A 288,358-nucleotide genomic window follows, 5' to 3' on the forward strand; every position below is an offset into this window, starting at 1 on the left:
TATAGGGAGCTATGTGGCAGGGCTCTGTTTCTCAGGTTCTGCTTGTGAGTGCCCCAGATTCCAAAAGCCTCTTAAAGCCACACAATACTACCGCTTTTGATCATCCCATTCTCTTCCCAAGCACCAATATATATCACTATCCAATTTAATTTCTACCAGCCATGTTCTAGTTTTCATTGATTAAAGCATAAATCATACATTCAAATCTGCCAGTTCATTTCTGTCATCTGAACAAGATGTCAAGATCACTCTCTACCCTTAAATGTAACAGAAGGAAAAAACAAAAAACAAGAAACAAAAAACAAACAAAAAACAAAAAACCACGTTTTTATGGACACATCAAAAGCATTCCTACAAAGCATACTGACTGGATTTGGTGGTATACACACGGAGTCCTCAGGGATACAAAAGTCTGAAATTCTTTCTACAGGCAAATCTTTCCTTCAAGTTATTCCTTCCCTGATGTGATTCAAGAAAGCACCAAAAAACCACAACAGTGGTTTAGCAACACACCTATCTTTGTATATGCCACTGGCGATGGTACCAATGAGCTTCTCTCTGTTTCAGTCCACAGGCATTTATTGGTTCCGACATTCCAGACAGAGCATTGTTTGAGGTATAGTGAGGAGATACACAGAAACGGTCATGGTCCCTGCCTCATGAAGTTTACAATCTAGAGAGAAAAGACATTCTCCCACAGCGATTCCAAAAGGCTGTGGAATGACCAACAGCCAACAAGAGCAGTAGATCCTTCTGGTTGTGGTATCTGGTAGAGCTGAGGGAAGAGGTATTTCAAGTATCAAGGAGAGGAACGAACTGACAGATGTTAAGGTCCTCTAGGTAGATACTCTGTGGCTCTAACGTGCAAGAGTGGGGCAAACACCCACACCCAAACCCAACCCCAAAACCAAAAACCGGGTAAGGATTGCAATATCCCACGAGAAGGGAAAGGAAGAGCTGTCTATACAAGGTCTGATAAAAATGACCAACTGAACACAATTCTTTACGGAATACTGAGCCTCTCGAGGCATGAAGCCAGGGTACAAGGAGGCAGCGCTGTCCCACCCTCTCTGTCTTACGGGCTGTTCAGGGTGGCAGGTCTCACCTCTTGTATACCCCTTCCTCCAGAGGCAGCACGGGGATCTGCGACGTAGGCTGGGCCTGCTCCCACCAAACCCTGCCACTCACTGCAGGCCCACACCTTGGCAGCACGTGGTTTCGAAGGATGGGGGGGGGGGCAGTGGGAGGAGCTCGAACTAGCAATGGAGGACTTTGGAATCCCCGGCAGTGTGTGCGCAGGGTCGTTACAAGGAAGCCACGGTAACCACTGCCTCATCTTCAGAAAGATTCTGAATTGAGAGGTCTCCTGAGGGGGTTGACCACCATCAGTTTGGCAACCGGATGCTTAGTAGGCAGTCAGGAATTTGCTATTAACCAAACTACCAACCAAATTAAAAAAAAAAAAACAAAAAACAGCCCTAGATGCTTATTAAAGGTAATTTGTCTAATATACGTGTTTTGTCTTTCTCCTCCCAATTCCAGTTTGTTGACATAACTTTGAGGATTCGTTATTGCAGGGGAAAAAAAAATAGGATGGATGCTGAAAATAATAAGCATTGGTCACAGGCCAGCCGATCGACAGTAAAGCAATCAGTGATGTCCAGAACATCTCCATTGTTGCACTAAGATACCCGGTTTGGGTTTGTAACTAAGACGACCTTTCCCACATCTCTGACGCTGACTGATGTTCATAAAGAAGGAGCGCCTCTTGTAGTACTGATACCACACGAAATCCAATTCCAGTGTCCTTGCATGTACTTGCGTAAGAACAGAGAGCTACGACGCCCAGACTCAAAAGCAGGAAAAAAAATGCTTCTAGATAACAGTGGTTGGACTTGAAGATCATTGAAGAACAGTTTGGTGGGAAAACATTCAGGGAGTGCCTCCCAGGAGCCAGGGTTAGCCCTTGGGTGGTGGCGGGGGGAGAGAGGGACAGTGCACAAAGACAAGACACAGTCCCTGTCCCTGAGCCATGAACAGTTCACGCTCCCTGGGCAGAAGGCACACTTTTGTGTACTGGTGCACAAACAGTGACAGGGCAGGACATGGGTGCTCTCAAAGAATGGCCCTTCCAATGTGTCGGAAGAATGGGAGTCAAATCCGTGGAGTTTAGGAGCGAGAGAAATGACACTTAACTTGAACATTTTAACATGTTTAAGGCTACCAGACTCAGAAACACAACGCACGTTATAAACACGGTGCAAGCAGATGCACAGGGGTTATAAAGGAACCCGTGGAGCCCAGGCACCCTCATGGAGGTCAGGATACCCCCAGGACCTGGGGCTTCTCTTAGCTTAGGGCCTTTCCCAGATCAATCTGGAAAAGGAAACAGATACAAAACCACAGGGCTGTTATGCTCCAAGTTTATCAAACGTGTACAAAGAAAAACTGAGAAAGCCGTGCCCCCAAACTGTTACTCTTGGGTACGTATAAGTGGTGACAGTATGGCTGATTTTAACACTGCACGTGTATTTATTTGTATTTTTATATTGTGAATTTTCTCAGTGGAGACATAGTACTTATGAAGTGTATTTTCCCGATTATATAGTTCTTGCTTTATTATCACATAAATCAGTCTTCCTGATTCCAAAAGCAGTACACATACACACAAATACACACATTTGAAAAAACTGCAATAAAAACCATAAAGCAAAATCCTATGTGCTCTAACCCCAAAGATAACCTCTGTTAACATATGGGCGTATCTGTTTGCTTTGTGCACACAGAGGCATATATATTACTTCTGTTATCACAAAACTATATATAAATGCTAGGCGTATAAATGAAAGTAGGAGGATCCTTTTCTCTTTCCAACGCTCTTTAAACACAAATATCTCAGCGACAGTAAGACATCAGAGGTATCTTTGTCCTTTTATTCATGGAATACAAGCACCAGGAGTAACATGGGCGGCCCATGGTCTCTGATGCTGCAGTGGTCCTGGGCCCGGACAGGACACATGGCTGTTACCAGGGCCGTTTAAAAGGCACCTTTTAGGAGAAAGAAATACCTCCTCCGGAGGGACTTCTCCATGACCAGCCCAGCAGACAACTTTGCCTCCCTCTGCCTATAGCTCCTGCTGCTTCATAACACAGGTCAGAGCTCTGGGAACCTACCCTGTCCTCAGCTGGTGGGCGGGGCTGCTGCAAGCCCAGAATGCTGATGCCACCTGACATCGAGCAGAGTGTGTGGCTGGTTTCCCCACCTGAGGTCTTACCCAAGCTTTTCTAGCCAAACATTCTATAAAGGCAGAGTCACGTAAGAGCCAAGGGGGGACGAGGTCAATGCCATCCAGGCATAAGGGCACAAGGAACTGAGGCGCCTGGGTGGGGGGTGACCAGAACAACATCCCCTTACGGTGGCCACCTCTGTTCCCAGGAGGTCACCATGGCAGCGTGTCAGGAGGCCCAGGGATGGCTTCGCGCTTCCTGCCAGGTCGAGCGTGGGGCATGCTGGCCTTGATGGGGGGCCCGATCTTCCAGGCCGGTGAAAGTCACGGTCTTTAGGGACCGAACGAGGCTGAGGCACCATTGTGTGAGCAGCCCGAGAGAGAGAGAGAGAGAGAGAGAGAGAGAGAGAGGCGTGTGGAGGTGGGTCGCTGCGAGGTGGAACTGCGCTTCTACCTGTCGGGGAGCAGGAGCCAGGAGAAGGGCCGCTCCCCGGACAGCTGGGAGCTGTACCCAGAAGGCTGCTCTCCAGACAAGTCAACATGGCTGTGCGCGGAGACCCACGGGGTCCCCGGGATGGCGGAGTGAGGCCCATGGCAGAGGAGGCTGCACTGGGCTTCGGTGCAGAGGCAGGCTCGGGGAAAGAACCACACGGGTCGTAATCCCGCAAGCGGGCCCCTCACTGGTGGTCAAATCTGCGAAGCCGCTGCCTTCTCATTTCTTCTTCTGCTGAGAGACGGAACCCGTAGGGCGGGGGGCTTGGCCTGCTGGTCCCTGTTGGGAGAAAGCACAAGGGAAAAATCAAAGACTGCCCATCCATCCTTCTGACATTTACAGGGCATTGTTTCCAAGGATTTCAAGAGGGAAGAAAGACTGATGGCTTGGGTGTCATCTTTATTTTAGCACGAAGCAGAAATATAACAAACATATTTCAACCTCAGCTGTCAATACTTAATTTCAACATCAAGTAAATACTTTTAGTGTGGTCCAGTCTACAAATCTAATCCACTCATTTTGAAGATTCTTGACAAAAATCCTCACTCCCCCTCCCCCATCATTCTTTGTAATTTACATCATCTCATGTCTACAAGGTCCCCAGGGCTGATTTATTATTTTACGCCCAGAACTTGCTGTTTCTAACTTCCCCTCCAAGTATGTGGTTTGGGGTTTCTTCATCAGCCTTCGGTCCTCCCTCCTCTTTCTCCCTCTGCCCAGTGGCCTCCTGCAGCCCCTGACACCCACCCCAGCCAGAAGGAATCAAGTCTGCTTGAGACACACACGTGCCACTGAGCACCAGGGGCCACAGAACAGGGGCCCAGTTACCACAATGACCATTAACTGGGAAGGCAGAAAAAATGCAGGTGTAACATCTAAAAATTATATGAAGGACCATGGACATCGTTCCTGAAAAGGGTTTCTGTTCATTCTCCAAGAGCGGTGCCTTTTCCAAGATGTTCCCAGGTCATGGGAATGGATAGAATGATTGTTAAGAAACACTACAGTGAAAAAATGTTAGAGAAAGCCCAGGAAACTAAGCAGCCTTCTCACAAGGGAGGACGAACAGTGCAGGACATCACCTCCCCGTGGAACTGGAGAAACCGAGCCTGGGAAAGCAGAGAGTGGAATGGCATTTCCCCAGGGCCAGGGAAGGAGGGGCTGGGGAGCTGCTGTTGAAGGGCGCAAGTAAGTAAGACCTGGAGATCGAATGCACATCGTGACTATAGTCAAGAATACGATATTACAAACTTCAAGGTTGCTAGGAGACCCAATCAACTGTTTTCAACACAAAAAAGGAGCTGATAAGTGTGTGCCATGTACAAGGGCTCACTGACGCCCCTGAGGCAATCATACCACAATATACAAATGTAATAAAGCAGCACGTACATGCCTTAGGTTTACACAATGTTGTATGTTGGTTACGATGGATTAAAAAAAAAAAAATTGATGAAAAAAAAAAAAACCAGTCTGCTCAGTCCACCACTAGAACTTCAGTGGTAATATGACGAGCAATTTCAAAAGGCAGGCAAAAGGTAACTCCTCTTTCATTTTGTTTCTTCCCCAACACGTACCCCTGTTTGGTTCTTTCTTTTTGAGACCATGGGAGAAGTACACCCCCCACTGCAGCCATTCCTGCCTAGGAACCCACACGTGGGCTGGGCAGGCCTGGCCCCGTGCTCACTCCTGCTGGATACACTCCGCTCCAAGGGTTTTTGGAACAGCATAACCTACATTGATTCATCAACCTTCGTTAAGGATGGCACTCAAACATAGATCGGGCTTGTTAAGACTTTCACCGTAAGGAGTTTATGAATACTATTAAGACTGAAGTTTAACTGGATATGGTTTGGGCTTATGTATCTGAAAAGGAATTTTTTACAAAGAGGCAAATGCCTTGAAATTACATAAAGTGGTGCCTGGGTTGCTCAGTCAGTTAAGTGTCCGACTCTTGACTTTGGCTCAAGTCATGATCTCAGGGTCATGAGGTCGACTCTGCTTCTGGCTCTGTGCTTAGTGGGCAGTCTGCTTCTTTCTCCTTCCCCCTCTGCCCTTCCCCTTCTCTTGCTCTCTAAAAGAAATAAATCTTTTTTAAAAAAAGAAGTTACAGTGAAACTCATGAATCCAATTACCATTAGTTATTGCTTAAATCTGTTGTATATGATGAGCTCCAAACCCAGCTTTCCCTTTGACAGTTGTTTTCACAATAAGACGGTTCTTCACTGCACTGGTGAGTGCAGGCTAGTACGTGACACCCGTCCCAGCAGGCAGGGAGCCTTGAGGGAGAGCTGTGGGCAGAGTCGGAGGCAGGCTCGACGTGGCATGTTGAGTGCGGGCCACGGGCCATGAGCCCATGGAAGCTGCAAGAGTGCTCAGAATCCCAAAGGGAGTCACCGTGTCTACAAGAGAAAGCCTGAGAATGAACATTCCCATGGAGGGAGGGACATAAAGCTGCAGACCAAAGGCTCATGGGGTCCAGTTTTTGAAATGAGCAGCCCACACGCATGTACTCTAGACTTGCTCACAGGGCATCCGGGGAGAACGGGGCTGAGCCGAAGGAAGCGCCACGTACTGAAGCCGACAGCTCACATCAAGGAGCAACGATCACTCTCGGGCTCAGAGAGTCCTTTTAAGGTGGCGTAGGTCAGTCAGCCCACTCTCACTGCCAATTTTGTGACCCCAAGTTTACAGATGAGTGAGCTAATGGTCAGAGAGCATTAGGGACACACATAAGGTCATGAAGCCAGCCCATGGGGCAGCAAATCTTGCACTTGGGGCTCCCACCCTCTGTCCCCACACCCCCCATCACTGTCATCCCCTCTAGCATCTGGCCAGCCCGTGTGCTCCTGCCCAAACCCAGACAGGTATGTGCAGAGCTCGTGCGATCCGCAAAGAAAAAAGAAGAGGATCTGGCCCAAACTCGTCAACTCTACAGGACTCTGCTGTCACCACAGACATGACTACAAAGTTCTCACACGGGTCCCCTTAATTTCTGGCTTTCCAGGACCAGCAGAGGGCCCTGGTTCTAACCGTACCACAATAGCACCCAATTTGTAATCAGGCCTAATGTGGGTATTTAAAATCCTTCAACCTCAGTGTTTCTGGTATCACCAAAGCCGTCCCACTCTCTGAAGAAGGCCTTAAATTGCTTCATTTCAGGCTCTGAACACTCTACTGTCCTTAATCCCAGGGGTTAATTTCTTTGGAAAGTTCTCAAGTGTGAATTAATCTGTGCTGTTCTGGAGACAGTAACCTATTTGGTGTCAGTCACAAACGACACCATTTGTCACGTCTGGGCTTTCAGTCAGTGCCACCCTGGGGACAAGGCCTCTGCAGGGTGGCACTGACTGACTCTGCAGTCCTTGTCCCCAGGGTGGCACCGACGAAGCTCTGTCTTCCAATCCCCTGCTATTGACTACTTTTAAATTCGCTTCTAGGTTTCTGTAGTTTTTGATTGTGTCACGTGATCTATTACTTCTCTCTGCAGCCCCCAGGATCCTCCGCAGGCATTCCTCAAAGGGTCTTAGAAGTGGTTTCAGTCTGTAGTTATATTTATTAAGTCCTTGGAGAAGATGTAGACAGGCTTCTGCTGGGTGGTAGGAGACGCAGTCCACTCCCCAGGATGTCCGGGGATGTCAGGGCAAAGGTGTTGGGAGGGCATCAGGAGAAGCTTCCAGGCCTACCTGGAACCAGAGTGTAGTGCACAGGCAAGTCTCTGTTTCACAGCTTCTGGGGGGCTCATGTATGAGGAGGGGCTACCCGGCAAGGTGACTGCAGGGTCCTTCCCACCACAGTGCAGTCTGACTGCTCGGGACTAAATTCCAACCCCTCTATTTTTAACTAGACGTCCTGGAGCAATCTGGTTACCTTCACTTGGTCTTAGTTTCCCTATCTATAAAAAGGGACAAAAGAGAAATTCACTCCCTGGATTGTTGAGAGGCAAGGAGAGAAATGTTGCACATAAAATGCATAGCGGAGTACTAAGCATGCAGTGAGTACCTGCTGAGGGCTGGATGTTATCATTTTTCATCTCTAACATCATCATGAATCATGTGTCAGATGTCTACTTGTTAGCATTGTGAACTAACTTGGTAGAAGATACACAACAAAGTGACAAAAACAGTGACTGCTCAGAAGACCCCAATTCTGTCTGAAGCCGACTTGGCAGCATTTTGTACAAAATGCAGAGATTTGCCTTCTAAGAAACAGACACGGACAAACGGTAATCAACAACCTCCAGTGTTCCACAGCTTTTGTAACACAGAGGAGGCTTGTGGTCACTGGGAAAGCTGGCGGGCCCAGCCAAGAGCTCCTTTTCTCTTTGAGTTAAATCATGCACTGAGCATCTACAGGCCTGGGTGAGACAGCCCTGCTCTGGTGAACTCGGTACAGATATTAGTATTTATGAGTCCTGCCTCTGTGTCCCTGTAAATGGAGGTCAGTCCCCAATGTTACTCAAAGAAACAATGAGCATGCTTCAAAGAACCTGAGGAACAGTGCCCATTTTAAGACGATTTAGCTCAATTATAAGCACCAGTAGTGAGATCATAAGATTTATTGATTCGTGGTTTTTGATGGAAAAATTTTCAGTTCTCTACCCTTATGTATAATGCAGTAACCTCTGCATTTTACATCTAAGGGAGGAGAAGCAATTTCATCCAGATAAGAATTGCTAAAAAGAGCACCATGAGTTGATGGCCATTTCCCCTCCTGTTCGCCATCCCTGCAAGCAGAGATGTTTAATTTGCTGGTATTCACAGATCTTGCCCATGATCTGATCAGCACTCTACACCATTCAGTGAAATTATACTGATGTGAGTCACAGGATGGCATATCATTCCCTTATATTAGGAAGCTGAAGAGGCAATCACTTTTTTTTTAACCAGGAAACCTCTAAATAAATCACTAGTGTTCTCAGGGATTTCTACTGTCCAATGAGGGCAGAGCAGGGGATCCGCATTCTCTCCTTTAAGAAGGTTACTTATTAGAATTCCATGAATTACAAAGCTCCCAAAATGCCTTCTGAAAGGATGGTTGCTAAGTCATCTATGGACAAAGACCAAAAAGGCTAGAAGAAACTCCAAGTCCAGCAATTTGGCAAGACAATCTTTGAAAGGGGGAGATACTGGGGCACCTGGGTGGCTCAGTGGGTTAATCCTCTGCCTTCAGTTCAGGTCATGATCTCAGGGTCCTGGGATTGAGCCCCACATCGGGCTCTCTGCTCGGTTGGGGGCCTGCTTCCTTCTCTCTGCCTGTGTCTCTGCCTACTTATGATCCCTGTCTGTCAAATAAATAAATAAAAATCTTAAAAAAAAAAAAAAAAAGAAAGAAAGAAAAGGGGAGATACTTAAGGACATAAGACCACTTTGCTTTTTGTGTCACTGACTATAACCTCTATCTATCCATCTATCTATCCTTTAAAAAGAGTCTGAAATTCACCTAAAACTTTAGAACTCCATACAAATGGAAGTTTTGTTGGGGTTTATAGGAAAGGTAACGTTTAGAAGTGACTTGAGAGAGGGAATAATCCCATTTTGACTCCTCAACCATTCAAGTCAGCCACTGTGGGGATATTTCTTTGTTCTGAAATAGTATCTGGACCCTCAAAATGAGAAGCTTTGAAACAGAGACCCATGGGGCGCCTGGGTTAAGCCTCAGTGGGTTAAGCCTCTGCCTTTGGCTCAGGTCATGATCTCAGGGTCCTGGGATTGAGCCCCACATCGGGCTCTCTGCTTGGTGGGGAGCCTGCTTTCCCCTCTCTCTCTCTCTGCCTGCCTCTCTGCCTACCTGTGACCTCTCTCTGTCAAATAAAGGAATAAAAAATCTTTGGGAAAAAAAAAAAAAAAGAAACGGAGACCAACTCAGCAGCTACATTACCTGTTGTCCTTTTCTCTCTGATCTCCAGTTAATTTGGGAAATCTTTATGGCTACAACGAACTTGACATAAGTGAGAGTATAATCCAGTTAGCAATTCAAGTAATGCAAAATATTGGGTCTAGCATGTCGGGTCCAGTATTTCTTGCAATATAGACAAAAAAGTATGGTGTGACCTCTAGAACAGAAAGAGGAACTTCTGGAGATAAGGAACATCTGAACCACTGCTACAGGCTTGCCCTACTTATTCTCCCTCTTTTTAAACAAGTGATTAATTTTTATGAATTAAACATGTGAGACCAAAACCCAGATCAAAACCCAGAACACTTCCAGCATTCATAAACCTCTAAGTGTACCCTTCCAGTCCCGGCTCCCATACTCGACAGTGCCCGTCATCCTGATTTCCAACAGTGTAGACTCCTTTGTCTATTTTCGTGCATATATGCATTCATATAATATGCAAGCTTTGTGCGTGGCTTCATTTAATGTTATGGTTGTGATCCATATTGCTATATGTGGTTTTTATTCTACTTACCCCTCCGAGTAAGAACGTCTTCATCTATTTATAGACAGAGGAACTGAGGCTTCAAGATTTCAAGTAACTTGCCAAGGCCCCATAGCCAGGGAGATGCTGAGTCAAGACTCAAACCCTGATGGATTCCTTTCTACTCTGCTCCAGATTTGAGGTCTATGATTTGTCTTCCTCAATCCCAAACCAGACTCTGTAAACTTAAACAATACTATTGCTTTAATCCATGACTTAGAGGCAGGATCTGAAGTTCACCTTCTGCCATAGGTAGGGCTCACTGCAAACAGGAGCCTTTCTTGGGTAACTGAAGGGAGCTGGGATCAGGCTCTCATCTGATGAGGTACGTAGTTTTAGCAACAGGCCCAGCTCTAAAGGGCAGCCTTGGTTGTTCACTATCAAGTATTTTTTAGACAGAGAATGGTTTATAACTTCTTGCAGAAATAGTTTTTGATGCACCTTCTCCCTCACTATGCTGGAGGAGCAGCAGGGGAGAAAGGAGAAGCTGAGTGTCCCCCAGTCATCAGCAATCACCGTGACACGTGGCTTTTCTTCTTAAATGGAGTCCAGTGGACACAGGATGTTAACCTGGTTTCAAGCACACCACACACCGATTCAGCAATGCTGTGCCCGATGCAGGGCTCACCACAGTGCCGCTGCCAGCTGCCACCACACTAGGATAACACCAGTGACTATATGCCTTGGGTGGTGCCTTTCATCTCCATGACCGGTTCCTTCCCGAAGGGGGAGCCTGGATCCCCCAGTCCCATTTACCCATTTTGCCCATCCCGATCTCCTCCTCCCCCTGGCAACCTTCCATTTGTTCTCTGTATTTATGGGTCTGTTTCTGCTTTTTGCCTGTTTATTCATTTGTTTTATTTTTTTTAGATTCCACATGTAAGTAAAAATCATATGGTATTTGTTGTTCTCTGACTTATTTCACTGAGCATCATGCCTGCCAGGTCCATCCATGTGGTTGCATATGGCAGGGTCCCGACTTTTCTTTTATGGCTGAGGAATGCCCCACTGTATATCAGACCACATCTTCTTTATCTATTCATCTATGGACAGACACTTGGATTGCTTATGAAATGTTTTTTTAACGAATGAATATGAATTTTAATATTAAAAGACTTGCCTCTTTTTAAAATCAATCTCTTAAATCCTTTGAAAATTCCATTACCACCTTCACACTTTATCAAGATGGGTTTTTATGACACTAGAAAGGATTTTCAAACACCTTTTACATACATTTAATGACACTTTAGAATGTTTCAAATTTCCCTTGATCTAAAACAAAATGCTGTTTGGTCAGCAGTGTTGAGAGGTCTCAGTTTACCCAATCTGCTGATTTTGGAAACTGAAGAGGTTGACTATCTCTGAAAATATCCATGGGCTTTGGGACTGATTTTTTTTTTTTTTTTCAATTCAAAATCATCTAGGAATATTTGCTAGACAAATACATGCAAACCTTGGAAAACTGGACACAGCGCTCCCTGGGGCAGAGCTGGCTCTGACTTCCGTATTCTCCTTGTCTAGTACATACTAGGGACCCTAGGTTTCTGGCTGGGATGACAGAAGCTAAACATGGGCCTCATCTTGAGACCCAGATTTGAGAACACACTTTACAATAGAGAAAAGGAAACTGAAGGCAGAACTTCCCATGTGCAAGGGAGAAGGGGGTTCTGATCAAGCACCTACATCCATGAGTGTGGACAATGCTAGAAAAAGGAGGACAACCCTCTGGGAGGTGAGGATTCCACAGGCCTCTCAGAAGCTTCAGGGTCCATGCTGACTGGTCTTGGGAGGGCAGCTGCGATGCCCTGTGTCCCAACATTTCGGACGGACAGCCCACACCGGCCTACAGGCAGGAATGCAGCGGGCTGTGCACAGTGGGGAGCTGTGGAGCACGACCACCCAGCCCACCCGTCTGCCGGACTCCTCTCTGGAAGCCCTCAGAGGCAGGAAAGGTCCACGCGGCTGTCTGCACTAGTCTCCGGACTCCTCAGCCCTCGCTCAGCTCTGACCCTGTGGCCTTGTATCCCTCAGGCAGAAGCTCGCCGGTATAGGAGGAAGGACAGGCAGGAAACCCAGGCAGGAAACCCAGGAAGCTGCATTTTAAGGAGCACCCCAGGGACTGTGTTGCAGGCGGCGTATCAAATCACTGAGAACTGCTGTGTTAAAAGAACACACCTCACCAGACATGGGTTTAGGACCCTGGACAAGTCTCCTTGTCCAGAGGAGGAGTCTTCTCCTCCCCGGGCTTGGGGCTCGTCTGGGCCTCATGGTGCTGGACTAGACGTTTTACCCTCTGCACAGAGATTCCACGACTTGTGTGGGACCCAGTGAGACAGTGGGTTGGCTGGTCTAAGCTGGGAGAGTGCGACAGCCCACCCCAGCCTCCTCCTCTACAGTCTCCAGCCTGGGCCGCTGAGCTGGAGGACCCGCCCGGCCCCCGCTAGCCAGCCTGGCTGTGACTACCCGAAGATGGGCACGAACTGGCCACGCTGTGCCCCAACTCAGCTTGTCTATTTCGGTGCCCCTCGGCTCTGACATTTTAACTTTTAGTCCACTTTTTATTTTGGAATAATTTCAGACTCACCGGAAAGTGACAGAGAGAATACAGACGATTCAATTCCACACATGTTAACATCGAACACCATGACGTGGACTAAGGACTCATTTCCAGGGACGGATGCATTACTAGTAACCAAATTCTAGACTTCATTTCAATGTTACCAGTTTTTCCACGAATTTTCTTTCTGTGTACTAGGGTCCAATGGCATACCTGGTCGACCATGTCTTCTTAGCCTCTTCTGGTCTGTGGCAGCTTCTCCCATCTTTTCTGGCTTCCTACCTTGATGACCTGGAGGAGTGCTGGCCAGGAAGCCTGTAGAAATGACCTCCAGTTTGGTTTGTCTGATGTTTTGAAGTGGGGTTATGGGTCTGAGGCAGAAGGCCACAGAGCTAAGGTGCCCCTTCCGTGATCGTATCCGGGGTTCCTGTGATCAGCACGACTAATTACGTGCCATGTAACCTTGAACACTTGGTTCAGTAGTGTTTGCCCGGTTCCTACACTTTTTCGATGAGTTCTAAGGGAATGAAGCCACAGACAGTTACCAGGATAAAATGGGAGAAGCAGGAGTGGGGACGTCAAGGTGTCCGCGGGCACCAGGTCCCTGAATTGCTGTGCTTCTCTCATGCTGACATGAATGTGCGAATCGCCATGACGGTTGTTCTGAGAGTTTCCAATCCTGTAGGCTTGGCCTGGAGCCCAGGCCACCGTATTTTCAGTGAGCCCCCCGGGTGATCCTGACCCACACCAGCTCTGGGGAACCACAGAGCTCCAGCTTGTTCTTCCAAACCAGGTTTCGTTCCAGTTTTCACACTTGCCAGCAGGTGGACCCAGAGGCCTGTGACACGGAGTCGGCTGATGAAAACTAGGGCAAATTCCAGGCAACAAAGCATTCCGCATAGTAAGCAGAATTGGGGTTATTTTGAAACAGATGGGCTCTACAGAAGCTGCCGCCCTGAATATGATGGGGCTGTTTATTGTCTCGATGGTCTGAAACCCGGGGACTACTTGCCAGCATCTAGCAGTTTCTAGGTCCTATCAGAGTTCTTCAAAAGCAGAAGAGACTGACGGGGCACTCAAGAGGGTTAGACGTGGCTATGGACGTGGATGTGGAGACAGATATTTTCACCAGCTCCTAAACTCAGAATCTACTCTTGCTACAGCGCTTGCTGCCTTGCATCCCAGAGCGCTTTTTACTGCAATGATCTGTTTCACTCCAACTCCAAATTAGAAAAGATAAACAGATACAATCTGTGCTAATAAGACAGTCTTTGGTGCGGTGATACTAGAAACGATTTATTTTAAAATCTAATCAAAGCGGTTCTGCTTATGGTCCACATTTTCACCCAAGTCCCCACTTCTACCTGACCCCGGTCCTCTTTCCTTCTGCCCCTTCCCCTTGTCCTGCCCCAGCAGAATATCAGGAGGGAGGAAGCGAGGCCGAGAAGGGCCTTCTTGGGGGCACCTGGGTGGCTCAGTGGGGTGAGCCTCTGCCTTCGGCTCAGGTCATGATCTCAGGTTCCTGGGATCGAGCCCCGCATGGGGCTCTCTGCTCAGCAGGGATCCTGCTCCCCCCATCACCTCGCCTGCTTCTCTACCTACTTGTGATCTTTGACAAATAAATAAATAAAGTCTTTAAAAAAAAAAAAAAAAAAAAAAAAGAAGGGCCTTCTGGCTCCTAGCTGTGCCTGATGCAGCGGCTGAGAGTGTGCAGGGCCAGGCTTCATAAACGGAATATTCTGTGAGTTCTAGAAATCCGCAAAGAACTCCAGCATCGATGGTTGCTCCCCAGACACTTAGCTGCTGTCCTGGCCAGCCCCGCCCCAGAGGGGCTAGGAAGGGGGTCTGAGAGATGGGTGGCTTGGTACTTGGTGGTCTGGCTTTCTTGGCTGCTGGCCCCTCCTCCACCCCCGTCAGCTGAGGGAGGAGGAGATGCGCTTCCTGGTGGCTGAGGCCCAGCTTGAGGTGGTGGGTCCACAAGTGCCTGGGCCAGCAGCTTCCCTGCTCCAAAGGGATAAAATGCCAGGTGTGTAGTCCACCCCCTTCCACGCTTGGGGAGTGGTGGTTCACTCAGAAACAACAAAATCCCCGATGCTACTGTTTTTTGTTCTGGCTTTCAAAGCCCCTGTTCAGACAGAGGTACAGAGAAGCATTTTGGATGACATTTAGACCTATTTCATTTCTTTTCTCACTCCTTCTGCCTTGAGTTCCAAATCAGAGATGGCTCCCATTTCAGCTCTTCAAGCAAAGGCCCCCAATAATGTTTTCATGGACTTTTGAAATCACAGGCTATTTAAAATTAGACAATATTTCACTCAAAAAACCCTCAGTCTTCTGAAAAGCACCGTTTAGCCTTTGGGCATGAAAATAAAAATAAACGTCCTTCCAAGAAATCAAGGGATAAGGAAAATATGGAGAGCCAGTGTGAGAACTTGGAAAGGGAAAGGGAACCTAGGTTGGAAACCTCTGCTGACAGTGACCACCTGGGGATCAAAGCCAGGTCGCCCTGGATGATGAGGGCAAGTAACCATGGGTAAGGAGCAATGAGGCTATGGGGCCTTGAGAGGCGCAGGGGTTGGGAGAGCTGGCTCCTAGGCTCAGTGGCCACAGGTACTAGGCCCCACAGCTACCCAATGCTTCCCTGTCACCCTGTCCTGCAAGAAACGTGGTGTGCGAGGGACTGAAGGCCAAATAATGGATCTAGAATAGGAAGCACCAAAACTGGATGTGGGGGAGCTAGGTGAGAGGCACGTTCTAGCTTGTAACTTGGGAAATCCCACACCAATGTCTGTGGTGGGGCCCAGGAATCTGCATTTTTTCCTTCAAGAACCTACAGTGAGCTGCTGGCCCCACCTGGAGAAACTTGGGATCAAAAGCATGCCACAAATGTATTCTGGAGGGTCGTTTGGCCTTGGCCATTGGTACCAGCATGGTGACCGGTTTTGTACAAGTAGGTCTTTGGACACATTTTTCATGAGCCAGAGACACTGGTAGTTTCTACGGTTGTTTGTGTTCAAACACCTCTGGGTCCCTGAAACCCGGTACATGGTGGGTGCATCACACATGTTTGGAGAATGGACTGGGCAGAGAGGGGGTCAGGATGACCCCCCCCCCCAATAACAGTGGGGCCAGAGGGCACTGAAAGAAATGAAGATAAATGGTGGCAGGTAGGGAATTTCAAGGTCTGGGGATCTGGATTGCTGGCCTGGGCCACTAACCAGCAACCAAGCCAGTTCATGGATGAGGAACAGGTGAGGGGAGGCTACACACGCCCAGGCTTCAGAACACAATTCAGTCCATCTGTTTCCTCTGTAGAATTCCTGAAGTTTTCCTGGGTTCTGGGGTTCACCGTACTTTAGAGAATGTTCAGGAGCCAGAAGCAGGCCAAAATAGGAGGTGGATTACGTACATCCCAGCGAAATGCATCTTAAACACTTGAAAAATTCAAATTATTTCTGTTTTTCAAATACCATAGCCCTGATTAGTACATAACCGCATGTCCAGAGATACTGATATCAACACAGAACTGAAAAACAATCCCTGACCTAGGAAACTGTCCCTGACATTGTTGATGGCCAAGGGGAACACTGTGGTTCCGAGCTCTCAGGGAGGCTGAACGCTGCGGCCTGCTGCCTCCTCTCACAGGCAGGAGGAAGGGAAGACAGAGCGCTCGGAGAAACCCCATGGCCGAGTGGGCCACGGCGAGTGTCCACGGGGTGCAGGCCAACGGGGGTAGGCGGAGGGCCTCCCCGGGAAACAAACTCTGCACCCCGTCACAAGCATATAAAACAACGTGAGCACTATGCCCGGATGGTTTAAAGAAAAAAAAAAAAGAAAAAAAGAAAGAAAGAAAGGCACGAGAGAGAGGAGGTGGGAATAAGGGAAAGGATAAGACACCCTTGTCAAAAATATGACAGTTGGGAATTCTGAGTGGTGACGGTGGTGGCCCAGAACCCGGAGTAGGCCCCTATGGCAAGGTGTCCGTACCAGGGAAAGGGCACCACCTCTGCGCCATTCCTAGCAGATCAGTCCTGGGAGAGAAGCCGCGCAGAGAGGCCTTCAGGAGTAAATAAACAAGCCAGCAGGAGCCTTGCTCTCTGCCCCCTGAGAGCTGATAAACTCTCTACCTTGAGCTGTGCCGCTCGTGGATTTCTGGCATGTGATCACTATCCCACAAGTATGAGGGTCATTTTAAAAACACGCTTGCTTCTGTAGCTGATGGTATTTAGCCCAACCCTGAGCCTATCTGCTACTTTTTTTTTTTTTTTTTAAGATTTTATTTATTTATTTGACAGAGAGAAAGAGAGATCCCAAGTAGGCAGAGAGAGGCAGGCAGAGAGAGAGGGGGAAGCAGGCTCCCTGCTGAGCAGAGAGCCCGATGCGGGGCTCAATCCCAGGACCCTGAGATCAGGACCTGGGCCAAAGGCAGAGGCTTAACCCACTGAGCCACCCAGGCGCTCCTACCTGCCACTTTTTGTGTGTTCTTTGAGGTCTGCTTAACTCACGGCCACTCACCTGCCATTCTGATCTTTTGTCCCCTTAGTGTGTGTGTGTGTATGTATGTATGTATGTATGTGTGTATGTGCGCGCGCGTGCACATGCTCCTGCTTCTGCGTGGGCACATGCCCACACAGACACACACACACACCCTGTGACAGGAATGTCTCTCACACACAAGCCCTCCTCTCCCAGCCTCGGGAAGGCCTGGGGGCTTTCTCAGACTGTTCTCACACCCCTGAGGGGGCCTCGAACAGACCCAGGACAGCGCAGAAAGGATTTTAAAACGGCCTCTGCTCTGGAGAGATAATCAGTAACCACAAACAGTCACCTATTCTTACAGGTCTGTTAATGATTTCTAGTAAAATAAAACTTACTTTACCAACGTTAAAGGAGACCTCGGGACTAAATTTTTGGAATCTGAAGTGCCGAGTTCGGAGTCTAAACTTTGCCTTCTCTTGGAAAACAGATGATTTCGACGAAGGGAGGGATTATGTTGCTTTCCGAGCCCCCTTTGGAAAGATCTCCATGTGTGCTACGGCCAGAGTAAAAGCTCCTCCTGGGAGGCCTGTCTCTGGCTTCAAGACGGAAGCTCTGAAGATGCGATCAAGTGTGGGTAGGGATTCTATGTCAGATGTGTCCAGTCCCTCTGAAAAATCCGGGTTTTCAGAACAGGGAGGGGTACGTTATGACTGTTTTCTCTTCCAGGCATTTCATCCTGCATAACCCACAGCTCCCTTGTCATACCTGGAGTGGACGTCGGTGGTTTACAAAAGTGCCCTTCTGGTACCTGGCTCTGGCAGGGGACAGTGGGAGAGAGCGACTTCTGGAACCAGACAAACTTGGGTTTGGATACCACCTCTGGTCCCTGTTCTGTGTTTTTGGACAAGTTACTCTCTTCCCTGACCCTTGATTTTCTTATCTGGGCAGCACAGATGCGCTCCGAAATGAATGAAATCAAAGGAGGTCAGTGCCTGGCCCCAAACACTCATGGGTAGGGGGTACCTATTATTTTACTATTTACCCCCTTCCAGACTGCTGCATCCCAGGAATGTCCCTACCCCACAGCCAGTGAGTCAGACACACCCAGACCCTAGTCATTCTGGACACTTCCCTCTTCCTCATCTGCCCCTCTGGGACACATCACCAAATCCTGGCATTTTAACCTGAACATTTCTGGAACTCATCCATTTCTCCCATCTGCCCCATCACCAGCCCCCACCTGAGCCACCTGTTTTGTGAACCTGGACTGGCTTCTGAGCCCCTAAATGATTCCCCCCACATTCTCTCTGGTCTTCTGACCAGCAATTCCCCACACAGTTGTGGGAGAGCTTTTGGAAAACACACACCTTGTCAAGTTCATCCTCTGCCTGCCAAGGGATTCCTTTTATTTCAGCATAAACATCAAAATTTGTACCCAGCCCAGGACGCCTGCCTTCCATCACCTGCCACTCACTACTTCTCCCTTCTCCAGCAATCAGCTCAAACACTGGATCCTCAGGGAAGGGACTGCGTTCCCCCGAACTCTCAGCAAGGGTCCTCTGCTCTCAGCTCTGCCTGGAGCTTGTCCCTTTCCTTTGAAGCTCATGAGGCCACCATTAGTAATTTGACAAGACTCATTATTTTGGTAAAGTGTGTCCTCACTGGGCTGTGAGCTCTGCAGGGTAAGAGGAGTGAGGGGCTATGTTCACGTTCTCCCTCTAGGAGTGAATAAATGAACGAATGGACGTGTGAATGAGAGAGAGAGAGAGGGAGGGACGGGTGGGTAGATGTCCTCATTTTATAAATGGCCAAACTGTGACTCCAGGAGGTGTGTGATTCCTGAGGTCTCAAAGCCAGCAAATAATGCGGCTGGGGTTGGTTAGATCCAATCCAGGGGTTGGATCTAAGCTCAGTGTTCTCTGTACACCACCAGGCTGCTCTGGAAACCAGCACCCACAGCTCTCCCTTTAACATGGAACTTTCTTCACTTCAATCAGCGGCTCAGCAAAAAATGGGTGTTTTGTGTTTTTTGTTTTTTTAAATAGGAGGCTATGAGGGCATGGGAGGGGCCATAATTGGTACATGAAGAAAGAAGAAATTGCAAGTTGATACACTGGATATTTTGAGTTAAGGAAAAAAAAAAAAAAAAAGACGACCATGAAAAGGCATAGAATTCATTGCAATTTAGGCCAAGTAGAACCACATTTCCAGAATTGTTTCTATGGGTCTGAAGATAGTAGATTAAGGGCAATTGACTTGGCAAAAGACCGAGACATGTTTTCAGACACTCTTACGTTAGAAAAAATGACAGTAAAAAGCCCTGATGAGGACACTGACATGACTGATATAAATGGACTAATATAATGGACTGATATAAACGGAACATACTTCTATGAGTCATTTGTAGCTTTAAATACTATAGAAAAAAATTTTTTTATAAAACATGCCCAAACAGCCTCCCTTTGATGTGGTGAACCCTTTTAAAACCACATTGTTCAAATTTATGTTAAAATGCAAACCCTTCATGTTTACAATGGTACTCTTGGAGGAATGCAATATAAAAAAGTACAACTGTTAAATTTCAAAGACAAGACTTATAACCTCAGAACAATAGGGCATTCCCAGTGCAAATTTATGAGCTGTTAAACCTCAAAAGGTTTCTTCAATTAGCGGGGAAGGCTTGTGACATATCTGCAGCCTGATATAGGGGCTGCTCTTTATCTAATTTGGGGTGTACTGCTTTTATCAGAACTTTTCCTTACTTTTATTGACCTCGGCCGACAACTATTGTGCTTCTCCCTGCAGAGCGTTTGATCCTGCTAATTATGCTGTGGGGCGGGGATGGCGTTTCACGGTTTACCATCGCTCCCGGGGCGCGCTACAAATTATACATAATGCATTGCATTGTAATTGCTGCACTGTGAACTTGGCTCGCCTTTCCAACATAAAATACCAACATCCAAGTAGTTTTATTATTTAAAAACAAAAAACAACAACAACAGAAACAAAACCATAAGGGATTCTTTTGGATTATAAACATCTGAAGACACAATATTCTTATGAATTCCAGCTGGCTATTCTGGACCCACGGAGGGCAGGCAAGGCTGAAAAGCAAAGCAAATACACTTCATACGAATGTTTACAGAGAAAAAGAGGAGGCAGTCCTACAGGCGAGACCCTACTGAATGCAAACTGAAACGGAGGGGGCCCAAGCTGAAGGGCGGACAGAAGTCCAAACTGAGAAACCCGAGACACAAGTTCTCCTGATGGTCCCTCCGCCTCACTAGGCCTCAGTGCCTCATTGTGAAAACAAAGGCTCAGACCCAAATGACCACAAAAGTGCCCTTTCCCCAAGGACAGGAGCCTGAGAAGAGCAGTGGCTTGTTTTCCAAGTCCAGTTTGTAGGAACCCGAGTCTTGTACCAAATGTAAGGCCTTTCGCTCTGTTGGTTTGGGGCCCCTTAGAAGAAGATAATGGCTCTTTCAAGGGCAACAGCGGAGGGTAGGGGCTGAATGGAGCTGCAAGTTCTATATACGCAAAAGCCAAGTGGAAACAAAAGGACAAGAACAGCACTGGGGTCAATGAGGCTTATTGCCACGGCCTGCCTGCCCCAGGCCGGAAGTCCTTGCTCCAGACGCCCCTCAGCTGGCTGCTTGGAGTTCCGGAGCTGTGGTTCCTGTAACAAGCAACACCTAGGTACCAGGTGACTGTTCCTGATCCTCCTTTCTCTCCTTCCCCCAAAAGTGAGACAATAACTTGATCGATGACTTCAGACTGGTTTCTTTTCACTTCCTTTCAGGGAGAAGAATATTCTAGAAGAGCTTCCGTGGAGGTGGCACTCAGCCTGAGCACATTCTGCATCAGTGAGGAAGCCATGATCAAAGAATGGGAGACAGCGGTGGGGCAGGGAGGCTGGGGTGGGGTGGGTGGGGTCAGGCTCACACATTTTAGTAATTCCTAATAGTCGCTGTCTGAGGACATGGTGCTCCCTTGCTGCTGCTACTTGCCACACTGGCTGGAGTCAGGAAGTCAGTGACTTGGCGTCCTTGTTTCTCTTGTTGAATGGTGTTTCTGAGTGGAGGGTGGCGGGTGGCGGCGGGGGGGGGGGGGCGGTTTTAATGTCTGAGACCCAGGATGAGCGGCGGGTACAGGCTGCCCCCATGGGGCCCGGCTTGGAAGCTGTGTTTGGGCTGGCTCTGAAGGGACACTCCTGTCACACCTTCACAGCATCCCTCCTGCCAAAGACTTGGGAGGTTTCATCGTTGTTCCAATCCACACTGCATTTAGTCTCCAAACAAAATATCGAGACTCGTAACCAGTCAGGCCGGTCGTGCCAGTGGAGACAGAAAGGTTGACTATTTTAAACTGAGCCCACTAGTGTGACTGCTCTCGTATTTTCTCCCTTGCTCAGACCGAGAGATGGAACACAGCACCCCGGCTTCAGTCAGCTTATTCCTACAGCCAGATGCACTCAGCAGAGCCCCCAGGGGGACCTGTTCGCTGTCGCTTCCTGTCAGCAATGGCGGAACTTGGCTTATGTGTATGATCTCTTTTCAGCTATTCTCTAAATCATGTGTAGTTTCTATAAGCATCATAACTTTTAATGTGCCAGCAAAAGGCAATACCTAAGGAGGAGACTGTTTAGATCATCATCGAAAATTCCAAGCCCAACAGATTTTCAAGGGTTCCCTGTTTGTGTAGAAATAAATATACCCATTTCTATGCCCTTCTGCACTATACAACATTGGACAGTGTCTTTGCATCCAAGCAGACTTTCTGTTCTGCACCAAACCACCCCCTCTCATCAAGACCTTGGTTGGTTAAGTGTCTGCCTTCAGCTCAATGTCATGATCTCAGGGTCCTGGGATGGAGCCCCATGTTGGGCTCTCTACTCAGCAGGGATTCTGTTTGTCCCTCTCCCTCTCCTTCTGCCCCTCCCCCTGCTCATGCTCATGTTCTCTCTCTCTCTCTCTTAAATAAGTAAGTAAAATCTTTAATAAAGAGAAAGAGAAATAGAGAGAGAGACTATCCAGCAGTTTCTGTTTATCTGGGTGGGACTTCCCTGGCTTCTGAGAGCTCCAGGAGGATATGAGAAAGCGTGAGGAAAATTGAGAACTGGCTCACTACAGGAGGAAGGGCCCTTCCACGAGGGGATGACCACTCTGGGGAAGGCAAGCAAACTGTTCCTGAGTGAGGGCCTCAAGGCATCTACTTCACAGGTATGTGACATGGTCAGAGTTTCTCTTTATGCTCCCTTATCCTCCCAGTGCCATGTTAATTCTTAGGAGACCCCACAAGAGCTCAGGTCTGAAAGCTCCCATGTTAGAAATGGAACTGCTGACTAAAGGGAAGTAATATGCTGGCAGCTTTAAAAACACAATTTCCTTACTGCCATCGGGAGACCCAATTCTCCCCACACGCTCACGGGGTCACAGCACTGAATGAGCTGAGGGCAGCAGGCACTGCGGCCAGTCCCTGTGTGGACCCAGGCCTCCTCTGTGCCACGGGAGCACAGCCTAGAAGAGCTACACGGCCTCCAAATGGCAAAGGGGGCACCAGGTCAGCTACGTGTGAGGACAGGGACCTTACAGGAGCGAGATCTAATTATAGGACAACATGCTTGGCCCTGGCTGGTCACCACCTCCCTGCCCTCTGTGAGGGAACCTGTCACTAAAGAGTCACACATGCAAAGCATGTCTGGGGTAAACTCCTATTTACTTTTCAACCAACTGGAAGAATTAAATGGCCAGATTTCTCTTCGGAACATCTTCATTAACAAACAAGAGATGGGACGGAAGTCACTACATGGATTCTCGGGACTCAAAAAAGGCAACAATCACACAACCCTGTGAGGTCAGGCCTTGATTCGGCTGAAGCACGTTCAAGTTCCAGAACAGGGCCCACAGACCTGCCCCTTGGGGGACTGATGCTGAGAAGATCCTGTGAGTCAAGTGTTAAGTCTAGTAAAATTTGGTGGAAGGGGAAACATGCTCTCAAATTTCAGTTCTAGTGAATGAGGAGCCACCTCGTCTGATAATCTTTGGCTAGTGAGAAAACTCCCCTGACATTCTGTTGTGTGCCGGCCAGGTGTCAGGTACAGAGGAAGGACTGAAGGTGTATCATGTGACAGGACTCCCTCATAGTGATGGACAGAAGGGAGTGTACCTTACCAGTCAGTGACAACAGGGAGAGAACACAGCTAGTTTTCTCATTTTCATCTAACTTCCTTTATTTCGGTTTAGAGCTTGTAATTTCTAATTCCACCACAGCTTCTGAGGCAGTCTGAAATTTTAGCAACTTGCCTCTCCCCTCTTTCCTTAATTTATATGGCCAACATGAACTGAAAACACCAGCTGGGGGTCAGGCACCATTCTGGATTAATGACGAATAAGGTATAGTTTCTTCTCTTGACGAGACCATTTAAGCCTGAGATGAATATGGCTATAATGTTTAAATGAGTGCATATGTTCACATCCATGGGACCTAAAGTGCATGAAAATCGATATGAGACGTACAAAGAATTTCTAAAGCTAAGAAGGCCACCTAGACACCCCCTTGTCTTACAGATCCTGAAACGGAGTTCACAAAACCTCAGACAATTTTCCCAGGTCCCTCAGGTCCCTGCAATAATTCGGAAAATAGAACCTCGCCCTCCTCGTTCTTACCAACGGCAGACATGCCTCCGAGTGAGCGCTCAAGCAGTATGTGCTACGATCAGGTTTCCAGCAGCAGGGGTCATTCTGATGGCCCAGCCGGCCATAAGGCCTTGCCAGGCTTGCTCACATAACACATAAACCGACCCTGTTAGAGCAGTGGCTTCTCTTTGATGTCAGGCTACAAATACTCAGACATGCAGCTGGTGGGCAGTGAGCCTCCCATCAAAGGGCTCCCTGTTCCTCAATCGACTGCTCCTCCCACCTGGTTCAAGAGAGAGCCAACGGCGCAGCTCATTTCAACCCGAACTTCAGACCCGTGTTTGACAGCAAAGTATGTTTAGAACTTTTGAGTGCTGGGCATTCACGATGGTCGGAATCCTAACTATGCATTCGATCTGTTACTCCCTGTGCCGCAGAAAAGGCATCTTTGACTCTGGTCACTTGTCGAGGCCTAGGATACTGGGTACAGATGCCAGAATGTGGCAAGGCTGTGAGGAAGCCCCGCCACAGACCCTGCCAACCCTCGAGTCCAGCACATGCCCAGCAGCCAATCTCATACCTGAACAAAAAGGGGACTCTCCAGAGGGAGCAGCTAGAAGGGTCAACGGTCAGGATTATGATCGAGGACCAAAGGATCTATTGACCTTAGAGCTGTTCTAAGACTCACAGAAATTCTGGAGGGGGATACAATCAGTGGCAAGTGTGTCCATGAATGAAACAGCAGCTCCACATCCTTCTCATTTGGTTTTCACTCCTTAAGACAATAATGATGACAATCACAAAAAGACCTGGCATTTTCAAGAATGACAATCTCTAGAACTTTCAGGCTTGTTTCCTCATGGCCTAATTTATCATCTTTTCTAACAAGAAAACTCGAATATAAAATATTAGGAAAGTTCTTGCTGAAGAAGACTAGGCAGGGAGGAAAGAGTCAGTAGGAGAGGTGACATCTCAGAATTGCTTTGGGAAAGACACCCAAGGCCATGGAGCTTTACTCTAAATAAATAAATACAAATCTTCCAATGGGGAGACTTTTGGTTAAATAGCAAAGCATATGAGGAAGCAGAGTAGAAAAGGGAATATGAAAATACCACCTTCCCAACTTCCTTAGACAAGGAGGCCAGACGCCTCCCCTCAGGCACCCACTTCTTGGTCACCAACATCTTCAATTTGCAAGAAAACATTTCAAAATTTTGAGTAATCATATCCTTAAATTGATGGCAGGCAAACCTTGTTCTTTCTCTGGTGAGAATATGCTTTGGGATTCCTGTCCATATTAAATGCCCTCAATGAGTTTAGGAAAAGGTCACTTAAGAACCATACATGCATGCAAAAAAGAAGTACTGAAAATGAACAAGGGTCTCTGCGGAGAGCCCAGGGAGGAATTGGATGAGAAAGGGCAGCATCAGAGGGCACAGTACGAACTCAAGAAGGGTACTCCATCTTCTTCTCCTGTAGGTCAGGTCTACCAAGAGATTTGAAAAGAAATACAGAAACTAATTTAGCAGTGGAGAAACTGAACTTTTATATGCCCCATTTTTATGTTATAGGCTTCTTTCCCCATTCTAACTTTAGCTTATACACAGGACTCAGGAATACACAAGGTCACTTGGGCATGTACATACAATCCAACCAAAAATATGAGCAATAAAAAAGTAAGACATGTCAAATATACTTCAAAAAAGGTACCCTGAGGAGCAAGAGTTTGATCCAGTGTGGAGGGACAGAGCCCTGGATGAGTCTGTCCTGGTCACTGTGGTGTTGCTAGTGCAGGTGGCCAATGAGTATTTGCTGAATGATGGAATCCCAAAGAATTTTCAGGGTTGGAGGGCAAGTTCCACTATTTCTGCCTTGACCCAGAAACTCAGCCCATCAACCGCTTTGCAGGTTTTTGAGTTTAGTTCAAGTGCACTCCAGAGGCCTCCAAAGAGGTTGATGAGGACCGAGTACTCCCACTGTCCATCAACAGAAGTGGGGATCCTCTTTTCTAGGGTGGAATCAAGGTCTAAGGAAGAAAAGGATGGCTCTTTAGATAATCCCAGCCTCTCCCCTCCTCCCTGAGTCCCTTTGTATTTCTTTCTTTCATAAGGAAGGGGGCTTTCTCCCCTAGCTTTCCACCATGTTCAATAGGTCACCAGATCCTAGAGCCTTGACGAAAGATGAAGATTCACTTTTGGATTAAAAAAAGTCACACAGTCATATGTTTTAGTACATGTGAAATGCTATAAGGTCAGACTTCCAAGAATAAAAGCCCACAAAGGTCCTCCAACATCCCCACATGACGGCCAGGTCATCACTCCTCTCACTGAGCTTACAGTCGAGTGAGGTCAGAAGCACAAACTAACAGCTGCCCTCCTAGTGGGAAAGATCTAAGAAAGTAACTTCTCTGAACCTCAATTTTCTTATGGAAAAACAATTGACCCAAACCCAGAAACCACAGCCTTCGGGGCAGTTTCGAGGACTGAATTAAAAACAAACAAACAAACAAGATGGGAATGTATTTCACAAGCTCAGATTGCCAAGAAGTCAAAGTTTTAACTCATGAACTCCGGGGACCTCTGGGTGGTAAATGTCTCTTACAATGTCAGATGCTGCACCTGCTGCCTGTGAAGGGCTGGGGATCAGGACGGACACGTCCCTACCAGACCCTGAAAGTAAGGCCTCTCTGGTGCCCTCTGCAAGCTAAGATATTCCGGACAGACAGACACACATAAACCAGGATGCTTCACGCACAGACAAATCTCGGTCCATACCATGGGACTCCAAAGAAGCAGAAGTTTTAAAAAGAAATAAAGAAAGGAAGGAAGGAAGGAAGAAAACTTATTTTAGGAAAAAGACATGAAACCATTTTTCAATCAGCTTCAGTCCAAAGCAGGCACCACCATTTATCTGCCCTAAAAATGAAAAGCCATAGGCTGCTCCTAAATTCCATTTTACTTTTCTCTTCTGCAGACATTTTATGAAACACCTAAGTCCTCCCAGCTGGCAGTGCCAGTAGGTAAAAGGAGATATGAACTCTGTTTTGGGAAGAAAGGCTCACGTGGCACAGCTGAGAAACAGATCCTAGGAGGCAGTCTGGTTCTATTATTTTTCCTTTTTCTTTTCTTTTCCCTTTTCTCTTTCGTGGGCACCCATTCAGGGAGCAGCACAGGAGAGGGTTGGGGTGGGCTATGACCAGGTAGAAAGCAGCCCAGAAGACAACAGAAAACACTGAAGGGTAAATGATAACACTGATCAACTTGTGTGATGAGAAAACGGACTCCTAGTCTAACCGTGTTAGACTAGATGCTCCTTCTGGCTTCAAGACACCCTTTGTGTCTAACCACAGGGTGGGTGTTACGACGACGTGCGGTGTGTTTAAATAAAACAAGAAAACAAACCAAGAAAAACAGCGTTCCGAAGAAGGAAAAAATCTCCTAAAAATACTTTACTACGACTTCAAACATGAAATCACATTTACAAAATAACATTTTAATGACTTAGGCGTAAGTGACTCAGGAACATATGGATTAAATTTCCTTCAAAATGCATATGGCTTGAACAATATTGGCGGGGGGGGGGGCTCGCTTGGCAAAATTAGCTTGGTTTGTCGAGCATAGCTCTGGAAAAAGGAGAAAAAAAAAAGGAGCGTGTCAAACTGCACTCCCTGGACCGTCCCTTTCTGGAGTTCTCTCTGGTGACTGCGTCAGCTGGCTCCATCAGCCATTACCTAAGAAACTTGGAACAAAGTTTTTGGAAATAGTTTAATTCTTTTCCCCTATTTAGGCAAAGTATTCAATAAGTTTATAATAAATGACCCTCCTTCATCCCCAATATCATGTCAAAAACAGAGGTCTGCCTCTGTAAGGAAAAAAAAAAAAAAAGTTGAGTCGTCCTAGGCCTAGAGCTAATGGCGACCGTGTCTTTTAGACAACAGGGCATGGCTACGTATACACAGAGGGTTCTATTTCCTTTCAGTCCATTTGGACTTTAGAGAATACCTTTCTTCCCCCCAAATTAAAGATGCAAATTTTAGGCAAAGCCCACAATAATCAGACTGCTTTACCTGCCCAGCCGGTTTTTTTTTTGTTTTTTTTTTTTAACCAAACTTCGCATGCAAATACTGCCACCACCACCATCTCTATAAAATGCCTTAGCATTCGTAGTGTTTACTGATTGAAAAATGTACCCTCCAATATCATCTCATCCCATCCTGGGGACAGTCATGATGAGCATTCGACCCACTTTTTTAGATGAGCAAACAGAGATCAGGTTCAGAGAAAGGCTGCAGTGCATCTACTAGCCAGTGTGCCAACACCAATAGTACATTCCTGTCTTGGTATCTTTTATTGTTCATTTTAATTTTCTTTTTTGAGAGAGAGAGAGAGAAAGGGAGGGAGTGCAGGGGTGGGGAAGGGCAGAGGGGGAGAGAGAGCAAGAATCTCAAGCAGGCTCCACGCTGGGTGTGGAGCCCGATATGGGGCTCGATCTCATGACCCTAAGATTATGACCTGAGCCAAAATCAAGAGTCACATGCTTATGTGAGCCACTCAGGTACCCCTATTCATTTCTATTAATATTTAGTAGTGGTACTCTCTGGAATGCCTACTTCCTTTATCCCTACATCCTAGAATCTCCACTTCTTTAAGGACTGGAACAAATCCCACACTTCCAAGAAAGGATCCTTAAACACTCGGTCTCTAAGTGTGATGGGCTTTTTTAAATGAGTCATTTGGGCTCAGCTGCAGTCGCAGTTACTCAATCAAACCCTAACTGGGGTGTGTTGTGAAGGTATTAAATAGATATGATTAAAGTCCATTATCAGTCGACTTTAAAGGAGATTATTCTAGATAATCTGGGTAAGCCTAATCCAGAAAGGCCCTAAAACCAGAGCTGAGGTTTCCTTGAAAAAGAAGAAATTCCACATGTGGATGCCGGCCCGCCCTGCACACATGCCCTATAGGTTTCAGGCTTCCCTGCTCAGTGCCCATGACTGCATAAGCCAGTTTCTTGCAGTGAATCTTCTAATCTATGTCTCTCACTGGTTGCTTCTCCCTCTCTGTTCCTATCATTTATATAATTCTGAAGCTATTTCTCTAGCTCACTGTTAGTACTGTAAGTTCTCTGCAGGCAGGCCCAGGTCTCGGGCATCTCTGTAAGCCACATAGCACTTAGCATTCCATATGAATAAATATCCACTGGAAGAACTAAATTATATAAGAGCAGAAGAGAGAGTGCTTCATCCTCCTATGAAACAAGTAAACCTGATTACAAGATGCTCATGGGGAAACAGGACTAGCATAGGAGGGTCACAGCCTTATAGATGATATCACCAAGGAGAGATTTCTGTCACCCATGAACAGGCTACTGTTTTCTCCTCACTGGACAGAACAATCCTTTGCATGCAGGACAGTTACCATTCCTGGGCCCGAAGCACTGAATGATGATTAAGACCTATCTACTTCTACCCTGTTGAAGGGACAGCAAGAATGACACATTTCCAAATGAGCCCTCTTGTAGGGGGCATATGATGCTTACCAAAAAGTGCTTTCTTAGCATTCTAGCAACTATATTTATCAAAATACAGAGTAAAAAAATTACGCTGACAATGGCTTCTCCTAAAACAAGTTGCAGAATTATGGAACACAAAAACGGAAATATACTAGCAGATTATCATGAATGCCAAAAAGTGATCACATACAGAAAGCAGCAGGCAGGGTAAGAGATCTTAACTCTAGACACTTTACCCAGGCTAAGGATATAAATCTCTTTATTAATTCAACAAGTACTTAGGAGCCCTTCTATGATCCAGGAAGTCTTTGTTACTAGCTCATGGGAACACAGAAAGATTTTCAGGGAGTGCAGAGGGTACATTTGGGATGTCCTGACTTCAAATATTAGTTATGTGGCATTCATGGGATTCATACCTGGGGAACTGGGGGCCTTGTAAAGAACTGATCCATCTTCTATACCACCTTCTGAAGGTGATTTCCAGACAGCTTCAGAGTGTCATCTAGGAACTTGTTAGCAAAGCAAATTCTCAAATCCCCATCCCAGTCCTGCTAATTCAGGAACTCTGGGGATGGGGCATTCTGCTGAGTGGGGATCAGGCTCACCTGTGGAGCTTGCTGAAACAGACTGCCAGGTCTCACCCCCCTCCTGTTTCTGGTTCAGCAGGCCTGGGGTGGCATCCCAGAATGTGTATTTCTAACAGGTTCCCAGAACATACTTTGAGAAACTGTGTTCTAGATCTACACTAGTCCAATGGCCACAAGCCACACCTGGCTATTGACTTAAATGGATTCAAATGAAGGAAACTAAAAATTCAGTTTCTCTGTTGTACTGACTACAGTAGTCCCTGCTTGCCCATGGTTTTGCTTTCTCCTGTGAACCACCTTATCATCATGAGGTCAAGAGCACCCCAGGCTATGTCATTTCCCACACTTCACCTCATCCTGTAGTCATCTTTTCAGATCATATCATCACAGGAAGTGTGAATACAAGGTGTTTTAAGAGAGAGAGAGAGAGAGAGAGACCACATTCACTTAGCTTCTTATTACAGTCTATTGTCACAATCATTCTATTTTACTCTTGTTCATCTCTTACTGAGCCGAATTTCTAAATAAAACTTCATCATATGTATGTATGTATGTATAGGAAATGGTATGTATGTATAGGAAAAAACGTATATGCAGGGTTCAGTAGTATCTGAGGTTCCACATACCCAATGGGGGGGCCTTGGAATATACCCCTCAAAGATAAGGGGGAACTAACTACTGTCCATTCCCAGAGCTCAGCACATGTAGCTAGTGGCTACCACTACAGGACACTGAAGAGACAGACCACATCCATGACTGCAGGAAGTTCTTTGGATAGTGCTGCTTTGGAGTTACTGACAACCCCCCCAGGAAAACCCTCTGTATATAGTCAGGTACCACATGCAGAGAAAAGACCAATTTCACAAATTAACCTTGCAATGAAAAACACAAGACCAGATGGTCCAAGTCAAAGGCAAAAACTGCTTTGTGATGAAGCTGCTTCTTACATGGACAATTTACTATAGCTCTAGGAGGAGTAACATGAGGGGTTTCTTGATTAAACACCAGCTAAGGCTGGGGAATCCAGTAGTAGCAATGCAGCCTAGGTATGTTGTCAGGTTCCTTTTCATTTGTTATCAGGGGTAGGGGTGGGGGTTAAGAAACTCAAGCTTTTAAAAAGCACAGGACTCCTGTTCTAACTCTGATGGGACGAGAGACAAAAGCAGAGTCTATAGCACCAGCCACTGTTCATTTCCTGAAGAATCTCTTGTCAAGGCCATTGCTGACGTTGGCCTTGCTGAATTCAGGGCCCATTTCTCAGCCATCATTCCACAATGACTACAAGGGCCATCTGGCACAGCTGAGCACTCCTTCCTCCTGGACTTATCTCCAAGGAGCTACCCTTTCTTCTCCATTTTCTCCCCAAGTTTTTGGCCCCTTCCTCTCACTCTCCTTTGCTGGTACCTTCTTTTCTCTTCAAACTTCATGTCGGAGACCCCGGCACTTGGTGCTCGATCATCTTCTCTCTTTACACTCACTTCCTTGGAGATTCCATCCAGCTTCATGAATTTAAATCCATTTATGCCATGCTGACAACTTGCAAACATATTTTCAGACCACACCTATCATCTGGCCTCATACAAACCACATCCTCACCATCCCGACAGGGAAATCTCATAGGCCTCTTATTCTCTTCAGGTCCAAGACTGAACTTTGTTTCTTCCCCATAGATCTATTCTCTCTGCACATTCAGGTTAATGGAAATTCCAACTTTCCACTGCCCTCAGCCAAAACCTCAGTCCCCTCTCTCTCCTCCTTCCCTTACCATCACAACTATTCTGTCAAAAAATCCTTCTGCACCACCTTTAAAATGTACCCAGAAGCTGACCTCTTTGGATCTCCTCTAGGGCGGCTTTCTGATGGGAGCTGTGGTCCCCCCCCCACCTTGCCTAGACTGATGCAATGGACTGATCTGTCATTGGGTTTAGGGTCCACCATATTGAGATCATTACCTTAATTACACCTGCAAAGACTCTTCCTTCAGATACGGCCCCATTCTGATGTCTTTTCGGAGTCACTACTCAACCCACTATACTATCCTATAGACCATTGTCAACATAGCAGCCCAAGTGATCCTTTTTTTTTTTTTTTTTTAAGATTTTATTTATTTGACAGAGAGAGATCACAAGTAGGCAGAGAGGCAGACAGAGAGGGAGAGAGGAGGAAGCAGGCTCCCCACTGAGAAGAGAGCCCAATGTGGGGCTCGATCCCAGGACCCTGGGATCATGACCTGAGCTGAAGACAGAGGCTTTAACCACTGAGCCACCCAGGCGCCCCGCAAATGATCCTTTAAAAAGTTCTATTATGTTACTCTGCTGCTCAAAACCCTCACATGGTCCCATCTCAGAGAAAAACTAAAGTGTTTACACTGGCCTAAAACACCCTACATGAGCCTTCCCTTTTACCTCTCTACCTTCACTTAACCTTCTGGGCACAAACAGCACTGGCTCAGACTAGTGCATGTGGAAAGAACTGGAAGAACGTGAGCCATGTTTTGAATTAGTACCAAGAGGACTTGGTTCCTGACAATGCTTGATGAGGAATAAGTCAGGGAGGTAGAAAGGTATTGTGAATTTGGTTTCGTACCTGCTGTATTTGAGAGGTCCTTGAGTGTGTTCATGTAATTTCAGAAGCTCAAAAGAGATCTGGGCTGAGGAGATAAATGTGGACGTTGCTGGCATGCAAACAGAAACTGAAGCCTGGGAGAAGAAAAGAACAGCTAGGGGTGCCTGGGTGGCACAGTCGGTCGAGCGCCCAGCTCTTGGTTGTGACTTTCGGGGTCCTGGGATTGAGCCCCACATCGGGCTCCATGCTTAGTTTTGGGTCTGTTTGGGGTTCTCTCTCCCTCTGCCTCTCCCGCTGTGCACTCTCTCCCTCTCTCTCTCAAATAAATAAAGAAATAAATAATCTTAAAAAAAAAAAAAAAAAAAGAACATCTAGAATGAAGTCACGAGGAAAACTGGTATTCAATAGTCAAGTCAAGGGAGATGAACCTGCCATGGACGCCAAGGAAAGACTCCAGAGCAGCAGCCAGAAAGCCAGTGGAGTGGGCATCAGGCGGAAAGGGAGGCAAAAGGTAGGGTTTTAAGAAAATGTGGAGAAGAAAAATGAGCTCAGGCTTGGCAACACCGAGGTCACTGGAGAATTTGGCTAGAGCTGGGTGATTAGAGTAATGGTGGCCATAACCTGATCGAAGAAGCAGTGGCAAAATTCAGAGTTGAAGAAGTGAAGATGGGAAGCAAGTGACTGGAGGCATCAATGGGAAGAAAGAGGCAAGTGAGTGGAAGGCGGCTGTGCTACTGCCGCTCTTCCTTTTGGGAGGAGGCCTGACAGAGGCTAGAATGTGTTTCAGTGTTGACAGGAAAGATCCAGTAGAGACTGACAGGCTGAAGACAGAGGGAGAAAGGGATGATCAGTCAGTAACAAAAGATTTTTCCTGAGAAGTCAGGACGTCTGTGATAAGGAGACCTCCATACTCAGCTGTCAGAAAGGGTGAGTTAAGTACAGAAATGGGTACAGGTAAATTGTTAGTATTTTTTTTTAAGATTTATTTGAGAGAGACAGAGAGAGAGAAAGAGAGCACGTGCATGTGGGAAGAGGGGAAGAATCTCAAGCAGGTTCCCTGCAGAGCATGGAGCCTGATGCAGGGCTTGATCCCAGGACCATAATCTGAGCAGAAACCAAGAATTCGACAGACTGAGTCACCCAGGTGCCCTAAGTTTGTAGTTCTGATAGGAGACTGAAGTCTTTACCTGCAGGTGGATTCTATTTTCTTAGGGCAGTCACGGCCAGTTGGGATGTTGGTGTGCATTTCTAATAGGCTCAGTCTCCTCTGCTGGGTCACGTTCTCCAGTCAGACAGGCCTGCCCAGGGGAGGGTCTGAGAAGCCTAGTGGCTGGGTTCATCCGAACCTGTGGTCGTTTCCAGATAGGTGGAAGGAGGACCGAGCAGCAAAGGCGTGGGCAGTATTTGTAGGAGGTAACTGAAACAAAGGACCAGAAATCTAACAGAGTCGGGAGGCAAGAGAAGGAATTAATGGACTGGGAAGGGGGACAGAGAACACCTGTGGCTGGAAAGCCAAAACATTAAGGTCACCTAAAAGTGGTTGAAACTTGAAACATGGAATCCATGAATGCTCAGAGCCCAGGATATTTCACAACAAGAAGCAAAGGTATGTTTAGATACAGAGCTTCTCTACTATCGAGCGCCACTCTCCTTTCCAAGGAGAAGGGCCAGAGGGACCTTGACAGTGCAGAGGTAAGAAGGAGGTACTGCAATTCAAGAAATACCATTCCAAGTCTGGATTTCATACCACTAAGATACTTCTAAATGTGCTTTCTTGAGTTCACAGTAGCTGTTTCTAAGCAAGTGTCCTAAATCCAAGTTCTACCTGATTCCTTTTCTATAGCTTTTCTCTACTGCAGTGATTCTCAACTAGGGGTGACTGTGCCCCCCAGGAGACCATCGACAAGCTCTGGAGGTGTTTTTGGCTGTCAAAACTAGGGGGGCAGGTGCACTCAATCCAGTGGGTGGGGACCATTTGCTACTCAATATTCTAGGATGTACAGGACAGCCCCCTGCCATCCCAACAAGGGACTATCCAGCCCCAAAAGGTCAATAGTGCTAAAGAAACCCTGCCCCAGAGCAAACCTACTTGAAAATGCAGGTCATTTACAGCAGACAGAAGAGAGCTCAACTGTGGATCAAAGTAATTATCTTCAAATTTTCTGTCCCAGAAACATCCCAACAGCCTAATCAAAACCAACCGAGTTTTCAGAAAAGGCATCAAAACAAGTACAGAATAAGGTACAAGGTTTAGGTAGTAAGAAAGCCTATGGACGCACTTGACCTCTCCCTCCTTCCTTGCCTGGCTTTCCCATCCTCTTGTTTACCTCTTTCCCGAGCTGGAGAATTAAGTTCTGATGATAAATTCATCTCAACAAAATTCCTTTACCAGAAGTAAATGCAGAAGTCAGAAGAATTTAGTAAGATGGCCTTTTGCCCATATATAGACATGATGAAAGACCAGGCCACGATTAAATTCTGAGCAGAGTAACATAATTAGCAAATTTATGAATGGGTCTTCTTTTCACGGTTCCACTGTCAGGACTAATTACTTGTATTAATTAGAACTGTCAACACATGAATATGCTTGTTGAGGCTGCTTCCTATGGTAAAATACGAGGCTTGTAAATATCAAGACACTTGGAAAGATGCAAAGACTTTCATTTATTAGCAGCTCTAAATGATGTAGAGGCACCGGCTGCACAATGAGCCTTGGGAATTGACTGTAAATAGATTCCTAGTTAATGAATTTGCTGTTTGTTCTTCCTTGCTTGGGCATTAGTCTCTGTGTAGCCTCTGGATGAAGTAGCCAATACATCACTCCTTTGGAAGGACTGCTCGAGGATCAGGAGAGAGTGTGCACATTACTGGAAGCTGGAAAGTGTAGCCAGCATGGTTAAAGTGGGCAGGAGGGAGCTCCTGTCTCTTCTGTGAGTCGTCAGACCTACTGTAAAATAAGTTTTAAGAACTGGTCAAACAAGAGGGGAAAGACAGCTGGGGGACGAAGAACTGGAGTTGGAAAAGCACTTTTAACCCTGTGTGATCCTGGGTAAGCGGACAAGTTACTTAGCCTCTCTGTGCCTTGGTTTTCTCACCTGAAAAATGGGGCTAGTGACTAAGCTTGTCCAGAGTTGTGGTGAGCCTCCAACGAGGCCATACACGCACGGGGCTTCGAGCAGCCTCCAGGTGAAGCCTGTACTAGCTCTTATTGTTTTCATAACCGTCGCCATCTGGGATGGTGGCAGAGACAGAAGTGAATACTCCTAGAAGGAGATCCCTCGTGTGACCTGCAGGGGATGAAGAGCTCTGAAGTCAGATAGGTCTCGTTCATACCTTGACTCTATTACATTTAATTTCTGAGCCTCAACTGTGCCTAACTTGGAAGTTCTTGCGAATAGTGAACAGGGAAAATAAAAAATGCATGTAATAAACTTGCTCTGCATGGTCCCTAAGAGGCTGGCTAAATGTTAGTGGCTTAAGCATTCATTACCATTATTACCTTTTGGGAGAAATCTCCGAAATCGAAACGGATGCCAAAAGAAAAGGTTTCGGCAGGTGATCTAAGATAAGTGGAGAGGAGAAAGGAAAGTGAAGTGGCAGGAAGAGGCATTAGAGCGACAGCCTTCGCTGCCACGTGCCCTTCGTCCCGTCTCAGGGGGCCACCACCACAGTGCCTGGAGCATGGCTTAATTCCCTCGCCACCAAATCCCCATAAATCCCTTAATGACCCTGCTCGTCCGTGGAGAGGAGACAGCTGGGATTCCCACTGGGTGAGGCCTGAGTGACTGCAAAGCCCAGCCCCAGCCCCTGTCGAGGCGGGAAAGCAAGGCTGCAAAAGGCTTCGGTCAAAGACTGTGAGGTTGACAGATTCTAAGCCCCTTCTGCTTACTTCTTTTCCTTTCTCCCTTTACTCATAAAAAAATAGTAGTCAGGGACTACTGGGTGGCTCAGTCGTTAAGTGTATGCCTTCGGCTCAGGTCGTGAACCCAGGGTCCTGGGATCGAGCCCCACAACATCAGGCTCCCTGCTCAGCGGGAAATGTGCTTTTCCCTCTCTTTCTCTTTGAAAAATAAATACAATCTTAAGAAAATAGTAATCAAATTCTTGATAAGCAAAAGCTTGTTCTGTCTGGTTGGCTAAACTTTACCTGATAACTACCATAAAATACCATAAAATGTGAAGCTAGGGTCAGTTAATCAAGTCATTTCAACTTTAATCCCCTTAAGTACCAACTTGGCACCAGTCCACAAGAGTGAATTATTCTTTATTTTATTTGACAAGGTCCTTCCAGAGACTCCTATATCTGACAGCGTATATAGATGGCCCGTCTCACCAGCACTACAGGGAGTGTTCCAGAAATCACTGAAGAGTGAATCTGCTAAGGTGTCTCCCAGTTCAAAGATCCTCTATTTCTGAATCTAGCAAGATGTCGATACTACAACTGATTTCTGTTTTATAAACATAAAACCAGACAACTAATAAATATGGTAAGTTTGATCCCTAATCTTGTCTTAAAAGTCTTGCAATACCTTAAAACCAATCCCACCAAAAATTTATGGCATCAAAATAATAAATACGTAAAAAGAAAATCTAGATGGAGGATGTTCTGGATCATTTCACAAGGATATTTATTAAATACAAAGGAACAGAAAATCCACTGCAGTTCCTAAAGATGTATGAAAAAGCCAGCAGATCCACACTGATCACTGGAACCTGTTAAAACTTATCTGAGGGATATATCTTCCCACCTCTACTCCAGTTGCTATCACTAATTGCTTGCAAGGCAAAATGGGCACCAAAGGATCCTACTGACAAGCCTCTAAGGTAGTGGAGAAGCTTTAGTAATGCTCAAAATGCGCACTGTTGCTTGTCAAAGAACTCCATTCATTTTCTGATTGCATATTATGCTTAAAAATGAACTTGCAGGGGCGCCTGGGTGGCTTAGTGGATTAAGCCTCTGGCTTCTTCCGCTCAGGTCATGATCTCAGGTTCCTGGGATCTAGCCCCACATGGGGCTCTCTGCTCAGCAGGGAGCCTGCTTCCCTCTCTCTCTGCCTGCCTCTCTGCCTACCTGTTATCTCTGTCTGTCCAAAAAAATAAATAAATAAATAAAAATTTTAAAAAGCTATAATAGGTTTTTTTTTTTTTAAATGAACTTACATGATATGGTAGAAACAGCTCCAAGTGGGGAGTGTAATGATGTGGATTCCAGAACAAGCTCCAGGATGGATAAGCCACGAGGCTCTAGGATGGATAAGCCACAAGGTTCTAGCCAATAACAACCTTTTCCCCCAGGGTGCACGTTGCCAAGGTAGTTAGGACCAGGCCATTCCTAATACCCTTACAGATTTAGAATCCCAGGAACCACTATGTTAACAAGAACTCTGTGTGATTCTTGTAAGGCCAAATCACTGCCACAGGCCCCACAGATGAACAGTTCTGCAGATTTCCTGGAAGTGCCAGCCGAGCTCTCTTTAAATGGTACAGCTGAGCCATCAGGTTAGAATTGTCTCTAATTGGTGATCTCGTGAATTGCAAATTCCCTAACCATGAAAAAGCCTGACAATTTCATTCCTCTAAGAAGAAACATGTTAAAAGGCAAAATAATAATACATGGACGCACTATGAGCAATCATCATTAAAATTCCACTCCTCATCAGTAAAATTTAAGTTTAGAGAACAAAATAAACAAAAACCAGACATGTTATTTTATAATTTCTTAATTGCATGATTTCCAATAAGAATTGGCATGTGATGTAAGATGGGCTTAATGTTTTTGTTTTGGGGGGGTTCTTTTTGTCATGGAGACACGTTGAGAAACCAGGTACCACCTTTCGTCCCTTTCTTTCCTCCCTTTCTTCCACCCTTCATAGCCTTCAACATTGCCAACCAGCCTTCTCCCTTCTCTTTTTTTTTTTTCTTAAAGATTTTATTTATTTATTTGACAGACAGAGATCACAAGTAGACAGAGAGGCAGATAGAGAGAGAGGGGGAAGCAGGTTCCCTACTGAGCAGAGAGCCTGATGCAGGACTCGATCCCAGGACCCTGAGATCATGACCTGAGCCGAAGGCAGAGGCTTTAACCCACTGAGCCACCCAGGCGCCCTCTCCCTTCTCTTTCCTAGCGACGGTCTCACAGAAATAAGAGCTAATCTTGCTGATGCCGTATTACTTTCTTCCCTCCTTACACACTTCCTCTTTCTCCCACTGGACCAAGTTCTCTGAAGGCAGGAAATGGGGTCTTCATCTTCATTTTGGGAGAGGAAGGGAGCTACCTTGCTCCTATTTGGCACAGTATGGAATTTTCATACATTCTACAAACTATATATGCAGAATTTAGAAATCTAGGTACTATTGAAATGGGTGGTATTATCTGTACCTCCAATTAAAAAATAAAAAAAGGTGTCCATTGTCTTCTGCTAGAGATCAGTGGGAACCTCTCACCTTGGTCTTCAAGGATCACTCCACCTGAAGACGGGGGGTAGCTTACAAAGCAACCACAGTGCCTGGGCCCACACTGCCATCTCCTTACACTCCCTCACTCTAACCCCACCAGCTATGTGTCCTGGTTCATAATTTTTAAAAGGTCTCCAGGTGATCTGAAGGGATGAGCAGCTGAGCGCCACCAAAATCTCTAAACCACCTCCACTAGTTACTTAAATACTAGTCAACAGCATGTTTGGTCTTTCATGAATTACAGTCCTTGGATGCACCCATGGTCACCATTCGCTTACAGAAACACATGGGACAACAATGGTTATTCTGTTTTCAGAAACCAAGTGAGGTCATTGCAGTTAGGAATATATTCAGTTCTCCTTGCTGTTGGTGAGCTGTATCTTTCAGAAAAGTCTACTCTCTTCTATTCTTAATACTGCCTTTCCTGTCTTTCCGCTGAGTTGGAAGATTCCATCTACAGTTAGTGGACTGTGACTTGTGGGTCAGAGAACATTCTGGGATTTCATATCCCCTGGACTGTCACACAGATCCAACAGCAGGCCCTGAAAAGACTCAACCATGAAATCTGCCACACACGTTCCCATTCAGAGAGCTTCAAGTGGGCCAAGAAGACATACAGTGACCTCTCCTTGGAAAACGTAATCTGAAACTTTTTGATGAATATTTTACACAACTCTGCTTCTAAAATGTCTATAATTTCATTCCAATAGGGATGGTTATGATTACAAAGAATTCACTAAGCTAGTGAAGTACTGGCAGCATTTTGTGGAATACTAGTACTGTTACTATTAACTAAATTGTTATTTATGTATTACTAATTATTATTAATTAAAATACGGTGAGGATAACCCCACCGACACAGTATGAGAGGGTAAATAACAATGCCTGGGTCCACAGAGTCTGCAACCAAGACTGGGCTCACGTCGTGGCTCTACCGCTTCCTGGTTGTGCGACCTCGGTCGGCCTCCCTTTGGTTTTGTCTCCTCTGAAATGGGTAAATAGTAATATTCACTTCGCTGTTGTTGGATTAACACATGCACCTGCACACACATGTACATACACACACGCAGGCCACTTACAATGGTTTCTGGCATGCTAGGACTCACTGAAATTCCATCTCTTCCTCTAGAACTCCTATCCCCACACATGCGGGACAGAACACTGACCTTCAAATCTGTATTTGCTCTTGCTGCTTCCTCACTGAAGACTCCCCCTGGCTTCCACTGTCCCCAGAGTCCCCTACAAAAGCCTTAAACACTGTGTACAGGATCTTTCACAACTGAATTCCCACCCAGTTGGCCACTTGGGGCTCCACCTGAAAAACAGCTTGTAGTCCCACACAACTTCGTTTTTCCAACGGGCCACCCTCTCATCTTGGGGTTGCCACCCACTTTCTCTGCTCCTCTCTTGGTTCAAAGCCTTTACAACTCATCACTTTCAGGGGAAAAACCATAATCCTTAGGTGGGCCATGGGCTGGAACCCACTAACTGAAATTTAGGGTCAAAAACCCAGATAATCCCAAACTTGGATATTCTACACGCTTTACTATGAGAAAGGATGCTCGCTACCTAAGTGTTCTGCCTGCCGACCTTTGTGACACTTAAGTGACGGCGGATGTGATGACGTCACTCCTCAGGAGGATGATCCATGAATTCTGGGTCCCAAGTAAATGACGATGCCTCTGTCTTCTAGTTGCTGTAGGTGCAATTTTTAAGTTATCTTAATGTTAAGTAGTTGTTTCCCTGTTCATGGAACTGCAAAGAGCAAGGCATGCTTTTTAGAAAATATAAGTCTAGGTGTTTTTAAGGACAGCATTCATTTGATCTCATTATTCTGCCAGTTAATTGACAGGAAGGGATGTTCTAATTGGTCATGAACTCTGAAGATGCCCTTCTTGTATGGTGTCAAGGTCTAAGAGATGCAGGGTACACGGCATCTGTACAAACTGCTGATGCTTTGGGGAACAAAATGTTAGTTTCATGCAGCTAAAAAAAAAAACAGATGTTTTTGATTTTGGCTTCAAACAATCTTATCTATAATAGAGTAGAATTTGGTAGGGAGTTATTTTCTCCTCGGGCTAATAAGATGAACCACATTGCTGGTTAAATACTATTTTTCTGGGGTCACATAGTTTTTTACAACCATTGCTTATGGAAATCATTCTTGGTTCGATAGCAACCTGCCAAAATGGCAGGGGATTTTTAAAAGGCACTCTGAGAAAGGCTCTCCCTGAAGTTCCTTAACGTCCACCCACCCTGTCCCTATAGGCAGGACCATTAAAGACCAAAACATAACAGAAACACGCCATCAGCAGAGGCACAGCTCAAGTCCCTTTCTCAAAGCGTACGAAGAAATCCAGAATTCCACTGAACAGCTATGCCCCCATATCAAGAAGAATGGCCTACATGTTTCTATGCTATAGAAAACATTAACATGATAATTAGTGAATCACTAGGGTTACCAAGGGCTAGGAAATGTCATAACTTGACAACTGTCATCTGCCAAAATTATGCTCAAAATGGACCTTGCTGGGCCTGAGTTATCTAAGCCAGGGGCTTACTCCCCTCTGCACCCCCAAATGTCTCACCAAAAAGCATCCTCTACACAACAGCAAATTACTTGGGGTTTTAAAACTTATCTTTGTCACAGCAGTGTGTGCCAAAAGAAGGGTCCTGTGAAACCCCAGAGACACAGCTTATTTAAAGTTATAATGAAGACAGCAGGTGTTCTATACAGATGTCACTTCTTCTAGAAGACACTTATTAAACACTTTATCTCCCTTAATGTCGAAGGACTAGCTACATTTTATTTTCTTTCAGCATCACTGTAGCCAAAAGCAAACTGTTTCCTTTTAGTCTCACTGAGTTGAAAATTAAAAACTACTGGGCTCTGGGTGGTTTAGGTTGATTATGTAAAGAATTCTAAATGCAGTGATTCACGAGTCAACCCATACTGTTTTCTGGTAACTCAAAACTGTATTTTGAAATAGAAAAATCCTCTTTCAGGGAAAGTGCGCCAGACTTCTCCTTTCACTGGTGACCCAAGCCCTGCATTCCAATTACCACAAGAACAGATAGGAAAGGACCACTCTGCATAACATGTACGAAGCTTTCTACTTCATATACTGTCAGGTAGAATGGAACTGCCAGGTGCCATGGTTCGAAACCTGTGTGCTAACACAGCCTCATACTAGAAGATTTAGAACCTTAATAGGAAACCACTGCAGTAAGTGGGGAGAGCTAGCTACTGATGGCAGGAGCAGTTGGCCTTCTTGTCGGCAGGGTGTGGATAACTTTAGCCCAGAAGGTTCAGGGTGGAGAGGAGAAGGAAAAGGAAGGGATAAGCAGAAAGGAAAAGGGGAGACAGAAGCTGGAGAGATCCTAGTTCAGACCCTGGGCTCTGCCCAGTCTCCCCCATCGCTCTGACTACCCATCAGTAGTCTGCAGAGGCTGGAGGCATGAATGCATGATGTACAGGGGTCTGTGCATTTCTCTGCAGCAACTGATGCCTTCAATGGAATGCAGCTCGGAGAACATCAGAGAAGAGCATGGCTAATACTGAGTATTTTTAGCAATGCATAGATTTACTTTAATAATGTGTTTTTCCTTCTAAAGCTTCCACATGATTTTGTAGAAATTTTAGAAAATGGAATTAAGCCAAAACAACAAAATAGAAGTCACCATAATCTTATTCTTGAGAAATAAGGATAATGGATATTTTGTTAAACATTACCCCAATCTTTTTTACAGCACATTTACTGGGTCTATCAAAAATGAATGGGTTTTCACTGAGAATACCACTTGTATCCTTGCTTGTCGTTTGATATACCATGAACCTGCTTCTCTGTCTTTTTAATGGATAAGTAATATTCTACATGATGATTTATTTAATCTGTCCCTTATCATGCCACGATTAGGCCATTTGCAATTTTTCCAAAGCAGATAATTACAATGTAATTTTAATCAGCTTAATATTTATAGTAATCTTCATAACACTCCACAATTTCAGTACTGTGTTATAACAAAAAATAGATTTAAATAACACAGATGTGACATAAGAAGATTTCTGGGCCCTAATTGAGATTCATGAAGATATATAAATACATATTATGCATGACTTTCACATCTGGCTCTCCGTAACTAAGTGCAACAGAATTTATAAATAGTTCTGGACCCTTGGAGGACTGCCATGTGATGAAACTAGACCACTGTGAAAGCTATTTGTGATGCTATAATAAGTGGAAGCTGACACATGACTCTTGATTTTTCTTACTAGCAACAAAACAACAAAATGGGTGGAAGACTGCGCACAACTCTGAGCGAGAGGATTTTGAGAAGCAGAACAAAGGGCAGCAGAAATTCTCTTGGGAAAAATTCCCATTCACCAGGAGTGGGAGAAATGTGTAACAGCCTGATGTAAAATTCTGATGTATTAAGCCACACTGAATGTGAGCATATTTATTCTGGTTTTGTTCTGAATCATTTCTCTTCTAAAAGGAAAGCTACTGAACAAAAACAGAACCCTATTTAAATGAACGATACAAATATCCTTAATTAAAATGTCACTAATGTGCCCATATTAGAAATGCTTTTATGCTCATACACTATAAATTTTGGTAGAAATGAATGACATCCAGGCATATGATTTATGATTGTATACAGTAATAATTTTTTTTTCGTTTGGTGTGTGTGTTCTATAAGGTACCAGAGATGCAGGCTTCTTGTGTTAAAGGGTGTTCTTTCCCTACACAAATGATTTATCTTGCTACTATCAAGTTCTGTTAAAAAAAACAAACAAACCAGAGCCAAACAAACAAAAGAACTTAGCCAACCATTTATGGACAGGCAAGGACCACAGTAAAAGAAACGTCCTTGTTACTCTAGAAGTAATAGTCTTTCTAAACATAGCCTGACTCTTCCAGAGTTGCCACACCCATCTCAGTTCCTGGGATTCTGAATTCAGGAAGATCACAACAGCCAATCCGCTCCCAGAACGCAAACAAAACTCTGGCTCAGTTTCTGTCCTGACTCTATGGCGCAGTCGCCACAGTAACTGAATACTCAGTGGCAGCCTAGAAAGGCTTCTTCTGAACAGGCTCTGTTGGATGATACCAAAGTATCCCAACTAGGAACAGAGAAGTCTGGCCTCCTTGCCTGGTGTTCACCACTTAGAATGTGACCCTGAGCAAATCATTTGACTTCTCTGTGCCACCACTTCACAATCGGTAAGAAGATAATTACAAACGCTTCCTTTGTAGCACAGTGTAGGTATGGGAACCTTCCCAGCACCATGGACAGGCACTTAATTCCTTTCTACTTGGAAAGAATCTCACCAAATCATTTGCAGTGCTTTCTTCCCGGCACCCGTATTATGGGTAGCTGAAAGGATACAACTCAAATGTTATGTGGTTTTTCTCTGGGTGGTGGGGTTATGGATTACTTTTGTCTTCTTTTCTTATTTGTATTTTCCACAGTGAATATATATTGCTTTTTATAACTAGATTGACAAATACTGCCCAAATCGCAAAAGATGGTGATAGATGAGCTCAGGTACCCACCACCACCTCTCTCAGGTCCTCAGCACCATCTACTTTGGGACATCTGGAATTCAGGTAGAACTTCCAGAAAAGGAATGGAGTGCTGCCCCTTCCAATGTCAAAACAAAAGCAGAACCACACAGCAATGACAGCACACACCTTAATAGGTGTTAGCACACAAACATGAGAGCTGCTCCCCCTTCCCTGGAAGGCTATGTGGACTCTGCCCTTGGTGGCAAGGGAAAGCTGAAAGCCTGTCTGCAGTCAAGTCTGGGGTCTCATGCAGGGGTTCGGCTCTAGGGTGGCTCATGGGAGCCCTAGAAATGTGGGTCCAATCTAGCACCTTGTAGGGAGCTCCTGACTCCCTGATCTCACACCTGCCTACTTCATATGTGCATCCCCAGGGCAGGACATTGTTGACAGTAACTGAGGCCAAGTTCACAGACATGTGTATAGATGATGATGGGCTTCTCTGAGTCTGTTTCCTCACTGGGTGAAAGCAGGTATCAGATATGATGACCTCTAAGGTCACACTCAGGGCCAGCATATCACAGTTACATTTGAAAAATGATGTGACGTTGTCTCATTCTTCGTCACTGACTTTAAAAGTAATTTAAATAAATTAAGCACAGGATCACAATAACACATCCTGCCCCAAGATTTAAACTGAAGTCATGTGCTTAATATGTTCAATGATGTGGCTCTTTGAAGACACCGAACTCATCACTGGTGTTCAGCTCACAGATGAAGATGGAATATTACAGTACAGTCACGTAAAATGTTATATATATGCTTTTGATGTGCAATTATAATGCTTAGAATTAGAAAGGCTGAGATAAAAAGAAAATAAAATCCGACTCACTGAAAATATCAACAGCTGAGTCTGTGTAACAAAGTCTGGGCCTTTAGCTCAAAAAAAAAAATAAGACACTGTTTGGTTTTATATTTTAGTATAAATATGTAGGATTAGGAACTTCCTCATATCCTCAGTTGTCTGATTAGTAAGAATGTGAGATCCACTGTAATTTTAAAGCACTATTTGATAACTCTTTTCCAAATGAATACATTTTTGTAGACACAAAACGTTTCTGAATCAGGCCTAAAATTAACAATTTTCTGCAATTATTTGACTTTACGAAATACTGAATAAGCATGTCAATTACTTCTGAGATTAAAAATTGTATAGATAACTTGAGTATACAAATCATTGTTATAGTAAACCATAAAATTCCTATGTAATTTAGGAAATGTTGGTTGCTGAATATTTCATAGATAGGTAAGTAAGGTGATCAGTTCATTTTGAAAGTTACTAGGGGCATGTGGGTGGCTCATTTGGTTAAGTGTCCGGCTCTTGACTCTGGCTCAGGCATGATCTCAGGGTGCTGAGTCTAAGCCCTGGACAGGCTCCGTGCTGGCCATGGAGCTTGTTTAGGATTCTCTCTCTGGGGACGCTTGGGTGGCTCAGTTGGTTAAGCGGCTGTCTTCAGCTCGGGTCATGATCCCAGCGTCTTGGGATCGAGTCCCACATCGGGCTCCCTGCTCAGCAGGGAGCCTGCTTCTCCCTCTGCCTCTGCCTGCCCCTCTGTCTACCTGTGCTCACTCTCTCTGACAAATAAATAAATAAAATCTTAAAAAAAAAAAAAAAAAAGATTCTCTCTGTCCCTCCCCTGGCTTTCTCCCTACTGGCTCTCTCTCTCCGTCACGCTCTCTGAAAAAATATTTCAAAAGCTACTGTCTTTTGTGAATCTAATATATTGGTTAGTTGAAGTGAAGTGAGTCACTTAAATCTACTGTTCAGCAAAAAGAATAATATTTTTGGTTTGATAGTATGGAAAAGGAGTTATTCCTTTCTGTAGTCTACAATGCTTAACAGTATCTGACACATATGAGAGGCTCAAATGCAGATTTGCTGAGTGACAGAAGGAATGATGAGCAGAGCAGCATGAGCGTGCAAGGTAGTATTTCTGAAACTGCTAAGATTTGGTAGTCCAAAAGCAGTCTCCAAGTATGAGAGGCCGAGGGAGGGGGCGGGGGGGGGGGGAACATGGGTGGGTGGAATTAATTCATTAGTGTTTTGTTTATACTTTTATTGTTCAATCTACTCATTAGCATCTGAATAATGCTTTCAATAAATGGTGATTGTGGGGGGTGGCAGAAGAAAAATTATAAATACACGCATAATCGTTACTGTCAAGTTCCCAAATATGATTAAATTTCATGTATCTTTATTGCTATTTTATTATTCCAGTAACAGCAGGCTATGGTTAATACTTTGGGACCTCAAGAGAAGCTGGCTCCTTTACAATGGGTACCTAAACAGAACTCTGGCCATCTCATTTCATTGTTTTTCTCCCTGGCTGGGATAGTCACATGTTGTTTCACAGATTTAAGAACTCATACACTTATGTTTCTTTATGTGCACAATTTGACATCTAGACACAGTCTCGAATATCAAACTTCCCTCGCTGAAATGAGTGTCTCCAATACAGGCTAGCAAGTCAGAATCACAATCCAAAGAAAGTGTTCTGCAATGGGACTGCTTTTAGACAATCTGGCAGATGGTACTTTTTCATTACATAGAAACTTTTCCTAGGGGAAAACACACCCAATTACTTAAAAAAAAAAAAAAAAAAAAAAGTGAAGTGGTCACACAGAATTAGCTATACATCTCTGTCCTGGCCTCCAGCACCTCCGCAAGGCCGCAGGCAAGCCATGAACATTGTTAAGCCATTTGCATATGTTAAAAACACGCCCATTATGCCTGCCTCCACTGGGCCAAAGAAGGATCATATAACGGCACAACTGAGTAAGATACCACGTCCTAATCCATGTATGGATCGGGTGAGATCGGCCCTCATTAGCGGTGTGAGTTTTTATTCCTGGACCGCTCTTTTGTCCGTGAGCCCTGAGTTCTACATGTCACACGCCCAACATTCCTGACAGTTCCCAGTGCCTCCACCTCTTCCTAGCTACACCCCTCCTTCTCAGTCCCTTACCACAGGACAATGGGAAAGGAAGAGAGTACCCAATCCATCTTTCTTGTGAAGAAATAATAATATAACAAAGGTCTGGTTAGATTCAGTCTTTCACACCTCAAGTGAAGCTAGTTCATTAATAAGCCAGGACCGAACGCAGGCCACGGACATTCCCATTGTTTTCCCTTTGTACTGTGCCAGGAAAGATAAAGAGAATGAACACAGTGCATTTCATTTTTCTCAAAAATGTCCACACAATAAAGAAACAAGACAAATGCTGCTCTTACATACGCTGGTTATAGCTTCAGTAAAAGGAAAAATGTACAGAAGTTCTCTCTTTTTATTTTTTTTACCTAAAATGTGTCTCAATTGGTCCCTACAAACACATGATGCTTCTAAACAAGATTCAAAGATCCTGTCAAATCATCTGTTAACAACAAAAGCACTAGATATTAATTTGGAACCTAAATATTTTTTTTTTCCAAAATGGCTTCCCTGGTAATTTCACATCCAAAGACGGAGAGACAAAGCAGCAACCAGTTTCATTCTGAAGCCAAGACCTTCGTAATATATTCCACCATAGTTTCACATATGGCTAACCAGCAACCCCAACTGTACAGTGTGTGTGTGGGGGGGAGATGACAGATCTGCTCGATTTTCACGAGAGAGCCAAAGTGTGACTGTGGCCATTTGCCTTGCAGAAGAGTCGAAGAAAAGGAGCACAAGTTACGCCACTTGCCAGTAAGGATTTCCAGCTTTAACCAGTTCACATGCTCCAGGCTGGCAGAGAGGAGTTGAAAAGGACACAGCTTTGTACCCAGCCACCAGCTGAACTTGGTGGCAGGCTATTTAAAAAAAAAAAAAAAGGCACAAATTATACATGGAAGGATGTGGGGGAGGGGAGAGAGGAAAATGCAATGAGCTAATGTTCCTACTTGGCATCTGCCTTTTGACTCAAAGAAAGAGATGGCTCTCTTCCAAAATTTTTCTATTATTGTGGTATCAGCTGCCTCTTGGACTTGCTTATAAGAGCGGAGACTGCCAACAGAACAAGACAAGATTTCTGTTGATAGTAGTAAACATCCATGTTCCTTGAAATCATAGGGATTTTGAGACTTCTTCTACAAAGGTTACTTTGGTATTACTAGTCCCTGCATGAGCCTCTGGACCTGTACGGCCAGTTACCGTGAGGATATTGACAACAGCAAGTTCTGAACTAAAAAAGGTGCTACCTCGATTCTTTAATACACTTCTCCAATGTATTTAACTAAAGAACAGTCTGAAACTAATTGGTTCTGGAGGTTTCTTGGTGGACTGGCATTCTACCAAATGAATTTCTATTAGTGGGCCCTTGTAAATCTCAGTATAACTCTAATACGCTAACATCTTACTCTGAAAACTGAAAATCAAAGAGAAAAAATAAAGCATTTATCGAGGCTGTTTAAAAAGGGCTATCAATTCTACCTACTTCATGATGGAAAGATCTTCTTTACTTAAAAAAAAAAAAAGGTAGTAAATAAATGTACTAAGAATAACAGATTCAAACCCTGATGAAGAACAAGGAAAGTTTCCAGCTTCCCTCTGGGGTGTAGAAAGCTAGGAAGAGCATCACTCTTGTGATAAACATAAATGCAAGACAATCTGCAAATTAATGACTTTTTCTCAACCCATCACGGAGCTCAAACACCTGGACAACTAACTAGACAGAGGTCTGAAAAGGTACCAGAGCACTTGCTCACCTAGTTCAGACTCCAGTGGACACTAATACAAAGAATTTAGCCAAAACTATGAACAAATTGCTAAGGCTGAGTGTGAACTAGCAAGAGAACACAGGATGTATTCAGAGAACATATATCACAAAGTATGCTGGGACTATGATAGAGGAGAATTCACACGTACTTTTAGGCTCTTCTCAGAACCTCCTGTGGGCAGAGTCCTCCCAAAAGGGATGGGTGAGCATGCCCAGAAAGCATCCTCTGTTCTTCCTGGTTCAGTCCTAGGAGAAAGAACAGCATCCCTTGCGGGAAAGGTTTGTAAAATAGGCTGCCCAGATCCTTCTTCTCTTTCCTGGTTAACAAAAAATGTCCAGTGCCCAGAAGAAAGGCAAAAGCCACTGTTTCCTAACAGAAATGGTGAAAACCAGTGCAGCTTAGGAAAGGAGAAAGGGAAATAAACAGGGATCTCTAAACCTCGGGGAGGACCAGGAACACCTTGGAGGCCACACCTCCTCCAAGTGAGGCATCCAGTAACTAAGATCAAGGCCTAATCAGAGCATACCTCATTTGCCTCCTGCCCCTTGACTGCAAAGCCCAGAGTGAGAAGTAGCAGCAGGGTAGCCCAGGAGAGAGGCATGAAGCAGAGGGAGAGTCTACCCAAGCTGCAGCACCGTGGAAGGGCTGAAATCCAAGGTCAAGCAGACACTGAGTAAACCTCATCAGCCTATCAGCCTCCACCCCACCCTAAAAAACAAGGTAACACTGGAGGGCTCTGAAAGTGTTTGGTGTACAGAGGGTAACCACAGCAACAATATGCTTTGGTATTACTGAGAGCAGTTTGTTTAATTCAAAACGCAGTATGCAACAGAACAGTAGATAATCAGAAGGAACTGGAAGACCAGGTGCGCTAGACTAAGGCAATCTAATTAAAGTATAAGGAATATTCTACCCAACCAGAGAAGAATACAGGTCTGTTTTGGGGGCACGGGGCATTTTCACCATGGTGGGCCATAAATTGGCACAATCAGGTGGGCCTTATCCTGGGAATGCCTTTGAAAATCAAAATAATTCCATATGTCAACAGACTAAAGAAGAGGAAAAAAATAATCTCAATGTACTTTTTTTTAAATTACTATTTACAAATAGCATACTTTCCCCTCCAAAAAACATACTTAAGTATAAATCGAAGATAATACATGGAGGATCTGTATGTTCCAAACATTCAGTGGTAGGAAAATCTGATTACAACATAACACTGAATGAAACTAAGTAAGGTACAAAATAGTATGTACATATGGTCAGAATTTTATAAAATAAAACTCAAACCAAGTATTGTTCTCCATAGGGAAACAAAGGCAAAAAAGTATTAAGGCTTTTAAAACAATATCTCTTTGGTTTCTTGTTGTTAAGAAGGAAATCACAAAGTGTTTCAAAGAAAATAAAACTAAAGTTAATAATATAAACAATTTATAAAGCTAATTCCTTTGCTGCTACCTGTTACTGTATAATGCACTTCACGAAGTCTCCTCAGGTCAGTTTTCTTGGAACTAGTTCCATAGGCTCTTAGAAAACATTAATTTAATAAACTGGTCTCCTAACTGCAGAACTAATTAGAATCATCAGAATACCAGTGCCATTCTGGGTTTTTAATGGGGTATAGTTTGCTATATTCATAGTCTGGCAGTGTTTTCCAAATTTATTTGAATGCAGTACATGTGGAGGGATGGGGAGAGAGAGGACAGGGTCGTTTCGGCTGACCTTCCAAAGCAGGTTGCAGACATCACATTATTTTGCTTCTAAACACTTTAGCGTGTACGTCGCAAGAATAAGGGCCATTCTGCTACTTATCCACAATACCATTATCACATCCAAGAAGTCTGATTACTTCCCTAACAACTTCTAATATCTAGCCCAAATACAAAATTCCCGTTTTATAAAAAAAGGTTTTGTAGTCAGTTTTTCAAGCTTTTCATGTTATGTTTGTTATTTCCTTTTAATACAAAACCACACCCTGTTTTTTTTTTTTCTTTTTGACATGGACCGCCCCCCCCAACCAGGAGACCACTCTCATTGAATTGCAGAAATCCCAGGTTTTATCTGATTATTTCTCGATGGTGTTACTCAGCCTGTTCCTCTATCCCACACAGCTCCTGTATATTGATGCTTACACTGGAAGACTTGGAGTTAGGTTAAATACTTGTAGTGAGAAGATGTCACAGCAAGAACATGATACTGTGCTCCTCATACCACATCATACTGGGAGACACCCAACAGGCTGCCTCATGGATAACATCGTTGAGCTTGAGAGCGGCACTCAGGTGTTTGACTGCCCAATCTCTCCATCTCTCCATCTCTCCCTTTGTTCTTAGTATTTCCACCATGACATGATACGTCATCACTGTCCTGCCTCTCAGGAACCTTCTAAGTGATGCTTTTTGTAGTCCTTGATGGTCTTTGCAGGACCACCAGTTATTTCATTAGGTACCTTATCAATTCTTATTTACCTCTTGAAAATTTCTGGATAGGAAAATTCCATCTTTGTGATGTACAGGTATGTGGGTTCTGACAAATACAGAGTTTTGTACCCACCACAATAATAAGATTCACAATAGTCACAGCACCTCAAAATATTCTCTCCCACTGTGAGTCTGTGTTCCTAAACGATGTCTGGTACAAAGTCCATAATCAGTAGCTTCACTCCAACCTTACTTGTCCCAGATTTCCTGCCTTGCCTAATGGTGATTAAACTCCTGTGTGCATAGGAATAAAACCATGAAAATTTATTTTAGTACAGGCTCTGGGGCCCTACCCCCAACTCTAGAAAGGCTAAGGCATGCTGCTTGTGATCGAGAGGCTAAACCATCGAGTATATGCAATAAAATGATGATGAGCATGGCCCTAATTCTCTACCTTTCCTTGTATTTATGATCTTTGCAATGCGACTTTGCAACTCCTGCCATGAAGAGGTGGAGTCTGTTACTAAATCCCATGCGTCTGGGCGGTGACTTGTGGCAGTGGCAAAATATAGCGGCACTGGTGGGGCACTAGCACAAGCCTTGCTGGTTTCTACTCCCCTGGAACCCTGGGGCAGAAGCCTGGCAGATGACCCTCACCAGCCTGGTGGACCAGGTGGGGTGTGTGACCTCATTTCCACCACCGCCTCCAAAGACAGTCACTCAGGCAAGTCAGTGGGGTCACCCCAGGCAGCCAGCTCCAAGTGACCCACTGCAGACGCCTTAGCACGAGGGCCAGCCCAAGATCCCGTGAGCTTGGTCAGCTGCCAGATATGCTCAAGAGCAAGAAGAAATGTTTATTGGTTTTAGCCATGTCAGGGTGATGTGTTAGACAGTAACAGATGACTTGCACACAAGTCTGATACTCATTACCAAAGGAATACTGACTTCTCTCTTCCGCTCCATTCCCCGGCCCTCCCCCCACCCCCCTTCATTTGGACTTTGGTTTCTTGTTCAGACGGCCGCCATCATGCTACCTCCATGCACGCTGCTGGTGTTGACTGTGTTCTTCAAAGTGGGAAGCCTCGTGGTCATAATGCACTCATCCCTAGCATCTAGCGCCATGCCCGGGACCCCAGATAGGTGCCCAATCCTTGTTTGTGGAATGACCGACACCAGACTCCTAAAGCACAGCTCTGATCATGTCACAACCACACACAGGACTCCACTGGCACTTCCAGCACTTAGCGGGTCCCTTCTCCACCTGGCCTCCTTGATTCTATGACCTCTGTGATCAGGCTGTAGCCTCGCTTTCCACTCTTCTTCCCCTTCTTCTCTTAAGGCCCTGTTCCAAAATGGGGGCTGGCTGACGGCCCCCTTACTTCCCTGTCTGTGTGGTACTGACTCCTGCCCACATCTCTGTAAATCTGACACATTCCTGAAGGTCCCAGTCCTCTGTGAGAGTCTGGCAGGCCTAGTGAAGGGAGAGCTCGCCCCTCCTGCCTGCATCTAGCACTTAGCCTGAGCCTCTCTTAGCTGAGCACTCTCACCCGAGCACCTGATACTATGGTCATCTGTCCCTTGTGGCCTCTCGCAGGCATCTCCTCTACCTGAGACTGTGAACTTTTCAAGGGAGAGTACATCTTTTACCTCTCTGTATTCCCTAGGGTACCCAACGCAGACCGCAAAACATAGTCAAGACTTTCGTAAATGCTTACTGAATGAACAGATGTTTTTTTGTCACTATAATAACAGTAGCAAGTCAAACCCACACAAAAGTGGCATGATAAATGCAGTGGTTTTCATACATCAATCCATAAAAGAATCTTCTGGAAGGCCTGTTGAAAATACAAATTCTTAAGATCTGCCCCCAAAGAGATTGGTTCAGCAGGTCTGGAGTAGAACCCTAAATTTGAATTCTTACCAAGCTGTCCAAATGACTTTGGGGAAGGTCTGTGGGTGACACTTTGATATATACAGTGACATACAGCCTGCTTTGTAGATATGAAATCCAAAGTAAACCTTTTTTCACATCCCTCAGTCTTTTTTAGGTTTCTTAACTGTAACACCAAGGCACTGAGGAGCGCCGCGGGCCTATAAAAAGACCAACTTTAACAATACCTACATAGTCTGGCACCTTACTAGCTTAGGTTGCTGGGAATATGGTATCACACCCCATTCTCGGTAATCACAATCTGCACACATTTTTTTTCATCTACATATCCTTTTTATAAACTATTTCAAGTTTAATTTGCTACAAATAGTCCTTTTTTCAGACCATCTCACCATGTGAGGTATGCTTTAAATTAAGTGAAGGGCGCAACATTCCTACCTCGGTCCCAGAGGCTGGCTCTTAATGCTCTCTCCAGTTGTTCCTCCTCACTCAGTCCTGCTGTGTAGGCATCATAGTTCCTGGGTGTTTCTTCAGAGTAGGCTGCCCATCCATACTGGTAAGAATCCTGATATCTGGAGTAGCCTACAGGCACAAGAAAAAGGTTATAGTTTTGTAAGCATCATAGTTCCTGGATATTTCTTCAGAGTAGGCTGCCCATCCATACTGGTAAGAATCCTGATATCTGGAGTAGCCTACAGGCACAAGAAAAAGGTTATAGAACACGGCCACGTACCACTCTTTCCATTCTTCCTATTTGTAAGCAAAGACAATAATCTATATGATCATTTTGAGTACAGTAATAACCCTCAAACTAAGGAAAGATGACAAACTGAAAAGTCCTCCATGAGCATGGGCAGTTACAGTCTCATTACTGTTGTACCCACAGCGCCCAGCATGAAACTGCACATGCGTGTGTGAGTCCTTACATGCTGAAGAGGAACAAGATCTGAATTTACAAAGTCCGGGGGGTACCGGAGAGGGCTGGTATGAGCTATTTTCATCTGGAGTGGACTCAGAGCTATACAACACTTGGAGTGACTTCCCTGTGAAGTCCTAACTGGAGTGAAGGCAATGGTTGAAATGAGAGTTGATAAAGCCTTCCTGTCTTGCGGATGCACACAATGAAAGGCAGACTAACATTTAATGCAGAGACCACGGGATTTCTGTGCTGGGTGTGATGCTTTGGACAGTAGTAATTACATTGATATACAAGGCGATGTCTCTATAATTACAATTTTATGTCAAAGAACACAGTTTCTATTAACAGCACTTTCAAGAAATTGGTTGCTAGATAAAATGAGAGAAGAAACAACCTGCTCATTAAAGACTGCTTTAAATATCAGACTTACATATCCCATTAATGACGGTCAATTACAGAGCAGAGTTCACTTTTGCAAGGTGTTTTCATCAATCTTTTTAAGTTGGTTTGAGTTTATTCCTTATATCTTCTTTAATTGCCCACTTTAATGTAATTTGTTTGGAAGAGAATTTTCCCCCCAAAAGATTACCAATCTAATTTTCGTGTAATGAAAGAGTTGTAAGAGTCTGCTTAACTTTACTCTTTCTTTCCTTCATTATCATACCCTTTGGGGATGAGTCTGCAAATGTTTAATTAATGTGCTTTTTGTTGTTGATGAACATTCCTACCCTTTACTTTGAGTCCTGTGTCATAGGTCTCCATATCATCAACTGAGTGCACACCTGAGTTTAAATTTCTTATTTCTTTAAGACTACAGGGGGAAAAAACCACACACACACACACACACACACACACAATCAAGCCAAAAAAAAAAAGGAACACTGTAGGGCAGAATCTGGTTAGTTAAGATTTCATATTCAGAATATTTGATAATTGGTCCTGAGGCTATTTTAAAGTTTACTTTGTGCTGGTTATAAATAAATGCAAGATTAAAAAGGAAACAGTTTAACTATTTCCATTAAAAATCTTCAGGCACCCCAAAAGTATTTTCATATAAACAATGAAATGATAATAAAACACACTGATCTAGTTTCAGCTGATAATCTAATGTAACTATATACATTTACACAGTATTTGTCACGTTATATGTGTCTATTGATTATGTTTTATAGTGGCCTTAATGAGATACAACTGACATACTATTTAATCCACCATTTTAAAGTGTACAGCTCAATGGCTTTTCATATATATTTATAGAGATCTGCCATCACCACAATCAGTGTTGGAACATTTTCATCACCCCCAAAAAGAAAACGATACCATTTAGCTATCATGCCCCATCCCTCCCAGCCCTAAGTAACCACTCATCTACTTTCTGTCTCTATAGCTATGCCTATTCTGGACAATTACAGAAATGGAATCATAGAACATGTGGTGTTTTGTGTCTGGCTTATTTCATTTTGCATAATATTTTTAAGGTTGGTCCATGTTGTAGCATGAATCAGTACTTCATTCCTTTTTGTGGCCAAATAATATTCCAGGCATGATTATATCACATCCATCAATTGACAGACATTTGGGGTTATTTCGACCTTTTGACTCTTGGGAATAACACTGCTATAAACCTTCATGGACAAGTTTTTATATGGACATGTGTTTCATTTCTCTTGGGTCCATACCCATGAGTGGGTTTCCTGGGTCATAGGGAACTTCTTTGTTTAGCCATTTGGAACTGCCAGAATGTTTTCCAAAGTTGTACCATTGTACATTTCCACAAAGCTACGGTAATGGGTTCAGATTTCTCCATTTACTACCTTTGTAATTACAGCCACCTTAGTAGGTTTAAGTGGAATCTCATTATGGTTTGGATGACTAATGATATTGAGCATCTTCTCATACGTTTATTGGTCATTTGCACATCTTCTTTCAACAGCAGTCTATTCAGAGCCCAGTTTTTACTGATTATTACAACACCCTTCCTTCTTGGTAATATTTTACAATGTCCTTGACAGTCACAAAGTGAATGATTTAAATAAACATTAAATAAAATTGTTCAGGATTTGGGGGACTGATTCTGAAAAGCCTTGCTCCTAAAGTAGCAAAAACTTGGTGGGAATTTACTAAATACCTCCAATAAGCAAACTTTCACATTCTCTCTCCTGTTTCCCCCATGTTAGAATATTAACATCATGATATTTAGAACAGGTAAAGGATATAAGTAAATTTCTAAAATCCTCGCAATAGTATAGGACTGAAGTTGGATCTGGATTCAAATTTAAAAATAGACCACCTTCCTCAAATTGGTCTCTTACTCAACAAACCATGAAAAAAAAAAACATTTAGCTCCCACTGTTATGTTGGGGAACACCTACCAGCAAGTTTTATGTCCTAAGAGTAAAGAACATGACATTGCTACAAATATTGTTTTCTAGATTTCCCACCAAAACAACAACAACAATAAACCTTTCATATAAGGGCAAATGGGTAAAATACAATCATTATGTGTACTTCACAAAGAACAAAAGAAAGGGGCACCCATTCCGAAACATAACAGAATACTTACGGATAAGTCGCTAAATACCATGGTATGCTTCAGCAATCCCTGAACAGAGAGGCTGCCCAATTCCCTAAGAGTGACAATTATTTTATTGCTACACAAAAAAGCATATTGGGCACTTTCCCATATGACCCATTACCACTTTTAAACCCCCGTGGAAAGTCATCCTTCCTAGAAGGTCTAAGCAGCACTTCTACCTATCCACCCTCAAAAATGACCAGCTCATTCAAAACCCAGAATAACTGCAAAGCTCTGAATACCCATCTATACAGATACCAGAAATACTACACACCCACAGAGCTTCAACTGCCAGGTAAATTTGCTACAATTTGAGGCAATATTTTCTGGACACAGAAAAACATTTCCCTTATTAAAAAAAAAAAAACAAAACAAAAACCCAGCACAGCCTTAATGAAACAAGGTCTACAACTCTAAACATCTGAATATTATAAAACCTAATTTGGTACTTGTCAGACAAAACATAGGGGGGATAAAAGGGAAAGCTTCAGTGTGTTAAGTCCAAAAGACTAGTGTGGCTAAACATTCTATATCATCAGTCATAAATCATCAAGAAGACCAAAACTCCTACCAATATCTATTATAATAAGAGCAGGTCTCCTAGGACAAAAAAACGTCTTCAGCTGTTCTGCTGTCTCAATCAGATATTTTTAAATCTTCATAATAAACACGGCTGGAAAACCCAACAATCAAACACTTAAGATAAATAAGTTTAAATTATATCCTGTGATGAATAGCAGTTTAATATTCTTTTGTAGCTATATATTTTGGCTCTGTAGTAAAAGAAATTCTGGTTATCATTATTCTATTAACTACTCCATCTGTTCCTTATACACATACCAGGATTTCATGGCAAAAGAGATTAAGAAACACCACTAAGATTAGAAAAATTGGTAACAGCTTTTTAAACATTCATGAGGTTCTTTGACCTATAAAGACTCTTCCAGCTAAGGACGGCCATATTAAGAATAAATCATTACTTGTAAGAGATCCATAGGCTCTCATACAAGTTCCCTAGATGACCATTAGCACGGTCACCCGGCCCTTACACAGCTCTGCTTTTGAAGAAATCCAGTCACTTCGGAGGAAGGAATATCCATACTGTAATCTTACAGGGGCTAAGAGAGAAAGGTAAAAGGGGTTTTTATTTTGGCCTTTCATCCTGTGGTCTGTGTCTGGTAGGCTTATGCCTCTTCCATATGAAGCAGGAAAGGAGGTTTTCCCTTTTCCCTTTTTTTTTTTTAAATAAATGCCAAAAAAGTTGGGGGGGGGGGAGATGATAAGGGGAACTGCCCTATTTTGTAAGGATAAATCAGGAGAACGGCCATCTCCGATCCCTTAATACAGAAAAAGAAGAGGCTAGGAATCAGTGAGTTGCATTTTCAGTCCCAGTTTTATCACTATTTGTGTGACATTAGCCAAATGATTTCACATTTCCAAACTTCGGTTTCGCAGAGATCACACAAGACGTTAGGACTGGGGAATCTACGACAGGTTAAGGTATGTCTGTGCATGGGTATGTTCTTATTCTCTTTGTCCAGAGGAACATTTCTGTTACTTTCAGGGATTTAAGAAATTAACCAGGCGAGAAGTCTTTTATCCTCTACCAACTGCCAGGTGTTAGGGGCCCTATTCCATGAGGAGTGGAGAGAATCAAGTGAGTAAAAAGTGGGAAATCACAATGGGAGAGAGAACCAGTATGGTCTTCCTGTCCAACCCACCTCTTCCTAGTCACATAGATTTACACTTAAGTCAGTGTAAGCTGGTGTCCAGGACTGACAACCAAAAGGAACAGATGCTCTTCCAAATGAGTATATTTAAAGCTTCGTCAATAACTAATCATTACCCTTCTCTCTAGGTGAGCTGGCGTTGTCCAGCAACTGTTCCTCTCCTGCACCCAGATAACGTTTCTAGTGTTTTCATCATCCAAAGTAGCAGAGGCAAAAGCCTCGAAGTGCGGCTTTTCTTGAGGCATCAACAGTACTCACTTCTGTGGCCCCCAAGTCTCGTTAAACCCCATCATCTAGGCCTATGATTTTTGTTCTTGATCTCATTAAAATTACCTGGGAAGCTTTAGGGGAAAAAAAAAAAAAAAAAGCCCAAGTCCCTGTCTCTATCTTCATTCTGATTTAATTGGTCTGGGATGAATTCAAGCTATGGATATATTTAAAAAAAAAAAAAAAAAAAAAAAGAACCTCCTCATATATATAAAAACCTTCCATATATATAGCCAGGGTTAATAATCATGATCCAAGCCTTTATAACTACATCAAAAACAGAGTTTGAATGTAACTCCAGTAGTATCACTCCACTGATTAAACCCTTCAGTGGCACTCCCGCACATTCTGGATAATCTCCTACAGGCCCTTTAATAAAAGCCTGAAAAGCCCTTTCCTCCCCCACTGCTTCCCTTGACTTCTACTGATTCATTCAAGACCTTGCCCTCCACTTCCTCTGAATAACCTCCAGGAACTGCCACCCTCCTCTCCTCCCTCTCGGGCTGAACACTGCGTGTGTCGCGCTCATGCTATGCAACTGGACTTCTGCCAGAAGGAGTAACTGGGACTGGACTAGCTCTTACGCCATAGCCAGGTAGAAAACTGGAGAACAGATAGGAAACGAATGTTTTCAGACATTGTGTCACAGGCAATGCAAGATTCTGAACCTTGAGAGAAAGGAAAAGGGGTCTGGAGGTATTTTCTTGTACTTCAAGTACTTGTCCTTTCAAGTACTTTCTTGACTATGGTGTAGGCACAGGGGACACAAGCAGGTGCAACAGGCTCTGAGAGCAGAGCTGAAATTTGCAGGACAGAGAATAGCAAAGGAGAAAACTAAGACCTTCAGAAAATCTGCATGGGTCGCCTGGAGATTTTGCTGAATTATTAAGCCAAGCATGTGTGAGTGAAATGCTATGGGACCAGGGCAAAGAATGATGAAGAGCTACAAGTTGAATGATTCCAGGAGCTCAGGCAGGGCTGGGATATCTTAGCTTTAGAACCAACCAGAACAGAGAGCCCTTGCTGACCAAACACCATTCAGGAGAGATCCCAGAAAAGTAATACCTCAGTAGTAGCACAGAATTAACCCTAGAATAAAAGTTACTTTAGACCCACCTTAAAGGACTTAAAAGAAAGCACCAGAGGGCTCCAACAGTTCTCCAGTGGAATGACTATAAAAGACATCCAGACTTCCATAGCCTATGGGTTCTCTAACACGTGTCTGCTGGAACTGACCCTGGGAACTGCCAGGCAGCCTCCCCAGCATGTTAAGGGCCTTCGTCTAAAACAGGGCAGATGCTTGGACAGGAAGCCCCTTCAACATATTTTCAAGGACATCTAGAAAAAAATACGTTGTCTTCTTTAAGTCACATGGTATTAACTACCAGAGGAATGCCTATCTTAGCCTCAGAGGTTAGGCGTTGATTCTTCCTGAATGTGTAGGTGGGGTGGAATGCAGAGAATCGTAGATGAAAACCTGACTTCCAGCACTCAGCAGACAGTCTGGGCTTGCAGACTGGGAAGCAAGGGGCCTGGGTCTAGTCTGAATCTTATCATGTCTGAGAGAGCTCATTCCAATCATCAGTATTTGCAGGCCAGTGTTCCCTCCTTCCTTGGCCTCTCTACCAGGTCACCCAAATACGCTTCCTGGGCTCTGGCTCCCTCTAGCTTTCAGGCATGTTAGTGACCCAAGTACACACGTGCAGAGGACCTGAGACACCATACCTGGATTACCCCTCAGCAGTTCGATGGTGGCAAACACTCTGATTTTTGAAGATAAAATGTATTAAGCGAAACAAAGTACTTACCTGAATTATTAACGTGGTACTGCTGTCCGGGATAATGCATATTGGAAGAAAAAATGCCTACATGAAGGGAAACAAACATTTAACTGTGGCCGTAAGAAATTCCCCACTCCAGCTTTACTGAGGTCTGCCTGACAAATAAAAAATTGCATGCATTCAGGTTGTGTAACACAAATTTTCTTAAAATTCTTAAACATCTTAAAGTGTGATATAATTCTTAAATTATATCACACAATGATGTGATATACACATACATATGAAATGATTACAGCAATCAAGTTAATTAATACACTTATTACCTCACATAGTTACCATACTGTGCACATGTAAACATAAGATCTATTCCCAGTAAATTTCAAGTATACAAGACCATATTATTAACTGTAGTCACCACACTGTATATTAGAGCCCCATAATTTATTCATCTTATAACTAGAAGTTTGTACCCTTTGACCAACATCTCCCCATCTCTCCTATGTCCCCGGCCCTGGCAACCACTGTTATACTGATTCCATGAGCTCACCTTTTTTAGATTCCATATTTAAGTGAGATCATATGGTATCTGTCTTTCTATGACTTATTTCACTTAGCATGATGTTTTCTGGCTTCATCCATTTTGTCACAAACAATAGGATTTCTTTCATTTTTATAGCCGAATAAGTCCACTATACACACACACACACAAATGCACATGCACACACACACACTCTCCACATCTTCTTTATTCATTTATCTGATGGACTTTCATATCTCTGGACTATTGTGAATAATGTTATAACAAACATGAGAGTGTGAACATCTTGAGACACTGATTTCATTTCCCTTTAGATATATACTCAGAAGTGGGACTGCTGTTTCATAAGGTAATTCTAATTCTTTGAGGAACCTCCATACTATGTCCCACAAGGGCTGTATCAATTTACATTCTCACCAACAGTACACAAGGGTTTCCTTTTCTCCAAAACCTTACCAATGCTTGTTATCTCTTCTCCTGCTGATAGCAGCCACGCTAACTCTTCCCTACCTCAATCTGTATTACAAAACCTTAGTAATCCAACAGCATGGTACTGGCATAAAAACAGACCCATCAACCAATGGCCCTAAACACCAAAAGTAACTGATGATCCTTCCAACAATTAGGAGGTTCTTTAAAACAAACCCAAGGTCATTTCAAATGATTTCTAAACAACTGTTAAAATAAACTCCCTTTTGTTTGGGGCGAGCCCTATGGGAACAGAATGTGGGGAACCTTGAAACCCTTCAATTCTTTCTGCAGTGCCTAAGAGGTTCCTGTTGACTTAAGAGTGTCTTTGCCTTTCGAGGTACTGAGGGCCTTGAAGGCCCCTGTCCCAGGAGAGATGCTCTGGCTATCCAGAGGACTTGCCCCCAGCAAGACTGCTAGGGGAGCCTTGGTTCTTACTGGTCTTCCTCCATCCCTAAAAGGGCAGTAGGACCAAAGGTCAATTCAGCCCTGAAGGGAGAGACTGACAGTGGAGAGCAAGAGGCACACCCTCTTGTGTGATGCTGTTTCTCTCCAGCACCTGTCAGACAGCAGCTTCATACACTTAGCTCTTTTCCACAGGGTTCCTGTGTCACCTCAACTCTCAGGTCACTCTAGAACTTTCTCCAGCTTCCGGGGGCGGGGGGGGGGGGTGGCGGCTAGGGAAGGGGACGGCAAGCAGAGAGATTGCAAGATATTTGTAAATAGCAGTGAGTGTTTGTTTCAACTTCTCACATCTAATTTTCTATTGGATTACTTTGAAAATGACATGGTGTAAAAAGTAAGTCTCCACAGAAGACAGGCAAGGTTTTAGGAGGAAAGCTAAGAGTGTAAATGGTATAATTGTGGGGAAAAATCCTCTTTAAAATCAAAATACTTTCCTAAATTCTGGTAAAATGTCTGCAAAAGCTTTACAAACCACTTCAACTTCATACAAACATAGAAAATGAAAGAAAACATTAAACTCCCAAGAATCATTTCTTTTCCTTTATTCATACTGTGAGCATTTGGGCAACAAAGCTCATTACTAGATTTCCATAATTAAGTTGTATCAAAAATATAATGGGACTGGACATTTTCAATAAATGCAGTTCCCGCTGCCTCCTCCAAACACACACGTTGAAAACGCAGTAATAAGCAAACGCAGGAAAATGGGAATGTGTTTAGATGCAACACAGCCTGTAAAAATCATCTGAAAGTGAACACAGCCACTAATAAAGACGGCAGCACAGTGCCTAGAAAGCTTTCTAATATCATGAATATTATATGGTTCTCAAGAATACCAGTCATCGGCACAAACTGTTCAAACAAATTATTTATGGTTCAAGGAAAGGTAAAATAGTCTCAGAAGATTTCCCATGAATAAAAGATGAAATATTGGAACTCATATGGTCTATAAAACAAGTGTTTGCAAAATAGCTTTCCTATAAGTCAAAGCCAGTATAGCATTTTAAATTAAGAGGGCTAAAAAAAATTCATGTATTTCTAAATAAAGTATTTTCATTGAGCATCAGTTTGAGAGGGAAAAAAGCCAAACAAAACACCAAACAACCAACAGCAAAACTTGTAAAAGCGGGAGCCCTGCTTCAAGGACAGCAGACTCGGATATGCATCTTGCCCTCCAGGAACCTAACGCTCACTCGGACTTCTTTCAAATCCTGGCCTTGACTTCAGTTCAGATTTCCTTTTCTTTTTTACCTCTGCCTTGCACATACATTAATCCGTGGAATGCCACAGAAGAATGCATTATTTTATTTATTTATTAAAAGATTTTATTTATTTATTTGACAGAGATCACAAGTAGACAGAGAGGCAGGCAGAGAGAGTGAGAGAAGCAAGCAGGCTCCCCGCCGAGCAGAGAGCCCGATGCGGGGCTCGATCTCGGGACCCTGAGATCATGACCTGAGTGGAAGGCAGAGGCTTAACCCACTGAGCCACCCAGGTGACCCAAGAACACATTATTTTAAACCCACTTAAGTTCTCTGCATTTTCAAGAAAATCTCAGTGTTCTGTGAGTACCGTTACTGCTGAAGGGAAACATTCTGCTATGTCTCCTAAGAAAGCTTCGGGTTTACAGTTTGGGTCTGCCACCCCTTCTTTGGCGCAGTGTTAGGAACAGCACCAGCTGTTTTGCTCTTGGTTTAAAAAGAGCCTATGAGTGAATTCCTAAGAGGAACCACAGGGAAACCTGGGATTGCCCCTGTTTCCGTTAAAATTAAGATGAACTTCCAATGTGTTGTCAGGCCAAAGGTTTTTTGTTTGGTACCTGCACATTTTTTCATGATTTTCTTCAGAGGCCCATGAGTGTACATCAGTCCAACAAGAATCCCGGCCAGATGCCCAGCAAAGGAAGTCCTAGGAGAGAAGGAGACCCTTTGTGAGTGTTTGTTCTGCCTCTGAGTAGCTACAATCTGTATTCACATTAGTCCAGGGTATGTTAATTTGTCACAGTCTACAGGCTTTATTCCGCAGCACGTCCTTTATGCTGAGCAGCATTTAACTCTGTCCAAAGAACGTTTCCTACCTTAAAAAAAGAAAAAAAGAAAGAAAGGTACAACAACTAACAACCACCATGTATTTAAGATGTAATCTCCTTGCTTGACCAAGAGAAGCAGGCTGGCTCCTTCAGAGCCCTGGAAGCCTTTGGTCAAGACAACCCACTCTGGTTCTTCCAGTTTTTCTCTGTGGCTCTTATCCCAAAACATATATGAAACTAGTTTTCTCTGAATTACATCTTGAATTATCCAGCCACTGTGAGGCCCATCAGCTATCCGTGGAGCAGAGCAGACGGCTGCGTTTTTACCCACCACTGACAAGTGAGGCAAAGAGCACGAGAAACCCAGCAGAGCAGAGACACTGGGTTGTCCACACTCGTTTCCCTGAGGTTGTCTTCATGTGCACCTTTCCGTCACTCAGCGAAAAGAAACTAAACTATAAACTTCTAGCCTGAAAGATGAGCTGGGGCATTAAATTGGTTCCATTTCTCTTAAAGTAGCATCTAAACTTGGCGATTCAAGCAAGCCCCAGCTAAGTCTTTGTTAAATGAGACAAAGGATAAATGAAAGAAAATCATCTCGCCAGCTCCCTGCCCCCAACTCTTGCTATCAGTGCATCCCACACTCTGCTATCAGCTGTTCCAGAACAGTGAGGATGTCATGTCACCGCCAACCAGGGACACTTAGTGACCCGTCTGCTTATAGTCGAGGTCTCTGGGCACTTGGCCTTGCTCATCCCTTTCTCACACTCTCATGTCCTATGTAGCCCATCTCCTTGCTCCATGGCCAGACCCCCTCCATGCTCACAGGTGACCACAAGGGGAGCTGAATGGCAGGCACCCCTGCCACAAAGATATGTCCCTCTTTCCTTCCACCTTCCCCCAGTCACTGCTTCTGCATTTCCTATAGCCTGTCTGCAGCCTGCTGGGTCGGGACACGCTTACACGTTGCCAGTCTGTGTCTCTCACAAATTCCCTGAGGGTAGCAATGATGTCTTCTTACTCATCTGTTATGCTACATTAGGGACTAAAAGCAAAAACAAAAAAGGTCAAGTGCATGAATACTTCCACAGCTTTCAGAAATGACCCTCACTCCAGAAGTGGGAGCAACTGAAAGTTATTAAGGAGCTGATGTAAACTCCTGGGGCACAGTGAATTCTGCAGCTTTCACATATGTGCTGCACGCTCCTTGGGCTGCGCCTGGCACGGGACACTCGAATATGGGCTGAATGAATGATCCAAGTGTCCCAGGACTGAAGGCAAGTTAAACCCACTACATCTTCAACTTAGAGAACCTAGGGAGACAGGGCAGGGATGGAGTTTGGGGCCTGATAAAGAGGACACCACCCACCCCCCACACCCAGCCCAGGAGACCTAGAATCAGAGCCAACACCCTTCCCCTCCCCCTGCAGCAAAGGCCCTGGAGAAGCACGAGTAAGACAGCGGCAAGTCATTGTTCCTGTTGTAGAGCTAGCAAAAAGACCAGTTGGAAAAGAATAGACAACAGAACACTTCGGACAAAAGACGAGAGGCAGCTGTCTATGGACAGGAAGGCACTGCTGTTTGTTCCATCAGACAGTTCAAACCCACTGTTGCCCAGGCAAGCTCTTGCAAAAGTCCACACACGCGGCAAGTGACAGTGTGTGTGCTTCCACGCATAGGCACATACACGCTTCACATACACGGTCATTCCTTCAAGAGAGCTATTCCTTTCATCACATAGGTTTACCTCATAGTATGTATAACCTGATAATAGAAACACAGGATCAGATGCTCAGGTTCCCATTTTTCAGGGAAGGATAGCATGAACTGTGCTCTTCTTCAACTTTTCCCAAAAAATAAATAAATAAATAAAATTGTGCTTACTTTACTCTATATTTAGGTTGTAATAAACTCTTCAAATAGTTCTAGGAATGGCAAAGAAAGTGATAATTTGAGGGATACAAAAAAATCAGCCAGAATACTGCTTTTTTTTTTTTAAATAGTAACCTCGATTTAACTGAAAAGAATAAAATGGCATCAACATTTTTAAACCAATCTTTGTGGTGAATCATATAGATGTAAAATAACATGGGAGAAAATTTCAATTTAAAACTCCAGCCTATTAAACAATCATTCCTGAGCCTCATTTACAATTTAGAGTACAATACAGTGAAATGAATTTCTTATCTCTCTAAATGAGTCTGCAGAAGTTTGAGTTAGAATCTAATTGTCCTAATGTAATTGCAAATAACCAGGGATGGAAACCTGGCCGTCCAGAGACCAGACTACATTATCACCCAACGTTCCAAATTTTCACAGAAGTCCCATTTCAAAACCCTAGCTGTCCTTATCCCTATATTTAAGCTGTATATGGGTGTTCGTCTGTTAAAACAGAAGAGACTATGATCTGCTCCAAACGGAGAATTCCTCAACATGACACACAAAAAAAGGGAGATGCCACCAACGAAGTAGGAAATCCGGGCCCATCTTAAGAGGCATATTAACTTTCTCCGTGCCTTTGGTAAACATTTGACAAACCACTGCCGGGGCCCTCCAAGGGACATCCATGTCTTCAGAAAGGAAATGGAACTGCAGATGGTCTCCTTCCCAGCAGGACAGGAAGCCCCTGTCCCAGGGCTAGGGTGTTTCATCCCTGCTCCTGCAGTGCTGTGGAGGCACAAGGAGGCCCCGCCTGGGCTTCGGAGGAAGACCGTTAACGGCTTCAGAAGCAGACTGTGCTTTTAGGGTCATCACTATACACGGAAAACAAGCGTTTTGATGTTTGTGCTGTCTGAGGAGGCCCGTGCCTGAGCTACAGCCTAAATGTTTGTGTGGTTCGGGACAGTCTGCTGCTGTCCTCCAAGCATGCACACTGTTCTGAGTCACACCCGCAGCTGATCCCCATGTGGCAGACTCTCAGGAACGCGGCTTCCCCTGGACCTGACTGGGTCTTAGGCTGGCTGGGACTGAGGATTAGGCAGGCCTGCCCTCCTGATTCGAAGTAATCCTCAGGGACAGCATCACCATATTCAACCTTATACCCATGGCCTTATTCGTGCAGTAAATGGCCTGACACTGGCACTCAAAAAGTAACTACTGAAGAAGCAGAGAAGTGGAAGTAAAATTACACATAAAATGCACATTTCTAGCATACATTATGGCTGTATTACAAAAACACAAGTTATGCACGGTCACCAATTAATTGTTGTTTTAGTATCAAATCTCCTGGAGAGAGAGTGATTAAACACAACACCCCTCCCCATCCCACATACCTGGACAATGTGTTACATAAAACACGCTCTCCTTGAACAAAACAGCAGCACTAAACCTATCATTATATCCCCCAAATTGGTCACTTATAAGCTTTATTTCTTCTGAGAGCTCAATAGTGACTCCCTTCAGAAATCCTAAGAGCTATAATCAAATCCTCACTGTGATTGGTAAGATACACTGTACCCATGAACAGTCACACAGGTTGTGCACTGCGCGGATGAACGACAAGGAGAAGAAATATCATTCGTCTGGGGTCTCAAGAGTGCCACAGAGATCCAATATTCAAATTCAGATCATCGTTCCTCAACTTCGGGGCAGGTACCAATGTAATTTCATTTTGACAGGGACAATATCTTGATCCAGTAGTCCTTAAGCTTGCTCAGGTTCTAAGCCCCTTAAAATGTCTGATGAAAGCCATGAATCCTGTCTGCAGAAAAATTACACATACACAAACTATGTCACCTATAATTTTAAGATGATCATGGATGGCTTGAATTCCAGACCCTTGCCTGAAGTGAAAATCATCCATCACACAGAAGAATTCCAAACCCCCGCACAAAGTCTAAGTAGCTACACATTCAGTTGGAAAAACATCTTGTTGGTCCTCAAATCCTCAGACAGAGGCAGCCATTTTGTTTAGATGATTATTAATGAGCTCAATCTCTCTGAGGCACCACTGTTCTGTACTGGGATAACCTACTCTTGGTTCAATCTCCTTCTTGCTAAAGCCTGACTGTTAGTCATTCTTTCAGTTCGAGTCTGAGGTAGAAAATTCTGCCACTCTCTGTATGTCTGAAAAGGTCTTTACGTCAGCCTCCTCCTTGAATGATAGGTATAGGGTCGAGTGCTGCTGCTGAGACATATAAGCTGGACAGTCACTCATCTGTCTTTTCTCTTGGCTTTTAAGACTTTCTCCTTATTTTGGGTACACTGTCACTACGCTACAGTCACTCCAGTTGTAGATTTATTTTCTTTACCCTCCTTGAGATTCACCATGCTTTCTCTCCATCTGAGGTCTTGTGTTTTTTCTGCAATTCAGAAAAACCTTCAGCCGTCATTTTTTGTTCTCTGGACCACCAGAGACAGAGCATGGATAGAGAATGGGGGTTCAATTCATGTTTGTAGGGAAAAAAAAAAAAAAAGACAAAGGAAAGAAGCAAGAAGTGAAAATCAAATCAATGTTGGTACACATTACTTATAAGGGACAGTGATGGGAGAAAAGTAATTTTGGAGCAAAACTAAGATGAAGCTATTATAGGTATTACTGTGTGTTACATGTCAAATATATTGCAATAAAGCTGGAGGGAAGATGATTGTGGATTTCAGTTATGCAAACTATATGCAGATATTATTAACACCAGTACAGAGTGTTCTTTCCTATCATGCCAGCGTAAACTGCTCCTCGCTCCTTTCAGAGGCGACTTGGAAGGTTGAGCTAAGTGGTTATGCAAAATGTTCCTGCTCCCATGTGCCACTGTTAAAGAATCAAAAGCGAAAGCTATGACTGAAAGCTGTGACAAGCTATAAAGGTCCTCCTCTGCTAAATGGCAAATTCTTTCCACAGCTGAAGAAGCTGCCATCTCAGGGATAGTTCAGAAAGCAGAAAATGTATTAATCTAAGACATAATCTCATGGTGTATGCAGGGCAAATGGCCTCATTAAGGACGTAACTTGATGCAGACACAGTGTTAGATAAGGCAAGCGAACAAGGTAAGGGAAGAGGCAGTCGGCTAGAAGTGGTCTATTGAATCATATGTCACATAATTTCCTTCAGTAAAAGCAGTTTATACCAGGCAGGGACTTCACTGATCATAGGTTCTGCACTGTTTGGGGATCTTAATCAATGGTCTTAATAAACTGGCATTACAACAACAAGACATAGTAAGAAGTTTTCAGGCTTTGAACATTCATGCTACTAGGAAAGACCTTGATAGGATTTGCTTCTTCCCAAGATAAACTGTTCTTATACCATCTGGTTTCTGTCCTGGATGCGTTCTTCAACCACTATGCCACTGTGTGTCTTTGGCAATGCCAATGTGGGAGAGACTTGGTCTATATGCTCCTTCTCTTTACTGCATTCCCTAGCACACCCCGTTCATGCCACCTTTGGCTGCAGAAGTAAAAACTATCCCTCTTCCAATATTATATTGGAATATTATATTGCCTCCTTTCAAGGGAGGCACTGCAGTATTGCCATGCAACCTCTAATATCTACATTGATTTATTAAGCATGGCACCAACCTCCAGTGCAGGGCTGGGAGCTGACCACTGACTTTGCTTTGAGTCCCAGACAAACAGGATTTGGAGAAAAACAAGGGTATTGCAAAGGGAGAAAAGGCCTCTTCTGCACAAGAGCCTCCAAGAGAACAGATGACACCTAGCCACTTCTTGACTCTCAATTCCATGCTCCTCAGCCCAGCAGCAAGAGAATTTCATGAGTTGGTTCAAGAAGGTAGCATTCGTTCATTCATCAAATACTTCCTGACTGGTTATTACATAAATAAGACAAATATGGTCACTGCCTCATGGAGCTTAGAATCTGGTGGGATCACACATGTGTAAACACACACGCACGCACACACACACACAATCTCTCTCTCTCTAACTGTAAAATGTGCTGAGTATAAGTGAGTCTACTTTTCTTAGAGTGGTCTGAGATGGCTCCTTAAGTGGCATTAAAAGTGACATCCATATGGGGTGCCTGGGTGGCTCAGTGGGTTAGGTGCCTGCCTTTAGCTCAGGTCTTGATCCCAGGGTCCTGAGATCAAGCCTCACACTGGGCTCCTTGCTCAGCAGGGAGTCTGTTTCTCCTTCTCCCTCTGTCCCTTCTCCCTGCTCATGCTCGCTCGCTCTCTCTCTTTCAAATAAATCAATTAAATTAAATTAAATTAAAGTGATATCTGTGGCATTTGGAGTTTGCATGCCCAAAGGGAAGAGGGGAGCTTCCCACAGGGAAAAGCTGCAAGGCTGGGAAGAACTTTTAGCTCTTTTAGTGTCTTTTAGGTGAATGGAGCACAGTGAGGTAGTGTAAGGACATCCTATGGCCTGAGATGAATTTGGAAAGATAGGCAAAAGCCAGATCCTAAAGGCCTTATGTACCATGGAGAAGAATTTGGGTTGTTTCCTGAATACAGTAGGAGGCCACAGAGGAATTTTTAACGGGAGAATTTTTTTAAAAAAGTGATCTATTCTGTTCACTGGGAGAGCAGACTCTAGAGAAGCAAGATGGCTAGTGGAGCAGACCAGCAAGGAGGCTGACATAGCTCAGGCGGAGAATGATAGCAGTTGGAAGGAGGTGGTCGCAGCAGAGGCAGAGAGAAGTGAATGCAGACAAGTCTATTCAGGCAACAGAGATCAAAGAACTTGCAGAAGGACTCCATGTGAGGGGGTGTGGGAAGGGGAGAATCAAGGATAGACTCCACATGGCGGGTGCAGGGAAGGGGAGGAACCTAGGATGGACTCCACGTGGGGGGGTGCAGGAAGGAGAAAATCTAGGCTGCTGGCTTGTGCAACAAGATGGACAGTGGAACTCGTTACTGGGATGGGGGAGACCGGGAAGAGAGGCATGGGTGGGGAGAATACAAGGCTTGGTACTGATCTGTTTATGGAGAGATATCTTCAAGACAACTAAGTAAAGGCATCTAATATCATACTGAGTAGGTAGTTGGGTACTAAGTTAGAAATTGAGGGGAAGGATGGTTCAAAATATTGCTCTCATATCTCACTTTATTGGATTTCTGGACTATCTGTATACACTATAATATATCTTTATGTGTGTAACATAAAACACATTATACACATATGAACACACATGTATCTAAAATTAAGGATTTTTTTTAAAACATTTTAAAAAATTTATTCATTTGACAGAAAAAGTGAGAGAGGGAACACAAGCAGGGGGAGTGGAAGAGGGAGAAGCAGGCTCCCCGCTGAGCAGGGAGCCAGATGAGGGGCTCAATCCCAGGACCCTGAGATCATGACCTGAGCTCAAGCCAGATGCTTAATTCACTGAGCCACCCAGGCACCGCCAAAAATAAGATTTAAAGGAAATACATTAAAATAGCACAGATAATGTGTGTGTGTGTGGGGGGGGGGGGGACTAACACTCCCCTATTTTCCAAATTTCTTATACTAGTGTTTTAGTAACTGCATTATTATTTTTCAAATATAAAGGGCACAGAAATTGGGCAAGGCCGTCATTTAAAAACCAGTATTATGCTCATCAGTGGTGGATAAATCTAAATATTTTTGTTGTTGTTAGGGTAAATCGTGAAGAATGCTTTCCCCCACTTGGCACCGGCAAGTGTTTTTAAATAGCACTCCAGATGAAATCTGTAGCTCGGCAGGATTACTCAGTTTCTTCAGAGTCTGTTGTGGTTACTCAGATTTTCAAAACGAAATGAGAGGTGTGCCAAATACACTGAAAGCAACAGGTAAGTTTTATTTGACATGCAAAATAAATAAGCAACCCCCACCCCTCCACACACACACTTAATTGGGGCAGGGACATGAAAAGAGTCAACGCAATTCCAGAAGTGAGGCCTGGGCTCCTCTCCTTGCCGGACATGTCACATGACCTCATTTCTCATATTCACTGTTCAGGAGCTATCATGTGCCGAAACTCTCTCCATGTGGCGTGCACCTTCACGCACACCCCAGCCTCTCAGGTAATCCAGGCGAGTGTTTGAGAACACAGAACTGGGGTTAGATTACCTGGGACTGAAGCCTGGGTCTGACACAGCTTCACCTACTGTCCCAAGTGCCAGGGTCTTAGCTCAGGTCTCTCCCTGGCTCAGACCCCCTTGCCCTGCTCCAGCCCAGTTCAGGTTCATGGCTATGACAACCACTTGTTTCTAATGAGAAAGCCTCCTCCCAATCCATAAGCCTCTTGGTAGCTCTCCAGTGCTACCAATAATAAAACACAAGCAAGAATAAAACACAATAAAATAAAACACAAGCATGGCCTGTTGCATCCTCCACATGACTCTGTCTGCCCCTTAGGTTTAGCTCTCTACTCCAGCCCCCAGCCCTACTGCCCCCCAAGCTTGAGCCATTTGCAAAAGCTATGCTTTCGCCTTCTTGACTCCCTTTGCCCACCACTCCACCCAGCTAAGCCCTAGCAAAACAGCCTCCCCAGTCATACTCTTGGCCAGTACATTTGTTCCTATGGAACAGGGTAGGGGGTGATCCTCTGGCTTCTGCAAAGTCTCCTCTGCATTTGCCTAGCATCTAGGTCTTTCCTCGGCTGCTGACTTATCTACAAGTTGCCCTGCTGCATAATCTAATGGCCCTCAACCCTATGGCTCAAGCCAATGAGCCATAATGCTCCCTTGGTTTTCTTGAAATGGAATTTATAAACACATCCTTTTTAAAACACAGACACATACACAAACACAATCTCAACTCAACATAATACCCAAGCTGTAATGTAAGGAAAAATGTTCACAGGTGATCCAATGGAACAACAGGAATGATTTTACACATAATACCACCAGAAGACACAGAAAATAATCCTTTGCTTACCCTGATGTATGGAATCTGGATGTAGGTTGGGAGAATAAATTCAGACAGATACAGGTGGGCTTTCTGTGACTCAAAGACCCCATGCAGGGCTCCATCAGTGACAAGACTTTATGTGAGGGAAAATAACTTTTGATTCCAAAAAGAGCGAAGTACATTTTCCCTTAAGTTACATTTACAATTCAATTTACAATTTTCCTGGAAAAAATCATTGTATACTAAATCCATGCCAAGAAAACACACACACACACACACACACACACACACACACACACACATCTTTGTGTTTATATGAAAAGCATAATTGGGTTTTAGGCTCAGGTAGTCATAAACAGCTTGTTCACCTACATAAATGTTCTCTCGACAGATGTGGGGAGAGGGGAGTTATGTAGGATCATTCTCGTAGGCGACTGTCCTGCACAGTGTAAGGCAGTTAGGACCTCTGACCCTTCTATACCAAATGCCAGTAGCATCCCAACTAATCATTATGATAACAAAACACAACCCAGCAAATTTCCAAACTCCTTCGTAAGAACTAAGCCACCTCTCCCAGTGGAAAACCACTGGCTCAGCACAGAGCAAATGCTTATTAAATGTTTGTTGAATGGTTGACCTTAGCTCACTAGACCTCAAAAATATTTCTTTTCAAAGTACTTCTCATGTGACTATACTATGTACAAATTCCAAGGATTCCAAGTAAATCTACAACATATTGAACTGATATGCAAGAAAACTTCCCACCATGACTGAAAGGCACATGGGGAGTTAGAATATTTGAAAGGGGCCATGATCACTTCCACATTGCACTGTGGAAGAGTGAATGCAACTTGGCGCGTGAAAAATGCTCTGCCATCTGCTATTACTATAGACAAAAATATTTCTGGATACCACATGAATGATTATTTGCACATCACCTCCAGAAAGTAAATATAAAATGAAAGAGAAGTTGGATTGTTTATAGCCTGATTTTAACATGTGCTACTGTTATGAAGCAAATAGATGTTCCTGGGAGCTCAGTCTTATGGAGAGGTCTGCAGAAGCAGTGTGGATACTGGGAAATTCCATGGCCCTTTGCTAGCAGAGCTCTCTGAGTTTGCAAGAAGAGACTGGCATAAATGACCTTGGTTAACAGGGGACATCACAGGGACACACAGGAAGAAAGGGCAGCAGGGAATGATCTCAACTGTGAACCATGGAAATACTTCTACACATTCTTCTCAGCCACCATAACATGAGTAGACGGGCTGCCCTTGCTAGCAGGGAGGCTAGATCCACTGTTTCTCACCCCTTCTCAACCCGGGCTGGACATGAGAATCTCTTAAAGAGGTTTAAAAGTTAAAGCTCCTTGGACTCCACCCATGAAAAGTCTTCAAAACTGTTCTAGACATAGGACCCTGATGTTATTTTCTTTGGTTATTTTCTGGTTTTGTTAATTCCCTAGGTGATTTTAATGTGTTGAGGTCTACTCATCTCAGCCAAAGGTCAAATTCTAATGGTGAGAGTACAGTTGCCATAACAGGCCATTAAGAAAAACATTTTCAGTATAAGGAACACTCTTTACCCTACAAGTTACCCCATAGAAGTGACATCTGTTTCCCTTCTTGGTAACTTGGTCTTAATATATTCTAATGTAATGCTGCAAGAGAGTAAGTATGACTTGGAAAATTCATGCAAGGAAACATGTGAGATTACTTCAAAAGATTTACAAGTTTTTTGGACTTATAAAAACCCGATAATTCAGTTAGTGTACACACATATCCAAGAAAGTCATATACACATGGCCAAAGATGACAACAGTAAAGAGTTAAGGTAATCCCCGAATCCATAGATCTAACAGAAAGACTGGGAAACAAAACTGGATCATAAAGTTAGCCTACAATTTCAGAAAACCTAAATTCTACTTGTGGTTAAATCTGGTCTGAATCAAAATTCTGACTCGGAATGCCCCACCTAACTGCCTGACCTGGGTGTGCCATTGAGATCACATAGGCTCCTGCAGCAGGTTTGCTGGGAAGCCCAGAAGGCACAGGAACACAGTCCCACCAGCAACACAGTTTTGAAAACAGCCTAGGAGAGGAGAGTCCATGTATGCAGTGCAACCTACTAGGCTAAACATCTGTGGAAGCCACGAGACCCATATGACCTCATCTCAGAGCACTGCCATGGTCAAAGAAATAGTCCCACCTCCAACAGAGCCCCAAGGCAGGTAGATATTCCCTCGTCTCCCTTCCTTGCAGCTCATACACAGGCAGAGGGCCTCTACTTGCCCAAGGAGATACACCGTGCATTGAATCTTGAGAACCTAGTGATAAGAGACCAGTGAAGCAGTGTCTGGGGTCCATCCAGTTCTCTCAGGTGTTTCCATCCCAGTGCTTCAGTATTCTCAACAATTCTAGAAAGCAAAAGCCTTCCAATTAGTCCTTTTGTGGTTAAGTTTGCCAGAACTGATTTCTAATGTGTTCAGCCAGGAATCCCTGTTGGTAGGTTCCAGGTACATTTATGGAAGCTGAAGAGACAAGCTGCTCTACTTTCTCTAGAATTGCCACTTGCCCTAAGATTATGTAAGACAGGTGCTTGTGGTCAACTCTGCCTCCATGTGGGAGAGCTTCTGCATGTGAAGAATGAAGCTGTGGTGGGCAGATTCTAGGATGGGATCTGAGGACCCCTGATTCCTGGTATTCATTACCTTTTACAATCCTTTCTTCCTGCACATGGGTGGGACCTGCCACTTGCTTCAAAAGGGCATTCAGCATGCCACTTCTGCTCCTGTGTTATGTAAGACTGTAACTTCTGCCTTACTAATGGACTCTTTTGCTGACTTTAATGAAGGAACCTGCCATACTCTGAGCTAACCTATGAAGAGATTCCACTGGCAAGGAACTGAGTATGCCCCTGGCTGACAGGTGACAGCAAAGTTCTTAACCCAATAACCCACAAGGAACTGTGTTCTTTGATGGACAGAGCCTGGAAGCAGATCCTTCTCTGGTCGAGCCTTCAGATGAGACCTTAGTGCTGGCTGACACCCTTGTTGCAGTCTTGTGAAAAATCCTACAGCAAGACCCAGATAAACCATGCCCAGCCTCCTGCCCCACAAACACCATCAGGTAAAAAGTGTGTGTTCTTTTAAGCCACTACACTTAGCATGTATTACAAGCATTAAGTAACTAACACAGAAGCCAACACAAGAAGAGACAAAATCCTGATGCCCTTGCTTGCCCATCCAAATTCTACCATATCTCATGTCTCTAAAACGCTGACTTGCACCACTGGAAATTTTAGTTATGTAAGCCAACAGAGGTCCTTTCCTTTGATCAGGTTAGTTTGAGCTGGGCTTCTTTAAACTATAACTAGAAGAATTGCAATGGAAGTGTCCAAAGGTGACAGAGGCAATGTAGAACCAACAGATCTCCAAGTCTGAAGGGGAATTCTGTGATGCACTGTCTCAGTCCCAGTGTAAGCTAAGACTCCAGGTGGAATGGGGGACTTGATGATTCCAATAATAGAGTCAAAAGAATGTCACCACATTGAAGAATTATTAATCCAGACGTTCACATCACTGAACTAATTCTCAGAACCTACAACCTTGTATAAGATACAGCTCTATTCCTCATGTGCAGGAAATAATAATAATGACATTGCAAGGATTCAGACAGAAAATACATATAGAAGTATTCCATATAATGCCTGACATATTGTAGGTATCAAGCAAAATGTGAGAAAAAAGTTTAAACATCTCACTTTTTAACTGAGAAACACTATTTGCTCCATTAAGGAGCTCTCTGAAATTGACAGATATTTTATTCAGTAAGTTGTTAGCACGTACTTCCAAGGGGCTTATGGGACTCAAACAGCTCTTAAAGACTTTGATATGCTCTGACTAGCTTCAGTTATTCTTCTTGCACCCACAGAAGACAACTCAGGGGCACTGAAGTGGGGGTAGCTCTTTTGAGGAACAAGATACTGAGCTCAGGGCTTTCCCCAGGGTATCTTTTAAATTCTCCCAGAAAGTCCATAAGACAGGTACTATTATTAGTCCCATTTCACAGATAAGGAACTGAGATTTAGAGAAGTAAAACCAAGGGCCAAGGTTATAAAGTAGAGAGCCAGGAGAAAGTGGGAGTGGTAGTCAATAAATGTGTGCAGAAAGGTGGTCTCCAGGACGGATCCATCCCCAGGATGCCCTCGCAGATGGATACACCTTCTGCCCGTCCTTACCTTAGATGCTCAGTCTGAGAAAGTTTAACTAGGATGTATAATCTGCAGCGAGGAACAATGGGAGCAACACTCTAAAACTATGACTGAGAACCCGATACCTATTCATGTGATGTAAGTCTAGTGATACTATGGGTCACGTTTTGACCCTCAAGGCACTTCCACAAAAACCAAGCAATATTCTCTGATTTCCAAGTTGCCTTCCTCAGTGAACTTTTTCAAAAAAGAGTCTGCACCTTCTTCAAATCTACCCAAAGTTCTATTTTACCAGGTGATTTTACTCTCCTTTAACTATTTTCTAAGATCTTTTGCTGCTCATTCCCCATCTAGTTTTCTTTTTACCACTGATCCTAAGCTGGACCATAGGAAACTCAACTCAAATTAACATGCAAAAATCTATGAAACCCAGACTTTGGCCATCATTAAAGACGAAGTCCTATGAGGAAGAACTTGGAATAATACAGAGCACATGCAGAACCCCTCTCTCATCAGTTAGGCAATCTACCTCCACCCATACCGCGAACAACAGCGCTGATGAATCAGACGCAGGACAAGTCAGGCTGCCAGCACTTGAAATACGTTACAAACAATGTGTGTCAAACAGTGTATAATCAGCGTGCTCAAGATGCCTGAGAGCAATCACAGGCAGTGTACGCAGAGAAACACTGGAGTGGAATTTATGAATTTTAAATGAACTTTTACTGTTTCTTCCATCAAATCTTTAAAACGACTGCCACAATGCAAAAAGCATTCAACTTAACATTCCAAGACAGGGGCTCTCACCATCCCTGTGTCTACTGCCTAACCATAACCCTCCATTTTCTGTGGCTGTGACTCTGGTGGCTCCCAGTCCCTGCAAATGCACCTTAAATCTTTTGCCATGAAAGGGATCTAATTCCTAACTCTGAGAATATCAGATTCCAGATTTGATAACTCCTAAACATGAATAATACCACTATGATTAGTACAAAATACACAAATGAGAAAAAGAAACCAAATAACACTTGTAATGATGACGAAGAAAATTGTTCTGCTTCAGAAAAGCCACAATTCTTCATCTGCAAGAACTGTGTGTTCCATCCAGCCTTTTCACATAAACAGTTGGCTTGTCACTCCTTAGAAGAAGAAACTGGGTACAGGAAGATCAGGAGAAAAGTAAGTTTTGAGTTATGAGTCCATGAGAAAGGTGGGTAAGATTCATAATAATCTATGACCCTTACTTTCTCAATTAGACTTTTAAAGGAGGGGGCTCTTCTAAGCAAACCATCCTTCCTGTCTACTCTGCCCTCATTCCACAGCTCACAGGAGGAAAGCAGAGGGAGAGAGGCTGCCATGAATCACCATCAAGTTAGATAAACCGGACAAGGCTTGCTTTCAGAAACCTATTTCTCTCCATGAACACATGTAGCATCTATGCCGAAATGACTTTAAGGTAATTCTCTAATGGGGAAGAAAAAACCCCAAAACATTAATAACAGCAAATTTCCATCAATACTACACTGGGTATTAGTAAAAAGGTGGATTGGATAGTGTTCATTTTTAATTTATAGACTCTACTTGTACATTCAGTACAAAAGAGCATTGCAAGTTTATAAAGTCGTTTTTCTGCCACCTGGATAAGTACTGAATTATTTAAAACTCATTTGAAAAACACACACACACCTGACAGTTTTTAAAATACTGTTTGACAACAGCATTTTCAACATCTATAAAAATATGTGCTAGAAAAGCAGATTCTGCACACACTGTCTTTCGTTAGCAAGTCCTAAGATATTTTTACCCACTGGTGTATCACACTTCACAAAATCACTTGAGAGAAAAGGGAGCAATGTGACCCTCTGTTCAGAGTTCAAATCACTTGGTATATATCATCCAGTGAACCTATACCACCCTCAAAGTTAAATTAACTGGTTCATCAAAATCTGCTCAATGTCAGTTACACTGGGGAATTCTCCCTCTAAAGTTACAGGGTCAGGAGTCCTGGATAAACAGATTCTGCAAATGAGTGTTCTCTTGGTAAGAGCTCATCAACTCTGTGACTTTGGATGCAACAGTGATGCAGGAGTTGGAATACATCAGAGGAACTCAAAGACTTAAAAAACTATATATTAAATATTCCTTGGATCACAAAATATCTATGTTCTCTCTTAGGAAGAAAATTTGGGTTTAAGAATACCATTGCAAAACTTTAATGAAAACACACATAGAGAAACCGGGGGATCTCTCAAACCAGAAAAGGATATCCTCCCTCAAACACAGGTCTTTCCAGAAGTTGAGCTAGCTTTCTCCATGCCAATCCTTCCACTCCTTTTCAGATCTGCTGTTTCAAGTAATTCTAAATCTCTTACTTAAAACTGTCACAAGCTTGCCTCCTTGATTTGTCTTTTCAAAAACAAGATTCCTCGATGATCAATTCTATCATTATTTCCCTTTTTTGGTTTATTAAATTTTGCTTTCATCTTTACTTTTCTCTAACATTTTATTTGTTCCATTCATAGCTTCTTAAACGGAGGGCTTAAGTTACTTATTTCGTAAACTTTCTTGGCGTATTATAAAAAACACATCATCCAGCCATAGCCCCCAGATTTGATATGGAGTGCTCTCTCTCTGATAATTCATAAAGTTCTTTTTTTAATTTCCTCTTAAATCAGGGAGTTATTTAAATTTCCAAGTGCTTAGGATTATTGGGATTGTACATTCCTTTGGCTCCTATTTAGTTTTTTAAGTCTTTATTACTACTTTGTGATCAAAGAATATGGCCTATGAAATCTCCCTCTTTCTAGAGCTGTTTGAAGGAGCCCTGGAGGGTTCCTAGACAACCCCCGTCTATCTCACACAGGTACCTTGGTCTCTGTGTGGGATGTCACAGGGTATTTCACCTATTGACCTGCCTTTTCAGTCTTCTGAAGGCTGTTTCCCCTTTTCTCACTTGAAGCCTAGACTTTGCCTTCCAGCTCTGTACTCAGATTTCCAATCTGACTTTTCTTTCCTACCCACCCCACACTTCTAGAGATGCAGCAATAACTCGGCTATTCACACTTTGCCTTTTGTCTTTACTTGGGCCAGCCACCCCACACTTGACTCTACAAACACACATTTACTGAGTAACTATGATGGGCTGGGCATCATCTCACACACTGAGGATAAGCTGTGGATGGGACAGACAGATGATATTCTTGCCCTCCTAGAATTTACAGGAGACCAGTAAGTTAAGATTGATGACAGTATGAAGATACTCATGAAAATGAGCTACTCTACATTTATATCTTCATAACTCCTTTTCTCTACTATAAATAATGCATGCTCAGTATGGAGAATTTAGGCAAAAAAAAGATAAAGGAAAAAACTGAAATCATATTATACATAAAACATTGCATTCCATTTTCTATCTTTATCTCGAGGATTTTCAAGTATAATTCTAACGTTTCCAATATTTAATTCCATCAAAATAACCTCTGAATGTATCATTTTAATGGCTGTATAATATTCTATTGCATCATGATTTATTAAATTATTTACCTGCTGTTGGACATTTAGGTGGTTTCCAATTTTCCAATACTTCATCACAATAAGTATACTTATGTTGATCTTTTTCTGTATTCCTGGTTATTTATAATTTGGGAAGGTTCCTAGATGGACAGTTATGAAATTAAAAGGTATAAACTTTTTACAGCTCTTTATACAGACCATCAGATTACTTTTCAGGAAGTTTGTACCAATATAGCATCCCATCAGAAGTTTATATATACTTCCATTTCACCAAATCCTCAACAACAGTGATAGTTTTTAAATCTTATTAATGAGTAAAATAGGTTATTATTTTAATTTGTCTTTATTTGGTTAACAATATTCATGACATACAATTTTTGGTTTACAATGTTCATGACATACAATTCTTAGCCACTGATGTTTTTTCTGTCAACTGTCTGTAGATGAACTTTTTCAATTTGTCTGTACTTTTCTTACAGTATTATTCATCGCAAAAAAGTGACCCCCTTTTTCCTAATTTATACTTTTTATTTTGCCACATAACCTAGTAGGATCTGGAAAAAAATGTGTTGCTTTGACTTCATTTGACATTATGTTCATTGCTTCTCTGCTTAGAAATCTACTCCCGGGGCACCTGGGTGGCTCAGTCTTTAAGCATCTGCCTTCATCTCGGGTCATGATCCCAGGGTCCTGGGATGGAGTACTCCTTTGGGCTCCCTGCTCAGTGGGAAGCCTGCTTTCCTTCTCCCACTCCCCCTACTCATGTTCCTGTTCTCGCTGTCCCTCTCACTGTCAAATAAATAAATAAAATCTTAAAAAAAAAAAAATTCCTCCCAACTCAAAACCTGAAACTCTTCCTTCCCATATTCTTAGACATTTTTTTACATGTTTTTCAAAATATTCTAAACATAATCTATAAGAAATTTGTTTTGAAGTAGAGTGAAGTAAACCTCTAATTTTGGTTTCTTCTAAGTAGTTAATTCTTCAAGGACCATTTGCTCAATAACTCTATTTTCCCCACTGATTTTTGATGGTATCTTTACTATGTTTGTGATCTATTTGGTCCCAAAAAGATGTAGGGGGAAAAAAAAAGTGTGTCTTAGAATAAAGGAACTATGCTGACATAAATAATAGAGGAGACATATATTGCTAGAAATAAAATTTGTTTATTTGACCTGTGGGTTATAAATGACTACAAAATTAAAACACTCTCCTCTCAAATACAGAGGGGAACAATGTCCATTTAAAGAGAGATAAATTAGAATGAAATTATTTTATTTCTCACATAAGCTAATGAGAAGTCAACTTTAAAATGGAAGGAGGCCGCAGCCTATTCTCAGCTGGTTATCACAGAATAATTGATGCACTAATGATTTCAATACATAGCGCTGACTGTCTTCATTTTGCATAATTTGAACCGAACCTGAAAGTAAATGGAAAACAGTCCTCTTGCCTATTTAACTCCCATGACTTTTAACTAAAAATCACTTAAGACTGCAGAAGAGGAAGGAGGAAATTAGCAAATGTAAAGAACTTTCTATTTGAAAACATTCCTTCCTGTACTGAAACAGGGAAGAGTTCAGTAAACACATCAGAAATCTCCAGACATGTGATTTATCAGCTTATTAGTTGAGAGTGAATACTTAATTGTATAACATTTATCTCCAATAGTGACTCCTGAAAAAAAAAAAAAAAAATCAAACAGGCCAAAGTGCATTCTAAATACTCCAAAGGGAAATAGCTATGCTTCACAGAGTTCATTATTTTTTTAATGAAAAAAAAAAACAAACTAGTAAAATGAAAATCAAGTTGAAATAATTGCTACATCTGGTAATTAACTTCTGAGATTAAAAAACACCCTTTTTCGATAAGACATATTATACAGAGCTCTTCCATTTAATAAGATGCACACAGTGATATTACCTTTGAGCACAGAATATATAACTTTTCAATTGTTAAAAGTACCCCAGCATCATTACCGGAGACATCCAAGACCGTGAACCCACGTCTTGCACCTGTCACTAAGTCACCAGAGCTGATCATTAGCAAGCCTAGTTAGTTAAGATTAGGTAGGTGTCACCAAGTGCACACCCACAATTACATCACAGCATGATGGCCAATTAGTTTCAGCCTAGGTAGGGAGCCCTATTCCAGACAACTCTATGTCAACTAGAAAACCAGCTGCTTCCTTATTTCTACCTACTGCTCTTCTCTGTTATTCTGAGCCAGACAATTGGGTAAAGCAGGCCCCAAACAAGGTCTGACTAATTTACAGACAGCAGGCAACTTCTATGCTGGTGAGCTCTGTTTGGGATGGAAATTTCTCATACTCCCCTTTATGATGACATATACATTTTAAAATGGAAGCACAGCAAGACTGTCCAATTACAGAAAACAATATGGGTTCACACACCTAAATTAAAACTTGCTTAGAAATCATGTTAGTGGCCAGCTGAACACTGCTTCTGAATCACATGAGGGCAAATGAAAGGAAGTTAATGCTTATATACACAGACATTGAGAAATAATATTTTACAACTCTTCATTAAAAATTAAAAAATAAATAAATCAGAACTATCACCACCAAGAGGAGCTGCTACAGACTGAATTTTGCCCCCACTCAAATTCATATGTGGAAACCCTAAATCTCCACGTGATAGTATTTGGAGATAAGGCCTTTCAGAGGTAGTTTGAATGAGGTCATGAGGGTGGGGCCCTTATGCTGGCATTACTGCCCTTAGAAGATTAAATTTGTGTTCCTCTCTTGTGAGGGACACAATCTCTCCCTATCATGTGAGGACACAGTGAGAAGGTAGCCATCCACCGGCCAGGAAGAGATTCTTTACCAGAAACCGGCCATGCTAGCATCTCGATCTTGGATGTCTAGCCTCTAGAACTGTAAGAATATAAATTTCTGTTATTTACACCCCTGTCTATGGTGTTTTGTCATGACAGCTTACACTGACCCAGGGATCTAAGCAGATACGAAGACTTAATGTTATATGGCATCCCAGATGAGATTCTGGAATGTAAAAAGGACCTTAGGAGAGTATGAATAAAGTACGGACTTTGGTTAATAATGTGTCAATACTAGCTTGTTAATTGTAAGACATGCACCATACTGATGTTAAGATGTCAAAATTAGGAGAAAATGGGTGTGGATTTTATGGGAACTTCCTATAGAGCTTCACAATTTTTCTGCAAATCTAAAGCCATTCTAAAAAAAATATTTAAAATACATAAATAAATAAAACCTGTCTTCAGTATTTCCCCAAATACCCCATCGTATCATTTATTTTTGTTGTAAAAAACTTTCGGTTCTTAGCTACTGTTTAGAAAATATCTCTATCCATTAACATCAGCAAGAAAGAAATTCCCCATAAACACTGAGGCGCTTGGGTGGCTCAGTCAGTTAAATGTCCAACTCTTGATTTCGGCTCAGGTCATGATCTTGGGGTCATGCGATGGAGCACCCAGTCAGGCTCTGAGCTCAGCATGGAGTCTGCTTGAGATTCTCTCTCCCTTTACCTCTGCTCCACCCCCCAGCTCTTGCTCTCTAAAGAAACAAAGTCTTAAAAAAATAAAAAAACAAAAATAAACCACTGTCTCTGTTATTATTTATATGTTATATGTTATTATTTATAGAACATAAGATTGTAGTGGGTACTTAAGGTCTCTTAGTATATAATCTAATAAGAACCACATGATACGTAATATCACACAGCTTCTTGAAAACAATGTAAGAGACACAGACAAATTACACACAACAAAACACAACTTACTGAAAAGGAAATGACAAGTTTCCCTAGTTCCCTAATTTAAAAAAAACCAAAAAACAAAAAAAAACTGTTGTAAATAACAGCAATGGAATAATTTGTTATATCAAATTAAAAAAGAAAAAAACGGAGAGAAAATTCAGGCTGGCCAGCAAATGGGCCCCTTTGTATGCGGTCAGCGGACTATGAAGCAGAACAAACTTAACAGAAAGCAAGTTCGCAATATGTACAAAGAGCCATGAAAATAATTCAAACCCTGAGCTCACTGATTCTATTTCTGGGAATCAACTCCGAGGACGTCTTCAGGCCTGGGAGCCAAGACTTGCAAATGATGCGCTGACAGACATCCTCACTTGTAATTTGAACGATTAGGTAGTAAAATTAGTATGTAAAATTAGTGAATGAGAAAATAAACTCAAGGACCCACAACAGGAATCCTGACACAGCCATTCAAACTGAGGCTTTGGAAGAAACCGTGCTTACAAGACAGGAAGAAGTAGGGGAAAAACCTGTGTATGAGGGCGGCGGTGTGTGATAGAATGGATGCCAAGAGGAGTTTTCTCCGGGTGGGGGACCGTGGGCAATCAGTTTTCTTCAGCAAACGATGACATATTTTCAACTTTTCTACAATGAATATGCAGACAATCAGAAGATTAGCAACTGAGAAATTACGTTAGAATTCCATTTAGCTGCTGCTTTTTGTTCAGTCCAGTTATTTATGCAATTAACCAATTTTTAAAAGAAATTGTTACACAGATCTGTATTCCCCAGGGCCTCCTATGCAGCTTGAAGTTCACTCTGTCCAACTGGTCCAGGGCAGGGCTGGTTCTCCCTGCTGTCCACAGCCTTGGACTCCAGAGCGGGACAGATGATTCATACACCCCCTTTCCCTCAAAGAGCTCTAATTCTAATGGCAGAGAAAGTTCCCTGCCTCAAAATTTCTCAGTCTCTTCTCATAAAATCTAACTCCTGGGAATCAATGCTTTGCTTAAGTATTGCGCTCACCTTGAGTTCTGTTCAAATATAAGCCCTCCTGGGAGACAGACAAATTAACTGACTCTTTTACATGATTCATAGAACTTTCCTTTATGGGAGCCTGTAAAGAGGGGAGGGAGGAGTGTATAAATGGACATCTGAGGAATGCAGAAGAAAAACTTCCCCTACTTCAGAAAACTCTGCTCAGGACAGTCCTGGAATGTTGATTCAAACTGCTCTCCTTAATAGTCTGTGAAAACATGTTTCCATGAAATAAAACAGAAGGAGAGTACTAATGCTATAAACATTCGTCATCCAAGCTTATTGGAAAAATTCAACAGCCTGGTAGATACAAGCAAAAGATGTAAGTATATATTATCAACAGAACACCAACCCATCAGAAAATGGTCATCCCAGACCATGAATAAACAGATTTGTGCATGCACACATGTACACGTACACACATAAACACAAACACACATGAAACAACTTTTGCTACATTATAAGTTTATATAAGATAATGTTTTAAATAATGATACCAAAGGCAGGTCAACTGCAGACAAAAACGATATAAGAAATTGGCGTAAGTTCTTGAAAAACAACTTAACCTACCCTTGAAAAACACGAATCCCTCTCTCCTCTCAATGAGCTGCAAACGCTGCCTGAACCCTAAAGGGACCACAGTTCCTCCTCGGGCGCATCCATCAGGCCATTTTTTGAAGGTGCTTTCTCTCCCCAGCACAATTAATTTGGGTATTGCTGGAATTACTTATTTGTCCTTTGTTTGTTTATATACAACCCACCCAATGTATATTTTGACCCTGTAGCCATTTGGGTTTTCTTTTATTTTCTACTAAGCTCTTGGAAATACTTCCACATTAGAACAGTTTAGAGAGGAATGTTATGCTTTCATTTAGGAAAAAGTGTTAACTCTTCTACCTCATTTTCTGCTTTGCTCTAAAGAACCCCTTCTTCAATTATCAAAGGATTTTATTAAGAATGTTGTTTGTCACTGAACAAACATGACTAGCACGTTTGGTTTAGGTGAACTCTACATCTGTTAGCCCATATTTCCATATACAGAGAGCTATCCTGAGAGCTGGCACAGCCTTTACTAAGCCTCGTGAACAACAGTATTTGTTCTAATGAAAGACAATAAATTAATAGAAATCTGTGGTCACAGTCTGTTCTTCTCATTGCCACCAACGTCCCAGCAGTTTATTACCACTGAGGACAATGAATGACACTGTTCCTGAACATACATATTTTGCTCTGGTTTAAGCAACTAGTAGCTGCTTTGAAGCAGTACCTCTTGAAATTTGTATACGGTCCCACAATAAAAATACGTTTTAGATTTGACCCGGCTCACATACACATATAGCTAAAGTTCCTTGAGATGATATCTACCCTTGCTGTATTCAACACTAGTATCTCTAGTAATCCCCCCACCCCCACTTCCCTCTTTTCTTTCTGAATATCAGCTGCGACCAGCTACACTGATTTCAGGATCTCAGAACGTGCAGTAGACAAGCACTGCTTTAAAGCCCGGTTATTGCTGGCCAAGGCTGCTGACTCAGGGCAGCACGGCATCTGGGTGTGGATTTGCCCCACACCTCTGCCCTTTGCTTCCCCTCCAACCTCTGCCACCCCCCCAAATACCATCTTCTGTACTCCCTGCTCTTCATTCTATTTTTCCCCTTTTCATCCAACTCCTCGTTGTCATGACAACTTCTGCAGAGCGCATCTACCCAAATGCAGTGGCATAACACATGCATTTCCTTTGACTCACATTCAGGAATTTAGAAAGAGCACAGAAGGGTGAACAGTTTCTGCTTTAGAACATCGAGGTCAGGTGGATTCATGGCTGTCTCTAAAGGCCATCCACTCCCATGGCACATGCCATTTCCTCGTGATGGAATCAGGGGAGTTCAACTTCCTATATGGACCCCAAGACCAAGGAGTTCAGCTCACCAGGCAAGAAATGTGTTGCCGCAGAAGTGAGGAGGCCCTTTTTGCAGCCATCTACTGATTACATTAGGTCACCAATCCATCCAGTTCTGGGGGAGGTAAATTGGACCCCACCTCAGGATGGCAGAGCAGCAAGTTCTAGAAGAACATGGGACAGGAGGTGGTGTCATAGTCATGTTCCAAACAGTTCTTCCCAACCTCACTCCTCATTCCCACGCAATGAAACAACAGTCTACCATGGAGGTAGACCCCCATGGGCGTCAACTGGCACTTCAAATTCAAACGTAATCCAGCCCAGCCGACCACTGTCCTCTTCCTTTGTGTTCCCTATCTCAGTACTGCTGGGGGAAAAACAAAACAAAACAAAACAAAACAAAACAAAACAAAACAAAAAAACCCTGTGTTGTGTTTCAGACAAACATGCCAGAAGCGACTTCCCACAAAACGTAAGCAGATGGAAGAAGAGAACTCAATGCAGCAAGGACGTTCCATGCAGTCTAAAAAATTCTGTCCCACAGGGAACACAGGAAGATTTTATAGCCCGTCTCTGGGATAAGAGGGACAAGGAGCCATCGTTCTTGGAACAAAGAGTTCATGGCTCATGCTGACAGTTGCTACTGAGCAGTTTCAGTGGTTAGGTGTATTTTCACACACCCCACAGTGTCCCTCCCTCTCCCATCCCTGACAGCATGAAGCACCCCTGGAAAGGATTCTCCTTGTCCAGGTTCTACATCACCATCTTTCCTCATAGAGCTACAAAACCTTCGTGTGACTAGAGAGGCAGCATGAGAGCTTAGAGCAGCAGTTCTCAAAGTGTGTTCCATAGACCCTTAGCCTTTAAGAAAGTACCACTTGCCAAGTACTGATATGGTACAAAGAATATCGACAGTTATCTGAAAAGGCTATTCAAATGCTCTCTCCTAATCTTTCCAAGCATACATCTGTGTGAGGTCAAATTCTCTTTCAGCAAAATGATGTAGCTCAACAGATTAACTGGAGAAGCAAATATAGAAGTCAGATTTTTTTTTTCTATTAAGCTAACCAGCAGTGAGTTTTGCAAAAACTTCTATTGCCATTCATCTCCCTTTTTGTGGTGTATAAAATATACTTATTTTTCATAAAAAATATTATTTATGTGAATACCTATTGGATTAGGCTTACTATTATTATTTTAAATAAATTATCGTTAGTAAATGAGGTTATGATTTTAAGTGTATTATGAATATTAAAATAGTATCAGGTTTTTTTTTTAAAGATTTTATTTATTTGACAGAGATCACAAGTAGGCAAAGAGGCAGGCAGAGAGAAAGGAAGGGAAGCAGGCTCCCTGCTGAGCAGAGAGCCTAATGCGGGGCTCGATCCCTGGACCCTTGGATCATGACCTGAGCCGAAGGCAGAGGCTTTAACCCACTGAGCCACCCAGGCGTCCCAATCAGTTTTAATTTCCAGTATGATCAAAATTGATAGATATAATCCACATAAACCAAAGCCCTTTGGGGTCATCAATAATTTTTAAGACCCTAAGTTGGTCTAATAACCAAAAAGTTTAAGAACCACTGGTTTAGAGGTTGAATTCATAGACCTGATTGCTGAAGCTTAACTTCATTGACTATCCTATCCCATTTAGTAGCTGGTATTTGACTAACTTCAGTAAGATATTTTAAAACAATGTTTATGCCTCAGTTTCCTCATCTCCTGAGAGAAGTAATTACTCCTCCCTCACAAAGTAGGTGTAATGAAGACACAGAGCTTACAATGGCACTTGGCCAACAGGAAGTCCCCCATACAGGAAAGTCATTATTATTATCCCCCAAAGGCCATCAAATTGGCCTCAGCAACCTCTCCCCCATGTGTTCCCTCTCAGACCCTGCACTAGTTCCGGTCTCTGGTTTCTTCTCTAGTTTAGGTCAACATTCACGTAGACTCCAACCACTAAATCGAAAGACAATTCCTGGTCTTCTTTCCTAAGCCACAGGTCAGTTCATGGCTGTACCTCATTAGAAACTAAAGCCGTATGTGCTATGGTGAGTGCTGTGAAGTGTGTGAACCTGGCGATTCACAGACCTGTACCCCTGGGGCTAATAATACATTATATGTTTATTAAAAAAATTTAAAAATTAAAAAAAAAAGAAAGAAATTAAAGCCATCTCTCAGCAAGCAAGGTTGGAATCCATGAAACTGCCGCCCAGTTTGCCATACTAACTCTGGAGCCGGGTGTTCACAGAATGTACCTTGAAGGACACTTGTTCTGTAGAGACTGTTTCATGCGAGTGCTAAACAAACAGATGCCATCGTTGAATAAGCTGGGAAAACTAACTGGTTACCCTGATTTCTTTATTTCTGAAGTAATTTCCCAAACCTTTCAAAAGGTGTTCATGTGCCAAGTGGCCAACGGACTGGAGCACAGAAACTACACATGTGCTGTGTTTGCTGACTGGGGAATCTTGTTGCAGGAGCGTCTTAGGAACTAGTGTACCAAAGGACACATGCAGGAAACACTGCGAGCCTTAACTCTCAGTGAATGGGGGCAGATTCTTTGCTGTTTCCTAAACTTACCATGCTTCCTGGTTTTTGTTCTTTCTATTCCCATGGCATCTCCCAACACTCGATGCACATACCCTCCCCTCTGCAAAGCCTCCTGATTTCTCAAATCAGAGTTAATTATCCCCCTTTTTTGTTCCTCTGATTTTATCGAACTAAAATTTCTGCCTTCTGCTTTGTTTCAGTTAGTTGTTGGTGTTTCTTTCGCTAAATTGTGAAGTTGTGGGGGGAGGGGTAGCAAGGCACAGACATGGATTCAGGTCACTATTTAACAAGAACCCCAGGGGCGCCTGGGTGGCTCAGTGGGTTAAGCCTTTGCCTTCAGCTCAGGTCATGATCTCAGGATCCTGGGACCGAGCCCCATATTGGGCTCTCTGCTCAGTGGGGAGCCTGCTTCCCCTCATCTCTCTGCCTGCCTCTCTGCCTACTTGTGATCTCTGTCTCTCCGCCAAATAAGTAAATAAAATCTTTTTTAAAAAAATAAAAAATTAAAAAATTAAAAAAATAACAAGAACCCCAACAGCAAAGGCACAAGAAAAACTAACATTCTGTTTTCACTCAAGATTTAATTCAAAGTTGCTCAAGTTACTCCCTCCTTACAGTTGAATGAGATATCAAGTTCTAAAACAATGAGCTATTAGTCCGCCCTATCAACTGAAAAAAGCAGTAAAATTAAAACATTTGACAGGTGTCATAAAGGAATCCATCAGAACATTTCAGACCAAAAGCAAACACAGAAACTACATGTCCCTTCAATGATTATATTAGGGTTCTCCAGAGAAACCCCCCAATAGTATGGATGGATATATAACATATTTAGTTATTCTCTATATAATTTATGTATTCATATTTACATGTAATTTATATATAAATTTATTATAAGGAGTTGGCTCACATGATTATGGAAGCTTAGAAGTCCTGCCATTTGCAGGTTGGAGATGCAAGAAAGCCAATGGTGTAAATTCCAATCTGTGTCTGAAGGTCTGAGAACCAGGGACCCAATGGTGTAAGTCCCAGTGCAAGGGCAAGAGAAGGCAGATGTCTCAGATAGGCAGACAGAAAGAAAAGAGTTCAACTTCCCTCCACCTTTTTGTTCTATCCCCTTCCTCCATGGACCAGATGATGTCTGCCCACAATGAACTTAAGTTCATTCAACCATAAATATTTACTTAATTTGACTACGTGTCAAGGAGATAAGGAAGATACAAAGATGAGTCAGAAAAAGTGCTTAGTCTCAAGAAGCTCCTAGCCTAGAGAAGAAGGAAAAGAAAAGGACAAATTATAATGAAGAAAGTGCTTATGGTACAGAAATCTACAAACTCTATTGGAACAAAAATAAAGAATTAACCTGCCTGGAGGAATCCAGGAAAGCAGCACAGAACAGGTCATTATCTGATTTAGGTTTTGAAGGGCAACCAGGAATTCACAAGGAGAAAAGAATAAAGGGTATGCCAAAGAATAGGAAAGGAGATGTACTCCCAGAGGCTCAGACACACGCGGCCGGTATTTTGAGTTTGAATCTTCATCACCTTCTCTACCCATCTTTGATAATGGCTTTGACAATGACAAATAATGACTCCGTGAAATAGATCCATGTCTGAATCAAAGTTAAAGACTCTGAAATGGGGTGATTATGCTGTATTATCAGGGTCAGTCCTAAATGCAATCCCAAGTGTCTTTATATGAGGGAGGCAGAGGGAAATCTGACACAGGTAGAAGAGGAGAAGGCATTGTGATTCTGGCAGTTTTGGGGGGATGTGCCCATAAGCCAAGGAATGTGAGAAGCTACCAGAAGCTGAAAGAAGTAAGGAATGGATTTCCTCCTGAGCTCCAGAGAAAGTATAGCCCTGCTAACACCATGACTTCAGTTTAGTGTGGACTAAGTTAAGTGGACACTTAACTCCAGAAATCATGAAAGCATAAATTTCTGTTATTGTAAGTCACCACATTTGTGGAAATTTGTTACAGCAGCAATAAGAGACTAATTCAGATGTTGCCTGCTATCTGTCTCGAGTATCACTTCCTGACATCCAGGGAGGACTTTGGAATAATCTCACTATTTTCATCTCTACCCTATCTCCTGTAACTACCCTGGGTGGCATCACTCCCCAGCTAGACAATCCACCCAACACCTCAACCTTACCACCTCACCTGTTAAGCTCTTTGACTCTAATGAGCCACCATTCCTCCAGTTTCATACCTACACAGACATGCTCACCAGTAAAAACTCCAACATCCTGTCTTCTGACTACCAATTCTTATTCTCAAAGCTCTCTCCATTTCCAAACTTGACAAAAACTCCTATGCCTTAACCCTTCCATTTGCCCACCATGTATAGGCCTCTCCAGTTCCTTTCCCTTCCCCAGAGGTATCGCTAGGACAACCTTTTCAACAGAACCCACAGGGGAATTTGCCAAGAAGCTCTGAGAGCAGCAGGCCTCTCACTTGCCAGGGATCTGGCAAAAGGGAAGCTGAGTTGAACCTACATTTAGTTTGGATTCAGTGGGGTTTATTACACGGTTCATGGTCTATTTCAGGGCAGAGGAATGGCTTCAGGAAATCCACTTAATGCCCACTCTGCATCTTTAATCTGAACTGTAACAGAAGGCAGAGGAGCAGAAGTTTCACATAACTCTCAATTGTCCTGGCGCAGAGAGCACTGGCAATATAGTCATCATGCCAGTGTCAGAGTCCAGCGTCTAGAAAGTTCTCCCCATTGCCAAGCAAGGAAAACTATAAATGGGGGAATTCAGTTCCCTCTAACACACAGTGAAAAGAGCCATGAAACAGAAGCTCTCTTCTGCCAGGAATCTACTCGGTAACACAGTGTATGCAATCACAAATGAGCCACCCATTTTCTGTTTCTCTTTTGAGAATCATGCAAAACCAACTTTATCAGAATTCCTGTGTTTGTAGCTCTCAAAAATATTTTCAAATCATATCAAAAGCTATAAACAGAAGGGATAAATAGGCTTTTAGAGTTCTGGTAATCCAATTAATGAAAAGCACTAATATTTACATTTCTTGTTGATTTGGCACAAAGTATTAGTATCAATGAGGAAAATGTGAATTTCCTACCATGCCACTAAAGATCAGTGACAACACCCAAATCATTCAAAGTACACTAGATATTAATCACCGCACAAGTAATCTTGAAAAGCCCTGAAAGTTTACAGTGTGTATGAAAAAACACTTTGATAGAGATGTTCTCCAAATCAGAAAACAAAGCTAAAAATTTACATAAGCTGTAAAAGAAGTTCTCCTAAACTTCCAATAGAAAATTAATTTTGATACACCATGTTATTCTCTCTACAGAAATGCTACGCCAAATTACTGTCAGATGAAGAGATCAAAAGCACTCAGCCAAACCTGGGGCGGGGGGGGGGGGGGCACGATAAATTAAAGGCATGCCAGGGAGTTTAACAGAATATTACTTAATGGATTTGTTTAATGTTTATAGTATTTGTTAGCTCTTTAAAATTGCAAATTGTTGTGCTTTGTATTGTCATTTAAAAGTGTTACTTTTGTTTTCAATTTTGTTTTCTTTTTTCCTTAAAAAGAACCCACAAAACTGAAGAGCTTCAAGCCTTCCAAACGCAGATCTCCCCTTGACAGAACACTGCTCTTCCTCAGTCCCTTGCCTTTGGGTTTTAACCTCTAACCCTGGACTGACCCCACCTAATAAGTGTAGAAGGAATGATAGAATCAGAAAATCATTCTTCATGGCTCCCTCTGAAACAACCAGTTCAGACAAGGGCCATCACTGGCAAATACTGAACTAAAAGGCAGCAGGTTATTAACAAACTATCTGCATGATGTCCAATTACCACTCCCAGATTGTTTTTCAAGTGCAAAGGGATAGATGTAGCCTTACAATGGACACTATCCTAATGGATTAAACTTAGAATCCCTAACAGAGGGACAATCCGGCATTATGTCCTTCCTGTCATGATGTAATATGGTTATTATGTACCCTGATGGTATCACCCCATGAAGTATTCTCGCCAACAACCCAGTTTAATCTGGATGTACCCAACCTTTGTACCTAACTTCCAGTTTACACAAATGCGGGGGCTAAAGGAAGGAGCTAAGTAACCCTACAAGTAAACAAGAAATCGAGAAGTTGGAACATTCTACAAAACCTGGTCTCTTCACAACTTTTCCATGAGTTATTTCTCAATGTCATAGGAAAATAAAAAGGTAGGACTGCCTTTAAAAGGGAACAAAAAAATACAATCAAATGCATGAACTTTAACCATATCTTAGTCCTCTTATGCCTCTACCCACCCCCCAAAAAAAGCTCAACAGTTACAAAAGACATTTGGAAAATGGGGAATTTTAAATTTAAACTAATTACTAAACAACACTGGGGAATTCCCGTTAATTTTCTTCAATACGACAACAGTAATGTGTTTCTATAAAGCCATGTGTTTTTAGGAGATACACGCTGGATGTTTTTAGGGGTGAAGTTACTCTGATGTGTGCAACTTACTTTCAAATGGTCCAGCAGCTTCTCTTTACTTTGAAAATTTTTACAATTAAAAAAACTGGAATAAGTAAAAAAGGTATTAAATCTATTTTTCTCTCATTTGGTCAATCTAACCAAGAAGTTTTTCGTAGAGTCAGAGTAATTCCTCTCATCAAATATTAGCAGTGAAGCAGTATCAAAGCCTAGGGCTAATGTTTTCAGAACTGTTGTATTATACAAAAGAATCTCTTAGGGTCCAAATGCAGTCATGGCCCGCTTAATTTTGTGTTTATGAGTAGCCCAAGGGAATTTTTAAACTGCTAACTGCCATTCTGGGTGGAAAAGTCAAGCAGGATCAAGGGGCAGGGGAGAGACAGAACTGAAGCAAACAGTTTGACTTATTTTATTGATTTTAGGAAGAAAAAGAAATAAGATTCATTTCAGGGACACTACACACTTCCAGGGATTCATCTCATAATAAAAATGATGAGAGAAGTACTTTATAATTTATAAACGCCCTCATATAGATTACCTTTTGGACTCCTCAAAACTGACTTAGGAAACAGAGAAAGCAAGTAACATTCCCAATGGACAGAGGAGGAAATTGAGGCTCAGAGAAGCTGCAGGATTCCCCGGAGGTCCCACGGCTACCATATCGGCCCAGATCTTTCACACATGACCACTGTCCTCGAGTACAGTCACTGTGGGGCTGTCTCACAGTGTGCAGTGTTCATTTCCCTGAGCTTCAGTTTGGGACTAAAGAGCCTTGGGCTCATCTGAGAAACTGCAGAGGTTAGAAGTAACACTTGGCATCAGACCCCCTTTCTTCCATCTACAGGAGGGGGAGGGGGTGGGAAGGATCAAGAACCCAGTCTACTAGGAGGCAGCCTCCTGATGGGCCCTGCACACTTCCCTGTTGGGCTGCCTCTGGGGCAGGGACAGGTCTTCAGACATAGTCCCCGAGCAGGGTCCCAGGACAAGCCAGGGAATGGAAGGACCATGTAAGGCACAGCAATCACTGAAAACAAGGGACAAACAAGTACTGTGAAAAGCAAAAGCACCAACAGATGAGTGCGATTACTTCACTGCCCTGGTCAAGTCCAACCCCTCACAGTGCCTAATGGCTGGCTGTTTGGAGTGGCTTCCCTCCACTAGACGTTGTAACTGGGGGAAATTACTAATTCCGTGGCTTTCCTAAAACACAGAGGTCCACCAAATGTTTGCTTGGCAGGTTTTTTTTCTCCCCAGAGGGCAGCTCATTAAGTCTGACAATAAAGCGGGCTTTGTTCTAAAGATTTACAGTGTTTTCCCAGTGCAAATTCTAATTGACAACCACCAGGAGAATAACAATGCAAAGCAAAGAGAGCTCTGGTTTCTTCCATTCTTCCAAGATCCATCTCAAAGAAGCACTCCTCCTCGCTTCTTAGTTTCCTGGACCAGTGTTTAGCTTGGTCTTTATTTAGACACAGGCAGAAGCAGATGCTTGGGTATCAGAAGTTTATCATTCAAAGTAGTCAAATCTTAAAACACCAAAAGATTCATTCTCTCAAACTTCAAAGATAGGAAATTTCATGTAATTCCCAGGCTCAGGATATCAGGTCCCTCCATGCAGAATAAGCATATTACATAAAAATGCAACCATGCCTTTTCCATGGAAGAGGGGGACCCTAAAAAAAATAAAGTGCATGGTGAGTGAGAGTCTTCAGAAATGGTTGCGTGAGAATATTAAAGGCATGGCTATTCAAACGGACTCATCATGGAATAAAAGTTCAAGTGTCCAGGGAGGGAGTGATTTCAATATGAATGCTGGTTGCGGTCACAAACAGGAGTCTCCTCTACACAGAGAAGCAAGTCACATCAAGCAAGTCAGGGAACTGTGAGTGACAAGGTATAGAGAGGCCTGTTCAGAGAAGGGACAGACATTACTGGACCCTTTTTCAAAGAAAACTTTGAAGATTTTGTTAGGCTTTCTTCGCAGAACTGTCACAAGGTAACAATACAGTTGCAAATGAGTAGTGTTCAGTGGTCACATCACTGCCTTTTGCAGACCAGCTGCCAATGACTGCCCATGATGGGAAATTAGCATTAGAGAAGGGACTCTCTCTCGAGGTTACTGGGCTGAGGCATGGAGGAGGGAGAAAATTCTCAAATAAAGTACAACACCCAACACAGCCACAGGAACCAAAAGCAAAATAAAACTGCTGTCTGAAAGGAAAAATGGCCAAAACTTTAAAAAATTTAAAGGAAAAATAAGCAAAGCACCCTCCTTACTTCTTCCTAAATTTCCTCCTTCTCCAAAGAGTATCTATCCAGGTCCCTACAGTAAAAATAAACAAAAACCATGTGCTTCCAGTAGCCTGTACAGACTAAGGGAAGCAAAACTGGTGGGAAGCGGGAGAACAGCACAATTCACCCTCCTCTTTCTAATCAAAAGCAGAGATAGGAATCAAAGTGGGAAAGCACCCCAGCCAGGAGGACCAGTCCAGGAGTCAGGAGGTCCACACCCTTACTATGCTAGCATCTACCAAGAAGTGTTTTGAAAAGTACCTTGACCTCCAACTCTTCTTGTCCTCATCTGAAAAGGAAAGGATTCATCTAGATCAGTGGCTCCCCCACTGTATTCCTTGGAGCCCTGGGGTTGCCTCTTAAGATAACCACAGCAAGACGGGGGTAAGACGAAGGGAATGGGGTCCAAGCTTGCTCTCAACCCTAAATAGTTCATCATGGATCCATTTTACATATTGAGATTGTGAGTCAAGTCTTCTGTTTAAAGAGTTCTATCACCAAGACACCTCACAACTGAGATGGCTTAAAAGTACCAGGTCAACATGTCTTGTAATTTTTTATCTCTATGATTATGTGGTTTCTACGTGCCTCTCTGCATTACTATTATTAGAATTCAGGAACAGACAATCTCATGGATACGGATCCTCCAATCTGTGTATCAGGTTCTCTTGTTCCTACTTAAAGGGTGAGGGCACTGAAGCTCAGAGAAGGCAAAGTGACCCAAATACTAGGGCTCGGCAGTTGACAGGATTCAAACTCAGAAACGTTTGACATTCAAACGAGTAGGCTCAGTGCCGTCCTTAAAGAATAAACTTTGTTGTAACAAAACAAAACAAAACAAAAACCGGTTACCTCATTATTATTACAAGTTTTTCTCCCTGGAACATCAGGTTCTTCATTTGTCTTCTCTGGGAGTAAACACTTACCCTGGCGAGAGGAAATGAATAGCCAGAAGTTCTGCCCAACAAGCCAATCTGTTGGGTACAGGAAAGCCCAAAATGTTGGCAAAACCTCCAGGGCAATAATGGTTGTTAAGAACTTTCAAAGCAAACAAAACTCCTAGAAGAGAGTAAAAAGCACATAAATATCAACAATCCAAATATGGCAATGATCCACGTTTACAAAGAAAACTAACTGAAAATGAAAATGATTATTTGACTCTATCCCACTTCTGGTTTTGGAACACCCTTTTCTTTACAAGTCAACCCAACTTTTGGTAGAAAGACAATGTTCAAGGTAATCGGTCTTTTGATGTTTGTTAATGCAGAAGTTTATACTGACTTTCAGGATGCTGGAAAATAGACAACACATAAAATGGGAATAAAATACCAAAAATGGCACTAAATGCCACTGAACTCTTCATGTCAGAATCATTAATTTTATGCTATGTGATTTTTAACTCCATAAAAAAAAATAGCAGTATTTTTTTTTTTAAATACTTTGAAAATGTGATTTTTCTAACCTCTTTGGAAAGACATGTTGAGGGTAGGGCATGTTTCCTTTCTTCTCCCACAACTGGCACTATGAGGATGTATCTTAAAGGGAACAGGGCCAGATGGCAGGGAAAGTAGAGGGAAGAGTTAGATTTCCTTCTGTTACAGCACTATTTCCCTCCCTCTTCTTCACATTCTAATTCTTAGAACACCTCATTTTGGCCCAGATGGCCATTTCCGTCCTCTGAGATATAGGGAGAGTGACCATCATGGTTCATGAAATACAGTGAACATGCCATGGTAAGGTGTGATACACGGATTTAAGCGTTTATTGAGAGGCAAACTTATGGTTTTGGAGAATTCCTTATCACAGATACACTACTGGGTCTTTCCACCATGAAGGAGCCCAGTGTGTATTTCTAGAACTACATCTCCTACGAACTACCTTGGAGCAGACCCTGATGCAAACTGTCCAAGAGTGAATGATGCAGCATTAAAACAGAATAGCATGATCTTCTCTCCCCTGCTCCAATCATCCTTCTCTCCAAAACCCAAGCTCCAGCAATCCTTAGCCACTCAGAATTCAGTTCCTCACCAAAGAGGGACGCTCGCTTCCTAAAATGTCAACAGTAATACCTCCCTTACCATCTTCATGCATGCTCCCTTAGCGATCTGTCTGCCTTACCTGAGAAACCTACAGCACAGTTCCTTCTGAAGTCAGGTTCATCCAAAAATTCTGCAAGAGCAAATTCCAAGAACAGGTACAGCACTCCAGTGAGCAAGGAGAATGTGACGATGACATAGGCAAACCATCGACTGCCTAGTCTTCTTTCCAGATGTATTCCTTTCCAGAGCATGGATGCCATGTTGAAATACAAATGCCAGTCGTCTGCGTGGTGAATAGGAGAAAGCAGTATGCGCTGCCAGTCTTTTTGCTGGTAACACTTCTCCACGCTAAGGCAGGACTCGAACAGTGGTTTCAGAGGATTCAAGAAGAACCAGATGTTGAGAACCAAAGTTGCGAGGGTGACAGGTGGAATATTGCTGATCCCAACATGGAAGATTTGAGAGAGGAGCAGAATAAGTCCAGCGTTAATTCCCCTTGATCTCCGCTGCATAGTTGGATATCAAACCAGTGCTGAGAAAACGCGGTTGGGTTTTAGGAATTGGGAAAGATATATAGGCAGCCAAACCTGAAACATAAAAACGCACATGAAAATCCGTCAATTAAGACTTAATACACCGATAAGGCATGCTCACCTAAAGATGAGCTTATATTGTATATATCCCACATCCCATCTGAGAGAAACATTTTTTTTTCAGTGTCTTCCAGAGTAACATCAGGATGCTGTCCTTCCTCATTTTACATTCTAAAATAGAAATTTTCTCCCAAATCCTAACGGACCAGTTAATGGATACGTATGCTTTCTCTGACAAATACACCATGGAAAAAAAGAGTTGTCTTCTTATAAACAAATTTGTAACCTTGTAAAAAACCTAGAAAGACAGTGTGTAAATATTTAATAATGATTTCTACTCAGTATGCTGAACAGGATTCTTTACCACCTTAATTTTTTTAAAGAAATATTTAATTTTGATATAGTCAATACATTCCGCCCCAAAGTCTTTTGGTTTTGTTTTTTTTTTTAAGATTTTCTCTTTTATTTGACAGACAGAGATCACAGGTAGGCAGAGAGGCGGGCAGAGAGAGAGGGGGAAGCAGGCTCCCCACTGAGCAGAGAGCCAGATGCAGGGCTTGATCCCAGGAATCACCTGATTTTGAAGGCAGAGGCTTAACCCATTGAGCCACCCAGGCGCCCTGCCCCAAAGCTTTTAAACTTCCATAGGCAGATTTTAAAATGCAAGGATTTACTATCTTCTACTCCATAATGCCAGTTACCAACTGCTAGGCTGCTTTATCGTCACAAAAATTTCTGCATTCATTCATTCATTCATTCATTCATTCAAGATTTTTTTATTTTACAGAGAGAGAGAGCAAAGCAGGAGAAGGAGCAGGCAGAGGCAGAGGGAGAAGCAGGCTCTCCACCGAACCAAGAACCCGATGCAGGGCTCGATCCCAGGACTCCGGGATCATGACCTGGGCCAAAGGCAGATGCTCAACCTACTGAGCCACCCAGGCGCCACAAATTTCTGTTTTTAAAAGTCACTTGCTATGTGCCGAATCCTAGATTGAAACACAGTCACCATGTTTAAGGAACTTATTTCCTGCTAAGAAGTAAGCTAACCATTGCCACACTATGTTCTGAATGCAGTGACAGCAGAAGACCACATCTGAGATACATGGGTCGGCCTGAGGTATGTTAGTCCCTACTGTGGTCTTACAGAATAAAATAGAGTTAGTAACAAGAAAGAGTGCGAAGTTCAGCAGTATTTCTCCACCCTGCGCTCCCTCGCCACTCCCCCCCGACCCCAAACCTGGGCTGTCCTTATGACTTGCTCCAGCTGACAGTATGCAGACAAAAGGACACTAGTTCTCAGTGTGGGCCTTGAGATGACCGACAGCCTTCTGCTCTTTCTGGAAATGCTCTCAAGCAACCAAGTGGACACATCTGGGCTAGCCTACTAGATGAGGAAAGACACAAACTCCAGTCACCCTGATGGCACTGGCCACTAGCCAGCTCGTGCCCCTGAAGCAAAGCTGAGTAGCTGACCAGCAGTTGACCACAGTCACAGAAGTGAGTCTAACAGAGCCCAGTCTAATTTGCTGAGCCACAGAACAGTGAGCTAAATGAATCAGACTGTAGCTTCGCCAAGAGTTAGAGTAGTATGTTATGCAGCAATCACTAACCAGTACAGATGGTATTTGCTTTGGTGAGGGCATTGATTATCCTTATGGGAAGAAGCTAGCAAAGAGAGACAAACTAAAGATGCAAAAGATACACAGAAAGTATCAAGTCCTTAGAGAGAACAACCTTGTCTGTTGTAATAGGAAGGAAGAAGAAAAATGTCAATTGCAGATATAGGTCCAGAGGCAGATTAGGGCCGGGATGCTGGAAAAAGTTCTCATCTAGTGGTTTTTATCTATGGAGCTTCCTAGGCTCCCAACCAAATACATGACTTACTCTGATCAAAGATTCTCATTCAGACAGGACACAGGAAGGTACGTGAGCTTTGGGGCAAAAATGGGTACAGTTCTTCTTAGAAGCTCTGAGACCTAGGGCAAATTACTTGAACTCTCTGAACTTCACTTTTTTCGCTTTAAAATAGAAGTGATAATACCTCCTTTCTAGGATTATTATAACACATCTGGAACGAAGCAGATGCTAAATATACAGTGGCTACATTTTTCAATATTCTAAGGTAATCTCACCTGTGCAGAGAAAGCTTTATGCAAATGGTAGCATCCTAACAAGGCTCAAATGTACTTCCCCATCCTCTTCCCATATGCATTCTAAGAAATGACCAAGAAAAAAGTTACACATCGGGACGCCTGGGTGGCTCAGTTGGTTAAGCAGCTGCTTTCGGCTCAGGTCATGATCCCAGCGTCCTGGGATCGAGTCCCACATCGGGCTCCTTGCTTGGCAGGGAGCCTGCTTCTCCCCGTCTCTGCCTGCCATTCTGTCTGCCTGTGCTCACTTTCTCTCCCTCTCTCTGACAAATAAATAAAATCTTTAAAAAAAAAAAAAAAAAGAATTTTAAAAAGTCACACATTAATGTGTATATGTGTGTTTGCGTACACCCCTGTTATTAGCACAATCCAAGTTTTGTTTTTGTTTTTTTTTATTGCCATGATCTTATTATTATAGCTCTGTAGCATTCTCAGGAATTAGAGAACTTAACAAAATTTCAGCTGAAGAGCTCCTGGGCTATTGTAGAGAAACAGTCTATATTTTTCACATTGACATTCAAGTCTATTTTCAAATCTCCAATTACTGTGATTTTTTTGCAACATTCCCTAAATAATTTTTTTTTAAGATTTTATTTATTTATTTGAGAGAGATATCACAAGTAGGTAGAGAGGCAGACGGAGGGAGAGGCGGAAACAGGCTCCCTGCTGAGCAGAGAGCCCAATGCGGGGCTCGATCCCAGGACCCTAAGATCATGACCTGAGCCGAAGGCAGAGGCTTTAACCCACTGAGTCACCCAGGCACCCCATTCCTAAATAACTTTAGTATAAAACCTCAATACCTATAATAGGAGCAATGGAAAAATCCGGCCTTGATTTTTAAGCAATCAGCTTACAAGAAATCACAAAATGAACCCTTTGATCTCAGTACAAATAGTGTCCTATGACGCTAGGCTATGCACAGCACAAAATCAAAACTGGGTCTTTGCTTAAGAAAAATCCCCCCACACCCCAAAGGGAATCATTAGTGATGAGCAGTGTAAAAAAAAAAAAAGGCGGAACTTCCCGAATATTATTTCACACTACATCCAGGCTCGTTTTGCACTTGCTTGACTTCTGCCCAAATCCAATGGTCCCTTTCCCTGAGCATCCCTCTCGCCATGACCTCCACAGGGGCCTTCCTGGGATCCTGTGCTCTCCTGTGGTGCTATCCCCCTCTTCTAGCAATCCCCCTTCCTCTGCTTTTCCTTTTGCCTCTCTTCTTGCTCTCTTTGGCACGCATTCATGGGATTCCACTCCTGTGGTTTCTAGAATGCATTGTGTCATTTGGATTCCCAAATTTCCATTTTGCACACTTAATTTCTCAGTAGGTTCCAGAGGCATAATCTTATAGGAAGAATACCTCCTGTCCTCTTGGTTTTTGAAAACTGAGTTACCCCTTCCCTCTCACAAAATGTCTACTTAGCCATTCCTTAGGGCACTCCTCTATTTAATAAATATAAAATGCCAAGCACATGCTGGTCTCTGTGCCTAACTGCAGAGACATTGCAAAGAACAAAACCCTACAATTGCAGCCCCTAAATAACCCATTTCTATTTGTTGGGGAAAAAAATATTGGCTGTAGCAAATCAAAGGATGAATAAAATGATGTGGTTCATGTTCACAACAAATGTAAACTTAATGGGAAGACAAAGAGAATCATAGCCAATGTGAGACGTGCAGAATATATTTTGGGATCCATGTTTATAAATGAAGGCCACTAGAGTACAGTATGGCTAAAATATAAGTCTGGGATGTTCAGTAGCAAAGATAAATGGGCATACTTCATACCAACTCTATGGCCCACTTTCCTTCCAAATAAGCTATCAAGTCAGCCTTCAAAAGTGAAGAATGCAGCTTCTAACACGGTAACAGAAAATCCTTATGGTCCATGTGAAGATCAAATCTGTAACTTGACCCCACGGACCTGCCAAGCATAATTCTAAGAACACCAAAGAGAAGAAATCACAGTAAGTGAGCACTGACTTTAAATGAATGTTGTTTCATCCTGCTCATCAAATATATACAAAATTTCAGACTGCTGAGCTGGAAGAGAGACCACAGAGGCATGATCTGTTACAGCAACTCATCTATAAGCTGGAAACCAGTTCAGCCTGTTTGGTTTGGGAAGTGATTTATTTATTCTAACTTGTACCCAGACCATAAAACAGTTACCACGGCCCAAGGAAGAGCAGGCTAGTCCCTGCACTCCCCCAGCTCAGAAACACATCTTTACCTCATGCTCAACCTGCCCCCAAGCTGAGCCCTGGACCCATCCCTTCCAATTCTGTGCCTCCGCATTCAGAATCTCAGGACACAGGATCTCCCCCTCCCCTGCTGTTCAAGTCAGAGATGCTGGAAACATCCTTGACCTGCCCTTTGCCCTCATCGCCCTCCTATCCTCACATCCCATCTACCACAGTTGGTTAATTTGTCCACAGTTTGTGTCCATCTCCTTCTTTCTAGCTCTTGAGCCCTACTCCAATCTAAGGTACTATCATACCTTGCCTGCATTATAACAAACTCTCTAACTGGATTCTCTCCCACCAACCACCCAGAATAATCCCTATAAAACTGAAGTTGGATTCCCCTGCAGATAACCTGTGATGGCTTATCATTACAGTTAGAATAAAGCCCAAACTCTTCACCATAACCACACACTTGCAACAACCACTATCCTGTCCACCTCTCTGGTCTCTGCCCCAGTCACGGTGCCCCCACCACAAGGTGCTCCCAACCCAACAGCTCCCAGATTACAGCAGAAATGGCCAAGGGCAGAATCACCTTGTCTGTTTTGATCACCACTAACTACCTAGAGCCTAGTACAATGACTCGCACATAGTCAGTGCTTACAAGTTATTTGCCCAAGGACTCAAAATGAGTATTTTCTAATATATCCACATTATACAATAAATAAGACTGACTAAAAAGACTACAGTCTGTTCATCTTCTTAGTATTTCTCCTGCAACTGTAGCAACCTTCCCCATAGCACTGTGCATGTTATTCCATTTACGTTTTAGTCTCAGAAAAGCATTTATAACATTTATCTCAACTTTACAGAAATAAACCTCTGATCTATGTAAAGTGTATTAATAGGTTGTTTTACCGGAACTATTTGATTAAAAAGTGGCATTTTAATTATGTAGTAATACATACTAGATAGCACTATATCAAAGTCGCGACAGAGAGAGAGAAATGGAAGACTTCTTGAAATATTCAAAGGGAAAATAGCCATATTTACTTTTAATGAGAAATTAAAAATTAAACAGGTACGTAATAAAAGAAACTAAGTGGCTAGAACAAACAAAAGAAACTGAATTCGTAACTTGGGAAACCAATGTGTCTCAAGGGGGAGAGAAAGGCGTTTTATAAAAAGGGGAAAAATCTAATTACAGTGATTTTCAATTCTACTTACAAAGCATAAAATACTTCATCATTATCATTTACTAGGGTGGTAAATGTCTCAATTTTCAGTTAAAATGTTCTATATCCCCAGTCTGGGATCTGATAGTAACAGTGTTCATCCGTTTACCCGTTGAGGTACATTTGGGTTGTTTCTGCTTCTTGACTCAAATGAATAATGCGGCTAGGAACAGTTGTGTATAATTTTTTTGGTAGGCACACATTCTCAGTTCTCTTAGATATATAACCAGGAGTAGAATTGCAGGGTCATACGGTAACTCTTTGTTTAACTCTTTCAGGAAATGCCCAACTGTTTTCCAAATTTCAGCATCCTATTGCACTGCCTCCAGTGGTATAAGAGGAGTCCAATGTCTCCACACCCTCAACACTACTTGTCTTGATCCTCCTTTTTCATTTTAGCCATCTGAGTGGGTATGAGGTAGTACTGACTTAGATTTCCCTAATTACTAATGACACTGAGCAAATGCCTAAATTTTCATTGCTTAAAATGTAATATAAGCACGCATGCTGATAGGTCTGCAAAACCACACAAACAAGCTCGCGCCCCCTCTCTCCTGCTCTCTCTCCAAGAAACAGTTTTAACAAGCTCAGGTTGAAAGAAAGCTTCAGAAAAGAAAGACGGAACGACAAAGAAATCATTCTGCTTAGCCTCCTAGGATTTTAGCATTGTCATCCCTCTGGATGGGACATGTTACAAGTAAATGTGAGTGTACCTCACTAACAGGAGCATAAGCTAGGGCCCACTCATTTGACAATAAATACTGTAAAATCCTTGTGAAAGTAACAGAGGGTTAGTATGCTTTACCACTTCAAACAAAGCAAAAATGCTATGGAAATAGCAGATTATGTTAAACATAAAAGCATCCCCTGCTTCTTAATTTACATAAGCTGGGCGACAAATTAGCACATCATAAATACCATGTTAACTTGGTCAAAACATACACAAAAACACAATGCGCGCGTGTGTGTGTGTGTGTGTGTGTGTGTGTGTTTTCCTCTAGGAATGAACTCTCTCTAGGAATGAACTGGACTCAACCATTTCTTCTCACTCCCTAACTCTCTCAGGAAATGCTTTCATTCATGGCTTTTCTAATCCAAACACAAGAAATTGTTTTCTCTACTTCTTACTGTAAGGCCAATAGATGAGAGTATTTTAGTCTGGCACAAAATAAAATTCTTTGTTATTCCAATAAAACTTCTTAGCATACTTTTACTTTTCCTAAAAGATATTATTAGCTTCCTTAGGTCCCTAAAGAACCCAATTACAAAATGTACATTTCCAAAATGTTTTTGAAAATAAGAAAATGGTACAGTGTAATATGTATTTGCATTTAGCAAAAAACAAGAATTAACTAAATGCTTGCAAAGTAATTTGTTTCCTCTTTTTAAATATATGAATTCATTTCAAAACGCTTATGTAGCTTAGAGGCAATATAGGGTTGTTAAAAGTAACATATAGTCATATGAACAACATGTAAATTATGCTTTTAAAACTTAATATTTCAATATTAAGTGTAACAGGAAATGGTATAGTTTCACATCACTACCCCATGTTCAATCTACCAGAATGCATCATCCACCTGAGCTGATTAGTAAATGGGAGGTCCTGGGGGTCCTGGGTGAAATCTCTGTCAGAGTACCATAATTGTTAAATGGCAAGTTGTACATAAATGACAAATTCTTCTAGCCATCTGGATCTGTTAAGTGGTTTCATGAACCACAATAATGTTAAGGTCAAAGAATCAGAGTGGGACTCTGTTTTCCTATTTCATATTAAAGGCAGAGAGATCCAAAGAAATGAAAACACTCAAGCAAATGAAAATTGACTTCATGAATAAAAAATGAAAACAGGAATCAAATTATATTAAGAAGGTAATGGGGGTCTAGTCATGAACATTGTGACACTCTCAGTAATTACATCCTACTCACAGAAATATCTACAACTTGATCTCTTCCAGAAGAAACTGGGAATTGAGGTACTTTTCCCTTTTGAGGGCTTCTTAGACTTCCCTTCATTCAGTGATTCTCCAACCTCATATGCTTCATCATTAGAACCACATGAGAAATTGTCTTACCTGGCTCAGTATAACCATTAGACTACCTCCCGAATGCCAACTGGCTAAATCGTTGACTTTAAGCTACCAGCCATAGAGTTTTTAAGACACAAGACCTCTTCCTTCCTCTTTTCCCTCATCTACCATCCCTCCCAATGAAAACAAATATAAAATATATCAACCTTAATAAGATGCTGCCCAACTGCTGTTTATAGTAGCCTCCCTTGAGTATGAATATCATTCATGTGGAAGGCAGAATCCTTGCCCTCGAGGTAGAGGGGATTTAAGACCACTAAAACAATGTAAGAAGTAACAAAATGTTTCAGATAGGTAAGAAATCATTAATAAGGGCATATATTATGTGGTGACAGACCTCACCAAAAGTCAGACACTTATCACTGGACACTCTTCCCCCAAGCCACTTATATAATGCCTGGTGAAAATCCAATTTCATCATGTTATCTCCTGCCCCCAATTCATCTTGTTTCTCACGTATGATGGCATTCTCTACAACATCATCATAAGATTGAAGAGTGTCATAACTAATAGAATGGACTCCGAAGCCTAAGGGCCACATTCAAATTCTGACTCAACTGCTTTGAACTGTATGACTTGGTCAAAGACTCAGTCAGCCTGTGCCTAAGTTCCCTCATTTATAAAATATATCCTAAATAAAGTAAGACTTGCCTCAAAGTTATTGATGAGTTAATATTTGTCAACCATGCAGGACTATACTTGCAACATAATAAGCCTCTACCAATGTTAGCAGATATTAAAATGTTACCCTCCTCATCTGATCAACTTCAAGCATTTCAGCCTAGGATTCAAAGTCTTAAAAAAGTTACATACTTCCCCAATAATGACTAATATCTAACACATATATTTATAGCTTTCAAAGTAGTTATGTCTAATTTGTTTCATATAATTCTCACAAATGTCTGAACACAAACTTAGTTCCATGTTACCCACTAGCTGGTCTACCTGGCCCTTGCCAAGAGAATCACCTGACTGTCCCGCTACCTGTGCTGAAGCATCTCTTTAGAGCTACCCATATGAGGAGCAGCTCAGTGGAGCTTCTGCCCTTGAGACTTTCTGGGGATGTTCCAACTTCAGCCCTCGGCTTTCTCTGTCCAAGTTGCTTAGTTAGTGGCCATCTCCAAATGGACAGTCACGTGGGGCGCTCTCACCACCAGAGGTCACCAAAGCAAATTTCACACACATCCCATAGCTTACATTTTAAGTGTCCCCATTCCAAACACAACGGCCCAATTTAGTAGAAATCATGAGAAATTTTGGTGGGAAACCATGAGACAGAGAAAGAAATTCCGTTCTTCTTGAATAGATAAGCCAAGAGGGCAACGCTTATAAACTGGACTATTAGGACTCAAATCCAGCCCCTCCCACCAGATGGTACTGCTTATCTGGTGATCTCTCTCTCTCTCTGTTGTGACCCTTGTTGCTACTGCCTATTCCTATGAATAGGAATTCCTATGAAGCTGTCCTAAAAAGTCTGTGTGTTCACAGGCATTTGTTATATGCCTCAAATGTCTACAAGTGGTTAAATAAAAATCTTTGAAAATTCTAGACTGTGATCTAGAGGCAGGCCAGGAAATGGTTCAAAGTTCTGCTTCATAATCAATATTTTTAACTTAACTCACTACACGAGGAACTCTGAAAATGCCAGCTACTTTTCTTTCACATAAATGCTTCTTGGAGGGTAAACTCAAGGTTGGGAGGACTTTTTAGAAAGTATGAAAAGGGAATAAACAATGTTTCATGTTTAGTTCAATCCTTACTTACATGGGGTAAAATTTTATTAGAACTAATTTAAGTAGTAATGAGGAAAAAGTGATTAAAAGTGTAAAGATTTCAAGACTTAACCATCTAGCAAAGGGCTTCCTTTTATGAAAAGATCTCACCAAGAGAGATAAGGCAGAGCAATACTTTTTAAGTTAGGTATTGCTTTCAATAATAATGAGGGTCACTGAAATACATCTATTTAAAAAATATATATTACAAGGAGAGAATTACATTTTTAACACTGCAAAAGAAGTAAAATGCATCTTAAGGTAAAATTCCTAGAAAACAAACCAATGTGAAGAAATTCTGAGACTTAAACAGTAAAGTTGCTGAGGGCAAAAGGGTATGTTAGAAAAGGCTGGGGGAAAAATGGGTAAGACTTGTGTAGTTCAGAAATATACAGACAGTGTCCATTGGGGAAGAGGGTTAATCTTCATGATCATCTCCCCATACCCCAAATTAACATAAATCTAATTAAGAAGAACATGTCTGCTATGCAAACACACCTTCAAGGCATCCCCTAGCTACTAGCCCCCAATTCTGCACCCCACTTCCAACCAGATTTCTATTTCTGAGACCCTTAGATATAGAAATTCTAGAGCCATCAGAATTTCCGGAGCCACTGCATCCAAATATTTTAATAAAATATATTTTGTACATACAAAAATAACTGAGGCACAACTACAGTGGTAGCTATGAAAGATTAGTTTCAATTAAATATGGGCAAGTGATTTCAAATAATATAATCACCTACTCTGAGTCACAACAATAAATGGAATCACCAAAGGAAACTGTCAAGTGAGGACCTGATAATCTATTCTATCCTGTGGATTAACGATATGCAGGAAATGATAAGATTCAGAGTGCTTAAGGCAAAGGTTCCTGCAACTTCACCTACGAGGAAAATGGTGCAGCAGAAAGTACACGAGGTTAAACGGAAGGCATGGGGGCGCCTGGGTGGCTCAGTGGGTTAAGCCTCTGCCTTCGGCTCAGGTCATGGTCTCAGGGTCCTGGGATCGAGCCCCGCATCGGGCTCTCTGCTCAGCAGGGAGCCTGCTTCCCTTCCTCTCTCTCTCTCTCTCTGCCTGCTTATCTGCCTACTTGTGATCTCTGTCTGTCAAAGAAATAAATAAAATCTTAAAAAAAAGCCAAAGGCATGAGCTTCCATCCTGGCACCACAGAGAGGCCAAGGAAGTAAAAGATAAAACAAGAAAACAAAAAGCCACCAACACTACCACAACAAAAATCAAGTTTTTCTACTTCACTGAAGATGGGAAAAGGCTTTACCCAGGACAGAAGGTATTGGTGATCATGGATTATCTTGATGGGTTACGGGGTCTCTGTCCTGCCCTCACTGTCTACCAGAGCCTGCCCTCCTCCACTGTCCCATCTGACTCTGTGATCTTGGTCACAGAGATACTCTTGAAGTAGTACTCGGGCTGAGGCTACAGAACTGGGCCAAGCCCTTTTAGGAACCAGAAAATCAAGATTACTGTCTTCTATGGCTCTCTAATGGGGCCACATGTCCTCAAGCCTGTGGAAAAGTCTCTGGTTTAGGGAACAATGAGTTGGCTTCGCATAAAAGCAAGACTTGGGAAAGGAACTACAGGTTTAGGAAATTCTTTAAATGAGTGTCAAGAACACTAACAATAGAAGAGCTATGGGTGCCTACTTATTTACACAGAGTAGGGGAAATTAAGATCCACTGTACATTCCAAAGAACCAGGGATTTTGTCAAAGTGAAAGGAAAAGACAAAGCCTTGGTCGTGCTGAGCAATATGCTGGGGCATCCCCACAGCAATGTGAAAACTTTAGGTAAAAATCATAAAGAATATTAAAAGGAACCAGAAAAACTATTATCAGTGAGGTAGCACTTTCTCCCCTGCTTCTACTAGTGGCCCTGGTTCTACTCAGCCTAGGTCTGGCTCCTCGCTTTGGGGTCCTGAATGTCCAATAACACCAACCTCTGGAATGGTCCATCCCTTCAGGCTGATTAGGGTCAAGCTGACCCCACTAGTTTGAACCTAGTCCTAAGACTGAACTATATTCCCCCAAACACACCATCAAACACAGAGACAGATATACGGATGAAGAAAGAGATACAGAGATGCAGACACAAAGAGAAATCTATCCATTCAGACTGGCAGAAGAGAGTTTAACTTTTTGTTAGCCAGGAAGAGGCTAAATTTTAAACAAGGTCACTTATGTGATCAGTCAACAAACAGCACACTGACCATCAACCACAGGCAAGGCAGAGTTATTAGGCTCAGAGAAAAGACAGTGCAAACAACAGTTTCTTGTTTCAATCAAGTTAAGAAGTTGCTCTGGGGCACCTGGGGGGCACAGGTGATTGAGCATCAACTCTAGGTTTCGGCTCAGGTCAGGGTCTCAGGGTCATGGGATCAAGCCCCACTTCAAGCTCTATGCTCAGCACAGGCTGCTTGAGACTCTTCCTCTGCCCCTCTCTGCCCGGCTCTCAATCTCTCTCTACAATAAATAAATATATCTTAAGAAAAAAGAAGTTGAGAGAGGCAAGAGTGCTTCACCCCCATAGGGTGATAAAGGATGTAGATTTAGGGAAACACAAACTAGTTCTACAGAATTACCCGATTTTTGTTCTATCTGGTCTCAGAAGAGTCTGACTAGGTGATTCTGTAGTAAGCAGGAGTCCTTCCATGCACAGAGATACTTCCCCTCCATTACCATTGCCCACTTGCTGAGGGCTTTCAAACAATTTCACTGGAATCAGGGAGGACCGTTCAGAAAATCACACACAGACCCAGGACGTCTTAAGTCACCTTGTCTTGCATTTTGCAGGAATGAGGTCATCAGGAAAGGGGGGCAGTGGAAAGGTCCCCTCTGCTATAACCTGCCTAGAACTGCACGCATCCATGTGCCAGACCAGGACGGTGGTCCCTGAGAAGGGCAGTCAGGCCTTGTTCCCTCCCTGCACTTCCCTAACTCTGGGAAAATCACCAGCGTACAAAGTCTAGATAAGCTGGGGGCCTTCTGATTTCATAAATCCAATCCAAGCAACCATTAACAGGAAGAACCATTTGTGCAGCTTTGTAACTGCAGAACAAGAGACCCTCCCCTAAGGCCACTATAATTACTAAACTTAAAACACTGAGTACTTGACCTTATTTTCTATTACTCTTCTATGCCCACTTTCCCGAACAGGTCATGCTTGTCTCTAGGTCTTGGCTCAGCAAAAGCGGTGGTTACAATGGCTACCTTGGATCAGATAACCCAGTTGTTCTGTTTATTAGCTGCATTAGTTACCCTGAGCAAATTATCTAATTAATCCAAGCCTTGGTTTCCCCATCTGTAAAAGTGGTTGGTATGAGGATTTAATTAGCACACTCCTGATCATTATAGCAATTTGTTTTGGTATTATTATACATTGTTTGGGCTTCGCTGAGAAGCAGACACTGAAACAAGGGTCTCTGTGCAAGTAATTTATTTTGGAGGTGACACACTTAGGATTTATGTAATTTATTTAGGAGGCAACTGACTAGTAGCGGAATGGGAAAACAAAATAAGGAAAGCAAACAGCCAAAATTGTGTGCATTACCAAGCAACCATCATGATGGATGCTGGGGCTTAATCTCATTGGGAAATCCCGGAGCTAGTATAGGTATGCCCCAGTGCTAACGCCCACAGGGCTGAGGGTCTGCCTTAACTCCCTGTTACTTGTGGCTTGCCACAGCAGGCAAAGCAAGTGACAGGGGCCAGAGAAAACACTCAGGCAAAGAACTGCAGGTCTTGGAGGCTAGAAGTCCATCAGAATGCATGAAGGGGATGTGGGCAGGGCCCTGCTAGCATCACTCTTTAATCCAGGACACATCCTCCACCCCCCTTCCTCCCAATCCATTCAATTCCTCCTCAGTTGTAGAGCCCAGCTCTTGCCCAGGCTCCTCACTGACAGGCTCCCTGACCACAACACTAACATCCCACACTGCTCTCTGAATGGAGGACCTACCACTGTCAATAGGATGTCACCAGACCCTACTGTCATATCTTTCAAACCGTGTGTTCTCAGTGTGTCTTCAGGTTTGAGAGCATGTGCTCCAGAGTCCAAACAGGACCCACAGACCGGCTTTAGCATTAAGTATTGTACAAATTTATGCAAGTAAGCCTCAGCTTCCCGCTACATAAAACGGGGTAGTAATTACAATAGCTAAACATGATCCTAGGATTCTTGTAAAGATTAAATGACTGAAAACATCAAAGTGCTTAAAATAATGCCCAGCACACAGTAAACACTCATTAAATCTTAGCTATTGTTTTAATGACAAACAGAAATACTCATTTTCTACTGATTGATAGTTTTTCTAAAATACAGGTCTAAAAGAAAAGTCAAATCACTGGCTACAATTACACACACATATTACTAGTTCATCTTTGGTAGTACTGCTCTCAAACCTTACATGTGTGCTATTATCTGATAAAGTTAATGTGCAGATCTGGACCCACAGATGGAGGCCATGCCAGCGGCCCGGCCCACATCACAAACATAAACTGTAGTCAGTCTGTGCTTACAAGAAAGGCCTCACTGTCAAGGAAATCTAAACACTTATACCACCAAACCTCCATCTTTGGCTTTGGCTAACTCATCTTACTCTAGAAAACAGGACCTGCCAGCCTCATAAGGAAATCCCACACCCCCTAGCCAACCATACCTGTTTCCACACTACCTCTTCTAATACCCTATATACCATTTGCCCTTGCTCAAAATCCTCAGGAGAGAGTGATTCACTGTTTGTTGGCTATTCTATCCCCTGCCCCCAAATCCATGGACTGTTTTCCTTTGGAAAAAAATACCAAACTCATTACTAAATTGTTTTGTTATTTCAAATATCCCATTCAATCCTCTAAACTTTACTAAACAGGTATTATTATTATTATTATTTCCCCATGTTATAGATGATCAGAAATTTTAACCACAATAAAATCTGGCTCCAGAGTCTCTGTTCTTCAAATAAAGTTGTGAGTCAGGTTGTCTCTGCAAAAAAGTTGAGAGTTTTTAAGGTAGTTTACAGTTTGGCTCCAGAAAATCACTTAAATTACCATTTAAATGGCCCTATTAGTTACTACCTTCGGTGGATTCATTTCCAGGTAAGCTAATCGCAGAGTAGCAGAATATGCCACAAATATATACCACTTGGCATAAACATTTTTTTTTTTCTGAGTTGAAGGCAATTGAGAAGAAGCTCTCCCCTGTTTACCTAACAGCAGGACATGAATTTATAAATGTTCCCCTCCTTAGCTACCAAGATGGACAAAATTTAATCACCGAGGACAACCTTTGATGTGGCATCAATGGAATCTACACAAGGAACTTTACTCACTAGTCTGTATCTTCCATTCGTTCCCCCATATATCTGCTTCCCATAGAAACTCAAAGTCCTTTCAGTCTTGTTATTTCTCCAAAAATGTACTATTCTTTTGTTAAGTTGCTATATAAGCCCAAGTTCTAACCATCCCTTTGAGTTATTCATCTCTGTGTACTCCCAAACGCTAATAAAGTTGTTTTTCTCGTTGATCTGTCAGTCAGGTTCACAGGGTTCCAACTGGAGAACCCAGAAGCATAAAAGGGTATGGACAATTTTTCCTCTCCTACACGAGTCTGGCAATGAGTCTTGATGACAGCCTCTTCAGATTGCGGAGTGAGTTTGCCTTATGTGGATCTCAGTTCTTTGATGGACCAAAGAAGTCTTGATTTTCAGATGTTCAGCATTTATCTGTTGTGAGGACCAGGGTGACAATTTCTAAGCTCTACACAGGTCAGAGCTGAAACAGGAAGTCACCCCATTAGCTCTTAATAACAGATATGATACTTTAACACCAAAAAATTTTAGGAAGGACATAACCTCAACCTGAAGAATAGTCTTTCCCAAGAAAGGGCAGTTGGTGACTTCCACTAAACATGTCAAAACATACACGTATTTTGAAAATATTTCAAATATAGAAAATCTTAATAGGGGTGCCTGGGTGGCTCTGTGGGTTAGGCTGCTACCTTCGGCTCAGGTCATGATCTCAGGGTGCTGGGATCGAGTCCCGCATCGGGCTCTCTGCTCAGCGGGGAGCCTGCTTCCCTCTGTCTCTCTCTGCCTGCCTCTCCATCTGCTTGTGATTTCTCTCTGTCAAATAAATAAATAAAATCTTTAAAAAAAAAAAGAAAAAAGAAAATCTTACTAGAGAAAACTTTTACCTATCAAATCTAATGGTTTTCTTAATACAAGTCAATCTGTAGATCTATATTTAAGAGAGTAGTACAAAGCAACATTCAAACACCCACTTCTTTTGGTTAATTATCATTGTCATAGTCATAGCCAATGGAAACAACAAAAAATCAATTTAAGTCAAAAACAAAAAAGTAACAATAATCCAAATGTTATTTTTTTCTCATTCCACTATATAAACGGAGAAGCTGAGGAACAAAAGCCTACATGCCTCCTCTGACTTTCTCCCACCAGGGCCAGGCATCTTGCTGGGAAGGACACTGGAAAGTGTGGGTCTGGGTGGGGGGTGGGAAAGTGAAGTAAACCTTGCTTGGCATTCTTTCATCCACCCCCATGCCCAGTCCTGTCCTACAAAGTGAGGTTTAATCTGAGAATGAAGATACATAGAGGCAAAAATATCTTTTCTACCTTTTAAGAATTGTTGGAAAAAAGGATCACTATCCCAACTTTGAAGAATGACTCTTATAAAAATGCACCTTCATACTATTTGAGACTTGACATCGATCACACCCAAAGGACTGCCACATAGGAATCATCTTCATATTATACAATCAAACTTACTATTCCTTGGGCAAAATCCCATCAGAGCTAGAAAAAAACTTAATTTCTCCTAATAAATGGAAATGCTTTCTTCTGCTAAGAACTACTTAACCATTTGGTTGTTTATCTAACCCCCCCCCCCCCACTTTACTTGTGTCTTGTGTCATTTACGCTTTTTGGAAATAGGCAAATAATGTACAAGTATGTGCCAATTATAGAAATGTTAAGTCAATCCAATTCACAGACTACCTTAATGAAGCTTCCTCACCTGCACCAGGCTTTGAAAGACAAAAGAAGGAAAGATATTTTTAAGAAAGGAAACAGCATGTATATGCTGTTTGCATAAATGTTTCAACTGTATTATTAGAGAAGTATAAGTTAATTAGTCTGGTCAGCTCTGCTATAGTGCTTGATTTGTAACAAGCAAATTTGTTCAAATGCAATTAATATATCAGGGAACAACTGGAGCATAATGCAAATTTCCCATTTGATTATGTGCAATTTCATCTGCATAAAGCATTAGGTGAAAGCAGGAAACTGCACCCAGCTGAAGCAGGCTACAAAGAAATTCACCAAATGCACACACAAACCTCAAACATCTACCAGCTACTGAAGTTCAGAGAGTATTTTAGGAGTTACACCCATTCACACCTGCAATAATAATTGCAATTATAATTGCAATTGCCTCCCAATTCCAGATAATCCTTATTCTACCATTTGACAATAATTCACAAGTTGCAATCCTCCGACAACCACTTTCACCAGCAGAGTTCAGGATTTTCAGAAAGGAACATACCGTTATTTATTGTAGTATTTCTCTATTTCTTAACCACTTAACATGTGTAAGTGTGCTACCATTTTTGTTAGGTTACTTTTTTTTTTTTTTCCAATGTACCACTGACAAAGTTTTGTGAGAGTTTTGCTCCTGCTACCATCTGCACCATAGGCTCTGTGGTTTTACTGCATGATTTTGCACAGCATGATGATTTCAGGAATGCCCATGTCCCATCCTAGCAGAGCTGACTATTCCACCAGTGGAAAGCGTATGGGAGGCAGGGCAGCTAACTTAAGAACTGCTGTTCGCCAGTCACTATTACCATACTTCACTCCATGTTTCACTCCTACAATCCTATCTTTTAACCAAACTCACCAAAGTTAAGATTTAGAATACCACGTGCTCTGACCTTTCCCAGATAAATTAGAGTAAGAGGGGACAAACTCTCTCTCTCAACCTATCAAATATGCCCTTGATGTCCTCTTTACCTTGATGTCTTCTCTACCAAAAGTTGTTTTACCTTCCTTCATGTGGAATTTAAAATCAACATTCCTTTAATTTTGGCAGTTTACTTGACCACGTGTCCTTAATGTGTCAATGTTTACCTCTGATTATAACTACTCAAGGACATAGACCACATTTGTGTTTGGCCAGATGCTTTTCATAAGAGAAATCAGTATAATATACAGTTCAAGTGTACCAATTTCAGCAAAGAAGGGAAGAGTAAAACTAAGAACCCAAGATCAGATGCTCTGACAACACATGCAGTTCACTGCAAAAACTGCATTTACATGCATTGTGCATGTTTCACTTCTAGACAGCACACAAGGTCAAACCACTAACTGTCAGTTACAATAAGCTTCCAAACTTCTGGTCAATTACCTGGTTAATAACAAAAGACAAGGCTATGACATCATTACAGTTATAATTAATTTACACAGACCAGCTTCCAGTTAATCAAATACATCTTTTAAAACCACTTAATTATTTTTCACCTAGAAAGCAACATTCAGCTTTGTTAAATGAAAAGCAATCTTGCTGAATTCAACATGAAAGACTGTCAGGCTACTCTAAGACACAAAGGATGAAAGGCTTCACAGGGCATACTACTTCAAGGTAGGAGCACTCACAGTAAAAACAAGCACAAGGTGACAGCTAATACAACACATTTGAACAATTTCCGAACATACAGAGGTTGTCAGGAAATGGGGTAAACAGGCTTTCGGGAAGAGAACTGTCCTAATGTTTTTTTGTCAAAGGCATATGGGTGCAGCAATGTTAACGTATGTAGTATAGGACAGTAGTTAAGGGCATGGTCTTTGCTAAGAATTCTACAATATGCCTTGGAAAATTTGTTTGAGTGCTAGTTTCTCACCTGTAAAAGGACATGAGGCAGGCTTGTTTGGTTTTGCAAGGATTAAATGAGATTAAGTATATAAAATCATAAGTTAGGAAATAATAGTGTGTTTAACCCATGTAAACAAATAAAACAAAATAAGACCTAAGATTAAAGATTTTAAATAGCTTTAAAGTATTTTTACAACTCAATAACCAATTATCATTTTTCTGGGCTTTCTGTGACCCATTATTTTTAAAATGCATCATATGATTCAAATACACACACATTTAAAAAACAATATGGTGTATGTGGAAGGTACACAAAAGCAAAGTCATTATTTAATTAAAATAAATTTTATAATAAAGTCTCAAAACAGAGTTTCTGTCAACATTATCTGATAATTTGAGAATTTAATGAGCCTCCATTTTAGGATTAAAAATCTCATTATGTCATATGACAAAAATTTTATTTTTTCCACCGTTTTAAAGTGTTACAGTCTTAACAGAAATAATTAGATTATCTTTATACATGAAAAATGAAAACTTCTGGATTTTTGTATATAATCTTGACTTCTGCTCCATGGTAAGGTGAATTAGTGCCAACTCCAATTCTGATCCATCAGCACTTATGATTTCCAATATCAATCATAAGCTGGTTCCTTCTCTAACAGACTACACGTCTTAGTGAAATGAGGGCTCATTAAAGCTCTTTGACTGACAGCCCTTCAGACATAGGTCCTTAACCAGGAGACACATGCGGAGCACGAATGCCAGCAGCATCCACCATCACTCCCTTCAAGAGGATTCAAGTAATTCCATGCTCACCTTTGCTCCATGCCATATTTCTTTATCTGCCTAAAGTCGATGAAAAAACTGATAGCCATCCCCTCACTTAATCTCTGTGTAAGAACTGTTAGTGAATTATTTATGTGCCTGAAATCCTCCTAGCACAAGAAGTAGTCAAGAGGGAGAAGAGCATGGCTGACTTCAGAGATGTTGCATGTTCCCACAAGGTGCACGGGATGTCCAATCATCACTAGGTGGTGGGGCAGCTTGGAGTTTGGTCTGTCCAGCAGCAACAACACCTCATTCTTTCAGGAATAGGAAGCTGCCTCCCACCCTCACTGGATATGGTCCTAGTGGGGACCAACAATCAAAGATGCCATTTCGCACACTAACTGAAGGGTGATAATGACCAGAGGCTAGCATAACTCTCCCCCTGGAATCTAAAACTTGTGCAGAGACACTAAGACCAACAACATCTGGAGCTGATAGAGCTTAAAAGTACTGTCCAAGTCCACCAAGTCTACTCAACCCTTGAGAGCTCACTTAGCTATTATCCTTTACCAACGCTTAGTTGGTTCGCTTTCTGTCAATTCTCTCGGCTTACCCATAGACTTTCAATAAATCTCTTGCTCTTGAATAAGCTATCTGGATACCATGGTTAACTTACTTTCTTTTGTTTGCAAAACACTATATTTGCCAAGGGCTGGCAAGCAGATCCTAGTCTATTTCAAGCATTACTAACTCTCATTGTCTCCTGGTACAGCACTCTAGCCCACGGGAGGACCAAAACATGATGTGTACATAAGTGGCAGCAAAGATCTACTATAGTCATGCTATTACTAGAGAAAGAGGAGTGCACCCTCTGGGAGTATGAGAGCCAACTTCTGCATAAATAAGGCAAAGTCCTCTTAAAGGCATAATAAACTAAGAGTCTAAACTTGGACACTGGATGAAAAATGTAATCATAAAAGGAAAAATAAATCGTCTAAAATTTGTCTTTCATTTATATAAGACTGATATTTTAAAAAAAAATCTAATTACTGATTTTCAAAACCCCCTCCTTGCAGTTGTTCTTCACTGAAAATAAGATTACTCTCCACATTTAATAAAATGCTATCACTTGGTGAACACTTCTGACTAGAACTTTAAGACAACGAATCACTTAGATTCACCTACCAAAAAAAAAAAAAAAAAAAAAAAAAAAAAAAGGAAAGGAAAAGGAAAGAAGGAAGAAATGGAGTAAGAGGTTTCTTCAACCTGATAGCCTTTAGGAAATATCATGGATATCATGGAATTACCCTGCATGCTTTTCTGTGGGTTTACCCCCTTGTCCCACCATCCTGTAATTTATCACACTTTTCTAATTATGAGCCCAGAGAAGAAAACCAATGAATGTGAAATTATAGCAGTAAATGCATTAAGCATATAATTTTATATCTCACTGTCTATATTCTTTCGTTTAAGAAATATCTGAATGCCTATGAAGGGAGAGGTACTGTCCTTTCAGGCAACCACAGCCTAGAGAGCAGAAATACAAACAGAGGTATTATGCTGTGATAATGAAAACAGGAATGCAAATAAAGTTGCACAGAACGTTTACACAATAGCAGAAATAGATTTTAAGGTCTTATATGGGTTGTGGAGTAAAGAAAGAAAATACTGGGCAGGCATTACCCTGTGGGCAATGCAGAGGGAGATGAAATGATCCGTGAAACTCATAATCAAAAGTAGGAGAGTTATCTCACAAAAATAAAAGGATTTAAGTCATCACTTGGTGGACACAACAGCTATAAGCTAAAAATCTGGAAAGCTGAAGGTCCCTTAGTAAAATTAACATACCTTGAAAGAAACCAGTAAATCTTAAATACTTCGGTAGTAAGGAAGGGACTATGTAGGCAGTATGCACAATATTTGTTCCTACACTGGCTCCAACTTAGAATCAAACTGATTCATTATAACCACATGATTGCAAATTGCTGGGATTTGCAACATTAAAAAATGTAGCAAAGTTTCTTTCAGTGTTGCCCAAGAGAATCCCTCAAGGAAAAAAGAAATCCCAAATTAGAAGTAGCTGCCAATACACACAGACCTACACACACACATACACACACCCTATATTTTATTTATATAAGGCTGAAGTCATTGTAATATGTATAAAAATTTCATTCATAACTATCCTGATATTGTGACTTTGGATGAAAAATGCATAAGCAAGTTTACACCATGCGGAAACAGCTGTTGGTATAATGAGAACATTCCTGGAGCTGAAGCCAGATTTGGGGTCAAATATGGATGCCATTGTTTACTAGTATGAGGCCTTGGGCAAATCATATAACCAATCCTGCTGAGCTTCTGCTTCCTTATTCCTAGATGAGAAAAATTCCACTTACTTACTGGAGTCAATGTGAAGAATAAATGAAATAGCATATTATGAGAAAGCACGTAGCACACTCCCAAAGTTTGTTTTCCAATCTCCCTTCCTCTCCATAAAGTAATGAGCCTTTCCCCCCATGGAACTGGACTTTATTGCTTCATAATTATGATGTTCATGTAACAATGTCCAAGAAACTAGATGGTAAAATAACACCAACACGCAAACCTGAATGCACACATTGTTAGTTGACTATTATCTAGATCCCAAAGGACTCTTATACGGCTCTTGTACACTATCTATTGCTTCCCAGAAATTTGACACATTTTCTTTTCTGAATACAGCCAAAATTATCCCACAGGCTTTGAAATATCGCCATCATGATGTTGCACAGAGCAGCTGGCTGATTGAAAGTGACTCCCCCTCCCCCACACGACAGCTGTCACCAGGAAACCCTCCTTAATGTGTGAAAAAAGACAATGTGATATTACTACCACCCCTATTAATAACAATCTTACAAATAGTTAGCGTTTGAGATTGTTTCTTATGAAAGCTCACTATTAACTAAAAATTAACTCTTTAAGAAAAACCCTTTACCATACAAATTGCAAACCAGCTGCTTTCATACAACAAAAAACAGAGGAACGGTAAACACAAGTAATATATTTCCACTCACTTCTTGTTTCTTTTTCCATGAGTCATCTGTAAAGCTAAACAACAGCCAGTTAAAATATTAAATAACTTTAACAGTGATACAGCTGTCACGGCTTAGTGGGATCAAGAAAACAACAACAACAACAACAAAAACCCCCAAAAAACAAAAATCCTGAGATGATTGCTCTAAAAGCATGCACAGAACTCCTATTTTTTGTAAAATATGTGTCATAATGAAGACTTTTTTTTTTTTTTTAATAACCACTCACTCCTCTGCCTGAGAAGTTATACATACATTTGACATTGCTGAAAATCCTGGGAATTGTTTTCACAATAAGTTTGTGAATCCCACTCACAATAATTCTTAATGCCATGACTTTTTAGATACAACTGTCTCTTGATGGTTTCTATCCCACAGATGAAGAGTTTCACACCCAGTGCCCTAAACTCCAGCATTCTGGGGATAGACCTCGGAGTATCACTGCAAAATGTTCAAGCTGAGCACCAGCAAGCAAAACTACACCCTTCAATCTCTCTTAAGGCTTCTCATCTCCTGAGCTTTAGATTCTGCTAAAGAGGAGGTTCGCTGCTAAAAAACCAAACAAATAAATAATCTAAGGACCACTGCTTATGTGACTAGAACTGAAGCATAAAAGGAAATCCATCTCCTTAAAGCATCATTTCTCTCTTTTAAATGACTTTTTAAAAATCTTTTAGATGTTCTGTTTTGTTTTGTTTTGAAAGAATGTTTAGGGGGCGCCTGGGTGGCTCAGTGAGTTAAGTATCTGACTCTTGATTTCTGTTCAGGTCACGATCTTATGATTATAAAATCCAGCCCTATGTTGAGCTCCCTGCTAAGTATGGAATCTCTTGAATTCTCTCTCCCTCTCCTTCTGCCCCTCTCCCCACTCGTTCACGCTTTCTCTTCAAATAAATAAAATCTTAAAAATACATAAATAAGAGTGTATAGGGGAGCCTGGGGGGCACAGTTGGTTGAGCATCTGACTCTCGGTTTTAACTCAGGTTGTGATCTCAGGGTCGTGAGACTGAGCCCAGCATCAGGCTCCACACCCAGCTGAAGACTGCTTGAGATTCCCCCTTCTTCTCCTGCTCATGCTCTAAAATAAAAAAATAAATCTAAAAAATAAGTTTTTGTACACATGCACCCATGTAATTTTACATAAATGTACAAATTATTAATCCCCATCTCCATACTATAATACATTGCCAAGTAAACAAAATTATGAGCTGGTGTGACTCAAGTATTTTCCGTGCCCCTATATATTATATACACATAAAAACACATAAGTTTATTTTAAAAACAAAAAGGAAGATAACGCACAGTGCATATTTTCACCTCCTAGAACATAGTGTCCCCTCTGTAGTGGACTGTCCTGCTTAACTAACTGAAGAATACTTAAATATTAATCAGCCCCTGACCTTGACCTTCGGATAAACACCCAAAACAATTTCACAGAATTTGCTCTGTTATGGTGATAAAACTGAAGACAGTGTTTTTCTACCAGCTTTTCGAGTTTTAAATTTTTCCATGTGTTTTCTTTCTCTCACTCACAATAACGTGAAAGCTTTGGCTCTTCGGAACTTCAACATTTAAAAAGAAAAGCAGTGCAGTTAGGTAATAACAAAATTACCTCATCTAAAAAAATAGGAAATGAATGAGGTAAGGTTAAGATTTGGAGTGATAACTATCTTTCCCACCTATGCCAACTGTAGCCATTTATTGGGTCTTTCTGCCTTCACATGGTAGACATGCTTTGCAATTCATTTCATTTAATTCATGTCCTGAGGTAAGCACACACCATGACTCCTACTTTACAAGAGAGAATTAAGGCTGAGATGATGTAAATTTGTCTAACGAACTCAGTAAGTAGTAGAAGCAGAGTTCAAAACAAGGTCTGACCAAAACTGCTATAGATCTGCCCATTTTCCATAGAGAACAAGAACATTATTTAGGACCTTTGAAAAATGAATGTTTCATGATGGGACAGTGTTAATTTAGTGGTAGTATTAACAGATCTACAGAAGCAGCTATCCAAAGTGACTCATGTTTATCTGCAAACTCTCACTCACAGCATCTAAGAGCCATGGTGTGGCTCAGGAGCTGTTGTGCTCTAATTAAAGTGACATGTTGTGTAGGCCATGGTGTGGCACTGACCCCTCTCAAACTTGAATGAGTCTAGGTTTTATGGCAACTGCTTCAAATCTTAAATATTTTTCTTTTCCCCCCAACAATGGACCCCTGAAAAGGGAAGGGAAAGGTTGTAAGTAAACACTGCAACTGACAATCTGAAAAAAAACAGTAGGTAAAGGACACAGCTAATTTAGTTCCTGTGATGCTTCCAGAAAACAGGGGTATAGGAGCAGTTATGATGAGGCCTCCTCTACTTCCTGGACCTACATGACGCATGGGAAAGGAAGATAAGGACAGAAACATTTTCATCCTGGGCTTCTGCACTCAAGTCATAAACATGCTTTAGCAATATGGCTAAGGCTTATCTTTGGTTATCCACCTGACTTCTTTACCAAGTTCTACAACAGAAGAAGGTATAATTAAGCTGAAAAGACCAAAAGGCCAAAGAATTAAAACTATTCTTTAATGCACTACTCATGACATTCTTAAAAATACTACAGCTCCCGGGGGCCTGGCTGGCTCAGTCCCTAGAGCCTGCGACTCTTGATCTTCTGGTGTTGAATTCAGTATTACACTAGGCATGGGGTCTACTTTAAAAACAAACAAACAAACAAACAAGAAACTGTAAACACACACACAAAACCTGCAGCCTCAATAGTACTGGTATTAGCACATACTGCTATAACTTTCAACAGAATATCCTGGCATCCAACAATCTCGACTATATAGACTATAACTAGAATCCAGAAATAAAAAAGTAAAATGCCCTCTAAGCCATTGTCATGATATTCAGGCACTTCAGCTCACACTGAACACCATGAAAATTCTTCCAGCACAATCCAAGTAGTTAATTCTATGCAGTTCTAACAAGCTATTAAATAACATCTCATCTCTGTTTTATGTGTGTTACTGTTAAATTTACTTTGCCTGCATTTTCACAATGCATATTTACAGCCCTTTGAAGGCTTTAAGTAAATTGTCCCAAGGTCTTACACCTAGGAAAGGGTTCACCTGGTTTCACATTCCATTCTGTTACTTCTCCTCTTTATCACGACAGCAATAATTCACATTAGAACCCACGTGCATTGGATTACAGCAAATCTTTTTAAAACAGATTTATGGTTCAGTAAGTCTAGGATAAGACCCCAAAATTTCCATCCCAACAAGTTCCCAGGTGATGCTGATGCTAGTAGTTCTGAAACAATTAATTGAGTGCATTGCTATTCTTCTTTGTAAAATTACTTGCTTCCCCAAGCTGCCATGTGAGTAGCAAATTAGAAGTCTTTAATAGTTTACTGGAATTGACAAAAGAAAAAAAAAAAAAAAAAAAGGACATAAATGTGAGATGTTAGACTTTTAAGAAGCAATTGCAAAGAACTAAAAGCAGCTGTCACTGAGCGTCCTGCAAAAAATACCTACACAGCTCGGTGACCAAATCATGACACTGCAATAATTCCTTCTAATAGCAATCCTGAGTCTTCCAAAGTTATGGGCAGTTTGGAAAAATGAAGTTTGTGATCCGTTTTTGGACAGACTTTCAAGGTGTGACCAGAAAAAGGGTTAAATTCACAGGCGGAATTCCTACCCCCTCCTATGAGAAATACCACTATTTAGGTTAGGATTGTTTGCCACACACACGGTTGGAGAAAAAAAAAAGCTACTCTTCCAACACCCGAAACTGCAAGTTGTTGCTGATGTAACTTCGCTTTCAACTTCCTGCCTTCAGAAGGAATCTTTTTAAAACGCCCACAGAGCCAACCCCATCTCTGAGCACGTCGTTCCCGGCGCGGTGTGCCCCAAGAAGAGACCCGGCGCAGACGATGCGACCCCTGGTCGACTCGCTGCGCGAAGCACCCACCCGGCTCCCAGACTTGACCAGAGTGCCCAGGATGCGGAAGCGCGCCACCAACCCGGCCCCTGGCCCGGCCCCCGGGAAGTGCCGACTGGAGCCCCGCACCCCCTCCCCGCCGGGCGCCGCGGCCCTGGAGAAAGGGCGAGAGGCACCCGGCAGAGCCGACGACGCGAGGGGTGCCAAACAGACTCGGGAACTCACGCTCTCTACGGCCCCCGCCTGCGTCCCCACGTCTTGGCGCGCAAGTGCGTCATCACGCACGGGCGCCAGATACTGAATGCTGCCCGTCCCCGGGGCCTGCGGGGCGGGGAGAAGAGAGCGTGGGCGACCTCGCGACGCGGCTCCAGCAGCGGGGGTGGGAGGGGGGACGTAAAGTGAGAGGGCCGGCCTCCCGCCGCGCATGCTCAGTGGCGCTCCCGCGCCCTTTTTGCCCCGCGGGGTGGGCGTGCAACACCGCGTGCCACGGCAGTCCCCCCCCCCTCCACGCTCCCGGCAGGTTACGAGGATTTCGCGGGAGAAGGTTCATCACAGAGCACCGGCTCTAACCGCCGGCTCCGAGTGACACGGATAAAATTCCTTCCTGCCATAAATGACCGGTGGTCGCCTACTCCTACATGAAGCAAAGGAGCGACCTGCTTTCGAAGGACCGGACTTGGCGACAAGCGGCTAGTGGGCCCCTGTGGCCGCTGAGGAACTGGCCCACCCCTGCCGTCAGTGTTCTGCTGCTGCGTGGAGGAGTCGGACACTGATTGTGAATTACTGTGGGGGACACAGAAACTCCCACCTTCGTGGGTTAGCAGCAGACAGCGCGAGAGTGGAGCCCACGTTTAGGAAGTCAGCCACCCAAGCAAGCTGCTCACTCCCCAAAGCTTAGGTTGGAGCTGTTGGCCCATTTAAAGGCTTCGGTGTCAAGTATTTCAATGGAAGTATCCTTTGATGCTATTTTAATAGGGGTTCTGCTAATAGTGTGGAACAAGTTTTATGTTCAGTCGTAGGGAGTCAGGTGAAGTTAAAGGCAGTGATGCTGTTATTTCCTTCAATATGAAGAAGCTGTCCCACTGGTTGATATGGAATTTTCTAGTAACTAGGGAGAAGACATGCATTTCTCGAGGACTCCAAATGCAGGTGGTGGTATGCTGTTTGTATTTATTGGAAGTCGTGGCAGCTGTGTTGAGCGAGGCTACCGAAAAAGTGCCTAAACCAGAAGAGTTTTGATTGTCTTTTGTTATTGTTTATTGCAAGGGCTCTTCATAGAAATGTTCATTTTGAAGTTTGAAATTTAGATGAAAATTTGGCTCATGTACAGGAGAATATGACAGATTTTCAAGTGACAGGAAAGATTTTTAGGAAATTGCAAGTATATATTCTTCTGAGAACATGCTGATGAGAAACCTTGGCAGACAATGAGAAACTACATTCCTACAAAATCAACGGAAGGGGATTGGGGTGTAGATGATTGCCTATAGAAGTATTTTATATATTTTTCTAGAAGAAAGACGAGGTCTCCATTTATCCTTCTGATCCATGACCATATGCATCAATTCAATTAATACTAATCCTGTTTTCTATTATTTCATGCTGCTCGCACCTTTCTGTAATTGCCTCATTTTTCTTGTTCTTATCTTAATCCATCAAATACAGAAGTGATTTTAAAGGAGCCACAAGTCAAGAAGTCTTAATACAGTAATCTCAAAAATGTCATATATAAAGGTTAAGAATATACTTTGGCAATTAGATTCCATTTCAAAAATTATCTGTGAAAAAATTCATAGACATTTAAGAGGATGGAATAAGTCTACCTTTTTAAAAATGAACTTTTTTTGTCCTACATGATTCATTGAGCAGACCCGAACCTTATTTTAATTTCTGTTGAAATCAGCATGTTGTATACTCAAGTCCTATTTAAATCCGCAAGCATCAGTTAGGTAATTGTATATCTTAAACATTAGCATGAGGCAGTCCCACATCCTTTCACTGAGGCAGGGCTTTAATAGCAAATGATAGAACAAATAACTAAGAATCAGTGCCAGAAGACCTTTAATATTAAATTTATGAAATTGTTTCATTACTTTGTAAAATGATGATTCCTAAACACTCAAAGTATTCATTATCTTAATCATGAGAAAAAGCAACATTACGCTCATTGTGGATAATATTCAAGACCCATCTAATGATCTGAATAATTTTCTAATTTTATCAAAGGTTTGTAAGAGAGCAACAATACCTGGGACTAAGCCATTTGACGTAAATGAATGTTCCTAAAATGTAGTCCTTGCATACAAATAAAAGAGTTGTGATAAGAACCTTTATACAGTTCATAAATCTAGGACTGGAACTGGACAGGAAGGCAGATCAGTCATTTTCAGCTTTCCAAACCTGGCCTGAAGGAGAGAGGACATCAAGCAGCAACACCATGAGCAAATAACACTACTGGATAATTTTTTTCAAGAAGAGCTTGTTTTGGTATCCAGTTGCTTTTGATGGATTATTTATTATTAATAGCCAGCACTGTACCAAAAGATGTACAAAACTTATCAAAGAATTTATAGCTTTCTTATTAGGAAAAAGCTTACAAATTAGACGATTCAAGAACAATTTAAGAATCACAAAAATAAGTAGAAAATTACATCATGTATTATAATGATAAGACCAACAACAATATTTAATAGTGATAGACCATGAAAACAGTAATCTTAAGAAATTTGCAGTGGCTTTACTGATATCAAACAAAATAGACTTTAAGACAAATACTTGTAGAGACACATTTCATACAGAGTCAATACATCAAGAGAATAAAACAATTAGAAATGTACATGTGCCCATCAACAGAACCTTAAATACATGAAGCAAAAACAGACTTGAATGGAAAAATAGACATAATGATAGTTTGATATTTCAATATCCTATTCTCAATGTGTAAAGCACCTAGAAAGAAAACCACTAAGGATACAGAAGCCTTGAACAATAGTACCATCATGATATGTATAAACCATTGAACTTAATGATAACAGGATTTACATTCTTTTAAAGTATATTCTGCAGAATAATCAATATGCTAGGTCATAAAACAAGTCTCAATAAATTTAAGAAGACTGGGATCACATTCTATAGTGGAACCGTGTTCTATGGTTACAACGGAATTAGATTAGGAATAGACAATAGAAAATCTCTAAAAAAAATCTAAAAAAATCTCTAAAAAATAGAGAAAATCTCTAAATATTTGGAAATTAACTCAAGAACCAAAAAACTCACAAAGGAAATCAGGAAATATTTTGAACTGAATGAAAATTAAAACATATTGAAATTTGGGAGATGCAGCCAAAAAACACTTATCTGAAGGATATAGGTATTTAAACACATGTTAGAAAGGAAGGATTGTAATAATCTAGGCACCCACTTTAAGAACTAGAAAAATAAGAGCAGCTTAAACCTATAGCAAGCAAATGGGTGGGAATAATGATCATATTAGAAACCAGTGAAACAGAAAAGAAAAACAGAAAATCGATGAAAATAAAAGTTGGCCCTTTGAAAAGATTGGTAAAATTGACAAAATTTTATTTGGCTGTACTCCCCCCCCCCCCCGCAAAGGAGAGAAGACACAAATTACCAACGTTAGGAATGAAAGTAGTATATCACTCCACCCTACTAAAAGTAAAAGAGGCTATGCCAACAAATTGGACAATATAGTTGAGTTGGGAAAATGTCTACAAAGATACAAAACTGTCAAAACTGAATCAAGAAAACAAAAAACCTGGAGTTTGCATTCATGACTTAGGACTACCATAACAAAGGACCACAAACTGGGTGGCTTAAACTACAGACATTTATGTCTCGTACTTGTGGAAGCTTGAAGTCCAAGATGGAGTTGACAGCACCACCTTGCTTACCCTGAAACCCATAGGAAAGAATCTGTCTTTGACTCTCTGCGTTCTGGTGGTTTACCAGCAGTCCATAACACTCCTTGGCTTGCAGCAGCATCACATCAATCTCCACCTCTATCACCACATGGCCTTCTCCCTTCAGTTTCCTCTTCTTATTAGGACACTTGTAATAGAGGATTAAAAGCCCATTCTATTCCAGTATGACCTCACCTTGACTAATTACATCTGCAATGACCTCATTCCCAAATAAGAATACATTCTGAGGTATTATGGGTTAGGACTTCAACATATCTTTTTGTGTGATGCAATTCAACCCATAACAGATCTACAACAAGTAAAATTAACATAGTTGGAACTTGGACAACATGGGATTTAACTGTGTGGATCCACTTACATACAGATATTTTTTAATAAATATAGTACTATAAATTTTTAAAAATATTTCCTTAATATTTTTCTCTAGCTTTATAGCAAGAATATAGTATGCAATACATATACAAAATATGTATTAATCACTGTTTATGTTTTTGGTAAGTCTTCTGGTCAACACCAGACTCTTAGTAGCTTTGGGGAAGTCAAAAGTTATGGATTTTAATTGTGCAGGAGCTTGATGTGCCACTAACCCCCATGTTGTTCAAGGTCAGCTACACCTTAAAATCTTTCTACAGGATTACCCAGACAGCTCAGTCATAAAAGCATATAACTCTTGATCTTGGGATTATAAGTTTGAACCCCCACATTGGGTATAGAAATTACTTAAAATAAAATCTAAAAATCAAATCTCTCCACAAAGAAAAGCCCAGATGGATTCACTGGTGAATTCAATCAAATACATAAGTTAGAAATGATGCAATACACAACATAAGTGAAAAGTCTCTCTGCTTTTAGGTTAGGCAAACACTTCTAAGCTATGACACCAAAAACCCAGCCTGCAAAAGAAAAAAATTGATAAACTAGATAGCCTCAAAAATTTAAAAAAAATTTTTTTTGAAAAGACATCATTAAGAAAGTGAAAACCAGGAGCCCTTGGGTGGCTTAGTGGCCTAAGACTCTGCCTTCAGCTCAAATAATGGTCTCAGGGTCCTGGGATCCAGCCCCGCATCGAGCGCTCTGCTCAGCAGGAAGCCTACTTGCCCCTCTCTCTCTCTGCCTGCTGCTCTGCCTACTTTTGATCTCTCTCTGTCAAACAAATAAATAAAATCTTAAAAAAAAAAAAGGAAGAAAATGAAAATTAAGCTGCAGATTAGAAGAAAATATTTTATTTCTGATAAGGATTTGTATCTGGTCACTTATTCTTCTAATTTAACAGGAAGATAAATTATTCAGTTAAAAAATGAGCAAAAGATTTTAATAGCTCCTTCACCAAAGAGGATATAAGAATAACAACCATTACAATATTCCCAACGTCATTAGGAATAGGCCAGTTAAAACTATTCTTTTCACTTTCACTTTAAGAATAAAACTATTCTTTTCACTTTTCATTTTCATTCTATTCTCTGGAGTGACTATAATAAAGAAGACAGGCAAATATGTGCAGAACTGAAACTGTTGTTCATAGCTGGTGGAAATGTAAAATGGTGTGGCCACTTTGGAAAATAGGTATATTTTAACAAGTTAAACATATACTTATGGTACAACCCAGCAATTCCACTGTTAAGAATCTACCAAAGAGAAATGAAACATATGTCTACAAAAGACTTGAATGCACATTTCACGGTGCTATTATTCATAATAGCCATAACCTGCAAACAATTCAAATGCTAATCAACTGTTGATTGAATAAAGCAATAAAAAAGATACTAAGTATTGATTCATCTTATAATGTGGATGAACCTCTGAAACAGTTTACTAATTTAGAGAAAGCAGACCCTAAAGACTATATATTGTAAAATTTCATTCATATGAAATTTCCAGAAAATGCAAAATCTATACAGACGTGAAAAGACCAGTGTGGTTGCTTGGGACTGGACATATGAATCAGGTTAACTAAATGGACAGGAAGGAACTGTGGAGATGAAGGAAATGTTCTAGGGCTGGATTGTGAAGATGGTTTCCCAATTCTACAAATGTATTAAGAATTACATAGGGGCACTATACACACACGATGAATTTTATGGTATGTAAATTCCATCTCAACAAAGCTGTTTAAAGAGAAAAGGTAACCAGTCTGTGGACATGTGTGGCCAGTCATCCACAAGTCTTAGTAAAGAGTACACAGGGCCTACCCATCCACATGACATGTTCACGGCATTATTATTGAGTCAGGAGATACCAATCAGATATGGATGCCATACTCTAGGAACGTCTAGTCCTAAAAAGGAGCCAAGGGATCTACATAAATTTCAGTGAAGTCAGATAGAAAGAGCTAACTCTTATGTTTTGTTTTTAGATTGTATAATTTTATTTGAGAGAGAGAGAATGAGCGCAAGGAGGGGCAGAGGGAGAAGCAGACTCCCCACCAAGCAGGGAGCCCAATGTGGAGCTTAATCCCAGGACCTTGAGATCATGACCTTAGCCAAAGGCAGATGCTTAACCAACTGACCTACTCAGGTGCCCCAAGAACTAACTGTTCTTATTGTTTCATTCAATTAATTTGGGACTTCAGAGGAAGAGAATTAATAGGAGCTAGAGAGATGAGGGAGTGTGTTGTGGCTTGGACATTTGAATAGTATCCTTGATACAGAAGTAGGATTAGACCCATGAGCATGAATGGAATGGAGCATTCTAGGCCAAAAAGAACACAATAAAGTAAGAACAATATTGTGAGAAATCGCTAGGGTGATTTATACTTTATGTATTATTATTTGATGAGTAGTAATAGATGAAAAGGGTATGCCATGATGTCCAATATTCTTGGTGTATGAGCATTACAACGTAGATACTGAACTAAATGGAATGGAGAATTTAGGAGAAGAGGAAAGGTTAGATATAGAATATGGATTTTTTTTAACTTATTTTTTATTTTCAGCATAACAGTATTCATTATTTTTGCACCACACCCAGTGCTCCATGCAATCCGTGCCCTCTATAATACCCACCAACTGGTACCCCGACCTCCCACCCCCCGCCCCTTCAAAACCCTCAGATTGTTTTTCAGAGTCCATAGTCTCTCATGGTTCACCTCCCCTTTCAATTTCCCCCAACTCCCTTCTCCTCTCTAACTCCCTATGTCCTCCATGCTATTTGTTATGCTCCACAAATAAGTGAAACCATATGATAATTGACTCTCTCTGCTTGACTTATTTCACTCAGCATAATCTCTTCCAGTCCCGTCCATGTTGCTACAAAAGTTGGGTATTCGTCCTTTCTGATGGAGGCATAATACTCCATAGTGTATATGGACCACATCTTCCTTATCCATTCATCCGTTGAAGGGCATCTTGGTTCTTTCCACAGTTTGGCGACCGTGGCCATTGCGGCTATAAACATTGGGGTACAGATGGCCCTTCTTTTCACTACATCTGTACCTTTGGGGTAAATACCCAGGAGTGCAATTGCAGGGTCATAGGGAAGTTCTATTTTTAATTTCTTGAGGAATCTCCACACTGTTCTCCAAAGAGGCTGCACCAACTTGCATTCCCACCAACAGTGTAAAAGGCTTCCCCTTTCTCCACATGCTCTCCAACGCATGTTAATTTTGGCCATTCTAACTGGTGTAAGGTGATATCCCAATGTAGTTTTAATTTGAATCTACCTGATGGCTAGTGATGATGAACATTTTTTCATGTGTCTGATAGCCATTTGTATGTCTTTATTGGAGAAGTGTCTGTCCATATCTTCTGCCCATTTTTTGATATGATTGTCTGTTTTGTGTGTGTTGAGTTTGAGGAGTTCATTATAGATCCTGGATATCAACCTTTTGTCTGCTGTCATTTGCAAATATCTTCTCCCATTCTGTGGGTTGCCTCTTTGTTTTCTTGACTGTTTCCTTTGCTGTGCAGAAGCTTTTGATTTTGATGAAGTCCCAAAAGTTCATCTTCGCTTTTGTTTCCTTTGCCTTTGGAGACATATCTTGAAAGAAGTTGCTGTGGTTGATATCGAAGAGGTTACTGCCTATGTTCTCCTCTAGGATTCTGATGGATTCCTGTCTCACATTGAGGTCTTTTATCCATTTTGAGTTTATATTGTGTACGGTGTAAGAGAATGGTTGAGTTTCATTCTTCTACATATAGCTGCCCAGTTTTCCCAGCACCATTTATTGAAGAGACTGTCTTTTTTCCACTGTATATTTTTTCCTGTTTTGTCAAAGATTATTTGACCATAAAGTTGAAGGTCCATATCTGGGCTCTCTACTCTGTTCCACTGGTCTATGTGTCTGTTTTTATGCCAGTACCATGCTGTCTTGGTGATCACAGCTTTGTAATAAAGCTTGAAATCAGGTAACGTGATGCCCCCCATTTTATTTTTGTTTTTCAACATTTCCTTAGCGATTCAGGGGTCTCGTCTCTTCTGATTCCATACAAATTTTAGGATTATTTGCTCCAGCTCTTTGAAGAATACTGGTGGAATTTTGATCAGAATAGCATTAAAAGTATAGATTGCTCTAGGCAGTATAGACATTTTAACAATGTTTATTCTTCCGATCCAAGAGCATGGAATGGTCTTCCGTCTTTTTGTGTCTTCTTCAATTTCTTTCATGAGTGTTCTGTAGTTCCTCGAGTACAGATCCTTTACCTCTTTGGTTAGGTTTATTCCCAGGTATCTAATGGTTCTTGGTGCTATAGTAAATGGAATCGATTGTCTAATTTCCCTTTCTGTATTTTCATTGTTAGTGTATAAGAAAGCCACTGATTTCTGTACATTGACTTTGTATCCAGCCACGTTGCTGAATTGTTGTATGAGTTCTAGTAGTTTGGGGGTGGAGTTTTTTGGGTTTTCCATATAAAGAATCATGTCATCTGCATGGATGTAAGATAGAGAATATTAAATCTTACTTAAAAACTTAAAAAAAAAACACTATCACCTAAAAAAATACTATAATAATAAATATGTAATTAACATGTTTTAGAAATTCTTATAATGATCTTGTCTTTGAGTATATGGAAACACGTGCTTTAGACTTCAAATTGTTATTTATTGGCTTAAAGGAAGAATGTAGAATTAAGGATCATGATTGAGTTTATTCTACAGCCAATGAGAAAATTCTGGTGGTAGTAAGGGATAATAAAACCACAAATAACAGTGGACTTGCAGTAGACCTGTGATGGTTAACTATCCTGACATTATTATGGATATTATTATAATTATATATAAATTTTCACTAATCGACTCTCAGTCTACTATAACTGAGAAGAGCTGTGGTAACACAAAATAATTCATGTTGCTCTGCAGGTATTTTAAAACTTACAATTTAATGCTTAAACTCCTGCTCCTAGATCAGCCACTTCCTGATTTCCAATCATACCATAAACAGACTATTTTATTTCTTATATTAGGGCATTAAACCAATAAAACATCATTCCCTCCTCATGTATTGTCTAAATTTTTGTCTAAGAAGTAATTACCCCCCCCATAGAAGATAAATAAACGTAAATTTGCTTGTCCCTACTCCAGTAACCACCAGAGGACAGGAATATAACACGCAATCTGTTAGTTAAAGGTTCTGTCTTGGGTCTTGGACTCCTAGGAGATCTGGAAATGGTTGGAGGCCATCATCATCTCACCACCAGGAATGATAGTGCTTCAGTGGAAGAGCTGGTGGCTGAGTACTTTTTAAAGCTCCTTTAGCCTGACTATTTCAAGATACCCTGAACTTTGGGGCACCTGGGTAGCTGGTTGAGTAGTTGAGCATTGGACTCTGGTTTTGGCTAAAATAATGATCTCTGAGTCGTGGGATTGAGCCCCATGTCTGGCCCAGCAGCAGCATGGAGTCTGCTTATCCCTCTCCTCTCAGCTCATTCCTCCCCACTCTCCTTCTTTCTCTCTCTAATAAATAAATTAAAAAAAAAAAAAAAGACACTCTGAATTTTAACTCAGTGCTTGACCTACTCCTGCTAAGACTTTGAGATACAGATTTTATTTCTTACAACTCAATATTATTTTGGGAAACTGTAAAATTGTTTTATTAATCCTCTAACATCCTACAAAATCTCACTTTTATCAGCACTATGACCTCCACTTGTTATGTAAGTTAGTGCATTTTGAGGTCTTATCAAAGTACACAAATACACAAAGCATGTTCACTGTCATAACTACTATTAGCTATGATTTGTTGAGTGTCTCAACACCTCACCTCTCTTTCAAAAATGAAGAGGAGTGCATAGGTGGCTCAGTAAGTTGAGTGTCCCACTCTTGGTTTCAGATCAGGTCATGATCTCAGGGCTCTGAGGTCAACACCATGTGAGGTTCCACACTCTGGGGAATCTGCTTGAGATTCTCTCCCTTTTCCCTAGCCTTTCCCCCCAATGCTGCACGCTCTCTCTCTTCCTCTAAAATAAGTAAATAAATCTTTAAAAAATAAAAATAATAGGGGCACCTGGATGGCTCAACAGGTTAAGCCTCTGCCTTCGGCTCAGGTCATGATCCCAGGGTCCTGGGATCGAGTCCCACATTGGGCTCTCTGCTCAGCGGGGAGCCTGCTTCCCTTCCTCTCTCTCTGCCTGCCTCTCTGCCTACTTGTGATCTCTGTCTGTCAAATGAATGAATAAAAATCTTAGAATATAATAATAATAAAAATGAGGAAGCAGAGGGTTAGAGAGTCCAAGTAATTTATCAAGTCTTATATACCTAATGAGTAGAGGGAATGATGGCTCAAACTTTCTATTATTTCTACTTCTAAATATTAAATATCTAGTACTGTGCGTCATTAGATGCAAAATCATCTATGTAAGAGGTGATTTTATTTTTATTTGTATACATGCTTAAAAGTTTTCATTGTTTTATTAATTATCCAAACTATTAAAAATGGAAATAACAACCATTCATTATCCATTTCAAAATTATTTTGAATGATTATTTTTCTTTCAATTTACCATATTTTTCTACTTTGAAAAGTAGTTTTTCTATTGTTTTGGATGAATCTTAATCTTGTTTTCATTCATTATGATTATTATCTAAAAATTAAACTGGGCTTACAGATGCCCCAATATTTTTATGTTTACAGAGTAAAAGGAGAATATTGTTTGAAAGTTCCTGTTTCTTTCAAATAATAAATCCTAAATAATTTATTTTAATAATTATTTTTGACAGTATTTTTCTTTTACATTGCAAATGCCCCTTTTATTTTTATATCAGCTAAAATTCTGATGCTTCCATGACAGCAATGAATGGTTTGACTCCTATCTGCCAAATCATATTTTCTACTACATGCCATCTGGGACCTCACAGGAGACCCCCTAAATCATATCTCCTCAAATATGGCAGAATGTATCATGAATACTGAACATGTGCTTTATGAAAAACTAATTTAGATAACAAATTCTTAGAAAAGGAAGAGCTGTTAATTTTCTTGCTAGGGGGGGAAAAATGTCCAAAAAGGAATTCACATCAAAACACGGGAAATGAGGCTATGATCATAGCAGTAGTAGGTGACTCAGGTATTTAGGCCAACTTCCTGGTGGCCTGTAGCCCAAGTCATTTTAGGACTTACCCTGGACATGCACAAGCTTGCCCACACCCACGTACACATACATAGCTGTACCTCTGCCACTGCTTACTAACAATGAAAATCACTTTGAAAAGGCCTTTCCAACCACACTCAAACATAACATGTTGAAAATGGAGCACTGTTGAGGGAGCACTTAGAAAAGAATGAATGTCAGTGAAAAGTTGGTGGGTCAACCTGCCCCCCAGTGCATGGAGTCCTGGGTATTGCCTGGGAGAGGAACTATACACAGAGGGATATCAGGTAGACCAAAGACATGTTTGAAAAACTTAAAAAATTATTGCTAAGGTTCTACCCCATTTATTACAATAGGCAGGAAAAATAGAAACCATGGGGCAGAGCACGGGGTGGGAGGAGTTCTCAGTATCACCTATAATGACAGAGAGCTCTGCTTCACATCATTTAGATTTGTCTTTTTGTGTTTTAATTTAACACAACTGATTTCCAATCAAAGCATTTCTTCCCTGGGGATATGTGTTTTTGAGCACTAACCACATAAGTAAAGACTGTCATTTGTCTGAGAACATTAACTATATGTAAGCAGAAAAGGTTTTTTTATAGGTAATTGTTTGTTTTTCTTAAATTATAAGCATGCCAGTCTTTAAGTGGATGTCAGATTATACAGGGTTTTATGCTGCCAATTATTTTTTATTTTGAAATAATTGCAAACTTTACAGAAAAGTTGGAAAAATAGTACAGAGAATTTCTGTATATTCACAAAATGTCCTAAGTATTAACATTTGTTTCTCTCTTCTGTCTTTATATATAAATCAATTTAATATATTAATATATGTGCATACACAATTTTTCTCAATTGTTTTAATGTAAATTGCAGACAGGATCCTCCTTTGCTTCTGTATGCATTTCCTAGAACAAGATTTGCTTTCTAAGAAAAAGGTTATTAATCTTAAATTTCCAGGGTCAGTCTAGCACACTATTCTATTCATTTTACATTGCAAACATCCAACTGCCATGAGGCCCAGTTGTGAAGAAGTGTTGACATCCATTCTATTCTAGACCATACATTTAAGTATTACGTAGAGCATAACCTGGATTAAAAAAAAAAAACAACATGCAAATTGACCCTTTGGGCTGAACTGCAACATGACTTGTAAGTGCTTCTTTCTGCATGTGCACAAAAGAACAAACAGTCCAACAAAATTTAATTCATTTGACTAATAGCCCAGAACCTTAAAATTAATTGTTTGAATTACTGTAATATAATCCATAAGGAACAAGATATCAAGGATGGGGTGGGGATGAGTCCAACATGCTGTGGTAGACCTTTAAAGCTATTTGAAGGCCTGATACAGGTTTTTGTTTCTTTTTTAAAAATTTTTTCAAGATTTATTTATTTATTTGAGGAGGGGGAGGGGTAGAGGGGAGAGAGAGAGAGAGCCTTAAGCAGACTCCACACTGAGCGTGCAGCCAGATGTGCAGCTCTCATCTGATGACCCTGAGGTCATGACCTGAACAGAAACCAAGAGTCAGACAATCAACCAACTTAGCCACCCAAGTACCCCCAGGTTTTTATTTCTAATGTTTCTAACTTAGAATGAGCAAGAAAGTATTGAAAATTGGAAAGGGCACAGAATATGATTTCCTGCTTTGGGGTCTTGAGTTAGCTGTTCAGACCCTCAGAATCTTCATTTTCTCCACTGTAAGAGGAGCAAATCACATGAAGTTATTTCTAAGTTCTCTTTCAGCTTAAGTATTTTAAGATTCTAAGATGTAGAGGAAGGGAAAAAATAAATAGCATGCAAAAAACACCAAAAAAAGTCAAAGAAGCCAAAAAATATAAAATGTGACTAAAAGCGGGGCATCTGAGTGGCTCAGTGGATTAAGCCTCTGCCTTCAGTTCAGCTCATGATCCCAGGTTCCTGGGATCGAGCCCTGCAACGGGCTTTCTGCTTAACAGGGAGCCTGCTTCCTCCTCTCTCTCTGCCTGCCTCTCTGCCTACTTGTGATCTCTGTCTGTCACATAAATAAATAAAATCTTTTTTAAAAAATGTGACTAAAAGTAAAAGCTGCTGAGCCAAAGGAAAGTTTTAAAATGTAGATGAAAAAAATCACCGTAATTTTCAAATTTTAAAAACTTACACGAGTTTAACTAAAACTTTGATAGTAAAGTAAAAGAAATAAAACATACAGTTTTGCTATATTTTAGAATGAAGAAAATAGAACCAAGAAGCATTCAATATACTTAGTACAACTCTCAATTACTTAATATATATGTCTTGTGTTTTGATGAGAGGCAGTTAAAGCGCTGCACAAAGAAATCTAAGTTACAGAATAATGTATAACTCGAAAAATAAAGCAACATAAATTTAAAACATTTGTATCTATTGAGAACCTGTAAGTCATAGAGGAACAAAAAATAAAAATATATAAACAAAGTACTAACCTCTTACTTGGGGCAAAACTTCCTTCCAGGGCTGACAGAAATAAGGCATGTGAAATGTACAGCTCAGTGACTAGCACAGAGTTAAGGATTCAAAAAAAATTAACTGAGGCATAATTCATATTCAGTTTTCTGCTTTGAGGAAGGAAAGCCTAGATGAAGAGCAGAAAAGTTCTGACTGAGGCTGGGGATGTGGGTGCCCGCCTTTCTGGACCAGTTAACAGGTCCCATTTCTTCAGCACTGTTCTTTGGAACAACAGCTAACTTTCCAGCAACTCCTTTTCCGGTCTGTGTTAATAGCTTTTCTGATCTAACTTTCAAAAATTAAAAATTAATTTTTAAAACATATATTTACCTCTCTGTGGACTTCTTTCGAATATGCCTGTGAGAAACGGACGAATCAGCATGAGCCTAGGTGATAATGACTAGCTCTTAGCCTGAACAATGCTGTATCATAGATAATATATTCATTCACCTTTCCTTTTGTGGAGTGAACAAAGCTCCTTAAGAGAAAACTTGAAACAAGGATTGACTAGTTTCTTTTTGGGGTAAATACTGTTTAGGCAGTATCAGAAAAAGAATCACTGATTAAATCATTTATTGAAACTGTGCCATGCACTTTACTCATCAAACTTCATTTCTCCTTCTAATAAGTCTCTGAAGTAGGACTATTCTCTCATTTTATGGACACAGAGTTCCTAAACAAAATGACTAGTACAAGTTCACAGAGACAGAAGTGAGAGGCTCAGCACCCAAACTTAAACACCTAAACTTAAAGCACCTAAACAGCATGAGTTCATCCACAAACCTTTACTTGCCCCAGCTACAAGGGGGACCTGATTTGCAGGCAAAAAAATAACAGCTTAAGTAGTTTTCTTACTTAAACTTTGACTTGGTATTTTATTAACAGGTTTTTACCTTGAATTTTCTTGAGACTCATTTTCAGTGCACATAATTAAGGGACAAAAAATAGTGAAGGAAAGGCTGATTTTTCCAGTGCCAGGTTATAATTAATCTAGGGGAAAGGCAACATAATGCTTAATTTTGAAGTCCCTACTGAGAAATAATAGGACATATTTTAACTATATTTTTATGGAAGAAATATAAGACAGGTTGCTTACTGAATATTCTTGGGCTTTTAACCACATGTGATTGATTTAAGGGGAGTTTTTAAGAGTAGTTTTTAAAATTATTTATTTTTTGGTCAACTATTGTCACCAACTGTGTTTCCTATAAAACAACAGTCTCTATAAGCAGTATCTTTCTTTGGCTTAAAAAAATATTCACAAAATAAAATATGCACATCAATTAGATGTGGCAAATTGTGCAGCCTCTTAGAAAGACTTGAGTTAGATTAGACCTTCTTTTGATTAATGGGCAATCTTTAAATGAATTAGCCCAGATTCTGCCCTGGAGCAGAGCCTGGCCATCCCAGGGGAATGCACTAGAACAAGTCGGAATGTGGAATATCTGTCTTCATCATCAAATACTGCTCAAAAGCAATTGGTTTTGAAGTACTCTTCAGACAGAGGTCACAAACTCCAGTGCCCGGAGGAGGTAGGCAGGTGATACGGAGTCAAGCGGGCTGGGTGGAGGAAAGAGCCTGACACATCGTGGTGACAAATGGTACCTGACACTTGGCCATGGTGTCAGGAAGATGATCTGGAGCCAGGGGACTACGGCAAACCGGCCATCTAGAGGGGCAGCTGCTTTTCCATTTTGGCTGACTGAGGCCATTTGGGAATTGGGGCTCAGATCATTAGATTTTTAAAGAGAAATTAGAATTTCAAATTTTAATGGATCATCTTCTAATGTTTAATGTTGACAATTAATTTTAAAAAATGCTATTTGGGCCAATTTACAAAACCACCCTGGACCACATCTGGTGAACAAGCTACCGGGTTGCCACCTCTGATTTAAGGGAATAAGGCAAATAGTAGTAGGAATAATACCTGAAAGTGAGCTCATGGTTCTGAGTCTTTTTATTTCTTTACTAGCCTTTATATAACATTAAAAATGCACTTGAGTTATATTTTACCAAAGCAAACAGGAAAGATGGTGTAGGCTTAGCAATCTATAGGAAATCATACCATGTTTCTTGATATATGAACTATACACCACATCCTCTGGAATTAACTAAAGAGCTTATTTGAAATGCACATGCGGGATTTACATTAATTAGGTCTCAGGTGGCTCCTGCAAATCTGACTTTGTGCAAGCACCTCAGTCCCCAGATAATTCGAGCAGCCATTAATGGAGTTTCCCCACTTAAAGAATATGCAGGCCGTGTGGTCACTTCCCTGCCAGCTGGCATGACTCTAACTTCTCTATTCTCCCAGGCAGAGACAGCTCTGATGTAAAGAGGATTAAATTTTGGATCCTTTGGATCCCTGCTTGGTTGGGTGATCCAGAACATGTCTGTGCTTTTGGGTCATCCAATTCCAATATTACAAGTTGATACTTCATAATGACAAATGTCTACCTCATTAGCTTCCTCAGTATATGTCTTCATTTAGCTAATGTCTTAGTGGGTTATTTCCTCTTAGCTCTCTAATGAGTATCAGTGTAATATACCTGATCGGTGCCCAGTAAGTAATTTTTGATTGACTATTATAATGCATTAATTAGAACACTGTCAACTAAGCATGCTACCTCTGATGAACCAAGCAATCGTTTACTTTAACCCACTAGGCATTTTAGGCAAGCCAGTAATTTGACTAAATTTTAGCTCTCAGAAAATTATTAGATGACATTGACCAAATGAGCCCATTGCCAAAAATTATGACTTTGGATCTTACCTGTTCTTAAATTCAGGAAATTAACACATTATAGGACTATATGACTCATTAGGCACTCTTACCCAGGACAAAAATAGTATCATGAAAATGTTAGAGTCACACCATTTTAGACACTGGAAACATTAGATGCAGAAAACGCCCATAGACTGACACGTTCAATGAACTACACATTTTAGTGTGTCTAGAGAAAACCACAATTGAAATGTGAATTGTTATGTTGTTTCAGTGAAAAATAAACCAAAATGCAAGTTGTCTTTTAAAAACATTGAGATCAGGAAAAATCATTAGACCCGTGTTTGCTCTGTGGTATTCGTACCCTGTTGACAAGAGAGCCCGGGTACGGGGCACAGTTAAGAGACTACTCATCGCTTAGCTTAGACTATAAATAAGCTGCTTCATAAACCATTCCACGCATTGTTAGACAAAAGAAATTTTTGGCCTCCAAGGTGACCTTCTTCAGAAGATAAACTGATAATTTCTTGCCAGCTTGTCTTTTTCCATCATTTCCATGCTATTCTAGTTAACGCAACCAGCCTTGCAGTAGATCAGAATATTCAAATACGCTATTAGGGCCCCAGACACAGTGATGGGTCTTGAATTCACCCCTACAGAGGTGAAGTAACATTAAATTTGTCACTGCCTCCTCTAAGTCAGCAAGATAGCCCTGTATAATATCTTTCGAAATACTAAGTTAAGAAGTCCGCGGGGAAGAAGGTGAAAAGAAGGTTAGCTACAGACATAAAATCATGCACCAGATGTGATGACCCTTCAGCAGAGGCTTTGTAGCCTGCAAGTCAGCATAATGTTATCGAATTCACCTCCTAGCTGAAGCCAGATGCATTGACATAGGCCACCCCACCTGCACACTAATAGATAAGCCATCAGCATCCACTCACAAACTAGAGACACAGAGCAGGGGCAATTTATAAAAAGAACTTATGCTATAAATAGCCACTTTTATTTTCTATTCCCCTCACCCCCAAAGGATTGACCTTTTATTTTAATGTCTGAAGAAACTGTGAATATAATGTAGAGAGACATAAAAATTAACCTTTGGTTGCCAGAATCCTGAAAATTATCCTCTGAAGAACTTATGGAGAACTCGGGCTTCCATTTGTTGAGCACCTGGGATAGAAAGAGGCACACATAGAGTGACAAGTCTTCAAATGAGCTTTTTCTTCCATGGAACACGCTTAGTGGAAATAACTTCAACTAGAGTTAATGAAGTGGAATAGATATTGCAAGTTCTAATTTTTACTTTTGCTTTCTGTTATGTAGGTAAAGTTCATGGACTTGGACTCAGTCGACCTTGATGTGCTTCTATTAATACAATATAAATATTTTCAAAAGAGTTCCGTGTTACCTAGAGGAATTAAAAAGTAAAATATCCAATGCATTTTTAAAGCTTAGATGAAATATATAGTAACTGTATTATCTGTTATATGGATATTTATTTTAGAAAAGAGAATCCTGGGGCACCTGGGTGGCTCAGGCGGTTAAGCAATTGCCTTCAGCTCAGGTCATGACCCTGGGGTCCTGCGACTGAGCCCTGCATCGGGCTCCCTGCTCAGTGGAGAGCCTGCTTCTCCCTCTCCCTCTGCCACTTCCCCCTGCTTGTACCCTCCCTCTCTGTCAAAATAAATAAATAAATAAAATATTTTTTAAAAAGGAAAGAAAGAAAAGAGAATCCCCAAACTGGATGATTCTAGAAGGCAGATTCTAGGAAATTTTTCATGATGAAATGTGATTTTAGAAATTAGAAAAAAAAATTTCAACCATGCCCATCACAAAAATTAACTCATCACATAATTACTGATGGGAAATTACATGAAGATAGCCAATGCCCTCAAAATAACTAACAATTAGAGTTCATGAATAAGGATTATAGGAAGAAAAAATTAATGTGGTTGAGTTTGGGGCAAGAAAAGAAAAAAAATTCAAGTCAGTTATACCTAACAAGTAATCCAATGCATGCACTTTAATAGAATGGTGTTGAAAGGGGCATCAACCACTGGCAGGAAGAAGTCTTAGAAAATTCTGAGTGGTCAGCCTGCAGCAGGCTTCTCCAATTGCTGATGCTGAGCAGTTTCTGTAGCTAGTCACAAAAGCAACTACGGGATCAAGGGACATACAGCCTGACTGCCCTAACTGCCCACTCTGGGGGACAGCAAGGACAGGAGGGTGGCTTGTTGGCTGCTTGCTGGGCTGGGGGCCTGGGCTTCTTTCCTGTCCCAACCTGTCCCCCATCCCTTATGTGCAGCATCCATCTCAAACTCCTGTGTTTCCCGGTGGACTTGGGGGGGGGTATAGGGAACTGGTGCAAACATACTAACTTCTGGCTCCTGCCTTTTCTATGAGTAATAGAATCTTTTATCTCTAAGGGAAAAAACAAATGTCCCACCAGCCTCCCAGTCACTGGGGATTAAAATTCCAGTCAGCTTTGACGTCTCTCACAATTTTCTCAGCCATCCAATCTGTTTTCAAAACTCATTGTCTCTACCTCTGTTTTTTTGGTATCTGTTCCTTCCTCTTCATTTCTACCATCACAGATCTAACCCTGAACTGCATTATCTCATTAGGTCTGTTGAAATGGACTCCTAATTAGGCTACCCTTGCCCATTTCTATTCTCTGGATCTGCTCATGTCTCTTTGCCTGTTTCTCATACCCAGTGCTCTTCTTTATGAGTGAAACAAGCCCAAATTCTTCTGTTTGCATTCACAGTCATCTGTTTGGGCCTTAAGGTTACGTGATGGCATTCTGTTCTATAGGTGAGTATACAACAAGAACATGGCACTAGATGTCCTGAATGATTCTCAAATGAAGAGAACACTCTTCTCAAAGATTTTGTATTTGCCACTTCTTATCATGGCTATCATGACGGTTACTGGGTGCTAAATACTTTCCATGCATGATTTCATTGATAGACCAGCCACATGTTCCCCCTACTCCAGTCCACATGGAATGCCCATGTTTCTTCATGACTTTTCCACCATTGTTCATATAGTCCCCTGGCAGAAATGCTTTCTTCAGCCACCTTTCTTTATTGCTCACCTAAAGACAGAAGTGAACAAACCATACATTCTCTACTTTTTGAGAATAAATAAGACTACAATGTGTCTGGTGATATTTAAGAAAAATAAAATAAGTTAAGAGTGTCAAACTGACAAAGTGTTGTCCCTCCCTTCTTGAAGGATGGGATTTCTGTGATCCTTGCCACTCTGTGGTAGACTCTGTCCTGCAATGCCGTGGGGATTGACAGTTGGGTGGAGATGAGGAGTGGTGGGACTAATCCCATTCAAAACACATGATTGAGGATAACAATAACAGTGGTGATGACGACTAATATTTACTGTGCACTCATAAGCTCTATCTGCTTAAACCATCATAATGATTCAGTGAAATACTATTTTATTTCCATGTTACTGATACATGAGAGAAATTGAATTAATTGTCAACATTTACAGTGATGGTAAGTGGCACTGTCAGTTGACCCAAGGCAGTCCAGATCTAAGATCTCAACTAATAATCTTTCTGTGAATTGACCCATGGAATATAAGGGTGCTTTTGATAAAAGATGGAGAAACACAATGCTGGGTAGATACCCAACAAATTTCCATGTCAACTACATCTGTGCCTCCAATCTCCTCTCTTCTAAATCCCTCCTTCAAAACTATAAGAGTGATCTAGTCAATATGAAATTTCAACTTTATCATTATCCCAATTAAACAACTGAATGTCTTCCAGTGCTGGAGAGAGAAACCATTATCATAATTTTGCTCCCTAATAAAATGTATGAGGTGGTGTATACCTTGGCTGTCAGTTTAAGAAAATCTCTACACCACATCTAAGCACCTGGTACAGAAGGGAAAGTTTATTTAGTGATTCGTTTTATTAGCCATTTCAAAGAAAATCTTGATTGGATATCCTTGGTAGGCTGCAGGGAGATTTAGTGTGTGTGTGTGTGTGTGTTTTTAAATATATTATATTTATTTATTTGACAGAAAGAGAGAATATGAGCAAGAGGATGGGGAGAGGGAGAAGCAGACTCCTTGCTGAGCAGGGAAGCCCAATGTGGGGCTTGATCCTAGGACCCCAGGATCACAACTTGAGTGGAGGGCAGCTGCTTAACCCACTGAGCCACACAGGTGCTTTGGAGATTTAGTTTTTATCCACAGAAATAAGTCCCCAGGGGTACAACAACAAAGTCAGAGGCAGTTCAGGTTGGCAAAAAGAAGAAACACAAGGGCTTTGGAGCCAGAGTTTGGAATCATGGCATGATGACTCTTAGAGTTCCAGTAGCCTGATTACCCCCAGTAGTACAATTTGAGGAAATGTTTTCCTCTTCAGAAGGTTGCAGTGAGGATCAATTGAGATAATATATTAGTGAGCTTAAAACAATGTCTACATAGAAATTCCTAAGCAAGCGATAATCATTATATATCATTAAAATTTTCATTGTTCTACCTTGTTGTATTTACTGATAGTAATTTAATTCAAGTAGTAATATGTGAATGTTGTTGCAAAGACAAGCAAACAATCTTAGATTGCTTTAATACGGGATAAAAAGTCTTTCTTCCAGAGAAAACCATGCTATGATTTCTTATTTGCCCTTCTAGAATTTTTCTGTATGAAAATACACATGTGCTTTAAAAAAAAAAATGATAGCATTTATTTTAGTTTGTGTCTTACCATTTTTTTTTCCTGCAAGGATGATTCCATAATGTAATCTACAGATCTACTGAATTATCTTCAATGACAGTGTAGTAATTCAATATGTAGATTTAACAAATTTTCAACTGATGGACATGTATGTTGTTTTCAGTTATTTTCTATGACAGAACAGCATTTCGATGAATATCCTTATATGTTTATTTTTAGAATTCATTTCTAGAAGTGGAATTGCTGGGTCAAATGTTATATGCATTTGAAATTTGTATAGCCCTTGTTCAACTGCCTTCTGAAGAGGCTGAAAGAATTCATACTCCTACTCAGTTTAGTATAAAGAAGCTATTTAAATACATTCCTTATAAAACATTCAATATTCTTAAGCCAATTTTCTCACTATCCCAGAATAACCCAAGCTGCATTCCTACCTCCTTGACTACAATCTTATTTGTTCCTAGCCTAGAATTATATTTGTTCTCATTTGTCTTTCTAAATCTTACCTATCTGTGTTAGTAGGTCATGTCCAGTTTCAAGTAAGAAAACTCAAGTGAAACTAGATAAAGGAAAATTAAAAGAGAGGGGAGGATAATGATTGAATGAATTCTGAGTGGTTCACAGAATTAAAGGATGAGCTGCAGGTTCTAGAGCAGTTCTAGAGACCTAGGACCAGAGCTTGTACACATGGCTTTAACTATTCAATTACAACTCTGTCAATCTCTGTATAATTCAATTTTCTTCAGTGGTAAGCTGGTGGGTCTCACAACTGTCAGAAAGGAGAAAAGGTAACAAAGTAAACACACAACTTCAAAAGATGTTTTGCACTGGCAATCTCTGGAATCTCTGGCTATCCATACTTTTGGAATCTTCTCCTTAGACGGAATTCAAACGAGAAGTTTAGAAAGCACTGGTAGAATGTCCAGAAAAATCATTCCTCCTAAACATCAGGGAGTTGGAATGTTACTGTTATTCTTTATAATAATATCCTTTAAGTGAAAGATGTCCAGCAACAATTCCAGAATCATCTCTTCCCCCACCTACATGACTAGGATATTTTGGAAACGCCCCTTGGGTCACGCTCTCCGTGGTCCTGAACTACCACATAGTGCACTGTTTTAGATTTAGTTGAAATGTGATAGGAGGAGGAAAAGGGAATAGAGAAAGTGAGGAAGCTGTTGAGAGAGAAAAGAAAATATTTTTATTAATTTTAAATACTCTCAGTAACCAACAATGAAACCATGATCAACCTTGGCCAAACAAAAAGAGCAAGCAGTTTTGTGGGAAGTGTGTGTACAAATGTCAGCACAAGCACGGGCACGTGGGGGAATCAGACAGTCATCAGTGGGTAGAGGCAGGATAGTTAAACTGTCATTCACAGAGGACATATAACAAATTATATGGATTCTCTTTATTTTCACTTTTATATTAGGGTGGGAAAACTGCAGAACTAAAATAATAATAAAGTCTCATAATTCACAAAGCTGTGTTTAAGTCTGTTCTGTAGTTCTATAAAGATTCTAAGAGGTATGGTTTCTACTCTGGTAGATTGTGTGCCTATCAATGACACAGTCATTTTTATCTCACATAATTATATTATTGGCATTGATTTATTTTACATAAGATTTTATTTATTATTTTTCCAGCTTAAAATTAAGTGCCAGCATTATATTTGCTTTTTGGATGTACTGTATTACTTTCCATTGATCTTTAATAGTAATTCAAGATAAAGGGAAGAGTTATCATTTATTTGGGAAATTTTTTTTAATCAGTAAAATTTGGTTAATCTAGAAGTAAGTTTCTAGAAATAAGCTTTCATCTAAAAATATTATTTAAATGTTTGGTAAAAAAAAAATTAAGGCATATACTCTTGGAAATTTTTTCTATGACTCTCTCTCCTTCTCTTCCCACCCTCCCTTACCTCCTTCTGTCTGAATTTTAAGAAATGTCTAGAAGTCTAGGTGTCAGAGATAAGAAGGTGAAAGCCTTGGTAAGAATTATCTAATATAACATCAAACAAATATACTTCAATAGCTTTATCCTATGGAAATATTTCAAGTGAGAGTTATTTAGGAAATATAAAATGTGTTGCCATAATTATCCAGGTAAGCCCTACAGATTTTTCTATACACATTTACTGTGCTATATTCATGTGAGGAATGGGTTGAATGCTAGTGATTTCCCTGAAGAATCAAATCATATCCCAAGCATTTTGTGTGCACCTGAGATCATGCTGCTTGGTCTCACATATAACACAAACACAATAAGGCTGAAAGCCTGTGCACATTCTGAGGTTTCCTATGACTGGATCAGCAGCAGCAATTGACTCAATAGTTGATCTTCTTCTTGCTGGTACAGCATCTGAAAATCAACATTCTCTTCAATCAGGAACTGAATCTTCTTGATCTTCCTATCATCCCTGTACCTGTTTACTCACAGTCATTCAATCTGTGGTACTTTAAAAAAATGGCCACAATTCTTTGTTATTCCTCCCAGGAAGAAATATGGTCCAGGTTCCTTCCCCTTTAATCTGGCAGGGGTTGGTGACTGCTTCTACCAACCAAGTACATATAGAAGTGAAGCTCTATGATTTCTGAGATGAGGTCATAAAAGGCTACACAACTTCTGCCTGGTTCTCTTGGAACACCCCCCTTTGCATGTTTGCTCTTGGGGTGCTCCATCTGCAGCCTTGATCCTTTTGGAATTTAGCCTTCCTGCCAAGAGAAGCACTAGCCACATGTTGAGAGCAGGTGTAAGGTTTCTGAATGACCCAGACTTTCAGTCCTCCTAATCGAGGTGCCCGACATAGGAGTGAAGACACTTGCAGACGATTCCAGGCTCCAACCGTTCACGTCATCCCCAACTATTCACGTCATCCCATTCAGGGTCCTAGACATGATGGAACATAGACAGCCATCCTCATAGTGCCCTGGCTGAATTCCTGACCCACAGAATCCTTGAGCATAATGAAGCAGCTGACATTTTAAGAGACTTCCTTTGGAGTGATTCGTTAATCCACCAATAGAAAACTGACACACTACCTCAGCTGATGGAAACTTAAACTTTCTGGTTGCACAGATCAAAGAACAATTTTCTCTCATGTCACATCTAAACTACCTGCAAATCCTACTTACTCCACCTTCAAAATAAACTCAGAATTGACCACTTCTTCCCCGTCTCCACTGCCAGCTGGATCTCCACCTCTTGATTAGATTTCTGCAGTAGCCTGTTAACAGTTCTCTCCACCTCTGCCTTCACTACTGTCTCTTCTCCCCTGACAGTCTTTTCCCAACAGAACTGCCACAATGGGTCTTTGGAATATAAGTCAGATTCTCCCAATGCTCTGTGAAACATCCTTCAGCTGCTTCCATCTCATTCGGCGTAAAAACCAAAGTCCTTAAAACGACCCACATGATCTTCTCTGATTTTATCTACTGTGCTATCTTCAATCTCTCTTCTTCCTAGTCTCCCCTCCCCCACTTGGCCTCAACAACTCCTCCTTCCTCACCGTTTCCTTGAATGTGCCAAGCATGTTCCTAATTTGGGCCCTTTGCACTGGCTATTTCCTCTGCATAAACACTTCACCATTTTCCAGTTGGCTATTAGGTCTCTCCTCTGGATCTCAATGTTAATTCTTGAATGAGATGTACCTGTATGGATCACCTACTTATAATAGCAACCCTCTACCAGCACTCCCAAACCTCCTAATCTTGACTTATTTTTTTCTTTCTTTCATAGCACTTATCACCTTCTGACATATTAGATGTTCTGATCATTTAAGATGTTTAGTTTTATTGCCCTTTGTCTTCCCTTACTGAGAGCAGATACCTATCTGCTTTGTGCTGTGTCTCAAGCTCTTATAATAGCAACTGACAAATAGTAAATGTTCAATAAATATTTGTTGAGTAAATGAACGAGAATTAGCCCTTAAAAACTGAATTTCCTAGGACTTGGAGAAATTTATGTTTGGTAAATTGGTTAGAAAATGACATTTAACATTTTAACTAGTTTAATGAAACTTATGTCAATGAAAGTAATTTTTAATTACTAATAAGTAATTCATTTTCAAATATATCTCCTTTACAACAACAACAAAAAAAGGAGAGTCCCTTTCCTATGTAGCCTCAATCCAAAACTGGTGGTAAATAAAATATAAAATTACAGGAATATATTTTACATGCATTTATGTCTACTTCACCTCTCTCCCCCAAATGCTTTATACACAGGGCAAGGTAAATGGCATTCACTCAATATTACAAGAGAATAAAATGGGGGCATGATAATAAATGCCTGTAATCTTCAAGAAAATAGTAACTGAATTACACTGTGTTCTCAATTCGCCTTTCACCTGTATTTAGATTTCTATTGTTAAGGTGCATGGAAAATTCGAGTGTAGCAGAGTTCATAGCTTAGCAGGGACAGAGTGGCTTCAGCTTAAGAAAAAAGGTAGTGGAAAAATCATATCTGGTTCGTACTAAAAATAGTATAAATTTAAATGAACTAGAATCCATTGGAAGTAAGATATGCATTTCCTCCTTAAGAGACTTGATAGCACAGCGAAGGAACTAGAAGTGATGGTTGCTTTGGAATTCAGAAACACTCATATAGTGAGACAACTGCAGATAGCGACACCTTCATGTGCTGGGAAACTCATTTAGTGGGTCCTAGCAAGCATTTAAGGAAGAAGAGCATGAAAAAGAGAGAGGGAAGAGTAAAAAGATTTGAGTGCACTGCAAGACACAAGGATAGGTTGTATTTCAGGCACTTGCCTGCATATGTACAGGGCTTGATGTACAATGTGTTTGCAAATATTTTTTACCAGGTGTCATGGAGTTTCTAAGTCATGGGGCACCTGGATGGTGCAGCCCGTTAGGCAGCCAACTCGATTTCCGCTCAGGTCCTGATCTTGGGGTTGTGGGATCAAGCCCCATGTCGGGCTCTGTTCTCAGCCTAGAGTTTGCTTAGGTTTCTCTCTCCCTCTCTCCTCTCTCTCACTCACTCTAATAAATAATGAAATTTTTACCAAAAAAAAAAAAAAGTTTTTAAGTCACTGCAGTAGAATATTTCAGAATAAAACTATTGACCAAAAGTTAGTTCTTGTGTATTTCATATAATATTTTCATTTAAAATATATGGTTTTAGATTTAGGCTGACGAGTGGTTTTCAAATCTTAGCACACATAAAACTCAATGGGGGAGGGGCACCTGGGTGGCTCAGCCATTTGGGCACCTGCCTTCCCCTCCAGTCATGATCTCCAGGTCTTGGGGTTGTGTCCCATGTCAGGCTCCCAGCTCCACGGGGAGTCTGCTTGTTCCTCTCCCTCTGCTCCTCCCCTGCTTGTGATTGCTCTGTCTCTGTATCTCTCTCAAATGAATAAATTTTAAAAAATCTTTAAAAACTCAATGGGGGAAGTGCACATCAACCTAGAGAGCACCCAATTTAGTAGAGCCAGGGGTGGGATAGAAAGAGTGGCACATTCAACAAGCGCCCTGGTGATTCTGATGTGGGTGACCCTCTGTCCACATGTAGAACCGCACCAGGCAACACCAGAGCTACCAATATAATTACACGTCTTGAGTTCAAATCAACCCCACATGTTCCTAATCCACACATGTTCCTAAACTTCTAATCAGTTGGGTTCTGTTTTTGTTTTTGTTTTAAGATTTTATTTATATGAGAGAGAGAGAGAGAGCTAGTGGGGGTTAGGGGGAGAAGCAGACTCCTCACTGAATGGGGAGCCCGACACCAGGCTCCATCCCAGGACCTCGGTGATCATGACCCGAGCCGAAGGCAGACGCTTAACCAGCTGAGCTACCCAGGCATCCCCGGTTTTTGTTATTAAGTAAAGGAACTTGCAATCATAAGCCAGCCCCAGTTTGAAGAGTTACTTCAAGAAGAAGAAGAAGAAGGAGAAGGAAAAGGAGAAAAGAAATAAAAGATGTGATTATTAATCTTCCCATTGTGGGGGGTGGTGGGAGAAAAGCGAGGGGTCTTGGGAGTCCTGGGGATTCTTTGTTAGGAAAACCAATATTTTACCTCCAGGTCCTGACTACTCAATAGAAGGCATTACAACTTCATCATTATGGACGTTCTTATTAAAAAACAAGTAAAGTTGCAGAATTATTTTGAAGACATTTTTTGGTTATCAAATTTTAGACTAAGCACACTGTACCAAAAAGACAACTTTAAGATGAACAATGGGGGGAAACCAACAAGAGGTGTTGTAAAGTCTACAAATCTTTCTAGGCACATGCTTTTCTAGATAGAACAGATGTCTCTTTGAATACAAGAAACAGCTGGGGATTCCTTCCTTGGATTAAGTGACTAAAAGACTTGGTAGCATTATCTAAGATGACAAATTGATCGGCAAACCTCCAGTTCTTACAAAAGAATATAGAAAATGAAAATATATTAAATCAATAAAATTTTTAAAAAGACAAAGCAAGTCCTTTAGATAGGTGTGATGAGGGACTAACCTAAAAAAAAAAAAAAAAAAAAAAACACCCATCAACAAAATTTCCAAAATCGAAGAATTAAATAGTGACATAAAGTTTTCACTTTCTCCCTCTCTTCTAACCTCAGTCATCTGTTTATTTGATGCTTTGTTTATACCGAAAAAAGTAAAAGGTTTGAAATAGTCTGTTGTGGGTGTTAGCACCTTTCTAAAATCCTGTGTTTGTTCTCAGTGTGTTGGTTTTCTCTGAGTTCTCTAGGATAGAGGGAGGATGAAATAAAAATTAGAGCAGAACTGGATTCTCACTGGCTGACTGCTTGTAACTGATTTTTCTCAAAGACTCAAGAGACGTACCAGGCCTGGGTCACTGCCTGCTCCCCCCCAGATACAGTAAATAGCCCACAGATAAAGATTTTTGTTTACTGGCTAGGGCTGTGTATTCACCTGTTCCCAAGATATTTAATTAAACATTTTCCTTTGTACCTAAGCCACTGATTCTTAAAATTTAGTGTGAATAAGAGTCTCTTGGAATGCTGCTTAAAATGCAGATGGTGAAAAAAAAAATAAATAAAATGCAGATGCTGGGGGTTCAGCATTCTCTAAAAGATTTTGGTTTTGTAGGACTTGGATGTAGCCAGAACTCTACATTTTTAATCACACTTTGGAAGACACTCACACAAGTGTTTAAGAGAGACAATAACTCTTCACACTTGTCAGAAAGATTTGATACCTGTGAATGAAAAGAGAGAAGGCCCAATGCAATAGCGCCTCAGTTAAGTAGAATCTTTATTGCTGTTGTTCTCTTGGAATGTCTGGAATACTGAAATGCAAGTACTCGACTTGCATTTCCCAGCAGCATATTCTCATGCCTTTCGACCAATTATTAGTTATCCGAAACTGTGCTAAAAAAAAGGTGGTGCCCACACATACAGGCAGAATGAGTATCCCTGGGAATGGGTCAGAAATGTAGGACAGCAGCCTGCCCTTGACCTTCTGAATCAGAACCCGTGCTTTAACAACATTCTCAGGTTTAGGAAGCCTTCATCTAGCAGATTTCCAAGCCCAATGCGTCTTTCTAGATCACTTTCAATTTCCCAACTTCACTTTTTTTTTAATCTGAAAGGAGGAGAGATTTTAATTACAAGAGAGTACAAGGTTGCGGCACTTGGGGGGCTCAGTCAGGTAAGCAGTGGACTCTTGGTTTCAGCAGCTCAGGCTATGATCTCATGAGTTGTAGAATCTATAGAATGGAGCCCTCAGTTGGGCTCCATGCTCTGCAGGGAGTCTGCTTGAGATTTCTCTTCCTCTGCCCCTGCTCCCATTTGCGAACTCTCTCTCTCTAAAATATATAAATAAATCTAAAAAAGAGGGAGCGAACTCTCTCTCTTTAAAATATGTAAATAAATCTAAAACAGAGGGAGCGAGAGAACAAGGTTATTAAGGGAGGGGCATCTCCAGGCTCCCAAATCATATTGTCTGTAATCGATGACTTTTAAATCAGAAGGTGATAGGTTGTTATTGGATCTCATTTGTGCTGTGCCTACTTTTTAAAAGAGAGATCATAGTGCTCTGTAATTGTACTCATTTGTTTCTCACCTTTACTGCAAGCTTCCTGTGGGCAAGGTCATATGTCAGGAATCTAAATCTTCAGTGCCCAGCTTCATGCCTGGTAAAGGAGGTACTCCACAGCACCTGAATGAGGAAAAAATTGCCTATCACTTACCTAAGTGAGAGCCACCCTTCAATTTCAAGCTTAAAGTTTCTCTCCCTCACAAAGATTTCTTTAGTTATTTCATCCACCACGATCTCCACCTGCTCTCGGTAAATACCCGGTATCTGACCTTTAACACACACACACACACACATACTATATTGGGTATCATTCATCTTTATTTTGTATCTCTTAATATCTCATGAAAACTATAAGAATCTGTCTTTTTTATATATTTCATATCACCTTGCAGAGTAGGCATTCAAATTTTTGTTACTATGAAGCTATCTTAAAATAAAAAATAGATATTACAATGGGAAAATTGGCAAGTTTTTATTTCCCTTCAATAATCATTCTAATTTGCCTTTTTTTTTTTTACAGATGACAATATATAAGCAGCTCCGCAAGATACAAGCTATTTATCCTAAGTAGAACATGTTTTGATATAGGAAATACTTTCTAATTGTTAAATGCTTAATTGTGCCTTCAGCCAATTCAAATCTAATTTCTGTTATTTTTGACAGTAACTTATACTTCTCTATGTTGACAAAATATAAAATGTTTAACTTACAACATATTAATTAATAACCAAAATAAGTTTCTAGTTAGAGATCACTTTAAGGATATATGTAATAATTTATAAAGTTTGTGTATGTCCCTGATAGCATTACACATAGATCAATTTTTTCACTTCAAAGATAATTGTAGACATATTGCCCAATAGTGAATCCATGGCATACTAAGTTTTACTTCCTAGAATCATAACTTTATTTGTGAATATCAACATAACTGTCACAGTGTTCTGATGAGCCATTTCAGTTGTTTCAGTTTTAAGATGCACTTTAGTCTGTTACACAAATAATCTCTAGCCTATAGATGGCAGCATTGAGCAATATATTATATTTGGTAATAGGTTGCTTTTTGGTTTCTGTGAATTTTCAGCTAGGACTTAATGTTTCATACAGCGTATTTCATTACAGTATGCCACAAGACTAATTTAGCGTTGGGTGACAGGATAATACTTGTACCTGCTCCAAACTACTTCAGATTCCACAAAAGCATCTCTTTCTAGTCTGTATCTTATATGAACCACATGTGCGTTTCCAGAGTTATCTCAACTCATTAATAAAAAAAGTGAAGAACAAATTAACTTACTATAGTATAATTAGAGTAAATACCAACCATTTTTAACGTTGGTAGTAAAACATCAGAAAGTAGGAAGAAATGGCAATAACATTCCATGATCAGCAGTTACCCTCCACTGAAACGCGCTGGTCTGAACAGAATTTGTCACAGCAATCTGGCTTATTGCATGATTTCTATGGAACATGTTAGCCCTGAAATTGAATTTTTAGGGCAGAAACCCTTTCCCACTGAGACATAGTTTTTAAAAATATTTTTATATTACGTAATAATTTGTTTTATATGATTAAAATACAAACCTTTCTGTGAAGGTTATTACAGAACATTTGCAAATTAAATTGATCTTCCTGCCTTCTGCTCCTTTTAGCAACGAATATTTGGTTTCTATACAGGTATATTCCCTTTAAGTTTGGGGGGCAGGGGGGGAGGAAGGTCATTTTAAAAGTTAAAGTCTATGCACTATGTGAAATATCCTCCACTCAACCAGCGCTAACCATCAAACCAGTAAAAAGCCCTTTGGCCTTAGATTACGTCGTTACTAAAAAAACAACCTTTTTATCTTACTTTTTTCTTGCCAAGGGTAAAACCCCACACAATTACACTTTACTACTAACTTCAGTCTTCCTGGCTTCACATCCCCCTCCCATGCTCCCCATTAAGCAAGCTATGCTCCCAGCAGCTCGCCCCCTGTTGTTACCGCCTCGTTACCAGCTCCAAAATCTGCTATTTATAGCTTTGCTTTGGTGGGCACGTGTGCCCTCATCACCAAGCTGTCAGAGGGAGAGAAGGGCGGGCTCTCAATTCAACAGTGTGTACACAAATTAAAGATTAACCAGGTTTAGATGAGCCCGCATGATGTTGGGGAGCCTGAAGGTAAGAGGAGAAATGAGAAGCTCCCGGACTTCCGCAGATGCCGGGTCCCCCAATTCACGTATCATACGCCACTGAATGGCGCCTATGGTTCTTCTCTTTTATTTTTTTTTTACTACGCTTCGCAACCTACCTTGGTACCCTCACCCTCTGTCCCCACCTCCCCTCCTGCAATGCAAGGCTTGAAAGACAGACAGGCCTACCAATCAGCAGGCTTCTCCAAGAAACAGCCCCCGCCCCCCCCCGCCCCCGCTTTAGGCCCAGGCGCGCTCCTCGCCGCCCAGTGGGTCGGGCCACCGAGCATGCCCAGCACTTCCACTGCTGCGTTTCGCCGCGAGCATCCCGCAGTGTCTGAGAGCTGGAGGCAAAGAACGGTCTCCGGCGTGGAGAGGGGATGGAAACCCCAAAACGGCCAGGAATGGGGAGAGGGGATAAATAAGACAGCACTACACCAAATGACAAACGTCATCTTCGTAGGGTCCTTGCTGCCAGCCGGACAAGCAAGGGACACACTGCTTGTTTATAGGTCAGCTTTAAAAAAAAAAAAAAAAAAGAAAGAAAAAAAGAAAGAAAAGAAAAAGAAAAAACAACTTTGGCTAGCGTTTGCTTGTGGTGAGAATGATACCCCAAGGTAACTGTAAGAGTCTGTTCAAGTAGATGCAGGATGCTGGCCTGTTCTACTCGTGAAGTACCCATTTTCCCTTAGCGTCGAGCTGGCACGATCCTTGTTTTCTCCCGATTATCCTTGTGGTCAAGGGTAAAAATTTTATAGGGCGGTTCAGTGGGTGTGGAAGCTGTGCGTGAAACAAACACTTAAGCCAATATTTACACAATAGGGTTTTGGCTTTATGAACCCTCTCTAGGTCCCTAACATCTTTTTAAAAATACAGATAAATTCCGGAATATGTTCAGGGGCATCTCATTTTCTCGCTAAGACTTTACCCCTGTGGATCCCCGCCCCTTCCCTAGGAAGAAGGTGGGGGGAGCCGCGATATTTACATTTTCTCCCTAATTGATCAGCGGCTAGCCCCACAGAGCCAGACAGAGGACACAATACCGGGATTTCTCTTTTCATTTCGGAGTGACAAGAATCCCCCAATATATGCCCTTGGGCGCCCCTCTGTTCCTTCGAGGTACATCCCTGCAGTGATTTCGGGGATTCCAAGGTGGAAGGCTGGCCCAGAAGTCCCTTATAAAAACACAGATTTCCTCCCTGTGGCCTATCACCCTGAAACTGAAATCTAGCTTTTATATATTCTGGGAGAAAAAGGTTGGACTAGAAACCTCCCTCTCTAGGGGTCGATCTTACCTGTTAGGTAAGCTCTAGCCCAGCTCCCGCGCCCCCTCCTCCCTGGACCCTCCCACTCAGGGCCCCGAAGCCGCAGAGCCCCCCCCCCCCGCCGCCCCCCACCCTCACTCCTGCGTCTTCCCGAGCTCGCCCCCCCGCTGCCGTTTTCCCAGACTCCCCTCGTGCTTTCGGGTAGCCACCCAAACACACCCGCCCGCACCCGCGGCGGGGATTCCTGCGGGCCGGGGGCGCCCTGGGTGGCGCACGGGGAGGACTGCTCTGCGCAGGGGCTGGCGGCCGCGCAGGGGCGCTGCCCGAGCGCTGCGCCGGGGCCCAGGGCGGGCGCCGCTGCGGCACGGCCGGGGGGCGGAGAGGGGCGGGCGCGGGGCGGGCTCGGCCCGGAATGTAGAGACCCGGGCGGGAGCCTCCCGGCGGCGGCGGCGGCGGCCGGGCTGCGGAGCGCAGAGGCTCCGTCACGTGTTTTTCCTCCTCCGAGTGAGACGGCGGCGCGGTCGGCGGGGGCCGGCGCGCAGAGCCAGACGCCGCCGCTTGTTTTGGTTGGGGCTCTCGGCAACTCTCCGAGGAGGAGGAGGGAGGAGGGGAGAAGTAACTGCAGAGGCAGCGCCTCCCGGGGAAGAGGCGTCTTCCCCGACTCCTTCCCAAACCTCCCCCTTTGCCTCCCGCCCTCGTCCCCTCCCCTCCTCCCCTGCCGACTGGAGCGAGGGGCAGGGATGAGCCTGTCCCTCCGGCGCGTCCCCAGCTCCCTCGGCTGCCTAGTAGCGTTTTGCGTGGAAAAGGCACTTTCTCCGCCCGCCGAGATGGGCCCGAATGGGGGCTGCAGCGGACCCGTCTGCGGGCGGCGGCAGCAGCAGCAGCAACAGCCGCAGCGCCGCGGTCTCTGCGATTGAGCTGGTATTTGGGCGGCTGGTGGCGGCGGGGCGGTTGGGGGGTGGGAGGAGGCGGAGGAGGAGGCGAAGGAGGAGGAGGAGGAGGGAGAACCCCGTGCAACGTTGGGACTTGGCAGCTCGCCTCCCCCTGCCCAAGGATATTTAATTTGCCTCGGGAATCGCTACTTCCAGAGAGGAACTCAGGAGGGAAGGCGCGCGCGCCTGGAGGGGCAGCGCGGGGACCCCCGGCCGCTGCCGCCCGTCTGCGCCAGACTCCAGCCCGGGTGGCAAGAGATGCATCTTCGCCCCTTCTTGGCCGCGGCGGCTGCGAGGAGACTCGGCTCTTGGAGGATCCGGGCTTCACTCACCCTAGACGCACTGCCTCCCCCTCAGGGCATGAAACGCCCGTAAACTCCGGCCGAGGCCGTCTCTTTGGCGCAGCAGCTGCGTCCCCCTTCGGCTGCCCCTCCCCAGCGCGGGGGGCGGCGTGGCTTTCGGAGTCGGGGGTTCGGCTGTCTCCAGCCCTGTTTGCATGTGCGGGGCCGCGGCGAGGAGCCTCCGCCCCCCACCCGGTTGTTTTTCGGCGCCTCCCTCTCCTCGGCGGCGGTGGCGGCGGCGGCAGCATGGCGAGCCCTCCCGAGACCGACGGCTTCTCGGACGTGCGCAAGGTGGGCTACCTGCGCAAACCCAAGAGCATGCACAAGCGTTTCTTCGTGCTGCGGGCGGCCAGCGAGGCGGGGGGCCCGGCGCGCCTCGAGTACTACGAGAACGAGAAGAAGTGGCGGCACAAGTCGAGCGCCCCCAAACGCTCGATCCCCCTCGAGAGCTGTTTCAACATCAACAAGCGGGCCGACTCCAAGAACAAGCACCTGGTGGCCCTTTACACCCGGGACGAGCACTTTGCCATCGCGGCGGACAACGAGGCCGAGCAGGACAGCTGGTACCAGGCCCTCCTGCAGCTGCACAACCGGGCCAAGGGCCACCACGACGGGGCGGCAGCCCCCGGGGCAGGAGGAGGTGGGGGCAGCTGCAGTGGCAGCTCTGGCCTCGGGGAGGCTGGGGAGGACTTGAGTTACGGGGACGTGCCCCCAGGACCTGCGTTCAAGGAGGTCTGGCAGGTGATCCTGAAACCCAAGGGCCTGGGTCAGACAAAGAATCTGATTGGGATCTACCGTCTCTGCCTGACCAGCAAGACCATCAGCTTCGTGAAGCTGAACTCGGAGGCGGCGGCTGTGGTGCTGCAGCTGATGAACATCAGACGCTGCGGCCACTCGGAGAACTTCTTCTTCATCGAGGTGGGCCGTTCTGCAGTGACGGGACCTGGGGAGTTCTGGATGCAGGTGGATGACTCTGTGGTGGCCCAGAACATGCACGAGACAATTCTGGAGGCCATGAGGGCCATGAGCGATGAGTTCCGTCCTCGAAGTAAGAGCCAGTCCTCCTCCAACTGCTCCAACCCCATCAGCGTCCCCCTGCGCAGGCACCATCTCAACAACCCCCCGCCCAGCCAGGTGGGGCTGACGCGCCGCTCTCGCACGGAGAGCATCACCGCCACCTCTCCGGCCAGCATGGTGGGCGGCAAGCAGGGCTCCTTCCGTGTGCGCGCGTCCAGTGATGGCGAAGGCACCATGTCCCGGCCGGCCTCGGTGGACGGCAGCCCTGTGAGTCCTAGCACCAACAGGACCCACGCCCACCGGCATCGCGGCAGCTCCCGGCTACACCCTCCTCTCAACCACAGCCGCTCCATCCCCATGCCTTCCTCTCGCTGCTCACCTTCTGCCACCAGCCCGGTCAGTCTGTCGTCCAGCAGCACCAGTGGCCACGGCTCCACCTCGGACTGTCTTTTCCCACGGAGGTCTAGTGCTTCTGTGTCGGGATCCCCCAGCGATGGCGGCTTCATCTCCTCCGATGAGTATGGCTCCAGCCCTTGCGATTTCCGAAGTTCCTTCCGCAGTGTCACCCCGGATTCCCTGGGCCACACCCCACCAGCCCGAGGCGAGGAGGAGCTGAGCAACTACATCTGCATGGGGGGCAAAGGGTCCTCCACCCTTGCCGCCCCCAATGGTCACTACATTTTGCCTCGGGGTGGCAACGGTCACCGCTACATCCCAGGAACTAGTTTGGGCACGAGCCCAGCCCTGGCTGGGGATGAAGCAGCCAGTGCTACAGATCTGGATAATCGGTTCCGAAAGCGGACTCACTCTGCTGGCACGTCCCCTACCATTTCCCACCAGAAGACCCCATCCCAGTCCTCTGTGGCTTCCATTGAGGAATACACGGAGATGATGCCTGCCTACCCACCAGGAGGTGGCAGTGGAGGCCGACTGCCTGGCTACCGGCACTCTGCCTTCGTGCCCACCCACTCCTACCCCGAGGAGGGTCTGGAAATGCACCCTTTGGACGGGCGTGGGGGCCACCACCGCCCAGACGCCTCCACTCTCCACACTGATGATGGCTACATGCCCATGTCCCCAGGAGTGGCGCCGGTGCCCAGCAGCCGAAAGGGCAGTGGGGACTACATGCCCATGAGCCCCAAGAGTGTGTCTGCACCCCAGCAGATCATCAACCCAATCAGACGCCATCCCCAGCGAGTGGACCCCAATGGCTACATGATGATGTCCCCGAGCGGCAGCTGCTCCCCTGACATTGGAGGTGGGCCAAGCAGTAGCACTGGCGCTGCCCCTTCTGGGGGCAGCTATGGCAAGCTGTGGACAAATGGGGTTGGGGGGCACCATGGTTCTGCCCTGCCGCATCCCAAGCTGCCTGGGGAGAGTGGCAGCAGCAAGCTCTTGTCTTGTACTGGTGATTACATGAACATGTCACCAGTGGGGGACTCCAACACCAGCAGCCCCTCCGACTGCTACTATGGCCCGGAAGACCCCCAGCACAAGCCAGTTCTCTCCTACTACTCTTTGCCAAGGTCCTTTAAGCACACCCAGCGCCCTGGGGAGCTGGAGGAGAGTGCTCGGCACCAACACCTTCGCCTTTCCTCCAGCTCTGGTCGCCTTCTCTATGCTGCAGCGGCGGAAGATTCCTCCTCCTCCACCAGCAGCGACAGCCTGGGAGGGGGATACTGTGGGGTGAGGCCAGATCCTGGCCTCCCACATATCCACCATCAGGTCCTGCAGCCTCATCTGCCTCGAAAGGTGGACACAGCTGCCCAGACCAACAGCCGCCTGGCTCGGCCCACGAGGCTGTCGCTGGGGGATCCCAAGGCCAGCACCTTACCTCGGGTACGAGAGCAGCAGCAACAGCAGACCCTGCTGCACCCTCCAGAGCCCAAGAGCCCGGGGGAATATGTGAATATTGAATTTGGGAGTGATCAGCCGGGTTACTTGTCTGGTCCTGTGGCTTCCCGCAGCTCGCCTTCTGTCAGGTGTCCGTCCCAGCTCCAGCCAGCTCCCCGAGAGGAAGAGACTGGCACAGAGGAATACATGAACATGGACCTGGGGCCGGGCCGGAGGGCGACCTGGCAGGAGAGCACTGGGGTCCAGCCAGGCAGAGTGGGCCCTGCACCTCCTGGAGCTGCTAGCATGTGCCGGCCTACCCGGGCAGTGCCCAGCAGCCGGGGGGACTACATGACCATGCAGATGGGTTGTCCCGGGCAGAGCTACGTGGACACCTCACCAGTTGCCCCCATCAGCTATGCTGACATGAGGACAGGCGTTGTGGAGGAGGCCAGCCTTCCAGGGGCCACAGCAGCAGCTCCCTCATCCTCTGCAGCCTCTGCTTCCCCCACCACTGCGCCTCAGAAAGCAGGGGAGCTGATGGCTCGCTCTTCCCTGCTGGGAGCCCCACAGGGACCTGGGGCCATGAGCGCCTTCACCCGGGTCAACCTCAGTCCCAACCGGAACCAGAGTGCCAAAGTGATCCGTGCGGACCCACAAGGGTGCCGGAGGAGGCATAGCTCTGAGACCTTCTCCTCCACACCTAGTGCCACCCGGGCGGGCAACACGGTGCCCTTTGGAGGGGGGGCAGCTGTAGGGGGCAGCGGTGGTGGCAGCAGCAGCACGGAGGACATGAAACGCCACAGTTCTGCTTCCTTTGAGAATGTGTGGCTGAGGCCTGGGGAGCTTGGGGGAGCTGCCAAGGAGCCGGCCCCAGTGTGTGGGGCTGCTGGGGGTTTGGAGAATGGGCTTAACTACATAGACCTGGATCTGGTCAAGGACTTCAAACAGAGCCCTCAGGAGCGCCCCCCTCAACCGCAGCCTCCCCTGCCCCCACCCCCTCATCAGCCTCTGGGCAGCAGTGAGAGCAGCTCAACCAGCCGCTCCAGTGAGGATTTAAGCGCCTATGCCAGCATCAGTTTCCAGAAGCAGCCAGAGGACCTCCAGTAGCTCAACTGGACATCACAGCAGGTGCGTTTCATGGTGACAAAGTCAGAAGACAAAACTGCTTTTAACCTTGTGCTGGAATTCTCTTCCTCTTTGCCTAGGCCCCTTTCCTCTCCTGTTTGCTACTTCCTTAGGGAGTGCTTTTTCACAGGATGGGGGAGGGGAGGGCACGCAAGGTGCTCCCTCCACCAGGACACTTGGCTGACTGTCCAGTAAGCCCGTTGGAGCTGCGGCCCCGGAGGCCTTTCATTTGAGGCTTCCAAGTGAAGTACTTACTGTAGCATTAGCAAAATATACACCCTATACCAGTTCTGAGGCTTGTGAAGTTCATATATAAGAACCTTGTTCTCTTTACTGAAGTTTTCTTTTGACTATATATTTAGGTCATTCCCTAGAAGGAACAGCTCAACAGAAATATTTGTTAGCACAGGGGCTGAACCAAACTCTTCATTTCAGATAGTTTCTTGGAGTTCTGAAGGGTGATCTTATCAAGTTGCTCCGTGTACTTTAATTCTGTGATTTCCCAATACCGAGGCAACATAAATAGCAGCGGAAACATCAGTTTTTATTCTTGCTGCCTTAAAAAGATCCAGGAGTAAGAGCTGGTTTAGGCTTACATATTTAGGGAAAAATGCCTGTATATTTATGATTCTCTGTAGAAAGTAATTATGGGTGACATTCTCTTTTTGCTCTTGAGCCAGGGTTTGTGAAATATCTTTCACACACCGACCCACCACCTCACAGGTGTGGCTGCTTCTGCCCGGGGTCTGCAGTAAAGTGCGTGTGTCTGGGACTCATTATTCGTGAAGCATTATGGAAATTCATCCCAGCGTGTCTGCCTCACAGTTGTCTGCTCTTGCAAAGGCCTGCAGGGAGACATCACACAGATCATTTGGGGGCTACTGTACATCTTCTGTGAAATTACTTAACATTTTTACTTCGAAAATTGTGTTAGGGAAATGCTTTTGTTTTGCATTGGCTGGAAAGGCTAGGAGTACTCTTCCATTTTTAGAGCGTTTATTGTTTGCCTTTCAGTGCAAGATTAGGCACCCCAGTACGTGTTGAAAGTTGGCTTTACATCTTTGGTGGCTAAGGCTCTATTGAAAATGAAAAACACTTATAACAGGAAATTTGCCTGTCCTTCATTCTGTTGAGCCTGTTTTCTGGTGGTCATAATTGTGGGAAGAAAAGAGGAGTATAGTTTGCAAATAGTGTTATGAGTTGGCCATGCAGAAGTTTCCAGCATTTGGAAACACTTTATTCTGAGAAACTCATTATCTTGTGATAGACTTTTTGATGGATGCCTCATGGAATGAGCTTTTAAGTGTGTGTCCATTTATCAGAAATTGTGCATTGGGTTCCTCTTGGTAGGTATTTTATTATGTGGTCTCAGTCTCCTTGATTCTAACCAGTTTCTAATATCTGACCATATCATTCGCTGTTTTCTAGAACAAGATATAGGTACATAAACATTCAGACTAAGATTTTAGGTGGTATGATATACAGTATCATTTGCTTAGCATTCAGTGTTTACTTTCGTGATTCACTACAGTAGATTTAATTATATATGTCAACACCAGCAGTTAAAAACTTAGGTTATTTTTGAATGATAAAAAAAATGATGTCTTAGGGAATGTGAATCCCTCTAATACTTTAACCATTTGTGTTGCAAGATGTTTCATTTATAAACTAATGAGGATTTGAAGGAAACAAAATTTTCATTTATAAACTAATGAGGATTTGAAGGAAAACAAAATTTTCATTTTAGAGAAGAGGAAAGAGGCTAGGAAATAATAAATGTTCCTCACCTGTTTTCTTGGTTTGAACAGGTTTATTTTGATTAAAGAATTAATATTTTGCTCTGAAAGAAAGTGATGACCAAATAGAGTTTTCATCTTTAAAGGGGCTTTGAAATAAAATCCTCTTTATGTGGAGGGTACATTAAAAACAAACCAACCAAAGCAAAATGATCTTCTATTCTTAGCTCTCTTAGGGAGAGTGTAGGATTCTGGAATAAACTTATAGTCATATCCCTAATACTGTTGGAGTTACAATATACCGTGCCTTGACAGCCCCATGCCAGAAAAATCTGTGTTTTAAATGAGGCACCAAATGCTACCTGACACCCTTCCATCCTGAATTCTGCTCCCTCGCCTTTGCCCTGTTGAATCTAAAGATGTGATCTGATAGTCAGTTATCCTCTGAAACAAAAAAATCCGACCTGCCCTTGCAAACAGCTTTTCCTAGGAATGAGTATTTTGGTTGTGAAAACTCCTTTTTCCTAACTTCCTCAGCAATTCATATTTTTTCATCTCCTGCTCATGGCTCAGATAAAACCCTGGAACAGGAAGGGAATGGGGTGCTAGAAGGGGTGTGTGCTTTCTCCTGACCCCTCATTTTAAACATTGAGGCTTGTCTAGTATTTTTCAGTGTCTGTTAAATGAGAACATTTGTTAGGCAGCTCAGGTACTCAGGACCGGTGGTTGTCCTGATTGACCTTATGTCCAGTTTCTAATTTTTGTCAGCCTGTGCCTCCCCTAACTTGGTTCTGATTTTGAGTTCTTGTTTTCCAGCATCCCCTTCTCCCATTCCCTTTGTTTTCCACCTCTTATTTCATGTTTCTGGCCTTGTCTTTTTTTCCTCTTTTTCTCCATTTCAGAATTTCGCAGTCCTTGTGGCCTGCTCTCTGCAGAGAGTGGATTGAAAGTCCAAGAAAGAGGGCAGAAAGGACACAGCAGCCCAGTTATCTTTAACCAGCCTTTACCTCCAATTTGTTTTTTAGTTTTTGAAACCGCAGCTCGGGCAGATACAGCAGGCTTTGGCAAAGGCACAGACCCAAGCCACCCTTTTAACTTCCCTTTTTTCTTTTGGTCATTTTGTTCTGTGTTTCCCCCCACCCCCCAGGGCATTTCTCTTCCGTTCACTACATTTCCTTGTTGTGATTTCAAGGATTCCGTACCTCCAGGACTACCTCCCATCTCTCCCTCCTCCTCCCTCCTTCTCTTCCCCTCCCTGTGTGGCCTTTTTTGTCTGGCGCATACCGTCTCAGCTCTGGCACTTTCCCGTTTCCCGGGTCACCTCCGCTTCCTGCATTCCTCCCTATTTATTTGGCACTTGGCTTCCCTCCCTCCTCCAAGCCCCTTTAGCCGGGGGGTTGGGGAGTCTGTAGCGGCGCGGAGGCCTCCTTCACAAGTCTCCCACCCCGCCCACTCCGGTCGCCGGGAGGCGCCCGGCTGCCTGGCCCCTTCCCCGCCCCGCCGCGTGGTCCGCGGTGCTGGTGAGCCCAGGGCCCTCGGTGCAGGACTGGCTCTGAGTGGGCGGGGTGGAAGGGCCCTGATTGGCTCTTGCCAGAGCCAATCAGCGTGAATGTCTGCTGAGGAGGGCACGGGGTGGGACTTGAATCGGAGCGGTAGGAGGGGGGCCGTGGCCTCCTGCTGGGTCTTGGGTCCTACGGTGGCCCCCTTAGCGGGGCATCGCAGGCACCAGCCCTCCCAACTCCCTCCCTCCACCTCTTTTCTCTTGTGCCTGCGGAACTGAGCCAAATACGTGCCCCCTCCCACTCCCCCTTGCAGAGGATGTTATGTGCTCAGCCTTATTCGTGCATCCAGCCCAGAATCCTAAGAATGAGAAAGTCCAACCAGCCCACTGACAGAGGCCGGAAACACACACTTCCCCTCTTATTTTTAATTGAGAAAAATCCAGGCCATGACCATGTGACGTGCCCCATTTTGTTTCCCTCCTCTCTTTACTACGGTTTACTACGACGCCACGTTCCTTCATCTTCCTGTCTGGAAATCCAGGAGCACGTGGTTGTAGGATTGATTGCGTTGGCTCAAGATTCTAACATTTATGTCCCTTCCTAATGGGAAAGGGGAGGGGAAAAGGAAAAAATGGAGAAGGAAACACAAGTGCTGTGGCTGGCACTGTTTGGGGATCATTCAGGAAAAACTCATTTGGCTGGAAATTGTATTAGGGTCAACACTATATATCCAGAGCGGCTGCAGTTTGCAAAGCGCGGAGCCAGATAAGATCAACAAATACTGACCCTTCTAGACCCAGGGGAGCTCACAGTGAAATGAAAACGCCGGATATAGCTTGCAAATCATGAGAATCTAGAGATTCATGGCAGGGGCCTGGGTAGAGTTTGGTGCTGAGGCTGGAGGAAATGCTGCTCAAGCTCCCAAAACCAGATTTGTTTTTTGATCAGTGACAGCCCAAGTGAAAGCCCATCAGGGCAGACTGGGCTAACTTTCTGAAAGCTTGCTGGATTTGAGTTGTGGCCCTCACATAACCAACGTTACCTGAGATGTATTACTTTATAGGATGGAAAATTTGTTCTGATTTTCCGTTTTAAAATAAAGGAAAGTAAGAGAGAAATTAATGGAGGTGTTCCCCATCCCCTCTCCAACAAGTCTTTGTCGCCATCCAGCATCCCTCATGCCTCACTGAATCATAAGCCCCAAAGGCAGCGTTTTTTCCATAGGTGTAAATGTAAGGAAGAGGGACTGCCCTAGTGTAAATGTTATGCCTCATGCTCCTGAGCTATGGGAGAGAGTGTCTATGTTGTTCCAGAAAACTTGGAGCATCTAACAATCTTCTCAATCTCTGCCATTGCTTAAGTAGCTTTTTGAGTTAAAAATCCATAAAAAATTCCACATATTGTAATTATTTCTCTGATTGCGGTGTCCCCCCCCCCCCCCAATACTATCTATTATATTGCCTACTGCAGTAAGGGACTTGGAATTCCAAAATCAATGCCTCCCCTGCTCCCTGCTGTTTGGGTTTTTTTGTTTTGCCTTTTGTTGTTGTTGTTTATCAAAATTCCTGGAAATAGTTTTATCTTATCTTGAATGATGCAATGGAAAAACAGTTTTTGGGAGCCCCAGATCTTAAGTTGCAACACAGCCTGTGCCCTTCACTAGCTTAAGTGACCTTGGGCAAGTCACTTAATTTCTCTGGACCTATTTCCTCATCAGTAACTTGAGAGTTTTGTTCTAAATTATTCTGACCTCCTTTGCTGCACTAAACATAGGGATATTTTGGAGAGAATGACTGATATTCTTTAATGGGTCAGTTGTAATGAGGATTCTTTCTGAAGAAGCTGTTGATGGGGTCAGAATGAAGTGTATTAGAATATTCTGTTTCCTCCTGTTCTAGCTTTTGGACCCTTCTTTATGGTTTGATTCAGGACTTATTTTTACCTTTCTAGTTTGGAGGGAAGCAAATTTTAACAAACCTCAAGACAAACCCTCCAGACTGCACAAGTCTAAATTTTTAGAACCTTCTCTAGACTGAACTGGGTTCCTCCCCCTCCTCTCTTTTTAAAATATTCACTGTGTGTGAGAATGCAAGTCAGTTAGTTGCCAGTTCCTTGCATCCTAAGGTCAGCTGTTGGAAGCAACCCACCCCACCTTACAGGTCCAGCTTTAACCAATTCATGTTTATAACATTATTCTGTCCACTCAATTAGAAATATCCCTTCTTCTGCAGGTGTTCTGTTTAATGGATAATGTTTCTCATTTGTACCATCAGAAGCCTTCCTTCAGTGAGGTATATCCACTGAAGGGAATAGAAAGGAAATCTGAGAGGCCAAATGAGGTTAGTAGGAAGTCTACAATTTTTTAGTTTCCGTTTTCTCTGTCAGGTGTGTGAAAAAGCTCAATATTTCTCTTGCCGACAGCATGAGTGTTGTCCGGCTTTTTGTGTTTTAGGATTTTTGGTTTGCTAGTTGAGCTGTATACTGCTTTGCTGACCTAGTATTATCTTGGCTGTCAAGTTGCCAATGTATTCAGAAATTTTGACCCTTTGGGTACCTCTGTGTGGATTGCATAAATCATTAGAATAGTCTATTGACTCTTTCATTCAGAACTTCATTGACTTGTTCTTTTCCAGTCCTTCTGCTATAATCATATATATTTCTTAGCTGTATAATATATCAATGGTTCCTTTTATTTTGGTGGGTTGGTAATTTTAAGATGATGGAACACTTCACAATTGTAAGGCTTTGTTTCAAAGAAAGCTATTTTCCCAATGATTTCCTCCTATTACAGAGTTACTGGAAATTGTATTCAAGGAAAACAGTGTCTCATGAATTCAGTTTGAAGTCAGTTTCACACTAAAGATTCTGTAACTCTCTTTACCACATTATAGTTATATACTTGATTTATTATCCTCTGCCATACGAGTCCATAGCTATGAGGCCAACTCCAAAAAATACTTTTAAAAATGTTATTAAAACATGTTTAGAAGTTGTAATCACTTTGAGTTTTAATTTAATAGAATTACATTTTAAGATGTGTATGGCATGATAGTATGCTAATTTCTAACTAATATCAAATAGTTGCAAAAAAAAGTTACTATGAAGCTATTTTAAATGATGGTCAAGAAACGCTCTTGTCTCACATCGTGTCTTTGTCTTACATTGTGGAAATGGTAGCATCTCTGCCATTTCTCACAGAAAAAAAGAAGAAGATAGATTAGATGAGTATAAGGTACTGTCATCTATGGGGAAAGGAACATTTTCCATTTTAATATTCTTGCTGCAGGCTCTGCTATAATCTATTTGTTAAAATAAAGTTGGTTAGATAAATGTTATTTGTGCCTCCTCAATGAACCAGTGATCTTTGAATAATAGAGCTTTTAAAAATGATGGGTTTGTATTGAAAAGGCAGCTTTTCTTTTTCAAGCCCCTTTTTGCATTTTCATTCATGATGGCAGGAGAATTGAATATGTTGGTGAGGCTCTTAATTAGATCATCAAATCTGTCTTCAAGCAGAGAGGAAATTTTGTGGTTTTATTACCCCACCCGGAATGTTTAATTGAGTAAAGTTTTACTAGGTAAGCATTCACTGCTTTCTTTTTGCTGTTCCATGTTTGTTCCTTTGTTTGCTCCCCACCCTGGGTCACTTTCTGTCACCCACGCTCCTCCTGTCTGAACCAAGCACACATCCATTGGATGCTAATTGGTTGGCCTGAAGAGGATGCCAGTAAACCCAAGTTCATAAACTTTCCCCCGTGTTTTCTGTTGACTAAAAAATACTTTGATGTGAGTTCTCTGATCTGCCTTGACGTATTTAGGTCATGTTGCTGAACAGTTTCACTTAATCTTGAGAAATTGATAGTTGTGTTATGTTTGTTGAAATGATTAAAGAAGCATTCTCTCTCTCTCTCTCTTTCTTTAAACATATATAGTGTGGCAAACAAAATCTATTTTGAACAGAAAGTCATTATTCTTGGTTTTAGGAAGGTTACAGATCCAGATGAAACAGGCAAAAATGTAAGAGAAGACATTAATAAAAATATAGCAGGCAGTTTAAGGTCTCAAATATTCAGTAATTACTCTGTCTTCCACTGTTATTCATCTGTTATTCTCTAAGGACGGTGTCCCTGTTTATTTTAAAATTATTTGAAGGGTTCATTTGGATTCTGAAAATAATCATACTTCCCCTTGAATTTTAGGGATTGGGGGAATAATCAGAAGAACATTAGTTCTCTGGTACAAGATTAGAGGCCATCTGCCTCCCACCATCAACATGAATGGTCTGCCTTCAGTCAAATAGGCCCCAGACCTCAGTTTCCTGTTAGTCCCTTTCCCTCTTTTCTTCAGTAAATAGCAGTTGTTCTAAGAGAATAAGAGAATGGTGGTGGACACAGGGAAATGGAACGGGGAGAAAGGTCGTGAAAGGAGTTCATCCAAGTAATTACCAAGTTTCTTATGACACAACTTATCTGGGGGGAAAAAAAATCAAGATTCCGGATATGTAATCCATGAAAGTCAGTATTTTTCTTACACTTTCCAGGTGAAAGTGCCCATCTCCCTCAAAGTATTATGCTTTTCTTAGTCATTCCAGCCCTGGCTTCCTGGCTGGCCATAACACCAGCTTACTTAAATAGCTCATAGGCTGTTCAGACTATTTGGAAGAGCGGCCTCTTTTTGGATATTCAGCTGGCAAATACAATGTTAGCAAGAAGCCAGAAAAAAACATCTTTGGCTCTTTTGTCCAAGCGAAGCAGCCAGGAGAGGGGTCCAGGTGTTAAATGAGCAGAAGTTCATGAGTAGGACGCATGGAGTGAATGAAGGTAGGGGCAGGAAAGACATGGTAGTCCTTTCTTTCCATCCTAGAAGCTCTGACATTGGAGAACTTTTCTCCCCTTTGGGTGGGTGGTTTTTATTTTTAGTAGTGAAAAGCTTTAACCCTCTGACCTCTGGTTCCTGTGCGTGCTTCTGGCTGGACGTATACGCTCCTTGGAGATTTTGTCATTGCTGTTTCTTAACAGTTTCTTAATTGTGTTTGCTTGTGCTCTCTCTGCTTTGATGATGAGCAGTCACATTTGTTTTTAAGTTCAGAGTAGTTTCTTACAGAAACCTAAAAAGGCTTTTTTTTTTTTTTTTTTTGAACACATAGTTTTAGGATAGTTTGCTGGGTCTATTCACTTTTTTTTCCCTTTCATTTTTTGGTGTTGGCAATTGATGCACATGCTCTAAGTTTCAAGTAGTTTAGAAAATTTTCTTAAAGGTATAAAGTGAAAAATAAGATTCTCTCTCACTCGTGTTCCTCTGCCTCTCTTCTCATTGGCCACCATCAATGCTGGATTTTGTTTGTTTCCAGAGATGAACTGCTTGGAAATTTTGGAGCTTAGTGATAGAGAGTTGGTGAAATGCCCAGTTGCTTAGGTCCCAACGTTATGCACTGAAAAAACACAGCAGACAACATACTTCTTATAGTAGACTCACTTTTTGTTGTTGTTGTTGAAAGGAAAGAGAAAAGTACTCTTTAATTCCCATACCTCTTGTGACTCTTCAGGTTATAGAAAAGCATCATGTAGCATAATCCAGGGATGGGGAGGAAGCATTAGTTAGTAAATGATCTGCTTTTCAAAGTGTGAGTCTTTATTATTCTCTTTTCTCCTCTGTACCTTCTGCTGTAGTATGTCAGCACTTCCCTGCCCCTCCACCAGAGAGAATAACTAGTTCTTAATATAATGTGGTAGGATTAACTCTAAAGGGTAAGGAGCCTTTTAAAGACGTTCTGGTCACCAAAGTCTCATATTTTTAGAGTTCAGAAGAATTAAAGCTTTTTGTTGGAATAAGCAGAAAGAATTTTAAATTTCAAAACCATTTCAAATTCTGGGAACAGGTTACTTTAGACATAATAATTGCATGCAAACAATAGAATAAATTGTTTAGTGATTTCCTCTCCAAGTATTAATAACTTTGGAAGAAATTAGTGGAATTTAGAGAATCTAAAATCCCTAGGGGTGTGTGTATTAGTACAGGTATGACTGAAATAATCTCTACTTTGAACCAGAGAGGAACTCCAATGGTTAAAAATATTTATAGCTAATGTCCTGATGTTCTTGCTGATTATGGCCCAGGTTCATTGTGAATAGGATGGAGTAGTTACTATTACAAAATAGAAACTTTCAAGAATATGGTAACAGATGACTTCTAAATCACAGTTACCAATATTTTATCATTTGGGGGGACTTGGCAATATGAATATGCTAAAACAATAATATCAGTTTTCTTCCAGATCATCTGGAGTGAGGAATGAAATTCAACCACCTCTGAAAACTTTTAAGAAAGCTGTTAAAGAATTTACTCTATGAAATAAGCTAGTTTCTTAGGTGTCTACATCATTTAGCTTTGATCTGTAACAAAGCACCCCAAAACCAATGGCCTTAGAACATCAGTCATTTGGTAGATCGCAGTTCTGAGGGTTGGTGTTAGGCTGTGTTCAGTGGGGCAGTGTCTGTCTCATGTGGGAAAGCTCACGTGGACAGTTGGACGGTTGGCTGAGGACTGGTTGGTTCAGGATGGTTTCTGTCACTTGTCTGGTGGATGATGCTGGCTGTCAGTTGGTGTTTGCCGCTGCTTGAACCGGAACAGGCTAACCCAAACTTAACATAGTATTTGGATGAGCAACCAGCAACAGTGAGGGGGGCACATGTGTTTTTCAAGCCTCTGCTTACTTCACATTTGCTCCTCTCCCATTGTCCAAAGCAAGTCACAAAGCCATGCCTAGTTTCAAGGGATAGAAAAATAAATCCTACTTGTTAATGGGAGAACCCTTGTACAAGTGTATTTATAAATACATCGTCGACCATTTATCAGTTGCATGTTGAATGCCTTGAATAAAGTTATTCTTAGATGTTTATAATGAATATTCCTAGCTTTGGGTGAAATACAGTGATTTCCTTCGTATTGGTGGTATCACTGTTTTCCTTTTTGTTTTTTGGTTTTTTTCTTTGAGAAACACGAAGTTTATACTGTCTCAATCAACTTTGATTGAGTTCATACTGTGAGTCAGGCACTGGGGACCGAAATAGGTGTGTCCCAGTCTTCCCAGTGCTCGTAGGAGGCAGAGCAGGAAACAATGAACTGCGTTACAGCAAAGTGTGGGGACCGGAAATGATTTGAGAAAATAGTAAATAATGTGGTTCTGTCATTCAGGTTCACAAAGGGATAGCAAGAATTTTTTTTTAATATCACAGATTCAGATCTTTCTTTAGAGTTTGATTCCCTCTTGAGATCGGCCTCTTAAGGAAGGAGTGAAAGCTGGAAGTTCACCTCTAAGAAAAACATGAAAGATGACTTCTGAGGTTTCTTTACCAGAGACTGTCATCTGTATTTTTAATGCCAATGGTGGTTGGTGAAATTAGTTCTGCTATTTGCCCGAGGCCAGAAGATGACACTTCCTAGCAGTCCTCAGGCAGCTCCCACAGGCCTGGACTTGAAATATGGTACTAGAAAAGAGCCCTGAGCCACAGGACATGTTGTACCATCCCTCCTCCGTCCCTTTGCCGAAACTGCCCGTCCCACACATACAGGAAGCTGGACCAGAGCAGCACTTGCTTAGAGAAGGAGGCTTTTAGTGGGGAGTGGTGGGGAGCAATGGGTGAAATGGAACCATAGACATCAGCGGTCGGAAGGAATGGTTCCCACCTGAGCACAGTTATTGACTCGGGTAACAGAGTTGCTGAATCTCCGGAAGCAAATGCAGATGGTTGGCATATCCCACTCAAAGCCACCGCAGTGGTTTCTTGAACCCCGTCTCAGATCTCTTACCAGCCAGTATTTACATTTTTCTTACACCAGAACCTCGAATGCCTTAAACATTCCTGAGGTTATAGAACAAAACAAAATCGGGACACTGGGTAATGTACGTAATATTGGGAGGAGGGAAGGGGGTCCCTAAAGGGTTTCGAGGGTCCAAATGAGTGGTGTATTTATATCCTGGTCTTGGCAGCTCCCACCTACCCCCCTGCCCCCCAGCTCCTCCTTGGCTTGCCCTTTCTGCCCCCTTCCCAATTCCAAGGCACTCTTTGAACCACAGTTAACAATACCTTCCTTTCAAAGCTGATCGCATTCCCTCTGGTTAGATAAAGGAATATAAATATCTATCGCATGTTTTTCTAAAGAATGGGTAATGACTTGACTTCTGAAAATATTATACTTTCATTGGTAGGATATCCTGGAAGTCATTGGGATTATAATGAAAACTTTCCCTTTTGCCTAAGCTTGTCTCACCAGCCAGAGCTCAGTGTGTGTGTGTGTGTGTGTGTGTGTGTGTGTTTGGAGGTGAGGAGGGTTAGGGAGTGGAAACTGCATTCCAATAAAAAAGCTTACATTCCTAAAACTAGGTCTTTAAAAATATTTTGCAGCCTGAGCCTTTGGTCCCTCACAAGTTCCTACAAGGGACAACCTTCAGACAGTGTACAGACTTGTTGATTCTCGGGCCTTTGAACTGGGTGAGGAATGTGTCTCAAGTCGGAAAAGGGAATGGTTCTTTCGTGATTTTAGCCTCTAGCTTGAAAGCTGGAAGAATGCTATTGTGTCTTCAAAGCCTCTTTCCCACCACGCTCTATTAGATGGGCTCTTGGAAAGCGTCTTTGCTTTATCAAGTACACAACAAAATCCCATGCCACCCAATTCGATCTAATTCAATGGCTACTTTAGGTGCATTTTAAATTAATGTGTCTCTTCTGTAAGAATAGAGCCCCATTCTACTACTCCCTCTTTACCCCAATTGAGGTGATTTATAGTTATTCACTGGATAAGAAAAGTTTTAGGTTCATTTGGGGAGGGGGTGGACTTGGGGATTATTATTTAAAAGAATAATGGCAGAGGTATTTAGGAAGGTAAGAGTTCTTAGCTCTGTAGAATTGAAAATGCATTTCCATGGGAAGTAAGTCAAATTACATTTGCATTGTAAAATCAAGACATTTAAATGACCAAAGAAAACATTATTGTTTGTTATTGTATGTTATTGGCTGGGTTCAAGTACACCTACCACACTGTCTCCCACCTTGCTTTCAAAAATGTTACCCCTTCCTGCAGGGATGGAAACCCCCACCCTTGCTCTAGTTACTCATTTCGCAGCACTCTTTGCTAGTAAAAATTGTGAGCGCATTGAAAGCAGATGCCAGTGTCTGAGGAAGAGAGGATCCACTGAACCCTTGCCAAATTAAAAACTTGTTTATCAACAGTCCAGAGGATAGTTGTTAAATCAATGCAGAGGATAGCTTTAGGAAAGTCCCAAATAGAAATAATGCTGTGGATATATTCTGGGTACCTCAAACTATTTCATTCACTGGATATTTTAAAAATCAAATTCAAGGGGCATCTGGGTGGCTTAATCAGTTAAGGGTCTGCCTTTGGCTCAGGTCATGATCTCAGGGTCCTGGAATAGAGTCCCATGTCCTCAGGCTCCCTGCTCAGCAGGAGTCTATTTCTCCCTCTCCTTCTGCCCCTTTCCCCCTGCTTGTGTGCTCTCTCTCAAATAAATAAAATCTTAAAATCAAATTCAAATTCAGATTCCACATGATATTAAACAAACAAAATGACAGGGGTTCTTGTACTCTAATAGGACTGGAAATCCAAGCTGTGGTGAAATTAATTATAATTGCATCATTCCTATGTCTGAAATCCTGGGATACTTCCTCTGTTTCCCCCCAAACCATTCTTTTAAAGATTGATGGAAACTTTGCTTTATTTTGAGGAGATTGATTTCTCTGCCTCCAGCAGTCCTTTACCAGTTTTTCTTGTACTAGTAGAGTTGTTCTGATGTTAATTGCAGTTTACTAATGTAGGTCAGAGCTTAGCATTTTCATGGAGGTTTAAAGATACCAAAAGCAATAAGAAAATGATTTGGAAAATAATTGTTGTATCATAGTTACCTCTATTTTTTAAAAGAGGCCAGTTAGTGTGTGATTTGGAAGAAGCCCATTCTAATTTGTCTCCTATGCTCATGCCTTTTCTTCCTCTTGAGTATAATAAGTTGCTAGTTAACCCCTCTACTGTGAAGTACCAGTAAGATCTGGGAAAAGGAATTACATTTACATGAGTGCATTTTGCCACTGCGGCACTTGTTAGCTACAATGCTAGGCTTGGTCTGGGAAGTTGAACCTGATTGCCAAGGTAGGAGACTGCCTGCGTTCTGTTTCCAGACTTCATCGAAGTTGGCTGTTTGGATGGCCATGATAGAATGTGTGTCCTAAACTATCACCTTTTATAACAATTCTTCTTAAATATTGCTTGACATTTCAAGTATTAAGCTAAAGCATAGGATCCAAGCAATGTGACACACAGCAAAACATTTATCAACCTTTATTCTAATATAATATTTGTAATATAAATGTGTTCTATTTTATTTTAAAGAGAATTTCCGTTTTCCTGACCCTTCACAGTCATTTGACATTTATGCTACTTTCTAAAACTTAGTAGTGTTTTCTAGCAGGTATGCGGCTGGTATCAAGCTAGGCTGGTATCAAGCTAGGCTGTGTTTCTCTCTGCCGGCGTGGTGACTAAGTTCCAATGCTTAGTGCAGTGGGTTTGGCATTTGGTTGTTACTGTTTGTTGTAGATACTGAATGAATGAATGTGGGACCATATGTTTTTAAACCACAGTATGAGAAGTATGCACTTCATTTATCTGTAGACCAGAATCATATTCTATTCAGGAGGACAGAGAGTTTTTCTTAACTATGCTACCACTGCCTCATACTCGGGGGGGTACTTGTCTTAAATATTTCTGCTCATTCCATAATTAAGCTGTTGTAACTACTGAACCTGGGCATCTGAAGAAATCATAACTGGTCATAAAGACAGTGGTGGCAAATTACCAAAGCGTCAAATGTTTATAGACCAGACGTGACAGAATGTTCTGGTTCGTTAATGCAACAAGGAGTTAGTGAGTTGCTGCTGAGTACCAGGCATATTCCTAAGTTCTGGAATTACAAATGAAAAGAAAACAGATGCTAATTCAGGCCCTCATAGAGCTTCTTTCCTGGGGACTGGTTGAGGGAGAAGGCGGTCAAGGATCAGCTTCCCCAAGGGACAGATGAGACCCACTGAAAGATAGGACAAGGGTTTCTGGCCCACTTCACGGACTGGAGAGGTTGACAACATTGATTTATACATAAAACTTTTACCTTACATTTCATCACAATCCCTTTGCCTGGATATAAGTACGTCATTTGCACTCTTCACGGCTTATCAGTCATGATTAAGTTTACTTTGTGACTCATAAATGGAGCAAAGTCAGATTTTTCTGCTGTAATAGGGCAGTATATGAAAGAGCAGGAAGTAGGAGTTGAAGTTGATATGTGTCTGCTTGGAAAAAATTGTCTGACATGTAAAGTCAAGATCTGGAACAGGTGACACCTAGGGAAAGAGGGTGAGGAGTATGTGATATCTCTTGGAGGGCCCTGGAAAAGATGGGGATTGACTGGGTATGGCCATCCTTATGTGCTGGTATCATAAATCATAGCTTATATTGCAGCTTTAAGGTTAGTAATTTTCACTGGGTATTAAGGCTTTTCTTGTGAGCATTATTATGCAAAATTGGTAACGTGTAATACCTATCCTTTTCTGAAATTTTGTCTGAAAATTCTTTTGGAAAAGTTTTTAGTATGTTTGCTTTTCTCTACATTTATTCCTTGTACAAAATGTTTGCAAGGAAAGACCAACATCTTGAAACTACTCATATAGAAAGCTTTTATTTTGATATTGTTGTGTATTTTATTAGTAAGGGTCTTCAGGTGCATCCCTCTTGGATCCATGTATCACAAGAGGAAATCCTATAGTTTGAGGTAACTTTTTCTAATGGTTTAAAGTCTTTATGGTGAGGAAATTTCTTTATAGCTAACTTGAAGACCTTATTGTCGAGGGAGAGCATTTCCTTCTTTCTGATTTTAGTAGGGGTAACAAGTGATGGCCCTGTCCTTTTTTTTTTTTTTTTTTAAATTGGGTATATAAATTTTATTTTTATCCAAAGATTTAAATATGCATATAAAATCGACTGAAAGGGACAGTAAGGTTGTAAAAACAAATTAAAAAATAAAACATAATGACAATGTTTAAATGTCCAGAAGATGAAACAGAAAATCATAACAACCTTGGTGTATAAGTTCAGTTTTCTAAAAGAGGAAATAAGGCTGGAAATGAATTTTTAAAAAAATTCTTAAAATAGCTGTAAACATAAAGCATTTCATAAATGATTGGAAATGCTAACTAAACTGGATATGACTTTCTGGGTTTCAAATGCAACATATACTCATTTGCTGAAATTACAGAATCAAGTCAAACTTTGCATCATCCAACTTTTTGATAAAAAACAGTGCACCTAATACAGTCATAATTTGGGGTTCTTTAAAGATTTTACTTTTAAGTAATCTGTATATCCAATGTGGGGCCCAAACTCAAAACCCTGAGATCAAGAGTCACCCCACTGAGCCATCCAGCCCCCATTTTGAGATTCTTTAAAGTGGCCAAGAGGTTTAAAGGTTTTTGAAAACCATTTAGCTGAAGTCATGAAATATTTATAGAATTTGCTTTTTCAAGCAAACTTGTCTTATCATTCATTTTTAAAGGATTGACTGATTGATTGATTTATGAGAGAGAGAGAGAGAGATCACCAGTGCCCAAAAGGAGGGAAGGGCAGCAGGAGGGGGAGAGAGAGAGAGACTCTCAAGCAGATTCCATGCTGAGCACAGGCTTGATCCCAGGACCCTGAGATCATGATCACAAGGCGAAACCAAGAGTTAGTCACTTAACTGACTGTTGCATCCAGGTGCCCCTCCTTTACTTTTAATTCAGTAGTTTTTTTTTTTTTTTTTTTAAAGCATTTCCTTACTTTCTGATATTGTGAGATGCTCCAGGATCACCTTGTTTATTTCCTGCCCTAATCTTGGAATTTTCCATTTCTCCAAGAGGCCCTGGTTCTGTTTATTGGAGAATTGTATTAGACATCCACATATTGGCATAAGATGTGTTTGTTGCTACTGGCTTGTCATTTTTTTTCTGCCCTCTCAGTTGCCAGAGTAAGGAAATACATGTGTGTATACTACACCACATATATACACATATCTATAAATATTTCTATATGTAGCCATCTGTATCTGTACTAAGCTAAGCATAAGTTCATACTGATGTCTCTTAACTCTAATGGATTTCCATATGGATTATTCTAGCATTTCCCCTTGTTTATCTGTCACCTCCCACTCCCCACAGTGAGAAACTTGGCTGTCGCCATCTTCCTTTTACTGACTTGTTTAATTCTACTGCATCCAAACACAGAACACTTCCAGAATTGTTAACCTGTGCCCCGTAGGAAATGACTTTATCAACCAGAGCATGGTGCTTAGGTACGGTTTCTTTTGCCTTAAATCTTACAGATTCCCCTCATTTCCAAAGTTAAACTTTGGTCAGTGCCTTGTTCCTTTGCCCCCTTCAGTGAGGTGGGCTTGTGCATTTGTGATACGTTTAGATCCTTCTGTCACATTCTGCATTCCACCTGTGATCACTGACCACCTCTCTCTCTCTGTGGTCTGTCAAATAAATAAATAAATAAATAAATAAAATCTTTAAAAAAATTTGCATCCATAAAGCTTATTCTTTGTGCCAAAGAAAGGGCTAGTGCTTTCTTTAAGACAAGATATTAAGACAAGTACTTAATAACTTGTATTTGCTACAATAGTGTCATATAAATAGGCCAGGCTGCTTCCTTCTCCCCTGCCTCTGGTAACCACTGATCCTTTAACTATGTCTGCAGCTTTGCCTCTTCCTACATGGCATACAGTTGGAGTTAAGCATACATACATACATTTATCATACTGGCTTCTTGTACCTAGCAATATGCACTTGACATTCATACAAGGTTTTTTGTACCTTGATAAGCTCCCTCTTTCTTTACTGCTGAATAGTATTCCATTGTGTGGATTTACCATGGTTTGCTCATCTAGCCCACTGACCTTTTACAGGATATTTCCCTACATGCCTTTGAAGATCTTGAAGTGAGCTCTTAGTTTTCCCTTAATATTAACCATTTTTAGGTTTTACTCGTCATTCCAATTTCTCAAACCTGCAGTCAGTTTTGTGGTTCTTTCCAAGATCAATCATGTTTCCACAATTTTTCCTGCCCAGAATTGGCCAGTGTTCTGTAGCTGAGTGTTTCAGACCAACCCAGGGTACAGCTGGCGATCTGCTTCCTGTTTTCTTCACATTCTTCCCCATTTAATCTTTAATCAGTGTTGAGTTGTGCAGTAACAGCAGAATATTCTAGATTTTTGTACCACCTTTGTACCACTGTGATTGTCAGAGCCTGTTTCAGCCCTCTTCCTTGAAGGACCTGGCTCTTTGGATGTTTTGAAACTATTGTTATTTGAATCCTTCTACTGGTAGTCATTTTAAAAAATGATTTGTAATCTTGCCTCAGGGTAGATATTTATAAAATCTTCATTTTTGCGTCTGCATAATTGACTTCATGGTCTCCAGGAATCCAGTGAATACGCCATATTTGAGCCTGGTCATCATCTGCTCCAGATGCACAGGGGGAATCTGGGATTGGCCGCACACTCCTGCTGGGCCAGGCACAGCGTGGGTCACGTGAGGCGGGTCACATGAGGCAGCCGCAGGGTTCATCCCCATCTGAATTTGTCCTCTAGAGACTGGTTTTTCCTTGCTGGACCACAGGACATTGTTCCTAGGCTTATAAAGGGGCCACTCTGTGGTGAATTCACACAGATCACCTTTGCATGAGGAAAGGCAGCTACTTAGCAATTGGCTGAAAGGGGCTTGAAGATCCTACTTATACACGTTCAACACTCAGTGAGTTGTTTTGTACATTTACTACATTCAAGGTGTAATCTGCCTTAAGGTTACTCTCTCCTAGGGTGGCTGCCATTGACCAAGACTAAAGCCCTTCTTAGCGATGCCAGAGTGGGTGTGCTGTAGGGCAGGTAATCAGAGGAGGGAGTGACCCATAAAGGCACAGATGTTTTGTTCAAATACTAAGACACAAAAGACCTATAAAATCCAGGTCGTTTGTGCTCCATGGTCTCAGTCCATACAGCCCTTTTCTTTCTCCCCTTTAAAAACACAGACATTGATTTTTTTCTCTTTCTCTCTCTGAAATTGTCTCGACTTGTGTTTCTGGCAGTGGAATTCCTGACATACTAGATCATAAAGATTACAGCTAGGCATCTTTTATATCTCTCAGTGTGTGTGTGTTTTCTCTGTATATTTAACCTTGGGTTACATGTGTAATTTTTCAAACATTCACTTATAATCAGTTTTGTTGCCTGTACTTGTTGGCTGTAAAAGACTCTGGAAAAGTTTAAAATACAGGACTCAGGGATTTCTTGATACATATCCTTTTCACCGAAATGAATCTCTGGATAAAAGTTATTTTTAAAACCACTTAAAAATTAACTGACCTAAAGCAAATTTAGGTTTACTTTGAAACTTATATTAGAAATAGGTATTATATATATAAAACATAAATTATATTTTTATTATAATATATTTTGTATATTTTAATAGAATTTATTTATTTATTTATTTATTTATTTATTTATTGCTGTAATGGCCATGGTTTCAAAATGTCCAGAAATATCCAAGGAGTGTTCCATAGGTCATTGACTAGAGACATTCCATAGAGTTTCTGGGGCTACTTGATTTTGAACATTACAGATTGTCACCAGAGTCTAAAAAGAATTGGTATGACTGGACTATATTTGCATGTAGAGTGTTAGCAACCCTCCAGAGTATACACACTGGGCTATTTATGAAGCAACTTCAGCTGACAGCTGAAGATCAGAAGATTCTATTTTGGGAAGTGTCCTAAATGTGAGATTCTGTGGTGAAAAAATTTAGTGCCCTACAGATAAGAATACTTACACAGGAAGCAATAAATTACCACTGCTTCCTGTTTTAAGTATTCTTATCACTATGATAAGCTTTAGGTTTCAGTTCTGCTTTCCTGATCCCAAGATTTCATTTCTTGTAATTAGCACCTATAAGAGGATTAAAAATGGGGGGGGAACCCCAAAAAAACAAAAAAAGGGCAAATGTTGGGGGAGGGGGAGTGAAAAGAATATACTAGCATGATTTTTCCTGTGTGGAAAAGATTCTTATATTTCCTACCACTCAATAGTATTTGGTAGGCTAAGAGAGAAACTGTCTACCACTGTTGGCTCATTCCTTCGGCTCCATCTGTTGTGTATGTGAACATGGCATCAGTTCCAGGTTCATCTGATGCAAGCCTGAATTGGCGATTGCATACAAAAGGTCGAATAATACATATGACTGTTGCACATGCTAGGACCAGCATGGATAAAGAAAGAGGAGATGGGAATTTTAATCCTGATTCTGCCACTTTCTGAGATCTACCATTCTTTGACCTGGTTCTCTGGTTCGTAAAATTAGAGGTAGTAATATTTCCCCAATCTGTCCGATAGCGTTGTCCTGAGGAGCAAGCAAAGGGATGTGTGGAAGTTCAGTTATGAACTGTGAATTTCATCTTGAGCTTGAAGTTTGTAGTGGTTTCACTCAATTCCTACCACTCCCCTATCACCCTTGGAACACAAGGGTGCTTTTGGTTCATGTCCCTTTCTTATTAAAAATATTTTTCAAATTCAGTCAGCTTCCTAGACTTCTTGGCTGGATGACTGTATCGTGATTGAGTGCCCGAAGAAAGATGCATCAATGTTGACTATTTCAGGTATTTGTTTTGTGAAGTGGGAGTGTATTGTACTGTTAAATTCAAGGGAACTGGGTTGCATTTATTAGCTTGGCATAGAAGAATCAAAGTTCTACACATGGGCTAAATTATTTTATAAGCTGTAAGTATAAATCAGGATTAAAGACTGAAACGTATTTATTAAATTTTAAAAGTAAGTACCTACATGCATTTTATAGTTCCTATGGACTTAAGTATATACTAAATACAGAAAATAAAAGTATTACTGAGTCACACTGAATGTTTTCTCCCACAAATTCTTGTTGATAAATGTCTTTAGAGTATATCTGCCTTCTTTGTGCGAGAGATCCAGTGTTATGTGCCAGACAACCATCTTGAAGAGACAGGTAAAGGAAAGTCAACAGCATGACTCACTTATGTAAGTGAAGGACCTAGATAACTCTGTCAAGTTGGTCATAGAATCTGGATGATGTAGTTTACTTTTCATAAAGAAAGGCAGCTTTGGAGAGTGGGAACCAGTTAAATGATCTCTTACTTCACCCTTGCTCTTACGGAATGACTTTTTGTAGTATTGGCTGTGTGGTGATTTTATAGGGTACCATGTTTCTATGTGACTATTCAGAGTGGGCTCATTCTTGGTCCTGACTTGGCATTTGTCAAGGTCACAGGTTTATGGGAAAGATGATGACGATAGGGTACACATGGTTTGTGGAGGAGTTCACAGTTGGGTCCCTTTTCCTGTGTTCAACTGTATGATATTAGCCAGCTTTCCCAAACAGGTACTCCAGTGGCTCACTAGGCTCGTTTGTGTTCCAGAATTATTTCAGACCATTGGCTCCATTGGTCAAGGAAAAACAAAATAGAGATAAAATGAGAAGAACAAAGATGTTAGAGGAGGAGTAAAATTCATATGACAGTTTGGTAGATAGCCATTGGCCATAGTTAATTAATGAATCATAATTACCCAGAGGTCAGAAGTTAGAATTTTTGTTATTTTACTATTTTGTTTTCCATGTAGAATGGATTTTGTAAACCTTGTATGACTCTTCGAATTTATCATGAAAAATATTAGGCCTAAAAATGTCCTTGAAGATGATAACACTTAAAACATTCATTCTATAGGTAAATAAATAAATTCAGGCCCAGAGAAGGTAAGTAAATTGATCAAGATGATACAGCTGTTTCATGGTAGAATCAGCAAAGAACCCTAATACATCTCCAGCCTGATGCTTTTCTCCCCATGCTATACTGTATAAAGATGTATATGCATATAATGCTTTGCCAATTTTATATTATATATATTTTTGTATATAATGTTACTTATGTTACATTCTTATATATATATATATATGTATATATATATATATATGGTGTACAGAGAATATGTGTTTTACATTTAGTCATTCATTTCCTCAAATAAATGAACCAGTACTGTTTTGGGTGCTAGCGATACGTGTCAGCATCTGCCCTCGTGGCGTGTGTATTCTAGTGGGACAGACACTACACAGATACGTGTATTTCAGATAGTGGTAAATACTCTTAGGAAAAATGGAGCAGGATGGAGGTGACGGGCAACATGCATGATCCTCAGTTTATCAAAGAAGCTAAGCAAACTGCACTCAGATTTAGTTTTAATATTTGGTTTTGAAGTAGTTTTGAAAACTCGTATTGGGCCAGAAGCGTTCGGATTTTCGAAGATATGTTTGGGAAAAAATTGTAAATTTATGAGAATAATTAAAGGATTTAAAAGATTGCTTGTTAAATGCAGTTTCTTCTTTTATATGCACAGTGTTTGATTATTAGCCATCCATGAAAATTATTTGAGCACTGGTAATTAACTGCTTGTATCCATGACTTAGTCAACCCTATCCATAAAGTTTTAAAAATGCATTTATGACTACTAAGACTTTATTAGTGCTCTTTTTTCAACGTCCAGTATCCTTTCTGGGGGAAGAAGTGCTTGCACTGCTCTGCCCACGTAGGAGACCAGATAATAGTCCTGAAAACAGTGACACTGTATTTTATAAAACTTGGCAGGCCATACCTTAAATAATAGGAAGGCAGTCAATGGGTGATGTGTCTTAACTAAGACAAATGTATGCTTGTTATCATGAATAGCCTTAGTTCATTCTGAAAAGTCAAAGACTCTTATTTGATTGGCTTATGACTTATTTTGATAGGTACCTGTTTTTCTGCAGTCACAGATAAAAAGTTTCCTGAAGATAGTAACAGAGGAATCCTTCCCTACTATCTCACCCATTCCCACTAGAAAGCTCGCTCTGTTAGACTACTTTGATGTTGTAATAACGAGTTGATAAGTTGTTGCTTTTAGAATGCACATGAAGTCTGGAACCTCCTGTGAAACTCTCAGGAAGCTTAAGATGGCATACCCTGCATGGCTAGGTCTTCCATCCATAAGTTGGGTGGCTGGAAGGGCAGACCCAGAAATGGCTCTCTGGTCCCACGGGGTGCTGGGGGGTGGCTACACTGTTTTGACCTGATATTTGGACTTTCTGAAGACACTTTGGGCAGCGTGGCTTGAACTTCTTTTCCTTTTGATCACTGGTCATTTGAACCTGGACAGTCCTGATTTTAGTGTCCATGTCCCACATGGCCAATCTCACATTATTGGCTGGGCAGGGTCCTGATTGTCTTCAGTTTCATTGTTTGTTCATGATTCTTTTCTGAATGTGCTCAGTTGCTTATAATCTTTGGCACACATTTTCTGTGCTTTAAGAGCATACTTGTGGCCACAGAACAATTTGGGGATAACTATAGAGTTGAATTAGGAGAATTCCAGGGGCATGTGGGTGGTTCAGTCATTAGGCCTTCGTTAGGCCCATTCTAGGCCCGTTCAGTCTGCCTTCGGCTCAGTTATGATCCCAGGGTTCTGGGATCAAGCCCCACATGGGGCTCCCTGCTCAGTGGGGAGTCTGTTTCTTCCTCTCCCACTCCCCCTGTTTGTATTCCCTCTCTCGCTGTGTCTGTCTGTGTCAAACAAATAAAATCTTAAAAAAAAAAAAAAAGTATTTGAATGCTATCTGAAAAATATCGTTAAAAAAATGGAGAATTCTAGTATCAGTTTCTGGGTTCTAATTGTCTTTCCACTTGCATAAACTATTTTGAAATACACTGAACATAGTCACATAGAATACATAGAATGTAAGTGGTCCCATTATGCAAACAAGTGTTAGGACGTTGTTGGAGAGTAGGTTGCCGATAGGAACATCTATCGTGCCTCCATCAGTTCTGATGACTTTAAAGGAGAATCAGAATCTTGGTGAATTTCTAAGGGTCTTCACATTGGTTAGGTAACAGCCAAAGGCTAGTTTCAAATGGATTCTGAGATCAGGAAGTATAGGAGGGTATTCAAGTCAATTTTACCGATTAACCCTTGACATACTCTGTAGTACACAAAACACCTAAGTCTTTGATTACCCCTTTGGCTTTGGTTTGGTTTATTTTCATTTTATCAATGATTATTCACTTATATTCATTATTATTTCATTATATCATAAAATATATTTGTATCCATGCAACTAATACATATCCATTCATTCATTTCGTAGATATTTACTTGTTGAGTGGCTATTGTGTACCCAGCTACTTTTTTGGAAGATGAGGAGTCTAGTAAATTAGGCAGAATTGGGTTTTTATCATCATGGGGTATGTATTGTCCTAGTGGAAGAGGGCAATGATAAACAAGTAAACAAAAGTATGTAATTTCAGGGACTAAGAACTACCAGGAAAATTAAGTAGTACAAAGTGATGGAGAAGAAGGGGGTGGGTGGGCTCTATCTGTGAAGGGTAGTCAGAAAGGAAGGATCTGAGCAAACACCTGTGTGAAACCAACATTAGGTGGGTGGCCAAGCAGGAGAAGGCCATATAACTGTGTGCTGGTAAGAAGTGTTCTCAGGACCAGCAGATGCAATTCCGCAAAGGGAACAACTCTAGCATATTCTGGTGCATCTGGGGTAGCAGATGCAATTGGAGTAGCAGGTTAGGACCAGACTTTGGAGGGCTTGGTAGGTCATGCTGAGTGGTTTGTATTTCATTCTAAGTGAGATGGGAAGCCCAGTTAGAAGGTTAGCTTCTGTGCCAGGACTACCCTGTAGGCCTACCATGGTCTACACTGGAGAGACATGGAGTTCTTCTGTATAATCTCTTACTCCCCACGTCTTCACTTTTGATTGAGGCCATTTGGCTGGGGCCTCTTCTATGAACTAAAGTTATCTCTGACCTAGATTTTCATAGGTTCCTTCCCAGCATCCCTCAGGCAGGCATATATTCTAGGGGTACCTCAAGGAGAGTTCATCTTTAATCTTGCCATGGCAACATGTTGCCCAAGCTGCTGAGATGCTCCTGGACCAAAGCAGGCTGTGGGGGTATTGTGACTACAATTCCGTCTTTGTTCCAGGACTCTCTGGATGCTTGGCCACCCACCTAATGACTGTTGACACATTCCTTGCAAGGCACACCTACTCTTGTTTCTTTTCGGCCAGATCACAATTCTTCCATAAAGATGGTGAGGACCCTTCCTTCTTAAGTAGGATCTTCAATGTAAGCCTCCAGCAAGCATTCTAGCTGTGAAGAATCCAGTTTTGATATGTCTACATTTGGTCATTTTTGTTTTGGAATCTATGTCACCTGCCCTGACCCGTTTACTTAGTAGCCCTGTGAGTGCTCACACTTATTTCAGGCCTCTTTTTATCTTAAGTGGTTTTTAGGTTATGAGATCCAAATTTAGACTTGCTGATAACACTTGGCTGCCAGTGGACTGGCACTGAGTCGAAGTCTGTATGTTTTAGGAAGTACAGTATTAGTTCATTTTAATCCTTTAATCTTCCCGTATGCTAGATAATAGTCTGCTCCAACACCTACATTTCAGAGCATTTTTTTTTTCTGTGACATTTAAAAGCTATAGGAAAAATAAGTCACCAATCAGGTTGAGTGAATTGGCTTTGACTTTTATTGCCTTGTTTTTGTTTTTGTTTTTTAACTGGATTTGACCTACTCCCTGGAAAATGTTGGTGAAGTTCACGTTCATTGATATTTTCGATATGCCATTTGCTTTAGGTGTTAATTCTGTGATCATTCTTGTTCTGAGCTACTCTGGACAGCTGGCTCTTGTAGTTCCATGGGGGCATGCTCCTGGGTTGATGAGACCCAGAATATGTGTGCGGAAGGAGAAGAGTGATCATTAGTTGAGGTCCTGCAATTGTAAGGATTTAGCAGGGAAGTAGAAGCTATAAAAATATTTACTAATGAACTAACCACTTCTAGAGTCTCTTCTTGATTATTCTCTCTCTATACTTATAACCAGGGAATGCTCCTCCCTCAGTTTTTGTTCAGCCTTGAAAATGTACATTTTGCAAACGATGCAGGATTTCATGAAGCCCGTGAAAATGATGTTGAAGAACTGCTGGGATTTCCAAGTAGTCAGTGACAGGTACAGATCTAGCAGAATTAGGTGAACCAACTATTGAAGAAACAAAAACTTATGACTCCTGGGGTTCCTGCGTGGCTTCCTGGGTCTGTGAACCGTCTGACTCTTGCTCTCTACTCAGATTGTGATCCTCAGGGCCATGAGATCGAGCCCCACTTCTGGCACCCTGCTCAGCTCTGAGTCTGCTGGAAATACTATCCCTCTTCCTCTGCCCCTTCCTTCCACTGCCCTCTAAAATGAATAAATCTTTAAAACAAAAACAAAAAGATGATGACTCCTTTAGGGAATGGTAAAAATACAGGATTAAGAGAGGACCATGGGGGAAATGGATAAATATTTGAATATTTCTATAGATAGGATCTTTTTTATAATCATTCTATAAAAATCACAGAACTCAAAGATGAAATAAACAGGAAAGTATTCCAGAAAATGAACACTTTGATCGCATGCTAAGACTTTCACGTGCTAAGACTTTGCCAGTAGATGCAACTAACTTATATTTTGTTTAAGATAGATAAAATGGCTTTTCTCATATATTTTAGTTTTAATATTTATAATATTTAAGTTTCTGATACAAAATTCCATCAAAGTGCTTTTTGCTATAAAAATGGGGTCCCTCTTTTAAGTGGATTTTACTTTTTTAAATGGCCCTTATCTGGTACCAGTTATATTCAGCTGATAAAGACATTCTGTGTATTTCTTTTATGCATGTGACATAAGACAGTCATAAGGAGCCCTTCCTTTTTCCTGCCCAAATTTTGCAAAATAGAATCTATAGAAAATAGAGTTTCTCATTATTGAGTAGGCAGGTAGCAAGATCCAATGTACTTCAGTCTTGTGAGCCCAAGAAAGACCGTTAGTGCTCATGGGTTGTTTTTAAAAATTCGTTGGAACAGAATGATGCTAGCCAAGTATATAGAAAACACAAGTATGTTGTCAGTTCCGCAGGGTCGCAGTAAAAATTCTTCCTGGCTCTTGCAACTGGATACGGATCCGTCCATAGAAAGGACCTTGTAAAGATGTTTATCTGACAACAAGTAGCCATTCGTGAAGAGCTTGCTACTGGCTAGTTGATAAAATTTAAAATTTGTAAGAGTATTGTCTCATGTCCAACTCCCATTTCAGCTCAACTTGTGTTTCTTGAGGTCAGTTAGAGGAGATTTTTTTTCCTAAGAAAGGAATGGGAATCAATGAAGCCAGAGTATGAGGTAGAGCTAGATAGGGAGATCATTCAAGGGGAGGGAAATGAAAATACAAACAGATTTTCTTGGCTCTGGAGAGAATTACCAAGAAATGAAGGTTGTTTGATAGAGTTCTATCAAACTTCTTTTTTTATATTATTTTGATAGAGTTCTAAGTAGTCTGTTGATGGCATTCCGATAACCACCATTTCAGAGCCAATGATGCAGTTAGATTTCAGGGAGCGCTTAATTAGTGTCCTATAGAAAACAGACAGCTGACCAGTTCTGATCTGCTCACACGTAGATGAGTATGAAGACTTGAAGAACTGCAACACAAAGGATAAATTGAAGAATCATTTGTGTACAGACATGGTGCTGCAGATGGCCACCATGATGTGCTTTAACTCCTTCTGGATTCCTCTCAGTATCCTCATTCATTCTTTCTCTTTTTCCTGGTCTTCATGTTTCAGTCGTGTAGAATACTTTCCATAGAAATTTAAAAATCCTTATTTTAAAATCTGATTCTTTATAACATTCTTTTGGTGACTCTGTTGTTGCCAAGTGAAAGCGTACTTGTATTAGTGCAGTGAAGACAAAAGCAAAATCTTGCTTAGAAAATCTGGTAGAGGAACCATAGCATTTATTTTCAGATGAAATGGTATTGGATTAGGTGCTGTTAAAGTTTATCCATGTTCTGTCTTTCATCATTTGGCATGAACTACAGAGCTATGTATAGGGATTTTCGTTTTATTGGTGTTTGAAGTTCATTTACTGTAAAACATTGATACAGAAGCATTTTGAAGCCCTGATGACCAAGTGATGGGCCTAAAGATTGTCATTTGAAGTAGGACATGTTAATGCCCTGAGGCTCATTGTTGGTATTGATAATGAAGAGAATGGTAGCTTGGGTATAGTTTGAAATTTGATTCCAAAGTCGAAGTTTTTGTGAATGGAGGATTTATGTAGGGTCTTTTTTGATGGCATTTCAAGTTGATTTAGAATTATTAGGAGTATAATAATGAATAATTCCAGCTGGAGTAAAACTTACAGAAACCAAGACAAAAAGACCATAAAAATGTTGATACCTGGGCCATTAGAACTCAAATGCGCGATGATCTAATACTTTGGATTGCTGGTGCTAGAGAAGAAGAAAAACTGTTTCTCTTGCTGTTTTGCTTTTGGAAAGAACATGGCATCTTTTTAAAAATACCCTTGGAATTCAAGCTTGCTGGATTGCTCATTTCATTTTCACGTTGGCATTAAAGGGGGTAACCACTGGGATCTGAAATGTGGCATCTATGGCACTTTTTGTGGCTTTTGTTTGTAATATTTTTGTCAGAAATGTGGGTAGCAGCCTTTCAGGGAGCCTTAATACAGGACTCTCAGAATTTTGCATAATTTCAGGACTGAAGAAACCACACCATGGTATAAAAAGAAAAACCCCAAAAATGTAGTAATTTGAATAAAAAGGAACCCAAAATAGGATGGTATGGGAAATGTTTAGGGAATGATGAGTTAAAACTAACCAGAACCTCCAGTATAAGGCAGGTAGCTGTATTTCTTACGCCAGCCATTTTCCCTCCTCATGTTCAAGGGTATTGTCTCTTCTCCTTTTGTTTTTCCATTCAGAAAATTACTGTACATTCTTAACTATAAAAGCATTTAAGAGGCACCTGGGTGGCTCAGTGGGTTAAGCCTCTGCCTTTGGCTCAGCTCATAATCTCAGAGTCCTGGGATTGAGCCCTGCATCGGGCTCCCTGCTCAGTGTGGAGTCTGCTTTTCCCTCTCCCTCTGCCTGCCTGTCTGCCTACTTATGATCTCTATAAAATAAATGAATAAAGTCTTAAAAAAATAAATAAAAACAAAAGCATTTAAAAGAAGAGGGGCGCCTGGGTGCCTCAGTTGGCTAAGCGTCTGACTCTGATTTCTGCTCAGATCATGATCTCAAGGTCATGAGATCGAGCCCCCTGTCAGGCTCCACATTTAGTGAAGAGTCTGCTTGAAATTCTCCCTCTCCCTCTGTCCCTCCTCTCCCCCCTCCAATAAATAAATAAATCTTTAAAAAGTTAAAAAAGCATTTAAATGAAGATAATGACACAGAATGCTCTAAGTTAGTCTTACTGTCTTCTGGATGATCAAAATAGTATTATAATATTTTGTAAGAATAACAAATACATATTTATCCTTGATGGACTCCTTGTTAGCTGTTGGCTGATTTCCTTGCATTAGAAAGGTATTCATACTTGTAGGGTTGTTACTCTGAGCCAATCTGGATATTATGTATGGTCCCCTTTGTGTTTTTACTCCTGACTTACAGTAAAATATGTAATTCTACTTTACACTACATAAGGGATTGACAGACTAGAGCCTGTGGGCTAAAATCTGGGCTGTTGGTTGTTTTTTAGAATTTTATGGGGATAGAGCCACACTGTATCTTTATGTATTGTCTGGCTGCTTTCGAGCTGTAAAAGCAGAATGGAGTTGTTTCCATAGAGATTGTACGTAGAGATGGGAGGTGAAACTTATATTTTGATTGCTCTTTCGTTATTTTGTGCATTTCTGTGGGCTCATGGCATTTTAGACAGCTGTACCACAGGAGTCATGAGCTGTGTGTCTTTAATGTGACATCTCTTATGACTTCCCAGAGAATCCTGGACCATGATTCCAAGTCAGGACGCCACCTTCAAATGATGATAGTGCCTTTTTATAGTCACTAAGGGAAAGGTTTTTAAAAACGTAACTAAATGAATAAATCGTACTAAATTTGAATGTGTCGTTTCTGAAGAGTAACGATTGCTAGTTGTTGAAGGAAAGTGAACCTTCGGGAGACTTCTAGTTTGTATTTGGAGTGTTTCTGTAGGAACAAGGTCTGGCTAGATACAGGGCTACAGATCAACCTTCGTACTGATGAATCATCCTAGTCCTGTTTTATATGTTTCTCGGATAATCAGGATGAAGTGTCTGACTGGTGTGTGATCCAATACAGGGGTCTTTGCTAAAATTAATGAGAAACTTTAACTTTCCTATAGTTAATGATTCAACATAGTAGCACTGGGCAACCTCTGTTCATGACTATGCTTACTGCTCAGTCATAATTTCTAAATTGCACTCATGAAATAGTTATTCAAGATTCAAGAGTCATGGTTCCTAATTGAATTGGGTTAGACAGTGCTTTGTTGGGTAGATTCCTTGGATTTGGAGAATTTCAAGTTTATTGTAATACCTATAGATTTTTAGTTTGGTTCAAATGTTAGGAGCTGTACGATCCACAGTTTGGGTTCTTTGTGAAAGTTCTTTGAAACCTCAGCCAGCCTGTATTCAGTATAACGTGTGATAAGAAGCAAAACTTTGTCACTGTGAACAGCAGTTGACTGGTGTGGCAGAGGTGGCTGCTAAGAATTAATAAGAAGGTATCAGGGACAAAATGGATAATTTCCAGCTTTTTTTGAGGCTTCGGTCTCAGTAACTGGTTTAGAATGGCTTAGTAGAACTCATAACCATCGGACTGTGTATGGTGCTATTCACAGGGCTGTTTTCACACAATCAGTGGTATAAATAGTGCCCCCTATAGTTGTCCATCCTAACCTCCTTACAACAAACACCAAATTAATACCAAAACACATTCCAAAGCTATTGTGTCGTTGTTTTAGTTAAATGACCTGGAGAGCTGGGTTTTATTGTCCTGCTTTGTTCATTAAAGCTGAGAGTTAAGGGGTGCCTGGGTGGCTCAGTCAAAGTTTGGACTCTCGGTTTTGGCAGGGGTCATGATCTCAGAGTCATGAGATGGGGTCCCAGGGCCTGACTTCCCGACTCAGCTTGCTTGAAAGAGTCTCTCCCTCTGCCCCTCCCCCCTCATTCACAGGCTCTCGCTCCAAAATAAATAACTAAATCTTTAAAAATAAAGAAGGTAAAACTGTGAGTTGAGAACTGGCATTGTGTGTAGGTTCACACTCCTGCTAGTTAGGTGGTGTAGCTTGCTGCAGAAGTCAGCTTGATTCTAAGTTTAACTTCACATCCTGAGCCAGCAGTGAAACCTAGAAGTATTGGTTTTCAGGGAAGCAGTGTGGAAAACTTCAGCAATTCCTGCCTGTCTAAATGCACATGCATGAGTCCACTACTCTGGGGAGCCCTGAGCTGCTGATCAAGGGCTCACAAGATGGGACTCAGCCCTCAGAAGCCTTTGCTCCCAAGGCTTCTAGTGAGGGTAGAGGACAGCACTTTGGGCTTCGGCTGGCTTCAAGGACAGCTGTTCAAGTTTTGTTCTTACAGTGTCTTTTCAACAAGGAATTATTGGGCGTCTAATAAAAGTGCAGAATTTGGGGCACCTGGGTGCCTCGTGGGTTGAGGCCTCTGCCTTCAGCTCAGGTCATGATCTCAGGGTCCTGGGATCAAGCCCTGCAACGGGGCTTTCTGCTTAGCAGGGAGCCTACTTCCTCCTCTCTCTCTGCCTGCTTATCTGCCTACTTGTGATCTCTGTCTGTCAAATAAATAAATAAAAATCTTTAAAAAAAATGCAGAATTTACTTAATTTTAAAAAAAATATTTATTTATTTGTTTGTTTGTTTATTTATTTATTTGACAGAAAGAGTGAGCACAAGCAGGGGGATCAGGAGAGGGAGAGGGAGAAGCAGGCTCTCTGCTGAGCAGGGAGCTGGATGTGGGGCTCAATCCTAGGACTCTGAGATCATGACCAGAGCCGAAGGCAGATGCTTAACTGACTGAGCCACCCAGGTGCCCCAAAGTTGAGAATTTAATTAAAACAAAAACAAAAACAAAAAAAAAATCCTCATCTTTTTTTCTAGGTTGATTCAGAAGTGGGAAGAAGAGGGTGCTGGAGGGATTCACCATTTAGGCAGTGTCTGCAGGGCACGTAAGTGGACTCCTTCATACGTGCCCAGATCTCGACCAGCTGTGTACTTGTTCATCTTTCACGGGGGTGAGGGTTTTCCTCTGACGTAGAGACATTCCAGATGGACCAGAGTGTAAATGCCAGGTTACATTTTTAGGGGCTTACTAATGGAGCCACAGCAGATTAAGAGGGAGGAAAAAAAAAAAAAAGTATGACTGCATATATTTGTAGGGAAGTGTGGACCGGATACCATTAGATTAGCTCTTTGTGAGACCCTCTTTTATTGACATTTTATAAACTCGCTGGGTATTTTCAGCTCTCTCCAAGGAATAGAAAGTTAGATTCTTAATGTCACCTTTTGTTGAAATAATATTTCAGGCGACCTTTTAGTAAAGCTGCTTATTGAATCTTGGTTTTAAAATTAATTGTTAATCTTGTCTTAGGGCAAAAAAACAATACAAGGGAAAAAAAACAAATTTAATTTGTGCAATTAGAAGACTTGTTTGAAGGGTGGGCTTCCTCTGTGAGTGACTTTTCTTTCTCATCCAAGCCTGTGGGCATGTTCTAACAGCACAAGGTCAAAGCATTTCAGTTGTATTTTCATGATTTGGTTATTCAGGGCACTGGTGCCATATTTAGGTCTTATTGTCACTTTTGGTTCTTTTGTGTTTTCTCTAGTGTTAAGAAAGCCCCATGTTTTAAATTGTAATAAAAAAAATGGATTTTGTTTGTCTTTGCCGGATTTTTGAAAGAAGTTGCTATGTTGCTTTTCATTCAGTTTTTAAATGCATTTGAAAACGTGTATCTGCTTTGATCATAATAGTCCTCTTCTGCTTACATAATTTCATTCAGCCTTAGTGAGGAAATACATTTTACTGCATATCAACATTTTACTGTATTATAGGAAGTGCTACAGAGTTTGGAATGTGACTTGCTTCAGCTGCTGTTGGTGGTTAATGGTTCAGGACATTCGCCAGCTGCCCTGGTTTGTGGCGATGTCAAAACCTTTGTAACTTAGGACTCAAGAGCCCAGTACTTAGTTGTCCCTTTATTAAATGCAGGTGCCATGTTTAGAAGTTCCTTTGCTCCAGACCTCCATAAAAGTTTTCTCTGCAGAAAATGTTTTGCTTTGTAGAAAGAACATTTTCCATTTACCAACATGGCATCATAAAAATACAGCAACTTTATCTCAGATTTATAAATAAGCATTTGGATTTAGCTTTCAAAACCACATGGATGCCTAATGATTATTACTTGCTAGTTGTGACATTTATTTGTGCTTTGAGCCCTGTGTAATATTTTTCCCCCTGAAACAGGCAATTTGGGGTATTAGGGCTTATTTTTTCATTATTCCCCATTGGGCCTCTCTGAGTCATATTCTGGGCACAAACAGAAGTGAATGTATAATTGTAGAGCCTCTCTTATTCCACAGTTACTGGATAAAATAATTTCTAATGTGCATTGAGTGTCTTTGTTAGAGCAGTTTACAAAACCGTCTTCAAGACAATCCCCATATCTCTCATTAGTTTCATAAATTCCGCTTCCTTGGACACTTTAAGAACCTTGGATTGTGTCCTATCTGGCTAATTGTGGGGGTTGTTCTCATTTGCATCTGCTAATTTAAGGTCATCCCGTTCCTACCACCTTTTCCTTTTTACTCTCTATAAACATTATGCTCATTGTGTTTCATTTCCATATTTCTGGCAGTATATGATCTATACACATAGAGATATTTTAGAAAATATGTAAATCATCCCAGCCTTTTGGAAACCAAGAAAGGGATGAAAGTAATAGTCTGCTACATTGTAATTATTTCTCTAACACAGCAGAATTTAACCCCATATGGTAAAACTTCTATCCAAGTCTAAACTCAAACTTCCCATGTTTCCAGGATCCATAGTTGTATATTGAGGAAATATTTAGGCTAAAAAGGAATGTAACATTCTTTTTAATATTTTGAAAAAGTACATTTATGATTTTTTTTTCTTGTAATTTTAAAGTACTCATTGGGAATGCCTGGTGGCTCCCTTGACTAAGCATCTGCCTTCGGCTCAGGTCATGATCCCGGGATGAGTCCCACATTGGGCTCTTTGCTCAGCGGGGAGTCTGCTTCTCCTTCGGCTGCTCCACCGGCTTGTCCTGTCTTTCTCTTTGACAAATAAATAAATAAAAACCTTAAAAAAAAAAAAAAAGAGTACTCATTGGGTGTTTTGATCATGGTGGCAGACTAACGGTAGAGCTGGTTTTCCTAGCAATGTAAACATTTTGCTTTTGTCTGTGCTTCTCAAGTATTATTTAAAATTATTTGTGTAGAAATAAACCATTTCATTTCTATGACATTCATTCACCAGTGTCATGAAGGTAAAAATAAAAGAGCTTTCATACATGAGCCATGAAAACTGAAGAGTTTTTTTTTTAAGAGTTTTTATTTCTTTGAAAGAGAAAGAGAGAGAGAGAGAAGGAGCACATGATAGGGGGGAAGGTCCGAGGGAGAAGCAGAGTCCCTGCTGAGCAAGGAACCCCATGTAGGATTGGATCCTGGGACCCCAGGATCATGACCGGAGCCAAAGGCAGTCCCTTAACCAACGGAGCCACCCAGGTATCCCTGAAGAATGCTTTTCTGAATTCCAATTGAGTCTGAATAATTAGGGGATGAAGACTGCTGTCTCCACTCTTGATTCTCTCTTCCCACCCGCCCATAAATAAATAAATAAACAAATAAATAAATAAATCCATTTTCCTTCAAAATCTGAGTGACAATTCTTTTGACATATAAATTATATGCCAGATTATAAATTATCAGTGCATTAACATCTTATTAACCACAGTATGAAATAAAATCTGCATATTTTCTGATCCTAAGTTTGGGAAACACAGGGCTAAAGAAAATGTGAAGGCTCTGAAGTCTAGAGGGAGATATTTCCTAAAAGTCATTAACCATGGAACCTTCTTTCTCATGGGGCTCACGATTGAATGTGTTTGGTACTGCTGGCTTACTGCATGCCCAGAACTCGGTTTGCAGGAGTGCGTGGATTTGGGGCACCCATCTTCCTCCCTGATGGAAGCTTCTTACCTTGTATGTTGCAGTTTCCCCCCAATGTCAGTATGACTTGTCGTTGTCATGACCCATTCATGGGAGTACTTTATATAAATAGACAAATATATTTATGCTTCTCATACACACCCTTCATCATTGAAAGCAAGTACACAGGCACTGAGACCTGTCTTTGGCTATAGAGATGGCAGCCTTCTCAGAAGCCTGTTAAGGGAAGGAGGAATCGTTATATATTACAGGAGGCAATTAGGGGCTTCCCTAGAATTCCATCCCAGTTGTGGTTTGGACCATTGCATTTGAATTCACACTGCTGTCGCAATGCATCGATAAGGAGGTAATTGATCAAGTCATCAGATTTCTGAAACTATCTTTACTTGTATTCTAAAGGTGCAATATATTAGTTCTGTGTATTCATCCTCATAAACCTGCCAACGTGTGTTAACACTCAGAGCTTTGGTTGTCAGGACATTGACTTCTAGTCGTATGGTGAATGTTTTCAAACAGCCCCTAGTAACTTTTGGGCGACGGTTGGCTGACCTAAGAAGCGTACCCAGGATTGTTTCACCACCTTCAGTGAGCTCATTCATGCCAGATTGGAACATCAAAATTTTCTCAGTAAGATGAACTTGGTGATTCACCTTGGCTCATTCCTCAGACATGTGGGTATAGGATAAATGCTTTCTTAATGACCGTTCGGGACAGCCAGCTCTTTTATCTGCCTGAACTTATTGGCTCTCTTACCATTCATATTAGTTGGCGACACCTGATGGAAGTGAGCTTGTGTTGTAGTTTAAAAGGTATCTTAGAATGAAGTATCTCCTTTTCTGCGGACACCTGGTAGTACATGTGTGAGGTCTGTAGATGGACGTTGTGTTTTGAAGACTTTCTTCCAATTGCTGATGTCTTGAAAACGTAACAGAATGTTAGAGATCTGACTCCTCCCTGCTCCGTGTCCACCTCCGTGTGTTGCGATGGGGAGATCATGATTTTCGGGTTAGCTTTTTGTGGCATTCGTGCTTCACGCTCGATGGCAGAGATTTAAAAACTGGCTGCTGCAATGGAGCCACCCGGTTTTCTAAGCCCGGGTAGCAGTAATGAGGCTGATGGGTATTTACGGTGGCACTCATTGACAGGGAGAAGCTATTAAGGGAAAGTTTAAAAAAAAAAAAAAAAAGGTGGTGGGGGGAGGGGAGGCAAGGGGTGAAGGGACAGAGTGTGTCTAATAATGGCGTCCCCTGTCCCCCACACTTGGTGCCCCCCAAGTTCAACATGCAGAGCTTTCGGACTGTTTTGATTTGTTAAACCACTCTGCCGTGGGGAACACACACTCGGCCTAGGTGCTGTTTTAAAGGTTACATATATGTTTTAGAGTTTTCTGTAAACAGAGATAATTAACACAATTACAGCTCTCCGCTTGAGCCATGTAGATCAGTTGCTGCCAGCTAGAATAAGGACACTGAAGCTCTGTTTATGTGTAAACCGTATAATGTCTTCAAGCTAACGTCATTGTTTTCCTCTGCTCGAGTACAGTGTGTTTTGATCGACATAGGGAATATTTTTAAAAAGTGGATGTCTAAGAATGTAAACAGTTGGAGAGGGAGATGCAGCTGTTTACGATTTACTTTTCAGTCTTCTGTTCTTTGGGGGCTGCTAATGTCAAAGGACTTTTCTTTACATATTATATAGTGTATGGCTTATGACGATATGTATGCTCTTTCTGGTTTTATTTTGGTTTTCTAAATAAAGGACGGAAAGCCTGAATGAAAAGTAGTTGGATAAAAATATCCCCCCACATACGGGAGCCTGCACTGGGAGCCCTGGGCCAGAAGAGCCTACAGTCTTGAGAGGGGACGGGGTTCCTATTTTATGGGGCCCATAAATGTCAGGCCTTGCGCTTTACCTTTCCGCTCTGTTTGTGTGTGTTTGTCAGAATTTATTAGTCACACCCAGTTGCTTGCGTCTACCACTGTCTAGACTCTTCAAGAAATGAGCGATTTCATGTTTAGTGTTTTTACGGGAGGGTCCGTAACAAGGGATAAAAGCGTACTTCTATGATGGCAATCTCTTTGGCAGACTGTTTTCCGGAAGCAGAGCTCTTTCTGATACCCAGGTGCCTGCTGTGCGAAATGGTGTTTTAGCTGATTCCATGTAGATTTATCCGAGTGGCATTTTGCTATGTAATTTCTCATTACCTTCTGTAAACAACGGAGCTTACCCCCATTTCCTGTTACAAAAATAACTCTGTCTATTCCGGTGGACTGTGTTTAGATGACAGGCTTGCCATACTTCCCCCCATGCTTTTTCCAGCATTGTCTGTAAATCTGTGGTCACGAGCATGGATTCCGAAACCTGGTGGCCCTGTTTACTTAGCTTCAAGATCTTGAGGAATTTACTCTCCTTTCCAAACCTCAGTTTCTCAGTTTTAAAACAGGAATAATAGTGCAACCTCAGGATGGTCATGAGGATTAGATGGAATAATGAGCATTCAAACTCCTAACATAGGGGCTGACATGGAACAAACGTTGGGTGTGTTGCTGATGGGGACTCTGTGTGTGCGTGTGTGTGCGTGTGTGTGTGTGTGTGTGTGAGATATGTTACGTACGTATCACACCCTCTCCCCAGGAGTGGTTTTACTCAAATATTCAGGGAGGGAGGAGGATACAAGTAAAATTTGAAAACAACTATAATCAATATAAAATTAGCTTTATTTTCTAAGTCCTGTTTAATTTGTAGTATTAAAAAATAGATTGAAATTTTTAAAAAAAATACTTATCAAAAGGGGGACAATACTTTTAAGAGGTTAACAAATGCCTACTTACTGTTAAATGTAGGGGAAACCACAAAAACTTAAGAGCCATTTTTCTTTACCTAAAATCACTTTTTTTTAAAAAATTTTATTTATTTATTTATTTGAGAGAGAGGAGGGGAGAGACACAGGGGGAGGGGTAGAGAGTCTCAAGCAGACTCCGTGCTGAGTGTGGAGCCCAATGCAGGGCTTGATCTCATGACCCTGAGATCATGACCTGAGATGAAACCAAGAGTTGGACGATTGACTGACTGGGCGCCCCTAAAATTCCTCTTATTCAAGTCATATGTGCCTTAGAATATGTGCGTATGTGCATCTGGTTTTCTTATATATACCTTAATATCTATAAACAGTTATTTATTGAGTGCCAATTATGTATGAAACACAGTGATAAATCAGGTACAACTGGAGATCACAAGTGTCAAGAACAATTTGGCAAACGATGTTAATCAAACAAGTTTATTCACAGTCAGAAAAAATTAAATTTCGTGGCATATGGAGAATATAGTATGATTGTACCATGCCTAGATACAATTTTACCTTTCAGCTAATGAAGTATAAACATTCAGGTTATAAATGTTTGGGGTGCTGAGGTACTTGGTGGCTCAGTCAGTTGAGCATCTGACTCTTGATTTCTGCTCAGATCATGATCTCAGGGTCATGAGATCGAGCCCCCTGTTGGGCTCTGAGCTCAGCATAGTGTCTGCTTGTCCCTCTCCCTCTGCTTCTTCCCCCGCTTGCACACACATCCTCACAACGACCCAGTGCCCAGCTAGGTGGGCACTTTTATCGCCGTTTTACCAGGAACAGCAGCTCAGTGATGTTGATCAAATGTCTGAGTGCTGGGGGGTTCTAGGGTCTTAACCCCCATCAGGTAGCTGGAAGGATAAGTGACTTGTGGGCAGTTCCCCTTCCTGCTGTATCTGGTAACCCTTGATGAAATGTATTTTCCTTCTAACCCCACTTGCTTAGGAAATTAACTCATGTGAATTGCATAGCATGTGAATTGCGCTCCCCAGCCCTGGTTTTAGAATTAGTTCTTGGGGTGTATGTCTGGCCACCCCTTGTTCCTTTCATTTCCTAAAGCCATTAGAAACCTCTCCTTGCCTCCCTGGGGCTTGTCTTCCAGACCAGTAAAGCTGCAACTCCTGGTCAGAGCAGCGGGTCAGGCCCAGTGAATGAAATTGCCTTCAAATAATGAAGAGCTTGGCACTGCTGTGAAGCTTCATTGAGGTGAAAATGGAACCTTGTAGTAACTAACTTGCTAATAAGTTGGACGGAAGGGCATGCTCGTGATCCGAGGCGGTTTCCCTTCTTCTCGTTTGCTGCTGTCTGTTAGTGTGAATGGAAGTTACTGGTACCCACAGACCATTCTTCCGTGCTCAGGATACCCACATTTTGATACCTTGGAGTCATGATGGCTTTGCCGCTTCCCCGGATGCAGAATGTCCTGCTTCTGGATCTTGCTCTGCACGCATCCTAGGGTCCTGGGGATGAGATCCGTGTACGTAGAGTCAGCCTTTCTCTACAGAAGCATTAGGGAGGATAGATTAATGCTTGGTGGAAAAACGGGAGCATATTTTGATATCAGTACTTTCGATGCTTCCAAGTTGAAGGTGTTGCAGATTGCAGTAAGCATTTAATTGTTTATGTTGATTCTACTCCTGTTTTCGAGAGGAGATCTGCGTTGGCAGTCTGGTGGCTTTTTCTACCTGTTGGTCCCCTCAAATAATAAAGACAGGGAGTTAAGAACTAACCTCCTGTTTGTGCCTTGAGGTTTATTTGGTAAAAGACAGCTGGAAGGCAGGGTGTCTGTATTCCTTTGGGTCGTGGTAAATGCTTGTTTATTTTGGTTCTAGCATCTGTGAGCTAACACACATGGCCCTGCTCACTTCCTCTTGACTGGGACCTCCAGACATCAAAGTAATCTGCATCAGTGTTTTAAAGAGATAGAAATGTAGTGGATCACAGTTTACAGCCCTCTTTTCCAGTCCAACTGTCTTCAGTCTCCCGCAACCTGAATAGTAAGCAGGTGGAAACCCATCAGTGTGGAGGCTGTTGTTGTCTTCTCTCTTCCCAGTATCTTCTTTGCAGTTACCCCCATCCCTTCTGTGTTTTTCAAGGAGCCCTGACATGGAGGTTTCTCATTCTTGTCTAGTTAATTCTTTTAGAACTTTTATGCCTGGAAATTTTTCTTTGTGTTTCAGTTCAAAACTTCTGCTGTAATTTAAGCTCATTTACCCTACTGAGGTGGAGAATAGATGACTTACCATATAGTCTTCCTTAAAGTCCCCAGTTAAGCCCTCTTCCTATTCTTTTACTGAAATTAAATAGTATGTTTCCCCTTTTCTTCAAGGTTCTTTCCTCCTTTGCTGCTCAGAATGTGGTCCCCAGACCAGCAGCATTGGGGTCACCTGGCAGCAGGTTGAACTTGGGCCCTCCCACAAACCACGTGAATCAGAATCTGCATTTTAACAAAACCCCCGAGAGATCCTAAGCACATTAAAGTTCGAGAAGGACTATTCTGTTTTATTGCTTCATAATTTAGTAATTCCCTATGTACTTTTCTCTAGTATACCTGAAGAGTGGAGACCAAAGCTAGATATGGTATTGTAAATATGTGGAAATACCTATGTTTATCTATATCTCAAATCCCTATTAATTTGATACCTATGCTATTATAACAATTTTGGACCAAATTGATGTGTATTCTTCATTTACAATAAATTAGTAGTTTTCAGAGACTTTTTGGGGTCTTTTCTGCTATAGGTTTGCCCTTTTGTCTAATGAAAGTCCCCATTGTATAGTTGAATGACTTGGCTGCTACGAATCTTGCTTTGCATCCTTATTGGGTATCACCTTGTTTTTCCTCTGCGGGGGATCATTTCTTTTTGGGGAGGCTCTTTCCTTCTCTGAATAGTTGGGCTATAAAGATTTTAATGACTCTTGGTTAGAAAGAGGACTATTGGGGTGGGGAGACCCCCAATCTTTCCTCAGTGCTACTCTTCACCAGTGTCATGGGCAACATGATTCTCTTAACCATAACCATATGATCAAGGAAGTCCCCCTAATACCAGATGTAGGACTACTTTGATTGTTCTGTTTATATTAATCTACAAACCCTTTCTACCATGACTTGGTCATGTAGTGGACGTCACCTGTTGAAATGGGAATGGAGCATCTAAAGGAAAAGTTAGTATGATTGCCACCCAGTTGCATATTTTCATTAGTCCTTATACTACCCTTCCCATCAGCTTATTGACTTCTGTCGAATGGATCTCAAGTCACCTTCCTTTAATTCCCTCTAGCTGTGCATTAAAGGAGGAACTCAGCAAGGATCTGGCTGCTCTTCATCCTTGCAATTCTGTTTGGAAGACTCTGGGATGGTCTTTTTTTCTACTCGAAACTCTGTGGGGAGGATCCAGCAGAAATGATGTGTGTGAAGTCAGTGGCTGTGTTGAGAGGCTCTGTTCGGTGCTGCTGATGGTTGGGAATGAGGAGAGCTCAGGGTGGAAGGGCAGGAAGGAAGAGAGGCATCTCCTAAGAATGAGATTTGACGTGGACACTTACGTAGTCACGCTCTTCCTTATACTGTTCAGGAAGGAAAGTAACTAAAGGAAGAGACAGACCACTGCCCATTTGTGACATGGTTTTGTGGGGAAAACGTAAGGCAGTTTTTGAACAGAATTAAGCAAAGTGCACCATAAGGATGTTAATTAAATGTTAATTATAGCCTGTCTGCTGTTGGGTAGTAATGGTGGAATTGTGTGGTTGGATTTTACTCTGAAGGCATTCTGTCAGCTAAGGTGTGGAAAGAATAGAAGCTATTGTTTTCCTTATGAACTTTCCTTAAGAAGCTATTGTTTTCCTTCTGTGGCTTTATTTCAGGAGTATTTGTTCTTATTACCGTTACCTTCGGGTGCCATCTGAAAAAGCTTCATACTTAACCACTTGGAACTCAACTTGTTTTTTCTGTCCATCGTCCGATTTTTAGAATTTTGAACCCTCAGACTCTTCATTGATGACGGTCTCTGTGCCCTGCCCCTCACCCAGCTATTTTTCTAGTTTAAGTTTTAATTTTTTTAATTTTTTTTAAATTTTTTTTTAAAGATTTTATTTATTTATTTGACAGAGAGAGATCATCGTAGACAGAGAGGCAGGCAGAGAGAGAGAGAGGGAAGCAGGCTCCCTGCTGAGCAGGGAGCTCGATGCGGGACTCGATCCCAGGACCCTGAGATCATGACCTGAGCCGAAGGTAGCGGCTTAACCCACTGAGCCACCCAGGTGCCCTCTAGTTTAAGTTTTAGGGAAAACAGACCCGAAAAGTATCCTTCTGGAAAGACCTCTTTTTTTTTTTTTTTTTTCAAGATTTTATTTATTTATTTGGCAGACAGAGCACAAGTAGGCAGAGAGGCAGGCAGAGAGAGAGAAGGGGAAGCAGGCTCCCTGCTGAGCAGAGAGCCCGACTCGGGGCTTGATCCCAGGACCCTGGGATCATGACCTGAGCTGAAGGCAGAGGCTTTAACCCACTGAGCCACCTGGGTGCCCCTCAAAAGACATCTTATACTTAGAAACAGCAACTGAAATTTCTATCTTGAACTTTGACTTTTTTTTTTTTTTTTAATAAATCATCTTCCCAGGTGAGTATTTCATAAAGTGAAAAAAATCTCTAGGCAATAGTATTCTGACTTAGGAGTCATCTCTTAGAGAGCAAAGTTAGTGGGTTTATTTTAAAAAGTTGACTAATTCTGGAATAGAGGGGACCTAGTTCTTAACTTCCATTTACTCCCAGATATTTGAGGACATTGAGCATGACTAATAGTCACAAAACTCACTGAGTTTTACAAATGATTGGGAGGACTAGATATTTTCTCCATTTCACTAAATGGTGGAGGCAAAGCGAGGTCAAGTGACTTGTCCAAGACCATCCACAAAGTACTGGCTCGGTGGGATGAGATACAAACTTGGGAGTAATCAAGGGCATCTCCCCGGAGGGTCCATCTCCCACGGTCAGTGTAGATGGAGCAGCTTCACACCCGTGAGTCTTCCCCAGACGCTGTTGCGTTGGCCTCCACCATGCTTGGTAGTCTCCCTGCTTTAGACATTGCGTTTGTGTTGTGTCTAGACATCCCTGTTTCCCTGTGGAGGAGGGACAAAGGGAAACATGGGCCTGGACTGGTTAATCGGATCGGCTGTCTTCTGGTCGAAAAGGAAGGAAGTGGGATGCAGGAGAAGAAAATTTCCAGCAGCGACAAATGGGGAAAGGCCAGGAACATGGAGTGTAGCCATTGGGATTCTGAGGTGTGGCCATCATAAATAAAGGAAGGTCTTGGAACAGGAACACCTACCTCTTGCCTCACTCTCATGCACAGAACTGATGTGGACCCTAGAGACAGTCAGCAAGCATATTTGGTGGCTTTGGCAACAGCCCCGGAGCGTGGTTTCTCAGCCTCAGCACTACTGACATTTGGGGCCAGATCGTTCTTTGTTGCAGGAGGCCATCCTGAGCGTCGTGGGAGGTTTAGGCGTATTCCCGGCCTCCACCCACTAGATGCCAACAGCTTCTCTCCCACCTCGTCCCAACCCCAGTTGTGACAACCGGAAATGTTTCCAAGCATTGCCAAATATCTCTTGCAGGGAGAAATTACTCCCGCCCACCCAAATTGAGACCTCGAGATTTAGTGAAATGCTTGGAGGCTAGAAGGTCTCCACAGAGAAAAGTGTTTTAGCCCCACGGGTGTGTTTCAGCTGAAATCCAGATGGCTCCTGCCTGGCACACCAGAGGGCCTGGGGATCACCTTCACAGACCCCCTCTACCACCCCTGGAACTGTGATCCCCTTAGGGTCACTGATAAATATTCTCTTTTGTTGTTAAGATGTACTTATCTATCAGAGAGAGAGAGGACATGCTAGTGGAGGTGTGGGGAAAGGAAGAAGCAGAAAGGGGGAACAAGCAGGCGGTGCTGAGCATAGAGCCTGGTACAGGGCTCGATCCCATGACCCTGAGATCATGACCTGAGCCGAAATCAAGAGTAGGACGTTCAGCCGCCTGAACTGCTCAGGCGCCCCTGAGAAATAGCCTTCATAAGAATCCCTAACTTAAGAGTCGCCACCACCTCTTAATGAAGAATTTGGTCCAGCTATTCTCAGGAGGCTTCTAGTTCATGGACAGAACGCCGTCCTGGGGAACTTCTCAACAGACACCATTCTCCAAATGAAAACGTGAAAGGCTGAGATAATGGGGAACAGAGAGAGGAACAAGAGCAACGTGGAAGTGGCACTTGAAGGATGAAAGCAAAGGACCATGAACTCGAGGGTCAGTGGGTGAGAGGTCAGCTGCTCCTTGTCAACTGGAAGAATTTTGCCTCTTTCACCTGGACAATAGAGAAGTGTTTGCAGTCGCTTGGAAATCTGCACCATTGTCTGCTTCAAAGACCTTAGAGATGCAAGCAGTGTATACATTATTCGTTATTTCAGATTATCTTTCCGGTGTCCGCCGCCCACCCCAGCTGCCCATCCATTAGCCGTGTACATCTGGCAGCAATTCCAGTTTTTCTCCAAGTTCGTCAGGCCGCGTTGACTGGCTGTGTCACTCCTGTTCAGCTTTGTCAGATGCAAGACTGGGGACAAGAATTCGGAAACAAAAGCTACCCATTTCCTCCCCCAACAATTAGAAACATGCTCCTTTGGAACCTGGAAATAGTGCATAAGAATCTCACTGAACATCCATTTAAGCCTATTCATGAGAATTCTTTGTGAATCCTTTCATGGAGCATTATAAGTCTTTCATTAGCCGACTTAGAAGGGATTGGGGGGGCGCTTCAGGCTTCTAATTTCTTCTGAGAAAGCAAGAGAAGTAGGCTTTCAGCAGTGTTTCTGTGGATAGCATTAATTTAAGATCTACTCAAAGATATGCTAATGCTATCTGTCCTAATATTTAACCCCTGCTGTTCCCTGTGTAGGTAGATGGGTCTTTGTCTAAAATCCTATCCCAGGGTCTTATTTTTAGCCTCACCTCTACTACTTTTACCTTTTCTCTTTGTTGTGGCGCTCCCCCCAGCCCCCTGCCACCTCCTCTCTCAGCAAATGTTGTCTCCCTTCCCAAAGCACATCCTGATCCTGGCTTTGGCCTCAGCCCTTGGCTGGCATCTGGCCAATGGATTCATTCATTCTTGCTTGCTTCTTCCACCAGCACATTTCTGGTTAATGTGTGTTTTCAGGTATCAGGAGGAAATTGGAAATCCAGGGTATCTAGTTCTTAATAAGAATGCTTCAAATAAGAGCTAATGTTTGAGGGCTCATTGTTTCCATGTATCAACTCATTTAACCTCAAGAGAGAACCCTATGAAATGGGTACTGTTACCCCCATGTTACAAATGAAAACGTTGGGATGGAAGAGAGTTAGTAGTAACCTGCTCAAAATCATAGAGAGAAGAATGAACAGAGATGTAAATTGTCTTAATCTCCTTTTAAATTTTAACTTGAGAATAAGTTTTCAGTCAAAATTGGTCAGGCTTTGAAAAGCATAACTGCCTTGTGGCAGGACCCTCCTTACCAACTTTACCTCTCAAAGTAAACTTTTTTGGATTAAATTTCCTAAATTACATTTTAGGATTCAGAAGACCATACAGGATACTCCTCACTCAGGGAGTGGTAACTCAAGGTTGCATTACTTTATTGCAAGCCGTGTTACGCCTTCTCATAAACATAACCCAGTTCCATGGAGGTCCCACCTGTGGTCTTCTGTAGCCTAGTATGGATGGGGTAGTTTCGCGTATCCTCCTTCACGTTGACTTTTAAGACTTGCTTTCATAGCCCAGAAATCTTTATGACTTTGCACTTTTTTAACAAGAATTCTTAAGGTAGAGGAAGTCACAATAGTGCATGAATACAATTGAAATATGCTGCCCTATACTTCTATATTGATGACCAGTTTTGATTGATTTCAGACAGTTTTCATTCATCCTTTAGACCCCAGAAATAGCAACAGCTCAGTTTACTTTGAAGAATCTAGATTAAATTCTTCCCCCACGAACGCCCTTAGTGTTCTCAAGGCAAGAAGGAAGACAAAAGATAAAACTTTTTTCTTTGTGATTTATGCTGATGGCCTCCAGGAGATGTTAACTAGATGTGTGCAGAGGGGAAAGTCTTCTGTTGAGCTTGGTCTTATTGGGAACAGTTGAGAATGGCCCTGGCCTCCCTGAGGCCCGTTTAATGACCAGAATACCTCCAGAAGATCGGGGCCACACAGCTGAGGTACCTCGTGGTTCCTTTTTAAAGATGCTTGTTCAGTGCAGTACATTTTTCTTGCATTACCAAGTTCTTCCATAAAGTCAACCACAACCCATATTATCGGGGACTCCGGCTGAAACTTGTGGTGAGTAGGAAGTAGATTAAACACAGGTTTTCCCTTTTCTCTGGCTGCCAAAAGTGATGTCAGTGGTGTTAATGATCCTTACCTCCGCCCGCTGCAGACGGGGGGCCGTCTGTGTGAGCGTAATTCTGTGCTCTGCTTCTTAGGCTCTTACGGAAAAGCTGATGATGGTTGATAAGAAACAATTGGGTAGTCAGACAATTACTCAAATGTAAAATCAGGCACTTGGTTTCTTGAAGCAATTTCTGATAGGACTCTGGGGAGACAGCAAAGAATGCAAAATCTATTTAGTGTTGAACAGAAAAATTAAAGGCAGTAGGACCGACCTGAGCCCGCTTGATTCCCTTTTGCCTAATTACAGAAACGGTATCGCAACACTTTTTTACTATCTCTATGCCACATTGTAAACTAAGTTGTGATTTTAATTTAAGCCTCCTGGTTTGTATTAAAGCCAGACCAATAAACCTATACCTTGTATTTCTGACCATTAAAAAAAAAAAATACAAAACAATAAGCTGATGTGAAATTACAATATCAACTATAAACCTCAGAATTGGAATTTAATTCCTAGGAGAGAGAATATGGGGCAAAAATAGGTCTCATGAAATGAGAAGAAAGACTGACTTTCATGACTTGCTTTCTCAAGTAGGCAAGAAGGCATCATATTACTTTCATGTTTTCAAGCAACAGGTTTATTTTGGTTGAGCTCGATTAAAAGTAAAGCTTCCTGTTCCACATTATGTGGTCTGACTTGTGATGGGGAGGGATTGTTTCTTTGAGTTCCTCTGACTGTCATGTATGTGGGGATGCATTCTAATTTCAGTAGAAGAGAGACTGCAGACTTTTTGAGTTCCGTAGCAGAGGGGATAGGGGGAGGGCTCTTATGGTGTTGACCCCACTGGCCTTATCTTTTGCTTTATCAGCACACTCCCTATTAATAAAAAGAATAGGAAATAACTAAAGTGAATATTCTAAAGCTTTAAAGATTTCAGAATGCTTTTTCATATTTTCTTAATACATTATTGACAGAATACTGTTTTTTGGTTTTTTTTTTTTAAGCTTTTATGTTTGAGTACTCTCCACACCCAACATGGGGCTCCGACTTAGGACCCCAAGGTCAAGAGTCACACGCTCCACCGGCTGAGCCAGTCGGGCGCCCCGGCAGAATATTTTTAACTGTTGCCAACCATAAGTTGTTGTTGTTGTTTTCATCTGTCTTCTCCATAAATCTCTAACCTTCTGGACAAGTTTCCTGCCCCAGCTCCTGCCCTTTGTTGCTGAGGGCAGGAGAGGCCCGCGGTGCTGGCGAGATTCACAGCTGGGGCGTGCAGGCTGGACGGGCAGCTCCCTGGTCAGCCCCTCTCTTCTCTTCTTTTCATAATACATGTGCCTTCCTTTGCTGGTGAGCTCCCGAAGCCATCAGCCCTGCCAGGACAACTTTCACTGGGACACAGGGGGAACTGGAGTGAGGTGGCCTCTCATATGTTGGCAGCTCTCCCTGAATGTTCCTCCCTGGCAGCCGCTGGAAGGCCCGGCCAGCAACCTTGTTATCTGCACCAGCTCTCACCCATGTGACTCACACCAGGCAAAAGTGCTCTTTAAGCAGCTCCGTGAGAGCACTGGCCTGGCTGGTCACTTACCCTTTGCCTTTTAAGTCCATGAAACTGGGTCTTGCCAGCTCTGATCTGTCTGGCCTCTTGGAAAAGATGTTGGCTTAGCTTGTTAACATAGAGTAGCAAGCATCTTGTGGTCTTACCTCTAACTTTAAATTCATTAGTTCAATCCTGGGACTGCTGGGTGGCTCAATCTGCGAGCATATGCTTTCAACTCAAGTCATGATTCCAAGGTCCTGGAATTGAGTCCCACACTGGGCTCCTGCTCACTGGGGAGACTGCTTCTCCCTCTGCCTGCTGTTCCCCCTGCTTTTGCTCTCTCTCGCTCAGCTCGCTCTCTCTTTGACAAACAGACATAAAACCTTTAAAAAGTTCTCCAGTTCAATCCTGCCTTGATTTTTCTTTTCTCTTTTTCTTTTTCTCCCCCCTTCTTTTCTTTCCTTCCTTCCTTCTTTCCTTCCTCACTCCCCACATAGGTCTGTCCTTTGCCCAAGTCTCCCCTTGCCCTGACATCTCCCAGGTATATCTTCAAAAGAGCAGAGAAATTCTCCCTGTGTCTGGAACTTGAAGCTAGGTGTTAGCTTTGGTTAACTTGGTTAGCTTTTTTACTTAGGTGATTCCCATAGCTAACAAGACTGAGATCCTCCCTAAATGCTACCATCCAACCCCTGGTGGTAGAACCAAATTCTAAGCCAGGAGATTTCTTTAATAAGCATTTCACAGCCCATCCAATGAGTCAGTGGTCTTCTTTACCCATCAGAGATTGAGTAGTGTAAGTGTTAAAATGCAGGGCACATATACACTCCCAGAACTATGAATTTAGTTAATACTGATTTTTAAAAAATTTTATTGGCCTGTTAACCAGAATCGGGTATGCTTAAAAACAGAATACTTGGCAGTGTTTTATAAGGTGCCTTATTAATATGTAAGCATTCTAGAAGGCTTGATCTTCTCTAAGTGAGTGGTAGGATGAATTATGGCATCAGCATCAGTGAGGTGGCTGAAGAAACGAATTGCGGTCACAGTAGTGCTGTGCAGTTGTGTCAAGTAAGAAATCAACAGGTTTGGGAAGACAAGATACAGAGAAAGGTCACAGGCGCCATATTCAGAATCCTAGTAGGTACAGAGCCATACACCGTGCTGTTTCTCTCTTTATTCCCAGGCGAAGGGAACTGTTTTCTTTTCTCAGAGGAATCCTCCCCTCCTGTCCTGAATACTTTGCCTGTGCCATTCCCTTAAAGACTTGAGCTTTTGGACATTAAAACCAGGAAGCCAGAGGCTTTTTCTACATCAAACTGCCATACTCCTCCCCATATACAGTGAATTGGGAGGAGGAGAAAGGAATAGAATACCAGCAAGGTTTAAAAGTTGGTTAACATTTCAAATATCTTCTCATCACAGATTTTTTAAGAAAGGGGAAGATCTAAATATGATGGAAACATTATTTTCCTGTCCTATTGAAACATTTTTGACATTGAATGTAGAATTCTAAAAGTTCAAGTCCTTTAAGCAAAGGGCGGCTTTAGAACCACAGATGAATCATGGCTTTCCCTGGCTGGCAAGAATTTGAGAAATGTTTATTCCTTCTTTACATTTTCCTGTGGTGTATACATTTTCTAGATTAAAGTGAAGAATTTTTTTTTTAAGTCACAGCTGTTTATTTTAAGTGAAAGAGAAATGTGCCGTTTTGACACATTTAAGTGGAAGAATTCATTCATACAAATTTTTCTAGTTGAATCTGCAATATAAGATTTCAAACCTTGATCTCCATTGAAGAAAAGTCATTACAATAGTTACTTTTTCTTAGGCATAGTTGGGTGAGGAAGAGTTGCTTTGTGGCTACATTTTGCTGTATGACGGTAGCCAAACAACTTAAGAATATTTTAGTCCTGCTTTCTTAGTGGAAGTAGAAACTGCTAGTAATGCTTTAACCAGATATTTATAACTGTGTTGCCCTTGACTCAAATTGGCAGGAAGTTTCGAGGCATTTGAATACAAGATAAAACTTTTAGTCAATGGGTTGGACCAAAAATTCATTGTTGAAAGGGTGGGGATCTTTCACTATACACATATCATAACCTTTTGCTGTTTTTAGGTGCTTTACAGTGAAGCCTCATCGGTAGGCTGAGTTGGGAGGAGGGCAGAAAAGCCTTATCTGTTTTTCAGCTCTCGTAGGCATAGTTCAAGTGGGTCAAGTCCGGAAGATGTAAATTCCTACCGGATGCAATAATGCAGTAATCCATAGGTCTCAAGTAGCATTGCTCAAGTGTTGACTTATTTGATAATGCTTTAAAAATTACATTTTTCATTACCGGCAACAGGATTAGGTGGGTTTTGTGTTACAAGAAGACACGGGGAAGGGGACAGGAGATGCTGATGTGGTGATGAAATTTTGTCAAAATGTAATTTCCTGCTACTAAGTCTCATGACAGGTGGGTCGTCTTTCTGGGTTCAGAAGTTATTCCCCAGGGAGGTAACCCGAGAGGATGGATCACAGGAACACCACCATTTGATATTTGCCTAGCTCTTCTCCAAGGAAATGTTTCGCTTTTTTGTGTCCACTTCGTGCATGTTACAGATGAATTTTTGCATTTGTAAAACATGGTTGCAATATTTGCCTCTCGTGGTTGTTGAGTCAGTCTGGGTTGTAAATAAAAAGGGACTCTAAGGTACCTCTACCCAGGTCTTCCTTTTCAGTGCTTGGGATAGTCCTTATTACTGCCTTTTTAGTTGTCACTCAACAGATGTTTCTTTCTTTCTTTTTTCTTTTTTTTTTTTTTTTAACAGATGTTTCTTAAGTTGAATGACTGTGGGAGGCTAGTATGGGAATTGGTTTTTGAAAAACCTATCTCCAAAATGTATGATATGCATGTGGGCCTTTCTTCAAGTGCGGTTATGGCCTTCTTAACTGCTGTTGTACAGAGGTGGGGATAAAGGCAAATGAACTTTAACCCCATGAACATTACACTAAAGTATGTCTGTAAAGTCCTCAGAGTTCATTTCCAACAAAAGTCACCAGAGCCGTTGTGAGCAGCTATGTTTTGGGAACTTTAGTTTTAGGGTTCTTTGGCTTCAGATAGTATGTCACTGGGAATCAGTACCCAGCTTAATCGGCCCCTTTATTCACATTTGGCTCTCAGAGCTTTTTGGCCATTTCCACAGATCAAATGTGCCCTCAAAGGGCCGAGACTGGCTGCTGTAGAGACCATTCAAAGGAATATGCCCAAGGCTGAGAAGGCTGTCGCAAAAAAAAAAAAAAAGGAAATGGGAACTTGAGAAAGCATTCCAAAAATGCCTCCAACGATGGCTGCATGCTTGAAATAAATGTGCAGACCCCAAAGAGGCTTCAAGGAAGGACAATTCTCACTCAGGGGTATCTGTTAAAAATCCGTATAATTTACTCAGGAGCTACGTTTTCTGTATGTACACACACACACACACGCACACACACACACACCTTGAACAAAGAAAAACAGATGTGAACTTCAGACTTTCACTTGAAGTTGTTCCCGGCCTCTGAGGCCTGTTGATTGCCTCAGTGCCCATCCCCTCCCCCGCCTCAGCATAACCTTCCTCTTTCCCACTTGCTCCCTTTTTCAGAGATCCCCAAGGTGATGTACTGGTACTACACCAGTGGGTAGTCTGAGTGGCTGAGACACGTGCTGATCAGGATGTACAGTAAAGGGCTTTGAGAAGTAGTATGCTGAGACTTTGGAGGGAAGGTTTATGGTGCCATTAATAGACCCTTTTGTTTACTGCTCTTTGAACATGCATACTTGTGGGAAATGATAGGGAGGGGTGGGTTCAGAGTGGCCCAAAGCAATAGATACCAGGATCTGGCAAAGCCCAAGGGTTTTTCCTCCCCAGGGAGGCCCCCAGTCTCTGCCCCTCTGCATCCATGCACGTTGGCACGTGTGGGGACAAAACTGGATACAGTTTGTTCCTGTGCTGAGCTCTTTATCCTGCCATTCTGGATGAGAGCCAGGTATAAAATGAAAAGCATACCGTGTGCCCTTCGCTCCCCCCCCCCCATTTTCTATAAATGAGCAGTTTGTTTGTTTGTCTCAAGCCCTTTGATAAAGTATGTACTTCCCAATCTTGGGCCCAGAGCTATGAAGCTGTGTGAAGCTCTGTCTACATATTCTTGTAGGAACATTCTGATAGATTGCGGTGTGAGTTCAGGAAAAACTTGAAAGTAGTTAAGAGATCTGGAGATGGGTCTCCAGGGTTTTTGAAGGGATGGGTTTTCCTTTCACTTGTAGGAACTACACAAAGTCAGTCCTGTTTCGCTGGCAATCAGAGGGATAAGCCTGGAGTCCTTTTTTTGTTTGTTTTTACACTGGTGTCTCTATGGGAAGTCTTTATTTGTCTATAGAAAAAGAGGCTGTTTCCCTATCCCTTAGGGGGCGGAGTTAATATTTAAAAAACATCAACAGAAATCTCATAAAACTAGAGTCCACGTTTGGTAAATTTCAGGTTACCTGAAAGCCAAATGGTGAACGCTAATTGGTGCCAACCATACTTTCCTTCAGGGGAAGAGACAGAAAAACAGTCACGCTGGTCAACATATACAATGTATGGATTGTAGAATCTGTTCCTTTCCTTGGAGCTGACGTGGATTAGTACTACTACATCTGGACGGATCCTGAAACACGTTCTGGTGTCCCTAGACTTAGACGGCGATACCTTAGCCTTGCATTTGAGGTTCTTCGCCATCGGTCCCACCATGTTTCTCAGATTTACCTCCTTCGATCCCTTTTCACATACTTGGGATCTAACACAATCCATCCTTCTCCACTTGGCCTGCCCATGGCCATACCCTTCCCCGGGCCTCATTTTATCACGTGTGTCTGCAGACCTGTGCTTTGTCCCTTTGGTTCATTCCACTCTTACTTAGTGAGTCCTTACTGAGCATTGGCCCCAGTGCAAGGCTCTGGGGAGGCAGCCCTGAAGCAGCGAAGATGCGATACCATTTCCACATTCCCAAGCTATCACTTTTCTCCCGGTCCAAGCCAGACGTGTCAATGAGGTACTTCCTTTCTGCTCCCATCTAGAAGCATCTTTCCTTACCTCCATGCAGCTAGAGTATCTTTTCTGTGCATCTGTCATGGGATTTACCCCCTTTTTCTTTTGTATTCTATTTATGAACAGAGCTTACCTGCCTTCCTAGATTTTCTAGAAAACGGGGCCTGTAGCACAATTCAGCTTGATATCCCCCATAACATTTAATGCAACCTGTTGCCTGTTTGACAATATTTACCATCTAGTCTGCACCATTCTATAAGGTATGTGTAGATAACTTTGAAATACATAAATGTGGGCTTCAGAAGGTCTATCTAATGTTAATACTGGAGATCAAAAGAGGGCTTATGAGGTTGAATAAGGTGTCTCCTCTCTGGAAGGGCCTGGGTAATACTCTGTGAGGTCTGCCTTCTGGAATTGCATAGAAGCAATGTGCTTCTGCCAGAATAGCATTTCTATTAGATCTATATCAGAATCCTTTTTTTTTTCTTAATTTAATGATTAACTACATCTGTTTCACTGGGTCTCCTTCTACATCTGAAATCCTCATGTCAAGCAATGTCATGTTAAAAAATGACTTCAGATATTGTGATGTTAGGCCCTGCAACTTCAAATTCTAAAATCTGCAGTTGACTTTGAACCAAAAGAAGATGAAGCACAGCCTGACCGTAACCTCTTCACCATGTTTTATAGTAGTTTGACGCAACAATTCTAATTCACATTTTGTGATCCTCAGAACATCAAAGTATTTTGTGTTTTTGTGTTACTCAACTCTGAAACCTCCAAATCCCATCGATCTGTTGACTGATTTAATATTGACTATTTTGAGTTTGTATTTGCTTTAGACTCTTGCATTTTGAAAGGGGGGAAAAGTTAAGTACACTTTGTTGATTTTATTTAAGTACACAGTACTGTTTGTGCCTGTGACATCTGCCTATCTGATCCTGCCTCCTTGTTAAAGAAAAACCCATAAAAACTGATGGAATGGTGCACTTTGTGATACGCCCGTGGTGACGAATCCTTTTCGTTTTCCTTTCCAGAATGAAGACCTGAATGACCTCAGCAAATCCTCCCTTTCCTCATGGGTACCCAGACTCTGAATATTTCACGATTCACAACCAGGACCTCACATCTTCTTCCTCAGTAGATGGTACGATGCATCCATTTCAGTTTGTTTACTTTCTACAATCCTCAGGAGTTCCTTGACTGAACTGCACGTACTATATTGTGCCAAGCAAAAAAGCACTGTGACACCAGAACCATGAGTCTGCATAAACTTCATCGTCAACCTTAAGGACATAGCTGGCCACGTGAGCTGATGTGCCCACCACCATGCCGCGAGAGAATGGGTTTACTCTCCTTGCATTTACAAGATCCATTTCATCTGCTGCTGAAACTGTGTATGACAAAGCATTGCTGTAAATTATTTCATCCAAAACTGTTCGCGTTGGGTGGAGAGAGTATTAAATATTTAACATAGGTTTTGATTTCTATGTGTAATTTTTTTAATTAAAATGTAACTTTTCTTACAGCACATCTTTTTTTTGGATGTGGAACTGAGGTATACTATGTTCTGTTGTAAAGAGTGGAGCAAATACTTAAAACAAGGCTAATGAGAGTAGACTAGGATACGATCCTTGTTTTAAGATTGTAATTCAGAAAAATAATATAATAAGAATCATAGTGCCATTAGATGGTTCTCAGTTGTATAGTTCTATTTGTGGATACTATCTCTTGTAATATAGCCCTGATGTTGAGCTGAGATCCTTACGAGAATTGATCTTCATTTTGTATTTTTTCCTGTAAGGCAGTAGGCCATGTTAATTAAACTGAAGAAGGATATATTCTACTGGGTGTTTTCAAGTGTCAGCTTAAAATTGGCCATTGAATGGAAGCAAAATTACAAGCAAAGGAAATCAAAGTCTTCCATTGCATATACTGTAAGGAGGAGGAGACTTGGGTGACCCCTTTAAATCAAGAGCTCTCTTTGGAATGAACAATGTGGGTGTTTGTAAATTCTGGAAATTTCTTTCTATTCATAATAAACTAGAGACTGTTGATCTTTTCTTCTCCCCTTCCCCCCACTTCTGTAAGCTTCCTGCTACCTTTTTTTTTTTTTTTTTTTCCCCATGCACTTGTTAGGATATTTTTTTTCTGGCATTGTCTCGAGAAAGGTGGTTAAGACAAGTGAGTGCTTGTCTTTGATTTCCAGCCGGGAGTTAAAATTCCAGAAAAATGGTTTTTATCATGACCAGGGCTACCTGTCACTTCCCACAAGACCCTATCTCTTGTTTCCTGAGACCATCCTGTGTTAGCTACATGATTGAACTGAATATAACTGGTTCCACTTGCCCTGGTGGGTCCTGGCCTATTAACAATTTAGTTAATAAAACCCAGTGCACAGAGAGCATGTCAAAGCATAATGACCGGCTCCTGAAACATCTAGCCAGCAGGGAAGATGTTAATCCTCTTCTTGTTTGAAATTTTTCCTTGTGAAAAAGAGAAGGCCGTGGATATATTTAAAGATACTGCCCACGGTGTTTTTCATCTTTTTTGCCAGGAAACTTCCTAAAGGTTAAGTGAATTAATGCCAAGGTCGGGCTCCCTCAGAGTCTGTGGAAACTCTGCATCAGAATTTCCAGCCCTGCTGTGGAGGGGAGCAACATTTCATTTCTCTGATGGCTTGAGCTCCCTGGGTTGGGGAGGGACTACCAGGTAGGGGCCAGGGCTGGGGACCACTGCGGTGGTTGCTGTCCCTCGGCCAGCCAGTCGGTGGCCGGGGGTGGGGTGGGGTGGGGGGAATCCCTACTCTACTCAACAGAGAGTGGAGATAAATGGAACCCCTCATGCTGCTGAGGCCTGTGGTACTGTTAATTCAACCGGATGGCATGTACCTCACAGAATGTTGTACGAAGTTCATTGTTGCAGATTCTGACCATTTGCATGCTCATCAATTTCTAAGATGAATAGGTCTGTAGTCCTAAGAATCCATTGTTTTCAAGGAACTTGCATTTGCTGAATTACATCATTTCCTATGAGGAGAGAACACTACCGATTTTAAAAATCAGCTATGATTTTATTTTATTTTTTTTTACACTTTTATAAAAAAGACTTTCTCGGCCAAACCAACTTAAATTTTTTCAAGTATTCTGACTCCTACTCCTGCCTAGTTTAGGAAGAGAGCAAGCTGTCCTGCTTTCTTCCATTGAGGACATAAGTAGTTAAAGAGACATCAGTGAACAAGGTCAGCCCTGACTGTCTTCCTATGAAGCTGGTTATTATTTCTCAAGGAAACTATACTTTGAATATGTATTACCGAGATAACCTCTGCTTTGTGGAGTACCAACATGTTTTGGGTGAGAACAGAAATCAACAGACTGGAAAAACCATCTCTTGGTTAATTTCTCTGATGTTTTGTTGAGTCCAATAGCATAAAGGTAAAAATCCTATTTTAATAAGCTGCTTCTAGTAGTCCTTGAGCTGGGTTTGGTGGTGGAGTCAGACTGCACCAATTTAAAACTGGAAGTGGCCGGTATTTAAGGCAAAAACTCATGCTCTGCTTATAGAGGGCTTGACCTTGAGCGACATCAGCTGCTAAAATCCATGTGTTCAGTTCCTATTGAAAGCTGGCTTTTATCCATTTCCAAGTATTTGTAGGCCAGCCAAGGAATTACATTAATGGGGCTTCTCGTGGCCTCTGGTTAACCTATAAGTTAGTGGCTTTTTCCTCCTGAGACCAATCTTTTATAGTGTTCTTTCTTAGAGACCTAGGCAGAGTTTTAAAATTCTCCTTTGTGGAAAGAACAAATATAGTTTATGACTTTGATGATATCTTCATTCTGGGCAGGGGAAAAAAAAAAAAGTCCTAGAACCAGCTAGAAGTGAAGAGAATCCATTAATGATCAACCCCCTGAGTCAATAATGATAATTCAGTACTGATGTTACATTTGTGGCTATTTCTTGCTGACTTTCAAAGGTCAGGGACTCAATCTAGGTTGACGGCAAAAATGGGTTTACTAAAAATCATTGAGCCAAAAGTAGAGGTTTTTTTACGCTTTATTTCCCCCTGTTGTCTCCTACCTTTTAAATTTGAGACATTTAAAGGATTAAGAAACAATTTTACTATACTGTAATGAACAGTATAATACAATACTGAAGCCCTGTTTTGATTAATCTTGCATCCTGAATGCAATACGCTAGGTAGTTAAAAACTTTTATTTACTGCAGGTGGTTTAAAAATGGGAGGGGAGCTAATTGTCCAGTGACAGTAGAGCTATGGGAAATGGGAGAGATGTGAAGTGCTCTGAGTGCTTTGGCTAGAGCTCTGTGGGTCAGTCCATCATGCAGAGAGGCCCTGAAACCAGAGACCCTGTGGGAAGTAAGACCTTGACTGGAGACAGAGAGGAGGACCATTTGCAAGGCATGCAGAGGAGGATGGATGGGAGCCAAACATGAAATCGCTTTGCAATGACTTGACAGGGGAGTTGGTGTGCCTAGGACATCGTGTATGTTAGTTGGAGGTAATGCTGCATTCATAAACACTGCTAAAAAACTTTAGCGGAAGAAGCACGCACTCCTTGGGATGTGAGGAAATATGGCCTTGCCAATACTAAGAGAGAGACCTTGTCTTGTGATCTTAGCTCTGGAGAGCAAAATACCCTTCTTGTCAGTAGAACTTCAAGGGTTAAACACTGGTACCTTTGATCATCTCCAAAGTCAAGCCAGATAAGATCTTGGAGGTCCCACCATAGCTCTGTCCAATCGTCTCCTAGGCACGGGTAGAGAATGTGTGGGTGGGATGCTATGTTGGGTTTCCCACAGCTTGTAACCAGAACATCCAGTTGGATGCTGAGAGGAGGCAGAAAGATAGTGAAGGGGGTTGACCCTATTCTTAAGGAATTTAGCTTATAATTAGCTAATAAGATTAGAAAACATGGCTTAGCTGGAGAGTGATCTTCCTTTCATCATTTGTTGATGACTTGGCATTTGTGAATGTACACCAAGAGCTCTGGTGTTCTAGATCCTTGCCATTCACCTGACATTTAAATCTCCCTTTGCTTCTGTTAACTTCCCCAGTGTTAATCAACATGCCACGTGATAGGACAAATTCAGCAAACAGGAAAAAAAAAAAAAAAAAAAATTTGTCTGTATTTGTATAAGCATTTTTAGTGCTGTTTTATTTTTGTTTTTGTTTTGTTTGTTGATCTTAGAACTTTGCCGTTGGCTTCAGAATGTAGTTCCCAGAACAATTTTTCTTACCAAGTTCTTTCCTTACACCTCTTGGCTGCAGGGTGGGCCAAATTAAATACATATATATTTTTTCATTTACTGTATGTGCAGTTTGGTTTATCATCTTCAGATGGTGGTGCTGCTGATGGTGCTACTTCATCTGTGTACAAAAGGACCAATGCATGGTCTGTGTTGCTACCAAAACATTATTGTATATACGTGTATAACATGTATTATGTATATATGTCATGGGTACCAGGCCAGGTATATAATTTTATTTAGAAGTGTTCTACTTTTCTGAGTTTTCTTTATAGTGTTATACTTATTTTCAGTTTTGGGTTTTTTTGTTTTTTGTTTTTTGTTTTTTTTTTCCTCCCTGATTCTGTCTGGTACTTAGAACTGTAGTGTCTTCATCGTTAATTAAAGAAAATTGTCTAAATGAATTCATGGATGTGAATGTTAGTGATCCTTAATGTTTTTGGTTGTGGGACATGAAACAGAAACTGCCAATGAAAAGTTGCTGGGGTCTTTGGGTAAGAGTGGTGTCCACTATTTAACATACTTTAATTAATAAATGATTTTAGAACAGAGAGGTTTGCCTGACATTATCCCTCTTTGGTTGGCTTTCAGAGGCCAAGAGGATAAAGAACTAGACCTCCGGAAAGATTTTAAGCTGCTTTTGTTGGTGGAAGTAAATGGGAAGAGGGAGTAGGGAGCAAAACTCCATCCTCCTCCGGATGACAAGGTAGAAGTTCTGTTGATAGGCCCTTTAAATAGCCTTGTGGAAACCTTCAGTGTGCACATGGATCCCCCAAGAGGCTGTCCAAATGCGGATTTGCATCGAGGGGTATGGGCACGGTGCCTGAGACACATTACCATCACCCGGGTGGCTTTCAAAAACTTCAATGGTGGGACCAAGTCCAAGGTGCTGATTTACTTGGGGTGGGGTCTGGGCATTAGTTGCGGCTATGGGCCGCTGCTTTTTATACTCTCCGGGAAACTAGTACAGGGTCAGAGCTGAAAAACACTGTGGAGAAGGGTTGCCCAAACTTGTTGGACTAGAGTCACTTAGAAATGCTGATTCCCTGGAGCTCTCTAGGAAGGTGTGCTTAACAAGGTGGCTCATGGTGGGCGAGTTGGGAAATCCCAGTTTCTGTGCCAGTGGAACCTTTTGGATTGTTTCACCACTGGAAGGGATAGTACACCGATGGTTTTTGAAAATAATAAACCACCTTGCCAATAGAGAAACCGCCAACTTCCCCACCTTCTCCCAAACTGAGTTCTCTTACTCAAACAATTTAAACAGATGATTGGTGTGTCTCACATTGTTAGAGTGAACTCAAATTATTGAACGTTGTGGAAAGAGATTGGAAATTAATTTTTTAATTTCATTTTCTTAATCAGCATGATACTCCACTGAGAGTAAGAAGCCTGAGTTTTCTTACTTGGTACATGAGGCTGGAAGGGTCTTCCTGCATTGTTGTAAATGATATCTTTGTTGTTCATAGGTAGCACAGAACATGATTGAATAAATGCTTGAAGTCATTCTTTCATCTTCACGTATATTAACTGTGTCCATTTACTTTAAAAGAAAAAAATAAAAACAATGACCACAACTAATTTTTCTCCCCCAGTGGTATCACAGTTAACATCACTGTAACTTCTGTTGAAATCATACGTAGACATCACTATTTAACGGTCATTTGAAGGAAGTCTAATTGGGACAAATCGGTGGTATAATTTACAAAATAATCATCTTATTGCCTTTTGCACGCATACAGAAACAAACTATATCAAGTAAAATGTCAAGGGGCCTGTGAGAATTAATAATCGAGAATTTAGGATTATCTCTCTGATTCTGCTACAAATAGTGACATTTACGCTGCATTCATCATAGGTTAGCTCCCATTCATCATAGAATTCACATTAATTATCTCACTCCATCCTTCCGGTAACCCACAGGTAGGTACTGCTTTTATCCCTGTTTCCCAGATGTGCAAGCAGAGGTGAGAAGGGGTGTGTCTGTGTCACCAGCTCTGATGCAACAGACCAGCCTCTCCAGCGAGGATGGCTTGACAGCTGAGTATGTATTCTTATCAGTGCCACTGCAAGTCTCTGGATTCCAAGTACTTAAACAATTAAGTTTTGGTCATGAAAAGCATTTATCACTGCAGCAGCATTGTGTCATGAATTTGCTGAGCAAGTATGATCTCATGGGAGCCCCAAAATGAAGCACTGTCCAACTTACAACTTTCACCCTACAAAGTAGCAGGGTCTTATTAGGTTTGTTTCCATCCTTTACCTTTATGTCTAGCTTAGTTTATTCGGGTCAAAAATTTCCTTCTGATTCCCTATTGTTTTTCTCCACAAATATCCCCCCTTTCAGCAACAGAACAGAAATACTCAGCTTTATTTGAAGAATGAGCTAGGGCAACAGGTGAAATATGAAAGGCACATAAAATCCAAACCCCTGGGTTTTTAGGAGTTCAGTTTTACATATTAACTCTGTAAACAGAAGTAAATCAGAGCTTCTTAAATTCTCTGTTAGAAATATGGTTGATCAGATAGATGACCAAGATTAGCCAGAGGAGAAAACATGAGCAGGTGGAAACATAAATTTCAACTAAAGAGTGAGACCTCACCTGAAGTAAAAGAATGATGGGACCTCCAGTCCAGGAATTCCCTCTCCTAGACCCTGCAGGGGAGGAAAGAGTTTCCCTCCACTTTTGAGGTCCCTGAACATTAAACTGGCAAAGACAGATTGACAGGGGGAGAGCATCCAAATTTATTCAGTGTAAGTGCTGCATAACATGGCCGCTTTCCCCAGGAAATGAAGACCCAAAGAAACAGCTAGATGAGGATGTTTTTAGGCCTGGTTTGATATAAAGTGGGCAATTGTGGAGGAAGGCGAAAGGTTAAGGAGTCTGAGGCTATGGTAGTAAACAGGGAAACAGCGGAGTCAGCTTATTCTCATTCTTCTCAGATACCTCTTTGTCTTCGGAGATAAGTATGCTCTTTCCCTGTGGGTGTGGGGCAGGCACCACTCACATAACTGTGTCATGACCTGTTCCAGGGGAGAAGGTCAGAATGATCTTCCTGCTTCTGCTGCTTTCTTCAGTTTCTTCAGCTTAAAATATTTAATATTCTAAGGTGTCCTATTTTGGGGTAACATGTCCTGAACCCCACCAATCCACGGGGCTTCTCAAAGTTTGGACTATACATGAACTACACAGAATTTCCTGAAGAGCTGATAACAAATAGATTTTAACAAAGACCTCATGAGACCGTATTAGTAATCAGTTATTTCCCTGGAACACACATCTCTCTGGGGTTATTTTATACCCTGACCTTAGAAGAACATGTTGTTAGTGTTCACTAGGCATTATCCTTTCTGCTTTCTTCTGTATATATATTGCTCCAAATCTTAAGCATCATGTGCTTAAGTATTATGTGCTTCTAAATGTGAGAAAAGAAATGATATTGCAGGAGATCCTCATTGCATCTGGAAAAAGCAATTTATAAAGTAGAAGTTAATAAAATTGGCCTAAATTTAGGTAGGACAGCATAAAAACAAAGGAATTAGGGAAACTTGCACTTACAGTATTATACAACATTATCCTGATTCTACAGAACAAAATCCTAAATGAAACACAATATCCCAAAATATTAAGAAGTGATATGTCTGATGGCATTATAAATTATTTTAATTTTAGCTTTTCTATTTTTCCATAAGCTTTTCCAATTATCATGTTTTGCTTTAATAATGCAAAACAAGGGCGCCTGGGTGGCTCAGTGGGTTAAGCCACTGCCTTCGGCTCAGGTCATGATCTCAGGGTCCTGGGATCGAGTCCTGCATCGGGCTCTCTGCCTGCCTCTCTGCCTACTTGTGATCTCTCTCTGTCAAATAAATAAATAAAATCTTTAAAAAAAATGCAAAACAAAACAAAGTATTTAAAAAACACAAAGGGAGTTGGATGGGAATCTCCGTGAATTCCCCACATGTCTGTATTTTCATACATCACACGATGCCATGATCAGGCAGTCATGGGTCAGACAATTGTAGCCTATAAACCAAATCCAGCCAGGGGCTTGTTTTTGTAAATAATGTTTTATTGGAACACAGTCTTGCTCGTTCTTTTATGTATTGCCTATAACACGATCACAGCAGTTGGAACCAAGACCAAATGCCCTGCCCCCCCACGAAATAAAATACTATTTGGCCTTTATAGGAAATGTTTGCTGATCCCTATGAACTGATGTTTTTCAAGAGAGATATTTGGGATGAGGCAAAGTTTGTGCCCTGGGATTCTGAAATTCTGCAATTGTGCTGAAAGGGTCTTAGGAAGTTCTGCAGCCACCATTATATTGCTGTTGGACAGAATTTATGATCAGATTTAGCAGAGTTTATTTATTAATCCCTGTACAGTTGCTCACTGAGGTACCCAAAGGACTTCTTTAAATTTCATTTACAAACACTGAAGTACTTTCATAGTTAGGCAAGCAGAGTTGAATTAGAGTACATTTAGGATAATACTTTTTTTTGTTTTGTTTTTTGTACTTCTAGGTTAATAGCCAAAAGGCGGGGGGGAGGGGTGAAGAAACCAATTAAAGAAGGTTTGGGTTTCCTCAAGAAATTCCAAAAGGAGTTCAAAGTAGTTTGTGGTATCCTCAACCAATCAGAGAGACAACAAACAGGCATCCTTTTCCAGTCTCCTTTTCTAACTTGTCATCAACTGTTGTGCCTAAACTGGAAATCAGAGCCAAAGGCATGAATTCCAGTCAGGAAGATAATACCTGGTAAACTATAAGACAAAGATAAGAGGTTTCAGTATTACTGGATTAAAAAAGAAAAAGAAGAGCCATTGTTATGAATTGAGTCATTAGCTAGGAAGGCAATTCCTTGGGTATTTTTTTGGTTATTATAGAGTATCAATATTTTATTCATCCATCACACCCCACAATATTATTGAGTAACTATTCTCTACTGTGTGTGAGAGATACCCTCATAATGACACAGTTCTTGCCTCCTTGGAGCTTGCACTGCAAGCAATCTCAGATCTGGATGACTTGTTTTATGCATAAGGAAATCGAATTTTAGCCCCACCCTCACTGACTATAACTTTATTTTAAAATTGAATTCATAGCAGATTGACTAAATGGATTCCTTAATGATGCCCTCCACTGCTGGTGAGTTTTGGGGGGAGGGGTCTTCCAGGGACCCAGTGTGTGAAGCTGATGCATGGATTTGAGAAATCATGACTTTCAAAGAGACCAGAAAACATCCTAGAATCACAGTGAGTAACTGCTGGATGGAGCCCTTTATCTGGCATCTGGTACAACTTCTTATTCTCAGGTCAAGAAACTAGAGTCCCATGAGTTCACAACTTCTCCTGGATCACATATAGTGAAAACCTAAGGAACCCTCCCCACCACCGAACTCAACTTTACTGAGCATTTTGCTACATGCCTGTGTCTGGTCATGGATCAGCTCATGTTCCTGCATAACCTTTCATCCCAAAGCTTTGTAGATATTATATAAAACACTATTTTAGAGAGTGAAAAAAAAAATCAAAGGCCTGAAGAAGAACTTGTCTAAGGTCCCTCAGTGAGTAAGTATAGATCTGGAAGCCCCACTCCGTTCCAGTGAAGCCCAGAGCTTTGTTTTTAAAGTTTAGTAATGGAAAGACATGGCAATAACAACAAAAATCCATGTTCTTTGAAATCCTGGTTTATATTTATGACCCTAGGTTGTCAGAAAATGCCATGTGGAAAGTTCTTGATTTTACAGTTCAATACTCCAGACACAACCTGTACTCCCTCCCTGAGTCCCCTACCCCCAAGTCCAATTTTCTCTAGTGCTTTTGAGGGTTTCTGGTTAAGTCAGGATGAAGTGATTTTCCTCACAGGTTAAATGCAGCTTCTAATTTGCTTGTCACAGAAGATGGCAGCCAAATGCACACACACATGCATTGACCACCCCACACATGTGTGCATGTACACACACACACAAGCCCCCCCCCCCCCATTCAGGAAGGAAATGTTAGTGAGGCGTCTAAAATAGCCAACTTATTATTTTTTTTTAATTAGTGGCATGTTTCTGGTTTAAATTTGAATTGTTCATTTAATTTTACATCCCTTTCTCTTCCCCACCGCACACCAACTATCTCAGTTAGCAGGCACCCATGCCCCATATGTGAACAAAAGTGGAGACTTCTGAATCTGGTTTACTTCATCTGCTGAAAAAGAAATGAGTTTGGCTGAGCTAAACAAACTTCTCCCTGAACAGAGTATCCCTAATATTCCTGTTTGCTGAGATGTTTGACAGATGGGAATCTGATGGCAGGGGCGGGAGGGGGTTCTTTTAATGGTGGTGTGACTACATTTCTTGTCTTTGCCTGGCCACTACCTGTGTGACTGTGTGCAAAGCGCTTCTCTACGGCCCTTCACTTCTTTGTTTATAAAATATGAGGGTTACTTAATTGTAATCTGGGCATCAGAAACTTGTCAACACAAAAATCTGATGTGATGTTTTTCACAGGGTTGGCAGTGGTCATTTTTATCCCCCCCGGGAAGAAGGGACTGTGATTTCTAGTGGATTCAACAAAGATTCAGAGCAGAGAGAGAGTTTCTTGGAATCACAGAATTTTACAATATTTATAATGCCCTGGGGAATGGTATAGAATTAGGGACTGGCCTAGGGCAAAAAATCCTCTGTCAGCAAAGTTTGTCTCTAGAGTTTTCTCTTCCCAATTCTACACATTGGTTGAAGTGGGGTATTCCCTTCACCAAATATTTTTGTGGGGCCCAGGGTCTTTCTGGAGTGGAGAAAACACATCTGATAAACTATTTTTTCCAGAGGTATATAAAATGAATGTATTAGCTCCCAGGATATTTGGCTCAAAAAAGAAAACATACCCAGAAGGAAGAAAACACTTTGGCAAACAGAAAGTAATTGCTAATGGTGGGATTTTAGGTACCCATGTGGGGTTTAAGAAGGGGTATTTAGTTTAGTTAAAGCAGATTAAATACTTTATAGGCACTGAGCCTTGGAGAGGATTATGATGAGGCGATCCCTTTCTTCTACATGTAATTAAAATAAAACTTTACTTCGACGATGACATAATACTTGCATGTTTGCTAAATTAACAATAACCTCAATTTCTAGATTTTTGGAATCATTCCAATTCTGGGTAAATCCATCAAAACTAAACTTTTTCTCTCTTGTGTTTTTGAGGAGTCGGCGGTCCTTGCCTGGCTGGTGCTCTCAAGTCTCTCCTGGGTTCAACGCCCTTGTCTTCGCATCCCTGAGGTCATTTTGGTAGGGGACCACCTACACGACCCACCCATGAGGTCGGCTCTGGCTCACTCAATGATGAACCTTGCTTAATTGTTGGCACAAAAAGAACCGAAGCAGGAAAAGAATGAAAGAATTTCCTTCTGGCACACAAACAACTCCTACTTGTTGCTACTAACGGGAAATCTATTTTTACTCTTCCGTGCCCCAGCAAAGGAGCTGATCTTCATGACACAAAGAAACCCTCAGCCAAAAATTGAAAAAAAAAAAAAAAAAAAAAAGCATTTCTCTCTGGAAATTACAAACTCAAAAGAGGAAATCACACCATAGTATTCCAAGTAAGAAGATGATGCCCGCTGTGTATGTTCCATACAAATGTTGAGTCCCCAATGAAAACTTCCTCAATGCTCAAAGATTTTCAACAAAGATGACCACACAGTTGAAATGCGCCATTTAATTTTTCCGTTTGTGGTCTTGGAGACATAAGCTTTATTCTAGGAAAGGGTTGGAAAGTGTTGGAATTAGACAGTTCTAGGCCAACCAAGAAATCCTGTTTACTAAGAGACCACGGGAAAATTGCGTAGCTTCTTGGACATGCATTCTACCATATATAACGTGGAGATGATGTTATTTACTCTGAAAAGGTTTGGTACTCATTACAGAGACTCCCGCCATACCCGGATCTATCGTTGGCCTATTGTTTTATATATGTAGTGTTTAAAACGCCTTAGATACAAGAAGCCTACCTTGCCTGGTTTTTATTCTGTATTTCCAGCCAAAAAAAAAAAAAAAGGTCCCATGCTCCAGGGAAAGCTGATGACAAAGCCTCAGGTGGAATTTTGTGATCTCTGTGTGGCTTCTCAGAAATGTACTCATGCAGCTTTTTGAGTGCAAGACTGGCACCCATGAGGAAACTGGGCATTAAGAACAGCAAACACGCCAGCCAGCCCTGCCGTTCATTCCAGCATTACTCTCCTCAAGATAGGAGCCCCGAAGGGACATTCGCCTCCCATCCAGGCACTATCACCTTTCCACTGGATTCCTGTAGGGTCCCTGGGTCTCACCCTCTCACACTCCCTGCTCTTCTCCATACAGCTGTTCCGGTCTCACGGAGGCACCTTTTTGGGGATGTTTGTCTATTAGCAAAGGTCCCCTGCACCACTGGGCCCCGAGGGTTGGCTGGGCTTGAGTCCAACTCTTTTCCAATAGAAGATCAAACTTCATGAAGAAACAAGACTGAAGAGAAAGCTGTTGTTTCTGCTGCATTGATAGGCTAGGTTCTCCCTGCCACAGAGCTCTTAGAGAGGAGGGTGTCCAGGGGGCCCCACTAGGGGACATTCAGACACCCCATGTTGTGGAGAGAGCCTTCTGCCCAAGACAAAAGAGCCGGGGGGGCGGCTGAGCAGGCCCTGTCTCTGGTCAATGTCCTCTCACCCTGTTTCATCCCTGCTCCTGCCTTTCATTTGTCTTTCCCTCCATTTTAGGGCTGGGCCAACCTCACATGGCAGTATTTTTAGTTCTCACAGGGGAACACTGACTTGTCTCTCTCCTGCTTTCCTTTCCCCCTCATCAAGGATGTGCGATTGTTTTTCTGCCTTGTGTTCAGGGGCTCGGGAACATCATGTGCTTGCTTATGTTTAACCCCTTGCATTTCCCCGAGGTGCTTTGTTCAGTCGCTCATGAACTTTTAATTTTTTCCAGGCTTGTGTGTTTTGTCCAGACTGCAGCTTTTCTGGAGCTTGGCCCGCCTCTTTGTTTTGGGGGAAGCTTATTGCTTCACAGTGAGACCATCTGACAGTTGTTATCTGTGACCTGAAAGCCAGAGACAGCCAGGAGACTGTTCTTCTCGAAGACCTCCCAGGTTCCCAGCCCCCACCGCCATCTGGGACCACCCCAGGAAAGAGACCAGTGTGACACCAAATGTTCACAGGAGGATGGAGGTTTTTCTCCACCCATCAAGGCCAGCCTAGGTCTGTCCTTGAACCCCAACAAGGGGGAAAACCATCAGATTCATCTGTGCGGGTGTCTACTAGGATCTTCCCCCAGCCCCCGCCCCCACCTCGGGCTCTCCCTCTCTTTCTCTCTTCCTGGCTTCCTCCCTTCCCTTCCTCTCTAGTTTCTCAAAAATCTGTGGGCCCAGCTGCTGGCTAACAGCTCTCCAGGAGGCAAACACAATGGCAGATGAAACACTGAATACAAACCAGTGCACTGTGTCTTTCCGGGAGGTTCCCATTCACACAGAGAATCAAACCCGTGCTCTTGACCAGGGCCAGCAGGACTCTGAAGGACAGGTCCCTCCCTGCCTGACTCTCCTGTCTGATCCCTTTCATACTCTCCTTCACTCATTCTGCTGTCAGCTCATTCCCCACCCAGACCCTTCACAGCCTTGCCCCCTCCTCTGAAATGCCCTGGCTTCAGAACTTCTCGGAGGTCCTTCCCTCTCACCCACCAGGAGACCGCTCTGTCCAAGCTCCTTTCCCAGAACTGGCCTTCGCTCCCGCCCCTGCCTCTCTTGCCCTCCATGGGATATTTCGAATTTCTTCACAGTGCAATCGTCATCTCAAATTATCTCTGTATTTCTTAGTTTGCTTGTTTGCCTTCTGCCTTTATCCCGCAAACCCTCTGTCTTTTGCTCCAAGCTGGCCCCCGGTGCCTGACACAGACTTTGACTTCGATAAATATCTGTTGTATAAATGGATAAATAAATACTTTAGTCGGGGATGTAAGAATTAACCAAAATAACATCACAAATAACGATAATAATAATAGCGTTTGACTTCTCTTGGTATTTTACCAAGCGTTGTTTTGCACACCGCCCCCCCCCCACCGCCTCGCCCCAAAAGGAGGCTTCCAAAAGTCGGTATTTTCCCAAGGCCACCCACCTAGTGAGGGATGGACCTGGGATCTGTCCTCAGACAGGTCTGACTCTACAGCCAGAAGCTCTTTCCTCTTGACCATGATGTCTAATACACGTAAACAACTATAATACAAGCCAGAAAGAGATAAGCTCCATGAGAGGCACAGATAAAAGATCATGGGAATTCAAAGGAGGAAGAAGTGGCCTCTGGAAGAGGGAACAGGAAAGCCTTGTGACAAGGTGATTTTGTTTTTCTGGACCTGTGCCCCTGACGACTCAGGGGAGGGTGGGGGAGGGGGGATCTGGACAGTTGGAGGTGGGATGTGAAACCCCAGGCGTGTTGAAATCAAACCCCAGAGGGCTACGTGTGCTCGCACACGCATTGTGGTTGAGGGCAGAAAGGCAACAACAAGACGATTTTAAATTCAATACCGAGAAAGCTAGCAGTTGTAATAGGGAGTATTTTCTTCTTGTCTCCAGTCCTAACTCTGATTATTATTTAAAGACAAAAGCACACATCTGTATCTATTAGGGTAAGAGCTTCAAATAAACAGCTATTATCTCACATTTCTGTTTAAGCAAACCTCACTATTTATCCACACACACACAAAAATGTATTTTCCTCCTGAGTCATATCTGAAATTCAGATGTAGTCTAAATGTTCCCAGGCCTATCTGGCCTGAGGGTCACATGTGACCACGTTGCCACTGAAACCCAAATTTCCAGGATTCAGTGTCCCCATCTCCTCCTTAGGACTTACATTCTGTTCCCTGCAAAATCTCTGAGCTGATTCTCCTTGAGTTTTCAGGGACGCATCAGCTATGTTTGCAGCCGAGTCCTTCCCACTTGCTCTACTTTGCCCTCTTTCTGCTGCTGGTGCTGCAGCCTTCACAGGCTCATGAACTCGGTGCCTTGGGCCAAGCCCCCCCGGTGGCTCCAAACCCAGATTCCCAGCCTCCAAACCGGCTGCATTCCTCTCAGTCTTCCTGGCACTGGAGCTGTACGCTGTGGTCCTCACAGGACAGGGACAAAGGCCTTCTCTCTTCTGAGCCTATGACCTGGTGGTGGAGAGCTGGCAACCAGAATTGAAAGCACAGCAAAAGGCCTGGCAGTCACCATGACTCCATTTAGATCCATACCGATGTGTTGTTATGGGACGGAATGTAAGTGTTATAAATCCTGATGATGTCGATGTGATCATAATAGTGTGACATAGCAGAGATTGCCTAGGTGAGCTGATTTCCTGATCTCTCAGACAGAGAAAACATAATTTATAGCTGATACACCAAATGGTAGAAGTAAAAGTATATTCAAAGTGTAAAAATAAATATTCGGAACTAAAATTGATAGTGGAGGAAAGAACCGTGGGGAGGAAATAGAACTATAATAATTCTGATCTACTGGTTGCCTTCCGGTCATATATCACAGTTTAGTATGATAAAGAGTATAACTCAGAGCAAGGTTCTAACAGTTTTGAATATACATAAGCCTAAGAGTGTAGTATCAACGTGCATAAAGAAAATATATTCAATACAACAAGATACGAGCAAAAATACTTTCTAGGAAGAGACTTGCTTGCATTCTCCTAGTCCATGGCAGGTCAAGGGAATAAAAATTCGTAAAAGTGGTAAAAGACCTGCACAAAAAATTGACAAATGGAAATCCAGCTGCTATATCTCATACACTGTTCCATGAACACAGAGCATACCTTTTTCCCTAAGTGTCCATGGAACATTCATTAAAAAAGACCATGTATTGGGACACAAAGAAACTAAGCAAAGTCCAGTCTATACAAAAATCATCTCCTGATTATTATGGAAAAAATTAGAAGAAAACAAACAAAGACAAGAGTTCTACTCATCTGGAATTTTTTTTTTTTTAATGTTTCTTAGGTAGCTCTTGGATCACACAGGAATCCAAAACCAAAATTATGGAATGTTTAGGAAATAATGAAAATGAAAATATTACCTAACAGAACTTGTGTTATAAAACTATAAATTCTACTCTACTCTCTTTAATTGTAATAAAAAAAATGAAAATAAACTAACAAGAAAGAATAAACCAAAGGAAAGTAGGAGAAAATATGAAAGAGGAAAATATAAATTGATAAAATAAAGTCAACCCCCCCCCCCAATCTGTTTTGTTTTGTTTTGTTTTTTGTTTTCTTAAAGGAGCAATGCAAAGCAAAACTATCAGCTAATCCAAGTAAGTGAAGAAAGAAGACACAAATCATAGAGGGGTGCCTGGTTGGCTCAGTCCAAGGAACACAGGACTCTTGATCTCAGGGTTGTGAGTTTGAGCCCCACATTGGACATAGAGATTATGTAAACAAACAAACAAACTTAAAAAAAAGAAAGAAAAGAAAAGGAAAGAACCATAGGGGAAAAAAGGGATTAAAAGACATTCATGGAATGGACTGCATCCCTTCATAAAAATAAATGTGTGACCTTGGTTGTAAGGGATACTTTTTCTAGGATAACAAGTTATAGAAACTGATCCCAGAATAGGTAGGAGTTGGAAATATTAGAAAATAACAAAAGGAAATCTTAAAACTCATGTATTTGGAAGCTAAGTAACACAATTATATAACTCTCAAGTCAAGATGCAAATTTCAAGGAAAATTGGGAAGTATTTACTAATGAACAATATGAGAATACTATAGTTCAAAATTTGTGGGACATCACAAATACTCATACTCAAAAGTTCACAGAAGACTTCTCTGTATTAACCTCAAGTTGGAAACCAGTCGAATGCTCCTTAACAGATGAGCAGCTAAACAAATTGTGGTATATCTGTAGAGTGGACTAACACTCGGGAATAACAAGGAATGAAGTATTGATTCACTTAAGAGGATGGACCTGCGAATGGTCCAGGGATGGACCTCAAAGACATTATACTGAGTAAAAGACACCAGGCATAAAATAGTACCTTCTGTATGTTTCCTTTTATATACAAAACTGATCTGTAGATCAGTGGTTGCTTTGGTGAAGAGTCAGAAAAGACTGACTAGCAAGGGGCAGGAGGGAACATTTTGGAAGGTAATGGTAATGTGACTGTGGCTGGTCACTCAGTGGGATGGATGCATAAGTTTAAACAACAAACTGTCCACTTAAAATGACTACCTTTTATTTAATTTAAATTACATCTCGGGGCACCTGGGTGGCTCAGTAGGTTGGACCTCTGCCTTCAGCTCAGGTCATGATCTCACGGTCTTGGGATGGAGCCCCGAGTTGGGCTCTTTGCTCGGCAGGGAGCCTGCGTCCCCTCTCTCTCTCTCTCTGCCTGTCTCTTTGCCTACTTGTGATCTCTGTCTGTCAAGTAAATAAATAAAATTTTTTAAAAAATTACATCTCAAAAACGTTGGTTTTTAAACAGCATATGTGACAGCATAGCAGTACTCTGAAATACACTTGGAAACACGGAAGATTAAAAAATAAATAGGCTAATCAAAGAAATGGAGAGTTATTCGTGCTCTTGGTGGCAACAAATTTACCCATAATTTCGGTACAACCCTAATCAAAATAACATTTAGATTTTCAAAAAGAAACTTGATAAACTTATCCTAAAATGTACATAGAGGAGTGAAGTTCTACAAATTGTTAAGCAATCCGAAAAGGAGACATGGTGTGAAATTTGTCCTACCAGTTGTTATGACAGAAGTCACAGACTTAGTTTTATAAAAGGAGGGTTAATACTAAATCATTCTATCAGACCAACGATCAAGATACAGAGCCTAAGGCCAGAGCCCTGAATGTATGGTCTTTCATAAATTATGTTTAAAGCTAAAACTATAGCATAAGTCTGGGTTCTCTGGAGAGACAGAACCAGTAGGATATGTGTGTCCATAGATTTATTTTAAGGAATTGGCTCTCAGAATGTTTATAGTTTATCTAAACTTCTCCATGGTACTGCTGCCTTGGCATCCATCTTATTTGGCCAAGCAGCCACTGGGAGCCTTAACCCGTCTCTTGTCCTTCAGGCAAGCCCATGCCCTAGATAACAGCCCGCAGGGTCACAAGTAAGTGTAGGTTATTGATGTGACTTCCACAAATGTCCTTGTAGCAAACAGTCTCCCATACACCCTGGACCTTCCCCTTGGATAGAATCCCCATGGAGCTTGCCAAAATCCTGATTTTCTTAAATTTGAATTTACCAATCTTTCCTTAATCAACCACTCTACCCGCAGATCCTAATAAAGGCATGTGCCCTAGATCCTGTCACTTTCTCTACCTGCTCCCTCCCTTGCCTTTCCCATGAGGAACTTCGAAGAATGCTATGTATTTCCTCCAGCACCTGTGAGTAATAAAATTCTCTATTTCAATTTCTTCTGTGGTCTTTTACTGAACTATGACTCACCATCCAGCTCCCTGAACCTTCACTAAACGAGTGTTAATTGTAACAAAGTAGTAACACATGATTATGAAGGCTGGCAGATCCAAAGTCTAGAGGGTGAGCCAGCAAACTGGATAACCATAGAAGTAATGCTGATGCTGCAGTTTAAGTCTAAAGGCGAGCTGCCCCAGAATTTCCTCTTGCTCAGAGGAGGTCCCTCTTCTGTTCTTTTCAGCCCTTTAACTGATTGGACGAGACCCACCCACATTATGGAGAGCAAACTGCTTTATTTAAGTCTACCGATTCAAATGGTAATTTCAACCAAAAATACCCTCACAAAGCCATCCAGAACAATGTATGACCACACATCTGGGTACCTTACCATGCCCAGCCAGGCAAGCTGACACATCAAGTTGACCATCACAACTACACAACCAATTAACATGGTATTAGAAAAACTTGGGGAAAATTTCAGCTAAATTCTTCCTAAATATCTCAAATAAAGGTAAACTTTGAATGGACTTAATTACGTAATTAAATCTCAAAGGAAAAAAACCAAGTTAATAGAAGAAAATATGAAAGAATATCTTTGTTACTTAGAGCAGGTATGATATTGTGATTTATGCTCGTAAATAAATAGTCTTTGTCCCACTTCTGGCACAGAGCTCCTAAAAACCATTGGAATTTCCTAAGTCATGAGAGCAAAAACTGTGCCTGTTGTGATATTAATGAAATAAATTTGACAAGCACCTAGGTAACCTAAAGATGGGGGCTGGTTGCTAGGAGAGCTGACCTTTAGGCTTAGAACTTTTAGCCCTGTATCCCAACCTCCAGGGAGGGGAGAAAGGCTATAGACTGAGTTCAATCACCAATGGCCAATGATTTAATCAATCATGTCTATGGAGCAAAGCCTCCACAAAGTCCTGAAAGGACAGGGATCCGAGACCTTCTGGGTTGATAAACACATGGAGGTGTGGAGAGAGTGGAGTGCACAGAGAGTGCTTGAAAGCTCCACACTCTTTTCCCATACCTTGCTCTTTGCAACTTTTCCAGCTGGCTATTCCTAATTATACCCTTTTATAATAAGCCAGTGACCTAGTGAGTGAAATATTCTTCTGAGTTCTGCAAGCCATTCTAGCAAATTAATTGAACCCAAGGAAGGGGGTCATTGGAACCTCCAATCTATAGCCAGTCAGTCAGAAGCACAGGTGACAGCATGAATTTGCGACTGGCACTACAAGTGGGGAGCAGTCTTGTGGGGCTGAGCCCTTAAACTGTGGGATCTGATGTTACCTCCAAGTGAATGGGGTCAAAATTGAATTGTGTAGTGTGATATTCAGCTCGTGCCAGAGAATCACTTGGGTGTGTAGGAAACCCCCTGCTCCCCCCAATTAGAATTGGTGATCAGAAAGTTAGCAGGAAAAGCTTTTCAAATGAAACCTCAAAAGCAAGACCATAAACTAAATTCTGAAAAGATCGATTACATCAAAATTAAGGATTTCTAGTCTACACAGGCTATCCTGACTAAAGCAGAGAGATCGATGACAGTGTAAGAGAAGGCATTTGCAATGTCCAAAGCCAAGGTTAATATCAAGATTAATCAAGAAACCCTTGAAAACCAAAAAGGAAAAATAGAGAAAGCCCATTAGAAAAGTGGGCAAGAGATATGAAAGACAGGACACTGAGGACCAGTACTTGGGTAGCTGGTATTTGAAGAGAAATTAAAATAAAAATTAAAGTAACAGTGGTATTATTGGTGGGCACCTACAGGGCTGACAATCAGAAAACTAGATAATCAGTGGGGCTCATGAAGTAGAAATACTTATAAACTACTAGGAGTAGTGTAGGCGGTTCAACTATTTTACTCAGAAGAGATAATATTGCTGACATGGAAGTATCTCCAAGATATATTGGTAGGTGGAAAAAAAAAAAGAAAGTACAGAAGAGAGAGCATCACATATTATTAGCATGTAGAAAGGAAGAAAACGATGTATTTGTGTTGCCTTGAATATAAAAATGTATAATTAATATCTGGAAAGATATCAAAGTGAAGTCATGGTAAGCGGTATGTGCACATACATGTGTGTGTTTTCAGGGAGTCGTTGGAACGGAATGAAGGAAGGAAGCCTTTTATACACCCTTTTTCATATTTTTAATTTTTAGGTCATAGAGATCTATTACCTATTCAAAATCTTAAATAGATAATTTGAAAAAGAAGTTACAAGTTTGTGCCATTATGGTTATCTGTGTTCTTACTATAAACGATAATATTTCCAGTGTTGCTCTCTGATCCAATTTTGGATCGCACTGAGAATAAATAAGTGCTTACAATGATTTTGGGAGTGTCCCCATAACACTTTTAAATCCGGAGGGGACAATAATAATGGTCATTTGATGAAATCCAAAATCTCATTTGCCAGGGGGCAAAACATGCGACTCAGAGAAGTAAGTGGTCTGTTTTATCTGCTGTCCAAGCTAAGCGAGAATGAAGGCATCTTGCATTTTCCTATTGATTCACTGGCAAATTTAGTTGTCGTTATATAACACATTTTGGGCTATTTTAAATCCCCTGCTCTATGTAGGCGGTTCTTCCTCAGTATTAATTGTGTAATAACTACTCCATGATTCTTCCAAGTTTGTTTTTCCCCACTAGGGAATTAGATTCTTGGAATTCATGGCCAAAGACTGGAGTGATAACTAAATTCATCTGTATACAAAAACAATTTGCTTGGGGTCTTATTCTGAAGTTAGGTCTCGCATGTCTCCAAGGACTAGAGATTTGATTCTGAGAGTTAAGAATTTTCAGTAATTTGGGGATTTCTGTTCCTGGAATAATAACAATAATAAATAATAAATAATAAAGATAACATGTATTGGGTTCTCTCTATAAGCAAGGATACAAGTGAGATACTCTACCTGCATTAAGTCACTTAACCTTCTGACAATGTGACGAGACAGATACTGTCATGAAACTGACTTCACAGAAGAAGAAACTGATGCTTACAGAGGGGAAGAACTGGTTACTGATGGCACTGAGTTGGACAGAGGAAGGCTAACTCCTGAATTAGCATCCTTCATTGTTTCTCAGATGCCTCTGTCATGAGGAATTTTTTTTTTAATATTTCTGACTCTAGTTTCCTTCCCCACTTCTCCTCTCACACCTGCTGAGTTAGAAATGTCTATATTCTCATGAATTTCTGATCAATTAGCTCTGATGGCATTCTACCAAATGTTCTGTTCTTAGATACTTCGACTTATCTAAGACTTTATTTATTTATTAAAGATTTTATTTATTTATCGACAGAGAAAGAGAGAGCACGAGCAGGGGGAGAGGCAGGCAGAGGCAGAGGAAGAAACAGACTTCCCGCTGAGCAGGGAACCTGATTCAGCACTGGATCCCTTGACCTGAGCGGAAGGCAGAGGCTTCAAGACTGAGCCACCCAGGTGCCCTCTAAGACTTCATTTAAGACATTAGAACGCTACAAGATTATTTCTCTTTGTCAGTTACCTACACTTTAATGAGCAATTTTGAGGGCTAATATATTGCTAACATGTAGCTAACATAGGTTATAGCCATACGAGTAATATGTAATTTGTAAAGATTTTTTTGGTAGAGAAATTAAATCATTGAATGTTAGAGTAACTCAAATGCATTCAAAGTTACGCAGTATGGCTTTTAAAGAAATGCTGGGGGTTCCTGGGTAGCTCAGGGTCTGCCTTTGGCTCAGGTCACGATCCCAGGGTCCTGGGATGGAGTCCCACATCAGGGTCTCTGCTCAGTGGGAAGCCTGCTTCTCCCTCTCCCTCTGCCCCTCCCCCTTGCTTGTGCCCACATGCTCTTTTTCTCTCTCTTTCTCAAATGGATAAACAAAATCTTAAAAAAAAAAAAAAAAAAAAAAAAGGAATGCTGCTCTCATTGCTTTCAAGTAAAAACTAAGTAAAATAAGGTCAATAATTTACCTAATAAAGACCTCTCAAAAAAGAGATTAAAATCTCTTTTAATATGTAAGGATAATTTATAATGTACATAGCCATAAATATTTTAATTTGTATAACAAATAAATACTTTAAAGTACTTAAGATAGTTTTCTCTCATGGCATAGATTGTTTTCTGCCACCTTTTGTTTACAAAAACATAATTGATTTACTTATATAACAAGATGCTGAGTTGGAGGTTTTCATGTGGTGTCAAGATACAATTAACTGCTCGCACAATATACAAAAATTAACTCAAAATGGGCTGAAGACCTTCATGTAACCGTAAAAATGATGAAACTGTTAAGACAAAACATGGCTGCAAATCTTAATTATCTTGGATTAGGCAATGATTTCTTAGATATGACACCAAAAGCACAAATAAACAAAGAAAAAATATATAAATTGGATGTCATCAAAATTAAAAAGTTTTTTGCTCCAAAGAACACTATTAAGATGTGAAGAGCCAGCCCATAGAATTGAACATATTTGCAAATCATATATCTGAGCAGAGTCTCTTATTGAGAATATATAAGGAACTCTCACAAGTCTACATTAAAAAGCAGGCTACTCAAATCTGGGCAAATATTTGAATAGAAGTTTGTCTAAGGAAGACATACAAATGGCCAACAACTACATGAAAAGATGGTCAACATCAGTAGTCATTATAGAAATTGCAAATCAAAATCACAATGAGACACCATTTCTCATCCACTTGGTGGCTGCAATAAAAAAGACAGGCAGTAACAAGTGTTGAATAGAATGTAGAGCAATCAGAACCCTCACACACTTGGGACTGTAAAATGGTGCGGCCGTTTGAAAAACAGTCTCACTGTTCCTCAAAATTTCAACATAGAGTCACCATGGAATACAGCAATGTCACTGTTGGGTATATACACAAAAGAACTGAAAACAGATGACCTCACAAAAACTTTTAGGTATTATTCATAATAGCAAAAAAAAAAAAAAAAAAAAAAGCCCGAATGCCCATCAACTTGATGAATGGATAAACCAAACATGGTATACCGATATAATGGCATTATTCAACCAGAATGGAGGTGGATGGGGGATGGGTGGAATAGGTGATGGGATTATGGAGCACACCTGTGATAGCACAGGTGTTGCTCGGAGGTGCTGACTCATCATATTGTACACCTGAAACTAATATTACACTCTATGTGGACTAACTGGAGGTTGTTTTTTTTTTTTGTTGTTGTTGTTTTTTTTTTTTTTTTAAGGTTTCTTTATTTACTTGAGAAAGAGAAAGAGTGCAGGAGGGGCAGGGGGACAGAGAGAGAATTTGAAGCCAACTCCACGCTGAGCATGGAGCCCCATGCAGGGCTTGATGTCATTACCCTGAGATCATGACCTGGGCAAAAACCAAGAGTTGGATGCTTCGCTGACTGCGCCATCCAGGCGCCCCATAAACTAACTCGAATTTAAATGAAAACTTAAAACAAAGGAATGATATAGTGATACATGCGATAATATGAATGACTCTTGAAAACACTATGCTACCTAAAAGAAACCAAATAGTAGATGATTCCATGCATATGAAACATCTGGACCATGCAGTTCCACAGAGACAGAATGGATGAGGAGTTTCCAGGAGCTATAGAATGGCTGCTAATGGATACAGGGTTTCTTTCTGGGACAATGGTAATGTTCTGGAATTAGTGGTGTTAGTTGCACAACCTCATGAATATACAAATGTCCTGAACTGTTAAACAAATGAATTTCGTGGTTTATAAATCATATCTCCATTAAAAAAAGATGTGACAAAGGTTGATGCCAAATGAACCTATGAAGAGATTATGAACATTTCAAAAGATATATTTCAGATCCTCTTGGACTCCTGACCCAAGTGACTCTCCCCTAGATGAAGGCTAGGGGAGAAGGCTTGTGCATCTCCCACGTTTTCTGGGAAACATTCATTTGTGCAGAGGGTCTGGCCAACCTTCCAGCTCTGCTTTCCAACAAATTAAATGCTTTCCTCTGAAAGGTGAAGAAAAAGGGTAGCCCTTGCAAAGAAAATAACACAGTTAACAGCCCGATGAGCTGCAAATGCATTTTCTTAGCAGGTTGATGACTGAAGAAAATATTCACCAATAAGCACTTTCTCACCTATGGCACCTATGGTACTGCATTAATTAATTTATTTGACGAGTAACAATCAGCACTTTCTACAGAGTGTCTTGATTTTAGAGACTTCATAAGTTTATTTCAGGAGGTGCTTAAAGACAAAGTGCATGTTCTGATAAATTCTACACGTATTTATATCATTCATTAAAGTTCAGGAAAGGATCTAACAGCACAGACACATGTTTATACCTAGGGTCAAAAGAGGGAATTTGAATAATGGTATTTGGTTAAGAGGCATAAAGTCAATGGTCACGAATACGATAATTATTTTAAAGCACCCCTCCCCAGATAGTCCCTTCAAAAAATAATTATTTCTATTGAGAATTTTGAAGGGATGCTATTTATTCTAGACATTATTATCTATAAAAGGAAAAATAATTTTCACTGAATTTATATTCTAAAAAACCCCAGCATTATTTGTAAGCTATACATTGAGCACTGACTTTAAACTATTTGACAACACAGGCCAATGAAATCACAAAAATAAGGGATTCTGGTTTGCATTGATCTAACCAACTCACACCTTTTATAGACAAGGACATTGAAGCCCAGATATGATGTGTCAAAGTTGAGTTTGTCTAATTCTAAGACCAACCTGCTTTCTACTACCCAATACTGATAGCAGGTCAGATGTGCCACCATTTATCAACTGTCTTGAACACTCTCTTCAAAGTTCTTACTCAATGTCAACTTGACCCAAACAATAGGAATGGAGTTATGGTAGCTAAGCCCATCCTGTCCTGTTGCTTTATTGCCTTCTTGTTGTGGATGAGACGAAGGAACTTCATACCTTTTCCTTGGTCCCTGGACATCATTGCAACACTGTGATTTCCATCCTTATCTACTTCGAAAGGTGGGGTTTCCGGGAAACAATGGTTTGGGGATGGCAGCGTCATGATGATCTCTGTGAATCTGCAGTGTTTTACCTTGATACTATTGAGGAAAAGCAGATGATCTTAACAGAGTTTAGGACACACGATCCTCCTGAAGCCAGCCCAGTAGTCACACCTTCCTGCAAGCTAACACACCAAAGGCCAGAAGAAATGAGAAATGTGTCTTCCAGCGGGCACATCCAGCTGCTGCCTATCTTTGTTCATGAAACATCTGATGATTGTTTGTTACTTATTCAATGGAAGGGAAAATGGGCATACTAAATGAATGCAGAACAAACCGGTTATTCATTAATGAGCGTGAGTCTGTATGTTAGTTTCTGTCCCTGCTATAACAAAAGACTGCTAACTTGATGGCTTAAAACAGCACATATTTATTCTCTCATGGGTCTGGAGATCAGGAGTCTGGACAGTTTCCCTGGGCCAAAATCAAAATGTCAGCAGGACTGTGTTCCCTCAGAGTTTCGAGGGAGTGATTACACTCTGCACCCACCTGGTTAACCCAGGATCATTTCTCCATCTCAAGATGCTTAATTTAATTACACCTGCAAAGTCTCTTTTGCCATCGAAGGTAACATATACAGGTTCCAAAGATTGTGCCCTCAATATATTTGGGGAGCCATCATTCAGCTGACTATAGTCTGTAAGGTCGATAAGCTTTCTCGAGGGTACACATAAACCTTCACTTCCAAGCATAATTTATAGGATAATTAATTCTTCAGGGCCACTGGGTGCATCACCATGCCAAAGTGGATCTTAGAAAACCAAAAAGTTCATCTACATCCCCAAAGTCCCAATTTACACCCAGAAAGGGGCTTTGGAACTAGATTAGATTTTTATCCATAATAGCTACTACTCTTATTTTATATTCAGTCTATTACTATTAGAAGTAGGCTAAGTTTGCTTGAATTTGTGCAGATTTGGAGATATGGAGAAGGATTATTCCTTTCTCCTCTTGTGTTCTTCATTCTTCCAAATACACATCTAATCACCATACAGGAGCGCTGATGGGAATCTCTATTAGCTGGGATCCTACCGGACCTTAGCAGGGTCTAGAAGGATCCTGTGTGAGATTCTGGATTTGGCTGCTTTCCACTCCATGACTGGGAGCCCCACCTATGGTAATGGCCAGCAACTTTTCTCTCAGTCTGCTGAACAGAAGCCTTTAGACTTCAGGTGTGTGTGCCCGCAACCTCTGGAGGCAGGGATGCTCTAGATGGAGGAGGGGATGATGGCTGGATACCACCAATAATCCAGATGATGTCAGAAGAAGAATCTGGCTTAAGATTTAAGGGCTCAGGCTGTGGAGTGAGACTGTCTGGATCTGGTCTGTGTGACCCTGGGCAAGTTAACAAAACCTTTGGGAGCCTCAGTTTTCTTTGCTGTAAAATGGGGGACAATTGCAGTTCTTAGCTTCTAGGGTCTTAGCTGGGAAGAACGAATAATAGTCCGAGTCAAGCGTTTAGCAGCCATGGCTGGCTGCCCTCAGCCCTCACACCTACTTGTGAACTCTGTGTTTGGCTGTGGAGATTTCCAGGGCATGGATCTGCTTGTTGATTCATCATGGTTAGGCTGAATATATGTGTATGGGGGGAAATGGACTGCACCTTGAATCCTATGTTTAGTCATATTTATGGAGCCTCTTGACAGAAGTCAGTGCTGTGAGAAAGAAAGACATGGATAAAACATAGAACTCAGCATTTGCATTACAGAGTGACATAGATATAAAAGTTCTCATAAATGCCACAGGGCTAAGGCAGTTAGGTCATCCTCTAGGAATCTGGGGCAAGATAAGGGGACAGAGATAGAGAATGTGGCTCTCCCATCACTTGTAAATCTCTACACACCATTCTCTCAATTCTCTAAATTTGTTTCCATTTATAATTATTGGGTGTCCATTTATAGTTAAGAGTGCTGCATGGAGGTATGATTGGAGGCTGTGTCTGCATGGACAGAGCCTGTGGACTTGTGGCCTCAGAGGAGAGAGTCCCTTAGGGGACCAGCCGGTACAGTTGGCTTTGCCAGAGAGATCTCTGCTAGTGTTCTGCCTGGAAACTGATTCCCCGAGCTAAGTAGGAAAAGCACGCTGATGAAGGTGTCTGAGCTTTTAGCATGTATATTCTATATCCAGGAGATACTTACTCCTTCAACTCCCTGAGATGTCCTCTCCAGATCAGGCTGACTGTATTAGCTTCCCAGGACTGCCATATAGCAAAGTATCACAAACTGGATGGCTTATAACAACAGAAATTTATTTGCTCACAGTTCTGGGGGCCATAAGTCTTAAATGAAGATGTTGGTGGGGCTGGTTCCTTCTAGAAACTGTGAAAATCTATTCCATGCCTCTCACATAGCTTCTGGTAGCTGTTGGCCATCATTGATGCCCTTTGTCTTGTGGCTACATCACCCCATTGTTGCCTCCAGTTGTCACATGGCCCTCCCCTGTGTCTCTTCCTTGTCTCATCTCTATTAAGGGCTCTCTTCATTGGATTTGGGATCCACCTTTATTCCCAGTGGTCTTATTTGGAGATCTTTACCTCCATTACATCTGTAAAGATTACTCTAAATAAGGTCACATTCTAAGGTTGAAGGGGACACAATTCAACCCAATACAGTGACTATATATATATATATATCCATTAATATACAATTAATATAATATATCCGCATATATATATATATATACATATGTGTATACATATATACACACATTTTTTGTTGTTGTTCTTGTTGTTGTTGTTCAAGCCAAGACATACTGGGATTGACAAATGCTAAACTGGTTGGAATGCTGTATGACCTTGCTTGGGCAGGCAGTATGACCACCTTAGATAAGCATACACCATCTTCCCCTGGGAGGAGCATCTGCCATGTGGGTTAGGAGAGGAGAGGAAGTGTGAGGATTGAATTATTCTCTCTCTCTCTCCTTTATTAAGATTTATTTATTGACTTGAGAGAGAGATAGAAAGAGCATGGGCAGGGGAAGAAAGAGAGCAACAGAGAGAAGATCCTCAGGCTGACTCCTACTGAACGTGGAGCCTGATGTGGGGCTCAATCCCAGAACCCTGAGATGGTGACCTGAGCCAAAATGAAGAATCCACACTTAACCAGCTAAGCCACCCAGGAACCCTGGATTGAACTCTATTTAATACCGACTTCTGAGTTTTTCCAATATTCTTTGGCAAAAATTCATTTGCTTGTTTAGTCTTCTCCTTTAGGGACACCAAAATTGAAACCCAAGTCACTTCCTGCTTGTCCATCACTTTCCTTCTTTCAAACTTTGAGGTTTCCTCTTCTGCCATTCCCCCCTCTTCTTTTTTATTAACATCACTTTGGGAGGGGGAAGACAGCAAGGAAAATATTAGTTCTGGAGTTGGGAAGGAGGAGGGATAAGTGTGGATGCTCCATGTGCTTTTGTGGACACAGATGTGTGCAATGCACAACGGCAGTTTGGTTTTACTTTAATGTTATTCACAGGGAGTGAATAATTATGAGGAAACCCTAACCCATAAATTAAGAAATTGCAATTAAAATGACCATTGATACTTATATTTAAATGTCAACCCAATAGATTTTTTTTACAGTCATCTTGTGATATTTACTATTAGTGAGGACATGCGGAAAATAGGCAAGTATAACACACTGCTGATAAAATGTAGAGCAGCAGACTTTTTTGGAGGACAATTGGACATCAGGTATCAAATGCCTGAAAAACATACACAACTCTTCATCCAGTTTTGCCTCTAGGAAGTTACCTGGAAGAAAAACAAACAAAACAATTTGTTACCAACTATGTATGAGGGAATACGTGCCACAACTATATGTAAATCAGAATCATCTGAAATGTTAGTGTAGTAGCAGTTAAATCAGAGGGCATCTGCATGATATCATTGCACACAGCCATGCAAAATCACGTTTTGAAAGAATACTTAATGACATTGACAAATGATCAGGATATTATTTAAAATTCAAGAGGCATGTTACACAGTAGTCTGTTCATAGTGACCCCTGATTTTAAAAAACCAAACAACTTTATACATTGTAAAAAAAAAAAAAAAAGAAAAAGAAAAAGAAAAAGACAGCTGAATAGATACATGTCAGAATGTTAAATTCAGTATCTCTGAATGATGCGATGACAGATGGCATTTATTCCTACTTTTATGTTATTTTGCATCTCTATATTTCCTACAGTAAGCATGTATTACTATTATCACTGTTATATTAAGAAATTAGCCCAAGTGGGGTGCCTGGGTAGCTCAATCGTTAAGTATGTGACTTTGGCTCAGGTCATGATCCCAGGGTCCTAGGATCAAGCCCTGCACTGGGCTTTCTGCTCAGCAGGAAGCCTGCTTCTCCCTCTCACACTCCTCCTGCTTGTGTTCTCTCTCTCACTGTGTCTCTCTTGGTCAAATAAATAAACAAATAAATAAAATCTTAAAAAGAAAGAAAGAAAGAAAGAAATCAGCCCGAGACAGAAAAGACAAATAGGAAAAATGAACACAACAAAAAAACATAATCTGAGTCCCTGTCTCCTTTTCTTCTGTAGTGTTCCTTACATAGGACAGTGGCAAACTATTTAGGGAATGGAATCTATTTTAAACACACACACACACACACACACTCCCTCAGGACTGCTGGTCTCTTCCTACCACCTGTGTCTGTGTCTTTGGAATCCAGCCTTTGGTGGCCTTGTTTCATTGAGATCTCACCCCTCTAATGTTTCTCCAGGCCTGCCTCGTTCATATGTCATAGTCAGGAAACTCTTTAGACCTTGGGAAGAGATTTCTTTTCTTTTAGCTACCAATTTAGAGTAACATTTGAACAGTTTCTTGTATTACTTACTATCTCTCTATGGTGGTGCCTTTCTGCAAATCACTGGGCTGAAATAGAGTTGTCCCTGCTTGGTGTACAAGTAGTAAAGAACTTAAGGTGAGCCTGCCATTCTTCCCTACCATTTAGTCATTAACTTTACCTGACAGCTAATCTTTTGCTCAGACAGATAATTTTGAAATTCTTCAGCTTTGGGTATTAGTAAGTGTTTGAAGCTTTTTAAAATTTTTTCTTCAGTGATGTTGATTGGTCAATTCCATATACTTGAGAAAAATCCAACACCACTCTCCCTGATCCTATATTTCAGCTTCCCCAAATCCACTAGTCAGAGCTGAGATGCTGTAATTTTTTATCTTTATACTGTTGTCCTATAAGTCACTTTCACCTCATTGATGCCCTCAAGTCACCCTCTTCCTGCTCAGCATTGTTTCTTTCTCAGCTTTGTGTGTGTGTGTGTGTGTGTGTGTGTATGACTTGCAGATAAACAGCAAAATGGCAGTTGAACAATTGAGTATGTTTGCACACATGTGATAATCTGTTTGGGATTAAAATGTAAGACTTCCCATTTGGGGTGCTCCATGAACATTTATATACTGCTCTTTGCTTAGGTAACCTTAGATTTTGAAGCAAAAATTGGGATATGCAATGTGGTATATTTTATTCTGGCGTGTAATATCTACTTGGTGTAGTGATCTGAAGGGACATGTGCACCCGAATGTTTACAGCAAAAATGTCCAAAATAGCCAGACTTGGAAGGAACCTAGATGTCCATCAACAGATGAATGGATAAAGATGTGGTATACATATACCATGGAATACTATGCAGACATCAAAAGAAATGAAATCTTGCCATTTGCAATGATGTGGATGGAACTAGAGCATATCATGCTAAGCAAAATAAGTCAATCAGAGAAAGACAATCATCATATGATCTCTCTAATATGAGGAATTTGAGAGGCAGGGCATGGGGTCGTGGAGAGTAGGGAGGGAAAAAAAGAAGCCAGCTGGGATTGGGAGGGAGACAAACCATAAGGGACTCTTAATATCATGAAACAAACTGAGGGCTTCTGGGAGGTGGTGGGGGAAGTATTGGGTGGCTGGGTTATGGACATAGGGGAGGGTATGTGTTATGGTGAAATGTGTATGCTGTGAAATGTGTAAGCCTGATGATTCATAGACCTGTATCCCTGGTGCAAATAATACATTATATGTTAATAAAAAAGATATTAAATATATAAAAAAAGATATTATATGTAACATATATTATATATCTATATATAATTAAAATAAAAAATAATGGATTGCTTAAACACTTGTATACTTAAAAAAATAAAGTTCTCTTGAAACCTAGAACATTAATCACTAAACAATTCTGGGAAGAAATGGTGTTATTCCTAATTATATATTTTGAAATAGCAGTGAAATATGGTGAATTTGAGAATATAATCAATGGCTGATATTATCTATGAGCATCTATGAACATCTTCTCCAGATTTCTGCTGAATAAAACTAAGGTCTACACTAAACAATACTATACTCATTTACAATATGGTCATTTTGAAAAATAATAATTCTGTGTGACAAAATACATATTAAATACAGGAATGCAGATGGAAAAATAAATATCTATTTGGTCAGTCTTACAAAAGGATTAAAAATTGGGGCACCTGGGTGGCTCAGCGGGTTAAAGCCTCTGCCTTCGGCTCAGGTCATGATCTCAGGGTCCTGGGATCGAGCCCCACGTCGGGCTCTCTGCTCCGCGGGGAGCCTGCTTCCCCCTCTCTCTCTGCCTGCTTCTCTGCCTACTTGTGATCTCTGTCTGTCAAATAAATAAAATCTTTAAAAAAAAAAAGGATTAAAAATTAAAGAATGTTTAGTTTAAGGGCTACCCATACTGGGGCACCTGGGTGGCTCAGTTGTTAAGCGTCTGCCTTAAGCTGGGGTCATGATCCCAGTGTCCTGGGATTGAGCTCCACATCGGGCTCTCTGAGAAGCAGGAAGCCTGCTTCTCCCTTTCCCTCTCTCCCTGCTTTTATTCCCTCTCTCGCTCTCTCTCTGTGTCAAATAAATAAAAACTTTAAAAATAAGAATAAAAAATAAAGTTTACCCATATTGACAAAATAAAATTCTATGACATTAGGGCTGTTTTAGGAAATCTTTAGTACCTGGCCACTATTGTATTTTACCCTTGGGTGTGTGTGTGTGTGTGTGTGTGTGTGTGTGTGTGTGATGCTCACAGATACTCCATCTACTTTGTATACAAGTGGCATGATATAAATAATTCCCTGGTATTAGAATATGTCATATCTCAAAATGCAATTTACACTGACCTATCAGCTCATGACCTTATCAGCCCCAAACACATTGAACACTGAGCAGCAATTGTTCGTGGCAGGTTACTGCTTTTTCTGCCTCCTTGCCAGATGAAGGAATGCTAAAAATGGCTCTGTGGACTGGGAAAATTATACTTCTAAAAAGTGATATTATTTATTACAAGCACAAAGTGGGAACTTTCAGTGCAAGAGTTCCAGATTCCTGTGGCTCAGGTGCATGTTTTACTCATTATCCAACCTGCTCTATTGCTTATCTGACTGTAAAAGTTGTTTATTGAAAATAATTTTTAAATATTGAAATATAGAATGGCATAAAGAAAAACAATAATTCAATTTCAATACTCAGAGAGACAAGTTCTGTTAAGAATTTGACTTTAATCATGATTTCTGTGGATAAGATCTAATTGACTATCTAATTTTGTAGCCTGCTTTTCTTACTTAACAACAAATGTTAAGCATCTTCTATATTATTAAAAACTGTTAAGGACATGACTTTTAAATCATGTAAACTCTATGGGGGCAGAGATATTTGGCTAGTGGCTGGACATTGTAGACACTTGATGGCTATTAAATGTACTCTAATTCATGTGTTTACTCTTTAGTTGTGGGCAGTTTCTTTCTTTTATAAATCATGTTACTATGCATGCTTTTGGGCACATTATGAATCACAAGCCTTGGGAATTATTTCTTAAAATTGTATCCTATAAATGTACAACTTTTTTTTTTTTTAAAGATTTTATTTATTTATTTGACAGAGAGAGATCACAGGTAGGTAGAGAGGCTGGCAGAGAGAGAGAGAGAGAGAGGGAAGCAGGCTCCCTGCTGAGCAGACAGCCCGATGTGGGACTCGATCCCAGAACCCTGAGATCATGACCTGAGCCGAAGGCAGCGGCTTAACCCACTGAGCCACCCAGGCGCCCCAATAAATGTACAACTTTCAAGTCACACAACACCAGCATACATCCTTGATACAAATTATTTTTCAATTATGGTGCCTAGCTTCAAGACGACTTGTAGAAATTATAGATTAAAATGATCTCTTTGGGCAGAACATATGTAACTAGTTGATAGGAGAAACAAAATGACTTTTCTGAAATCCTTTAACTGAGATAGTTTACTAGTCACAGGGGACAGTGAACAGTGGAGTCAATATATCTAAATACTGACCACCCTACAGTTAACCCTAGAAGGATTTAGTATTTATTCAATAACTGCATATGGAGTGCTAATAATGAAATGTGTGCAAACCTTGGGGAAACCATGTTGAGGACAATTTCTGCTTTGAGAAGAATCAAGTGTTTACCATTGATTGGGGCGGGCTGAGGTCTGTGAAAGTCTAGCACCATCTGGGAGTTTTAAGTCAGAGAAAAATCTCAGAGCTCACTTCTTTGAGAAAATTGGAGGAAACTATATGTAATTTACATATATCTTAAGACATGCTGCTTCTTCTCTTAAAGAAGGGATATTCAGTATCATTAGGTAGAGTTTGGAGGGAGAGGAGACTGAAAGTGAGCTTTTATAAGGCATGCGTGAGTCATGTATGAACCATGTGTGAAGCATGTACAAGACACATAGGAACCATGTATGAAACACCAGAGGCACGTGTGAAACATGTACACAGCACAGTGAACCATGTGTGAAACATATGAAGTATGTGTGAACTCTAGCAGAGGTCTTGGGCTCACCATTTAACTTTCCCAGGACTTGGTTTTTTACCTGTAAAATAAAGAATAATGAATTCAAATCCAGCTCCAGTCTTTGAAATCTAAGCTTCCAGGATCTGTGCTTAGCAGTTTAGAGGCAATCTCTAGGGTACCAGATAACATTCATTGATCTCTAAAGGCAGAACTTTGTGTTCGCAAACAAACATAAGATTTTGGAAGCTTCCTGAGATGGTCTATGATTAGTGTTTCTTTAAAAAAATACTTTTTACTTAAAATTGGCAAAATTGAGCCTCCGTCTGTCTTCTGTCCACTGATCTTGACGCCGGGTCTTTTCTTTCTTTTTTTTTTTCCCAATGTTTTGGCCATATCTAGAGTTCAGAGCCTCTAGGAGCCTATATTGATTCCTTTGACACTGCTCTTTGGCTTAAAATGTGTTGTAGAACGATAGAATGACAGATTTATAGTGTTGCACAGATATTGAGTACATGCCTTTTCTTTCATCTGTTTTATATTATTTTCTGGTGTGGGGTCCTGGATGATACTCCACTTATGTCCTCTCCTAGATGAGCAGGAGCCGAGACACTTATTGGATGGTCCTGAGGGGCCAGTGGTGGCTGTCCCAAGCCCTCGGGTGTTAAAGCTCAGTCACTGAAGGAACAGTCTGGAGAGGCAGCATCTGGGGCAGAAACTGAAAACAAAATCACATAAAACCAGCCAGCTGGTTTGTTGATTGGAAGGGCCCATCAGAGGTAGAAAGTCCTGTTGATGGGAGGCAAACCAGAAGCGTCCAGAGGGTTAGAAGTAGAAGGGCAGTGGAGCCCGAGCTGTGAGCGTGGTTCTAGCAGCTTTTGGTAGGCACCTTGTCACCTCTGGGGATCGTAGGGAGTTACCATTAAGAGCAACATCTGGACCAGGCCAACTATTCGAGGACTCGAGCAGTACTAGTAAACAGGATCCTGGATGGCCAGCAGCCAACAGCAGATTTCGCTGGAACTGCCACCCCAGCTCAGGGCCAAGGAACATATGGCAGGACCCCTGAGTCATCTGTGCTCTCTCTCAGCACTTCGAGAGACGCTGTGGAGTGCTCACAGTGGAACACTGAGTGATACTGAATGATTTTGTTGGCTTGAGTATTGACTATAGTTGCAATAGATTTTATCTGATTGTGATTTTATTCTTTGTGATGCTTTGTTGCCAGGGAGCTCGTCAACAGGTGAGTTGGTGTCAGCCTTCAAGGCTGCTCAGTAGATAGCCTCCCTCTCTCAGGTGAAGAGCCATTCGGACACGTGATGAGATGACAGAGTGCTAGATTTCTCTGCCTCCGGGGCTCTAAGAGTTAATAAAGTGACAACTGAAGATGAGTTAAGAGAGAAAGAAAACGTCTCTCCCATGAGGTATAGATCACTGCTGAGAAGAAATTGGCACACCTCACCTCCCCCAACTTAAAAGCCAGCAAGAAAGTTGTGTCTTTACACAACCATGATCACACCAAGCAGATTGATGGTTGTCTTATTAGTCCCTGAGTGTTTGGATGACTTGAACTTTACTTTTTCCTCATGTTAATAACTTTAGGGCTAAATTGGTACTGTGTGTGCTAGTTTAAACTTTTCCTTTGGGAACCTGCATCATTGCTTCTGGTACTAGCTGTTCCTCTTTTATTGAACAGTAGCAAATATGCTACCCAGTTTTAAATCCATATTTGGCAAGTTCTCCATGGTTCAATGTCAAAAGAGGAGATGGGGCCAGCTTTATTTGATTTTAATAAGAAATTTAATTATTTTAAAAGACATTTGCCAAATGTTTACATTAAAAATAAATACATCTACACAAACAGTATTTGATTCAAATTAAGATAAGCTATGCTTTGAATTTAGATGGAATGAATTGTTTCTTAGAATGGAGACTTAGTCAATATTCAACAAACATTTATTGACTTCCTACTGTTGGTCAGGAATTGTGTTAAAATCTATGAGGTTTGTATTGCTAAATGAGATAATCTCTGCCTTCAAATCACTCACAGTCTCTTGAGGGAGACATATAACAAAAGATTAATGGTCTTGGGTGGCTCAGTTGGTTAAGCATCAACTCTTGATTTTGGCTCTGGTCATCATCTCAGACTTGTGAGATCAAGTCTCATGTTAGGCTCTGCACTGGTCATGGAGACTGCTTAAGACTCTCTCTCTCTCTCCCTCTATCTCTACTCCGCCCCCTGCCAGCCCTGTGCTCACTTTCTTTCTCTTAAAAAAAAAAATATATATATATATATATTACATATATATGTAATAATAATGTAATAATATAATAATATATGTAATAATAATACATATTTAAAATAAATATATGATAATAATATATGTAAAAAATAATAAATAATTATCTAATAAATAATAATATATAATAATATAATATGTAAATAATAATTATAATGTAATAATTAAAACGTTATAATTAATATATAGATATATGTAAGCATAGGAGGCTTTAAAGCCATTTTCAGGGCTCCAGGCAAGGAACACCAGGCTCAGAAGATCAACAACTACCTATGTGGATCCTTAATTTTTTGAGTTTCCCAAATGTTCAGATTTGATAGCCCTTTCTCTTCAGGTATTTCCTCAAATATCACCTTCCTATTGACCATCAGATTTAAAATTGTATCTTCTGCCATCTTCCAGCCCCAAACCCCTCCCTCACTCTGTAGTCTCTACTCTTTCTTTCTTTCTCTTCAGCAACTGTCACCATTGGATAGAATATATATTTCACTTATTTGTTATTATTGTTATTCGTCAACTATTTTTCCTTCCCATAACTGGAAATATAAGCTCTGTTCTTATATAGTCGTATTCTGAGCACCTAGAACACTGGTTTTCACATAAGAGGGGCTCAGTAATTATTTGTTGACCAAAATTAAGGAGGAAGACTTTTATCATTTGTATAAAGTTAAGGATATATTTAAAGCCTTATGTATTTCATTTTTATTCTTTGCATAGCCAAAAAAATTCTAAGGGGGGCATATTAGATAAAAGTTAGATAGAAAAGTTATCTTGCAGTTAATTAGCTAATATTTATCAAGTGCCTGTTACACATTAGGCACAGTGCTAGAGAGTATGGTAAAAGCTGGAGGCTCAGGAGAGATGTTTGCCTTCAAGTATCTTATAATTTAAATGGTGAAGGAGACATAGAACCAGGCATGAAGAGGTAAGAACACAGAAAAATAGTGTGAGGTGTCTTATGAAGAAAAGGAGAAAGAGCTAAGGGAGCATCTAAGCAAACTTGGCTGAGTTGATGGAGGGTAGGCTGGCTGGTCAGGGAAATTTCCTGGAAAAGACAGGACTTGATCTGGGGTGCAGGATTTAGGGAGAAACAAAGGAAGATTATGGGGCCGGGGTGATGGAGGCAGAGAAAGGTGTAACTCTGCAAAGCCTTGGGACTGGGTGGCATATTCTAGCATGAAACAGCCCTTAGATTTTTGCATGAGTGTTCTTGAGCAAAGTTATCTTGGGACACAGTAGGCTTATTCCCGTAATACTACCTTTGCTCCAAACATTGTGAAATGCCTCTTTGGAAATGATCTTTGGAGACTGTGACTTGTGTTTTTGAACTTTTTCACTGGGGACATCCTTCGTTTCTGGAAAACGTATTTAATACTTTGCGAAAAGCCAATACTGTTTCAAGGTCAAGCTAGGTGCTATAGACTGAAGGACTGTGTCCCCCACACTCCCAAATTTATATCACCAAAGTGATGGTATTAGGAGGTGAGGGCTTTGGGAAGTGATTAGGTCATGAGGGCTCTCACAGGATTAGTGCCCTTATAAAAGAGACTTCAAAGAACTCCCTTACTCCTTCTACCGTGCGAAGACACAGAAAAAAAGATGGCGGTCTGAATTAGGAAGAAGGCTTTTCTGAGAGCACAGTCAGCTAGTGACTTGATCTTAGACTTAGAAGTCTCTAGAATTGTGAGAAATAAATGTTTGTTGGCTTATAAATCACCCAGTCTACGAGTGCCTGGGTGGTGGAGTCGGTTAGGTGTCTGCCTCAGGCTCAGGTCATGATCTCAGGATCCTGGGATGGAGCTCTGCATCAGGCTGCCTGTCAGTGGAGAGTTGTTTTTTCCCTCTCCCTCTGCCCCTCCCCCCAGCTCATAGTCTCTCAAAAATAAATAAATAAAATCTTAAAAAAAAAATAATCACCAGTCTCTGGTATTTTATTATAGCGGACTGGATGAACTGAGACAGTGGGTTAATAAAGTGACTGGTCAAGCTGGACAATATCATCTGGGTCTTAACTGAAGTAGGATTTTAAAGCAGTGGACTAGATTTTCAGATGAGTCTCCTATACTGGAGCTGAAGGCAACTCCAGAATTTGGGTTTATTTTATTTTAAGATTTTATTTTTGTATTTGAGTGAGAGAGAAAAATCATGAACAAGGGGAAGGGCAGAGGGAGAGGGAGAAGCCGATTTCCTTCTGAGCAGGGACCCTGACACTAGGCTCTATCCCATTACCCTGAGATCACGACCTGAGCCAAAAGCAGCAGCTTAACTGGCTGAGCCACCCAGGCACCCCAAAAATCAGGGTTCAAAAACGTCTTGAGGAGAAACGTGTCTTCATCCAACATCACATTCTAAGATGATTGTGTTGAAAGCCATTGCTCATTTGGATAAATAATTGCTTAAAAAAGCAGCATTACGCCTTAATAAGTCACTCTTCGAGATTGTAAAAATGGATTCCTTTCTAATTTCTCTGGATTCCTTCTAAGAGTCCTTTGCATATTGAAATGTTTTCTCTGTTTCTGTATTTATTGGCATTGGACCAATTAGCTGTGATGTTGAGAAATGACCTGACTCAAGAAATTCATAGGGAAAAGAGCACAAACTCAGCTGTTACTTAATTATTACATGGACATTATTGGTGTGGTCAAAGGAGATAATTAACTTTGACTTTGTCTTTAATAAAAGAGAAAAATCAGGCAGTGCCTGCATCATGCAAACGAGAGCCAGTGCCCACTTGGGGACACACATAACCCATCCCGCTTCTCCTGTCCCTATATATTCTGCCGTACCCAGCTGTGTGCATCAAAATTTGGCCTTGGGCCTGAGTTCTGAGATGCTCCAATGACTAGCTAGCTGTGTACATGATCACCTCTAAACTTGGCCTCAGCGTTCCTGAGTGGATGCCATTTCCAGGTTCTTCAGCATTGGATTTTTTTTTGGTGATAGAGGGATTATAATCACCAAACTATTTCTATTTTATGTATAAATGGGAAGACCCATAATCCCATTTGGTATTTGACATCCATAGAAATTATTCATTACGGCAGCATGCAGAAGACTTTGACCGAACCAAGTGCTATTGGAGAATATTCAAAAGGCCAGTCTGGTCACTGTGGCTTTGAAAGTGGTTCACTTCCATGCATCTTTTGCAGGGTGGACCATTGGGAGAGAAGAGGCAAGTGCAGATATCCGCTCAGCTAGAATTTCATGAGCTCCTGACACATAGATCCTAAGTGCGAGGGATCACTTGGTGAGAACCAGCCTTGTTAAAGGGGGCAAGGTCAAGTTTCAGGAATAGCAGTTCAGTTGTCACCTCAGGTCTTAATATCCATAAGACTTACAGTCTGCATGGCATCATGGAGTCCCTTACTTATGCTGTCCTCGAATACATAGAGCATTACAGTAGAAAAGGACTGGGGAAAAGAATTCATTTCCCCAGATGCACATGTAAATTAATCTACAATTTGTCGTTGTTGCTTAAGGTGAGTTAGATGTATCTCCAAGACTAGATTGCGTGCTTCTTGGGTATAACCCAGAATACATGCACTTACTGCCATCTCCACTTAGGTTAGCAAGTATTAGACTACTTGGAAACACACAGTTAAATATGTTGAGTTACTGTGAGGACTAACCAGTTGTAATTTATATTTGGGTTTCACAGTATCTGTAGAAATACACAGTGCAGAAATGAAGCAAATGAGGGGATATAGTGTGTTCTGTTACAGGCAAAGTGACAAGAGATAGACTTTCCTACCCCTCCGTAGTTCTCATAGCTATATAAGTCTCTTAGTTATGTGGTTTCAACTTTTTATTGGTGATCACTGTCGGGATCTGTAATTTGAAAGGCAATGTACTAGTCGGTGTTTAAGAAGGAAAAGAAAGACCATGGTATTTGTAATGAAATGCCGGAAGAGCAGGAAAACACGAGCATGTTGCCACTTTGTAGATCATTATTGCCCTTGCTTAATAAAGTCATAGATGCTTCAAAATTACTTTGAAATTGTTGCCCACTTCCTCCAAGCGCTGTGAAACCCGATACTTCTGCCTTTAAGCAGTGCGTGAAAGTGCAAATGGTAGTCCTTGTGAATTCATTCAGCAACGTCCAAACTGTAGTCTAAGCAGGGAGTGGGAACCCAAGACTGTGGAAGGAGGGAGAAATGGTCTCTGCAAGATTCAGTGGTTGGATGTCAGATTTGGCTGACTTTTAGTTACGCAGACTTGAACTTTACAGAGATAAACACTGGTTTCCCCAAAGGATCTAAAGGAATTAAAAGGAGGAACTTTGATCTTCTTAAACAATTTTCTTTTAATTTAATAAGCTCATGGCAGAGTTAAGTGAAAGCCAGTTCACATATTTAATCAAACACTTATCGGACTACTGAATTTAATAGATGTGTTTTCGAAGGTGGAAATTAGCGTCCAAATAATAAAAGGGTTAGTCAGAGGAATATTGTCTGTGCTTGACGAGTGCGAGAGACTGGCTCAGTGGCAAGGCTGAAATCGTTGTCTGGTTTCAGTCCTGCCTCCCTGAGCAGGTGCTCCGTGGGCTCCGATTCTTGAAAATGTCAAGAGTCATTTTCATAAGTGTCCTGAAGGCCACCCAGGAAAGTGAGGAAAATAAAAGCCTTATTTTTAGAACTGCATTCTGGCCTTGGTTGCAGATGCATAAGCTCTGTTGTATTTGGGGAGAACATGACAACAGATTGCTGTCCTTGCCCGATGTGCTTGCGAACAAAGTGGTTTAGAACAAAGGTTGACTCCCTAGCTGTCGCTCGCCTGCTGGGTTGTGTAACAGAGTCAGAAGTCTGAAATCTGTGACTTCAGCGACTCCTGAAGCAACTAGCCACTAAGTCAGACAAGCAGAGAGATGATTTTCTTGTGCAACACAGTGGGCAGGACCACAGAGTCATGTGGTGAAATGGAGACACCTTTATGGGAACACGGGTCCAGAACAGCAAGCTTCTCTCCCATCTGGCTCCGGTGCAGATCTCCACGAAAACTCCATGCTCTGCAGCCGTGTTGTTCAATGCTTGCCACAGCAAAGGACCTGTTCTCTCCCTGCACTGTCCAATAGGGTAGCCACAAGCCACATGTGGCTACTGAGATGAAAACAGTGAAGTTTCGTTTGCTTCTTTTGAATTCATTTTAGTTTCATTACTTACACGTATCTAATGGGTTCTCTGTCGGACCACACAGTTCTAGAGGGACCACAGTGAGAATATTTGTGAACACCTGCTTCGTGTGTAATACATAATTCATGGACACGACGTCTGGTGTCTGTTTTTAAAGTTTGGGAACTTCCGTTTATTTTTCTCATGACTGCAGTGCTGATCATAAAAACAAGACACATTCCTGTAAGATGATAAGGCCCTCATTAAAAACCGGAAAGAACTGAAATGAAAAGGAAAGAAAAAAAAAAGTTGAAGTTACAGGTGTTTGTTGAGAATGCCTGATGATTATTTCTTGGCCAGACATTTGCTGTGTTGAAAAGCAGTAATGTCTCAGCAAGCAGACCACTCTCTTGCTGTCATTCATTTCTGGACGCTGGGTTCCTGCACTTTATCTGTGTTGGAGAGCTGTCTAACTCCTTCCCGGGCCACATCTCAGAAAAACAAAACAGAACAATAAAACAGAGAGAGGAAGGTGTGCTAGGTGTGAGAAAATGCTGAACGAGGCAGGTTTCAACTTGCTACCAAGTCATTCCATATGTGACTGTTACTTACTTATTTGGAATCTGGAACACTCGTCTATGGAAGCACTTTTATAATTTGCTAGCTTCCGAGGCTAATCTCTGGTAGTCTGTTTTACTGATCATAGAGTTGATGCATGAGTATCTGCAAAAAATAGTAGAAAATACTACTGTGGAATACTTGTTGGAAACTGACATCACAATACAGCAATATTAATTACTTGGTCCCACTCTTCAAAAATACGTATGAAGTTTGAAGAACTGCATAAGAACTGATTTTTTGTTTTGTTTGGAAGTGTCAACTGCTCAAAGAAAAGCAGATTAAATTTAGAAGGAGGAGGAGACTTTGGAGGACATTCTGAAGGAGGCATTTGGGTGATTTTGGCCTTATTTTCAAGTGTTTGCACTTATTAGCCCTAGTCCCATACTTCACCCTAAATATTTTATTTCAAAGTCAATAGCTTCCTTTTCTTGTCTGTGGGCACGGCAGTAGGGTTGCTCTTAGAATCTTTAAGTAGCCTTGTTTGGATTTGTCACTGGAACAAATTACTGGAGAGAAAGATAAACTGAGAGAGAAATAGACTGATATATAATGGACAGAAGTTGAAAGGAAGTAAAAGGATCAAGTTAAGGTTTAGGATGATTGCTGGGGGTGAAATTCACAGACTTGGGAATAGTAATTGTCCCCACTTACAGAGCATTTCCTGCCAACAGGAGGAACTGAGTAGGATAATCGACATTAATTATTTCTTGTAATTTTCATGGTAACCCTATGAAGTTGATCCCCCCCCCTTGCCTCACTGGGGAAACCAAAATTGAGAGTTGAAACAATTCACTCAAGGTTATCCCCCTCACCACCTCCAGCTAAAAGGAGGTGAGTCTAGATTAAAATGCAAGGCTGATGAGTGCCAAAGCCCCTTCCCTTCCATGCCTGACTGGTGAACAGTGGAAGATGCGGGTGGTCATGACGTATATGAGCCTTTCTGGAGAGATGAAAAGGACCATGGAAGAGGGTGTCTGTGGCTCCTGCTGCTTGTCCAGAAATGGGTGATGAGCTCCTGAAGAGCGAAATGGGATCCATCATGGAGCAACTAGCTGGTCGCAGTACGAGAATTTTAAGGAGCCAGGCGATTCAAACTGGGGAGTTCCTCTTGTTGCCTCCATGTGAGGGAAAGCTCACTACCAGGGAGAACCAACTGAGACAACTTGCAGACTCCGACTGGTGGTCCTGTTGCTGGGCACGTGTTGAACCTCAGTGGGTCTGCAATGCTCACTTTGCAGGGAATTTGCTTCAGAGAATATTCTTTCGGACCTCAAAGGGTAAACCATGCAAAATGATACATTCATTCAAGCAATCTACTTTTGCTGAAGACCTGTTGCTGATTGTCAATCCTTCCACATTCCACAAACACAGAACGGATGCCTGTTATGTGTCAGTCACTCTTCAGTGCCCCCGCCACGAACACTAACTCCATGTATTAGATAATGTATTGAAAAGTCAAATTCTAATTTACTTGACCTCTTATTTTAATACCCTCACTTCCCTTTACACCACAACACTGTGTGGCCCTAAATTGGTACTTAAAGTAAATGAGAGCATTTTCCTTGCAGTGTATTTATAAGTTTCTCTTGATTTAGGGCTTGACAGGGCTGAGTAGAGAACTAAATATAACAGCATTTGTATTTTTCCTTCATAAGCCTGTTGGGCATTGAGAAGGAAGGCCGAGAACACAAGCTTTGTGAAAAAGGCTTCCAGTGTTAATGAGCAGCTGTATGTATCTCAGGAAAACAGTTTGTAACTAAAAATAGAGTCTATCTAACTATAGCAATGCAGAGCATTTAATACCCAGCTTCTCCATGGGCAGAAATGAATCCCAAACAAGTGTGTGATTGAGGAGGGTGGAATGATCCCACTGAAGGGCTCTGAAGAACCAGGGCCCCAGATCTAGGGTTGCATCGGTCCTTCTCAGGAACTTCAGCTAAATACGCTTAGTACATTCACATGAGATTTTCGGAGTCTCAAAGACAATTAGAAATCAGTTTATAACAATGAAGCTAAAAGGAGAAACAGTGTACACAGGCTATTTTTAGCACACTTCACCAAATTGTTCTTTTTTTTTTTTAAAGGCCAAAAACTAAGCAGAAAGAAGGAAATATAAATATTCAAGGGAAAAGGTAATCTGAGTTTCTTGGTCTATAGCCATAGTTTACTAAAGATTCCAGGTATGTCCAGAACATTGAGGACATTAGTTTTAAAATGACCATCTCTGTTATTCTAGTAATACTTGCTAAATCTGGAGATCTTGGAAGTGCTTTCTAAGCTGAATTAGAACTTTTAAGAGGTATTTGTTGTTGTTGTCAACCAGTGCTATGGACTGAATTATGCTCCACCCCCATCCCCACCCCCATTCCTAAGTCGAAATCCTAACCCCCACCGTGTTGGCCTTTGGAGGTCAAGCCTCGGGGGAGGCACTAGGATCTAGAGGAGCTCATGGGTGCAGGGGACCCAGGAGGGAATTAGTGCCCCCATCAGTAGACACACCAGAGTGTTCTTTCTCTCTCCCGCCACTCTGTGAGAACACGGTGCAAAGGGGTTGTCCTCCAGTCAGGAAGAGCTCCCTCATCAAGAACCAAATCTCCCTGCATCTTGATCTTGAACCTCCAAGCCTCAGGGACTTTGGGAAATCAGTGTATGTTGCTGCAACCACCCACCATTCTCGCAGCCTGAGTGAACTCACACAACCAGCACTGACATTGTTGTGTTAAAAAAAATAAGTTGTTTGGCTGTAGTTGAGTAATCACGGATTGATCAATCAAGCATTTTTTCCCCCTCTCCATATTCTTTTCCCCTTCCTCTGAGATGAATGAAATCTTTTGGAAATGTCAAAAGGTAATGCTATCCCCCTAATACCTGTTCTAATCTGGACTGGCTTTCCCTTGCTAAAACATTTCTACCATGTGTAGATTTTTAAGTTTGAATTAAAGGCAAGACCCTCGAAGCTAAGCATTTTCATGTCTTTGGCAGTGTAGTACTGGAAAGAGGAAGAGGGAGGCTACCAATGTTCCAATGACTGACAGCCACACCTTTGTTTTGAAATCATAATTGTTATGTTCTTGGCCATGGAGGATGACCTGGTTCCATAAATACCTGTAAACACATTAAGGAAATAAAACTTCCCACATGGAAGGTTCTCCACCATGGTAATGCTGACTTAAAACATAATTGGTGAGATCCCTCCTAGCAACAATAACCAATCACTTTGAGAAATGAAAATATAACAAAATTTTTAAACAGAATACAATTATTCTTACACCCTTTACACACATTATCTCATTGTTATTTGTGTTTTGGGGTCAAATCATAGTGACAGGTATCACAGTACCCCATTACTGATAGAGAAACCCAGTCAGAAAAGTTCAAGTATAAAAGGATAATTTGTTCCTCCCTGTTGGATGTTTTTTCAGAAACTTTAAAATAATAGCTTTCCATTTCTAGAGGATTGAGACCGACCATTCTTAAACTCTGTTGATGCACTTTTTTGCAGTGATGAAGGCTCCAGAGCTGAGGAAGAAATTCCATTGCTATTCTCAGATGTATATTCCCAAACATGGGTAAAAACAGGGAAGCATTTTGACCGCTGTGTATTGTTGAAATCCCCTTGGATAAAAATGGAATAAAACAAAACAACATAAAACAAAATGAAAACATTGTGGGCAGCCTCCTTCCACAGGCTACAGACCCATCTGGTAGGACAGGTAATTCTTCTCAGTCTCTTCCCAGTTCATTGGAAGTACAATGTTAATACCATATTGAACCCGTTGGAATTGTTACTTTTGCAGGTCAGAAATGGTCAAGTATTGGCAATTCCTTGCAGTCGTTCTTACAAGAGATGCTTCCCAGTTTATATTGGAAAACTGATCAGCAGAAACTCAGGCTCTTAACTTTCTCCTCTCTCTCTCTTCTTTCCTCCACTACAACGTTAAGTTGACATTTCCAGGTGCTACACTCTTGCTGGATATATTCAGATTTTACTGAAACTCCCAAATAGGAGGGGAGTCAAGGGAGGGACTAAGGACAGTAATGGTTTTTATCATTTTAAGAATTAAGAGCCTCTGGCTTAGCAAATGTGGTCCATAAGGTATATTTTATTCCAGGACAGAAGTCTACAGCTCTCTCTCTCTCTTACAAAAGAAAGGATGAGTGGAGTTGCCCCTGATAGAGGAATAACCTAGGTTACTGGCTCTTATTTAAGAAGTCAGTCATTTTCTAACATCAGTAATGAATTATTTCCAGGACATTTTATACCTAATATACACAGTGTCCTGACCCCATGAATGAGAACCCCTAGCATTGTCTACAAGTCCATGGGAATGAAGGGGTTAAATTCTAACATATCTTAGGGGCTGCCCAGGGACTATCAAGATGACCAGGAATTCCACATGTCTGGGAAACCTCTTCCAGCTTGTAAGTTACAGTCAGTTGCGTTAAAGACCCTCCCAGATGCTGCAGTCCCTTCGCGGAGGCTGGATGGAGCCTCAGGGGCCAAGATCACTCAAGGTACAGAGTAAAGGCAGAGCTGGAGGGCCTCAAGAGCACCCGACAAGCCCATGTCAGATAGGAGGCGGGGTTTCCAAGGGCATAGAATGAACGTGATTGCAGCAGCACTGGGGTTGATAGTTCATCTAAACTCATCACTCACCGCATTGCAGACTGAGAACCATTGCAGCTGATAGGAAATACTTCACTACAAAGAAACAGTCCACCAGGACTCAGGTTTAGAGCCCCTTGAAATGGTCTTCAGGTGACAGAAATGGGACTCTAATAGCAGGAGAGGATACAGATGAAGCCAGGGACAGGCTAAATCCTACCTGGCTACAAATTTCCACCAACTCTCTCTTTTTTTTTTTTTTTAATTATTATTTTTTTATTATGTTATGTTAGTCACCATACAGTACTTCATTAGTTTTTGATGTAGTGTTCCATGATTCATTGTTTGTGTGTAACACCCTGCGATACGTGCCCTCCTTATCTTCAGTGAGAAAGTAATTCTCTTAGAAGAGAATAACAGAACTTCACGAAACAGCGTTTGCAGTTTGTTTTCTGGGTGTGGTGGTGGTCGCTGTGGTCCAGCTTGTGTGTGGGAACACGCGCTCATATGAATTAGTGCATCTCCTGTCTCAAGTTTTTAATTTCATAGCATGGGTTTTATCACTTTCAATGGACTCTTTATAAAGGACGGAGTTAAAGAGCCTGTTGAGACATTTTTATGGACATATCTGCACCAGGTGGAATCAATTGATAAGGTCACAGGTGATTTAGATACTCTGAGGAGGCAGACTAGACAGAGTCCTTACAGAGTGCTGAGGGTATCCCCCCAACCCCAAGACAAGGTCAAGCTTGTTCATGCTCACCAACTCATTGCTTCTATTTGCTGGAGATAGGGAAGGAAACCCATTTACATATTCCTCCCCCCCCCCTCAAATCAGAGTTTTAAGATAAAGATAATTAAATTTGAGCGACATGTGGACGGTTCAGTCAGTCAAGCATCTGCCTTTGGCTCAGGTCATGAGCCCAGGGTCTTGAGATCGAGTTCTGCATCGGGTTCCTTGCTCAGTGTAGAGCCTGTTTCTGCCTCTCCCTCTGCCTCTTTCCCCTGCTTGTGCTCTCTCTCTGTCAAATAAATAAATACAATCCTTTAAAAAAAGGATAAGTAAATTCTAAAGGCTTTCAAAATAGGTATATAAATGAAGAAAATTGTATATTATGATAATGATTGAAAAAAGAGACAAAGACTTGAATCTTAGGAGCAATTATTTATCTTATTAATTTAATAATAATAATAAAGAAATTCCAGAAAAGAGATTCATGTACGACAATAAAATGCACATGAAGACTTTAAGACTAGGTCAGCGTTAGATCATCAAGGTTTTGTTTTTGTTTTTTTCTCTCTTAATTTTGATTTCCTGTTTGGACAATGAGATTATAGTGAGGGGATGAAAGTTTGAACTCTGCCTGGTCATGGACACTGAGGGTAATTCTGATCTGACCCCACCATGACTTCTGCAAATACCCACAAACTCTGAGCTTGACGGGAAAGAAATTTCCTTCCAGAAACGTGCAGTTCACCCATGAAGTGATATTGGAAGTGAGAATTTCCAAGTCTATTTTTTGTCAAGTAACGGTGAAGCTCCCCTCATTGCTGGTACGTGCCGTTTCTTACCTGGGAAGAACTGGCACTTTTCTCTGTGTGGAAAGCAGGACTGCAATGGGCAGATTCTAGCGCACGGAACTCGGGCATCAGTAAGCTGCAGAACTTCCAGTCACTGTAATTAGGAATTTTGGCACGCGATGGTCCCAAAAGGTATGCATTTAAAGAATCCCTAAAAATATTTTCGGAAGAAGGCAGGGCAACGTAAAAATGTACATTTAACACTTTTGCCTCTTTTCGGCAACCTGTGATCAGAGAAGACAGGACAGTAAGAAAACAGAATCTCCCACCCACCCATCTGGTCTAAGAGATTTCCATTTCACAGTCTTGACTTTTGAGGGGTCTGACGGAAAGATGTGACAGGATTTGTGGCAAAGGAGAGAAGTGACAACAAACCTAGAGAAACAAGATTAGTTAGTTATTATTTATTAACATGGCTTGGGGGCAGGGCAGGGGTGGGGAGGGGCTTGATTTCTAGGGCCCTGCATTTCTACATGGAGGTCCTTCATTTCAAGTAGAGATTCTTAGATGTTGTGGGGTGTTTTTGGAAGTTTGGCAAAGCTATCGAACCCCCTTCTCAGAATAATATTTTTATTTTTATGTTTTTTGAAGATTTCTTACATTTATTTTATTTTATTTTTTTAAGATTTTATTTGACGCAGAGAGAAAGATCACAAGTAGGCAGAGCAGCAAGCAGAGAGAGATGGGGGAAGCAGGCTCCCTGCTGAGCAGAGAGCCTGACGAGGGGCTCGATCCCGGGACCCTGAGATCATGACCTGAGCCGAAGGCAGGGGCTTAACCCACTGAGCCACCCAGGCGCCCCATCTTTCATTAATTTAGAGAGAGAGAGAGAGAGCATGAGCTGGAAAAGCAAAGGAAGAGGGAGAGAGCATCTCAGACAGATTCCCCGTAGAGTGCACAGCCTGATGTGGGCTGGATCCCAGGACCCTGAGATCATGACCTGAGCTGAAACCAAGAGTCAGATGCCTAACTGACTGTGCCACCCAGGTGCCCCTCAGAATGTTTTTCCATATATATTGTATACACATATATTGTGTGAGTAGAGGAAATTATATCTTTTCATAGAGGAAATTAATTATATCACAATGCCATTATCAAAATACTGAAACAAATCCAAATTTGTGATGTAACATATATATTTCTTGGTAGATACTAAATAACAAGGTCTATAAGCATGTCCGACCTTCCTTAATTTCAAAGTGCTGGTGCAAACGAGTGGGATTCTGTCTCCCTGTGTCGTGATAACGTGGTATGGACGCATCTGAGACATCTCTTGCCTACAGAGTCACATGAACGGCTCATGCAAGTCTGGCTTATTGCCTCCTTTCATAACTGGAGGAAATGCTAAATTTCAGCTAGAGGTGAGTCGGTCAGATAGAGTTCAATGACAATAAAGAAGTAAATTTTCCCGTCTCCGATTTCATAGCCCCCTGAATTTTCTCTGGGGAGATTTGTTAAGAAACTCTGGCTGTGCTTCCTTCACTCATTTCCAGAGGAGGAGGGGTGCATTATCTGCCTGGTGACTTGGGGGAAAAGGAAATGCAGCGTGCTCCTCTCTGCTCAGCCGCTTCTCAGGCTTCTCTCTCTTCCAGTTAGCCTGTCTGCACAATGCATTCTTTCCCATGTCTTTCTGCCCCCTAGAGAGGCCCGCCCTGCAAGGGAGATCCTCAATTGAGACCCAGACACTAAGTGGGTAGCTCTGTCTCTTTTGGGGGTCTTGCACACTCTCTTTTATGATGGTACTGAGCCATGTCTTCTAATACAGTATCTTATTGGGAATCAAGCTACTGTCTGGAGCTCCAAATGTCTTGCTGTGCTCTGCCTCCTTCGTCAACCACCCTTTGCATCCCCAGGTGGCCCTAGTGTGTGGCTGAAGCTCTTGGGAAGGAGACAACTTGGGCGCCAAGCCCGCCTCTGCTGCAACCCACCAGGGACTTTGGAAAAAGTGATAGCTTTCTCTGCCTCAGTTTCTTCATTTGTAAAATGGAGCCAATAGAACCCCACCCCACAGGGCTGTATGAAAATGTAATGAGTTAAGCCACATAAAGGGGTTGGAATGATGCTGTGAATGTGGCTGTTAGGATTTTGAGTGGGGAGTGGGGGAATGGGATGCTGCTGACCCCAGACTTCTACTGGAGATCTCTAACATCTAGTTGCTTTTGTGTGTTAAGTTAACCAGGTATTTGCCAGATCATCCTGACTTCTCTGGGCTGCCTGAGTGTCAGACTCTGCTTATGTTGGAAGACATAACCCCTTTACCTATACTGATCTTAGTGGGTGGATTATGAAAACAGGGAAGCTTTATGAAATCCACAGTTTTGTAGGCCAAATGTGGTCTAAATCAGTATTTTCATGTGCTTTAACTAGGTACTTCCATACTGGTTGTTAAATAGCCACTGTTTCCCAATGCCCAAGGGGATTCCCCCACCTAGATTCCCTAGAACTTGCCAGCTAAAGGGGACCCCAGGATCTTGCTGTGGTGCTGAGTCTGACATCCATTCTGGCTGTTTGGTGTCTTTTCAGGCTCCCCCCCCCCCCGATTTTATGTATTATTTGAGCAAGAGAGAGCAAGTGCATATATGTGTGTGTGAACAGGGGGAGGGGCAGAGGGAGAGGGAATTGCAGACTCCCTGCTGAGGAGGGAGCCTGACTCCTGGGCTCTGCCCAAAGGCTGACACTTAACCAACTGAGCCATCCAGGTGCCCTGTGCCTTCAGTTAAGGGAAGGGTTTTAAAAGTCCTTTATTTATCAAGTATCTGAGGACTTGTGCTGGATGTTGAGACCATATAAGGTCCTCAACTAATGGTTTAGACTTCAGTTTTCTGAAGCAATCCCTAACCTCCTGCACCACTCCCCCCAAACAAACAAAAACCCAAAGCACCCTCCCCCAAACAAAACAAAACAACAACTACAACAACAATAACAAAACATACCAGAAACAACCAAGATTCAAAGCTTCTGATTGTCTGCTTGGAAACATCAAGGCGTCTGTGACGTTTTTTGAACCTCTGTGCTATGTCCCCAGATAATAAGTCTGATTATCCCAGCTCTCAGACACAGAAGACTTCACGTCTAGCTCTCTTAGGAGAAGCAGAGCGCAAGGACTGATTAAGCGGAAGCTTCTAAAAGGATTATCAGCAGGCATAGGGCTTCCAAAGCCCACCAGCCTGAGCACCGCCTCCCAGGGTGTGAAGAGGGATCCTGTCAAATGGCGTTACCTTTGGCCACAGTGTAAGTCACCTCATGCACACAACCGCTCTGCGTCTGAGCCAATCTGGGGAGCACATGGCGAAAGAGTAATTACTTAGGCTTTTAAGAACTACTGGGATCTGACACTATTTCCTAGCCTCTTCACCAACAGGATGTCCCATGGGGATTTTCACCTCTGTGTTTTTAGTTCTGTTTCCCCCCAGAAGTATCTTTCTCTTCCACCATTCACCACGTAGGCGTTACAATCCAGCCCAAACGCCACTTCCTTCTCAGAGCTCCCTGGGCAGACTGTACAACATGATGATTTCTGGATCACATCAAGGCTGCACACAGGCTTCTTTCACTCAGGTCAGAGCTTCCTTTTTCAAAGGCTCAGACAGTAGGAGGAAAAGAGTTGATGGAGATAAACACCCGTTGAGCTCACTCTTGTTATGAATCAAATACTTCTGAGAGCTATTGTTTGATCACTCTTAGGGCAAATATTTATGTGCCAACCATGTTCTAGGCACTGGAGATAGAATGATAAGCAGGACACAGTCCCTAAGTTACCCTTAAAATCTGGATCTTTCTATTTTTTTGAAGCATGGCTTTCAGTAAGGTTATGTGCTAGTCTCTCTCTCTCTGTAAAATCATGTACACAAACACACAAATACAAATGGACAAGAACAAGAAATTTTTCTTCCACTGCAAAATTTCGTCCTTCTCCAAATTAAGAATTGTGATTACTATTTTTCTAACCTAACCCCTATGGGCGCTAGCATAAAATAGACAGTCATAGAAACAAACTGAAATGAAAAAGCCCAGGGTCGATCGATGTGCCTCTTTTCCCTTGTGACTTAAGACCCACTGAGTTCTGCCATGTCTCTATGCCCCCATAGCACCAAGCATTTGTCACTGGGCTACAAAGGAGGACATATGCAAGCCAGGCCACCTGTGTGCAGAGGCCTGCTTAATTTACCAGCCAGCGTGTGTAGATATGGAGAGGTCCAGACTGAACTCAGTGGCAAGCTCATGCTCAGATAAGCAAGGTCAGGCGTCCCTGGGGGCACAGGCAATTACACAAATGACAGCTCATCGCAGCCCCACAAATAGGTTGCCATTTGCTTCTTGCTTTGTTTTGGGCTTGGGGCCAATGTTATACAGGGAGAATTATATTGTAGTACTCACTTGCCAAAAAGAAAAAAAAAAACAGCCTGTGCTTGTTTTTTGTTTTTTGTTTTTATTTTATTTTTTTTTTTGTTTTCTTGTTTTTTTGTGAGTATAACAAATAATCTTGTTAATATAACCCATTTTGAATTTTATAGTTCATTTTATAGTTCATTTTTCATTTTGGAGGTGAGTGGTTTTTAAAAAAATTTGTTTGCTTTTTGCTTATTTTTGCAAGCATTTTGTGAAGTGTAAAAGAAATTGTATGTGTGATCCACTGTTGTATATAGTAAACTGTTTTTATTTTTTTAAGTGAGAACAATGTAACTGCCGTATATTACCAGGTGAAGATATTATATATAAAGTATTAGGTAGATATTTGTGTCCAAAGATACTTTTGAGTGGGGAAGTTTCTCAGAGATGCTAGCTTGAAGTTAGTGTTTGGATGAGTATACTTACAAAGAGTTATGCATATTAATGTAGCAATTTCTAATTAACAAAATGACTTTCAAATAAACAATCTAGCTATGTGTCTAAGGAGCAGTGTCTTTAATTGCCCTGTGATAAACTACTAACAAAACCCACAGCTGGATAACAGATAGCAGTAAAATCTGTCAATAAAACCAATATTGTTATGCTTCACTGGCTCTGCTCACTTTTTAGAGTGCGCTAGGCGGAATTTTAATGGAGAATTATTTGAAAGACATTTAGGCACGCTGGAACATATTGCTGCTCGTATGATGTGATTTGCTGGAATGTATTATCCTTCAAAGCTAATCATTAAAAAAGCAAAACATATACAAAACTATTTAGGTAAAAGTTTCCTCCTTTATTTATTGATTTATTTTTAAAGTTTCCCCGTTTCAAGACACATGTGCCTAAATGGAAAACCTGGCCAGGATTATTGCCCCTGTATCACATGTGTGAACTCTGTACACTAGCCCAATGTGTTTACCCTCTAATGAGGCTAAACTTCACTCAAGGTTAGTAAACACTTTCATTACAGTACTATTCTTGGTCTGCTTGATGATGTTTATGATTAAACATTTAGTTATATTGAGGTGCCTGGGTGGCATAAATGGTTAAGCGTCTGACTCCTGCTTTTGGCTCAGGTTGTGATCTCAGGGTTGTGAGATCGAGCCCCGCATTGGGCCCCACACTCAAGGCAGAGTCTGCTTGAGATTCTCTCTCCCTCTTCCTTTGTCCCTCCCACTCATGCTTTCTTTCTCTCTCCCTTCCTCAAAAATAAATAAATAGAATTTTAAATAACCACATTTTGTTATATTAAATTTTCTGAACTCTTCATCTACTGTGAGATTTTAAAATAATCTACTATGTGATTTTCTTTTCTTTTTCTTTTTTTTTTTTTTTTTTTTGCTATGACTGTTATTTATGTGGATGGGAATTACCATGATTTTGTATTCAAGGTGGGGGATAGAACATATTCAGATTACCTTTCAGGAAGTCATAGAATAAAGATTAAGACCCCGAGAGCAGGTCAGCCTGTGGTAACCATGGCCTCTTGCTGCCCTACATGCTTTTCCAGCGTTCTTCCGATAACAGACCTCTGTTTTCCTTTCGGAGCAAACCCTGCCCAATCCACATCAACTTTGTGGGGCGAGGGGTCATATCGGCCTGTCCTCTCGTCAGACACATAGTTCAGAGTACCCTTTTGGCATGGCTATGGTTATTAATTCAAAGATTGGCACATGGACCAAATTGAGTCCATCACTGATGACATCCCCTAAAATCTCTCAGAGTTAACTGTTTGCTGCTGGAGTTGGTAACCTGAGAGAATATGGTAGGCAGCCTGTGGAGTTTCTCTCGGAGAGACACAGTTGGAAGGAAAAAGCCAGGTGAGGTCAAAGGGATGAGGAATGGAGAAATGGAGGACTGAGGCATTATTTAGTTACTGACACCAGCTGTGCCTGAAATCAGGGATCATTCCGGGCCTTCCAGAAACATGGGATTGCCTCTTTTTACAAGAGCTAGTTTCAGTTGGTTTCCATTATTTGAAACTCGGAGTCATGAATAATACAGGGTTATGTTTGGGCAACATTCAGAGCACACTTATCTTGATTAGAAAGCCTAAGTATAATGACTAACCAATCCCACCCAAACAGGGGACTTCTACTAAGGTGGACGTTTGGGAGACAGTCATGCTCATTCAACAAAGTATATCGATAAATGTTGCTAGAGACCTCTGAGAACCATTTTACACTTTTTCCTGCATAATTTCTGCTTCAGCTAAACACTGAGTACTTATAGAAGGTCTCCACTTTGTGAGCTGATTCATTTTGTTTGCTGATTATACATACAAAGGGGTACAGAAAACAGAAAACACACTGTGCAACCAAAGCAAAAGAGCGTACTTCTTTCTTACTTGGTAGTTATAAGTACTACCTCCTCCAAGAAGGTAGTAGCCGTCCCCTTATTTGGGGTTTCAGTTCCCCGAGGTCTACTGCGGTCCTGAAGCAGATGAGCCGTCTGTTGTGTTGGCAGAAGGGCAGTGGTAGCCTAACGCTATGTCACAACGTTGGCCTCATTAATGTCACTTCATCTCATCACATTAGGCATTCTGTTCATCTCATATCGTTGCAAAAAGAAGGGTGAGGGAGAAGCCATATTCACATAACTTTTATAAAAGTATGTTATTACAGTTGTTCTATTTTATTCCCAGTTATGGTTGTTGATCTCTTACACTGCCTAACTTAAAAATTGAACTTTATCATTGGTATGTATGAATAGGGAAAAACATAGCATAGATAGGGTTTGGTACCATCTGCTGTTTCAGGCATCCGGTGGGCGTCTTGGGATGTATTCCCTGTGGGTGAAGGGGGGCTACTCTATCACTGTTAGGCTTGTCCCGAAGACCTCACGTCCCCATGTTTTTCTGATGTGAGTCCCCAGTTTTCTGACCCCATTGGCTGACCCGCATCTTCCTCTACATCTTCATATCTTCGCCTTGTCTTTATTTTGCTATTTCTTGGCCTTGATCCAACTTCTGAGACCCCTTTTCCACCCCCAGACTGTCATTCCTTCTGGGCTCTGCATATGTAATGAAAGTCCTTTAGGTAAAACTCCTCCTGGACTACACTATACACCAGGACTCTTTCTTTACACACTATGACTTTGAGAAGTCTCACTGCTTCTAGTATGGGACCTGAGAGTCATGAAGGGAGCTTTTCCCCATCAGGTCTCTGAAATCTAAATTTCAGAAGACATTCTCTTGTCTTGTTTCCTCCCTTGATAAAATGTCACTGATAATGTGTGTTTGTTTTTTTTTGGGGGGGGGTGCTGTGTTAGGCCTTGTGGTTGACTCTATAACATCCATCCCACGGCCACCCCACTCAGCAGGGACTGGGGGGGTTGCACCAGCCCCAGGGTGGGCGGGACTCTGATTAGTCTCATTCAGTAATGGCCTTCTTCCCTTTATCAGCAGTTGGCTCAGGAACTCAGGCAAAGCACAACGTTCCATGTATGACGGATGAGGGGTAAATGGCATCTGTTGGTCTAAACAGAAAAGAAGGGTTCGATTCAAAGGCTGGGGGAAGTGTCTGTCTCTCCCTCTCTTAACCCTCTTCACGTGCCCCTCTAAGAGACATGAAAGAAGAAGGCTATGGCCCTAAGCGGCACAAGTAGACATCCTATAACGAAAGGGAAAACAACCATAGGCTGAAGCCGACATGAGTCAGAGAGATAGAAAGAACCTGAGTGTTTAGTGACATTGTCCAGTCCCCGGATCTCCCAATCCTTATCAATATGTCCAGAGAAGTGAGTCATTCATTCTGCATTCAAGCCCTTAACTTTAAAAAAGCGAATGTAACTAATACAATGGGTTGGTTAGTGTTCTTTTCTGGGATCAGGCTTTGAATCCAGTAGGATAAATAAAGCCTGGAAGCAGGTCAAAGGAAAATATTTCCCAGAGGAGGACTGAATAGGGTAGAGTCTAGAGTGGGGGAGTGAGGAACACCAGAAATAAACTTTTCATGCTTCACAACGTACTGGAGGCCGGCTCTCTGTCCAAGTAGCCTGGAGATATGATTCCACCCCCCCATCAATCAGGGATAAAGGCTCCTTTAAAGAAACTTTCCCTTGAAACCCTCTCAATCATGCTGCAGGGATGGAGAGACTTGTCCAGTGTTTCCAGGCAAAGATCATAAGGTTGGGCCACAAGTGCAGCAAATAATAAGAGCTAATATTAACATTTATAAACCATTTTCCGCTTTACAAAGGGCTGTCACTACCTGATTTCCTTCGAGCCCGAGAACAATTCTCTGGACTAAATGCGAGTCATCTCCCCTGTACAAAGGCAGCAATGAAGACACAGGGAGATGAAAGGGATGAATGGCCCAGAGTCATCCAGAAGGACACAAAGAATCCAGGTCTACATGCTGGAGTTCTGACTCGGGGATTCACGGCTGTGACCACCCCACGCCACCTCTCTACTCTTCCAAGTGACCTCTCTGTTCCCTGGGGACACAGTGGCTGCCTCGACATTGAGAGTTAGTTTTCCTGGTTGGCATCTCTTTGGGAAGGCAGCCCCAGGGCCTTCCTTATCTGTTTGCGGTTGCTGGGCTTCTCTTACCATGAAAAGGGCTTTATTTCTTGGCATCTAATCCCTTCCTTATCCATTCTCTCTTCTCCATGACCTCACTGGACTTCCTGTTGGTTTTGAGTTCTGAACCCAGTGGGCTGACAACTGGAGTCAATTTCTGCTTTTGATTCAAAGGAAACTGGGTGGGATGCATTCCACACAATGGCGAACTCAGTGGATCATTACATCTGAAGTAATTCCCAGGAAATGTGATGAAACTGTAAAAAAAGATATCCTTAATCCTAAATAACGTTAGCTGAGAGCGAATAAGCTCTTTGGTTCTTTATAACACCCAGGAGATTGTCGATGCCTGACTGTAAATGTGGAAGAAAGAAAAAAAGAAGAACGAATGAACAGAAATGGACAAGTAGAAGGAGAAAGGCAGAAAAATAAACCTAGGTACAAACATGGGGAGTCAGAGTTTGTATATGCAATAATTTTCTAACCTCTACAGTTTTTCTCCCATTTTTGAGTTAAAGTAGGCATTGCTTAGTAAGCACACTTAGCCATTCCGCAGAGGTTCTTAAGTACCACTGAACACGTTTAATTGGTAATTTGTGTGATGGCTGATAGAGTTAGCAGCTGACGAAATGGCAGATGTAATCAATAACCTACTGACTCACAAAACGGTTGATTTGGCCCCCAAATACCTATTATGTTTATTTGTGAATCTCATGTACAGAATATAAATTACAAGACAGTGGTGATCATTTTCTAGAGTTGTTTATTTTAGTTTCCCTCAATGAGCCCTTACAAATTAAAATGCAAAGTGGAGGTTAGGAATTCATAGGTCAAGTCTGGTTTTGCTCATTTTCCCCAGTGCACATTTGCATTTTCGATAGCTAACATCCCGCCCTCCCTGCTTTAGCCAGGCATGCAGTTGCTTTATTTCGCCTTATAAATATTATGATTTAGCTAAGGTGAAACTTGGATAAGGATCAGAACATGTCAACCAGGAACTATGAGGTTAAGGGGAAGTTCAATCATATTTGTCCTAGACCTCTGACCTCTCTCTTTGTGGCTCGTGATGTCTTCGAATTTCCTGACATGGGAGGTATGGGTGCTGGGGTGTTTACACTCAAGAAAATGATAGGATGAGTTCAGATATACTTAAACGTTGTCTTTTATAACCAGGTGGCAGCCAACTTATTTAAAGCACGGATGAATAAGAGCAACTCTAGAAGGGAACATCTGACTCACCCTTATCTTGACTTTTAGGATGACGATAATCCTTGGAATCAAGGAACATTCAAATAAACTGTGTAATGCTGGGTCCATCAGATTAGCTCCATTAGTAGAACCGTGAGATTTATTGAGAATAATGAAAACGTGGATTTGGCACGTATCTTAATTGTTAATATGCAGAAGGCAATATAAGAAAAGATTTTAAATATACCAGATGAGAGAGTTTTAGTGTAGATAAATGTGGGAAAACATTTGCAAAGTTTGTCCATACAGCGTTCCTTAAGCTGGCATACGATATATTTCTATTCGTGTAGTAAGAAATGTTCAGGAGAACAGACACCACGGGATGCCCACCCTGAGTGGTATTTTTCTGTATTGATTTCAGGGGAATTTGGTAACGAAAGCAAAGCCATGGGCAGGGGAATCACTCAGAATTTACACTCACTTAAGGAAAGATTTTTAATTTTTAATTTATAAAAACATTTTAAAAGAGATTTCATTTATTTAAGAGAGAGGTAGAGACCGAGAGCACAAGCGGGAGGAGGAGCCAAGGCCGAGGGAGAGAGACAAGCCGACTCCCTGCTGAACACAGAGCCCCAACCCAGGGCCTGGATCCCAGGACCCTGAGGTCGTGGGAGTTCATTTCTGTTCATTCGTTCTTCTTTTTTTCTTTCTTCCAAAGGCAGAGCTTAAGCGGCAGAGCCACCGAAGAGCCCGTTAAGGAAAGATTTGTAATATTCTAAGTTGCTTTGACTTTCTGAATGTCACGATTCCTATTTCATGGCCTCAGTGTGCATTGCCATAGCATAGCTCAGCTGTGCAGGGTTTTGGGGTTTTGTTTTGCTTTTGTTTTGTTTTGTTATTGCTTTTTGTTGTTGTTGTTGTTTTTCTATTTGTTAATCTCCATCTAATCCGAAGCGAGGCTCACATGGGGGTTGAACGCTGGCTACTATGGGTGAGTTACGAATAGGTCAGGGATAGGAGCAAACCATGCTCCACCTCCACACTATTCAAGCTTTTCTCTCTTCAGTTTTCTCCTGCGTGTGCATCTGGTAATGCTGAGAGATGAAAGGAGGTCATCTTTCCAGTTCCTACTTCAGAGAGAATAATGGGTGCAAGAGCCACAGCAAACACCACCACTGTTGGGGTGTATGGGTGGTTAGGTGCCAGGTGGTTCAACATTTGCCTTCCGCTCAGGTCATGATCCCAGGGTCCTGGGATTGAGCCCTGTGTCATACGGGCTCTCTGCTCAGCGGGGAGCCTGCTTCTCCCTCTCCCTCTGCTCCTAACCCCACTGGTGCACTCACACTCTCTGTCTCTTAAATTACGTGAATAAAATCTTAAAAAGAAAAAAATACCACCGTTATTTAGTACACATTAGAAATGCTTTTATATCCACTGGGTCATTTAGTCCTCGCGCTACCCAGGAAGGATGGTGGTATTATTGCATTTGACAGATGAGGAGAAGGAGATGCAGAGAACTTAGGTGAGTGGGCTTGCCCTTGCACAGCTGGTGACTGAACGTGTGAGAGTGTAAACCCAGACTCGGCGCCCGCCAAAGCCCGTGCATTTGTGAACTGTACCCTGCTGCTCTTTGAAAGCAAGGTTTGGAGAAGGTAGAGGATGAGACGGGGCTGCTGGTTACAGGAGTTCTACAATGGTCTTATTCTCTCCCCACCTCATTTCCTCCTTGCTTTTCTACCCACCACATCTAAGCAGGAGATAATGGAACAGAACTAAAAAAGAGACACTACTGGTTGTCACCGATTTAAAAGGAAAGGAAGCCAGTCTTCTAAAGTAGACTTTAGAGCACAATTTGGCCATGTTCCCAAATTCTAAACTTGGAGGCACAGCGTTTTCCATTGAGCAAATTATCAAGAAAATCATTTAGATGGGATTTCCTCTGAAATGTAGGTAAATCTTATTTCAGAATTTTGGCTACAAAAGACCCATTATCATTTATTTGCATTTCAGTCTTACTCTGTGGGTCTGATCCAGTGGTTCTCAAAGCTTCCTATGAAGAAGATTCATCCAGGAGTGAGTCAATTAGTTCTTCAGTAATAAGTAACAGAACTCTTCCCTGGTCACTGTAAGCAGCAAGGATTTGGGCAGCTCGCAGAAATAAAGGGAAGCCAGGAGAACAAGGGCCAGAAAATGGAGAGAGACAGGCAGCTCTAGGGGGGTAGGTAGGAGGAACTAATTTTGGTCTCTATCTACATTCTAGTTTGCGATGTCTTTGAATCCCACGATGTTTAAGTAACTATTTCTAGTGGTCAGAATTCTATGATGGGCCTAAAGAGTTCCACCCGCTGTGTCTGAGTGTTCTTCAGAGAAACAGGACCAGTAGAATATATATATATATTTTTTTTCTGGATATATACATATATATGTATATGTATTTTCTGGATATACATATATATTCTGGATATAAAAAATATAAAATATATTTATACTTATGTATAATGTTTATATATTTATATATTCTGGATGTTAAAAAATCTAAACTATATTTCCAAATATATATATATATGTGTGTATATATATATAATATTCCAGATATTAAAAAATCTAAATTATATTATAAATAATATTTATGTGTATTGTAGGTTAAAATATAAAAAGAAATATATATGAAAAATATACTTAAAAATAAAGCAAATATATTTTATATTACATAGATTATAAAATTAAAAAGTAAAATAAAAATATAAAAATATATGATGTATTTATATAAACTCGGAAATATTTAAATATATATCATACACATATAACATATATTTAGAGTATATTCAGAGCCCTGGTTCACAATAATCACAGGATTATTCACATAATCCACAGGATTATGGAGGCTAAAGCCCACAGTCTGCTGTTTGCAAGAGGGAGATGCATGGTGTGACGTTGCTGGGTCTACAGAGCACTTGAGTCACATGGTGCATGTAACAGGCTTCTGTGCAGTGGCCCCAGGACCTGACTGCATCATCGAATGTGTGAAAGAGCATTTTGAGTGGCAGACACACAGTAGCTCTCCTGTTGGTGGGACGCAGGTCGTTTGTGAGTTGGAAGGAGAATTACACAGTCTTTCTAGGTAAAGTACTCAGCATTTAATAACGTGCTGAGATTGACTTCCTTCCGTAGGGGTCTCCCTGTCATTTTGATGGCCCCATCAGGTTGCATGTCCGTTGTGAAGCTGAAAGAGGGTCTTTGGTTTGCACAATAACAAACACTTGTCCCTTATGTTCCCGAAGCTTGTGACCAGTGTGCCTTTACCATAGGTAAGTGAATGGGTTATCCATTTTCAAGATTTTTGCCAAATGGGAATAAATACACTTCTCATCTTGAGAGCTCATGGAAAAATGGATTAAGGAAATGAAATTATGTGAATAACTGTGAGCCCTTTAGAGATAGTTGTTATTTAAATTCATCCATTTATTCATTTATGCATTTTTGAAAAAGATTTTTATTTATTTATTTATTTGACAGAGAGATACAGAGAGAGAGAGGGAACATTAGTAGGGGGAGTGGGAGAGGGAGAAGCAGACTCCCCACCGAGAAGGGAGCCCGATGTGGGGCTCGATCCCAGGACCCTGAGATCATGACCTGAGATGAAGGCAGACGCTTAACCAACTGAGCCACCCAGGTACCCCGATTTATTTATGCATTTTGATGATATGCCTATTGACTTGTTGCTCTCTTATATTCTGTTATCAGTTTAAGGCATTTAAAGCTTCACTTACAATTTTAACACCGTAGGTATTTCTACCTCCTGGAAACAAGGCTCAAAGGGTCAGAGTATTTGAATAACGCTAGCAAGAGTAGCAGTGGTCCTAGAAATGACGGTAATAATGAAAACCATCATAATAATCATAGAAGCTACCATTTTGAGGATTTATTGTGTGCTCTGGGCAGTGCTGACACATATATTGTCACATATATTGTCACTTAAGCCTGCAAATCTGATTCTTCTCATATCAGGAAAATGCAGGTTCATTCAGGGCATGCAGGTTTTAAAGTCAGATAAATGTGGCCCAAATCCCTCCTCTGCCCCTTAGCTGGCTGGGTGATATCAGGCCAGTTAGTCCACCTCTGCAAGGTGGGGGGTAGCAATCCCGTGAAAAGAAAGCTAAGTGCAACTACGGACATAAAGGATCAGGTGTGGAGTCAATCAGTCACCTCTTACTAGTCGGTGGCTATTTGAAATGATTGTAAATTTATCACATGTTACACACAGCAAAGTTCCTCCTTGCATATAATCAAAGAGGAGTGAATGACTAGAGAAAACTCCCACCACTCAGGGCTCCACGAGAGAATGCACGCATTTCAGTTTTGACCGATGGTCACTATTTGCTAACCATGATTAAACATGAAGATTAGAGGGCCTGACAAGGACTCTGCCCGTAACTACATCCCCAAATCTGAGCCGGGCCAACGACCATCAGCCATTCCTTCTAAACCCTTTATTACTTTCTCATTAAGGTCTCAGTCTTGGAGCTGTGAGCACCACCCCTAAAAAGCAAAAAGCGCAGCTCACGGGAGGCGGGGGTGGGGAAGCAGGAAAGCCTCCCTTTAAAGAGCGCTTAGCCCGAGATAATTATAACCACTGGAGAAGGATGCAGGCAAATTAGCATCATAATCTATGGGAGCAGAAGGCGCAGTGATGATTTTCCCATAAGAAATACATCTATTTTGGAATTCTCAGTAGTCTACCACTTTCTCTACCATGGGAGTCAACACAGTTTTGATTTACTGACTCACTCTCCCTGGAGTGTTTTCCTCTGAATTTTAAACCAAAAAAAAAAAAAAAAGAAAGAAAGAAAGAAAGAAAAAAAGGAGATAAAGGGTGGTAGAAGAAATGCACAACAAGAAGGAAAAGCAGTGAGAAAGAAGAGGAAAGGAGAGAAAATAAAACTGTGCTGTCACAGAGGTTTACAGTCAAAACTTAACATTTTGCTTTGTTCCAAGTAAGTAAAATATTGAAAGTTGAAAATATCATTCTGATTATTTAAGTATTACCCAAATATCAGTAGGTTCAAAATTTGAGTATTTATTCAATCTGAAAGCATCCTGTTAACCTAATTGCAAGTGTTTACTGAGTATTCTTTGCGGGTCTCATTTTGTCAGGTGCCGGGGGTGGGCAGCGTGTGTTTATGGATGAATCGATGTCTGTTCCCTTAGCACTGGTGCTGTGGTTGGGGATATAAAACAATTAGAAAATTAGATATTTTATAACCAGGAAGCAAAACTGATAAAAAGGCAGTTTGCTTTAGTTCCACAATCTTCTAGAAGGGAAAAAAAAAATTGGCCTAGTCAAATACCTTTGGTACATTCTGCAACGTATATCTTCTAGGAGAATCTCTGTGCCTATTAGTGTAGTCAAGTTTCCCTCTTGAGTAAAGTAACTTCTTAGCCCTGGTTCCCCTGGGGACAGAGGCTGCTAAAGCTGTGTGCAGGGAATTTATTAGGGGCTGTGAAGCCAGACAGGCAGGGGCGAGGGGTAGAGGGGAGTGGGGAAGGGAAGGGCAGGAAGGAGAGGAAGCCAACACAAGCATGTTACTGACCTTGAGTCAGCCAACATCAAGGGCACCTGGTACTTGACCTTGTGGGGCTTTCTGCTGGAAAATGAAACCAAAACATGGGAAAGCAGGGCAAAAAGTTGAGAGGGAGTGAGTTGAATCTTGTGAACTATCCTTTCAGCCTCTGACTAGAGCCCTATCAAATATGTCTCAGAGTTGTCCACATAGGAGACAAGAGGGGGGGTGTTTATCCATGGGCTCTTGAACGTGTTGGTCAAGGGCAACCCTCATGTGTATTGACTCCCTGCCCCTTTGGGTTGCATATCAAGGATTGTCTTAGCAGTTCCCACGGGAGAATCATGTTCCACACCCAGTGGCTGGAGGAAGTGATGGGCCCGGAGGGTTTGGAGTGATATGCAAGTGCTGGCCAACCCAGATCCTAGTGGAGCTTTGATTCTTGTATCCACCATCCCGTGGAACGATTATTCTGCTGAATACATTTTAGTAAATCCAGGAATGCTTTCTTTGACCATAGGAAGAGGAGCTGGTCTAACGACATGCATAGCTCTATACAGGGGCTCAAATAATGTTTCTCAGATATAGATATAGATATAGATATTTTTTTCCTTGGCTTTTGCCCTGTTTTGCTAAGTTTCGATTTCATTTTCTAGCAAGCTCCTTTTCCACATGGTAGTTAAGAGGGTTCCTGGTAACTCATTCATCCACTTACCCATTCTTCCTGTTGCTCTGGGACGCCTAACTTAGATGATTTTCTCTGTCTCGCTTTGCAACGTGGTGCGAACACATGATGGGTTCTGGCGAATGGAAAGTGGACAGGAGTGACTCCTGGCACTCTTCCTCACAGGCTTTCGCGCTCTCTTCCTCTTACAGCCTTTTCCCAGCTGCCTGTAGGTGCAGGGGATCCAGCAAGGACTTCCCAGATAGAGGGAGCCTGCCTTCCTGATTCTCTGTGTGGAGGGTCACCTGCCAAACACCCATAGGGGACTGTTAGGTGAACAAGAAAAAAAAAAGGCTAACGTGTGAAGTCACTGCGATTTTGATGTTGTTTGCTACTGGACCTAGCCTACCCTCATACAGCACGTGTGTGCCTATGTCTGTATCAGTTCCTGGATAGAATTGTCCTGATCTCAGCTGAGGTTATTTGACCACGCACTAGAGAAACCAGGGTTTCCAGGGGGTTGGGGAGAGGTAGAAATCCTTGATTCCCATCAGAAACACATGGAACGGGAGCAGGGTATTTTATAAAGTGAACAGAGGCAGGACCAAAAAAAAACCCAAAAAACCAAAACAAAACAAAACAAAAAAACAAAAGGATGCTATGGCAGGATCATATTGGCAATGGATTCCAGACTTGGCTTTGCCATAACTTATGTGTGTGTCTGGCGGCATGCAGTTCAACCACTCTGGGTCTTTGCTGCTCCCTCGGTACAGTGTGAGAATTGAGCTAGACAGTTTCTTTTCTTTTCTTTTTTTCTTTAGAGTGGCCGGGGAGGTGGGGGCAGACTTCCCACCTAGCACAGAGCTCTATGCAGGGCTCAATCCCACAACCCTGAGATCCTGACCTGAGTTGAAATCAGGAGTGAGGCATTTAACTGATTGAACCACTCAGATGATCCTGGGCTAGATGGTTTCTAATGTCTTTCTCAACTTTGAGATTGTTTGGTAACAAAATGGCAAAAAATTAAACTGGACAGGTTTCTCTTTCCTTTGTTGACCAAGTGGCTTCTGCTCCCCTCATTTTTATAAATGTTTTAAGAAACACGTTTGCCATTCTTGGCATCACCTTTCGCTGTGTTGGAGAATCCAAGCAAGGCCATGGAAGTTGTAGAGCCAGAGGGTCAGAGTGGCCCACATGCAGTAAAGAGGAAAATGCAGGCAGCTCTTCTGCTGGTTCTGCACCTGTGGGGCAGAGTGGCTGTGGGTCCTGCCTCACGCTTGCATGGGGATGTTTGAGAGGAGGAAGCTAGGAAGGGCCAGAGTTAGAGCTACTGTCCTTGTGGATGATCTCCCTGGTGGTCCTGTCTTAAAGATCTGGATCTTTCTTCCCCTACAGTGGGTATGATGAGTGAAATCAATGCCCTGCCCACTTGATAGATACCTAGTTAAGAAAAAGATTGAGTATAGACTTAGAAATGGCAGATGTTCTCTCTCTCTCAGCCAAATAAGACAATAAAATCTTAAAAAAAGTATTAAAAAAATTCAGAGGCCGGGTCAGCTCAGGGGCTGGCAGCCATGTGGGCAGAACTGAGAACAGAGGGATCCAGTGAGAAAATGCAGAAGGAAAGAGAATGTTTCCAGAAGTGTGTATAATGCCTTGAAGGGTGCAAGGCAGTAAGAAGTGACATTTATAAGGATTTACAGGGATAATAACAAAAGACCAAAATAAACAGTAATAACCACATGCTGAGTCACTTTGGAACTATAAGTTCTTAGTTGCCCCCTTAAGAACAGAGTAGAATGTATCAAAAGTGGAAAGGGGAAAAGAATCGAATAGATAGGCTGAGATGTGGACATAGTCAGTCCTGGCCAGATGACCTTCACCCTATTTCTGTGAGGGAAGATCTGTGGTCACCGATTATATTGGTGATATTTTTAAAGTAAATTGTTTGAATGATGTGTTACTTTTTCTCATACTACTCTCTTTTTGTGGAGAGTCCTTTTGCCGGACTCTAATGAGATACTGTTTCTATAGCAGGGGTACTATTTTGAATCCAAGTTGATGTCTTTGCATGTTAGGAAGACAAAGGCAGAGAGCCCAAGCATCTTGTCACAAGGGACCAAGTTGTGTCCCAGGAGAGGGATGCCCTTGAGAAAAGATCTGGGGTCACATTCTAGATTCAATAGAAAGCGACTCAGTGTTTTGGGACAGTCTGTAGAAGCAATTGTCATAGCGACAGTTCTTATAAGTGCACATCTGAGTTGGTGGAGGCTGTGAAGCCAAAAACATGGGGAGAAGTGCATTTACTCACCCTGTCTAACACACTCCTTCCTTCCTTGATCTGGCAAATATTTGTTGAACACTTCCTACGTCCAGGCACTGTCATTGGGGCATAGTTCTAGGTACCTGCCCTATTCAAGGTGGGAAAGATCCCAGATGAACAAGGTAACCCAAGCACATATCAGCCGACCAATGAGGAAATAATCAGATTATGAAATGGAGAAGGATGAGGGGCTTGCAGGGGTCGGGATTCTTGGTGAAATCTGGAAGAGGCCAAGGAACCAGCCGTGCAAGGAGCAGTGTTTCAGACAGCTGGAATAACATTTGCAAAGGCTCTGAGGAGGGAAGGAATTGGCATGTTCTGTAACCTGAAAGGAGGCCAGAGTGACTGCAGCGTAATGAACAGGGTGAGAGAGACAGGAAGTGGACTGGTCATTTAGAGCAGGATTTCTTAACCGCAGTGCTATTATTGTCATGTGCGGCCGGAAAATTCTCTGTTGTTGGAGGCTGTCCTGTGTCCTGTAGGGTGTTTTGCAACGTCCCTGGCCTCCTCCCGCTAGATGCCAGCAGCACCCCCCAGTTATGACAGCTGAAAATGTCTCCAGACGTTGCTTTATGTGTTTTGGGGGTTAGAACCAGAAGGAACGTGGACCACCAAGGAAGGCTAGCAGAATGTTAAATAAAAGAGGAGAAGGGCACTGTGATGGTGAATTTTATGTGTCTCCTGGCTGGGCCATTAGGCTCAACCATTTGGTCAGATAGTAACCTAGTTGTTTCTGTGAAAGTATTTTTAAGATGAGGTTAACATTTGAGAAAAGCACATTATCCTTCGTAATGTGGTAGACCCCGTCCAATCAGCTGAAGGTCTTAAGAGAAAAAAGACTGACCTTTTGCTTGAAAGGGAATTCTGCCAGCAGACTGCGTTTGGACTTGAGCTTCAACATCAACTCTTCCTTGGGCCCCCAACCTATGGGTCTGCCTTGCAGACTTTGGATGTGCCAGGATATACAATTTCATGAGCAAATACCTAAAAAGAAATTATATATATATATATATATATATATATATATATATATATACACACACACACACACACACACACACACAAAATATATAAATAAATTTCATATATCTATATCTATATATCTCCAACAAATGCATTGTATCATGTATACATATATTTTACAGACTAGCATCTGACAGGGGCCTTGGAGGTCAGGGCTGGGGGATAGAGGCAATCGTGGGATTGGCTGGAGCCCAACTAACAGCTTTGAGACGATGGCTGAGAACAATGGTTTTGTCAGAGAGCTATTTTGCTGGGGCCAGAGCTGGGCCAGTAAGAAGGTGGTCTCAGTGGCCCACGTGGTTGAGGGAGATCTTACCGAGAGCTTATAGAAGCTGGCCCTACCAAGATAGGGCAGAGAAGCTTGTCCATGGTGCTGCTGAGGTCCCCCAGGACCCTCCTATTAGTGAAGAGGCAGGACTTTTGGTGGTATTGGAGAAAGGTCAGGAAAGGTGACAGTCAAGGAAACACAGTCACTGCTGTTTGATGATCATATTTTAACTTATTTTAACTCCCAACCTCGTGCAGCAAACCAGGGATGTAGATCTATGAGAAATACCTCAGTGGAGGTGTCCATTATGAGCTGGTGGGCTCAGAACAGTACACAGGCATGGACAGACTCTCTGTTTGCAACCTGATTTGGAGGGCACAAAACCAGTGCCTGGAAACCAGGGATAAATATATCTGCACTCTCCTATGCTGGGAGCACCTTTCGAGAGGCATTTCCATTGCCAAAGGAACATACCTGACTTTAAACAGACAAAAGCAGAAGACACATCATCTCACGGGATATCTGGAAGTTGGATTTTTTTTTTTTTTTTTTTTTTTTTTCCCAAGAGAGGCCAGAGGGAAGAGGAAAAGTGGTTTCTTCTCGCCTTCCTGCTAGGAGAACACACGGGTTTGCTGATTCGAAGGGAGGATTGAAGAGAAGCTTCTTTTTATAGATGTTGGTTTTGGAGTGAGTTTCAGTCATCGAAGGTATCCATCCTGTCTGCTCAGTAAACTTGCTGTGACCTGGCTGTGAGGGGAAGCTTTGGCGGCCTCTGCTCCTGGGCTATGTTGCTGACCCAACCTGAAATCCTTCTTTAGGTTGAGTCAGCAACATATCCCATGACTTTTGGGTGATAGGCTCTTTTATATAAGACCATAAAGCAGAAGGCCCTTTCTGCATCGTGTTGAATTTCCCAGAGGCTATGACCTGGGATTAGACGGAGGTAAAGAAGTTCAGGAGATATTGCTAAAAAGTGTTGAGGAACGTGTAACTTGGCTTAGGCCTGCCCTTTAAGCATTTGTGCAGAGAAAATAAGACCATGGGTAATTGAGAATAAAATGTATTGCTTTTCACACGTTGGAATAGCTCAAGTAGAAATAAATCCCTTTAAACATTTTAATTTCAATTAAGTTCATATTATAAGACACACACATACACAGTCACACATTTGGCTTGCCTCACTTTTGCTGTGGATGTAGTTCTCCAAACCCAATGTTACATAAGCACAAAAAAGTTTTTCTTAAGAATTACCCAGTTTATAATCTAAATATAAGAGTCTCAAAAGAAGGCTGTGTCAACACATAACTAAGCAAATAGTTCTGATCTTTGCTCTTCTGGCCTTTGTTTGTTTGTTTTGGCCTTCGGATACTCATTCTAGGTCACTGGTTATCCACTATTCTGTCTCTCCCCACCCCTTTCACTGATGCCGCTCATAGCTAACCTTGCTGTTGGTCATGGGAGCTCCCTTTAGGGAGCGGGGGGAGACGCTAATATTTTCCTTTCGCCCGTATTGATCTCAGACACTTCAACACCATGGCAACCCAACGTCATGGTCTACAACTGCTGGGCGAGGTTATAAGATGGTCAGTGTGATAGGAGCATGTGATCTCAGACTCTAACTGGTAGGTTGGTATCATCTAGATCTGTTCATTTCAGTATTTTACTTAAACAGGAGACCTAGTTTGGCCAAGCATGGACAAAAATGGATATTCCTTAACGAGGAAGTGTTTGTAGTAAAAAACAAACCAAAACCAACAACTGAAAACCAAAACAAAACAATACCCCTTACCCTTACCCTCACTCCTCTCCCCCAAAAGCAACAAACCTCATTCATTGTCCATAAGAAATCTGGTTATGGTCAAATCCAAGAGGTGATAAGGCTAGTTCTGTGACTGAGCAGATGGTTCAACTTATTTTGCATTTCAGTTTATCTATAATGTGGAGCTAATAATAATCAGCTCTAACTCACTCCCATGGTAGTAATCACAAGAAGTGAGATAAGAGAGAGTGGTTGCTGGTTTGAAAGCATCAGGCTTCTGTAAGACTGCATTCAGTCACAAATAATTATTGAGCACTTACTTACATGCTGTCATCCTTTGTGCACTAAGCTTGAGGTTCAAGATCTGCTATAGGGTATAAATAGGTAGTACATGGTCCCCTGCCCTCTGGGATTGCATTAAGAGAAGCCCGTGAAATAAGAAGAAACTGACATTCTCTCTCTAGCATTAAATAAATGTAACATTATTAAGAAGTAATGAGAATTTAATTAATCCGTTTCACAAAGATTTAAGTAGCATCAATTAAATTTTTGTGCTTCGGGTTCAATTTTGTTTCTGAATCAAGGTGGTAAGGGTTGACACCTTCACTTCATTTATTAAGACAGAACTTTTCTTCAAATTACACAAATAAAATATATGCATTTAAACTAAAGGTGACAGAATTGCAGAAAGTAGAAATTATAAATCCCTTGGCTCCAACTGGGTTTTAATCCTTGACTATGGCTGTGACAATTTAGACTGGCAATTCCTTATCACTAAAGTGACGCTAATAAATACCAGTGCAAAATCTTGACACGATTATGAGAAAACAGATTTAAAATGCCAAGGATGATATTTGGTGGGTGTTTTTAATAAATGTGGGTTTTTTCCCTCCTCCCTTTATTTTGAAAGTTAATTTGAGTGGAATTAACTTTATCTGTAATATAGTCATCTGAAGAAAGCCCATTCTGCTATAAGTATACATATGGCTTATTTCTGGCTCCATTTATGCATCGTGAATG

The 288,358-nt window shown here is 41.8% G+C and overlaps 2 protein-coding genes and 1 long non-coding RNA gene across 12 annotated transcripts; 1 reads left to right on the top strand and 2 right to left on the bottom strand.

Annotated features, from left to right (window-relative positions):
* Window positions 1–2,509: 2,509 nt before the first annotated feature.
* RHBDD1 (rhomboid domain containing 1) lies at window positions 2,510–125,897 on the bottom strand. Of its 10 annotated transcripts, none has more exons than XM_059167867.1 (8): window positions 125,754–125,897; window positions 98,901–99,408; window positions 97,709–97,841; window positions 64,065–64,153; window positions 60,802–60,858; window positions 53,941–54,084; window positions 12,909–13,010; window positions 2,510–3,999 (listed from the first exon to the last, which is right to left on the bottom strand). In XM_059167867.1, exons 2-8 carry the CDS (start codon window positions 99,331–99,333, stop codon window positions 3,905–3,907), a joined length of 1,053 nt encoding a protein of 350 aa, XP_059023850.1. In that variant the 5' UTR covers window positions 99,334–99,408; window positions 125,754–125,897; the 3' UTR covers window positions 2,510–3,904. The 10 variants fall into 10 exon arrangements, with proteins under 10 accessions (XP_059023850.1, XP_059023851.1, XP_059023854.1 ...); XM_059167868.1 differs by lacking the exon at window positions 125,754–125,897 and adding an exon at window positions 125,559–125,701; XM_059167873.1 differs by lacking the exon at window positions 12,909–13,010 and adding an exon at window positions 49,340–49,436 and having other exon boundaries at window positions 3,930–3,999.
* A 7,859-nt stretch (window positions 125,898–133,756) lies between these two features.
* LOC131827380 (uncharacterized) lies at window positions 133,757–155,034 on the bottom strand. The gene is made up of 3 exons (XR_009352000.1): window positions 154,946–155,034; window positions 143,287–143,360; window positions 133,757–134,331 (listed from the first exon to the last, which is right to left on the bottom strand). It is a non-coding gene; the product is annotated as an uncharacterized LOC131827380 (long non-coding RNA).
* Window positions 155,035–158,815: 3,781 nt separating this feature from the next.
* IRS1 (insulin receptor substrate 1) lies at window positions 158,816–221,581 on the top strand. Its single transcript, XM_059167877.1, has 2 exons — window positions 158,816–163,606; window positions 216,950–221,581. The coding sequence occupies exon 1, from the start codon at window positions 159,872–159,874 to the stop codon at window positions 163,583–163,585; it is 3,714 nt and encodes a 1,237-aa protein (XP_059023860.1). The 5' UTR covers window positions 158,816–159,871; the 3' UTR covers window positions 163,586–163,606; window positions 216,950–221,581.
* Window positions 221,582–288,358: the final 66,777 nt, after the last annotated feature.

This window comes from Mustela lutreola, chromosome 3 (assembly GCF_030435805.1).
Source record: "Mustela lutreola isolate mMusLut2 chromosome 3, mMusLut2.pri, whole genome shotgun sequence".
Classification (NCBI taxonomy): Eukaryota; Metazoa; Chordata; class Mammalia; order Carnivora; family Mustelidae; genus Mustela; species Mustela lutreola.

Bases quoted from the DNA above. Each gene is read 5' to 3' on its own strand.
- IRS1 (XM_059167877.1), top strand. From the start codon at position 159,872: ATGGCGAGCCCTCCCGAGACCGACGGCTTCTCGGACGTGCGCAAGGTG.
- RHBDD1 (XM_059167867.1), bottom strand. From the start codon at position 99,333: ATGCAGCGGAGATCAAGGGGAATTAACGCTGGACTTATTCTGCTCCTC. The intron at 64,154-97,708 runs GTAAGTGTTTAC...CTTCTCTCCTAG, and splicing joins ATTCATTTCCTCTCGCCAGG to GACTTCCTTTGCTGGGCATC. The intron at 60,859-64,064 runs GTACCAAACAAA...CCCTTCATGTAG, and splicing joins AATCATGAAAAAATGTGCAG to GCATTTTTTCTTCCAATATG.